Source organism: Lampetra fluviatilis, chromosome 53, assembly GCF_964198595.1.
Source record: "Lampetra fluviatilis chromosome 53, kcLamFluv1.1, whole genome shotgun sequence".
NCBI lineage: Eukaryota > Metazoa > Chordata > Hyperoartia > Petromyzontiformes > Petromyzontidae > Lampetra > Lampetra fluviatilis.
The window spans coordinates 5,272,443-5,511,737 of NC_136327.1; the positions used below are offsets into that span (position 1 = coordinate 5,272,443).

The following is a 239,295-nucleotide window of genomic DNA, read 5'->3' on the forward strand; positions in this document are numbered from 1 at the left end:
GTAATGCTCCATCACATGTTTTAAATCTATTACACAGTGAATATTGAACTGAAGCTTGATTTTTAAAAAATGTAATCGCAAATCAAATCGCAATATCTGTCAGAAAAATTGCGATTAGATATTTTCCCCAAATTGTTCAGCCCTTATTCGTACGCAGAGATGAATGTGATGAAGTGGAATAGGCTAGAGCTCATTTATTCCACCAATTACAATAAAAAAAAATTGGACAATCACAAAATACACAGGATGGGTAATTCGAAACATTTTTTATTCGCGTTATCACGCATGATTTTGCTTTTCTTTTCACATCGATGTCCGTTCAAACCATCCCCTGACCAATGATTGATCAGCAACATCTAATTCCGGAATAATTTTGCACAAGCGCTCGCAGTCAATCCGTCAATGCCGCAAAACACAGGAACGACAAATATTACAACACAGCAAGCCGCACGTCGACGGCAGGAACATCTCAATCGGTATCCGTCACGGCACGGCTCCGTGGTGGCCACACGTTGCGCAGGGAGACGATCAATTTGTCAAATTCGAGAGTCATTTGCAAGGAACCCTCGTCGCAGCCACGAGTGCCATCCACTCTTTTTTTGACCCATTAGGTTACCGCTTACACCCCCAAAAGTCCTCATTACAAGCACAATTACAGCCACCTCTCAAATTATCCGCGGTGATAGGTGTGTGTTGTTAACCTAAGTAGTAACAGAGGGTGTGGGTTGGGGGGGGACAAAACAACTGCCTAAGCTCTTTGTATTGCTTCTCAAAGTAAATCGGTTTCCCTGCCGACGCCTTTGCGGGTCACGTGGGTGGGGGGGGGTCACCAAAGTCGGTGAAGCCGCGACGAGCGGCCGAGCGATTTAAGGTGTGCGCGTAAACATATTTCGACTGTTGGTAAAAAAAGAAATTCTCCCCATAACAGTCATGAAATCCGCGATTTCGCCCACGGACACAAGCGGAGAGCAAAGAGGGGGTTTGGGGGGCTGCACCACCAGCCCGAGAACCTGAGAAAGTTGACGACGGGGTCCATGACGTGAACACTAATCATTTGACGACGTAACATAAAAAAAAATCTAGACATATATATATATAATCCAAGCCAATTTCATTGGAACACTTGACAAGAGACTTTTCAGTTTTTTTTTTATTGCAATATCCCCCGACGGCACGGAACAACGAATTCCAAAGTTCACTTTCTTCCCCCCCCCCCATCCAATTAATCTGCCTGCTCTCAACCAAAGCCAACTTTGCGGATAGAGTTGTCAAGGTTTTTTATTTTTACGTGCCATAAGCACGCCGCTCAATTTGTGCCGTTTCAAAAACGAGCGCGTGCCCCACTTTTGCTCGCGACGTTTCTTTAAACTGAAATTTCGCGGCGACGCTGTCGGCCGCCTACGCGCGCACACGAGGGTCGGCCAACGCGCCACGGATTTTGAATCGTTTTTTTTAAGGACGGGCTAACCCCCCCCCCACCACCAACCCCCCCCCCCCACCGAGGGTGCACCTCGCGGGGAACGCAAAACCACTTTGGAGCGGTCGCCAAATAATTAACCTCTCCCACCGGTCTTCGATTTGAAGAAGCCCACGCCGCTAGACAAGAACAACCCCGCGAAGTTGAAGAGCCCAAGATCATCGAGTCCCAGTGCATCCGACACAACGGGTGGGGGGGGTGGGGGTCAGGAGTCGCTGACCCGCGCAGTGCCGCGGGGTAACACGGCCGTCAGGAACACCCACGGCCGTTTGAAGAAATGTGGCTCATGCTTTTCGGTAACAATCACGGTATTGTTCATTGTCATTTTTTTTTTATATTCCACCTCCAACAAGGCGACATAAAACGACGGTCATGGTGATGAGCACGATCGGCGTTTGTCGTCCGGCGTTTGTCGTCCGATCGAGGGGAAAAAGGGCCCCTTAAAACTGCACAGTCGCGCACAAACGGTTGGCTGCGCACCGGGTCTGTGGCAAGCAGCGACGTGTGGACTCAATATGATTACAGCGCAGGAAAACCTTGAACCGTGACGAAGTGGGGGGGGAAGGTGGGGGATGCGATCTGTGATCTAACCAAGAACCAGCGGGAAGACTTTCCTCGTATGCCCCCCCCGCCCCTCCCCCCCCAGATTCCAAAGTGTGCCAGCTCCCTTGGTGCACGCTCCAGAATCATAAACGTCAACGTAAGAATATCATCGATATATCCGAACAAGCTCAAGCCTCCAGTAGAATCACATGAATTATGCGTGGCTACCCCACCACCCACTCCAAATCCCTTCAACACGCCGGTAAAAGTGCGTGTTGGTGAAAGCCGGGCAGCATACGAGGCGTGAAAACGTAGAGGTGCAGTTAAACAGTGAATTGTAACTGCACTGCCCCCCCCCCCCCCCGCTTCTGCATCAGACAACATAGGCTACCCCCGCCACAGATGACAACAACCGGTTCAACATGCGTTGGTGGTAATCGCCCATTCACGGAGCTATCCAGAGCTCAAGCAACCACTCAGGATGCCGAGATCTGACAAGATCGGGCGTTATCTCGGGAGTGAGAATTGGCCATTGGATCCGTCTGCCAACACGAAGACCGACGACTCCGCCTTCGCGACGAGCGCCGCCCCGCGGGTCGCTGCCCAGCGACCCGCGAAGCCGTCGATGGGGAAGCAGTGGCGGCCTCCAATTCAGGGGGCGACAAAGCGTCGAGATGGATGGCCGACGCTTGCAAAGGAGGGGAGCGCGCTCGATCTTTGTCTCGGTTTTGGCATTCGCATTCGACACTCAGCGGGCGGTATTGTGCGGCAGCGGCGTCTCTTTCGTTTGCTCGATATTTTTTTATTCCGCAGAAGTGAGAAAGGTTCGACACAAAGAGCCCACGTGAACACAGGTCGTGCTATTTTCGTGCCGTTCAAAAAGTTCCTCTTGAGCGAGACAGAAATGTACAAAGCCACAAACAACCCACCCAATGTAAAGCACACGAACTTTCCTTCCCCCAGTGCTGGTAGAATAGTTCACCAAAAACACAAGTCCCCCGTGACACGTGGCGGGCAAGCCCCGATAAAATCTGGGCAACTCCACCAAAAAGCTCCTCTTCAATTCATAGAATGAAGAAGGAAAAAACACAAACCCTCCAAAGTAAACCGCACAAAGTCGCTATAAAAAAATCTCTTTGACGCAATAAAATAAACAATTAAATTAAAATGCAAAAAAACGAGCAGGCGGCGCAAGAGGATGCTGCCCCGCAGAACTCACTTGCGCAAGAACAGCATAGAGAGGGTCTTGAGGAGGCTTCTGAGGCCTAGTACCCGCTTGCCCGTCGGCGGCCGGCAGGCCTTGGGGCCGCCCCCCCGTCGCTTGCCGGACACGGCGCCCAGCAGGGCCTGGAACACCGTCTCCGCGTCCTCGCACGATTCCGCAGCCGACGTTTCAAAAAACCCGCAGCCCAGCGCCGCCGTCAGGGCCCGGGCCTCTTGCGTGCCGACCGCCCGGGCGTGCTGGAGGTCCCGCTTGTTCCCCACCACCACCACGACGGCGGGAGCTCGCGCCGCACGCCCCGCCGGCCGCCTGGTGTCCCGCAGCGCCTGGGCCATCTGCAGCGCGGCGTTGAAGCTGTCACGGTCGCAGACGCTGTACACGAGGAGGAAGGCGTCGGCCCAGGTGATGCGCGACTCGTGCCCGCTTGCCCACGGCCGGCGTTCGTCCTGCGGGCATCGCGAAGCAACCGGGATGTGGAGGAGCGTCGGGGTTAAGGGGGTCGTGGAGGCAGTGTACGATATTTCACTGCGCGCCGTCACGGGAGGTTTCATTGCCGCTTGCCGTCGATGATGGACAGCAAATCAGGGCTTCAAAACCGTGTGGTGGGATTGTTGCAAGAGCCCATCATGATTATTGACGGTCACTTTGTCGATTCACTACGATGGGGGTTGCGTGACCATACTTCATCACCCTGGTCAATGCGAGTTGATAATGAGGGGGGGAGGGGCTGTTTATTCTAGAAAAAAGCCGCAACATTTACCGATGCGCCAACGTAGTAACTAATTAGCGCGTTTTGATCACGTGACAAACCTTACTTGATTGGCTGTGTCCAGTGAAGGTCGGTTTACGACGCATTTACATTGACGCATCCAGCCCAAAAAACCGTTACTGTGAATTATACCGACGCAATGATCGAGCCCTAAAGAAACTTAATTATCAATCCTAGCATTGGTTGTGAAAGCCTACATATAAAACTATAACCCTCCTGTGCTGGGTTTCGCAGTTCACTCCATGAGCTCACAGCTTCTTCACAAACTTAATTGCTGCTTTTCAGTTCTTTGAAGAAGTTGCCGGCACGGGTTACAACCCGACTAAACATCGCAGCATGCAAGCCAAACCTTTCCGAAATTATACACCGATTCAATTAATTTTACCTGCAAAGTAATCAAAAATCATATCGGTACAACACCTCTAACATTGGGACACTTGTGGATGATTCTTCTATTTTACAACAAAAATTTTTGTATGTCTGTGTATATATATTCAATCCCATCAGATGATTGTTGGATGCCAACATCAAGCCCAGCCTTGCAATCTTTCTCTCACGAGCTTAACAAGGCCTCCCCCCCCACATCCCACACACCGCCCCCCACCGCACACATCACAGCGCTCCGCTCGGGACGTCAAACCTGGAGCCACTCGCTCCAGCCGCATGGGTTTTGAGCGACGCTGGGCCCGTGTCATGCCATAAATTGTCGGGTTTAGGCTATAATCAAGGTGAACTCTGCTTTCATTTCTGAGTAATACGACCGTGTCACTACAATTTGGAGGTAATGGAAAATAAACCACAGCACTGGAGGGACAGACAGAAGAGAGTCACGACCAACCCCTCAAGATGTTGCACATCAAAGAGACGACGGCATCAGTCAGCCGTGGTCGTGGGCCACTCGATGCAGGCAATGAGGGCGAGGGGCAAGGGCTATAATTCTACCGCGCAGCTTTTCGCGGTTGTGCTGCCGTACAGCTTTCTGACTTTTCTTCGGGTTGTTTGGAACGATGTCCGGCGGTTACGGGGTCAGAGCTGGATCAGCGGCAGCCCGGTGCCTTGGACTTATAAGGGACGCCCCCCCCCCCCCACAAGCACATATAGTCTGCTTTATAATGGTTCAAATGCAACACTGTAGCACTATGGTAAAACCGACCGTGCAATTTGGTACTTAAGGCCATAAGCACCATTGTGGGTGTTACAACCAGTTATGTGCAAACATTGAAGAGTTTAAATTTAGATTTAAAGCTTTCGTGACTGCAGGGATTCATATTCTTGGTTCTTTCGGTAAAGTCACGTAGAAGGGAAATAATGAAAATATAAAATAATAAATATATAAAACAATACAAATTCTCACGATGTTTCGACTGACGATTGCTTGTGTTGCAGTCGAAACATCGTGATAATTTTTATTGTTATATATATTTATTATTTTATTATTTCCCTTCTACGTGACTTTACCGAATGAACCAAGAATATTAAAGAGTTTGTTCATTTCAACTTCTAAATACTACAAGCGAAATAACGCAAGGTAATTATAACGGTGAAATTTTCGGCATCGGGGCATGGATGGTGGTAAAATGGCACAGGGAAGGAGGTGAACACACGAAGAGCCCCCCCCCGCCCCCCCAAAAAACGAAACGAGTACCTGGGCCCCCATGAAACTTAATACGGCACTCTATGCGGCTCAACCCGTGGACACATTTGGGAGCGAAACAACAACAAAAAGCAGATCAACACTGCCATTATAAGGTCCTCGGAGACAATGTTAAGCGGTTCAAATTAATTTAGAATTTACATTTAAGCCCGGTAAAAAACTATTTTTTGTGTCCAAACTTATTTTATTGGCAGCTCATTTTTGATCCTGTGCTTCATAAAAAAAAAGTTATTTTGTTCATTTTCAGTTGCAGGACTTGGGCTATGACTCAGAGCACGATGACCCACTTCATCCTGTCCTTCATAATAATTTGACAGGAGTTACGGGAGAAGAATTATACACTTCACCGAAATTGGTTTTAGTAAAAATTTAGATTTTTATTAGTACTGCCAACTTTCATGAACCTTGTGCTGAATTCATAACGCCGCGGCCTGCAAGTCATTTCATTTGAATAAAAAAATAATTGAGTGCGATGGATAATGAAGAGGTTCATTCTAATCGTTACTTTAAAGCATGTAATGTGTGCAAGTACAGGTTTGCTGTAGGAACTGAACCTAGGACTGTGTAATCATTGACTAATACTAATACAATAACCAAATATATATTGTGCTAACTTGTGATAACACCTCTGAACGCTATTTGCTAGGTCGAAGGAGCCAAAGGGCAGGATTAAGTGGCAAGTGGGGTCAATAGGTCGAGGGCTTAGGTAATGTTACGCGGAAGAAAAACATTCGTCCGTGAGGAGGCACTGTCTATAGTCCATATAAACTATTCTCGTTAAATTCCTCTACGGCCAACATTATCCGCCAAGAGAATGTTCGACTACGTCCAGCCGAGACTGTTTTTAGCGCAATTCATCAACAGTACGCATGTACGTACGTTGAACTTCTTTCGCACCGTACGTAGCCAACCGTGCTAATCGAAAGGTGTGGAGGCTGGGGGGAGGACAACAAACTAAACACAAAAAATCAGAGCAGTACGAATGTGGAGTTTTTTTCTTTCTCAGTCGTGCTGCAAAGCCCCTTTGGGGTTTGTCCCGCGCGTTGCTCTGCACGTCCAATATTTCCCGCTCCGCGCCCCCGGCGTCGTTACACTCAAAAGGTAAGAAACCAGGGCACGACGGGGCCCAGCCAGCCTCACTCACCTCTCTGCAGGGGCAGTCCCATATGTTGAGCAGCACAGCGTCGCCCTGCGTCGCTGCTACGCAGTGTGTGTAGACCGCCTCTGCGACCAACAAAAACGAGGCAAGCATTCCCGTGAGCAGTCCAGCACAGGACGCTTTGTTGATCCATTGGGTGGCCACACCGATTTGTCTTGTTTTTTATCAGTATTTGGGCAAAGCCCTCTCTCTAATCCACACAGGAAGTACCCACGTCAGGTTCTGTTGACCAGCTATCGCTATCGCAACCGCCCCCTCTACATCGAGACGCTGAAGACTTTTCCAACTGCAAGGTGCAGAAATTCCAGTATCCCGTTTCGCCGCACTCATTGCTTCTAATGCTCCCAAGTGCATTTATGGGGTGGAGCGGTGGCACACATGGCCGCGTTAAGATTATTGTAGGCCCTAGGCACTTCTGTTTCATAGAGTGATAACTTTAGACAGTTGGAACTGCTGCACCATGTGACTACAGCCACTGTCATTCGTGAAAGCTGATAACAAAAAACTGTCTCCGATCAAGCACAGGACAACTTCCCCTTCCACTTCTCTATTGAGAATGAGATTTTGAGAAACACACTATTTGAAGATGTTATTGATCATTTTGCAATGACAAAAATCTTGAAAAGTTAATCTCCGGTGTTAATTTCTCTCACCTTGTGAAAAAAAACCCGACTGACATTGACATGACTCTACCTCTTGGTATATACACTGTGCCTATCCTTGCGTTATAAATATATTTATTCAAGAAGATATCTTGGTGACATTTGTCATCATACAAACAAAAAAACACATGGTCACATTTTTTTTCCATAGGCCCGAGGCAGAGTACCTACTGCAACCTATTGGAAAATACTGATTAGCGCACTGCGCTATGAACCGGGGCCCACCCGAGTTTTATGTTTCAGCCCACGGTTAACATTAGTGGCGAGTGAGATGAAAACTTTTGAGCCGTTAACCTTGATGTAATACGCAATGACAACCACGAAGCATTTAGTCTGATAAACTTGTTACCAATAACGTACTTTTTTCTGCGACTAAAACAGCAATCACAAAAGTTAATTGGAAAGCAGATGATGAGAGTCGTTTAACAGAGTTAATATTATTGTCTGTGTAAAGAGCATGCGTGTCTTGCAATTAAACTTTTTTTTAAACGTAGAATCTGCACGAACGTCGCACTTAATCTAGGTTTCACGACAACAGGCACCGACATCTTACAAATGTGGCTGTCCGCCTGATGAAGCTAGTTGTAATTACTTGCGAAACGTCGTACTCAGATTCTAAATGTTGTGGCTTGGCTCTCCAACACACCGGTGTGCTGTACTAGTGACGAATTGGCACGTTCTGTTAATGTGACAACCCTTACTAGTTGGCTGTGTCGGGTGGTGGTGGGTTTAACGACACATTTATAGATGTACGTGATCTAACCCAACAAAAAAAACCTCTATTGTATTATGGATCTTACCGACGTTGCAATATTCGCCGATGAATCTCCTCGTCAGGAAGCGAACGGTGAGCGCTGAAAACAAGAAACACGCACAACGACCGGATTACAAGACGCACCAAAGACAAAGATGCCCCCAGTATAGCCTGTAACAGACTGTTGGGGCAAGTGCTGTTAGCGAGAACCTATGAAGGTGGCCACGGCACACGAGGGAGTGGGTGGCCAACACCACGCCCGGCCGCCTTTTCCACCCTCGTGGCGATGTTTACACATCGCACCAGGTACTCATTTTCTGCCGAGTCGACCTAGGCTGGGGCCTAGGACCGCTTCAGATAATCGTCACTGGCTGTTGGCCGTGAGTGGGAATCGAACTCGGGTCGCCAGGTTCGTAGCGCAGCGCGCTAACCGCTACACCAACAACAACAAGAACCGCCATTCGGCACTAAGTGGCGGTGACCGTCACCACGGCGCCTGTGCCAGGCTACGTGCACGTCGAGGCCACGTGAAGTGTTGAACGCCCGCTGGCAGGAGGTCGCAGGTGAGACCCAGGTGCCCACTACACCACCGTACCCCCCCCCCCCCCCACTGTGCAGCCTTCAACACTGCTGGGGGCAAGGTGCTCTTAGCGGGCACCTATTAAGGCCGTCACGGCACACGATGTTGTTGTTGGTGGTGGTGTGGGCCAAACACCACGACCGTCCACCTTTGTCTCCCCACGACTGATGTTTACACACCAACATCGATTTACCGAAGGGGGACTAACCAGGTGCGTCTTATAATCCGAGTTAGGGCATCACTTTAACCGCATTACACTAAGCCGCAATGCATCACACAATTAACGTTGTCCAAGCAGGCCGCTTGGCCAACGTCCAAGCCCCCATTATTAGCACGGATCCCACTTGGCTAATTGACTCTTAATAGCCAATAAACTTGATTGCAACTGAAGTTTTGTTCATGAAAACCTGCCCGATACAATTATACTGGAATGCGACGCATTACTTCAGCGATAGAGGATATTTAGTCCAGACCAATTTTTTTAAGCAACAACAGCCAGATACTTGGGATTGTTTGTCAATTCCCTAGCAGATTATTCATTTTTGGCATTCCAAATGGGCACAGATTCAGTCGGTCCTACTTGCTGTACCTCCCCCCCTGCCTCCAGGGGCCAGCTCTTTGTCCGACAACAAAAGTTGTGATGATCTCTGTATGATCCACCTCCGCAGAGCTCATTGCGGGTGCCAAATATTAAACAACAGGTTAGAGAGCGACGGCGCAAAGAAGCCGAGCAATGCAAGAGAGTCAATTAAGTTGCAAAGGCAAGCTGAACAACTTGATGCAACCGGGAGTTTGTCTCGCGCAAAGCCCTGGAGTAGACATCACGGGGACACGATCTGAATGACGTCTTTGAGAAAGAAGAATCTTCACTCGTGGATCGACAATGGGTTGCAATTCTATGCCTGCAGCACTCAATGGATTATTCATTCCCTTGCCGACGATCACATTCGCCCGGATTGCGACCGACGTCTCGCTCTCTCGAGACCACGGTAGCGAAGCCAGAGACTTTTGACTTTTAAACAACTTTCATTGCTGCCAGCAGCAACAGCACTGGAGGCGATTCCGATATGAAATACACAAAGTCACCAGCAACACAAACGAATAAACGCTACAAATCCACGCGCTGCGGCGCTAAATGCAGCGCGCACAACACGAAAGAAAAGTCACAAAGGTACGGGGGCTTTGCGAGACGATGCGATGTGGACCTCAGTGCATACACACAGGTGTTATAGGCTGCTGCGGGGCTACAGTGTTGTTGTTGAAGTAGGGCGCTATCTAAATCTGTGCAGGATTATAACTGCTGCGCCGTACGAAAATCCTGAGCTAAATTTCGATTTAAAGCTTTCGTGACTGCAGAGATTCATCTTCTTGGTTCTTTCGGTAAAGTCACGTAGAAGGGAAATAATAAAATAATAAAAATAAAACATTTTTATGTTTCGATTTAAAGCTTTCGTGACTGCAGGGATTCATCTTCTTGGTTCTTTCGGTAAAGTCACGTAGAAGGGAAATAATAAAATAAAACATAATAAAATACAGAATTGTATTTTATTGTGTTTTATTTTTAAAGTCACGTAGAAGGGAAATAATAAAATAATAAAAATAAAACATAATAAAATACATCTTCTTGGTTCTTTCGGTAAAGTCACGTAGAAGGGAAGTAATACAATAATAAAAATAAAACATAATACAAAAATATGTATACTTCCCTTCTACGTGAACCAAGAAGATGAATCCCTGCAGTCACGAAAGCTTTAAATCGAAATATAATAAAATACAATTTTGTACTTTTTAATGTTTCTATTTTTTACCGAAAGAACCAAGAAGATGAATCCTGAGCTACTTAACCGCGTCCGCCCGTATTACAACACCCCAGCCTTCACCGAAGCAAGCCGCATTGACTGGCGTGGCGAGGTATGGCCCACGCAACCCACGCGAACGGGCGCGCGGGGAGGCGCTCATCCAGCAGTGGATTGACGCAAATGGTGCAGCAGTGTCCGCGAAACGTCCGACAGCTCTTACCAGATTTGCCAACTTGACTTGTGCCCATCACTGCGATGTTGGCCACGGGTCGATTCTCCCCCGAACTCATTGTTGCTCAATTCAAACGGCGTGGTGGGGGTGTTGGGGAGAGATTAGGATGATTCCAACTCGTTTGCACGGGAACTTTTGAAGAGAGAGAAAGAGACAAATGTAGCTATTTGGGTCAGTCTTCTTGACCCAATCCTGGCAGCGAAATCTAACTTTGCGATTCTCTCAAACTTCTTCGACTCCTTCCTCTTGCTTGCACAATAAACGCTCTCACCAAGTCGGGCGAAGTTTTTAACCACTCCACACCGACTCCTCTTTCCAAACCAAACTCCCAACCAAACCTTGCCCCACGAGTTTTTTTTTAAACCACGTATGGAAGAGTCCATCTCTAACTTAGCGCTGTGGGGGTGGGTGGGGGGATGTGGGCGGTGCGTATTACTCGTACCCTGATGCATCGAGTCGTTGTCTGCATTCGTTCCCTGCCGATTGTTTAAGTTACATTAATTAAGGCACGTTCCAATTAATGACACTTAATAAAGCCATGGAAGTATTCGGCTAAGTTCTTAATTTCGTTCGCTTCGTTTTTTTTACTTCGTTTGTAATTAAGCATTAGACTAAATCCCCCCTTCTGCCAAAAGTGGTTCATTCCGAGACCTCCACTGATGATGAATGGGCATCAATTGCGCCCAGGCTGAACAGCCACAGCACATGACTAATGACACGTGAAGATAATTGTAATGTCACGTGTGCTAGGCACCGTAGAAGTTTGTCGCTGTGTCTGGCTAAACAATGAATGTCCTTGCACCCTCACCCCCTCCCCCCTTTGTAAATCCACTGCTAGATGAGGGTTTCCCACACGCTCGTGCGGGCCCTGGGGATGGGGGGTATTTCATATTTGGACATAATTCACCACATTAAACTATTTAAACCATTTTTATTTCACCATATAAGGCCCACTGATCTTTCTAGTTTTTTTTTTAAAAGCGACCTGGCCACAAATGATAGCTCAACGAAGTGGCTTATGTGGAAATGTATAGCAGTCAAATCCTCTAAACCAGAGTTCTTCATTGCAAGGCCCGCAGGCCATTTGGTTGTCCCAGGTGGCCTTTTAGTGCGGCCCCAGACAATAGGACCACGCGTTTAAGACGTGCACATTCCAGACATACAACGGACGTCAGGGTCGGGATCGAAGCAACGACCTCCTGTATACCAGGCGAGGTAGTTCACATCTCGGGTTGGTGAATTGAGGGGGTGGGGAGGAGGGTCAGGGGGGGGGGACAAGGCTCGTTCAGATGCCACTCGCCACTGATGGTAGCCGTGGCCCAGAATCGAACTCGGGATATCGGGCTCACATCTCCCCCGCCCCCCACATCTTCTCTGGAGTTCCACTCCCAGCGTGAGATCTGCGAGAGGAAGCGCAGTGGTTGTGTTTATGCTCACACCGGGGTGGCGGCTATCGGAGTGGAGGTCACAACGAGGACCACGCTGTATGGAGCGCGCCGCCGTTGTCCACGCAGCAGTGTAACCACAGTCCATCGCATGCGGTGGGGGGGGCGTCCATAAATGACGTCACGCGATTTTGGACGATTTTTAACCCCTCCCCCCCTTCGTCACACGGCGTCACAAAAGTCAGACCCCCCCCCACCAAAAATATGACGTCACAAAGCTCTGCCTCCCCCCCCAAAAAAATATAAAACATGCTTCAAATCGCTTTAAACTATTGTCATTGTAGTGCGTATTTAATGTGCCGCTACACTCTGTTGTAGGAGAGCACATTTATTATTTATTTAATGTTGCGCATTTTGGTGTGACGTCATATTTCTCAAACCCCCCCCCTCGTCACACATCGTCACAAAAGTCTGACCCCCCCCCCCCCAGGTGCGTAACGTCATTTATGGACGTCCCCTGGGGTAAAGTGTGGGTACTCCCACCTCTTCCAAGGCGTCTGATCGGCGTAGAAGAGTAGGCCAAATTCCACCTAGAGCTCCCTCTAGTGGAGCCCCTGCAGAGCCAGCAGTGCCGATAATCAGAATCAGAATATGTATTTATATCGAAGGAATCTGATGAGCTATCAGGCTCTTCTCCACAGGTGTCCAGTCGTATTTACAACATAACTGCAGAAGCTACACCTGTCAACCGTCTTATCCGATTGTGTTTTTTGTTAGTTGCATCCCAATTGTAACCAGCCTGGTGTGACTTTTCTCGGCTACGTTTTTGTGTGTAAGAGTGCGACGCTAACCTCATGAGAGGTTTGCTGGGCGGAGGCTACGCACGTGACCTGCGATCCAGCACTTTGGGAGGCAGCGAGCGGTCGGACAAACGTCGCCAAACTCCCGTGCACGTGGATGTCGAGATGTCATCGCCCATAACAGTGTTCTTCACTCATTTTCAGAGGTGCGGGGAGGGGGAGGCACTTTCGCCGATAAGACATCAATCAGTGTGAAGGCCGCCTCATAACTGATTGATGTTTGACAGCACGATGATGTGGGAAGGGGGGGGGGGTGTTTACATTTTAGATTTGAAGCTTTCGTGACTGCAAGGATTCATACTCTTAGTTTTTTCGGTAAAGTCACGTAGGTAAAAAATGAAATTAAAAGTAATATTATTTTATTATTTTATTTTTATTACTTTTAATTTCATTTTTTACCTACGTGACTTTACTGAAAAAACTAAGAGTATGTGTTTACATTTGTTTATTGTCAGGGGCCGCCAGTGGCCCACGGGCCTTGCAATGAAGAACGCTGCCCCCAAATACTTGCCAGAAGGTGGTACAGCAAAGTGCAGAATGGCATCTGTCGTATGTGTATGGGATAGAGCGTTGCCCCCTCGCACGCATAGGTGTTCTCACAGGAGCTCCGGTTTCCTCCCACGTGTATACACACTCAATAATTGGCTGCAAACATCTTACGATGTAGAGGACTGCTGAGCTTGGGAAACACAATGATTTTGTTTGGATTGTTTGTTGCGGTAACTTCCTGACCCGCCTCGACTGGACATCTGTGAAAACAGAGCTTCATAGCTCATCAGATTCCTCGAGGATAAATACATGATTCCGAATTATTGGTAGCACTGGCTCCTCACCGTTTGGCTGCTACCTTCCGGATCGTCTGCGGTTCCCGGAGCGATTCCACGAGATGCAATTTTGAATAAACGACGACGCTATACACATGAAACTAACCCCTTATTATTCTTGTTGTTCAAAGCTCACTACCCAATTACTAGAGTCGGTAAACACAAACATTTGAGGACACTCGATGACAGTTTGAGACGCACAAAGACTCGTGTCTTTAATATCATAAATCATGAACTACGCGTGCACACTCCCCCACCCCCCAAATCAAGCCTTATCCACACAGGCACTTGAACAGAATAAGCTTACAGTATTTACAATAAAAAAACACACAAACCACTGTACAAAAATTTAATGAACAAGGCACTTGAGCAAACTTCGATCAAAGCAGCCAGCTCCACCATCTCTTCACGACCCATGCGATTAGGTAACTATAGATGTGTTTGATTTAAAGCTTTCGTGACTGCAGGGATTAATATTCTTGGTTTTTTTCGGTAAAGTCACTTAGAAGGGAAACAATAAAATAATAAAAATAGAAAACAATAAAATTCTCACGACGTTTCGATTGCAACACAATCAATCATCATCCGGTGTGAAAACCACAGCAAGAAAATTTACTTGTTTTATTCATTTTTAACTATAGATGTATTTACAATTCTTTTATTTTAATCCCCTCTCTTTAGTCCTCTGCCCGATGGCAGAGCCTCGTCTCAAATTTCCTCAGAGCTGTCCGACCTTGAGCTTTCTCCCTCCTCAATTCACTGAACAGCCTCGCTGCCTTCAAGTTGGCAAAGCATCTTTCTGTTCCTGCCTCTTTGTGGTCTCTTTGCCGACATCCCACAGATCTTCCTTCACCAAGCTCCCACTTCTAAGCCTGTGCCCAATTTTCAGCCGTGGCTTTTTTCTGTATTGTTCTAAGGCGACTCATCTCCTCCTGAACCTGCTGGAGTACTTCCCTATTTCTCTTTTTCTCCGTCGAACTCATTATAAAAAAAAAATTCCCCATTTGACACCAAAACACACATCTCCAAACTTTCTAAACTTCTCACGTCTTCCTCTCTCACGACTCCCACGTTTCTGCCACACACGACACAACGCCGGTTCATCTACCAGATAACAAAGGCGCTTCTGAAGCACATCCCTTCCTTGAACATCCCAGACAATCAGTGCTTGCGTTAATATAGCAGCAGCAGCAGTTCTACTTCTAGATTTGAAGTTTTCGTGACTGCAAGGATTTATACTCTTTGTTTTTATCGGTAAAGTCACGTAGGTAAAAAATAAAATAAATGAAAAAACAACTAAATTAAATCACGACGTTTCGAGCGCAACACAAGCGTCCTTCTTCAGGTGGGGACAACGTAGCGAAAGCACAATCACTTAAGTGTGTCTCAGAGATGGCACGTGACTTTACCGAAAAAACCAAAGCAGTTCTACTCTAAAGTACGTCAGCAAATAAATAAACGAGCCAATCAATTTAATCCAACAGTTCCTTTCGAGAGTGATTATTTTTTTTACTTGATCCAGATTCAGTCGAGCGCGTCGCACTGGGTAGCCGTAGCCGCAGGAAATGTCTCCAGAAGGGATTTGTCCAAGGAAGGAGACTCCGTGTAACAGCTCTCACTAAGAGAAACGAATAAAAAAACATAAGAAAATCATACAAATGCATTGATTCTGTCATGCTTTCCGAACGGTGAGTTTGTCCTTGAAAGTAATTAATCAGCGATAACAACATTACGATTCGACGCATTGGTTAATATCTCAGACCCAGGTGCTGTTGCTTTGATACTTTTGCTTCTGTTCCGAAGAATTTTTGTTGAAAACGTTGCAATTTAACCTGATTGTGCATTGGCATCGCGTCAAAAGACAAAGTATCCGTTCGAATTTCTTTTCAGAGCGGAGAAACGTTTCATGTTAGACGTTGTTGTTGGCTCGCAGAAGCAGATGCATCGCAGATCAATTAAAGTTTGCCTCTCACAGTCGGGGACGACAACACTTCCCCACCCGCGCTGCCACATGAGAGCCACGTTCACCGCATGACGGCCAAACCGATATTTTTAAATCCTTTATATTAAGTTCACTTGCTTGCTTGCTTGCGCGCTTACGACCATGCAAATCTTTCGGTCGTCTTTTAACCCACTTCCCGTGATCCAATCGAGCTGACATTTTGCACACAGACTCGTTGTGCGTGACAATTTATTTTCGTGAAAAAATGTTTCCAAAATTTTCCACTTTTTAGGAAAAACATTTTTATATTTAATTTCAAATACCAATGTGATAAAAATGAAACTCTTACTCAAGAAAAACAGAAATGAATAATAAAATAAAACCGATGCCACGCATATAAAGGATTTATAGTGAAAAACTTTGTTTTTACGGGTTAATTTTTTGTTAATTCTCAGAACTGGAATTTTGCCAAATTGAGAGTGGAGACGCAAATTGAATGCGACGGGAGTTTTTGGCCCCATTTGGTGACCGGGCTGCAGAGGTCGCAAACGGGTTTTAATTCCTTACCCGTACCCGTACCCGACCGCACCAGGGTCGCAAACGGGTACCCGTACCCGTACCCGGCCGTACCCGTACCCTACCCGTACCCGGCCAGGTACGGTTAGGGTACGGGTATCGGGTACCTGATTGCGACCTCTGGGATGAAGCCATGTTGCAGGCGCGGGTGGGTTGATTCTAGGAACTTGAATTGTGAGAAGAGACAAGACGTTGAGGAATGAGTGACAAACAGTTACTCAGGAAAGCTGTCTCGGGTGTGGATCAATCAACTTTAAGGACAGTGCACATTATCAGAGTTATGTTCTTTTGTTTGTATTATGACTGCAGGTATTGCGGTCTATGCAAACATGACTCCTTGTAAAAAGGTGTCAGTTTTGTTGCCAGATAGAAGGGTAAAGAACCAATTATCATATTTTTACTGGCAAATGAGGTTCCCATAGAGTTACTCACCAGTGACTCACGGTCTACCCGTACCCGGCCGCACCAGGGTCGCAAACGGGTACCCGTACCCGGCCGGGTACAGGTAGCCGGGTATCGGGTAGGGTACGGGTATCGGGTACCCGGTTGCGACCTCTGCCGGACTGACACCATCAACGCATTGCGCTTGAGAACGCGATGTAATCACAGGCAGCGGCTGAAACCCGGATTCGAACCCAGGCTCTCAAGCGCTGCTCTGGCTTCCTAAAGAGATGCATTTCATCCCAAATGTCGATAGGTGTTTGGGTGTGTGTGACGAAACAACCCGCTTAAATCCAGGAGTGAATCCGCACAGCCAGAGTTCACTGCTTCTCCCATGTTGTTTTCCGATTTCCCCATTACCCCCCTCCCACCCGCTCCCCCGCCCCCCCCCACTGCCCTCACCCCCCTCACCAACCAATTAATATCAGACTGCTGCATAGTGACCCGTGCAACCACATCTGCGACCCCCACGGTGTGGAGCAGATCCTCCTCCGCAGAGGAAGCGATAAACATTTTTTTTTCGTGTGCCGAGTGCCGTCGTTTGAAAATGTTTTTTTTTTTCCCGGACGGAAAAATGAAGCGCGGCTGTAGAGATTGGTTTTATTTACTTTCCAAGCGGAGTCCCAACTTCTTAAAAAAAAAAGTGGTGGCATGCATACATGGGGCAGCAAAGACAAAGTCGCCCTCGGATAGCTTTTACCAAACTGTCGGGGCAAGTGCTGTTAGCAAGCACCTATGAAGGCCGGCACGGCACACGAGGGGTTGGGTGGCCAGCACCGTGCTCGGCCACCTTTGTCTCTCCAGTGGTGATGTTTGCACACCGCACCAGGTACTAATTTGAGGCTGAGTTGACCTAGGGGGGGCCCAGGAGCTGTTCAGATAATCGTCACCGGTGTTGGCCGTGAGCGAGAATCGAACTCGGGTCGCAGTGGTGCTAACCACTACACTGCCGCTCCCCCCATGCACGCGCACACACACACACACGCTGCCAGATTGCACGCGATTATCTCTTGAGCACAGAAATTCCCAACTCCTCAAGGTCAGATGTCTCATCTGTCGGTAAATAAGGCATCCTCTTCCTTCGCCCCCACCCCCAGTGGCAGCCACGACTAACTTCAGCGGTATACAAAGCGAGCGTTTTTTTTGTTTGCGATGTTGCTACATTTGTCATCCAAATTAAGTAATTTGCCGGTCATTTTTAAGCATTCCCAATACCAGTTAACACAAAATGCTTTATCTTGACATTATATTAGCTTACTCTTTGGTTCTTTCGGTAAAAGTCACGTAGGTATAAAATAAAATAAATAAAATCACGACATTTCGATTGCAACACAAGCAATCACCATCAGGTGGGAAAACCACAGCAACCCCACCCCCCCACCCCTCCCCTTACCCCTCCCCCCTCTCATACCTATATAATCTCTTACCACGACATCTCTCTCCCACTTCAGCAAAAAATGTTCTTGCTGTGGTTTTCCCACCTGATGATGATTGCTTGTGTTGCAATCGAAACCTCGTGATTGAATTTATTCTATTTTCTACCTACGTGACTTTACCGAAAGAACCAAGGAGTATGGATCCCTGCAGTCACGAAAACTTCAAATCTAGATTATATTAGCTTGTCATCCGTGTCATCCGATTAGTGGGGAAATGGAACCAATAATCAATAGAGCAATCGATTACGAAAGTAACCAGATAAACGAAACTATTTAAACTATAAACTATTTTTATATTTCACCACTGAGCTATTTATGAAGCTTTTTTCAGAAGCAACCTCGCCACAAATGATAGCTCAACAAAGTGACTTATGACGTGGAATTCTTATTAGCAGCCAGTTACTCTAAACGCATTTTTCTAAATGTAGAGGAATAATACTCTTAGGTTTTTTCGGTAAAGTCACGTAGGTGAAAAGTAAAATTAAAAGTTAATAAAATTAATAATGGAAATAAAATAATATATCACGACGTTTCGGAGGCAACACAAGTCTCCGTCATCAGGTGGGACCGTCACAGCTACTACTGATGCAGTAATTTTAGCTGTGACGGTCCCACCTGATGACGGAGACTTGTGTTGCCTCCGAAACGTCGTGATATATTATTTTATTATATTTCCATTATTAATTTTATTAACTTTTAATTTTATTTTTTATCTACGTGACTTTACCGAAAAAACCTAAGAGTATGAATCCTTGCAGTCACGAAAGCTTCAAATCTAGTAGAGGAATAACCCAGAGGACCCGGAGAAAAATCCACGCAACGGCGGGGAGAGAGACCATGCAAATTCTAAATGTACAGCAGGTGTCAGTGTTGGTATTAAACTCACGACCTCCTGTAGACCAGGCGAGCTGGTTAACATCTCTCCACCGTGGCGCCCGCGAACCCAGCTCCACATCTGCGACGTGTTTGACCGTTGGCTCCCATAATTTACGATGGAGCGTCGCTCCACGTTTTGCCAACTACGATCAGTCCCAAACAAAACCGTACCTTCGGTGGGCCGAAAAGTTGCTGACCGTGAGGCAAACCCACGGAGCGACTTGCGCACACTTTGAGAATTTCAATGCCTCGCGCTATTGTCAGTAGGCAGTGTGAGAACCAAGCTATATAAATTCCAATGGTCACCCAGGGTATGTGAGCCATAGGTGGTGCCACAGTGGGGTTGGGCGGGTGGCTAAAAGAGGAGGGGGGGGGGGTTGGGGGGGATCCGGTGGGGGTAAAGGGGAGGGGTGCAAACAAGACCCGCAACCATCCCTCCACAAAATAAATACACATCACACCAGCCACACGGCCTCCTAGGAGTGCATAATTTCAGCAAAATTGGTTCAATACAAGCAAACTCCGGACCGGTTTTGATTGTGTCAGGCTCGCTGGCGAACTGCCAGATGTTGAGCAAGGATGTTCTCCGTGAGAAACACGCGGTACAACCACCACCCCAGCCTGACCCCCGTCTCCCCACAGCTCGTATGCCACCCCAGCACCCATCCACCCCCAACTCCACAGTCGGTTAGCCACTGCCTCGTGGTGCACAACGACGACCCTTGCCCCCGGCGTGAAACGTGACACCTTCGGGGTCTTCGGACGACGGCCGCGGTCACTACTGCATCTCGATGGACTGCCTGGGCTGCCTCGCCCGCACGTCCCTCCCGCGGGTCGGACGGGAAACTCGCGAGGCTGCAAGGTCACAGAGACAACAAACGGCGTCCAATCACCATGTCCGTACGGCCAGACGTGACCGTGTCTGTCCGCATTGGCATCCGGTTGCCGAACGAAAACATTACACGGTCGCAATCGTTGCGAACAAAGTGTTTTCCACAAATGAACCACAGTGCCTCGCTGATCTCGTCAAGGGGCATGAACCATCATCACGCGACACTCCGGTCATCCTCGCAGCGGCGGCTTTTCGCTGACCATCGAACAAAGGCGGTCACCGCATCGCGCGCTTTCAGATGCGCTTCTGCTGCCGTCTGGAGCGCTCTTCCTCCCGATATTAGGAAGCCACTGGAGCTATGCACTTTTAAAACATCTAGATTGACAAACTAATTTTTTTAGAACTGCATTTTTGCGTTTAGTTTGTTGTCCTTCCCCCGCACCTTCGATTAGCACAGTTGACTACGTACAGTGTGAAAGAAGTTCAATATACATACGTACACGGCATAGGTCCACACCGACTGGTTTGGGTTTTTTTTTTAACACGGTGGTGGAGAACAGATATCAAAGAACCCAAAACGTTTACGTACGGCACGATCAAAATCGTGAAAGGTAATGGTTAAAACTTTTCTTCAATTGCACGAGGTTATTGTGAATGGTTTGTGGAATAAGAGACGATGGGAGGGAATTCCAAAGTTGAGCAGTGCGAGGGAAGAAGCAGAAAGAGAAGAGTTTGTGACCTGCAGTGTGGCGCATGAGTGAGTGAGTGAGGAGTGCGGTGGTGTAGTGGTTAGTGTGCTGCACCACAAAACCTCGCGACCCGAGTTCAATTCCCGCTCACGGCCAACACCGGTGACAATTATCTGAACCAGTCCTGGTCCTCCCCTAGGCCAACTCAACCTCAAATGAGTACCCGGTGAGGTGTGTAAACATCACGTGGTGTTGTCCACCCACCCGATCACGTGCCGTGCCGGCGTTCATTGGCGCTCGCTAACAGGACTTGCCCCAACAATCTGTTAAGGCTACACGGGGGAATCTTTGTGAGTGAGTGAACGAGTGAGTGGGTGAGCGTGTTGATGTGACCTGCAGTGTGGCAGTTGAACACGGTGTGGTGGATGAGACGAAACGGTCAGTGTCTGGTAGCACCGAGTCCTCGACATGGAGTGGAGGAATCTATGAGTGAAGTTTGTTGCGAGTGCTGTTAGCGAGCGCCTATTCGGGGTCGCTATGGCGACACGGTGGGAAGCGGTGTGGTTAGCGTGTTGTAGTAGCGGTGGCACAGCAGATAGCTGACTGCGCTACTAACCCCCTCAAAGCTCCCCCCACCCCCACTCAATATCCTAACAAGAGACATCTGATTTGTTTTGGCAGAACGTGGAATGGTTGCCATTGAATTATCACTGGTATTTTTGTTTGTTATTTACTGCAGCATGCCTCTCGATAAACTCCATCCCCCACTCTGTGCGAGCAATCACCCGCGGTGGCCTACATTCAACAACGAGCACCTATTGATGCGGAGCAGACTCAACGGGTGAACACTTGCTTGCAAACAAATCACTGCCTTCAAACACATCCTCCATCTCCCCCCCCCCCACCGACCCAATATAACAATGATGATAACAACAAAGCCGCTCCATAATTTAAATGGTTTAAAAATAATGAAAGGGCGCCCAAAAGAAAATAGATATTTTCAAGAGAGTACAAATTTGAAAAATTAAGTGGCTAGCGTCGGCAGAAATTGGCTTTTTTATGCCTCCCAGTGGTGCAAGGTCAGGAATGAATGATTCTCACACAACGGTGAACTTGGGTTCGTGTCAAGGTTGACATATTATTATGATTAGAGCCGCGCTTTGGATTATGGTGTTAGTGCTAAGGTCTGGTTCGTGCCTAGAGTCAGAGTAAGTGTCGTACACGCGTTAGGGTTACAGAGTTAGTTCACAGAGTGTTTACATGTCGTTTGCAACAAGAGTGTCCGCGTGCAATGTGTTGATAACGTGAGGTGGCGTTGGAATTCTTGGTTACAAATAAGATCGTACAAAAGGTTACGGTGAGAATCAGTATCAGGGCTTTGTTCGGAATCACGGTGTGTGATTGTCAGTGTTAGTACGGTGTTCTGCATTACCGCGTTTGTGTCAGTGTGAGTATTATACTTGGCATTATCGTGTTAGTGTCCAGTGTGAGGACAGTGTACGCAAGTATGTTGTTAATGCCAGTAGAGCCAGTAAACGTCCCGGTTTTGCCTGCGTCGCAGAAAATCAGGATTCATTTTCACGCTTTATTTTTATTTTCTGACCTCCCCTCGACCAGTGATGGAAGGGCGGGGCACATTGAGTAGTGGGCGTGGTTGACAGAGGCGTAGGCCAGAGGTCGCAAACGGGTTTTGATTCCTTACCCGTACCCGTACCCGGCCGCACCAGGGTCGCAAACGGGTACCCGTACCCGTACCCGGCCGGGTACGGGTAGCCGGGTATCGGGTAGGGTACGGGTATCGGGTACCCGGTTGCGACCTCTGGTGTAGGCGGGGCCTGTGTAGTGGTGGGGGGGGGGCTAGTGAGTGAGTGGTCGTGGCTATGTAAAAGTAGGTGGGGTCGAGGAGCCTAGCGACTGAGTGGGCGTGACTATGTAAAAGCAGGTGGAGCTCAGGGAGGGCAAAAGAGAGAGGAAGGTGCTACCAGCTCACCACGTTGAGCCTTTCGGAAATTTTTTTGTGGCATTGCGACACACATCGGTGACGAGGCCTAGGCGACCTTGCGTGAACGCAGCGTAGGGCCGCGAGTCGAGAGAAAGGGAGTGTTGTATATGTCGGATTATGAAATTTTGAAAAAAATAATAAAAATTTAAAATAATTAGAAAACTGCGTAAATCGCCCAACTTATGCTAATGTATGCAAAAATTATGCTAATCACGGACATACTCGTACTAATTTATGCGCATGCTTGCGATTATGTTAATGTGTGCAGTTATGACAATTAGGCTTAGCTTCGTCATCCAGAGTTGTAGCGGCGCTGGTGGGGGGCCTCGTGAGTGGCGTCACCTGAGAAGAAGCGCGGAGGGGTGAAGTTGGGGTTGCTGCTGGGCACGTGGGCGCTGCACACGACGATGAAGAGGATCATGGCGACGACGACGCCCACGCCGATGAGAGCCGCACCCCACCAGTACTTCTGCCGTGGCAAATGTACGCGTGCATATGCAAATAACTTTGACGCATATACAAGACAATGAGCCACCACATAGGCCTTACCGGACTCCTGAGTCAAGTGTTGTTAGCGAGTAGCACCCTATGAAGGCCGGCACGGCACAAGAGCGGGCGGGTGGTCAGCACCACGCCTGGCTGCTTTTGTCTCCCCAGTGGCGATGTTTACACACCACACCGGGGTACTAATTTGAGGCCGAGTCGACCTAGGGGAGGCGTAGGACCGACCCATTCAGATAATCGTCACTGGTGTTGGTGGCCGTGTGTGGGAATCAAACTCGGGTCGTTGGGTCCGTAATGCAGCGCTAGCAGTTGCGATACACACTTCACACCATCCCTTCGATTAACACGGTTGGCTATGTACGGTGCAAAAGAGGTTCAACATACATACACTCTCCCCACACATGCACGCACTCACATGAAGCACGTGCACACACGGACATACAAATAACGAAACACACACGTGCAGCAGTGGAGTGAGCAAGCAATTTGCAGGGCTGCGCATTTTCCTATTTACCACGCATTTGGATGAATCCCGATCAATAACCCTCGCTTTATGGGTCACACCGCCTGTTCATGTTGTACGCGGCATTCATACCGGCGAGGGTTGCCACCTGGGAATCAGCATCTGTGTTCGGATGGCAGGAATTGATTTGTACCGAGATTTGACACCGGTATTGCTGTGTTCGACTTTAAAAACAGAACACTGCACCGTTTTGATAACAGACCTCGGCTGACTGAGGAACGTGTCCGCGTTTGGTCCGCAGTGGGAAAGGTGGCAAGGCTGGGCACTCGGTGGCTGCGTGCGCCTCTAATCCAGCGCTGTGGAGGCAGCGAGGGTTGGCGGACCACGCAAATGTGTGAAACTCACAAGCCCTCTAAGCCAGTGGTTCTTTTCCGCTGCTGCAGCCTTGCACCCCTTTGGTTCGCAATCATTACAAAATGTACAATGTTAACAAACACATAGGTTTGATGAAACAAAGTTGTTCTAATTTGTGTTTCGATGATTTACCTTCGACAAAAATCTGGCCATGTTTCGCATCACCAGAAAGGACATCTCGCGCCCCCACAGCAGGTTGCGTGCACCCCAGGTTAAGAAGCACTGCTCTAAGCTGCCAGTGTCGCCATCTGCTGGCCTGCCCGGGTTACGGCAGTAGGGCAAGTGGATTCATTGCCCTCTGTATTCCATCTGTACAGGGATTGAGTATTAACATCCTCCTCGCACCCGTGGGATTTCTCAAGTTACTCCGGTATCCTGCCACGTGCATAAGCACTCATTAATAATAATGGGAACATTTATTTATACTGGAGGAATCCGATCAGCTACAAAGCTCTTTTTCGTAAGATGTCCAGCCGGGACGGGTCAGAAAGTTACAACAACAAACAATTTAAAAAAAAAAACACGATAGGAGTGCAAAGTATATGAAAGATAAACAAATCACGAATACATATTTTTCTTTAACGAGGTAAAGTCGACTGAGCTATTATCTTCCTTTTCAAAAGCGACCTGGCCACAAATGACAGCTCGGCGAAGCGGCTTGTCATTACGTGGAAATTTGTAGCGTTGACCTCTACGTGAGCCGCATTGATGGAGTCGGCCAAACATCTCAATATCGGGCCACAGAGCTTGGCCAACTGTTGGCATCGCCGGTTGTCGCTGTCCTTTCCGCTCCGAGCCGTCACCGAAACAGCACCACGGCACCGGCGCCGTGGAGCTGTAGAACAATAAGAACGGGACTGCGACGGAATCGCCGAACCATGCAGATATTAGTCAATCAAGAAAAGGGGGCGTGTGAAAAAAATATGAATAGGTCTTACCCTTTCTGGCAATAAAGCAGGTGCTAAGATGTTCAAACGCCAAGGCATCAATTCGGCATTAGCCACACGGCACTTGTGGCAAAACATGCAAAGAAACACGCTCTGACAATATACTTGCATTGTTTTTTTAAACTGATTGGCCTACACCAGAAACAGCCTTCTTTATGGCCTTGTCTCACCAGTGTCAGACCAGAGAACGTCAAAAGGCGAACGGTACAAAGACAATGCCACTATCAGAGCATTTATAGCTCGTGTTGAGCAGCTATATCATGGCAATTTTTTGTCAATATCAAAGTACGTTTTACCCTTTCTGGAAAAAAACAGGTGTCAAGATGTTCCAACACCAAAGAAATACTTTTTTGCAGGGAATCAAGTCTGCATTAACCACACGTACTTGTTGTGGTGAACATGCAAACAAACACGCTCTAAAGGGGGCATGTCACACGACGCTATACTAACCAATGGAATTACTCAATCGATTGGTTAATGGATCGACACAGCGAATAACCCGCAAATTACAATTAACCCGGTATTTTTTTTAATGTAATATTCTTGATTCCTTGCAAACGGTTTCTATTTGCTGTTTGAACATCTCAACACCTGTTTTATTGGCAGAAATGGCAAAACCAATTCTTATTTTAATTTTGCTTTCATTATGGCTTTATCTTATTATTTTAAATATACTTTAAATTTTATTTGACTATTTTTTATTTTATTGTGGGTTTTTTGCTTTTATTATTTTTTTTTTTATAATTCTTTTTTTTTAATATATAATATTTTTTTTTTATCTACATGACTTTACCGAAAGAACCAAGAATATCAATTCTTATTTCTTCATATTATATTCTCACACACCCCCCCCTCCCGCCACCTTCCGATGCGCGACCCGCTACTCGCCTGCACCCACTGCACCACGTTGAGGTAGATCTTGCCCTCGAAGAAGGCCTTCTTGAGCCGCACGAGCGGCCCCTCTGCGTCGACGCGTCGGCAGCGTCGCATGGCGTCGCAATAGCCGCGCAGGCCGTCGCACGGCGAGCCGGGCTGCAGCGCCACGCGCGACCCGTTGAAGTAGCGCCGCCAGCGCTCATCCGACGTGCCGGCACACGAGGAGGACTCGCCTGCACCACAAAGACAAAGATGCCCCCCCACCACGTATAGTCTGTAACAGACGGTTGGGGCAAGTGCTGCGAGCGAGCACCTGTGAAGGCGCGCACTGTGGCACGCGAGGGGGTGGGTGGCCAACGCCAACTTTGTGTCCCCAGTAGCGATGCTTACGCACCGCACCGCACCAGGTACTCATTTGAGGCTGAGTCGACCTAGGGGAGGCCCAGGGCCGGTTGAGATAAATGTCACCGGTGTTGGTGGCCGTGGGAGGGCATCGAACCCTGGGGAACACAGCGGGCTAACGGCTGCACTGCCGCTCGCAGCGCGACAGAGATGAACATCCCACCCCATATAGCACGAGTTACGCCACTGGGAGACAAGGGAGAGGATGCAAATCAGAGGCATCGCTTTGGCTCTTAAGAAACCTTTGGGTGGGTTTGGGCAGGGCACACGAATAGGACGGACGACGGCCGATGGGCAAGGCTGGCGACGGAACGACAGCCAAAGGAGGGAAACGCGCCTGCGGGGAGGGTGACCACTGCCTGCACGGAGCGAAGGGACCGTGCTTGCAGATGATGAGGCCTTCATCCAGCAGTGGATGATAGATCATGGCTGCTGTTGCTACTATTGCCGCTACTAATGATGATGCGGGGACGGTGCTCTTGTGCGGTGACGGAAGCTCATTTCATGCTAATCTCCCTCCCTAATCTCTCTCTCCCTAATCTCCCCCATTAACACAACTGACGTGCTTGCGTCCGGGGATGGAATTCCTTTCCAGCTCAGACCCCGCTTGCTTGCCCATCGCCACATAAATAACCTCTTGTTGTAACAGCTCTCTCGCTGGTTCAGCAGTTCCACTGCTGGATGATATTTTTCCGCCTGAGGACGACCGCTTGTGTTGCGATCGAAACGTCGTGATATATTATTTTTTGTTTTATTTTATTTTTCTACCTACGTGACTTTACCGAAAGAACCCAAGAGTATGATGAGGGTTGACTACGGCTTGGGGGAGGCCTTCAACCAGCAATGATGGATAGACCATGGCTGATGAACAGACTAGGGGTGACCAAGCACAGACCATGCTCCTCTTTAACAAATAACGGTAAGTGTGTAACAATACCAAATGCGGGTGCTTGGAAAGCGACGGTGAAACACAATACCAGCTGTAATCAGATAATTTAATAATTTCCCATACATTACCATTAATTTCAATCTTTCTCAATACGCAATTAACTCGGCCGTTCCTAGTTGGCATTAATTTTGATTTGCATGGAAATTATAATTATCCCCACCTCCGCCCCCACACATCGCTGGTCCTAATGCGGATTAACTTCTGCTTGATGTGCACAGCAGAGCAGAGCAGCAAGGAGAAGGCCTCAAGATTAACGGAGGCACGTGGTGGAAAGGTTGTCTATTGCGGCGCCTGGGAAGATAAGATACTACTGAACATTGTTTAAATTCTTAAAGGCTCTGGGATTAGAATTAAACAAAAAAAAGCGTAAAAGCAATGAGGCTCGGTAAGGCTTTCCCTGGGTATAAACAAGCATAATATCACAATAAACATGCAGACAAACGTATGTTATATCACTCACAACACAATAATAATCTGACATTTAGGTCTGGCGTTTTATATATAACTCCGTCATAATCGGCTATGATATATCCACTGCTGGGTGACTTCCAGTCGCATCTCACCTGGGTTGGAGCAGCAGATGTGGCACTGGACCTCAGGACTTTCGCCGGGGCAGAGGCACTCCTCCAGCCCGTACAGCTCGCAGATGGAGCCCGAGCACAGCTGGGATGAGACACACAGCGGTGGGATAGGAACAAAGGTATCTCTCCCGATGGGTCGCTGGCACGACATCTCAGTCGTGCTGCGATCAGAATTTTATCACAGCACCGAGGGAAACATCCTTCCTGGACTGCTCCAGTCACGGCAGAGAGTAACGCCATGTCAGAGAATGGCCCCTGGAAGATGATATATGAGCGGACCCTTTTCAACATGGTGGCATGATGTTAACTACCTCGCCTGGTATGCAGGAGGTGGTGGGTTCGATCCTTACCCTTAAGCCTGTATATTTAGAGTTTGCATGTCTCTCTCCCCGAAGTCACGTGGATTTTTCTCCGGGTCCTCCGGTTTTCTCCTCCACATTTAGAAACATGCGTTTAGAGTATTTGTCTGCTATAAATGTCCACGTGATGAGCCACTTCGTTGAGCTATGCTTTGTTTGCCAAGTAAAATAAAAAAATATGTATTAATTTTAACAGGTGCCACTCAGCGTCTTCATTGGTGACCCGTCTTCTCTCCAACGCCTCTGCCGAATGCTGCGTACATGTGCAAGGTTAAGCTGTACCCCTCTCCGGGATATTTCACTCCACGTACTGGCAGCGGAACGTCGGACATCGTGCCGGTCAGCACGCCACACGATCCGAAATCGCACCGCAGGGCTACGCAGCTACAACCGCGAGAAACCTCACGGGGTTTTATTTTTGCTTTAACTAAGATTTAAAGGAAGATCTTGACATTTCGGCTGACTGGCCCTCTGTCAATGACCCTCTCAACAAAGATGAAGGACCTGTTATTTTTAATGAACCTCTTACACCCTGCGTACGGTGCAAACCAGCAAAAATTCGGTAGTCAACGTTCATTTTCCGCTCAATGACCATTGAGGCGGAGGTCATCTCTCGTTTACAGCCCTGAGCCGGTGGTGGAAATTCCACAATGCTATGTCAGGGACGAGTCTTTCCATAGGACATCCCACTGCCGACTTCCCCATCAAGGTGTCCTAAATCTATCGACCACCCTCCGCCCTCCCCCGCAAAGATGATGGGGCCGACTCAACCCCAAACCATGATTTCAATTCGCAGCAATTCGGCTGCGAGCCACTCTACCGCTGAGCCACCCGGCTGGGTAGGAGCACATGGAGACACTTGACAGGCACACTTAAACACAGCACGACGTGGGTCAACAACCCATGGATTTACCCTGGCAAAGCCTTGAAACCCTCCGCGAGGTCAGGCTCACCGGTTGTCAGGACCGAGCCAATTTTAACTGCTCGCGATCACTAAACGAAAGTGATCATCATCGTTGCCTTCCTCAGCCCAGGGTCAATCCACTGCTGGATGAAGGCTTCCACAAGCCTCTACCGTCGCTCACGATCTTTGCGACGTAACAATTCTGGCCAGCTACTCCGATTAGCACGGTTGGCTACGTACGGTGAGAAAGAAGTTCAACGTGCACACGTACGTACATACACGCACGCACACGAGCCATTTTCCTCGCTCCGTCTGTCAAGGCAAGACGTGACCCCCGGCCGGCGACACGCTCCGAGAGGAGGTGCGCGAAGGCGCGGGCCGGCCGACCGCTCGCCGATGCGGCCGGTCGTCCCCTTCTCTTGCGTCGTGGGTGGGTTTTACGCGAGCACAGAGCTGGCCTGGGTTCACGGTACTCACCCCCTGCATGCAGATCTGCGACCCCCTGTTGCACACCGTGTGGTTGTCCTTGGGCTCCGACGCCAGGCAAATGACCTGCGTGCGTTCGTTCGTTCGTTGTTCGCGCGTACGGAAGGGGAGAAGCGAAGCACACGTGCACACAGAACGGTCCGCATCGTTTATCGTTTCATCGTGTACGTCACACGTTTCGTCGTCGTCACCATCATCATCATCCCTTTTAGCAACGCGTCCTGTCACAATCCACTTACTTTGCTGAGCGGTCGATGTGACGTCTCTCACCTGCCTATGTTCCCCGATACGTGTGCAACTTTCTAAGTCTCTCAGAATACACGTCATTCCAAGCGTGCACCTATCCAGTCAAAGACAAAGATGCCCGCGTGCAGCCTTAACAGACTGTAGGGGCAAGTGCTGTTAGCGAGCACCTATGAAGGCCGGCACGGCACACGAGGGGGTGGGTGGCCAGCACCACGGCCGACCGCCTTTGTCTCCCCAGTGGCAATGTTTGCTGCACACCGAGGCTGAGTCAACCTAGGGGAGCTCCAGGACACGATCAGATATATATGCACGTATGCTGGACTTCTTTCGTGCCGTACGTAGCCAACTTTGTAAATCGGTGGAGCGATTTTCACCGATGTTGACCGTGAGCGGGAAATCGAACTCGGGCCGCCGGGTTTAAAGCACAGCACGCTGACCGCTGCGCCGCCACTCCCAGCGAAGGCCGTTCCACCAGCAGTGGCGTGAGAAATCAACATTGCAGGGCTGCACCTCTACCCCAAAAGACAAAGATCCCCGTATAGCCCGAACAGACTGTTGGGGCAAGTGCTGCGAGTGAGCACCTATGAAAGCCGGCATAGGTACTCGTGGGGGTGGGAGGACAGCACCCACGTTTTTCCCGAGTGACGATGTTTACACACCACACCAGGTACTCGTTTTAGGCTGAGTCGACCTAGGAGAGTTCTAGATTTGAAGCTTTCGTGACTGCAAGGATTCATACTCTTAGTTCTTTCGGTAAAGTCACGTAGGTAAAAATTGAAATTAAAATTAATAAAAAATAAAAACAATAAAATCACGACGTTTCGGAGGCAACACAAGCTTCCGTCTTCAGGTGAAACTGTCACAGCCACGTGACTTTACCGAAAGAACTAAGAGTATGGACCTAGGGGAGGCCCATGACCGGTTGAGATAATCGTCACTGGTGGCGGCTGGCCATCAGCGGGAAATCGAACCCGGAGACGCTGGCTTCGTAGCGCTAACCGCGCGCGACATCACCACTCCACACCTCCACACCCCTCCCCCCCGTGTCACACACGTACCATGTCGCCGCTGCACACCCCGGCCTTCGAGCACTCGGCCTCGGGCCGGCACAGCTCCCCCGCTGCGTGTAACTTGCACTCGTGCGAGCAGCACGGGCCCTCGCTGGGGCTGTCACAGGAGGGGTGAGAGGGGGGCCCCGAAGGTCAAGAGGTCAAGAGTTAAAGGCAAATGCGGAGATGTCGATTTATTGTTTGATGTCCTTCATCTCGCACCTCCGAATCAGCACGGTTGACTACTTACGGCGAGAAAGAAGTTGAACATGCATACACACATACATGTATGTGCTAAGGAAGTTAGACATACATGGTAGGTACGGTGAACTTCCTTTGCACCGTACGTAGCCAAGCGTGCTGATCGGAGGTGCGGGAAGGATGGCAGGATCATAAATGGGCAACTTCTATTTGCACGTAATTTTTAGAACTTAAAAACCCCATGCCACTCCCCTCGATGGCTTTTCCAGCCCTTTTTTCCCACTCTACCAATCTCATTTCTTCGTCGCTCGCGTGCAAATTTCGCCCGTGTGTCCTACGCATGCTCATCTTGGCTGTTGTGTGAATAAGAGGGTGAAATGGGCTGTTGGAGAAGGATGCATGAAATTGTTTCTGCATCGTTAAATTCCCCCAAACAAGTCTGACCAGCTGCTCCACCTACCAAGGGCAATTATCTCGTCTCGTGAAACACACTTAGAAGAGGACACAACAACAACAACAATTGACAGCTGTTCGGTTGATGCATACCCAGGTCATGTGACCTGCAAGGGGGCATTATGATTCACCACCGCTGCTGATTTGATCAATTTTCGTCACATTGCATGGTCGCGATTCAACTTAAAATTCCGTCCTTTTATTTTCATTCAAAATGCGGTGATTGATGGCGCCTACAGTGCCCACATCTTGATGTTTCCATGCACGCCCCCCCCCCCCATGTCCCCATAACTCCATGCCCCCGGGAGGGGGGGGTCCCATATCCTCATGCGCATAGGGACAAGCGGTCTTGATTGCGGGGGGGGGGGAGGGGGGTGGTCGGGGGTTGGAGATGGGGGGGTTGCCCCCCCCCCCGCCCGCAGCCCCCCCCCCCCGCAGCCCCCTCCCCCCTGCAGCCCCCCCCCCCCCGCAGCTCCCCCCCCCCGCAGCACACCTGCACTCCACGTCGGGGCGCAGGCGGCAGCGTTGCCCGGCGGGGGCGCTGGCGGGGAAGCAGCACAAGTCCGCGCAATCCTCCCCAAAGCCGCAGTCGCACTCCTCGTCCTCCTCCACCAGCCCGTTCCCACACACCGGCGTGTCCGACTCTGTGGCGGTGGGGAGGGGGGGGGGCAGGGGGACGTGGGGCGGGGGGGTTGCGGGGGAGGGGGGCAGTGAGCTCGCAAAGTTGAATGTTTAGAAACGTCTGTTTAGAGCGGTGTTCGTCGCTAGCTTTCAAAGGGCGGGCCACTTTCACTGATAAGACATCGTCAATGTGAGGGCCCGCCTACACCGCCTGCAAGGGGCGTTTGTGGATTGTCTGGGGCCGCACTAAAGGCCACCAGGGGCCACCAGTGAAAACTGGATTCGAGTATTTGGCTGCTAGAAATTTTCAACGTGATAAGTGTCTTCCTTGAGCTGTACATTGTGGCCACCCCTGACTCACGTATATGTGTTGTTTGCATGTTCTCTCTCGCCGTGGTCGTGTGGATTTTTCTCTGGGTCCTCTGGGGTTTCCCTCCACATTTAGAAACGTGCGTTTAGAGTATTTGGCTGCGATAAATGTCCACATTATAAGCCACTTCGTTGAGCTATCATTTGTGGCCAGGTCGCTTCTGAAAAAAAAACCCAGTGGGCCTTACCTGGTAAAATATAAAATAGTTGAGTTTATAGTCTGTTAGTTTTTTTAGGTCCAGCTCCAAAATTGCTGGGAAGCACCTCTCATCCAGGGAGTTTTTCGGGGCTAAGGGTTTACGATTTTATGCAGCGGTTGGGACAACAAGGCAAACTTATACTGGTGTCGTCCTTATTCGGAATCACCAGGCCAACGCAGTCAATCAATACGTATAACCCGTAAAAACAAAGTTTTTCACTATAAATCCTTTATATGCGTGGCGGCTAGAGTCCTCTCGTCCTCTGGCTTGAGATGGCTGCCACCTATGGGTCAGATGATTGCATTGCACCATTAAGCAATTGGTAATTAAATATAATATTTTTGTCCTAAAAAGTGTAAAATTTAGGATTTTTTTTCACGAACATTAATTGTTACGCACGACGAGTCTGTGTGGAAAATGTCAGCTCGATTGGATCACGGGAAGTGGGTTAAAAAACGACCGAAAGATTTGCACGGTCCTAAGCAAGCAAGCGAACTTAATATAAAGGATTTAAAAAGGCCTACTTCCACTTTGTAGTGCACTGCTATGTTCGGTGACAACAACGAGTACGCGCTGCGTACCGATAAAGCACAAGTTGCGCTTGGCCTTGAGCACTTTGCTGATGCTGTCGATGCTGCACGGAGAGAACAGCATGTTGTTCGGCTTGTCGCCCGACTGGGCGTAGGGATACATCAAGTAGTTCCCGGCCGTCCTCTGCGCACGTTCCTGGGACTCGCCGGGCATGCAGCGAGCCTCCGAGTCGTGCTGCGGTCGGTGACGATACGCGATGTGGTGGTGGTGGGGGGGAAGGGGGGGGGAGACACGGGAGGACAAATTTCGACTGAGTTTGGAAGTTCCACAATCTGAATCTGATTCGAAAGTCACGTAGGTAAAAAATTAATAAAAGTAAAATAAAAATAAAATTCACGACGTTTCGGAGGCAACACAAGCTTCCGTCTTCAGGTGGAAGCTTGTGTTGCCTCCGAAACGTCGTGAATTTTATTTTTATTTTACTAATTTTAATTTTTTACCTACGTGACTTTACCGAAAAAACCTAAGAATATGAATCCTTGCAGTCACGAAAGCTTCAAATCTAGAATTGATTCGAAAGTGTTCAGTCTCTTTTGGGGGGAAAAAAGGCGGAATATCTGCTACGTTACATTTTTTAGAGATTGCTGTTAATTCAGCAGTGGCGCAGTGGTTAGACATCCTTCGCTACAAAACCCGAGTTCGATTCCCACCCAAGGCATTCATCAGCAGCGACTGACATCTGAACCATCGTCACGACCACCAGGTGGCTTTAGGTCTTCGCTTTGTTACGCAGCCATCGGCCTGGTCGCCAAAGTCTGGGTGGCACTCGAATGCCTGTCTGGATAACCTGCCATCCTCCATTCTACACATGCCCCCCCCCTCCCACCCTGCTCCATTACAGGAAATTGTAGCTTGGTGTGTCACACCGTGGAGTGGCTAGTTTTGGACATCCACTCTTTGTAACGAAGTGCAAAGAAAAAGGCCGCAGCTGAAATCGAGCTCCGTGGTTTCGCAGGGCAAGGGAGGGATTGATGCAGGAGCCAGCGGGATATAACATTTTCCGCACCCTTCGTGAAGGGTTTGCGGCAACAAAGGCAGGCGGTCGGTCGCGACAGCATCTGCCGCGACGCGATGGGAACGTATCGTACACGCTTGTTTATTTTGTCAAGTGGGTTATTTCGGGGGGTGGGGGGCGCGGTGGGAGGCAATGCATCAGAGGCAGCTGCTGCTCATCATCGGGGAGACGGAGAGGTGCGCGAGCGGCGATCGTACCGGCGAGCCGAAGTTGTGGCCGACCTCGTGGGTGATGGTGATGATGGACACTTTGAGGGGCACGTGGGACCCGTAGTTGTTCACCGTCACGATGCCCGTGTTGAGCGACTTGCGAGTCCGGTCCGAGAACAGCTTGTTCCTCTCGCAGATGCCGCCCGACGCCGCTGAGCCGGGAAGGAATAGGTTCGCGTAAGACTTCGAACAAGGACCAAGCAGGCAGGCGGCCGGCTGGCCGGCCATCCAGCCAGCTGGCCGGGTCGCTTGGAGGTCAGAGCTCTGAACCGCCACAGCAGAGATCGTGGGTTCGAATCCAGGTTTCAGCCCCTGCCTTTGATTAAACGGATTCCTCGATTGTGGCGAGGTCGTGGTCTCAACTCGCACCCCACTGACTCTCAAAGAGACCCACGGGCTCGCATAGTGACTCAAATAGACTCACAACAGAGAACCGTAGACTCACATAGACTGGGATATGATGAACCTTTGTTTTCAAGTGCATTCATAGTTTACGCCCAGTCACCAATTGTTACACAAAGTCATCAAGTCAACTTGTTTCTGCCCTTAATTTGTCGTGCGGGAAGCATTACTCTCATGCGGCGGGAAGGATGGGAAGGTGCCACCTCTCACCGGGTGGACCTGACGCCATGTGAAGGGGTTTCCCGGAAGTATTTCTGTGATATCGACAATTGCAAGCTGTGTGTACGCCAAAGGTAAAGAATGATCAATGTGTGCGGAGGAAATGTGGCTGTCTAGGCACTTTGCACACCAAAGCTTTGCACAGAATCTCGGATGATGCGCGCGCAAGCGAGGGTGCTCTGTGTCCCATCACGCAGTGTTGCCTGAGCGCCCTCTGCAGTCGAGATTTCTGTTCAACTAAACTATGTCGCTTATTTTTCAAAAGCGGCCTGGCTATCACAAGTGATAGCTCAACGAAGTGGCTTATCATCACGTGGAAGTTTATAGCAGCCAAATACTCTAAATGCATAGAAACGTACGGAGACACATAAATATACTTGGAGATACAGAGAGACCCATAAAGATACATAGAGACCCATATAGACACATAGAGACCCATAGAGATACATAGAAACCAATGGAGATACAGAGACCCACAGAAATGCATAGAGACTCATAGAGATGCATAAAAACCCATAGACTAAACTAAAACTAAACAACTTGTATATAAAATAAAATAAAATTCTAGATTTGAAATTTCCGTGACTGCAAGGATCCATACTCTGTAGTTTTTTTCGGTAAATTCACTTAGGTGAAAACAAAATAAAATAAAAATAAAACAACTAAATTAAATCACGACGTTTCGGAAGAAACACATGCATCCGTCATCAGGTGTGACTGCTCCAGCAAAATTACTGTAGCGTATGAAGAGAGCTATTTAGAGACACGTGTAATTTTTCTGGAGCAGTCACACCTGATGACGGATGCTTGTGTTGCTTCCGAAACGTCGTGATTTAATTTAGTTGTTTTATTTTTATTTTTAAAATAAAATAGTTTATGTGCCACCGTCCATACATTGGTGGGCGCAACGAGATCTGTGGATGAAGTGCGCCATTTGGCAAATATAAATTGTATTTATCATTCAAAACACAACTTTTGTCAATTAAACAATTTTGACTTTACCAGGTAAGGCCCCACTGTGCTATACAGCTCTTTTTCAGAAGGAACCTGGCCACAAATGATAGCTCAACGAAAATGGCTTATCATGTGGAAATTTATAGCAGCCAAATACTCTCAAAACATGTTTATAAATGAGGAGGGAAAACCCAGAAGACCCGGAGAAAAATCCACACGACTCCGCGGAGAGAGAATATGCAATACAACAAATATACATGAGTCAAGGGTGGGATCGAACCCACGACCTCTTCCATACCAGGCGAGGTAGTTAACATCTCGCCACCGTGTAAAGAGGAATCTGCCACCTGTGGGAGAGCCAACCCAGGCCAAGCCGAGCACTCCATCTCCGAAATTGCGGTCGGCCATGACGTAGGCCAGGCAGAAGTCGTTGTGGTTCTGCTCCGAGTTGAGATCCAAGAACTTCTCGACACCAAGGCGAGAGGAACGGAAAGGGTTGCTGGCATCGAGTGCGTCCTCCGTCGTATTGATCTGGCCACAACCACAACAACCATCACCACAACCGTCACCACCAAAAACAACCATATCTACCAGTTCCCACGAAGTGACAGAATGTATTCATGTTGGGCGCTAGAGGAATAACTTTACTGGAATTTACAGAGCAAGGTGCAGTTGGCTTTCCCACAATGCACTTACGAGCAATATCTGAACTGGTCCTGACTGGGCAACCACTGAAAAAAACCACTTCCGTAGCACAGAATCAGAATATTTATTTATACTGGAGGAGGAATCCGATGAGCTATGAAGCTCTTTTTCACAGAAGTCCAGTAGGGGCGGGTAAGAACGTTACAACAACAAACAGTACAAAGACACGGCAGTAGTGCAAAGTACGAGAAAGGTAAACAAATCACCCAAACACCTGAACACAAATCAAACTAAACCATCCCCATCCTACCAGGCAAAGCCCACCAAGGTATTTACTTATTTTTCAGAAGCGACCTGGCCACAAATTAAAGCTCAACTAAATGGCGTATCATGTTGAAATGTATAGCCGCCAAAATACCCTAAACGCATATTTCCAAATGTCGAGGGAAAATCGGGAGGACCCGGAGAAAAATTAACACGACCTGCATACCAGGCGGGGAAGATGACATTTCCTAGCCACCGTGGCACCCCTTTAATAAATAAATAAAGTATATAAGTTTAAATTGCATAATCAATTCTCAAGTTTTGGAAAGGCAGTAAAACAACAGCAAAAACAGTCCCAGACCACACCAAGACAACACTCAATGCCCGAAATATACTGGCTGGCTGAATTCACCAAGCCGATCTGGCCAGCGAGGTCATGTACGGTGAGAAAACCCCTGTAGTGTATGTGTGCATGCTGAACTTCTTTCGCACCGTACGTAGCAGCCAACTGTGCTCAGGGGAGGTGATTGTGCCTGCTTTGGTGCCCTCTGAGGCTTCGCTGGCAGGAGGTCACGGGACAGACCTCCCACGCACTGTGGAGTTGACTGAGTTGGGGATGACTGACAGATGGACCCGCCTGTTGCTGGTCAGTGCGTGTTGAAGGAGGGGAGTGAGGTACAGCAGAGAATCATTTCATGGATTTTGCTGCACCTGCCCTCGACTGCCCACAACCTCTAGCCCCCGCATGTAGCGCATCATATATCGTGCATAATATATGTTAAATGCACCAAACTTAATTACGTACAATAGTTCTAGATTTGAAGTTTTCGTGACTGCAATGATCCATACTCTTTGATTCTTTTGGCAAAGTCGCGTAGGTGGAAAATACATATATATATAAATAAATTGTTTAATTTATTTAATTTAGTAAAAATGAAAATAATAAAATTATTCTATTTTTTTTTTATTTTCACCTACGTGACTTTACCGAAAGAACCAAAGAGTACGTACAATAGTATATACTGTATAAGGTGCCATTGATGTGCATTAAATGCTTTAGAAATACATGACGTAGTCTATAATGTATATCAAAACCACTAACATACATTGCGTGGCAGAATCCCATTAAGCAGCACATTGCACACGTGAATACGGCGTTCCGGTTAGCGTGCAACGTTGAACCAACGTCGGCCCAACGTTGGTGACGTTAGCCCGGGGGGGGGTGGGGTCTGTCATCAAACCGCTGTTGTGAAGCCACGCGCCGCCCTCTCTCAACCCACCCGCACGCGCTTCACCACGAAGCTGATGTCCTTGATGCCGTTGAAGTTGGTCGACTGATAGACCCTCTCCATGCCAACCACATGCACGGAAATCTGCCTCGAGAAAAAACGAGACGGTGGGGTGGGGTTGTAGGGGGGGGTGAGACAAGACACAGACAAAGATCCCCCATACAGCCTTCAACAGACCGTTGGGGCAAGTGCTGTTAGCGAGCACCTATGAAGGCCGGCACGGCACACGAGGGGGTGGATGGCCAACACCACGCCCGGCCGCCTTTGTCTCCCTGGTGGCGATGTTTACACACCTCACCAGGTACTCATTTGAGGCTGAATCGACCTAGGGGATGCCCAGGACCAGTTCAGATAATCGTCACCGGTGTTGGCCGTGAACGGGAATCGAACTCGGGTCGCCAGGTTCATAGCGCAGCGTGCTAACCGCTGCACCACCGCTCCCCAACGGAAATCTGCCACACACACTCGGCAACGGCAGCGGGGGCTTTTGGCTGGCCATCGAAAAAAAGGCGGTCGCCGCGCTTTCAGATGTGCTTCTGCGGCCGTCTGGAACGCTCTTGCCTCCGATATGAGGAAGCCAGTGGGAGCCATACACTTTTAAATCACCAAGATTGAAAACCATTTTCTTTAGAACTGCTTTCTGTGTTTTATTTTGTTGTCCTTCCCCCCGCACCTCCAATTAGCACGCTTGGCAACGTACGGTGCGAAAGAAGTTCAACATACATACAGATCCGTTCATGGATACGGATTTTTGTTTGAATAAACTGGGGGAGGTTGCGCAAGGGATCAAGATATTCGTACAGAACGGCGCAGAAAACGCAAAGTTTAAACAAGTGCTGTGAATGCACAGAGAGGTAAATTAATGTTTGACGGAAGGACATTTAGCGATTTTAGTGGAAAGCTAAGGGCATTGGAGTCTTTAGCCTGTATATGCGCTGCTACACGGCTCGGCTAACATGCTGATAAAAAAAAAACACGCCAACAATCATTCAGCATTGGTCACGTCAACACAAAGGCTCGTCGGAGGTCATTCAGGCGGTAATTTGCATCTGAATTAAAATTTCTGCGAGCGACAAAGGGACATCGATTCGCAACCAGAGCATCAGCACCGCGCGCGCGCACGCACGCACGCAACCACGCATCGTAAATAGGCAGATGCATGAGATGGCCCGGTGGCTTGATCCCTGCGGTGTTGCTATGTCAGAGACCCTGAACCGGTACCCACGGAGATCCCGGGTTGTGAGCAGCCCCCCCCCCCCCCCCCCCCGTGAGATGTCGCAACCCAGGAACGAGAGAAGTGTTGTGACCTGCAGTGTTGCGGGCTGAATGGGGAGCGGTGGTGCAGCGGTTAGCACGCGCTGCGCTACAAACCTCAGCGTACCCGAGTTTCGATACCCTGCTCACGGCCAACACCAGTGACGATTATCTGAACAGGTCCTGAGCCTCCCGTAGGTCAACTCAGCCTCAAGTGAGTACCTGGTGCCACGTGGAGTAAACATTCGGCCTCAATGCAGGCAACCCACCCCCCTCGTGTGCCATTCTGGCCGTCATAGGTGCTTGCTCAACAACACTTGCCCCCAACAGTGTGTAAAGACTATACGGGGAGTCTTTGTCTTTTTTATGGTGGTTGAACACAGTGCGGATGAGACAAAACGGTCAGTTCGGTAGACTTAGTCAAGTAACAAAAACATTCTGGAACAAGCGGCGCATTTTGGCACAAGTCTGCCACTCAAAAAGCGCCGTCACCACGTCAACAAAACTAAATAAAAAAAACATCAATATAAAAGCCAGTTGTGGCTTCGAGTTTTCGTTGTTGTGTGCAAGAGTACAGAGACGCGTTTTGAATCATGACCGAGACCTCAATGCGTGCGGAGGAATCCATCGATGAGTGAAGTTCATGGCAACTGTAACCATGGCGCTAGCGATGGAATGAGACGAAGAACAACATCGGGGAAGATTTAACTGCGAATGGACAACTCATGAATTATAATCACTGAAGGAAAACACCGCATGACGTTGATTTATTTTGATGTAATTGAAGTTGAATTGTTTTTTTATTTTAATCTGCTTGAATTACTTTGATATATGATGTTTCAATGTTTGGTTGATTATTATTGTCATCTGATCATTTAACCCTGTGAATAAACAGCCCGTGTCTGTTTTTCCAAACGCAAGTCTTACTCAAAGTGTCCCTTCACAAACCATCCTACCGTCATCACAATCTTCTCCATTTCCAGAAGGAATTAAGTTGTTAATTTAACTGGGTTTTTTTTACTTTAATTTCTATTAACTTGTACCTCAAAACAGGAAGCATTTGGGTTCAATTCCCGACTCGGGTGCCTTTCTGCAAATTATATGCATGTGTTCTCCCCATTTCGATTTAAAGCTTTCGTGACTGCAGGGATTCATCTTCTTGGTTCTTTCGGTAAAGTCACGTAGAAGGGAAGTAATAAAATAATAAAAATAAAAATAAAAATATTATGTTTTATTTTTATTATTTTATTACTTCCCTTCTACGTGACTTTACCGAAAGAACCAAGAAGATTTTCTCCCCATGTCCTGCATAAGATTCCTACGGATTATTCTGTTTCTTTCCAAAGAAAAACAATCCGTACGATGTTACCGCCGTTGGCCCAAACATTCCAATGCTTAAAAATGACAGTGCAGTAATACCCCCCGGGGTTATATCGGGGATTCATTCCTGAAAGGTGCGACGACGAATACTGAAACGACGTAACATCAGAGGCGTAGCTGGGGGGGGGGGGGGGCAGGGGGGTACATATGTCCCCGGGCGCCAAGGTAAAGGGGCGCCAAAATGAGGCTTACAACGTCACATTATAACTTATTGCGGCGGGCGCGGCAGCCTGAAACTACTGCACAAATCTACACCTCAACCAAAAATTTATATATCCCGCCACACACAGCCTACATGTCATGTAATTACATTTTGGTTTGTGATTAAACGGGGGGGGGGGGCGCCAATTTTATAGTTCGTCCACGGGCGCAAAATATCCTAGCTACGCCACTGCGTAACATCGAAGCGATTTACAGCGGAGTCGGTGGTGGCGGAGGCTGAGAGGCGACGGATAACGAAAAAAGGACGGACGACGCTGTCAGCGACATAAGCGTGGAGTTTTGCCCGACGCAAATCGAGTCGCGGTGTTCACAAAGCGACGACGTATTTGCGAAACTACGAAAACGAGGGGGAGACGTAAATCGGGGTATTATTTGTACCCACAAATCACTCAGTTGGCATGACACACGGCAGCAGCAGCAGCAGCGACATCGCCCCCTGCTGCGAACACTTGGCAAGGGTCATCTTGAATCCTCAAATAAGAATCTTGAGACTCAAGTGTGAATAATTAAGCCTTCCAGGGTTAGAAATCGCTGAATCAAAAAGCAAATAACAACAACGGTGGGTTACCTGCAGAGGTCGCAACCGGGTACCCGATACCCGTACCCTACCCGATACCCGGCTACCCGTACCCGGCCGAGTATGGGTACCCGTTTGCGACCCTGGTGCGGCCGGGTACGGGTAGGCCGTGAGTCACTGGTGAGTCACCGTTTGTCACTCATTTCCCAACGTCTTGTCTCTTCTCACAATTCAAGTTCCTAGAATCAATCCACCCGCGCCTGCAACATGGCTTCATCCCAGAGGTCGCAATCAGGTACCCGATACCCGTACCCGTTTGCGACCCTGGTGCGGCCGGGTACGGGTAAGGAATCAAAACCCGTTTGCGACCTCTGGTTACCTGTGCGAGGACGGCCTCCTTGTTCTCGTACTTGGCGTAGTAGGTGTGGTCGGCCTGGATGTAGAGAGGACACGTGTTCCGGGGGGCGGTGGACGTCGCTGCCCGCTTGCCACGCTCCGCCGCCGGCCCGGCTCCTGCTCCGTCGCCCGGAGCCGAGTCGGCCAAGTCGGACTCCACGGCCGACTCCTGGAACCTCCGCATGCGCTCGAGCACGGCGTCGTGAGCGCAGCCCGCTCGCGGCCCGTACTTGTGCGGGAACTCTGCAGCAGCAGCGCCAGAGTTTTGGTGGGGGGGGGGGTGGGGGGAGAGAGACGGGGACGCGGCGGCAATGGGAACGCGGGCGACGTGGTCACACGGGAACACGAAGGCATTCATTGGGGGGGGGGGCATTAAAATATGGGGCATTGGGGCATGGTGATATGGGGAATGGGAACATGGGGGCATGGGGATATGGGACATAGGATAATGGGGGGGGGGCATAGGGATATGTACCCCCCCTTCCAGAGGCATGGAGTTACGGGGACACGGGGGGGGGGGGGGGGCATGGAGACATGAGGATGTGGAGACAAAGGAAAATAGAAATATGGGACGCGTGGAGACGCGGACACAAGCAATTGGTGTGAGTGTTCATGACTCGAGCAGGGACAGCCCAACATATTGACAAGAGAGACATTTCGACGACAGCAATGAGATTGTCGTCATCTTTGGTCTGAAACATCCCTTCGCTCACGGTAGGGGTAACTTGGCACAGGAGAGGGGAGGGATGGTTTCGCGTGAATAAACTCCATGTAGCATATACACACTGAAAAGAAGCCATTCCTACCGGCATTATTCTGCGCGTATATCACGAGCACGGGATTCTAGTAATCTAGTTTATCCCATTAATCAATTCGTCACTACATGTTTATCAAGCACCCAACACTGCAAAGACAAAGATGCCCCGTATACTGTTGGGGCAAGTGCTGTTTAGGAGTAGCACCTATGAAAGCCGGCACGGCACACAAGGGAGTGGGTGGCCAGCACCACGCCCTGCTGCCTACATCTCCCGAGTGGCGATGTTTTACACCCTGCACCAGGTACTCATTTGAGGCTGAGCCCGACCTAGGGTAAGCCCAGGACTGCTTCAAATAATTGTCACTGGAGTTGGTGGCCGTGAACGGGAATCGAACTCGGGTCGCCTGGTTCATAGGGCAGCAAGCTAGCTGCTCCACCACCTACTCACCCACCTACATCATCCTCATGGTAAATGACGGAGTGGAAGGCTGGCAGTGGTGGCGGTGATAGCGGTGACTTCGATGACGACGACGTAGCCGGGAATGGCGATGACCCCGTCGGAGTTGACGGCGATGACGTCGTCCCCATGTCGAGAAGGTAGTGCTCCACTCGCTCCACGTAGAAGGTCCCCCTGCTCGTGCCGATAAAGCCCTCGAAGCGTCCGTCCATCACCGCTCCATGGCAGAGGCTGCCCTTCTCCCCTGCCCGACGCGCGCACAGAGAGAGATATCGCCGCATGTTGACAACGCAAAGCCCGAGAGGTCAAAGCGCCGAGCCGGCATCGCAGAGATCCTGGGATCAAACCTTAGACTCAGCCACTGGCGATTCAACCGGGTTCTCAAGTGCGGCGAGCTGATGGGCTCAGACTGGTCAACAATGACTGCACAATAACAACAAAAACCCCTGATCACAATTAATTTGGTTCTGTGCTTAATTTGGATAAATTCCACTTCTCAGAATTAAAATAATAAGTTGGCTATCATTCGACGACATTCCTGTCACATGCCGAGCAGCTGGGAAAGTGGTGCCCCTTTTCTTGAATAAGGACTGCCAGAGGTAGCTCTGTGACATCTACATCCACGGGGCGTTCTCTCGCACACAGGATTGGGGTCTGTTTTGTGAGATACTGCGTCTGGTGACTTTACATCGATGGCACAAACGGGACAGGTCATTCGGGAAAAATGAAAAGCAAAAACCCACGCCTGCCACACCGCCCCTTGGCTCCTCGTGCCCCACTTTGTGACGTCATTCCGCTGTACCCCCACCCCCCCCACGCACCCACCGCTCCCTCCCACGTGAAGAGGCAGTGCCTCCCACGCCTCACCGTGTAGGCTGCCCGTGTAGATGTGCGAGGTGTCGGCTTCCTCCAGACCCTGGGATGTCTGCACCTTGAAGTCATCGCTGAATACTCGGGTGTCCCTCCTCATGCGCAGATCAAAGTGCCTAAAAACACCAAAGACAAAGAGCCCCCAGGCAGGGCAAGGGCGGTGAGCGAGCACCCACGAAGGACGGAACGGCGCACAAAGGGGTGGGCAGCCTAACACCAAGCCCAGCCACCTTTGTCTCCCCAGTGCTGATGTTTATACACCGCACTGGGTTATCATTTAATGATGAGTCGACCTAGAGGAGGCCTAGCATCGGTTCAAATATTCGCCACTGGTATTGGTTGTGAGCGGGGATTGAACTCCCAGTCGCCGGGTTCGTAGTGCAGTGCGCTAGCCGCTACACTACCGCTCCCCTGAAGACACCGCACATGCTCCTCACTCGGCAGCAGTGTCGCCAAGATCGCCAATGCTTCCAAGTTTCTTCGATACATTATTATTGGGTTCCCCTAACGACAATATTTATCAAAATGACCCGCTACACATCGAGCGACTGTCTGGGATGAGAACACGACGCAGATTTAGGAGAGATTTCAGGCATAAAGGACCCATTCTTGTATCTGTTTATTCTGTAAAACAGGTGATAAATTTACATTTTGACAACATTAGAAGGTCACCTTAGTGACATGTAGTGACTTCAATTTCGTTAAGCAGCTGGCAAAACTGTGCTGCTTAATGAACCCGCCCGGTGGACCCCCACCCGCCCGTTGACCCCGCCCCGTAGACCCCCACCCGCCCCTAGACCCCCACCCGCCCCCTAGACCCCCACCCGCCCCCTAGACCCCCACCCGCCCCCTAGACCCCCACCCGCCCCCTAGACCCCCACCCGCCCCCTAGACCCCCACCCGCCTCGTAGACCCCCACCCGCCTCGTAGACCCCCACCCGCCCCCTAGCCCCCCACCCGCCCCCTAGACCCCCACCCGCCTCGTAGACCCCCACCCGCCCCATAGCCCCCACCCGCCCCCGTAGACCCCCACCCGCCCCCTAGCCCCCACCCGCCCCCTAGACCCCCACTCGCCAAGTACACCCCCACCCGCCCGTTGACCCCCACCGCCCCCGTAGACCCCCACCCGCCCCATAGACCCCCACCCGCCCCCTAGACCCCCACCCGCCCCCTAGACCCCCACCCGCCTCGTAGACCCCCACCCGCCCCCTAGCCCCCACCCGTCCCCGTAGACCCCACCCCGCCCCCTAGACCCCCACTCGCCAAGTACACCCCCACCCGCCCGTTGACCCCCACCGCCCCCGTAGACCCCCACCCGCCTAGTACACCCCCACCCGCCCGTTGACCCCCACCCCCCCCCGTAGACCCCCACCCGCCTAGTACACCCCCACCCGCCGACCCTCACCTGCCCCACCGACCCTCACCTGCCGTGCGCCTGAAAGGTGAGTGCCAGCTCCTGCTGGAGAGGGGAGATAGCGCGACGGGCACGCGTGTGCTTGGCGTGTAGCTCCTCCGTGCTGTAGCTGAGTCCCTCGTAGTGTCGGATAAAGCGATTCAGGCGGTTTCCATAGGAGGCTAGGAGCGGGGATGGGATGGGTCGGGAAGCAAGATAATAACTTCAGGTTGTGTTTGTTTTTAAACGCATTTTATTTTTGCCCCCTATGTAGGAATCAGCTGAGAGGCTACACGCCAAAGAGTAGTAGTTGTAGTAATATCATATTCGTGTTATCTGGTTTACAAGACGTGCTGGAAAGTAAAACGCTCTCCAAACGTAGTCAATATAGTTATACAGATCGAGTCACACACACACCTACCAGATTATACAAATCTAGTCACACACACCTACCAGATTATACAAATCGAGTCACATACATCTACCAGATTATAGGATGCACCCTGAACCAGAATATGAATCCCTGCAGTCACGAACGCTTTAAATCAAAAACATTTGCTGGACAAGACAAAAGTCTGCCTTAATCCGAATAAGATGGTCGTAAAGGGTGAACAGTAAAGGTGCAGCCCTGCAATTTCCTGTTCATGCCACTGCTGGCGGAAGGCCCTCAGTAGAGGGTTAGCTCCGGAGAGCCCTTCTAGTTTGTATTTGGCCTACTCTTCCACGTGGGCCATGTCAGAGTACTCACATTTTACCCCACCATAAGCTGCCTGTGTTATTGATGGACTGCGGTGTGACTATTTCTACTTCTCGGCGGATAGGAGGCGTGGGTGTGTGGGGGGGTGTCAGCTCCCAGGACGTGAAACGAGACGTGGGACCTCGTGCCGAACAACACGTGAGACACGACCCCAGCGCACACCACAGGGCCATACAGCACACGACCGTGACAACCGACACGCAGTGGAAAACATTTTCCCGTGCCAGAAGATCGAACCGTGCTCCTCTTCTCTCAATGTCACTCCATGGAAGCCTTCATCTCTCCGTGGTTGTTTCAATTTTTGCGCGCGCAAACTTTTTCAGTTTTAACACAATCGGGGTGAAGTTGGGGAAATTTTACAACAACAAAACATTTTATAAAAGGCCTTGCATTAATATTAGGATGCCACTGGAGCCATGCACTTTTAAATCTAGATGTGAAAACTCATTTCTTTAAAACAGCTTTTTTGTGTTTAGTTTGTTGTCCTTCCCCCGCACCTCCGATTTGCACGGTCGACTAAGTAGGGTGCGAAAGAAGTTCAACATACACACGTGCGCAGCTCATATTTTGAAATGCGTAAAACTCCACCAAACAACGCAGCTTATGTGGACCGCTGACCAGCACCCCGCTCTTACTGCCGACAAAGCTCGTGGCTTGAGGGACAGCAGATGTCAGCTGCGTTGCCCATTGTGCACCAACGCGATCACTAACCGTCGTGTCAGCATTCGCTAAGCCTCCCACAAACCACACCCCATGCCCGCTCGTCCCCCGCATCCCAACCCACGATGCTCGATCAATTTGGCACGCTCTGCCCTTGCAGCAGCAGCAGCAACAACAACCCTACCAATCACTCACCACGCGGGCATCCAAAGTCAAGCTCATTGTCACGCCCATAGGTGGCGTCCACTGAGATTTAAAAATGATGATTACAGACCTCGATTGCTGTGCGAATTAAATTCAAATCCGAAGCACTTGGTGGCAATATCTTAGTATTAGTATCAGAAAGGCAGGCAAAGATGAGTGCTGCTGTTGCTGCTTCTGCTGCTGCTATCCACCCTCCCTTGTCCTGATGAGAGAGTTGTGGGAATCCCTCCAAACTCAGTGGAGAACATTACCCCGTGACGTTGCCTATGGAACAAGAGTCAGGGCAAAGCCACAGGCGCTGCGTGCACCAAATTCCAGCTGTTGGGTTGAGTCTCAGCCTCGTGGAGGGAAGTGGCACAGTGATTAGTGCAGTGCGCTATGTATCTGACGACCAGAGTTTGATTGTACCTGCCACGGCTACCATACGTGGTGGCGAGCGATACCCTAACTACCGTGTGACCGGCACTGATCCAGCGTGAAGTATGGTCGAATAACCCCCCGATGAACGACTGGCGTGGCAAGAGCTTAACCCAGCAGTGGATTGGCAAAAGGGGCCTTGAATCATTACTGTTTCGCTATTGATCCTGCAAACCACGGACTTTCTGTGCTGGGGCTGCACCTGCCTTTCGTGTGCCAGGTAGGTGTTTGCCAATGGTCTACACCAACGTTGTCTTAACTGGAGGCCCGTGGTCCAAATTGTGACCCGCAAAGACGTGTTTTGGCCAAACTCTGGCCTAAAAGCAGACGTTACATTTTTTACGATGTTGGACCATCAGAACAAAACAGAAGATTAGAGGAGCTCTGGTTTTATCAGTGCATATCAGCAAGCAAAGTCATCTCCCCTGTAAAAGATATGCCTGTGACTTTGGGAGTGGGTGGGGGGAGTGATCGAGCGAGCGACCACGCCTGTTGCAGCAGTGCAGTTGTCCCCTGAATGTCAACCTGCCACATCCATCCCCTAAATATAGGAGGGACCAACAACCGACCATCGCACATCACCCATTGCTCCCTCCCGCCTCCTATATATAGCCATGTTGGCGGCCCAGATTGACTGTCCCACTTTAAAAATATCCCACGTCGCTGGCGCACAGGCGACGTTGCAAGGAGACCGACAGAATTCCCTAAGCGCTCGGAACGATGTTTCCCCCCCGGCCTCCTCCCGTTGTAAGAGGCAACGTGAATTGTAATCACGTTTTAGATGCACGCTGGCAAGACAAGTGAATTGGCTTGGGCGGTCAGACGTCCATAATCGGGGGTGGGGTTGCGAGGCCCGGGGCAAAAGCAAACCCGTGTATTTCATCTTACACCGTGACGTTTAAGCGCTCCCCTCCCCCCCCCAAGTGCGGGGCCCGGGGCAGTCGCCCCGATTCGCTGTGTACCCTTGGCATGGCTCTGTGGGCAAGACCGCATGGTTGGACGGCATTATGGGTGATGGACGAGACCAGCGATGGAAATGGAAACCAAAGGAGATAGCGTGGCCATCGTGGAGATGGAGCGATGAGATCAGTCGATGTGCACGAGTGATATGGATGGTAGCAGCGATGGATCATGAGGGATGGAGGAGGTGCGGTGACGCCTTTATCGAGCACTACATAGGCAGTGTTCTTTCCTGATTTTCAGGGGGGGGGGCACCATCGCCGATAAGACATCATCAGTGTGAGGAGGGCCGCCACATTTTAAACCATTGGGGCTTGACAGCACGGGGGCCGCACGTCAGGGGCCACACTAAAGGCCACCAGGTGCCTTGCAATGAAGAACATTGGCATAGAGGCAATGGCTGATGATGATACACGCATATCTGTCAACCCATACAGTTTACCCCGTATTCTTGTACAGGGTAATTGAGTTTTCAGGTCCATACGGCGTACAGCCGTTTCAATACGGGCAACAAAACCCGTAATTTGTGTCTGTCTGTGTTTCTCCCTTGTGATGGCACTTTGTAGGATGAACGTTGAGATTTATAGGGGCAGGGGGTGACCAATAAGGTCTGAATTGGTCCGTAATAAAGTAGGCACTGATAAAGGGTTGGCAGCTATGTACACTTTCGTGACTGCAGGAATTCATATTCCTTGGTTCTTTGGGTAAAATCACGTGGATAGAAAATGTAAATACAATTTAATAAAAAAAATATAAGCAAAAAAAACCACGGTGTTTCGGTCGCAACACAAGTGGTATTTTTTCTTTCTCTCTGCCTGATGAAGACCGCTTGTGTCGCGATCGAAACGTCGTGAGTTTTTGCTTTTATTTTTTTTCATAAGAATTTTCTATCTACGTGACCGAAAGAATAGGTATGTACACGTATTGTGTAAACCGTGGCCGAGTGAATAATGTAAACTATAACGATGTTCTGGAAAGGTGAAATTTAACACACCCTTATATCTATACAACTATATATATACATACATAGAAGCACGATATAAATCAACGAGTGTATTTATACTTTTTGGTTCTTTCGGTAAAGTCACGAAATTTTCAAATCAAGATTGAGTGTATTTATATTTCCCACAACGAATAAGCAGGAGGCAGGTCGACTTTACATTTCGCATTACACATTAGAAGCTGAACCCATGAACTCAACAATATGCCCAACCCCGGCCGATGTGAGCGTGTTGATTGGTCCAGCGCTTGGCGGGAAATTCGAATACAGCCAATCGGGAGCAAGTGTGAGTTTGTCTGTGACTGTGTGAGGATTTTTTTAAAACCAAAAAATTAAAAGCGCATAACATTTGTGAGACGTTCGTATTCAACTAAGTATTGATTTTAACGTATTTTTAAATGCGAGCGAAATTGATTATTGAAAGTTTGGGGAATCGTTACATCCGGTTTACGACAGGACGATTTGCGACGCACGTTTACGACGTCTATATATAAGGCCAACCAGCTATCGATTTACGGCACAAAATCTTCACCTTCACGAACCATCATCTACCAACGCGACTCTGGACAAAACCCATTCCTGCTGCGGAGGGAGCTGGTAGGAACGTTGGGTTGCTCGGTCAATGGCCTGCAGGGTCAACGGCGGCGTGGTGTATTCCGCAAATATGCCCGACTGTGAGAGCGGGCACAAGCCGGCGTGAGTAGGTTAAACGTTGAGTTTTATAAGGGCACCACGGGGTGACCAGCCCCTCCCCACCCAGCCCCTCCCCACCCTCCCCAAACTCCCCACCCAGCCACTCCCCACCCTCCCCACCGCTCCCACCCCTCACCCAGCCCCACCCTCCGCACCCAGCCCCTCCCCACCCAGCCCCACCCTCCCCACCCAGCCCCTCCCCACCCTCCCCTCCCCACCCAGCCCCACCCTCCCCACCCAGCCCCTCCCTGCACGACGGACACAATAATCCCCTGTAGGCTGGTGTATCCAGGAGGTTCCTACCAGTATAATGTTTTTAAAACTACATTTTAAAAAATAACTAATTTAAACAGCGATGTCTCCGCTGTGAAACGGAGTGGAAATAATTCGATGAGAGTTTGTTGTGAGCAGAAGAAGAACGAAGACAAGGTAAGAAACAATTATGTTAAGGATTTATTTCAAAAAGTGCCTCGTGTAAATGTTGGTGAATATGTACACTTGACTTTTCTAACATAGCATTAGGAATGGTCAACACGTGTTTGAAAGAAAATCATTTTCCTCAATGTTAGTGTCTGTTAATTTCTTACTCGTAGGAGTTAAAATTTCATGAATTCTAAGCCTTCTACGTGACTTTACCGAAAGAATCATATGGCATGAGTTTAACACGTAGGCTTTCGCGACCAATATCCATAATATAAGAATGGGTTTTGGGGGTTATATTGCGTGAATATAAATTAAAAACCCAAGTGTTAGTTTCAGCTTTATTGGTGAGAATTGAAGCCCAAAGGCCCCCAAAGCCCTCCGCAGGACCTAGGAAATGCGGTCCTGAAAATATTCGGTTTTTATAAAAAAAAAACGCCTCATTGTCCTCTTATCTCATTGCGGCATTAATATGCACATTCTGTTATATCAGATTCAAATTGCAGTTTCATAATCAGGCATGATCTATCCACTGCTGGATAAAGGACTCCCCAAGCCGTCGTCATCATCAGCATCTCTTGGTTACCGCAATGCAAGAATCTTATCTAAATACATTTAAACGTGAATTAAAAAAAAAAGTTTTGGGTCAGATCGCGTAAATATAAATGTGTCATATTCTTGGTTCTTTCGGTAAAGTCACGTAGAAGGGAAATAATAAAATAATAAAAATATAAAACAATACAATTATCACGACTGCAACACAAGCAATCATCATCAGGTGTGAAATCCACAGCAAGAAAAACAACTTTTTTTTCTTTTTCTAATTTTCTTGCTGTGGATTTCACACCTGATGATGATGATTACTTTGTGTTGCAGTCGAAACGTCGTAAGAATTTTTATTGTTTTATATTTATTTTATTATTTCCCTTCTACGTGCAGTCACGAAAGCTTTAAATTAAAATTATAAATGTGTCGTTAAACCCGCCACCACTCGACATTTAGTTAATTCTTTACGAGTACAGCACACTGGTGTGTTGTAGAGTAAACTCGCAACATTTACAATTGTTGTGGGTTGTGTGTTTTTACATTTAAACGATTGGATTTAAAATTAATTCCACAGTTATACTGTATGTATAAACACAAGACAAAGATCATCCGTATCGCCTTAACAGACTGTCGGGGCAAGTGATGTTAGCGAGCACGGCACACGAGGGGGGTGGGTGGTCAGCACCACGCCCGGCCGCCTTTGTCTCCCCAGTGGCAATGTTTACACATCTCACCAGGTACTCATTTGAGGCTGAGTCGACCACACACACACAAATACGCTCCACAGTTTTCCACCATTTATTTTTGTTCAACATTTCACATTTGATTCCCCCACAACTGCACTTGTGTCCTGTGCTCACCACTCACTCGCAAACACTACGCACTTGCAAAACTCACTTTAAAGAAGGGGGGGGGGGCAGTTTAAAAACGCAGAGTGTGAGGTGTAGGGGGGTGACAAGCGGCAGTGTTAATGTTTAAGCAAACTTTAAACAAACATTAAACGCTCAAAGAGTGAGTAACGGACCGACACACGCAATGCTTCTGCGTATCGTGCATTTCTGCTCTCGCTCTCAACTCCGCGTGTATTGGGGAGGGCTCAGATGCTTCCAACAGAATTGGTCGATTTCTTTTGTATCAACATTGTGCGACTTGACGATTTCATTTCAAGAATTCAACAGTCGAGTGGGATTGTCTGCGAGGTGGTAGGGGGGGGCGCCCCTGCCAATGGGGGGCTTGACTCCACAAATGCATTCCATCTCACCACTCTAAACCACTGCATCGATAAGTGCTTTACAGGTACAGCCAATCAGGCCTTGCGCAACTCCCGATAGGAAACCCATTTGTTTATTAGTTCAGGGCCATTACATTAATAACACGAGCCGATTGCGTGCGTGCACGTGTGTTATTTCACAAGCCCGAGTTCCCATCGGCATTCTCAACATCAGCAGGCAGCAAAGCAGCAGCAGCATCATTGCCATCAAGATCCCTTGCACTCGCAAGTGAATTTTATGCATTCTGGGAACAGGGAATTGAGTGCGTGTGTAGAGTGGACTGGACTATTATGTAAATAATTCATAATCCGCAATGAGCCACCTCCTAAAGTGATGTATGTGAAGGATGCGTATGGTATGCTTTATTTCTTATCTTTCTCCACAATTATAAGCCGATTATGTCTTCTGTATTATACAGTTTTGCCTCGAACTGGATGGAGCCATATCTATCAGAGGGTCGTTGCCTATACAGGCTCTTTGGCCATGGGAGTACAGTTTAGCATGGAAGTCCAGTTTACCACAGACATGCGGCCCTTTAAGCACCGTTTCGTGACATTATTTATAAAGGACCATCTCGTATTCACATGCATTGCGGATCTTGAAATAGAGGGGGTGGGGGGTGTACCGAATTCGAATATATGGTTCTTGTTATTTTGGTTACCGACCCCTGGACCTAAGCCCAACCCACAATCGTGTACTCTTGAGTACATAGTGCTATCTTTTTTATTTAGTGTGTAATGTATACGCATGCGAATATCTTGACGATTCACACGGTTATATTGTATTATCATTCACTTATCACGTTTTATTTAATGAAAAATATGAATTATAAATCAAATATACTACACAATTCTACCCCGAAGCAGAAAAGTTAAATTATTGCGAATATAAGCATCCCATTTGTGGGTCTATGCACAAGTAAAATACATGTTTAGTCCATTGGCCTATTGGCTTTTCAGATCAATATTATTTAGCGGTATCGGTTTCAGCAAGCATCGGGTCGGCTGTCAATCTATTACATGTCTATCAAACACTGAACAATACAGTTTAAACCTACTGCAATGCACTATTACGAAAGGGTACTATCACAATAAGCACACGCACACAGGGTTTAACAGACAGCTGTGCTGCCTGAAAAGCAATGCACTTGCAAAACCGTGTCCGTCTTTACAGCGCGACAGCAAAAGCGGCTATGCTGCCGCACAAGCAAAGCAATACAGCACAGGAATTACAATGATGTGGGCTTCCACGCCGCCACTACCTTCAGTCTTCAGGACGCAGGGCAGAAGCAAAAGCAAGCTCCATGGCATCAGCATCATCATCGGCAGCAGCAGCAGCATCATCAGCAGCAAGCGGCCCGGGTTCGTACGGGATAACACAGTCCACACGGCTCCTACCACCGCCACTCCCTCCAGCGGAAAAAAAAGCCCTGGGCAATTCACTCACTCGGGCGTGGACGGTCGGGGGTTGTGGGTTTCGGAGAGTGGGGTTGGGGTTGTTGGGAGGGAGGGAGGGAGGCGTGGGAGGGCGATGGGATGCAGTGCTGGGCTCGGCTGGGCTGGAAACGCTTTGGTGTGCGGCGTAGCTCTTGTTGTTGTTGTTGTCGTCGGCCTATAACTTCTCATTGCTGGGAAAATGCTACGCCTAATTTTCTCCCATTCATCCCTTCGTTGCTCATTCCCAGTAGGTGCCCCAAGAGTTATTTCATTTTGTCTTCCACCTTCTCTTCTGCTCTCGTGATGCGTCCTGCCCATTTCCACTTTTTTAATTTTGGTTTAACATCAGCATTGTTTCCTGTTAGTCTCCTTATATACTGTATATTCACTCATATCGCTTTAACCCACTCCACACTTTTATAGAGAGGTTTTCCCCTTTTTTCTGGCAAAACTGAAACCTTTTACAAGGAATCATATCTGCATTGACCACAATACTTGTGGTTAGAATGCAAAAAAACCCATAATCTGATCATATATGCATTGTCTTTGAAACTGATTAGTCCACACCAGAGACAGCTTTCTTTTGAGCCTAGTCTCAAACCGTGTTAGACCAGAGGACGCCAACAGCTTGAGTAAATGTGTAGCGTTTTTTAAACTTATTAGTTAACCACCATATCTGCAATCTATAAACCAAAACTCGTTAAATGTACTATGGGAACCTCATTTGCCAGTAAAAATATGATAATTGATTCTTTACCCTTCTATCTGGCAACAAAACTGACACCTTTTTACAAGGAGTCATGTTTGAATAGACCGCAATACCTGCAGTCATAATACAAACAAAAGAACATAACTCTGATAATGTGCACGCCTTTTGGCGTCATCTGGTCCAACCCATGTGAGACTAGGCTCTAAGGAAAGCTGTCTCGGGTGTGGACCAATCAACTTCAAGGACAGTGCACATTATCAGAGTTATGTTCTTTTGTTTGTATTATGACTGCAGGTATTGCGGTCTATTCAAACATGACTCCTTGTAAAAAGGTGTCAGTTTTGTTGCCAGATAGAAGGGTAAAGAATCAATTATCATATTTTTACTGGCAAATGAGGTTCCCATAGTGTAGATGCTTGCCCCGAGCTCTCATACTCTGATGGTGCATTGTCGTTGAGTTGTGCGCCTTTTGGCGTCATCTGGTCCAACCCATGTGAGACTAGGCTCTAAGGAAAGCTGTCTCGGGTGTGGACCAATCAACTTCAAGGACAGTGCACATTATCAGAGTTATGTTCTTTTGTTTGTATTATGACTGCAGGTATTGCGGTCTATTCAAACATGACTCCTTGTAAAAAGGTGTCAGTTTTGTTGCCAGATAGAAGGGTAAAGAATCAATTATCATATTTTTACTGGCAAATGAGGTTCCCATAGTGTAGATGCTTGCCCCGAGCTCTCATACTCTGATGGTGCATTGTCGTTGAGTTGTGCGCCTTTTGGCGTCATCTGGTCCAACCCATGTGAGACTAGGCTCTAAGGAAAGCTGTCTCGGGTGTGGACCAATCAACTTCAAGGACAGTGCACATTATCAGAGTTATGTTCTTTTGTTTGTATTATGACTGCAGGTATTGCGGTCTATTCAAACATGACTCCTTGTAAAAAGGTGTCAGTTTTGTTGCCAGATAGAAGGGTAAAGAATCAATTATCGTTAAATGTAGTTTGGCCGCTAAATGTAGCTCACAGGGCGACGGTAGCAACCCCATGGTGGCACGTGGTTGTGGCAAGCTGGCATGAGAGGCCGGGTGGAAATATGCCAGGGAAAGGCTATTTGTAGATGAAGGCAGTTGCCTCAGCAGCGATGAAGTGCGTCAGGGTGAACGTTGTAGCATGCAGGGAAACAAGGTCCCGTACTGCCAAGCTCACAAACCCCGACTGCTAAGCTCACACACACTGTGCATGGTGGAAGACCATCTGTTCAGTGTAACTATCGAGTGTGCGCGCCGTGCGATTGCACCAGGGCCCACAGGCCAGATGGACCCACGCTACAGAGACAGGTGGAGAAATTGGACAGCGTGGAGGGGGACTCCCATTTCATTTCTTGCTCCAGGGCTGATGCCAACCCTGCTGTGCCACTCCACCTGTTAAAATAGAACAACTCGTTCCTTTGTGTGCGTAAACATTTTGCGGTTGGAGATCGGACAGCGATCGTGTGCCAAATCGTGAATGTCTGATCTTGAATTGCCACGCATACATCTCCACAAAATGTTGCCTTCACTTACACAATTCTGGGCATTTGAGCAGAAATTAACCGGAAGCAAACGTGTCGCATTCAATCATCGGGAATTCCCGAGTGCAATTCAATTAATGACCACTGGTTGGTCTGGACCTTAATTTTACCTGGTGCTGTCCATGTGGGCGACGCACAAAATATTTTTGCACCCGTTAAACCACATCCAGTATACTTCTTGCTATGATTGTGGCTACTCGTCACGTGCCGCCCACCGCAGCCGCAGTTCACCGGCAACGCAGAACATAATCGGTGAGAAATGAAACCCTGGGTTGGACGCATCGCTCGCCCACGTCACTCGGAGCCAATGACACTGCAACATTTGCAATAAAAGTTGTTTATTTCCAAAAGATGCTTGGCCTTCAACTTCCCGTACAAGCAGCACAATATTAAGTTGCACCCTATTTGCCAAAAATATCATTTAAGCTCTTTTAAAAAAAAACAGCCCTTTAAATGTACTTCAGATTTCTTGGCATAGTTGGAGTATATGGTGAATGGAGTACATTACATGTTACGTATATATGTACATACGAATATCAAGCTATGTATGAGTGAAGACATGTGAAAACATGTACAAAGCAGTTTTTGGATAACTTGTTTCACAGTTGCAGCTATACAGTTTAACCCAATGAAGGCACATTATTTCCCACGTGAACAGATAACCCCATTTACTACTCAGGTGGGCCAAATTTATATTGTTTTATGGTTTTCACTTTTCTTTTAATCTCCATTTCTTGGAGAGGCCCACTTAATAGACTGGCTTAGCCCAGCTTGTCGCAACACCTGTTGATCCAGGCTCGCTTCAGCTGGCATTCTGCAGCACAATCGCGATGCCCTGGCCACCTCCGATGCACGCAGACCCGACAGCATACTTGCCACCGCGTCGCCTTGGGATGGGGGGGGGGCAGAGGAGGGGGTACAGTGAAAATAAAAATCACTCCCATTTTATACCAATTGTATTATCGGTGTCATATCCTGCGACGAGATCGCCCAGAAAATCCCGCAAATACCAACGGCACAAACTGTAATATATGCAGAAGTAAGCAACCAACTTGATGTACTGCCTCCTACATGGGGGGCGAGGGGGTGCAAGAGAGCTGTACCTGAGCTCGTGCACCAGGTTGGCCGTGATGCGTGTGCCCGACGCCCCCAGCGGGTGACCCAGTGCGATGGCACCGCCATTGACGTTGCTCTTCGCAGGGTCCAGCCCAAGCTCCTTGGCACAGGACAGGTACTGCGGCGCAAACGCCTCGTTGATCTGCTCACCAGCACGCAAGCAAGCACACAAGTCATTCCTGGGTTTAACGCGGGAGACGTGTTGCTTGAAAAGTGGCGCGTTTAGAAAAATCTGTTTCCCCATAAATATTGTAACGATAAAGTTTGGCAAGATTCAGTGTACGCACACACAGTGAGATGCCGGGACAATTAACTTGAGGTTACACCCCCATGTTGCTGTATCATTCCGGATCGCAACGCTCAGCCACGCAGCTCAAAAAAGTGGTTTGTCGTTGACCACTCAGAAACGTTATAACGAGCGTGTTCCACGTGCGAAAAGTGTTCTGTCACGGAAGAATGGCGTTATCGCGAAAGCACGTGTGAACACTGTTAAGCGAGGGCTTGCCGTACAACGCCAAGATCGCCCAGTTGGCCTTACAATACTGCTTTGACGCAAGTGCTGTTATCGAGAACCAATTGTGGTCGACACAGTGCACGAGTACGATGATGTGGCCACCATCATGCCTAGCCCTCTTTCAGTGCCGACGTTTACAAACAGCTCCACGTAACTGTATAAGGCCGAGTCGACCTAGGAGAGGCCCAGGACGATATCACTCGCAACTAATATCATCCATGGCCAGGAATCAAACCAAGGTGACTAATGACGGAGTGGCAGCCAAAGTAGGGAATGCCTGAGAATGTGTCCACCACGGAGATGAACTAGATGGGTTGTTGCATCACGATCCCACAAGGCGATGGGGAAGACTTCATCCAGCAGTGGATAGATCACGGCTATTGATGATAACAATGAGGGTGGTAGAGTCAAAAGTGCGAGGTTCAGCTGTGTGTGCATCCTCACATCCACCAGGTCCATGTCCTTGATGCTCAATCCAGCCTTCTTCAGAGCTCCCTGGATGGCCGAGACTGGGCCTAAGAAACAAAAGTTATGGATAACATTGGTCGCGAAACCCCATGTGTTAAACTGAAGAGTTAACGATGTAAAAGCCAATCCATGAAGCGAGCCTCTTTTTTAATGTAACTCTGGCCACACGTGTAAGTCAATAACCAAGTTGTGTGTACCGCTTGATCGTGTATTTAAATACAGGCAGGTGAACAGCCTAGCAATGAACTTGCTAATGCTACTGAACAAGTTCCAATTATGAAAAATAGGCACTTACTTATTAACCCCTAACATGATTCAAGGGACTGTTATGCTTCAGCTGAAAATGTTATACATTTTGCAATATTGTCCTTCATTTTACAATGGCCGTTACTTTACCCAGTCAAGCCTGAGTACCAAGACTTGACAAACCAATTCTAACACATTCCTGCAGAGGGAGCTGGTAGGAACGTTGGGTTGCTCGGTCAATGGCCAGGGTCAACGGCGGCGTGGTGTATTCCGCAAATATGGCCGACTGTGAGGGCGGGCACAAGCCGACATGAGTAGGTTAAACGTTTTATAAGGGCACCACGGGGTGACCTGCCCCTCCTCACCCAGCCCCATCCCTCCCACCCTCCCCTCCCCACCCTCCCCACCCAGTCCCTCCCCACCCTCCCCTCTCCACCCAGCCCGACCCCTCCCATTTTTGGATGCACGACGGACGGACACAATAATCCCCTGTGGGCTGGTGGAACCAGGTGGTTCCTACCAGTATATACACCACCAGAAAAGAGGATATAACACTCCAAGCTCCACACAGATGGATTCAAGATTCAATTCACCCTGTAGCCTTAGCTATGAGACAGTCTTATCCAAATAGTCATCAGGCTCAACCCTGGTTATTTGAAATCCAACATTGGATTGACCAAGGCTATAAATTACCATTATTTTGGTTCACTTTAATAACTGGATGATACACATACTGGCATAATACACACACACACGACAGATATGTTCTCAATTTTAGAATTAATCTGAGAATGGGGCCGAGATAGAACATTTTGATTGATCCGAAAAATAAATGTGATTTTGAATTGATCGAAGTGCGAGACCACAGGAAATTGTCACATGAGGTCTATTCCTAGCTTTTCCTGACAAAGCAGCACAGCGTGGCATCAGGTGAGGTCACTTTTTTTAGCGTGAAGACATGTCAAACCATCAGCTAATGTAAATCATCTGAAAATATCTGAAATCTTCCTGGAAAATCTGAAATTAAAAACATTGTTGACCTCAAATGTGAATCCCTAATATACACAGACCCCTCCCCCACCCCCGTATAGTCTTAACAGACTGTTGGAGCAAGTGCCGTTAGCGAGTAACACTTGAAGGCCGGTACACCAGGGGGTGGGTGGCCAGCACCACACCAGATCGCCTTTGTCTCTCCAGTAGCGATGTTTACACATCCCTCCAGGTACTCATTTGAGACCGAGTCGACCTAGAGGAGACCCAGGACCGGTTCAGACAATCGTCACTGTTGTTGGATGTGATTTGGAATCGATCCCAAGTCGCCAGATTCGAAGCGCAGCTCGCTAACCGCTACACGCCACCACTCCCCACATATACACACAAACATTCAATTCACAACGGAGCACTTACCTATGCCCATGATGTTGGGGTCACAGCCAGACACGTGATAGGCCACGATTCTGGCCAGTGGGGTGAGTTTGAACTTCTTAACGGCTTCCTCGCTCGCAATCAGCACAGTCGCAGCTCCGTCCGACACGCCCTGAGCACGCGCAACAACAACGACACCCAACAACACCCAAGATAATAATTTGGTGCTTGTTTAAGGCCGAGTCCACCTAAGGGGGAGGCCCAAGATCGGAACTGATATCATTCAACACCAATGTTAGCTAGCTGCGACCAGGAATTTAACCCAGGTCGCACTCGCACGTGCATTTAAAAAACTGGAGGTATGTGACCGAAACCAAAATTCCATTTCGGGATCTCGGCAGTGCTGGCTCAGTGCTCTCTGAGCCCATTCGGCCACCTCCATCAAGACATTTTCAAAAGACCAGACAAGTTGGCGAACGAATGACGATGCTTCCCGTACGGAGGCGTTGCCAGCGGTGACGACGCCGCCCTTCTTGAAGACGTTCGGGAGCTTGCCGAGTTGCTCCAGGGTGACAGTGGGCCGCGCGTGCTCGTCCTTGTCCATCATCTGCTTGCCTTTCTTCACCTTGATCTCGATGGGTGCCATCTCCTCCTTGAAGTTACCGCCCTCGTGCGCTGCAGTGGGCAGCAAACAAAATCGTTTAATATTTTATTTTATGTTAACTACATTCATCATTGGCATCATCGTCAGCCACTGCTGGATGAATGCCTCCCCTAAGCCGTGGCCATCCCTCACAGTCCTGCGATGTAACAATCCACTTAACACCTGCACACGGACAGCGTGGTGGTGGTGGCGGTAACTTGCAGTGGTGGCACTAATTGTGGGGGGGGACGGGTGGTGATAATGTAATTGTGAGCAGTGTTGTGGTGCGGTGGTTGCACTGTGAACAAAGAGGGGTAGGGGGCAGCATGGTGGTAATGTTGAGTGCAGTGCGCAGGTGCCAACAACGGCGTGAGTACGGCAAGATGACGGGAGAGGGGGGGGCAGCGAGCGAGTGTGTACCAGCGAGCCAGCGCTGCTGCGACTGCAGCGCGTGGCGGTCGCAGTCCTCCCTCGAGAGCTTGTACTTCTCCGCCAGGTTCTCGGCCGTGATGCCCATCGGCATCTTGATGTGCTGGTCCGTCAGCCCGTTCCACAGAGTGTCCTCCATCTGGCCGCGTGCGCACGCAATATATGTTTGAGACGATTTATATGATACGGACAAGCACGTATAGGCTTGCTTACTGCTGTCGTATAATGGACATCAAGAGGATGATAAGCCTACTCTTCCGCGCTCGTCATTGACACACCACATGACCTGCCGATCAACTGTACCTGCCATTAATACTGCCTGGTGGACAGATGTATATTTGTTTGTGTGGATATTTCTTCAGGTCCTCCAGTTTTTCCCTCCACTTTTAGAAACATGCGTTTAGAGTATTTGGCTGCTATAAATGTCTACATGATAAGACACTTCACTGGGCTATGATTTGTGGCCAGGTTGCTTCTGAAGAAGAGCTATACAGCTCGGGACCTTACCTGGTCAAAAAAAGAATATAAAAAAAAAAACTTTAAAAAAACACGCTTTAATGAAATGTACCGTACTTGTAATGGAAGAACTCCACGACTCCAGGAAGTGGCCCCGAAGCTTGCCATAACGTAAGGGACCGTGGTAATTTACAGCCAACGTCAGTTTACCATGGACAATTAGAGCCAAGCCGAAACATAAAATATAAAAAATAATGTTTTAAAATATATATATTTTTTATGATAGAATATAGTATTGTGATCAGTATGACATAAGTATACCAAGTTTGCAGTCGATACCACATTGGGAAGTGGGTAAAAATTTGGTTACAAGATTTGAGGATACGACGACGACAACAAGAACAACAACAACAGACAGAGTGAGTTAAATAAAAGCGTGTAAAAAATAGTTTGGTTTGTGGTTTGACTAAGTACAGACACGCACGCGTACACGCACGAGAGGGATGGTGGTATGAGTGGAAAGGAAGTGGGAGCGGGGGGTGCAGAAGGAAAAGTATGGAGAAAATGGGGGGAGGGATTGGGGGGGGGCCTGCCTTGAGGTCCATCCCAAGCCGGGTGCCGAAGCGGATGTCTCGCACGGCGTAAGGGGACTGGCTCATGTTCTCCGCGCCGCTGCACAGCACCACCTCCGCGTCGCGCACGCAGATCTCCTGCAAAAACGCGCACGGCACAAGTGTGGTCACGGGGAAGGGTTTAGGGTGCAGTAAAGGAAAGGGAGAGAGGGTCGTTCAAGTTGGCATTGCCACGGCACTTGGAACGGGATTGGCTGTAAACATTTTTTTAAAAGAAAACTACTGCATCTCTCGAAAAACAAACTTGCATACTGAAAATTTGATTTTTTTTGTTGCATCCAAATGTTTCGTGTAAAGTAATGCTCATCCTTGTTCGAGTTAGAAATTTGAAATCACCGTTTGGCACTCCGTCATAGCCATTCGGCACTCCCATAATAGCATTGATGCAATATTCAAAATGTATGCGAGTGGCATTGATGTGGCATCACCGCAACACAGAATCTAACAGCCTCGAAGTATTTTTTTTTCCCTTCTCATTAACTTTAACTTCAAGCTCATTCAAAACACGCATTATTTTTATTGTGCCATCCTTTTTAAATCTATCGATCTATACTCTTATTCGCTTTTAACAGAGCTCTATTAAATAAAGCAAACTGACAATCACGGGCTCATCGCCCACAAAAGGCAGCGAGACAAAGCTAACATTGCTACTCAACTGGTGGCGGCAATCATCACCCTTGCCACGGACCAATCGTAACAGCCCAGGGTCACGCTCTCTCAAATGCAGGTGCTTTGCAAAGCATAGGAAAAAACGAAAGCTGCTGCTGGTTGTGGGGGAGGGGGGTTTGCCTGTCTCTGAGAATCCGGATCAGCTGTTGAAACGAGTTCGGGCATTATCCTGCCACAACCAAAGGTTGTACCGGTGTGGTGTGGCTGATGTGGGGTGGACAGGTTACTCGAGAGAGGAGTACGTTTGTCGGGTCACAAGAGGCCACCAGCTCTTGCCACAGATGGGCACGTGCACTCAAAGTCACGGGCTCACTGTTCTCTCTTTTATTAACCGTGCCCAAGAAACAAACTGTTAGGACAGAACTGCCACTCTCCTACATTCATTAAATATATTAAAACAAGAAAAAAAATATCAAACCCCATCAATAGATTTGTCACCGCAAAGTACGTGATTGTTGAGAAGTCTAAAAAAAATCACGTGTACTTGTAAACTTAACGGTGGCAGTAAAGATGTTTTGAAAGTGGCATGTAAAAGTTTCAGATTTAGTTTAAAATTTTATTTTTAAGATTTATCTCCATATGCTAATCATATATAAATACTGCTTTGTCGCATCTAAGGACGAAATCTAATCTTAAAGGACTGTTTATTGCTCATTTGTAGTGTTGCGCCATTTTAATTTTAATAACCCTTAATAATGTCTCAGACATTGTGGTATCCCACTTGAGCTTTAAACACCAATAAATGGTCTGCTTTTCACTGCCAACAGCTTCAAGGGCAGAATAAAAATCTCATCTCACTGTAGATGTTTTAGATGCATGCAGATTTTACTTGCTTCACCTGCTCTCACTACCGCTTGTACTTGCAAGCACCATGACGATCATGTGAACCCATGATCGCACGGTCACAAAACAGGTCAAGCCTGGTTTTCTCGTGCGTAGATATCACAGAAGAATCTGAAAATCGTTGCGCGTTGGCTGCAAGGTGCGTCGATCACTTAGATAAAGAAACAAAAATATCCACGAGCTGTACCTGCGTGCCGGAAATGACAGCCTGGAAGCCGGAGCCGCACAGACGATTCAGGGTCAGTGCCGGAGCCGGGATGGGCACGCCGATGCGCAGGCCCACGTGCCGAGCCATGTACGCGGCATCCGACGAGCTCTGCGCGCACACGTGGCCATTGCCGCAGGGTCACGCGTTACTGCATGTACACTCAGACCACCACGTTTTCCTTATCAGCTGCCCCGCTTGCGTGCGAGGTACGGCACGTGCATAACCTCGTCCACGCACACCCCCACACCCCGCTGTGCTCTTGCTCTCACAGTTTGATCCCAACCACACTTCACACACTCGACCGCCGTTCGCTAGATGGCGAGCGAGCGAACGAGCCATCAAAAATTCGGGGGTGGCAATTCGATTAGCAAAATCGACGCGCAAACCTCGCTCGCAAACGCTCGCTCACGTACTGGACTCGCACGCGCTCACCCACCTGCTATGCACTCAACCCGCGCACCTACTAGGCACGCAAAGGTTTAAATTCTCCAATGAACTCGGTCCAGCAATTTTTGTCTCGTTTTTTCCAAACTCGTTTGAGCATACCTCACGACGCTGATCAGTGAAGGAGGAGAGCTTCAACATGAGAGCACAGAAGTACAATACAACAATGGCTTTTGCTGCACTCCCCTCTTCTGTCCACCACGTATCTCCGCAAGCCAGAAAGCTACCCATTTGCGCGTGGGTGTCACTCAACCAAGCACCATCCAGGCTCAATCATGCTTAACTTCCCAAATTGGGCACATTACAGATTATTTAGTCATAAGCAACAGCATGCGCTTTGCACTTGCCCATTGAGTGCTCCAGATCTCCACTGCCCTAATTTGTGACCTAGTATGACCTTGCCCCTGAGAACAGACTCAGGCCTCCACTAATCCAATATAAGCAGGTATGCCCTTACCCCCTTAGGACACATACTGGGCCTCCACCTCCCCTACCAGTATACCCAGGTATATCATTGCCCCCCTTATGACAGAGACCCATGTCTGCTGGCCCAGCTGTGCAACCAGGTATGTCCTCGGCCCATGTTACGACACACAGTCCCAGGTCTCCACCGTTCCAACCACCGTCCCCACCTGAATGACGTTCCCGACGATGACACTGTCGATGTTCTCGGGCGAGAGTTTGGCGGCAGCAAGAGCGGCGCGCGACGCGTGCTCGGCAAGGTCGGTGGCCGTCAGGTCCTTGAGGGAACCGCCGTACGCGCCGAACGGCGTCCGCTTGGCCGCCACCACAAACACACCTGCTCCACGCGCGGGCACACAAGTACGGGTTCGGTACACGTCTGCGTTGTAAGAGACATCGTCCGTCCGCGTTGTCGGCATTTCTGTGCGGTCGCCGAGCTAGGGCTCATTCTGACCGGATGGAACCAAGGGGCCTACGGTATGAACGTTATGCCCTATGACCATTGGCCTCATGGTAAGTAAAAAAAAAATTAACAAATCACCATTCTAAGCTCGTGGGGGCACGGTGATTTGTGAAGGCTATTTGATCGTATTTCACTTTTACAGGTTGGTGAAGGTAAAGACGTGAGAGAATGCTTCGTACGGTACAATAATGGAAAAGAAGAAGAGGGCCCAGTGGGATAATGAATTTTTTATGGAATACCTGTCTGCCCCACAATACCACAAACGTATGTGGGATAGGAGAGCAATACCATATTGAGATGGATAAAATGTTTGTAGGTACAATATAAACAGGAATTTGTACTTATAAGCAGACATTTGCACACATACACGACTGCAAATGTATGCAGTTGTGCCCAATTAAATTTGCCATTCGTATTTTCCCCACGCGTTACGAGCCCAATGTATCGCTCACGAGAGAGCGATGTGTGTGCTCCCAGGGTCTACCCAGCGGGATCCTTAATCGCAATTGTGCAGTGTAAATTGAAGCAGACACAATATTACGTTATGTTTATGCGTATTTAAGACCCTTCAACTTGGAAGAAATGGCTCATTTGAATCACTTTATTTTTCTAACCGCCTATATCATAAGGCAGCCGAACGAAGCATGTGGCAAAGCAGCAGACGCGACAGCCGACATCTGCTACTTGTTTAAAAAAAAAGCAGGGCTGCATTTAAAATAAAACAGACAACAAACCACAGCATCTGTGCACAACACATTCTCAAACGAAAATATAATTGGCTGTAATTGCACTAAGCACCCGCCCGATTATACACATTCCCGAGCAAACAATTTTTAAGTGAGCAGATTATATTGTCACCTGGGGCTGCGTGTTAACTTGGATAATAACTGCTGGATAAAGGACTCCCATGGCATCGGGGTTATTAGACCAGGTTGGTGAAGGGGCTGCCCCAGAACCAGTTCAGATCTCGTGCCAATGATGTTAGCCATGGCTGGGAATTAAACTCGAGTAAGCTGGGTTCAGAGCAAAGTGATCTCAACACTGCTCCCTTGCACCACCAATACTGTGGGGGGTAAGCAGTAATAAAAGCCTGGTTATTATGTGTTTGTTAGAGTGAAACATTTTGCTGCTATAGGAAATTATCATTTGTTGAGGAAAGTGGCCATCAGTCAGTTGTGTAAAAATATAAAAATTGAATAACCTTTGAAATGTTTAATTACAACAAAGCAACTTATGTTCTTTTGTGTCGCAATTCAAAGAAATGTCTTACTAGTTAAATGCTTGCTTGATTGATTACTTTTCCAGTACTCCCTTCTTGCTGCTACAATTATACATGAATTTTATTGCGATTGTGCTGTCGGTGTCATCTCAGGAGACGAGGTGTGTAATTGGAACTCTCAGAGCAAGGCATTGCCATGTACATTCCAAGAATGCCCTACTAAAGGTTATTTTATAGACCTTCTGATCCCTTCAAGTGACCTTATGCACAACATTTGGGTGCCATTTTCCATGCAATGAAAAAGTTGTTTTTGTCACATGGAAGTCAGATATGATTTTAATTCAAAGCTGGATTTTTTTTGCCAATTGAAGTGAAAACCAACTTCAATCTGATGGGTTTTTTTGTGTGCGGGGCAGTTAATGGTGATGGGGCTGAACCTATGAATTCGCTCGATTAGAGAATCTGGTTTATGACAGGTGGCCTAAACCAGGATAACAAACCCAGGATCTCGGCAGTGCTAAACCAGTGCTCTGCCACCGCTGAACTAGCCAGTAACCTCTTATGAATACAAATTATTACTACTTCAAGTCACGGACATAGGAACAAAGGATTCAGATGAGGTGTCGCCTGGCCAGCAGGTTACCACAAGACTCAACTTGGTGCCTGGCCAACGAAAACCAGATTACGGCAAGCACTCTGTTCGAGAACAAACAGGTGGCGTCAACCAAGAGGTTCTGGCACGGTGAGTGCTGACCGGATCTCAAGACACGGGGATCAAACTGGGTGATGAGACCCCCAACCAAGGACAAACGTCTTAAAGACACCGACCAACAATGGGAGCCCAAATATCATCCGGACAATTGCGGATGTCGAAATTTTGAAAGCCATGGGACTCCGTGTGCAGTTGCTGGTGCACGGGTCACCCGCATAACGGACGGTGTATGGGGGGGGGGGATTGCGCAATGAGTTCACTCTCGGTAGGTATGAGAATAAGGAAAGGATGCTGCTCACCAGCTCGTGAGGGAGAACGCATTTGTGTGAATGCAGGTTTGCGTGAATGGGGGGTCATGCATGGCACTGAAGGTCAACTGTGTTCCTGCATTCAATTGAAATCAAATAATGAATCCGTAACAGCCCAGTATAAAAGCAATAGGTTTTACTCTTTCTGGCAATAAAACAGGTGTTAATGAATCAAGTCTACATTAACCACACGTACTTGTGCAGTCTTCGAAACAGATTGGCCTACACCAGAGACGGCCTTCTTTATGGCCTAGTCTCGCCAGTGTTAAACCAGAGAACGCCAAAAGGCGAACAGTAAAAGACAACTCACTGCCAAATGAAAACCTCCCCACATACCATGTCGGGTAACTGCCCGCTCTTAGCTAGTCACGTGGCTTGGAAGTTGTACGAACAAAATCCATCTCTCCACGATCCATAAACCTCCTTGTTAAAGCTCTGTTACACGGGAGTGGCACGGCCGCATTTGATCACGCGAAGGAAGGCGGTGCAGAAAGTTATTCTTTAAACGTTGCATCGCGGGACCGTGATAGATGGCGACGGTTTGGGGAGGCCTTCATCCAGCAGTGGATTGATTATGGCTGACGATGATGATGAACACCAAGCTACCGTGCTGCAGGGGGGGGGGATGGGATACGGTGAGCGGTGTTCTTGTTGCCGGCGAGTACGAATGCCCTGGCGAGAGTTGCACAACTGACGTCTGAACACATTGCACTGGGCTACAGTGCCGACACCAATGACCTTGAAAGCACCCCCGTAGTCCTCAGCCAGGGGAGTTCAACTGTCCCTTGCCCTGGTCGAGTGTCTATAGCAGAGGATTGGCAAACCGCAACGGCTCTGGAGCTGCATGCAAGTCTTTAAGTATTGCTTAGTGGTGTTACTCACATTGCATTGCGGCTCTTTAAATATTGCAGGTTTTTTTTACCGAATTAGAAAAATAATTATCTTGTTATTTTGGTTGCCCACCCCCCCCCCCCCCGGTCTATACCCAAAAACGCGTACAAGCAATGGGACTGCAAAGCTTTGTAGATGGAGCAGTTTTAGTGTGTTACTCTTGGCAAGCAATACGCCTATTTTTTTCTGGTCTGGTGCCAGTTAAGAGGGATACATCGGAATAAGAACATTAAGGACAAGGCACCACATTGTGTAATCTTGCCTAACGCTGGTATTCAAACAAGCCAAGCATTTTATGTCATCCAATGTTCAAGGCAGCACGTTGGCAGATATGTTTGTAGTATTATATTCAGTTATAAGGCGAGGTTTTCTATTTGCATTTATATTCGGCCCCTGCTTCTGCACAAGTGTCAATACCAGTCAAAAAAAATGTAATTTTAGGCTCTACACCATCTCTTTACATAAATTTTTGTAAATGTATTGCCACACTCTCCGATGTGTTTTTCATGTTGTACCATGATGCTGTTCGGCATGACGTCCGACGTTTCACACCATATGCTGGGGGTCGGGGGAGGGCTTCTTCTGGAATTGAACTCGAGAAGCTACCATCATCGCACGGAGCGAAACGGTCAGACGTGATGCAGAAACGCCGCACGGTACAACTCAAGAGACACATCAGAGCTAAACAGCACAATCACGAAAAACGCTGCAGTAAGTTATTGGCGTACTGTTTTTGGGAGATGTGAAACTTTCTGGCAAAAACAGCTGGAAAATAAAGTATATACGGATGGGCGATTGAAGCATTTGGCTGGCACACTGCACAATGAACCCTGTGACCCGAATTGATTCCTGCAACTCTGCGAACATCCTTGGCGAGTGATATCCGAACAGTTTCTGAGCAAATATTGCTTCACCAACCTCCACTGACCAGCGTGAAGTATGGTTGAACGTTCACCATGACCTACAACAGCGCAGGGAGGCCTTAATCCAGCAGTGGAATGACCAATGTACCATTTATAATTAACCATGTACGGATGGGTTTCGTAAACATTCCAGTTTCTTTCCACATGACGAATTACTTAAAAAGGAATTTGGCAAACGTCCAACACAGTGCCATCTTAGGCCCTAAGATGTAGCTTTTTTTGCATAAAGAACCATTGTTACGGTACTCTTAACTTAAAACTGCCCTCCTTACAGTGAAATTAAGGACATGTCTAGTTTTATAGATTGGTTAAAGATTTGGCTTAGGCCTTTGTTTATGGAATAGGTGGGGTTCAGGTTAGGGTTTGGCCTAACTCCATAGTTACGGTTTGGTTAAAGATTGGTGTTTCGTTAACCCTTGAGTTAGGGTTTGGCTTAGCTATAGAGTTAAGGCTTGTTTAATTATTGGTGTTAGGGGTTAACACTTTTTGAGTTGGTCGTTTGGATAAAGAGCTTCATATACAGTCGTGTTGTTATAATACATTAGGGGTTGGAGTTTTAAACAGCTACGCGAGTTGACTTTAACCTCTATATATGACAGTGTAGTTGTATGCAAATGGAAACAAGACTTGAGCAAATGTTGGCCTTCGAATTGGCGCAGTTAAGTTTGTACGTTCACGTTTTTCACCGGTGCCATATAGTTTGACCCACGTCTGCTCATGAAAGGGAGACTCGATCTCAGCGGGCCTCGTAATCTGGTTACAAAAGGTGATGTATAAACGACTGGTTTGACACTTACGTTAGGAGTGCTACGCTCATTGTCTCACGCGTTTAGGTCTCTCTACGTCTGACCGTCTCAAGTTTCGCGTGTTGTCCATAACAACGTTCCTAAATCTGGCAACACACTTTCTCCCACGTGTTTACGTTGCAAGTTCAGCGAGTGGACACAATCCTTCCACAATAGTTTTTTTTGGGTTAGATCGCGTAACTATAAATGTGTCGTTAAACCCGCCACCACCCGACAGCCCAATCAGTAAGGCTTGTCACGTCAGAAGAACATGCCAATTCGTTAAGAGTACAGCACACCGGAGTGTTAACGAGTAAATCCACATTTACAATCCGAGTACATTTCGCCAGTAATTACAACTAGCATCATAGACATCCAGATATAACCCCAAAAAACATGTGGATATTGGTCACGAAAGCCTGCTACGCGTGTTAAACTGACCATCTTCCTTTCCTTGACCCTCGACAAAACGGACCGTACGTTTTGCTACAATACCTTCCAACCCCCATACACAAAACTCGTCTGAAAACCACTACTCATCCACAAAGAGGGTTTCCTTGATACAGTATATCAAACATCGTCGTCGTTCGCAGACGTTTCACACGATCTGTGGCTAAGTACTCGAGCACACGGAGGGGTGGTACAGAAAACAACGCAATCTTGCAAACGGAAACCATGCAAACACCACCCGACGCATTTGTACTGTACTCACCACGAAGAAGGGCCATTGCGAAGTGGATTGGGCGCAGAGGCGGTGAGATGACAATTGAGAGATGGGGTGGGTTAACGAGGATTCAAATCGATTTAAAAGCAAAGAAATTTACACTTGGGGGGGGTTGTTGGGATGTGAGTTTTGTGCGGGAAGCGAATGCGACGTCGGCTGGGCGTCTCTCTTTATAGAGGTGTAGGGGGGGCAGGAAGCAGCGAGGCAGCTATGGCCAGAGAGAGCGAGTGGAGAGACGCCCACCGCTCACACAACGCAGTGCTGCCCGCCTGCTGGCAGGAGTCGTGCAACTGCAACGAGCAAATGTGCTTTGTGCTAGAACATAAACTTTCAATTTACCATTCGTCATTAACGCCCGTGGGGTGTTGGGGGAGTGTGCATTGACGAGTAAAACGATGGGTTTTTTTACCCGTTAGAAAAAAATTGGCAAACGTTTCGGGCAAATGACCCCTTAAAATCAGTGAGTCGTTTTGGTGAACTGTGGTTTTTTTAGGGTCCTTGTGATGACTGTGTTGCGAGCTCGTTTGACCTCCCACGTCTCTAGTGAAGCTACGGCATCGCTGTTTGACGGTCACCCTCAACAGGCCTAACGCCGGGGAGTTCTTACTGAAAGACAAATCTCGTGTGAAACTTAACAGTGGGGGGGGGGGGCCCGGGCTCTTGTGAAAGAGACACGCACATGTGTGAGATTGGACGCATCCAAAACGTAGTTGTTTCGCTCACTATTCTATGTGCTGTGGTTTAAAAAAAATGCCGTTACTGATTCCATGTCCCCCACCCTCCACCACCCATGAGAGACGGGAGGTATGCGTGTGTGTAAAGTGAACGACCTTTGCTCCATTTCCAATTGCCATTCCTAGTTGCACGAGGATAAGTGCCTGTCCTTGCACTGTGCAAAGTAATAAAGGGGTAACCTGTTGATCCCGAACTTTTTTTGGATTTAAAATATCTTTTTACCCGGATAATCCCTTGAGATGGAAATACGCGGGTTGCACAAAGTATCAAGGGTAATACACACAAGCTAACAACACGTGCAACAATTTAATCTACAACTTATCGAATGTATACATATACAAAGTTAAATGGATTTTTACAGGCAAAGCATGAACATCAACATCGCAATCACTTCAATGTGCACACCAACGGAGAGCAATGCTTGGTCTCTTGTCATGTTGTGATTGTGGCACTACTCATTTAGTCTTGTTCCTGTTGTCGTTGTCGTGTATGTACATTTAACTTCTTTCGCACCGTACGTAGCCAACCGTGCTAATCAGAGGGTGTCCCCTTTTATTTCACCAGGAGATGGAAATAAACCACACTCCATACCTGTACTGTAGTGTGCACGATACAGACAGACCAATGCCAATCCACAGTCGTCGCCACCACCACCGCCAAAAAATCCTTGTCCCAAAACAGCACCGATGTTATTTTCCACATGTCGTGAGTGCCACCAACTCGTTACTAGTTCTCAGAGGGTGAGGGGGGGAATACAACTTTTGCCGATAAGACATCATCAGTGTGAGGGCCGCCACACATTTCAAACTTGTGGTTTGACAGCAGCACAATCATGGGGGGGGGTGTTTTCACGTTAGGGGGGCACCCAGTGGCCCGCGGGCCTTGCAATGAAGAACACTGGTTTATGGTTTATCAAAAGCATCGGCAATTATTTGGCCCTTCACGAATGAAGAAACGTTTCACCAAATGTATAGAAGAACCCCCCCCCCCCCACAAGGCGAGCCTGCCAAGACGGCTCACGATGGTGACCTTGGCCCAGTTGGCCGCTTTGCAGCTGATGACGCATTTGTGTGAAATGTGCAAAATAAATGTTGGGCGCTAGAGGGAACGTCTGCACTGGCGTTTTGTTTGTTAGAGCAAGACGCAGTCGGGTTTTTCCACGTTGCACTTAGGGATCCAGCTACATCGTTTGGGCGACCAATATCTGAACTGGCCCTGACTGGGCAGCCACTGAAAAAACAACACCTACATTGTGCAACTGGGGGGGGGGGGGGGGCTCACCTGAAATATACTGGCTGACTCACTTCACCAACCTGCAGTAGACAGCGTGGTCAAGTATGGTTAGAACACCACCCCCCACGTAGTACTATGTTGAACTTCTTTCGCACCGTACTTTGCCAACCGTGTTCATCGTTGCGTGGGGTGGCGTTCATACAGCCGGCAGTGGATTTACAAGTGTTTTACAGTAAAATATCACAAGAGGACACGGTCACCATTGTTCACAATGACATAACGTCAACAGAAAATGACTTTTACCCACATGGGGATGCATAACATCCTATTAGCACGGTTGGCTTACGTACGGTGCGAAAGACGTTCAACGGGGATAGAAGATCTCTTTGCAATCAAATACACACACGTATGTACATTTCCTCAAACGCTGATTACCTATATAAGTTAACATAATTGTAATGTTGAAGAAAATGTTCAAACGCTGCGGCCGCTCGCTCCTTGTTTACAAAAGCATCTCGGCACAGTCTTCACCCACTCCCAACCAGATGTATGTGGGTCAGAGTTGAAGTTAATCTCACAGGCATCTCCAGCACTTCCCACGTTTACTGGGCAAACAACGCAACCCAGCCCCGTTTATGAATGATCCAGCACTCACAGATCCACTGCAATCAATATCTCACCGGCGTCCAATCGCCTCCTTGTCACTATTATATCGCTGCTACAGAGGTTTACTGTTCCCATGAACTTCACTCACTGATTCGTCCGACCATGTCGAGGTCTTTGTTGTTGTAACGTTCTGACCCGCCCCTACTGGACATCGGTGAAAAGGAGCTTTATAGCTCATCGGATTCATCTCCATATATATAAAAGGCAAAGTTGTGAATGTGTGTCTGTTCAAAATGTTTAGCGTACTTCCCGACATGCAACAAACTTGAAATTTGCCATGTGGGTACTTTCCAGACTGTACACCATGCAAACATAAAAATACACTTTTGTATATTTTTTGGGGGGGGGGGGCTCAATAATGCATTTAATTTTTTGCACAGCAAGTGAGCTGTGACGTCAAATCTGTCACGTGACCCGCGCACGTGGAAGCGTAACGCATTGTAGTGTAGTGGTCAGCGCGCTGCGCTACGAACCCGGCGACCTGAGTTCGATTCCCGCTCACGGCCAACACCGGTGACGATTATTTTTGCCGGTCCTGGGCCTCCTCTAGGTTGACTCGGCATCAAACGAGTCACCGCTGTGGTGTGTGAACATCGCCACTGGGGAGACAAATGCGGCGGGCGTGGTGAATCCAAGTCCCGGGCGAAGCCGGGGAGTACAGCTAGTCCAGTATAAATATTCTGATTCTCACTTGGTCTATCATTAGTTCAACCACCACACTGCAGGTCACCACACTTCTCGTTTTCCTTCTTCGCTCGCACTGCTCGTCTTTGGAATCCCTCCACCCATCCATCGTCTGATCTATTCTACCTTGGTGCCATTTGTTACTGACGTGTTTGACCTTTGGGCATGTGCTCAGTCAGCAACCGTATACAAACCAAACAAATCAAGAAGTCAGTTTAGCGGCCACGCTTTTGTGTAACCATAACACACACTAATAATTAGCGTCTTTGTGTAGAATATAGCAAAATAAATAAGCGGACGGCATAGACCTTCCCATTTCACTCTCCACATAAAAACATTGAATTCTGGGATTTTATTCAGCAGCATTAGCTGTGTGGGTTGTGTAAAACAATGCAGTACTGTCTTTATGTCCTATATGTAGACATATGGAAAGGCGCATTGTCCCATTGTTTTTTCTGAGTGATAACCAAAGCCGTAGTTTCACTTCTATATTTGGGGGGGGGAGGGGGGCAGAGGTTCGCTTTGTCGCTCACATTACGAATAGCGGGTGCATATAATTAATTAATGTATTTATTCTTGATTTTAGATTGTTCAAAATAAATTCATAAAGGTCTCCAGTTAGGGGGCATTGCCCCCCGCCCACACCAATATCCGCCCACGGCGATAACTCGCAAGTCCGCACGTTCTTTTGGACGTGATCCTCCGTCTAGGCAGGTAGGCAGGCGGATGGATGGCCCGCCAGCCAGCCAAACTTTTTTAAATATAGCAATACTGCACCTCCGATTAACACGGTTGTCTATGTACGGTGCGAAAATAAGTTCAACATACCATGGGTGAAAAAACCCCGATTTTTCCAGCGGCAGGCATCGGGTTTTTTCTTTAATACAATTAAACCCGATTTCGGGGAATTAAAACCTGGTTTAATGAATACGAAGCTCTGATCCAAGGCTTAGGCTGCTTCCTCGTCGGTGCTGCTATCGTACTCGGTGCCGTCGGGCACGGGGTAGTCGTAGAATGCGGCGGGCAGGTTGGTCGTGATGAACACGAGGAGCTTCTCCTCCACAATCGTGGGCACTGCCAGTGGGTTCCTTAGCTTGGAATGGACGAAGCCCATCGTTGAGAAGTTGGCGAAGTGCGGTTCTGCAATTAGAACCAATTAAACCGGATTTCTCCCAATCTCAGATGATCGGGTGTAATAAAAAAAGACAATTAAACCCGATTGTAAAAAACCCGACTGTGCCACCCTTGCAACATACTGCCCATAGAATGCTGTCAAGTGTGCCGGTTACAAAATAAGCCATCTAGTGTTGAAAATTGGAAACACATTCAGTTGCTAATCACATCTATCCCTCTATTTCTATTTAAGGGACAAAACGGGAGGATTGCCCCACGAATCTGGCTGTCGCCTAATGCTAGTTGTAATTACTGACGAAACGTCGTACTAAGATTGTAAATGTTGTTGCTTGGCTCTCCAATACACCGATGTGCTGTACTCGTAACGAATTGGCATGTTCTGTTTACGTGACAAACCTTACTAATTGTCTGTGTCGGGTGGTGGCGGGTATAATGGCACATTTACGCGATCTAACCCAAAAAAAAACTGTATTATGGATGACATTGATCGCGAAAGCCGACTTTGTGTTAAACTGACATCCAGTTAATTATAGATGTGAAGCTTTCGTGACTGCAAGGATTTTTTCGGTAAAGTCACGTAGGTAAAAAATAAATAAGTCATAAAAAAAATCATGATTAAAATTATAGAAATAAAATAATAAATCACGACGTTTCGGAGGCAACACATGCTTCCTTCATCAGGTGTAAAAAGGCACAACAAAATAACTAGTCACAGCAAAATAACTGTAGTCACTACAGTTATTTTGCTGTGCCTTTTTACACCTGATGAAGGAAGCTTGTGTTGCCTCCGAAACGTCGTGATTTATTATTTTATTTCTATTATTATTTCTATTATTGTTACTATTTATTTTTACTGACGTGACTTTACGGAAAAAACCTAAGAGTATGACATCCAGTTACTGTCCACTGCCAGATGGTGGCGGCATAGGATAGGACCTTTTGTCGTCATTCGTATGGCTCGGTGGACTGTTGACTTTTCCCATGAAGGGCACACGGGAGTGTTAAAGTCACACCTCTGGGAGAGTCACGTGTGGCGTTCCATCTGCCTTTCGACGTGTTATTATAAACGGACGCATTTAGTTTTTTTAAATTGCTTCCAAGATGAAAAACAGTTGGTCAGCACTATCCAGAAGTATATGGTTGCATGTATTGTGGAATGTCTCAAAACGATCGTGTGGGATAAGATGAAATATATATCGCTTTCTGATTTTGAAAGTGATTTTTAAATATCCGTTTCCAAATGCATGAGAGCTTATTGCTGCGATAGGATCGTCACGTTTGCTTTTGCAGCGCGTGTTTAATCGCTATGACCTCAGCCATTACTAGCAGATAACCTTTGCAGGAAACATGACCCCACTTTCTCACATTCTGTAATTACTAAATTTTAACGGCTTTTTTAAATGATTGTTAAGGGGAGTTTCATTGCAAGAATTTTTCGGCGAATAAGTGAATATTTGCCGAAAATATATCTCAAAATGAAACCAGCAATCCCAATACAAAAGCCACAAACAAATGGTTGGACGTGTAATGGAATTTCCATGGCACTATTTCATTTTTTAATTATAAATCACGCTTTTTTTTACATGCTACACCAATTTCAATGAAGAACAGTGTTTCCGAATAGCTTGGTCAACCAAGGAAAATAGATTTTTATGTCTCCAAGTCTTGACGCTGCAGCTTTCCTGGGAAAATCAAGAATTATTATTCATCTGCCATTTGGCTGCCGAGAGACATCGTTAACACGGGATATATGCACGAGGGACATTTTTTTCAAACTGTTAGGCAATATTTATAATTTCATGGCATTGCAATTATATTCCAGTTTTTTGCCCCCTGCACGTTAGCAACAAATCACGTGATATATTTCTTTCAAGCTTAATGATTCATGGTTGCACAATGTTCTTTATAATGTACTGTACATAATTGCATTTCCCATGATCGAATACCAACCCCCCCTCACAGCCAAGTGCGAGTGGGTGTTGCAGCAGTAGAGAGTATTGCCCTCTACGCGAGTGGGTGTTGCAGCATCGCGAGATATTCACGCACGAGAATGCTGTTATTACATAAAAAATCTAATCGCATTGTAAAAGCTTGCGTACACGTGTTTGCACACAGCTACCCACTAATGCAGTTTAGTGTCGCGTGAGATTGAATTTCACCATAATTACTGTCGATGTACCCACACTTTACCCCACCGCACGTGACCAACTGATGGGCAAACTGCGACATACCCATTTATTATACTACTTGGTCGACAAAGATGTGGAGGGAGGGGGGGTGGTGGATTTGAGAAACTTAACCCAGTTTCATTTGCCGCGCCGGGATATGGAGTGGAAGTGGTAACCTCTGGATTGAAAGTCAAGTGTGCGCTGCTATTACACCACGGCTACTCATCATTTTCAGTCTTCGGTACTGTACCACGTTATTAAAACGTGTAAAAGATTTGCTCCCCTCGCGATTTGATGGATTGGCACGAATTGGGGTCACAATTCAAAAATAGATTTTTTTTTTTAAACCAGCATTTCTGGTGGCTGTAGGGGCCACAAACTGATGAGAGTAGAGTATAGCACACGCTGTAGTATCACCAGCCATGCTCAATTCACTGCTGGTTGAGAAGCTCCCCCAGGCAGGCGTCATTGCTCAGGGTACCCACGATGTTAACAATCTATCGAGCATCTGCGCTCGAACCGATGTCAACGCAATCATCTCTGCAGTCGACTACTGCCACTTTGGCGAGTTCTTGTCTCTGAAAGGTGATCCTCAACCACTGTCCATCAACGGAAGTTCAAGACGTCGTGTTGACTGTTAAGAAAAGTGGGCTTGGAGGGAACACATCGCTGGGATACAACAAATATGAATTGAAAAGAAGTTTCACACGCATGAGTCGATGTTACTCATCGATGAATCATAATCATGGCCATGTTGTTGTAATCATGATTGCGCTGATAGTCCACGCGTAAATGAGTACGCGAGTGCGAAAGTCAAAGAGAACATGATTTTATTTCACTTTAACCCGTGCCCCCCCCCCCTTCCCCACACACTGCACTTTTACCCCACGGCATGGTAGACAAAGCTTATTGTTGAACAGTTACCAGACATCTAACGGACAGAGGCCTTTTTGACCATAAATAAATAACGTATGTACAGATATGGCTAGGCTTTCAACAACACAACACCTCTGTAGTCTTTTTCAAAAGTCCAAATCTTTTTAATATCCTTTTGTAGTCGATAGCTTCACACAGCAATTTTTTTAAACGTTCAGAATAAATGGTGATGCTTCACCCATTAATAATACCACAAGTTCAATATTAACATCAACACATCAGAAAGAACATCAGATCACTACTTGTTCACAACAAAACACCCACAATATAATCTTATGTACAAGGTCGCGTGAAAAAAAACACCCATCAAACATTGCCATCATTTTTGTCAATATATTACACGTTTTTTTGAACGCACGATATAAATAAATCAAATAAACAAAAAAACTACAATTTTGTAAATCGTATTATTTTTCTTCCTAAACATGTTCACGCCAAAAAACAACATTCACAAGAGAGACGCACGGACGCTGCAGTAAATCGCGAGAATTGCCAAGGTGAGTGGTACGGGGCCCGTGACGGCGCGGGGCCTTCCCGGAGCGGCGTTCCCCAGCGTGGGATCGCTCGTGCCTCGGTAAATATGGATGCGGTCCTTGTCGGGCGAGAGAGTCTTGACATCTTCGAAGGCGCTGTACGCCGCCTGCGTGAAGTTCAAATCGCCCGTCGTCAGCAGGTCGAAGACGCACGAGTGGAAGTACAGGTCTTCCACGTGCAGCCGCTCCTTGCATTTCGCGCGCGCAAAGTCTGCCGTGAAGCCCGCCGGTTCGAAACTTCCTCCTCCGCCGCCGCCAGCCCGCGACCTTTGCGCGCGTTGCTCGGCTCGCGAGAGCAGCTCGCGGTAGTCGTTCTCGCGAATCCGCTCCGACGTGGGGCAGCCGTTGAGGCACAGCTGCAGGCCGCCGCCGTTCGCGTCGCCGATACCAGACGCCGTCACGGCCGCTGGGGCGCGCACGGCGAAGGTGAGGTAGCGGCCGATCTGCCGCACGACGAGCGTGGTGGCGATGAAGCGAGCCTGGATCTCCACGTGGCGGCCGGGCACCAGCTCGGAGATGCGCAGGCTGCCCGTGGTGTCACGCGGCCCGCCGTTCTTGGAGCCGTCGACGAACGCCGGCGGCAGACTGTCAGTCTCAGCCTGGTACATCTTGACGTCCGTGCACTCCGCGTACTCCTTGAAGATGATGGTCAGCTGCGAGCGCGACGGGGGGGATATGTTGGCAGGGAGAAAGAATTAAACTAAATTATGCTTTCCATAGCAATGGCCGTTGATGTGAAAAAGTCAAGTAACAATAATTTGCAGTCCTTTGTCATCTGCTGATAGATGCAGGCCTCCCCACGCCATGTGAAATACTCAGAAAACCCAACGAATAAGGTTACAATGCTCATTAGGTACGCACAGACAGGGACATGAACCCCACTTGCTGTACTGCCACTTTACAGCTAGGGAGTTTAGAAAGTCTCATGAATTACAAGGTGGCGTATCAAACAGTGCCCCCAGAGAACTTGTCCGCAGCTGCGCACTACGGACAATTAGCGACGACGTGACAACCAACAAACCATCCCCACCACCGCTGCCCACCTCCCCCACTCAACCGCACGCACCTTGTTGGTGGCGGTGGCACTGGAGCCTGGCACCACGGGGATGTTGGTGACCTGCACGGACAGGTAAGGGTTGTCGACGAGGGGCCAAGCGCCCTCCACTTTGCACGTCTGGAAGTCGTCCATGAAGGTGCGGAGGTGTGGGTCCCCGAAGAGGCCGCAGTGGCGGTACACGATGTCGCGCTCGCCCTCCGGCGGCGAGTAGCTGCACACGCCTGGATCGGCGCGGCCCCAGTCGGCCGCCACGCGATTACTACGCATGGTGGCAGGAGCGGGGGAAGAGAAACCATCATCAGCACCGGCGTGGGCGCAGTCGCTACCGACGCAACTGTTGGTGCCAACATTGCCCCGATCGTTACCGCTACAATTAGTAAAGCCAACGTGAGCTCGATCGCTAGCACCACCACAACCACAGTGGTCAGCGCGAAGGCGTTATCATTACGGCCACAACCTGTCGGCACCAGAGAAGGCCGGAAATACTGCTGACGCAATTTGTGGGCATCATCATTACCACAGCCAGCATCGGCACTCAGAATGGGCGTACTCACAAGTTACACTGTCGTCGTCACCACCACGCACCGTCCATGTGATCATAGCGACTCGAAAATCTCTTAGGATACGAACATTACTAGCAGAGCTGTCGCCACTTTGCCTAGGCATCATTTCATTGTACAGTCGTCATTGACTGGTACTGATGATGAGCTATGTATGACCTAATACCTTTTCAACTACCTGAGAAATAACTAGCTAAAAATGGCACTGTAATAATCTAATGGTGCTTTAGAAATTTCGAATTTCTCTTCCCTTTCCTCTAATTTTGTTGAGACGAGAGTTGTGAAAAGTTGAGCAAAAATGAAGAAAAAAATCCAGTATCATGATCCGCACTTCTATCCGAATGGTCACACACATGCACCTACATTGGCTGACGAGGCCAAAAGTGACCAGGCGGTCAGCGGTGGAGAAGGGTGGGGGGGTCGGGAGTGGTGGGGTTTGGGGGGTATGGGGGGGTTGGAGGGGGGTGAGTTGGGGTTGAGCAAGGCCACTCACCGGCCGTGCGGCGGCGTGGGTGCCGTGGGGCCGTCGCGCGAGCAATTGTGCTGCGCCATGAGGTCGTCGATGCCGTGCCGGGCTGAGTGGTAGGCCAGGTCGCCGCGGCAGGCACGCGCCGTGGCGTGTGTGCAGTGGGCGTACGCGCGCAGCGCCGCGCACTGCTCCCATGCCGTGTGGGCGGCCGTCGAAGATGCCACGAAGTCGGAGTTGCAGCGCAGGATGCGGCACTCGGCCGGCCCGGACGCCACTGCGGGAGAAAGAAAGAAAACAGACCCCGGGGGGGAAGGCAGCAACGCGTTTGCGTTTAGTTGGTTTACCATTGTGCATGCATGCGCTCCCTTTATTCTGACCGTTCCTATTGGTGACCCTGTTCTGACGAGACACTGTCAGCAGACTGGTATGTCGGGCACATTAGATGGATTTATGTCTTTCATTGGGGTAGGCCATCGTACATTAAACACCGCGCTAAAAACCCAGCCACGGCCAATATCACTGGCAAATATCGGAACAAATCCTGACCCTCCCGGAGGTCAACTCAACATGGTGTGCTGTGTAAGCATCAGCACTGGGGAGTTCAAAGTCAGCCGGGTTGTGGTGCTGGCCACACCACCCTCTCATGAGCTGTGCTGGCCCTTATTATTATTATGTACTCACAGCCTGTTCAAGGCTGCAATGAGGGGGGGGATCTTTGTCATTGTTGGTGGTTAGGCTCACCGGTGGCAAGCGGCGATGTCACGGCGAGCAGGCAGGCAAGCAGCAGGCCACGGCGCGTCGCCATCCCGCCAGACACTCCCGGAGTTGTCGGTTGTAGCCCCTTCCGTCCGAGCCGCTTCTCCCCCCCTCTATGACCGTGCTTTGGTCCCGGCCTCCCCCTGTGAACACAGCACGCGCAAAGAGAGTCTGGCGTTAACTCAAACGCATGAACATGCGACGAATAAATAAAATCACACGAGCACCTATTGTCGGTAATTCGATTTAAGATATTGCACTGCTGCAATGCGTTTGTCATTTGACTACTATGATGATCAGTACAGGTTGGCGGTCGTTCAGGATATCGCTCGCCGCTGATTTCAGCCGTGGCCATGAACCGTACTCGCGCCACCTCACCCAGCTTGCGCGGGAGATCTCCAAAATAAATAATCAAGCTTACAAACCCACGAGCTAAACTGGAGTTAATAAAATAATAATATTTAAAAATACGTTTTTAAAAACACGCTTTAATGAAATGTACCGTACGAGTAATGGCAGAACTCCAGGAAGTGGCCCCGAGGCTTGCCATAATATAAGGGGCCGTGGTGATTTACAGCCAACGTCAGTTGAGCGTGGACAATTAGACCCAAGGCAAAACATAACATATAAAAAATATGGTTAAAATGTTTATTTTTAATGATAGAATATAGTATTGTCATCAGTATGACATAAGTATACCAAGTTTGCAGTCGATATCATATTGGGAAGTGGGTTAAAATTGAGTTACAAGATTTGAGGATACGACAACAACGACAACAACAGACAGAGTGAGTTAAATAAAAGCATGTAAAAACACTGATCCTGGGCTCTGGTAAGCAGGCAGGAAAACCACAAGCCGAGTGGCGAAAGGGTTAATTGCCACCTTTAAATAGTGCCAGCGAGCCTGTAAACAGGCCGTCGATGCGTAAATAGGGAGAATTTTAGCAGAAGGTGGGCACTGGGAGGAGGCCAATTATTGGATATGTGCAGTTATGGATTTAACTTGACTCGCACACTTCCATCAAGGTAGCCAAAAAAGTCAGCAGTCCCCGCAGCTGTGTGCCCACAGTTATAATTTACGGCCATTATGCACGCTCGGATGGAATTTCATTCCAATTAATTGTATCATCTAATAATTAATATTTTCAATGGCTGTGCATAAATTAACATTTCATTATTTTAACCTTTCCGCGGCATAAATAGACAATCTCTGCGAGACGTAATTATTTTTTGAGATTAAAGCTTCTTCACGCTCTGCAGCTTCAATTCGGACACGCCACTCCCACGTCCGACTCGTACTATAACCCCACGCGTGCGATCCTGCGTCACACTTTAAAGTACGTGGAGGAGGCATGAGCTGTGTTTATGTATGTACAACTTCTTCCGCACCGTACGTTGGCCAACCGTGTTAGTTCAGAGGAGCTGATTTTACCCCCGGCTAATAACGTCTCTTTTTATATTTTACCTTTTCAACAATCTGCATGTAAAAAAGGCAAATATTTGTAAAACAAAAATAAAGATGAGCTGGATTGCATTCATCTAGTTATTCCTAAATACAGTTACTGATGAAAGTGCTTCATTTTTGTTATACGATGGGTGCATTAAGATAAAAGTCAGTGGTTTCCTGCTCAATTGAACATGGGGAATCACTCATCTCCCGTTTACAGCCCTGAGCAAGTGCTGAAAATTCCATCGGACAATCACGACCGACTTCGTTTAAAAAAACCCGCTGCAGTTGCACAGCCGTACACTCAACTACCACAAAGGCGGATCGGGTGGGGGGGGGGGCGCGGGGACAAGGAGGGCACAATGAAAATCTGGATAAGGCCGTGGACACGGTGCCCCCTGCAGAGAGAAAATTGGGGTTAGGAGAGATATCCTGGCGTGCGCGCCATGCGCTTAATCACTGCCGGCCTGTCCCTCGCACCTGTACACTGGGATTAGGGCCCCTGCAAGTGCCCCTCTCTGGTGTCTTCCCCCCCCCCCCCCCCCAAGTTGAATTCATCAGACTTAATTAGTACCCAAATCCATTTCCATCCCATCAAAAGAGACCCCCGGGGGAATAGAGGAGCCACCCCTGTTAAGTCCTCTGCTAAATGCTACACTTTGCCCATGCGGGTTTCTTGATATTCTCTTTCCGCTCAGGTTCCATGTGGAAAAAGAAGAAAAATTACTGCGGTTAATCACCTATATGTACAAATTAGGCGTGTAGTTATGCCACCACCTCAGCCCCTCCGCCCCCCAGCCAAATTGCCCAAAGGTTATTTGATGAATTTTCACGATTGACAACCGCGTTCGACTCAAGAATCTGTTCTTTTCATCTAGATTTTCCAGTCTCATCCATATTATCTCTTGATTTAAAAACTGAGCCTTTCTGTTCTAATACAAATGATGCTGCCGAAGAGGTTGGAGGTCACAAGAATGATAGAGGTCGGTTTAATCCTGGAAAATAGGCACGACGCACTCATCGATGTCGCTTGACATGAACATGTAAAATGATACAAAATCCTGCGTGTTAAACATACAAATCAACTGTCCTTGTGTACAGTCAATTGTTCAATGAGGAGAATAACTCCATGCAATGATATTTCACATTATGGATTTAAACTGCCGATGCTGCGGATTTATTTGTATTATGATTATTGTTTTGGACAAAGGTGGTCAGTTTTAAGCTGCTTCTACACAACCAGCCTCCTCTTGGCCGGCCAAGGATAATTGCTCCAGGGCGCACCATTCATGACAAAATTAATGGAGCACGTTTTGTTATTCCCCCCCTCCCCCCTTTTATACCATGGCTATGACCTACGGCAAAGAAATTATTCAGCGCATTAAGAGCGTTAAAATTACTATTCAGGTCAAAATTGGTCATTTTGACAAAGGTGGTTGCGGGATGGGACAAAGGGGATTTCATGCTTAGAATTACATTGAGAGACAGAAAGAGGACCGGGTGTATGTATTATTTGAGAACCGGTTAAGTACTTGAGTACTGAACGCTGGCTGTGAAGGAAAGTTAAGCGGGGCTTGGGACAGGACGCGCCGCCAGAAGGCTTGGACAGGACGTGTGGCGAAGAAGGCGACGATGGCCGGTGGTCGAGACTCAGGACTGAGTGGCAGCCCAAGGAGAGGAAGGCACCCGAGAGGACGCTGACCGTGGGGTGTTACGGTGGCGAGATAACTACCTCGCCTGGTATAGAGGAGATCGTGGGTTTGATCCTGACCCTGACGCCCGTTGTATATTTGGTGACGTAGATTTTTTTTCCGGGTCCTCCCTCTACATTTAGAATGAACATGCGTTTAGATTATTTAGCTTTTTAATGAATTTCCAGATAAGCCACTTCATTGAGCTATCGTTTGTAGCCAAGTCACTTCTGAAAAGGAGATTTCGAGCTCAGTGGACTGATTAAAACAAATTTTCATAGTTTGGTTAAGATGGAGGTGATGGAGACTGGCTCGTGTGAAGCTGTTCAGTGGATTATTAAATAGTTGGGCCGTGAGAGATGGCAGGCAGCTTGGGGAGACCCTCGGCAGCGGATTGATCGTGGCTGACGACGATCATGCCGACGGTGAGGCGGAGGGCCAGTGTGTCTCTTTTGGGGTGCGTGTCAGAAACGTTAACACCCTCTCCACACACGCCAGTTTCACGTCCAATCTGCGTGCGGCTCACGCCCTTCCTAGCGCCACACTCGCTCAACATCGTCAAGGGCAGGGCGAGGTCACAGATTTGGGGTTCGAACTCACGCTGCTCGGGCCTGGAGGCGACGGACATTTTGGAACCCAGGCAGTCACAGCCGCCACTGCCACACACACACCACTCTCGCCGTCCCCAACCCTGCCACGGATAATTCATCATTTCAATGAATTTTTGTAAAAGCGTTCAGACGCCTTGCCAACTATCCTATTAGATGATGGTAATCAGCTGAAAGCAAAACAGATTATTATTCCAAATGCGCACCGTAATGCCATTAATTACGCCATCGCTTTTCACCATCCCCGGCCGCAAAGCCCTTGCAGATTAATTCGGCTAACGAATGCAAATGAGGCGAGGGTCTGCAAAAAAACGAAAACAAATAATAAACTTGCGTGCCCGCCGCGAGTCTCCGCTGAGCTTTAGCCCAAGCCCGAGGATGAGACACTCATCCCGCATGCGCGCATCTCACGCATCGCCGGTGCCGATCGCCCAGGTCCATTAACCCACCCTATTTTGGCTGCCGTCCCCACTAAAAGAAGGGAAGATATCACAATCCCTAAGTGGGCTAAACTTTGTTTTCTGCAGCAGAATCTCAATACAAGCAACACACCCCTCCCCCCCCCCCCCCTTTGGGAGCAGGTGCAAGTGTGGTTATAATCAGAAGTTACCCTTTGCTCTGAACCCACCAGTGTACCGTTAGCTTATGTTGCTTACCAAGTGTGTTTATGTAAGGTGTGCTTATATCCAGCGTCCACTGTATTCGGCGAGGATGTGATATTGGCAAAGCAGAATGGGCGACAGTGGAAGGGTTGAAGCATGAGGTGAGAGCACAGAAGCATGCGCTAAGAAGATGTGGGGGGGGGGGGCGGGTAAAGTACAACAATTCCCACAACACAAACAGCCTACAGAACCTGTGATTTGCAAGGCTGGGGGGGGGGGGGGTCACCCACCACCGAAACGCAAATCCAGGCAAGGCCCTGCTTGGATTGGGAGATCCGGATGAGAGCGGGCGCACTCCCAGGGTGGGTTGGTCATCGGCTCGCGGAACATAAAATAAAAATCTGGGCAACGTTTTCAAGGATCGGAGTACTTTGGGGAAGGGCACTGAACTCACGCAGGATAGCAAAATAAAACGTGAAAAAGACGACAGAGAACGATGTGCGAGTAACCGCGCACAAATTCGATGGCCGAGATCTGCTGAGAAAATCATGGCGGCCGATTGGCAAGCGAAGGACGGCCGACTCGGTTGGCCAACATCGAGTGGTATCTTCCAGTGATAAATGACGATGACAACGACGGTGGTGAGGATGATGATGATGGCGATGTTGACGATGATGACGATATATGCACTTATTTGTTTCCGCGGCAGATCGGTTAACGTGCGCAGCTGCATTGCCGGTGATCCCCGGGGGAGAGTGATCAATTAGGCAGCGTCTCCAGATTAATTTACTAAAGCTGTCAAACGCCATCGCAAACCAGCTAGCGTGTGCAGGGAGGGAGGGGAGGGGGAGGCTGGAGGGGGAGGCTGGGCGGGGGTGGAGGAGAGTGGAGGAGGGAGGTGTCGTTGGCGTGGCGGTTAAGTCTTCAGGTGCCGAGGATGAGAGTGGAGAAGCAGCGCTGCTAAATACCACCGCATGAATTATTCAGGCTGCCCTTTCCTTTAACGGTGACAAAGCGCTGATGAATTTAACCCATGCCAGTGTATCACGCCTGATCCCCCATGACCTCTCATCCACCCCTTTGTGCCGACCTCCGCTCCCTTTCCTGCCCCACCACTCAACCCACCCTTTCTTCCCCAGAGGAACGATGAACGGTCAGTGACACATGCAAAAGACAAGATCCGCCGTATAGACTGTTGGGACAAGTGCTGTTAACGAGCACCTAATGAAGGACGGCACAGCACCCGAGGTGGTGGAGTGGCCAGCACCATGCCCGACCACGTCTGTCTCCCTGTTGGCGATGTTACACACTGCACCAGGTACTCATTTTAGGACGAGTCGACCTAGGGGAGGCCCAGAACCAGTTGAGATAATCTCCACTGGTATTGGCCGTGAGCAGGAATCCAACTCGAGTAACCGGGTTCGTAGTGCAGCGCACAAACTGTTGCACTACCGCTCCCCGCAAACACAATCCTGCTGCTTTAGCACCGAGTTACAAAGCGCAGTGTATGCACTCAAACGTGCCAATCTCATTTACGAATCTCAAGAGCCGGACGGTTGCACTCCGATGTAAGCTGAACAGGCATGGGGACTCGGACACCGCGGGGAAATTGCACACGGACAGAAACAAAGCAGCAGCACCCGTGGACAAAAGCAGTCGACAAGACTGCGGGAACGAAGAATGTAGCAGTCGACAAGACTGCGGGAACGAAGAATACAAAGATGAAGAGGCCTTCTCTGGCCACCCTTCTCTGTTTACTAAAGCACAAGTGGGTCGTCTTTGTTAAACAATTACCCAGGTGAAGGACACGGGGATGGGTCAGGCTAAATTTGAGCTCAAGTGGATCTTTGCGCGGGACACCGATGCCGCGTTGCTGCTGTTTAAACAAAAAGGAGAAGCCACTTAAAATGCCACGCAAAAGAAAGCCAGCACCTGAGTTTAATTATATCGTTTTCATCATCATCACAGTTGCCATAGACAGCCATGATCAATCAACTATTGGATGAAAGCCTACCCCGCGCGATGTCAGCAATGGGGGTTATTTTGATCGCATTTCGCAATGCTGATCAACGCAGACTGGCCTGGCCCGGAGCTGGTTCAGATAACACTCGCCACCGACGCTAGCCATGCGCCTGGCAATCAAACCGCACGTCGCCAAGTCCACAGTGGACGAAAACCTCTACGCCACCACTAAAACGGTACGGTGCGCCGGCAATTATTTTTTGCCGAGATGCTTACTATTGCATGCACGGCCACGCACGCTCGGTAAATTGTATTTGGTGCTGCCTGAATGGGAACAAAATCAAATACGACCTCGCGAGGTCACCATGTGGATGCAAAGACACAGCAGATTTAGACATGCAATCTCTGTAGGAGTGAAATGTTTGTAGTCTGCCACTGCCAGCCCTGTCCGTGAAATGAATGCAGGATTGAACACAGCAATTAACCTCGTAGTTAAGTGACTCATTGGCTAACGAATGCGTTCATGAAACGGGAGAAAAACACGTCAACAAGGTTACCGTTCGACAGCAGTAGGGCAAGTAGGTTGCTGGCCTATCTGTACTAATGTTTAACACCATTAGTCCTGAGTATACATTTGTTTCGTCCGATTACAGACAATAATAAAAATGCCTTTTATTTATCCAAAAAAACCTAAATAATAAATTTGAGGCAGGTCCTGCATTGCGATGTTTGGCCAATTCCATTTTGAAGGAGTTTTTTTCACACGAGAGTGAACTGGAGTACTAGGAGAAATCCAATGTCCACTTACACAGATGGGTTGACAAAGCCACTTCATATACTGCCACCTCATGGCCACTTTGTAAACTGGCAGGTTTGGGAGTTTCATAATGTATAGTCGCAAGTGTTGGCCAAAACACCGTCTAGGAGGCGCTCACGAGAACTCTGTAACTCCCTCGAGTGAAGGCTCTTCTGCCAACACTGCCGTGAGTGGGCAATTGCAGGGTTGCACCTTTACCTTTCTACACCCGAGCAACCATCCAACCGGTGCGCGTCGAGAGCACTTCAATCAGAGTTAAACGAAGCCGCCGGCGCCAAAAATTTCTCGGCAAGATTAAAACGCCATCACGGCGATCGGCGATTCCGCGCACGTGCGTGGTTTCTCGTTCAATTCCGCAGCGGGAAGAGGGGGTTAAAGGCGGCAGCGCTGGGCCGGCTGGCCCTCCTCATCACTCTCGCCGTCGCCGGGACAGAAAAGGTCCACCCATTTACCAGGGCGACGGGCGAGCGAGCAGCCTAACCGCTCTGCATGCGCGCTCAATTTCCACCGAAAGCAGCCTCCGTCCGCTCGCCGAGCCACGCGGGCCGTTACTCACCATCACCGTCCCCCACCCCCCCCCCCCCCACAGGAGCCGTCACACGCCACGCAGCTCGCGCCCGCGGCCAAGGCCGCCTCGCTAAAGAGCGCCGCTATTGATGACCATCCGGTGTAACTTCTCCCCCTGCCGCCACCACCGAACAGCCCGCTTGAGTGAAGGGGTCTCCTCGTGGCAAATGAGCTCTGCGCGGCTCAAAGGGGCCCACCCGGTGTGGAAAGCAGGAAGTGGGAAATCTACGGCTTCCCCTGACTTCATTTCACACCGTCCGTGGTCACACGAGGCCGCCCCGTTTGAAATAGCCCACAAAGAATATGTATCCATCAATGCGCGGATCTTAGCCGTTTGTCTACTCCCTAACCGTGAGTCACCATGGACGTGTTGGTGAGAAGGGGGGGGGGACTGGGTTAGGCCAGGGGGCACGGAACCTTCAGCCGTGTGCTAGATACGACCCGGAGATTTCATTGCAAATGGTCTGCGGCTACACGAGGCCTACCAATTCTAACGGCTGGCGAACAATATTTTGTCACTGCAAGCCAAGCATCTAAAAGCTGCAATTTTTTAATATTGGATCAGGTTCATGAGAATTATCGTGGGCCCCACCGCTACACAGAGTCGTATGGACAGACGAGACAGAGGAAATGCATGACCACTTTCAAGGGCGCATTGAAAAAGGTAGAAAAAGTCACCTTCAAGCATTAGTGTGCAAGGTTAGGAAACGCTTATGGAATACGCATTCCACGTGCGTTCGCCCGTAGGTGTACCATGATGGGGTGCAGGGAACTAGCAGCCCCTTTGCATTATTCACTGGCAGGGAATGACCCAAGACCATTTATGTCACCCTGCCCAGTGACACCAAACTCACACGAAGGCCTGGAGCGCTGATCTTCACAGGCCCAGCGAGCCAATCACAGGCCCAACAAGCAGCAGGGGTGACCGGAGGGTCGACAGCCATTGGTTGATTTGATTCTCAAGGGGAAGAAGTTTATCGATTGAGTTATGATGGGGGTCAGAGCACAGGACTTACCCATGGGGTGAGGTGTTGCATGAAGGAGACCCTCAGACTTGGGTTTGCATTAAGTAGGAGAAATAATTAAGCTTATAAAAATCTAAAAGTGTTCATAAGTTGAGAACAGATTTCCCTCCTGTTTTCAGGTTCAGTTTGTGTGATTTCACGATATATATACGGATAACCAAATTCTACAAAAAATCTGTAAGATACGGTTTGAATTCACTATGTATGTCACTATGTGGTCGGACATGGGACAAAACAGTGTATGCTATTCCTTGTGCGGTTTCGCTTTGTGCGCCCTGTGTTTGGAACGTAACATTTTAACAGCATATCCCTGCGCTTAACGGTCCAGTGTTTATCTTGACTATCTAAATAGCTGCTTCACAAATGCATTTGTTGGACAAGAAGTAAAGGGCGTACTCGTTTTTGTTCTGTTCATGAGTAAAGAGGCCCTATAGATATTACAAATGGCATTCAACTGCATCAAGGGTCACTTTACGTGTTCCAAAAAGAAAAAATGTATTGAAAACTGAGTAACGGTGGCTGCTGCTGAGAGAACTTCGCCAAATTTGAACTCGGTACATCGACATCTGGCGCAGCTTTTTCGCTGGACCTGGGGAATGAGTGGGACTTCAAAACTCATCAGTGGTGAAATTTGCTTCGGTGGGGGATTGGTTGGTGGGGCGGGGGGGTTCAGAGAGGGTGATGTTCATTTTAGGCCACTCAGCCGGCACCTCTCAAATCCTGGGTTCAAGTCCCATGGGGCGGGAGGGGAGGGGGGAGGAGAGTGAAAAATGGAAGCTGTCTCCTCCTTAGCCTTGCAGGGGGGGGGGGACAAAGAAAGGAGAATTCTCAAGGCCTTCTTGGCCCAGTCACCGATGGCCACACGAGCAAAACACTTCTGAAAATAGCAACGTACATTTGGCGGGGGGCGAGTCATGGGCGAGAGAGGTCAAGCCATCGGAATCTGCAAATCCGTTTCATCGCTGGCCCCGGAGAGAGAGGCTTAGGAGGAGTTAGGGAGGTCTCGGAGCAGGGAGACACACGGCCTGTTCCGATCTAAAAACAGGAAATGAGTCGCGTAGCGTAAGCGTAATGTCAGAAATGTGACAACACCTCAAATATATTTGGGTGAACTGAAAAAAAATCACAAAAAGATGAAATGAAGATGGGTAGGACTCAGATGTCAAGAGCGCTGCACAGGCACCGCTGAGATCCTGGGTTTGATTCTGCGTTTCGGCCACTGCCTGTGATTGAACCCGCAAGTTGGTCATCATTTTACTACACCAGAATACACCGTATAAAAATGCATCCTTCACTTTATTTGGTTATATTTCTGTTCTAAGAATTAAAATAAATTCCCATAGCAGAACATGTGGGTGAGTGCACCCCCTAGTATGTGGATTCAAAGGCTTGAAGTTCCTCAGGTAGTTCGGTAATAGTCACTTCCGTGGGCCGTTTTGTAACTCAGTCTCTGCGAGAATTTCAAATGGCTTCTCCATATCGCGTCACGACACCGACAGCACGATTTTGAAACAAACTTGGGAGAGAAAAAAACCCCCCACTAAATTATTTAAAACCAAAAGTGAAATAACACGGATATCAATCGCACTTCGCTCAAGCTCCTCATGTGACCACTTGTTGCCACCACCGCTGAGAAGCCGAACAACCATTTCACGTTGCAAGGCTGGTTTCGGGTTGGGGGGGGGGGGTGGCCGACACTTGGCAGCGCTGTGCCAGAGAAACACTGGAAGCGAATGCTACGGGATCAATACGCGATTTACAGTCGTGATCGACCCGGTCCCGCCGTCGATAGGGAGGGGGAGGGGAAAGGAAAAATAAATAAATCGCTCCTCGCAAGCGCGGCCTTAATTACGGAACCGTTTAACTCCGAATCGTACGGGTGCCACGTCACGCCGGTAAGTAAAAAAAAAGGGGGGGGGCAGCAAAGTTAACACATCCAGCACTTTACGCTATCTTCCGCTAGGCCTGCTATCGTTTTAGCAAAACAGGTTAGTGTTTATTTTTTTTTTTAACGGGCGCGTCCGATCGCCTGAAGCAATTGCGTAAAAAACGGGTAGAGGAGCGGCCCTGAAACCGCTCGCTCACGCCACTGCTGGCGGACGGGGACCTCCAATCGGCGGAGCTCTCCAGTGCATCTCTAGAAGATAATGAAGCTACCCCCTCCACGCTGGCCAGACATTTTGGAAGAGGTGGGAGTACCCACACTTTACCCCACCACACGCGAACAACAACCTGATAAGACTAGCCGCAGTAGTGGTGAACTTAATTATACTGCTGATGGACAGTGTGGAGGGGGGGGTATGAAACCTGCCCATTTACTTTAAACAACGTGCTGCGCCAGGGGGTCAAGTCGAACCGGAGACCTCGCGATGTCGGGGTCCAGGGGCGCTATCTGTTCCACCGGGGTGAAAGTCCCCCCGGCTGCTTGCGTGCATTATCTCTTGGACGTACAATTAGGCGATACTTTTTATATAGTTTGTTTTATGAGCCAATCAGTTTCTTTAAAAACCCAAATATGAAAACCTGCATTACGAACATTTTTATACACTCCCCCTCCCTCCCCCCCCAGACACTTTAATGGGCCTATTAAACAGATGATTCATGTGTATTTCGGCACCCGGCTGGGATTTTGCATACCTTTCTTGATTTCCACGAAATGTGTGACTGGCGGTACCTTTTTTTCTCTCTCTCTCTCTCTCCAGATTAGCTCTAAAAAAAAAAAATTTGGGCCGGAGCGGAGAGCAGAATAATTGATTCAACACGCATTCTTCAGCGCTGGCGTGGGATGCCACTTGTCACGACGAGATTTATGAGCGCTCGAGTAAACACAGGGAGGGGGGGGGGAAGCATTAATATAGAAGGTGAACTAAAAGGGAGCGGTCACATATGCGAAGGCGCATTCGCATTCTGCGTGCATGACAGCATGGGAGAGAGATAGACACTCTTGGGCGGCGCAGGGCATGCAAGAGACAGACGAGGGCAGGCAGCATGGGAGGGGACAGAAACACGAGCAGAGAGCATGGGGGAATAGCGAGAGAGACATGAGCAGAGAGCATGAAAGAGATATAAAGATACGTGCAGAGCACGGGAGAGACAGACATGAGCAGACAGCGTGGGGAGACAGAATATGGGAGAGACGAGGGCAGAGAGCATGGGAGAAAGAGAGCTTTGGAGAGACAAAGACAAGGGCAGACTATGACTGAGAGGAGGGGCCTTGATAAGACACTAGCGGCGGGGATTGGAGGTACGTTGAAGAGATGTTTCGTACACGTACAGCCATTTTTGTCAATCCCTTGCTGCATGAAAGCCTCCAGATGTCTTGCGCTCTGTGGGAGTCGTTTGACGCTACTTCTCAATGCTAATCAGTGTGGGTTGGCAGCAGAGGTGAGGAGCACAATACAGTGCAACAATGTTCTTTTTCTGTACTGCCCTCTGCTGCCAAGGCAGCTTCACCATACCCGTTTTATGCACCCAAGTCATCCAAACACCACCCTGGCTCGGACCTGCTTAGCTTGCGAGATCTGATCAGATAAGGTGAATTTCGATTGATCTAGTCCACAGCGGAAGGGTTTTACAATATAATACAATTTGGACTTGACTACAGCATCTGACCGTGACCACATCTCAACATGCAGCACATGTGACCACAGTGGGGGGGGAGAGGTTCATGCCCATATAGAAATTGATTTTCTTATTTTTATACAATTGTTTGCAAAAAAGAGATGGGATTGTAACGACATTAGGGTAGAGAAGGGACTATGCAGACCTTTCGTAGCCACTGTCGGGACATGCAGAAGAGATGGTGCAATTCTCGAACCTGGACTGGTGGCAGGGGGACTGAAGTAAACAACGTTTTCAAACAACAACAGCAGCAGCAGCAGACCATCTGTCAATCGAGGTGGTGGACAGCAAGTTAACTCCACGCCTGCTCGAGCGGAGATGACGAAAAGGGGCATAGAACGCGCGACCGGCGAGACGGAAAGTAAGAAGGATAAAACGGGGAGAAGGTACTAGGGGAAAGAAGGGGAGATAAGTAGAGAGATCGGGCTGCAGAGCGATCGACAGAGGGATAAGGAGGGGAAAATGAGAAATGTAAGAGGTTGTGTGGGGTCCTCCACTGGGGATGGGCGTCCGGGACAGCGACAGCAAACAGCCACCGGTCCTCACTGTTTGGTCATGAAATTGCGGCGGGCTGCAGCGAGTCGATAAACAGGTGAGAGGGGGCAGCCGAAGGGAGCGCGCGGGCTGAATTCGGAATGCGGCAGCTCGCTGGTGTGTGTGTGTGTGCGCGCATCCGAGTTCGTGAGCAAGCGCGTCTCTGGGCGTGCGTGCGCACACCGTGCAAAAAGGGCTGGGTAAGCTGGATCGAGGATGAGTGCAGGGGTGGTAGAAATCGCCCGCATACCACAGCAGCGGCCTTATCATAATGATTCACCATCAGCCATGATCTATCCACCGCTTGATGAAGGCCTCCCCCCCCCCCCCCCAAAGCCGTCGCCATCTCTCGCAGTCTTGCCACGCAACAATCCGGTCTTGCTCCAGCACGTGAGCTCATTTCACCGCTCCATCCCCTAGCGCGGCGGGCACCCGCACTCGGCTGCCACACCTTTCTTCATCTCGATCACCGGCATCGCGAGAACACGAGAGGGTGGGCAACGGCCTTATCCAGCATTGGACAGATCATTGCTGATAATGGTGAAGACTATGATCTCAGGGTCCGTTGCCTTCGAGCAAGTGAAAATTGTGCGCGTGACAAATTAGCACATACTCTTTTTTTTTTCGGTAAAGTCACGTAGGTAAAAAAGAAAAGAAAAATAAATTAAATCACGACGTTTCGGAGGCAACACAAGCTTCCGTCTTCAGGTGGAACCGTCACAGCAAAATTACTCACTTGATACAGTAACCTGAAGACGGAAGCTTGTGTTGCCTCCGAAACGTCGTGATTTTATTTATTTCTATTTTACTTTTTACCTACGTGACTTTACAGAAAAAAAGAGTATGGACCCTTGCAGTCACGAAAATCAAAAATTAGCACTTATTATCTACATGACATGTTATTTACTGGACATCTGTGAAAAAGAGCTTCATACCTCATTGGATTCCTCCAGTATAAATATTCTGATGTCACTCATCAAGTGAAATGCCAGTGTCCCTAATTTGTTGTCAGGAGAGCTCATATTCCCAAATGCCACACGCGCCATTCAAGAAGAAAACTGCGATGGCGGCAATGGTTAAAGTTCGACGGAGCAATCTAGTTAGCTTTTTTTTTACGACCGTAATTTATTCATCACCTCGTCGGCTTGACGAACATTCCGAACGGGGGTGGGGGGGGGCGCTTTTCGAAAGCAATAAATCAAATCAGGCGAAGAGCAAATGACATGGGGCGGAGGTGTGGCGCATCAAGACGCAAGTCCATCACAGCAACGCCGCTCCGCGCGAGTCCGCTTGTGAATTAAACAGCCCCCACCCCCTGCTCGCGCTCGCTCGCTCGTACAAATCAGGGCCCTTTTGTAAGCGGAGTCTCTCGCTTTCGACGAACGCTAACGAGTCGCGCTGACCTTATTTATCCCTTTTAGATTTCCGACCGGGCATTAAAGAGCCGTGCGCTTTTCATCGCCCCCCCCCCCACCCCGCCGTGCCCACGCAGATCGATTCTCGCTCGGAATTTACAGAGTCTCTTATTGCTCGGAGGCTCCGAGGCAACAGGTCAAGAGGCAATATCCACTGGAGAAGTAATAAAGGAATAGTAAAGGCTGCTGTTAACATTAACGATGTTTTGAACGATATACAATACTGGATAATAATACTTCGCATGTACAGCCCTTTTTGTTCAATATTCTGCGGGACAACGAGAGCCTCTCCACGTTGCGTAAATTGTGGGGACTTTCGACCGTACTTCAGTGCTGCTTGAAGGTGGGCAGCGTAGATGTGGCAGCACAGTACAGTACAACAACGGAGCTTGCCCCGCTGTCCTGTGCCGCCCTGCGACCGCCTAAGACAATCGTGTGCGGTGGTCACCCATCCAAGAGCTATCCAGGCCCAAATTCTGCTTAGCTTCAGGAGGACAGCGGGAGCATTCCGGGTTGGGTTTGGTCATTGGCGACAATAATAGAAATGACATTTATTTTTTCGGACAGTTTTTCTGGCAGATCCCGCATTGTGATGTTCGACCAAATTGGTTTCGAATAATCACTTTGTGGGAGGAATCCGGAGTACGCCGAGAAAACCCTACGAGCAGACTGCACGCAAAACATCCCGTTGGATGGGTTTGCAACCCCGCTTGCTCCGCTGCCATCTTCTGGCCACCTTGCAGATTTATTAGTGGGTTTGGGATTTCACAAATCTACGCAATGCATCAACCCTCACCCTCAAAGCCCCGGATTAGTCATACATCACCGAAGCAGTGGCTATGAAGTCAAGGAAGGGATTTTGAAACTATGCAGCCTCAGACTCGTGGAATTATATCTCAACGTAGCAATGTTCAACATCAAAGCGGGTATGAAGGTTGAGCCCCATAAAAATAAAGCCTAAAGTTTTGGCCGATGGGATGACCTTCACTGATGTTCCACTGCCAAACCTTCTTAGCCGCCCACAGCGCGAAAACGGTGATTGCAACAATTATATTTACACAATTCTGTTGCTATTCACAGACTAATCAGAGCCATTGGGAGAAATTGAATGACTTTGAATATTAGACGCCAGCGTGAAGCGGAGAACGGGGGGGGGGGGGGGTGTTATCGGCACAACCCTAAGGGGGCAAGGCGCGGGAATAAGAAAACAGGTACGCCCGCTGACAAACGCACCTCGCGCAGCTATGGTTCGCAATCAGGGGACACTTGAGCTCACAGACTGACCCTTGCGTTTAGAGCACAATTCACAAAACTCACGTTCGTCAACCACGCGTGTTCGTGCGCCGGTCTTCCGCAAAGACGTCGACCGAACAAGCCAAGTCAACGGACGCACAAGAGGAGGGGGAGGGCGTGTTTTGTTTTCTTACCGTGCCTGATGACAACGAGAGCTTGAGAGAAGAATCACGACCGACCTCCTGCAAAAACACACACAAGGGACCACAGAATGCATGGCATTAAGAAACACAAAAGGGATTGCAGAAGAAGAGAGTCGATATTATAAAGCAGCCTCGGTGCCAGACGCCGATGGTGCTGAGAAAAAAGGCGATCGAGAAAGGGACCAGGGCGGCCATCGACACAAAAGCAGAGACCGAGCACGAGATTGTAAGCGAGATGACGTTGTCCCGACGACGACACACACACAAAAAGAAAGTCATCATGTTAAGTAAGATATTTCAATTAATTTTCCCGCATAATCCAGTACTATTTCAACTGTTGCTTTGTATTGGAATGCAAGCGCTGCAATCTGCAGGGCGTGTAACAGATGCCATAGATCGAGGCCCGCTGAAGGGAATTAAGAGAGGTTATTTTAATGGAGCTATCTTCTGATAGCCTGTTTGCCGGGCACAGGGTAATGCACTGCTAGCTGCAAGAATTTTCACACCTAATTTGTTTTCGTCTCATCAGATGCCCGGCGGGCACAAGTGCAGTATAGCTGGGAGGTGGAGGATGGGAAGCAATGCGGTTTTTTTTTCCTTCTTCTTAAAAGCAGCAAATTAAGTAACTTTTTGTACTTATTTATTTATTAAGCCTCACAAAAGGAGGGCGTACACTCTACTGTTCAAACTAATGGCGAGACGTCTTGCCAACAAAAACGCAAACGCTCATTTATTTATGATTTACTATGCGAGCGTGGGCAGCGTTCCAACACAAGCAGCTTAGCCGTATAAAGCCGCTTCGACCGGCGTTTGATTTCTTGGCCGGTCGAAAAATTATGGACGTGCCGCGCAACGATAAAACAATAATAACAGTACAGTAGGTCATTTACAAAACGGGGTTAACGGCCGATTAGTGTGACTGGAAATGAAATGCATGGGAAAATAAAGCCCACACCAACTTATACGGCAAAGTAGAAAAAATGTTGCCACTCGGCGTTGACATTGGCTGGGAGATTCGATGCAGTGAATCTAACAGTCTCAATCCCAGCATGGAAGGTGGCAGGGGCAGAAACTCAAAAAAAAAACTAGATTCCGTGACCTGAAAGGGAAGTGATAATTGTTCAGATTAACCGAGTGACCAGTGGACTGCAGCATGGACACCAAGGAAGAACACTTTTTTTGGGGTCGACTGTACAGCTTCAGAAATGGTACACATCACAAGTGGATCGATTCATTCCACTTATAATAAATAATAATGCCTTTTATGTTTTACCCAGCAATGCCGTTTTTCTTTTATATTTCAGGAAGGTGCTCCTGGCATCAGGACGTTTTTGACCAACTGCATCTAATGAGTGTTTGGGGCTTGAGAGAGGATATCGGAGAACTCGGAGATGAGGGGGTGACACGCGCAAAGCTCCGCTCGGGTAGATTCAACATTCCAGTACTGTATTCCCACATCTCCTGGGGCTCAATCCTATAAAAAAAACTGATATTCCCAGACAGTCGCCCGTCCAATTGCTCACCAGGCTCAACCCCACTTAGCTTCGGAGATGTGATGGAGCTTGGACGCATTCAGGGCGGTTTGATCGTATGCAAAAGAATATGTCACGGGGGTATTTCATATGCACTCTGCAGAAGATGGTATGCGTTTGCCAACTCCCTGGAGAAATTTAAACGGGTGCCTGCGAAAATCGAACAAATCGACTCTGTGCAAAACCGGCTTAGCGCAAAAGGAGTGCCGTGTGTTTAGTTACCCAGATGGGGGGGGGGGGACTGTGCACGTACCAGCTCGAGAAATCCTTAAAATATTAAGAGAGGAGGGGGGGGGAACTTCCTTTGCTTTCCAATCGTTTGGTTTTTTGCGTCGTCTCGGAAGAACTGCGCGGGGGGACTCCGGTAGTTTTTTTTTTGGTGACCGATGGCAAAAAAAAAAACTTTTTCGGAGCTTCAACTTTGCCTGGAAATGTTTACATACTTGGCGAGAATATTTGACAAACTCAATCCCTGCTGCCACAAGAACCCTCCCCAACCCTTTTCATTGTTGCAATTGACACATTTTAGGAACACCTTTTTTTTCCCTCCCCCTCTCTTTCTTTCTCTCTCTGTCCACCAACTCCCTCCCTCCCCCAACCAATTTTTTTTCACAAATTCCAGACCCGTATGACCATCACAAGCAGTTTTTGTTTGTTTTGACTTACAGCTCCACGGTAAAGAAATGGGGAGGGGAAAAATAATAATATAACAAAAAACTCAAAGCCCGCGTCGCATCCCTAGAAATCCAAAATGCAAGGGGCCTTTGTGAGCACCTCGCAAACACGTTGAAAGCCTCGGCATCTACAACGCCGCCGCCGTTGAAATAGTAGATGTTTCACAAGGTTTTTTTTTGCGTGTGCAAACGCTCTCCTCCACCACCCCTCCCCCCTCCTCATTCCCTCACTCCTAGGTGGGGGGGGGTTCAAGCTCTCTAGAGTTCATCAAATTACTTCCTACCCAAGAGGAGGAGATATGGATTCAGATTTGAGTCCGTGTGTAATTCCACCGCAGCCCCCCGCTGTGTTACGAAGCCAGGTTTTACCCTCCGTCTGCGATGACTTACTTCTGGACGGATTTCCTAAGTTCGCAACCAAGTTTCTTCCGCAGGGCACACGTGACATAAAATTCCAGCAGTCAAAACGTACAAATACGGTTATTCTGTGTGGAGTTATACAATTTCATTATCATAATTCACAACCCCTTTGGTTAACCAACTGCGGAGAACGAAGGCCTCACCGCTCCCGTGTCGGCCATTAGCGTTGCGTGACCATACTTCACCGTGCCGATAAGTGCCGGTTGGTGAAGGAGGCAGCAACCAGGACTGGTTCCACTTGCGACTGAAGTTTGCCGTAGCTCAGTCAATCTCGGTGTTCATAGCGCGGCGCGCTAACCACTGCACCACCGCTCCACCGCAGTGATAAATTGCACAACAAATGGACGCGTACGTTCTAGTCATGCGTACACATGCGCGCGCAGTCTATAATCCAAGGGCTCAATGCAGAAACTACGAACATGCCACGGGCGCCTTCACACCGAAACGTGCAGCGTGTCGCCGTTTACCTTTGGTGAACTCGGCAGAACCAAAACAACAAAAAAACCTTCCGTACGAATACTATAGCTGGGAGGGCAGTCATGGGCCTGGTCGTTAGCACACGCCGTGCTTGTCAGCGCCTAGCCTCAGCCAGAAAGCTCTCTGGGGTAAAGCCCGCTCCCCCCATTCCTCTGCGAATCACCGCTCACGCTCCCCGCATTAGCCCCTGCTCTCATCTCGCCCCACTCCCCTGTGCACTCTCCCACCTCGCTCCACTCCCCTGCACACATTCTCCCACCTCTGCCCTCTCATCTCACTTCACTCCCCTGCACACACTCCCACCTCTACCCTCTCTCATCTCACTCCACTCCCATGCATGCATTCTCCCACCTCTACCCTCTCATCTCACTACTCCCCTGCACGCATTATACCACCTATACCCTCTCATCTCACTCTACTCCCCTCCACTCTCCTTCGTCTCCCCCCCCTCATCCCACTACAACCCTCTACGCTCCGCTGGCTCCAGCCACCAAATCTTTCTGTCGAAGCCCCCATTCAACCTTCGCTCAGCGGGATGTTGCTCATTTACCTCTGTTGCCTCCAGTCTGAAACTCCCTTCCACACAGCCGCCCGTGCTGTCGATTCCCTGCCTCCTCTTCTGGTCCAGGCTCAAGACTTTCCTCTTCCCCACAGCCGACGACGACCGTAACTGCATATTTAGACGCAGGTACATTAAGACTCTACATAAATACAAGTAGCACGGTAAATTGTGCCGTATATATTTGCTCTGTCCTGCTCTCACCTCGATGCCCACGGTCACCGACGGCAATCGCTCTCCGGTAACATCTTAAGGAAAAAAAATCGCACACCAATCGCTCCGTCTCCATTCAGCGCCTCCACTCCACGCGCATCGTGCGTGTCTCCTTTTAGGGGTTAATGTTTTAGCGCGATGAGTCGGCGTTCTCGGACGCCGTCGCAATGACATTTCGCAGCAGAGCTTGTGAAATGAAAACGTTTAAAATAAAAAAACGCGGCTGGTGCTGGTCAAACTCTCGCTCGCTCCCAAACGCCCGTTAGAACGAATCGACAAAGCGAGAGCCGCGACGTGCCGTCAACATAATCTCCCCCGGCACGATCGCGCATCGGATATCTCTTGGGTTCTGCTTCAGTCAGCCCGAGCCTTAGACGCACAACTGGTCATCGGCAGCAGACAAAGCATTTTGATCATTATCACCATCACAATCAGCCATGAGCGGGGTCCCACTGCCGAACGAAGGTGTCCCACTGCCGAACGAAGGTGTCCCCAAGCCATCGGCATCATCGTCATCACTCACGCAATCCTGAGGATGCAACAATTTATCTGATAACCTGCTCACGAGTTTATTTTACTCCTATACTGAGCAGCACGGTGAAGTATGGCTTAAATAACCCTCCTGACGAACACGGCATGGGGAGGCCTTCAAATCCAGCAGTGGATTAACAAAGGATTGTACATTATGATTCTTTTTAACACCATTATATATTATTAAACAGCACCTTACGTTTGTGACAACAACAAAAAACTGCGAGAACGAATTCCCTCGTTGCCTTTGCGGCTTGCAAACTCGGCGATCCGGCAACAGCGAGTTAGCGAGACTACGCGCCGCGATTATTCCACCGGGTGCCTCCCTCTTACACCCCCCCCCCCCTCCACGATTTACGCTACCCGTCCGTGCGCAAAAAAAGCCGACAAAACCGCAAATGCGCATTTCATACCTCCGGGCCTTTTGACTCTCTCTCTCCGCTTTTATGGACGGACGCGGACGCGCGCGCGTGGGCGGTCAATAGTCGCTATTACCGTTCCTTTTAAAAAGGGGGAGCGCGAAAGGCGATCTCTCTCATCAGTTTCATTTTGTCAAACGCGCACTAAACGGCAGTCAGTGCGCCGGCCGGTCGATGCCGGTGTTTTTATTCGACGTGACGATTCGCCACCTGCTCGCCCCAGCCGGGCAATGCCTGTGGCTGGGCTAGGGCTGCGCTAGGGCTGGGCTAGGGCTGGGCTAGGGCTGGGCTAGGGCTGGGCTGTGACTGGCCTGGGGCTGTGGCAGCAGAGTTGGGCTAGGGGTGGATGAAGGCTGGGCTAGAGATGGGCCGTGGCTAGGCGAGGGCTGGGCTAGAGATGGGCTGTGGCAGAGCTGGGTGAGGTCTGGGCGAGGGCAAGGCTAGAGATGGGCTGGGCTAGGACTGGGCTGTGACAGCAGAGCTGGGCTAGGGCTGGGCTAGGGCTGGGCTAGGGCTGGGCTAGGGCTGGGCTAGGGCTGCGGCTGGGCGGCCCATGGGATTACGAGGCGTCCCCAACGGCGAATTATCAAATCCAGTTGTGGCGTGAGAAACGTCACCCTGGCAGCTTAACACTGCTAAAGCTCGCTCCCAATTATGTCCCATCACTTAATTTTTACACTTCCTCCAATATTACACACTTCACTTCTTCCCCCCCCACCCCCCCCCCCCCGTTTAAAAAGCGAAAAATAAATAAGTCACGCCCGCTGCAGGGTTGGTTTATGCGAGCGGATGAACGGTTCCACCAGTGGCGCAGTGTAGCGTGGTTGATTTGGGCTCTGGTGCAAGGAATGAAATTATTAAATGGGGCAATCCCCGATCCACCTTATCTCCCCACGTCCCACCACTCCCCCTCTTTATAGCCCAGCACCTGCGCCCCCCCCCCCCCCCGGCCGGTGAGCCCCTGGTGCAATTGCACCACCTGCACACTCGCCAGCTGCTACACCACCACGCTCAAGCAGGCAGGGAAGTTGTGTTGGGATATGAGGACGGACGGGGCATACAGGAAGATGGCGCTCTCAGCCACACGGCTTCGACGACGACAGACACGACCCCAAAAAAAATCCATAAAACCCTCGTGGCGAGAGGCACGCCGGCCTTGGCAAATACACCGAGGGAGGTAATGGGCCCGTTGGAGGCATTGTGCGTCCGACGACGCTGAGCGTCCCCCAACAAGTGGGCCTGTATAAAGCAAGCCTGCAGGGGACAAGCAGCAAATGCCAAAGAAGAAGATGTGCACACAAAGAAAAAAAAAACTCCCAAAAGCATGCACAAGATAAAGTTTCAGTCGGGATGTAGGGGTTTTGTCAGTTGCTGGATTATTTTCGCCAACGATAAATGCATCCCATTACGTGCGTAAGATTAGATTATTTGCAATCTACGCAAATAACCGATTCAATTTACGCTAATGAAATAACAAATAGGCATAAAGGTAGAAAAAGACAAAATTCAATCAATTAAACCGTGACTGGATCATAATAATTCACCAAGTTGCCCACGGTAAGCAAGTCGCTACATGCCTAATCTTAGAGAAATTACAAAAGCATTAACATTTTTTTACCCAATAAACTGTTCTTCAACAAATGTACTTTCCCTTCTTTCTAAACATGTTAAACTGCTCACCGTCCCAGATCGCCGGATTGCTTGGTTTGAGCGGAGGCTGCCAGAATTCCTCCTTTGCGCCGGGGGCTTTTAGGCTGGAATAACGGGGACTACACCGCTGTGTGTCTGGTCGCGCTGTCCTCAGAACGCTGACAAATTCCACGGTGCCACGCGCTGGCACAACTGAGGATGGGACGGAGATCAACCGTCTGTACCGCGGTGGGGGGGCAAGCCACGGGACAGTCTGACACGGGCGCGCGCAGACACCACAAACAGCCAGGGGCTCCTATAACACCCCTCTCCATCATCAATCTGATGCAGGATGTCGACATCTCTCCAGCCACGACTCAGTCTATCAGACTTTTCGGTCCCATCCGTGCCGTCCGTGATCAACCACCAAAACACCGCAGATCAAAAATACTCTTCCCTTTCTAATGTATTCCCTGGTGCTGCCCCACTTTGGCATTCTCTCCCATCCATTGCCCTTCCCACTTGTATTATCACCTTGCGCAATTCAAGACATTTATTAGCTCATCTATTATACCTTCAACAGCGCCGTTAGTCGCTGGCCACTTTCATTTGGGCTCTAGGACCTGTGCTCAGTGAATGCGAATTTAAAATTAAGTTCATACACAGCCCTCTTTAATTCCACAGCTTGATGCAGGCCTCCCACCCACACCATGCTATATTGGTCATGATGCTTGTTTAACTATACTTCACCACACTGGCCATTGTGGGTTGGTACTAGGCAGAGGAAGGGGGGGGGGGGCGCAGGATGAGGACTGGTTTTGTTTTCCTTTTTCCAGTTTTTTTAGGTTAGATCGCGTAAATATATTTGTCATTAAACCCACCACCACCCGACAACCAACTAGTAAGGTTTGCATGGAAACAGAACATGCCAATTCGTTACTAGTACAGCACACCGGTGTGTTGGAGAGCCAAGCCACGTAACAAACCTACTAAATGGCTGTGTCGGGTGGTGGCGGTTTTAACGACACATTGATATATTTACACAATCTAACCTCAAAAAAACTCTTATGGATGATATTGGTCGCGAAAGCCTACGTGTTAAACTGCTTTTGTTTTGACTCGCCAGTGATGTTCGCAGTGGCTGGGATTTGAACTCGTGCAACTGGATTCATAGCACCGGCACGCTCAGAACACACGTGTCCACGTAGCTGTGCACCCAGTTACCAGGACACCGACTACAACTCAAGGTGGCCCATTAACACTGCTCCCTAAAAAGGAAGGAATATTCATTAAAACACTCTTTTCAAAGAAAACCACTACAATGAGAGGTACATTAGCACCTCTGTAAATGCACACGGCTAGCCAAGACCACTACAAAATGCACAGATGCATGAATAGAGATAAGTTAATGAAACACTCATCTGCATAAGAACACAGACTCGTACAAAAGATGTGTTTTTTTTCTCCCCTACCCTGGCTCGAAACGCAAAATCACGCGGCGCTTTAGACTACAATCACTAGGGGCAACCTGCGTGCCGTCCAAGTCTCCCGGCGCGCGCCCTTGCTCACGTCCGACTCTCCGGCTCCTTGGCCGTGGTTTTCACAACGCAGAGCACCGGCCCGAGCATCTCCCCACAGCACGGCACGAGCGCGGCCGCGCATCAGGCGGCTGTGCGGCGGAGAGGGCTGGCAGATCCCGCGGAGGTCCGCCAAACTCCCAAATGTCGCCGGGCTGCAAGGTGGCCGGGAGGTGTAAGCGGTGTAAATGGATTACTGAACTACCCTGTTCTGAATGTTACCCCCCCCCCCCCTCGTACGTGCAGGCTTATTCTGGGAGTGCCACTTGTATGTATCTATTCATAATAAAGGTTTTTGGGTTATCTATGTTGAACTTCTTAAGCATCGTACGTAGCCCAACCGTGCTTTCCTCCCACACGAAGCCAAAGCCGTATTCGTCAAACTGGCCCAACGTTGAAAAGCAGCACCCTCCTGAAAATGAGCCTTGAGACGACTTTCATGGATAAATGACATTCAAATAATGAGTAGTTAATTACATGACAGTGACACGTGTGTGTGTGTGTGTCAGAAAATATCAATTTATTTTTGGTTACGTGCTCTTTTTAAAATGAATTTAACACTTCAATTACTTTTGACTTTAATCTACCAGCCCCGGGTTTAATTACAGCTACCGAATCACCGTGCAAAATTGCCTGCCTCTGCTTAGCGTTAATGGCCTTTTTTTTTAGACGATTAATTTTCGGGCTTTAACGGCGCGACAGCGATATCATCCTGGGAATGCGGCACGATCTGATTAGCCCCGTGACGCGGTCACAACCACCGCGTTTGGACAATGACATGCGCGCCGAAGATCGTCGTCTATTAAGAAAAACTAAAATTCCGCTCCCGTTTCTCCTCGAGCAAGTCGCGGCACGTGCATTAATCAGTGTGCCGATTCACAAATCACCGGGATGAAATATGGACGGGTGGGGCCAGGAGCGTGAAGCGTCGTTCCCAATTTCCGCCGTTACCGTGAGACATTTACTATTTTGACAACTTTGATTTGACCAGGTAAAGCCCACTGAGCTATATAGCTCTTTTTCACAAGCGATCTGGTGACAAATGATAGCTTAACGAAGTGGACTATCATCGCGTGGAAAATTATAGCAGCCAAATACTCTAAAAACGCATGTCGATTCTAAATGCGGAGGGGAAAAACCGGAGGACCCGGAGAAAATTCGATGTAACCACAGGGAGGACATGCAAACTCCAAATATGAAGGCGTCAGGATTGTGATCGAACCCACAAACTCCTGTATACCAGGTGAGGTAGTTAACATTCCGCCACAGCTGCCACATCTAGAATTGTATTAGCATATCAGTTGTAATTCATTTGAATGTTGAGAATCGATAAAAAAAAATCGATCATGATGCACATCATTATACCCAATGTTGTGTAATTTCAGAATGTAATGCAGCAATATTACAAGTACTCATTTTGATTCCCAGAATTAAATTTCATCCTTTAGATTATGTTCGGCTCTCAATCTGTATGATTAATTTTTTCCCCAGGTCTCCCTTACAACAGGGTCAAGCTGCCACCTACTGTATCCTTACACGGCTATCGATCACAATTTAAATCAATTAATTCACCTAAATGTACAGCGATAAACAAGACAACGGGAACACATCAAACCGTAGAGAATCACAATTTGTATTTATACTGGAGGAATCTGATGAGCTATGAAACTATTTTTCACAGATGTCCAATAGGGGCGGGTAAGAACGTTACAACAGCAAACAGTGCAAAAACATGATAGTGCAAAATACATGAAAGGTAAACAAATCACCGAAACACATACAAATAAAACTAAACCATCCCCATTCTAAAAGGCAAAGCCCACCGAGGTATTCACTTATTTTCAGAAGCAACCAGGCCACAAACAATATCTCAATAAAGTGGCCCATCATTTGGACATTTATAGCACCAAACTAATCGAAATAATCTCAACGCATGTTTATAAATGTTTAGAAATCGCACACGACTACAGCTGGCATTTAGAGAGATCCCCAATCTTGCTTGGCTTCCAGCACCCATAAATAAAATGCAACCTGGCAAAAAAAAACATACCTCGTGGGGGTCCATTCCGAGTCAGATATGTCCTCTGTGTGTAAGTTGGCTGATCTATAAGCACGTGTGTGTGTGAGACCACTAAAATAAGCACTTAGCTAGCACACCGCAATCCACGGGGAGAGATACCCCCTCCGTCTACTATCACAGTCCCCGCAAGTGGCTTCTTCTCGCCGTGTGTGCCCGACATCTCAAAAAACGGGAATATCTTACGCTAAAACACAATTTAACACGTAGGATTTCGCGACAATACCATACATGAGGGTTTTTTTGGGGTTAGATCTCGTTGATATAAATGTGTCATTAAACCCGCCACCACCCGACACAGCCAACAAGCCACATAAACAGAATATGCCAATTCGTTATTAGTACAGCACACCAGTGTGTTGGGAGAGCCAAGCCACGTGACAAACTTTACTAATTGGCTGTGTCGGGTGGTGGCGTGTTTAACGACACATTTATATATTTACGCGATCTAACCTAAAAAAACTCTGTCATGGATGATATTGGTCGCGAAAGCCTACGTGTTAAACTGCTTTTCTTTTGACTCGCCAGTGATGTTCGCAGTGGCTGGGATTCGAACTCGTGCAACTGGATTCATAGCACCGGCACGCTCAGAACACACGTGTCCACGTAGCTGTGCACCCAGTTACCAGGACACCGACTACAACTCAAGGTGGCCCATTAACACTGCTCCCTAAAAAGCAAGGAATAATCATTAAAACACTCTTTTCAAAGAAAACCACTACAATCAGAGGTACATTAGCACCTCTGTAAATGCACACGGCTAGCCAAGACCGCCACAAAATGCACAGATGCATGAATAGAGAGTACAGCACACCAGTGTGTTGGAGAGTAAACCCAAATCATTTACAATTCGAGTATGACATTTTGCCAGTAATTACAACTAGCGTCATTAGGCGACACAATACGGCATAGCAATTGAATTTTATGTGCCAATAGGTCTACCCTTCACAACGTGATAGGACGTCCCCTTTTCAATGAACCCTCTTTCACAAGTTCGAGATAATCGTTGGAAGAATTTAACTGTGGTTTTTCCAACAAGATAAACTTACCCTTAATTCTAGATTTGAAGCTTTCGTGACTGCAAGGATTCATATTCTTAGGTTTTTTCGGTAAAGTCACATAGGTAAAAAAAAATTTTTATTAATAAAAGTAAAATAAATAAAAATCACGACGTTTTTTATTAATTTTAATTTTTTTTTACCTACGTGACTTTACCGAAAAAACCTAAGAGTATGAAACTTACTCTTGCAATGGAAATGTGGAATCTCCACCACTGGCCCAGATCCGCCATCAGAAATGAGCAATTGCACATTGTTCGTTTTATTCCTTGGCTTTCCTGTAGTTTGAATAGATTTTCACCTGTACCACGAGTAATTATGTTGGCATTCATCATAGCTTGTCTGCAATATATCTATTGTATCGAATGTAGTTGTCATTATTGCTATTATTGTTATTGACTTTTATTGTATTTGGGATTTTATTTGTATTTGTGAGTGTTAGTTTTATTTTGTGTACAGCGCTTTCAGATATTTCAATATGAAAGGCACTTGATGGATTAAAGATAATTATCATTATTGGTACCCCAATTGGCTATGTTAGTCTTTCAACTGTGAACAATATTAGCATGCAGACAGTCCCAGGTTTGAGCCTGGTTGCCACAGTATTTGAATGGGAAACCACCAGCAGGGCTTGCCAGGTGTTGTAGGGGTGGGGCTGTGTTATGCATTGAGAACTTCTTTTGCACCGTAAGTAGCCAACCGTGCTACAAATCGGAGGTGTGGTATTACTGTATATTTAAAAAAAAAGGTTTGACCAGCTGGCGGGCTATCCGCCTGTCTACCCCGCCTGGACGGACGATCACGGACTGTGAGTTATTACCATGGCCGGAGTTTGGGAGGGGGGGGGCAGAATGTGCGCTCGGTGAAGTGTTCATTCCTTCTGCATTGTAGACAGCAGCAGATTTTCCTCCCCCCCTCGTATGAGAGCAGCGGTGGTGCTGGATTTTCTCCGGATTTTCTCCGGTTTCCTCCTCCCACACGAAGTCCAAAACTCTCATGAAAAAAGGCATCACAGCCACCACATCCCGACGGAGCAGAAAACCCTCTTTGCATAAAGAGAGGCTCCCCCCCCCCCCCCACCTAGGGCATTCGGCGAGACTTTCCTCGGGATAAATAATTGGCATTATTACATTATGTCATTGTTATTTTAGTAAACTCACCCAGGCGCTGCGACTCCTTCCGACGGTTAATAACCATTTCACACTCGGCGGTTACTCGTGAAGGCAGTTTACACTGGCGGAGGAGGTCGAGGAGGAGGAGGAGGAAACGTTCCACTGGAATATTTCGCAAAATAATTTAACGGCTCAAGTCCCCGGAGAGCCCTGTGCTGCGGCGCAGCCGCGAGGAGCGAATATCTGCATAAGCGTGCCACACGCTGAGCCGTGACTTCGTAGGACGCAGCTTGCTCGCTCTAATGAAATTTCCTTGAAATAATGTTTCCCCAATTTGTGTACGGCTTAGCACTGTTTGTCATACATGTGTCCTTTCCCCCCCCCGCCGGCACCCCCTTTCTCCTCCTGGGGTGGGGGTTTGGGTTGACTTGTGCCGACTCAACCCCTTCCCAACCCGACAGGATGCGCCTTGGTAAAACAAATCAACAACGGTAAAATGTGCGTGAATTATTGCCGCGGGCCCGTGGTTGGCACTCAGATGTTTAACCCTGCTTACCAGGCAGGAAGGCGTAATTTTAAAACAAAATGTCTCAGAGGGCATTAGGGGGAGAGAGGGCAGTTTTTGGGTGACGTGGGGGAAGGTGGGGGAAATAATTAGGGTTTTCAGTTTTAACCAATTAAGCGCCGATATAAAATAACACTGCCGGAAGAAAAGTTTGCGGAGCAGGTCCAATAATGCCGGGTGGATATCCTATTTCCAGAGAGCCGAGAGCCGTATATTGTTCAGGTCACGGCCACAAAACAGCAACCCCACTTACTCATGTATACATGTTCTGCCCCAAGCCCTCTCTCTCTGTGCTGATGTGCTCAATATTTAGGAGACGTATTTTGTGGGAACTGGAGAAACCCTTTTGTAAGCAAAAAATACTGCTGACTGTAGCCCGGTCTATACGGAGCTTGAGGGTTAGGGGGGTGGCTACGGTGGGGTTAGGGTGGAGCGGTGGCACAGTGCTTAGCACACTACGCCATGCATGTAGAGAGACCCGAGTTCGATTCCCGGCCACGGCTAACATCGGTTGCGGGCGACATCTGAACCGGTCGCCACCTTCGCCGACCCACTGTGACCAGCGTGGCGTGACTCCGGTCAAAGAGTCGCGCTCGCCTGGGTTAGTTACCGACAGCTGACAAAAGCGTGGAGAGGTCTTCATCCGGCAGTAGACCGACAAAGAGGTTGCCAATGAGTACAGCAATGCCCCGGTTTTACGTCGGGGACACGTTTTCTGAAAAGGTGCGAAGACGAACAATCGAAACGACGTAAATCGAAGCGATTTGCAGGGTCGGTCGGTTGCAGGCGAAGGCTGAGAGGCGACGGATAACGAGAGGGCGGATGATGACGTCAGCGACGTAACTGCGGGTCGAGGCAACGCAAAATCGGGCAGCGGTGTCAATAAAGCGACGACGTATTTGCAAAAAGACGTAAAAGGTGGAGACGTAAAATCTGCGTGTTATTAATATTAAAGTGGGGTTGGCCCACGTCCACGTCTGCCCATCGATGAAGACATTCGATCGTGTGGCGTAAAGGGAACAAAATGAGCTTGAGGAGGCTGCCCTGACCCCCCCCCCCCCCCCGCGTGCTTGTGTCGTCGCTACCACAGCGCCGCGCGCGAGCCCCTGGGTGAAACTCCCCATTTCCAGAAAATGCCAGAGTCAATAGAAATTGGCAGTAAATATTCCACAGTGGCATTTGGACGCTATATAAATCCACACGCTATTGTATTATATCCACCCTCTGGCGCCAATGCCTGGAGTCCCCCTCCTGGCAAACCCCCAAGTGACCCCCCCCCATCATCGGGGTCCCTCCTGGTAAAGACCCCCACAAAAGCAGGCCCCCCTTTCCTATCCCCAAGTCTCGACAGCAACTGTCGGACCCTATGCAGCGACGAGACCCCGAGACCCCCCGTCCCCCGCCGCCTTGGCAGCCTCCCTCCACCCACGAGGTTCTCTCGTACAGAGAACCATCCAGGCAGGGTCAATTAGCCGAGTCCACTCTGCACCAGGCTCGAGGCTAATTACCCCCCTTCGACAACCACAGGCAGGCGTACGGGGGGGAAGGACAACGGCGGAGGCAAGCGGCGGCCGCCACAGCAAAAATTGTGCAGCGTCATCGATTTAAAAAGAAGAGAAACAACAGAGTTAGCGCTCCAGCTGACTGGTGTGAGCTTTCCTAATCGGCTTTACCTAGTGGGGGGGAGGGGGGGGGGTAAAGCAAAGATGAAAAAACGTTGTCGTTTGTAGGGTCGCGTTCAACCGACCGAGACAATGCCTTTGCCGGGGCAGGCGAGCACGACTTGTTAGGACCCCCGCTGAAGCCTCCTCCCGGTTGTAGCCAACGGCACGTCTCCCGACCTTCTCCTCCCGCAGCCGCCCAGTGGCCACCGCCCGCCCGCCGCCCACTAATCCCTCGCAGGCCGCCGCCAACCCCCACCTGCGTGACTCGCCGCACCACTGCCCAGCAACCTCCTTCCCCGCCTTGGCACAGCAACGCCAACCCTGTCCCCCCCCCCCTGCGATGGATCCCCATGTTCTTTTTCCCCCCTCTGCCGACAACCGACTGCCTATTTCTCTCCATAAAATAAATATGAATGCCTGCCGTTTCGGAACAGGGTCCCAAGATGTGAATTGTATTTATACGCAATACAAAGATCCCCCTTCCCCCTGTTAGTCCAGGCTCAAGACTACTTTTCTTCCCGCTCTTCCCATAAACTATTTTTATTTTACCAGGTAAGGCCCACCGAGAGCTCTTTTTCAGAAGCGACCTGGCCACAAATGATAGCTCAACGAAGCGAATTATCACGTGGACATTTCGATCAGCCAAATACTCTAAATACACGTCGATTCTAAATGTGGAGGGAGAAACCGGAGGACCCAAATAAAAATCCACGCAAACTCCAAATATACAGCAGGCATCAGGGTTGGGATTGAACCAATGACCTGTATACCAGGCCAAGGAGTTAACATCTCACAACCACCGTGGTGTCTCTATATAAACGAAACACAGTATATCTTCGAGGAAACGTGGTCGCATTTGGATTCCACGTACGCTCGCTTGACTCAGCCAAGACCTTGGTCCATCGCCGACGTCCGCAGGGAGAGAGACAAAGGCAGCTCTCGCTCGAACCTCATGGGGACCGAATGCTGTCACCGTGAAGGGTGGGCAGAGCGAGCGGGCAGACGAGCGAGAGGGCGGTTAAAGCAGAGAGGTAGGATTGTGCTTGGGGAGCGTGGTTAGGAGGGGGGGCTTTGGGTTGGTTGGTTGGGAGGTGGGAGTAAAAGCGCAAAAACAATGACAGCGGCTCCTCGCAGTCAGGATGAACCACCTCTTCTCGCTCGCCGGGGGAAGCTTTTCACTTCACCGGCTGACAAAGGCACGCTCCCCCCCCCCGCGTCCAGCGCGTGTGCAGAATTAATTTCCATTTGTCACTCGAGGGCGTTAGGTTCATTCGGTCGAACGGTGCGCGGGCGGGGGGGGAGGAAGAAAAAGGCGCTCGCTTAATTTGTCGTTAAGACCTTTCAGCCCGTTAGCGCTCGCAAGCGCGCTTGCGCTTCGTTCATTTACTAAGAGCTTGGCCATTTCTGACGGCGCTTAATTCGATTACGGGCTGCTGTAATTAATGGCTTCGTAAAAACTAGAGCCCCCTCCCCCCCTCTCCCTCACGGGGCTGTATAGATTTACCTTTATTTGCATCGGTGACCAAGGCTATTACGTTTCCTTGCCAAAACCCAAAAAAAAGAACACGCAAGCAAATTAAAGACGAGAATTGCTCTTACAGGTTAAGGTGGCCTCGTCCGAATTGCCAATTACTCACCCGGGCAATCCTCGCTTTAGTCTAAAAAAAGACACTCGTACAGGCCGCTAGACCTCCATTGGGACGTTCCGCCAAAATTAATCCGCGAGAATTTGGGCTTTGGTTTACTTGGCATAGTTTACGCGCCAATTTCCACCGCTTTATATACGCAATAGCCGATGACGAGATTACTTCGCTGCTTAATAGAGGATTATTCACAAAGACCGCACTGCTGTACAGAATCCGCCGTGGCAAGATAATGAGACATCGATTCTCCGGGAGAAAGCTAAAAAAAAAAGGTGTACTAATCAGCTGAATGATTTATTCCCAGCGGCCATAGATGTATTTAACTCGTACTTTTGGCGAACATGAATAATTAAGAATCCTGAATAAAGGGGTCACACGTGGGACTGTGCTACAATGTCGGAACAATTACCGCTATCAGCAGAATGCGTTGGCATTCATGAGTTATCTGAACGTGCCCTCGGAAAGCCCAGGTAACAAGACATGCAATTCAATGCAATTAATATCGCCACAATTGCAAAATGAAACTGGCTACCCGAGTTAGATTCCTGACCACGGCTGACCAGTGACGAGTGATGTTTTGTACCAGTCCTGGGGGTCCCCTCTTAATCAACTTGCACTGGTCGGCGTGGTGAAGTATGGTCAAAATAACCCCGACGACCCACCCGGTGTGGGAAGGCGTTCATTCAGTACTGGATTGACCAAGGGGCTGCATTTTTTTTCACTCGACACATGAAACATTAATAATGTGCTATGAAGTAGGATCACTGCCCAAAACATTAACGAATGTGAGTGGGTTTTTTTTTTGGTTAATTGTGCACCACTGTCAACGCAGCAGCAGCGCCACCAAATAATTTGTGTAAATGATAATTAATCAAACGAAGAATTCATGACACACACACAAAGTAAACCGTCACGTGTTTAAAAACACAGCACACAGACGGAATAGCCGCGTAGGCATCGTCAAATATCAAACGTACTGGTACTTTACAACATGCAATTCCAATTAATAAAAAAAACAAGCAAGCACTAACCTCACCGAGACCTAAACCATTCCGGCTTGCGGCGTCTCCGACCCAGCGTTTGAAGACCCGAGGAGCTAAAAATCACGTTCTCCTCTCGACAGAGAGAGCTGCGGCCGACGCCGCAATGTGGTTCTCAGTGCACAGGCACTGCAAGCGTGGCGCCGTGGTCAGCCCGAACCACAAATAAAGACGGAGGAGAGGCGCCGTCAAGGCGCTGCACACCCCTCCGACTCCCTACTCCTAGACACACATTGGCTCAACCATCTCAATGTAAAATGAGAGTTGTTGCTCGACATCAACGTCAACTATACGTTGCGTTTCTCTTTCTTGCAGAGGCATAATGCAGCCACCACCTGTGGGCACAGCAGACCATGACCTGATTCATAGCGCAGTGCCGCCACCTGAAGACGGCTGCTTGCGTTGTCGCCGAAACGTCGTGAGAATTATTTTATTATGTTTTATTTTTATTATTTTATTACTTCCCTTCTACGTGACTTTACCGAAAAAACCAAGAACATGACCTTCGTCGTTTAATCAACGAGTGGAGGCGGCGGCACTGCGCTATGAATCTGGCAAACAGGTATTGATGCAATGGCCAGAGCTGCCTTCAGTGGCGAATGACATCTGAACGGGTCCTGGGCACCCCCTCCACCAACCTTCTGCTCAAGCAGGTGCAGTGGGAAAGAAAAAAAAACTGAAACGGACTTGTACCGAGTACAACTCCCGAACGGTATAGAATGGAAAAGCCAGAGAAACAGCAGCGCTTGGGCGTCAGGAGCCCAGAGGTCACCAATGCCCCCGCCACTGCGCCAGTTTGCACCGAGTGTGTGGCGTGATATTTGGCAAGTGTCTGGTAAATTCTGTGGCCAATTGCCAAAGCGCGCGTCCGTCTTCCAAGAAATTAACGGCTCTGATCCTGTGACGCCACTGGCAAGAGGAGGAAAATTGTTCGGCGTTTGACGCAGTTCAAATACCAGACGGTGAAAAACTCATCACTATGTAGCATACAAAATAACAATAATCATAACTTTAAACTTAACCACATTTTCCATTACAAGAGCTTATAAGCTCATTACGTTAGCACCGGTTTAAAGAACTGTGATGATTATATGACATTAAAAGTTAAATACATATTTAAAAGTGGTATTCCTTTCCAAATTTTGTAACTGTTCTTCAACCATATGTACGAAATTAACATAAAAACCTACAGACAGCAGTGCATCACCCTGTGTCAGAGAACAACCCCAGCAGAAAACATCGTACTCCTGGTGAAGCCACTTCAATAGGAATATGTATCCACACCAGGGCTGCACCGCGCATATAACCTGCAAAGAGTGTTTCATTACATGTTAAACAAAACCTTTTAAATTCTCCGGAGTGGGAATGAGCCAAATCGAATTTTAATAAAACCTGAACATTTTATTTATTTCTTCTTTATATATATGGTCACTGGTGACTGGGCCATTAAAAAAAAAAACACGTAAAAAAGTATAATCTGCTAGCCCGCTGTGATTCAGGACGATGGCTCTTTTTATCCATAAGAAGTTGTTTTTTGGGTTAGATCGCGTAATTATATAAATGCATCGTTAAATCCGCCACCCCCCCCCCCCCGACACAGCCAACTAGCAAGGTTTGTCACGTAAACAGAACGTGCCAATTCGTTACGAGTACAGCACACCGGTGTGTTGGAGAGCAGAGCCACAACAAATTACAATCTGACTACGACGCTCTTTTTAGTTTTTCCCCAGCACATGTAACCAATTGGAGGTGGTTAATTGGGCTAGAACCCCAGTGCGTTAGAGAAGTAGCAGTCCTAATAGCTCCAACGCAAGGCAAAGCACGCTCCAACGCACCACCATCACCACAGATGCGAGCGCCTCGCACAGCAACGGCGAGGAGTGGCCGTAGCTCGGCAGCCGCGGACAAATGTCCCGATGAGCGCGCTCATCATTGTTTATTAACGTTGGTGGAGGGGTGGGGGGGGCAACATTCCCTTCCTAATGACGCTCATTACCACGACGTTGCGGGAACGCTCGGGTAACGAACGCGCTCGCCCGTGGCTTTTCGTAGACGGCTCTCGGGCCAGGACGTCGCCCGTGCGACAGGAAACGTCGTCTCGACGGCGCGGTTTTTGCCGCGCGCGCGTGCGTGTGGCGATGACAGGGTGGGAACGCCTTGTACGAAAGAAAACGAATTGGCCGTGTTCGGCCGCGGGGATTGCATACGCGGGACCGCGCGGACGCGCGGCAGGAATCCGAGCGCCGGCGGGTCGTCCGAATCGGTCGGCGGGCAGCAGCGAGAAGCGGCGGCGGCGGTGGTTTTACAAGCCAAGTTGCGTTATTTCGGGCGAAAGTCTTGTACAGCAAGCACAGAAACGTGGTAGGCGAGTTGGGTTTCGTGAAGCGTGTTTTAAATAACGACGGCGTCGAGCCGGCACTTGGTTCGCACAAGGAGCTGTGTGTGTGTGCGGACGCGCAATTCAAATATGCCGATGACACACTCGCGAAAAGAAAGGAGGGTCAAACGGTGTGCGCGCAATCAGACTTAAAAGTAAACCTGTTTTAAAAAAAAAATAACCCTGTAAAAATAAACTTCACAAGAAGGAGCGAGAGAGCCGTGGCAGAGACGTATTTACATTACGCGTATGCAAGTCCACGGTCGTGCAGAAAATCATCGACCCGGTGAAACATAAATCTGTTTTGGGATTTGACGCGAGCACATAAGGTGCTGAAGACACAAAGGGAGAACGTAGCACCTAGTTCGACTCCTGCTCCAGGTTTTCTGTTGCGATGGCTTTCCTCGTCATTTTACAGATTTGAACACTCCGAACTGCATTAGGTGGGCAACGCATTAGGTGGGCAACGCAGTGCGCGTGCGCCTGCAACTGTTAACTCGTGCTAACGACGTTATCAAGTGTGAGATTGAAGCCACGGCAAAACGGCTGGAAATGCATCGCCCTTGCCGGATTTTGCCGGACTGTCGGTGACGGGGAGGCATCGGCGGCGCCTTCGCCAAACGTCGGGCGAAAACAGAAACATTCGGTCAAGAAGCGCGCGCATCGAGGCCCGGCGGCATCTCTCAAAAGTGGACAAACACGCCAGAGCGTCGAGCAAACGGGGCGGCTAGCATCCCAGCGACGACACAAACACATGGGGGGAAGCGGTGGAGGGTTGGAGATCAAATTTCCGCACACACGCCACAAATACGGAATACAGCACCGCCAAGAGCACAGCGCGACGGGACGGTCGCCACTCTTCCATTTGGCGACGACGCCGTAAAGCGTAGGAGACAAACTGTTCGCGTGTATTCCCGCTTGTCTATATACGCACGCACACAGACAGAGATCCCCCATATAGCGCACACAGGCTGTTGGGGAAAGTGCTGTTAGTGAGCGCCTACGAAGGCCGGCATGGCACACGAGGCGACGGTGTGGACAGCCCAGCATGAAACCCGGCCACCTTTGTCTCCCCAGTGTTGATATTTTACAAGCTGCACTAAGTACTCATTTTAGGCAGTCAACTTAGCGGGAGGTCCAGGATCGGTACCGTTGTTGGCCACGGGTCGGGCATCGAACTCAGGTTTGCCGGGTTCATAGCAGAGTGCGCTAACCATCACTCTACCGCTCAACGCAAATACAATAGATTCCCCACACAGCCTACAATTGCTGTTGGTGAGCACCTATTAAGGCCGGCACGGCGCATGAGGTGGTCCGCGGCCGGCACCACTCCACACAAAAACAAACAGACGTACAAGCCGACGGACCAGCAACAACCGAGTAAACCTCAGCAGCTAAATCACTCACCGGGACACAGCGGCGGCGGCGGCGGCGGCTCCGAGAGCGGTTTCTCTGGGGGGTGCCGTCGGTTTGAGCGGAACGAAGCGGTGCGCGGGATCGGCGCTGCGTGGAGGCGTTTTAAGTCCGAGCGAGCGCCGCACACGGGAGCCGTGCGCACGACCGCTCGCGCTGCCGTTTCTTGGAGCGAGCCAGCAGCGTGTGAACAGCGTGAAGCCAGCCTATCCCCTTTCCCCCCCACCACCACAACCCACCCCCCACCAACCAATTCCACACCCATTGCCTGCCCCGCCAACCCCCCCTCCCCCTGCTATCCCATCCATCCAGTCCACCCATCCATCCGACCCACCCCCCCCTCCATCGCTCAGCATCGCCACCACCACCACCACCCATCCCCCCTCCCCTCCACCCACCACCTCTTCCCAACCACAGATCGCTAGACCCACCCACCCTCCTACTATTGCCGCCACCACCTCCAGTAGCCCAAGCCCTCCCAGCAGTGCACTCCCCCTGGTGTGTGTGTGTGTGCATGCGCATTTGTGATGTATATGTGTGTGTGTGTGCATGCGCATTCGTGATGTGTGTGTGCGCACCACCCATGCGTGTGGGGCTGATCACAGTTAATGCGTTGCATTGTGCGCGTGCGCACGTGTGTGTGTGTGTGCGATGTTTGTTCTTTTTTTGTGTGCGTGTCGTGTGTCTGTTGGTGACTGGTACCAGCGGTGTCAAGATCGGCCTCTGTGGAGGAGGCTCGTGAAGGACGCTACTGGGCAGTTGGAGGCAGTATCCCTCCAACAAAAATATGGAGGGCAGAGGATCGACGCTCAACAATGAGCGGAGCGCCGGGCGGATAGAACGCGGCAAAGTTGGCACGGTAGGGGGCACAGCTGGTACATCTGCGAGTCATCTCGGTCAGTCAACCCATGGCTCCTGGGTCTGTCGCGCGACCTGTTAGCGAGCCAACTCTTCACTTGGCCTCAAAGTGCACCTAGCCTGGCACAAGTGCTGTGGTCATGTCACTGGTACTTAGTGGCGAATGGTGGCTGTTGTCCGTTTTTTGCACGTGTTGTATTTCTGCACGTCTGGTGCGAGTTTATAAAAAGTTTTTAAAGCCAATATTACGATTCGTAATCGTGTTTGTGTTGTGCCTCATTACGTAGCCGAAACACAAAATCTATAACGAAATCATATTCGTGCCTTTGTGTTGTATACTTGCGCGAGTCTTGGCATGGGTCTTTGTGTGCGTGTTTTGTCATGTGCGAGTTGTTTCTGTGTGTCTTTATGTAGGCCTGAGTGGTTTTTGTCCTAGTTTCTGTGTGTGCAACTGTGTGTTGTGTTTTCGTGCGAGTCATTGTATCTGCATGCGTGTGTGTGTGTCTTTGTCTGTGGTGTGCAGTGTGTGTGTCCAGCAGTCTACATGGCTATAAGGAGGATCTTTGTTTTCTATGTGTGTGCGCCTGTGTGTGTGTGCGCGAGCGAGCGGGAGCGCATGCGGGGCGTTCACGCGTGCTTGACACACGGCAGGATTGATTGGCGTTAATCTTTTCACACCCGCGCTTTCTCCTGGCACAAGACAGCTCCAGTAGGGGGTGTGGGAGGGTGGGTGCGAGTCCACGCAAAAAATATCTCTGCTCTCAAAAGTACACCTAGCCTGGCACAAAGCGCTGTGGTTACGTCACCTTCGCTTAGCGGCACACGGAGGCTTTTGTGTGTGGCATTCTAGAGCGGTGGGCACACAGTGGTTAGCGTGCTGCAAAACTAAACTGGCAAATTCCGTTCCCCGGCCTAAGCCAGCATTCTAGATTTGAAGCTTTCGTGACTGCAAGGATTCATATTCTTAGGTTTTTTCGGTAAAGTCACGTAGGTAAAAAATTAAAATTAATAAAAGTAAAATAAAAATCAAATAAAAATCACGATGTTTCGGAGGCAACACAAGCTTCCGTCTTCAGGTGGAACCGTCACAGCACGATAGCTGTATCAAGTGAGTTTTTAAAATTTATTTTACTTTATTCATTTTAATTTTTTACGTAAGCCAGCATCACTGGCGATATCTCAGCTCATCCTGGACCTACCCCTATGTGACCCGAGTGTGGCCCTGCCCCCGCCACCCATTGCGCAATGCCCGGCCCTAAACAAGTACTGGCTAACTGCTCCAGCAGTCTACGCGTTGGGCTATGGTTCTCAGATGCGTCAGTTTCCGGGGCACCGAAGCCGTGAAAGCCCCCAGCAATCGTGGAGCGAAACGTCGGACATCGTGCGGAAACGACAACAGCACGCGGTACGACACGGCTATACAGCGCAACCACGGGGGGGGGGGGGGGTCAGGGGGGGGCATCTTTCTTTGTCTCGTTCGAGTGAAACAGCTTTAAGGGGTGGCGAGGCAGGCGGGGACCAGGAGATTGGGATGAGAGATGAGGGTGGTGGCAAGGGGATAGGAGGACGTGGGAGGAGGGAGGGGGGAGCAGAGGGGGGAGAGAGAGAGGGCAGTGAGGGCAGCCCAGGGGGGGGAGGGGGGGTCACAGCTGCATCGTTTAAAAGAGAGACACTGGGAAACCAGGAGGCACTTGTGTTTGCTCAGCGGCCTCCTCGGACCCAACAGCTATAATGTTACGGGGCCCTCCTTTGTCGGCACACAAACGTTTAGCTATTCTTTTCAGCTCTCTTCAAAGGATACAGTAATCGCAAACAAACTCCAGTGTCAACACCATCGGGTTCTTTTTTGGTTAACACGTCGGGTTGCGTTGCCCCAACGATTGTATTTCAAGGCACCTCGGCGGCCGTACCTTTTTTATTGGAAAAAAAATCATTATTTCAAAACAAGATTCGCGGTTCGTTTTTAAGTTTTACAACGGAAAAATACTCGGTCACGATGATTTTTTTTTCACCCCCACAAACTGACGATCCTGGGAGATGAATATGGGAGGTTAAAGTTGAATGAACATTAGGTTATTGTTGTTTACAGATTTGTGTTAATCCACCGCTGGATGAAGGTCCCTTTCCACGCCGTACCAGTCATGGGAGCTAGTTTGACTATACTTCACCACGCTGGTCAGTGCTGGTTGGTAAAGAACGGGGTGGAGACGACCTCAAGACCGGTTCCGATATCACTCACCACTCATGTTAGCCGAACTCATGTTTCCGAATTCACGGCGCAGTGTGCTCACCGCTGCGCCACCACTCCTCTATTTTAAATTAACAACGCGCACACTCACCGCCTTGTTCATCGTGCGATTGTCATTCGCACGAATGCCAAACGGCCCTTGCTGGATGCATATTTCGGGCCGAGCCAACCTAGGGGTGGAGGATCAGCCTTCCCCGGGTGTGTTAGAGGCTACAAAGGAATGTGGGTCAATAGGTCACGAGTGCAGTTGTGCCAGGCCACACAACAAAAACAGCTTCACTCTTGGCTTTTTCAACCGATGACCCACTAAGCTGGGCTTTATAGGAAAATTAGTCACCCACTCATTGACATCTGGTTCCTGAGTAAAAATGGCCCAATCCGTCAAATGCCAATGCTTTATTATTCTGGTTGAACACAGCAGGAGTGAGAAGAACCCCCCCCCCTTTTCAAGGATGGCCCTGGGCTTCACGGTCGGAGTCTTTCTTTCCCCAACCATCATAGGCGATGATTAAAAGAAAAATGAGAACTTGGGGGATCAATGACGAAATGTACAATGGCTTATACCCTAACGAATGACAGTCAAAAAAAAGGTATTCAATGAAGAGGAAAGCCAGCTGATGGCGTTCGTAAACACTTCTCAGGGGGGTTCGGATACACTCAGCTCTGGCCACTGAGATCCTGGGTTTAAATCCAGATTTCAGCAGCCGTGTAATTCAACTGGATAGGGGCAAGTGCAGCGGAGTTAGCAAGAGTCTCTTGGCCTGACCACCAACAACGAAAACCCATCGTGCAACGTTTGGTTTTCACTCTTTAAATGTGGCTACATTCCAGCTCCGGGGAATGAGACAAGGTCAGTGTTGACTGCCATATCATGAAAATGTCTTGGTACAACAAAGACACGTGGGATGTCAATGTGCCCCTGAGTATTTGGGGAAGAAAGATTTATTGAAAGGATCTCAGGCGTAGTTCTGTGACATGTGCTTCTGCAGGACATTCTTTTAACACACGAAGGTTAGCGCTGCTCTCTTAAAGAGTTCCAAACAAGTATAACCCGTAAAAACAAAGTTTTTCACTATAAATTCTCTATATGCGTGGCGGCTAGAGTCCTCTCGTCCTCTGGCTTGAGATGGCTGCCACCTATGGGTCAGATGATTGCATTGCACCATTAAGCAATTGGTAATTAAATATAATATTTTTGTCCTAAAAAGTGAAATATTTTGGAAAAAAAATTTCACGAACATTAATTGTCACGCACAACGAGTCTGTGTGGAAAATGTCAGCTCGATTGGATCACGGGAAGTGGGTTAAAAAACGACCGAATGATTTGCACGGTCGTAATCAAGCAAGCGAACTTAATATAAAGGATTAAAAAATGAAATACAGCGCAATTGCAATAAACTTTGGAACTAAATAACGATTATTAAAATAGAAAAAACCCAAACGGGGTGGGGGGCTGCAGCGGGAATTGAACCATCACTTTTGGCACAACCTGGCTCTGGTGGACACGCCGATGACCACCGCTAGGCTATTGATGAGACGCGTGAATAACACCCTACACAAAGGCCATCAAGGTGAACAATCGCACACGCAACACATTCATCCAATCTAACATCTACCCTCTTTTGCTTAAAAAATGTCCTTTAATGATTTATCTCTCTCTCTCTCTTGGCAAGCGATGCGCTACGAGGCGCTGCTTGCTTTTGCTGTGGTGGGGTGGGGGTGTGACCTCATATCAATCTCTCCCCCCCACAACCCCAGCTTTCACTCCACCCCAACGCAGACCTCCCTCCACACCCCCCCCCACCCATCTCCTCCCCCTCACCTCCGAGCCGTTCTCTCTCCCCGACCGCCCCAGCATGGATCAGCACGTGTCCTGAGGCGCAGCAGAGAAATGAAATCGATTTTTTTTTTCGCCAGTGCAGCGATCGGTAGCGCGCTGTCGATCTGCTGTCCCCTCGCAGCACTGGCCCAGAGACGTTTGAGCCGGTCTCTAGCCCGCCCGCCCGCCTGCCCCCACAACCACCCACCTGGGCTGCGAATGGAAATTTAACTAAAGTAGCCGGTTTCGCTCCCCAAAACCTCAAGCCAGACGCAAGCCACTGAAGCGAAATCTTATGATCTGCATCCAGTTGCTTTTATCCACTGCGCCACCAGCCCACTTTTGCGCGCGCGCACGCACATGAACACACATGCGCCCGGACCACCGGTGCCACCATGCAGTGCGCAATGCAAGCAGGCAAATGACAGGTTTCGCATCTCCCGCTGCCTTTGTCGGGATGACGATGAAAGGCGTTTGGATGAAGGGATGGTTTTTTTCCTTCCCCGCAGCCCCTTGGCAAATTAAGCTCGTGACTGTTTTGCTTTCAATCGTACAGAATTGTCATTAGTACTTTCTTAACACCAGTGTTGATTATTCGATATTGTACACGCCGCAATTATTACTGTGCTTATGTGCACAGGAAAATTTTACGGAGTCTCAATCCTCTTTTTCTGGAGGGTCCTGTCAAGTTATTTGCAGGAGGGGGGGGGGGGGTCAATGTTGCTACATGCATAATCCTAATTGCAAAATTTAGCAACCAAGTTTGTGCTGCTGGACGACAAAGGCCTCTCCGAGCCGTTGCCATCACTCACGATCCCGCGATGCAATCATCTATTCCAGCACCGGCACATTAGCCGATTAAAAAAAATATAAAAAGTCGCTCCATCTTTGCACAAAAAGCAACATCATGGTGGAACGAGCAACTAAAACAAAAGGGACACGTACTTTTATGGCGTTCAACCAGTGTTTTCTTGGGATTTGTACGGTTATTAAAATCTATTATTCCAGTCAAATCAGCCAACGCGGAGCTGAAGGGATGCCAGCAGAAGAACAGCTTCTGTGTTGGATCGGCCATCCCCCGCAGAATTCATTTATTAGGCTCTCGTTGGATCGGAAATAAAAACGCATTTTTTTTTGGTTCAGACTTAATGACACAGCTCCAAAGTGTTATTAATTACTGGACAAAAGTCTCCCCAACTCCCCCAAGCCCTATCGGCCAATGGGGAACGTTTGACCACGCTTCCTGATGCTGATCAGAGCCGCTGGTTGGTGAACGGGGCAGACCACGAAGACCAGTTTGGGTATCGCTCGCCACTGAGGTCAGCTGCAGCCAGCGGTCACACCTCACGGTCACCGGGTCCACTACACTGCACGCGCGCTAATAACTTCTGCGGCCACTGCTACGTATTATGTAGAACTTCTTTCGCACTGGATGTAGCCAACTGTGCTCATCGGAGGTGCGGGGGAAGGACAACAAACTAAATACAAAAATCACTTCTAAACTGGTCCACCATAGATAACTGTGGTCGACCGGTATTTGTCCTTACTAGGACTCATCAGCACAGTATAGTCACCAATGCTCACCAATGCTCACTGGTGACTTTACCCCCACTTTCCAAAACGGTTAGTCGTGCAGCAGCAGCAGCATTACAACAAAGATCACACGAGCAAGCAGGACGACCGCCACTCGCCGAAAAGCACGGTCCAAAGCTCGCCGCCGTATTTTTGGCGGAACCCGTCGGATTTTTCACGGTCGACCGCCCAGCAGATGAACGCAACCTTGTACACACACACATATATATAAACCGTCACGGAACTTTTCTCCTGGCCAGCGCGCGCAGCTGGCTGCCCGGTACCGAAAGCAAAAAAAGAAAAATGGTAAAACGACGGCCCAGAAGTAACTTTCTCGCAGCCAATGGCATGTTTCAAAAGGGGATGTCAGTGTGTGTGCGATCGTCCGCTGTTGTTTGCACGAGAGGCGAGCGAGGCAGATGGACAGAGAGAGACAGAAAATCTATTCCCCCCAACTTTACAATGGAGAGCAAAGAACAGAAATCTTTCTCACGGTCCGTAGAAAACCCAAACTTCTATGGCGGGTTGGAAAAAAAATGCACATTGACACTAAACCACAGAGAAGGCTTAAAGCTTAATACCTTCCCACAGCACAGGGGTGGGAACCTATGGCCCGGGACTTCATTTCACACATCCCGCGGACACACGGAGGGCCTACCACCACCTCGAGACAGCCTGCAAACAACGATATGTATACACCACTTCAAGCATCTTAGCCGCACTAATCAGCTATTAGAGGGGAGGTTAATTACCACAACGGACAGCAAAGCTGTAGTTCACATTTTAGCTCGCTCGGTCACTTTTGGTCACTGGCAATACGGGGAGCGGCAGTGCAGCGATTAGCGCACTGCGCTAACGAACCCGACCATCTGAGTTCGATTCCCACCCAGGGTCACACAAGTGACGATTATCTGAACCGGTCCTGGGCCTCCCCTAGGTCGACTCGGCCTCAAATGAGTACCCGGTGCTCTGTGCAAACATCACCACCAGGGAGACAAATGTGGTCAGGAGTGGTGCTGTTCACCCACCCCCTGGTGTACTGCGCCGGCCTTCATTAGGTGCTCTCGAACAAAAGTTGCCACAGAAGTGTGTTAAGGCTAAACGGGGGATCTTTGTCTATTGTGTGGCCCCCTGACAAAAAAGGTATTGAAAGTTCTACTTGGCCCTCGGTAATGCTTGAACCTGGCTGTTAACAATAATAATACTTCTGACTGCGTTGGTCAAACTGGTTGGTGACAGCTAATAAATTATACGATTTTGTGTGTTTTGCTATTGAGTAGTATGTTATTTTTCCACAGTATTTGGACTTCTGTGAAAAAAGAGCTTCATCGGCTCATCAGATTCTTCCAGGCTAAATAAAGATTACGATTCTGATTTGATCCACAGTCATTATATAGCAGAAATGCAATATCACTATAAATGTAGTGTTCAAGTCAACAAAAATAGGCCTTATTTCTCAATACCAGGCCTGTTTATGTATTTTTTTTACCTGCACCAATACATTTTAAGACGCAAACACACAGGCACATATAACGACGGCAAAGATTTCCGCGGTCGCGCCACACGGTTTCTTCGGTGCGATTTAGGCGTCATAGCACGCATCGTTCGGCACGAGGTCCGACGTTTTGCTGCACGTGCCGCCGGGAGGATCAACTCCCCTCCCCCCCCCCCCATGGAAGTGCCGACACTTGTCGGAGCAAACACTCCACAGCCAGCAAAAGACGCCCCCCCCCCCCCTTAGCTTCACGGCAACAAACATGCTCTACGGTATCATAGCTTTAAAATAACTCTGCGACGGAGTCACCCGTCAAGCAATTAGAGGGCAAACAGCGAGGGCAGGCACATCAAACAGGACGTATAAAAATACACAACCATCCATCGCTGCAACAAGGGCACGTGGAGGATACGGCTCCGAGTTGCCTATGAAAGAGGGGCCCGAAAAAAAAACAATTCGCGCTCGCAGAGTAAAATCTCTAGAGGGACGGTGGCGGCGGGCGGCTTCGACTTTCATGCTCGCGGAACAGATGTGAGCGAGCGAGCGAGCGATCGGCCGGGCGGGCGGGGAGTCGGAGAGGAAAGACATCGTCGCAGAGATCCACAGCTGTCATCTATTGCGCAGTCAAAGAATGAGATGCGGAGCGAGGGGGAGGCTAAGGGGGTTGGAAGGGGGGGTGGTGGGTGAACCGAGACGCACGCACGCGCACACACACACGCCCAACAGACCTTCTATTGTCTATCACAGCCTTCGCAGGGTCCCCAAGAGGCCACAAGCACACACAGTGTGCCACGTTTCTGTGGAGTGAACGGCGGGTGGTGGGGGGGGAATGAGAAAATAAAAAAAACTGACAACTGCAAAGAAAGAAGATGAAGAATTTTTTAAGAATGCGCGCAAAATACCCGGCACCTGGGAGCTGATGAACTTTGGGGGGTGGGGGCTGGGTGATAACGATCTGGAGATTATTTTAAACGCTTATCGGGTTTTTTCTCTGGCAAGCAAGTGGATTGGAGATTTTAAAAAAATTCACGTGTATCCCTCTTGACGTTTTAAGGAAATAAACAAAAACTAAATTAACTTGTGAAAACGTACAGGGCGCGAAGATGAGCGGTTAGAGCAGCGAGTTATGAAATTGGATGGAAATCCACGTTGCGAGGTCTAGGATCAATTCAAGTATCAAAAGCCTTGAAAGTCACACATCCCGCGGCCCTGCGGGAACATAGGCTAAATGTCCTGGGAGGAATCAGATGAGCTATGAGGCTCTGATTCACAGATGTCCCGATCGGGGCGAGTCAGCAAGGTACAAATATACCAGATAAAAAAAGACCCCTACAGATGGCGGCAACGACGCAGAATAAATCAGGCATCGCTCGCCACTGATGTTCGCCACAGCGGGGGGAATCGCACTCAGGTCGGTCGGGTTTATCGTGCAGCGCGCTTAACCACGACATTGCACCTCGCTCACTCTCGTACAGACCCTGCCGACTTCACACGTCCTTGCCCCAACGTTCTCGAACGTCGTTGCAACATGTTACTGCGGGCTGCCCGGCTGCGTCGACGCAAACAATTCCTTCGCGGTTCAATCCAGGTGGCGGCACAGCTTCTCCGGGTGACATCGCGGGCAGCAAGAGAGGCGAGACAAAAACACGGCGGTCGAGGGTTGAGCGGCGATTTAACGGCGCGCAACTCCCCGTGCCGAACGCCACGTGGCCCGCACGCGGAGGAGCTCACTTTAAAAGCAAGCGAGGTCGTCACCACAAAGGAAGAGCGCACGTACACGCAGGCGCGCGTTCGTTATAAAAATGTCATAAAAAAACGCGACTTCACGCCACTCGAATGAAGGTCCGAGCGGTTACCCTAGGCACATCTTTTAAAAAACGAATATGAAAAACCGCAGCGTGAAACTTTGTGGTTTGTTATTTTTTTTACCAAATATTTTTTAGGCCATCGTGCTGTCAGTGTCACTTTTATTTAAACTGATTTTTATTTTATTTAACCAGGTGAAGTCCACATAGCGAAATAGCTCTTCTTCAAAGGTTACCTGGCCACAAATGATAGCTCATCACGGTGACTTATTATAATCAAACGAGGGAATTTATAATAAATTATCAGTCAAATCATCTGAAAGAATGTTGTTTCTTAACGTGGAGGGGGGGAAAAACCACAGGAACCCAGGAGAAAAATATTGTGCACACGACCACCACGGGGAAATCGTGAACTCCAATTATACAAGCATCGTCAAGGTCAGGATCAAACCCACGACCTCCTACATACTTGGCAAGGGAGATATCTCGCCACCGTAGCACCCAGCCGCCTTTGTCTCCCAAGAAGCGATGTTTTCGTACCGCACCAAGTACCTGATTTGAAGCCAAGTCGACCTAGGGGAGGCCCAGGACCAGTTCAGATAATCGTCGCACATCTGTCTGCCCAATACAGGACATGCTCAACACAGAAGGGCAAGTGAACAATGACTGTGAACAAAAGAGGGCCATGCATGTCTGGCAAGTTGTAAGATGCCTATCTACTAGTGAGCGTCCCAATGTGAATTTAATTAATTGAATCAATCGCCACTGCTTAAACGGGTTGCGATGCTGGATTTTGACCTCGGGCTAAACCACCTTTGGCTAATCTGTCTTGTCAACTCCATTCATGGTGAGCGGAGTTGATGGTGAGCGGATTTGATGGTGAGCTGAGTTGATGCCTCGGCCCAGAAATCAATGAGGACACACAAAACACGGCACACCAAATTAGTTTTTCAAACTGAATTTTCGCTACATTCCAGCTTTCCCGAGTTCATAATATTCGTTTGCCCGCCACATTAACGACGTTGTTCTCTGCGACAGAGCTCATGGCAAAAGTAATAATGATTACAATTTATAAAGCAGCGTAGACAAACAAGGCCACTCGAAAGGAATCTCAGAAGCAGCCTTAAAACCGACGGATCCATCTTATTCTCATCGTGTGTGTGTGTGTGCGAATATCGATAAAACGCAAGAAATTTTTGTTAAACAACCCCGCATCGTCGGACGCCTCTCCCGAAAGCCAAACACGAGGCTCCACGCAAGGACACGGGGGCCGCACGTGCAACGCGGGAGAGGTCACACGAGCCCAGCGGAGGCATCTCTCACACAGGCGGCCCCCTCTACGTGGTGCCGCACATGGCGAGATCGCGTCATGCCCCCTTTAAAAAAAAAATTTGCTTCCACACTCGACGCCCCCCACGACAATTCTGCGAGTAGACCGATGAGTGCTGGTGGGGTGTGGTGAGTGGGGGGGGACATTTTCCGACAGATTGGCTGGCTGCTCACGGAGGCAAGAGGGGGGTGGGATGACAAAATCGCTGCCATGCCAAATAAGGTGGGGCCCTGTCCTCCCTCCGCCACAGACTCAAAGCAGCCAGCCACCACCTCCACAACCTTCACACACACACACTCAGCCAGAAACCATGCCACAACCTAAACCCTCCATACCATCCACCAATAGACCCACAGTGCCTACTCACGCACCCAATCCACCTACATACCCCCAATTACCTACCTACTCACCCGCCCACTTCAACACGAACCCACCTACCCAAACCACCCACACAACCTACACCCACCCTCTCTCTCACCCACTAATAACACCCACCTACTGAAACCACCCACTAATAAACCCACCTACCTACTCACCTATCTACTCACCTACCGATAACCTCAGCCATAACCTCACCCACAACCTCCAAATGCAATGTCCACCCATTCATGCCAAACCGTCACCCTCACAGCACTCTGGACTTAGAGCATTACACGACCCGTTCCCCACCCATCCACACAAATTCATCCAGCCACAGCCTCCACCCACACGCAACCCACCCACCAGCCCGCCCGCACACCAAACCCATCGCCCTCACAGCACCCCGACTACAGCAGCCCGTGACCCGCTCCCCACGCACCCGTCACTCGCATACGAAAGCTGTTCCACATGTCAGAGAGCCCACATGGAGTTCTTTTTTTTTCACAGACACGGCAGTCGGTTTTGTGTTAAACAATCCGTCTGTCCGTGCGTGCGCATTATTATGTACGAGCACAGGCAGGCGTGTGTGTTTTCTTTTTAATACAAATAGTTTATAAATAACTTATCCAAATTCGCTGTTTTGCTTTGATAGTTGTAAGGCAGCCTACCTCCCCAATGTAATTTGGATGAGCAACTTGCTTCGCAATGTGAGGTTAAAGCGAGAACAGAAAATACTTGCGAAATTTCATGGTTGAGGTCCCGGCCTAAACACCCCATTTGTCCCACACATGTTAGCCGGATTTTTTCCTTGTTTTACAAAACTATGCCTAACTCTTCAACTAATGCTATTTTTTTTTTAGACGAACAAAAAGAGAGTTTAGAAATTCCTAACACAGCATACGATAAAAAAAGGTTAAACATTCTCGGTGTCACAATCTTTTTAACCCGAGTCAAAGTTCAAAAGTCATACGTAGCTCATCATCAATACGACAGATGCCATAGGTCCCAATGGTGCCGTCCAGTCAGAATGAGCCGTAAATAAGTGATACAATGGAAATGACTGCTATGTATGTTCGCACCGTACGTAGGCAACCGTGCTAATCGGAGGTGCTCGGTAAGGACAACAAACTAAACACGAAAAGCAGTTCTAAAAAAATTAGTTTTCAATCTTGATTTTAAAAGTGCATAGCTCCGGTGGCTTCCTAATATCGGAAGGAAGAGCGTTCCAGACGGCCGCAGAAGCGCATTTAAAAGCGCACGATGGCCAGCCAAAAGCCGCTGCGAGGATGACCGGACTTTGCGTGACGGTTTATTCTCCTTGACTCAAGTAAGAGTAACGAATGACACAATGACTTGCACGCGGACAAATTGGATTGCTTATGCTGCACCATGCTGTTCCGCAAGGGCAGAGTGGTGCAAGACAGCTGAGGGAGGCACAAAAGGCCAAGCACACATGGACTGTGAGGTTATGTATTTTACGCAGCAGGAGCTATAGGCGACTGCATGGAGATCCGTCTCGTTCAAGGGGCTGGGGCAACCTGCGGCTCTTCAAGGACTGCCTTGTGACGTTATTTATTAAGGACCACCATCTTTGAATTGTGGTTATTGAGGTTTTTTTTTCTTACGAATTTTAGTTTCTGACCCCTGTTCCAGACGAACCCGGCATCCTGCGACTGCCGCACAACGCCCTCGCTTTGTCTCATTTCATAAACCCACCAACGGTGCGCGCGCGGCAAGGCAGTGTTGACCCGCACGATAACTACGAATTCGAAAAAAAAGGGCTCCTCTCCTGTAATTTTGGTTGCAGACCCCTGGGTGTAGTCGTATCTCCGAACACAGCGGGTCCCGGAAGGCATCAGTTCACTACCGCCTCCCCTCCACCGCCTCCCCCCAAAGCGATTCCATGAATTCCATTGTTGTTCCGGGTCACGATTTCATTAAACAGAGTTATTATCACTCTTCTTACTGCTATTATATTATTATTATGATGCTCGTGTAAACCAGGAAAACCTGCCCTCAGTGAGTCTCATGAAGACTCTTGCTCAGGAGGTTTCCTGCGAGAACATGTGCAATCGTGAGGTGACGATTGCGTTGCGGTTTCCCCAAAATTTTCAGTGAAAAGAGGTGCCATTTTATATTCTTTGGTTCTTTCGGTAAAGTCACGTACGTAGGTGAAAAAATAAAATATATTTTCTCAGCTACGTGACTTTAAAATATTTTATTTTTTCACCTACGTACGTGACTTTACCAAAAGAACCAAAGAGTAGAAAATCACGTAGGTGAAAAAATTAAATATTTGTATTAAAAAATATATATATATTTTCACCTACGTATATATTTTTATTTAAAAAAAATATATTTTATTTTTTCACCTATTTGCCAAATTTTGACCACGACGCCGATCCTTTAACCCAGACGGCGTGCGGTAGGTTACGGCAAATACACCAACACTACAACACTTTTTGATGGTGATCGATTCTTGCTAAATCATCTGTATTACATATATAGTTTACTTTGTTTCATTGAGAAGAACTCCATCGTGCAGTGGCAAGATTGTGGCTAATGAGTATTATATTATAGCAAACAACAAAAATTATACGTTGCCAATCTTGATTTGAAGCTTTCGTGACTGCGGGAATCCATATTCTTTGGTTCTTTCGGTGAGACAATCACAGCAGGGAAACTGCTGTGATTGTCTCACCTGATGACGGCCGCTTGTGTTGCGATCGAAACGTCGTGATCTATTATTTTCTACCTACGTGACTTCTACATTGTCACGTGCCGACCAGAGAAATAAGCAAGCACTTTAAACACGAAACACAACTACACAGCGATGAATCGTCGTGTAAACATGACGAGGAGGTTTCGATTTAAAGCTTTCGTAACTGCAGGGATTCATCTTCTTGGTTTTTAACCGAAAGAACCAAGAAGATGACGAGGAGGGTTTTGGGAGAACATTTTTTCTTCAACGACAGCGCGAAAGAATGCGAGCTTCTGTCACGGATGGGAGGGGGGGGACGAGCCGATTAAAAAAAAATCGCTCACAATCCAGCAAGACAGGGAGCGCGTAACCGCGCGTTAAATCAGAATTAGAACATTTATTGATACTGGAGGAATCCGATGAGCTATAACGCTCTCTTTCACAGATGTCCAATAGGAGTGAGTAAAAACGTTACAACAACAAACAACACAAAAAACACGATAGTCGTGCAAAGTACAAGAAAGGTAAACAAATCACCCAAAAGCATACAAATACAACTAAACCATCCCCATCCTACCTGGAAAACCTCACTGAAGTGTTAACTTACTTTTCAGAAGCGACCTGGCTACCCACAAATGACAGCTCAACAAAGTGGACCCATCATTTGGACACTGATAGCACCAAAATAATCTCAAGGCATGCTTCCAAATGTAGAGGGGGAAAAACCGGAGGAGCCTCCACCGCCCGCTGTGCCTTCCTCGCTAAAGCGCACACACCGGTCTCCGACGATGCACACACACACGCGGCGCCCTTCTCAAAGCAAAGACGGCACACACGTTGCACCATGCAGAAGGAGCGCTACACACAACAAAATCGTTAAAATGACAGCCCTTCACCTTTAAAAGCTGGTATTTTTTTTTACGCCTGCACTAATCATCTCGTAATACCACCGCCCCCTGCAAATAATGTTTCAGTTTTCGTTTAAAAAAAAACAGGGCAGAACAGTTTGACTGCGGTTTGCAATTTACCACACTTTAGCCAAACATATGGATTACAGGCCGACGGACTATACAAAATATGTACTTTGTGCTTTATTAAAGCAATAACCTGTCAATCAGCTGACATACACCGCTGCTCTGCTTTGCCTTGGGCAAACAGCTTATGGAGTACAAGCATCTGTCTGCACTGATAAATCCATATCTATTTTTTTTCATAGCAGTGGCCAGGAAACCGGAGCTAAAACATAGATCAACGGTGGCTCGGCAGTAAATTTAACCCCTTCCGTGCCCGGCTCTCCCTCCACTCCACAGCACCCCCCCCCCATCCCTGCCCGACTACCAAAGACAATTCTCCCACGGGAGACCCAGGGCCGGAGAACGGCATCAAATTTTCACACCACGAGGACGTCGTTTGGTGAGGAATGCGTGTCCTTCACGCTGCAGGTGCGAGACTGAAGCCGTCCCCCCCGTCATTGATCGTCGCTGAGTGAACGATGTTCCGAGCAAAGCGCTGGCTGGCTGGCGTCAAAAACTCTTATTTCGACTAAGGTGAAAGTCACACCTAATAAACTAATAGTTGTTTTTATCAATGGGACACCTTTTTGCCAATATAAAAAAATTATGGAAAAATAAGAATAGGTTTTACACTTTATGGCAATAAAACAGGTGTTAAGACGTTCAAACACCAAACAAACACCTTTTTTCCAATAGTTGTTTTGTTTCTTTTAAAAATGCAGATTTTACATGTCAGCGATTGGAAACATTGTTGGTGATCCTGACTGTTTAGAAAAGTAAAGTGGGCTTGGGGCTGGACACGTCGACGGAAAGAACGATGGCCAACAGCCAAATGGAGGGAATTCTACAACTGCAGAGTTGGAACGATGAAAATCGGCTCGTGTGCGGGAGCTAGATGGTTTGTGGCGTCTTTGTTGCGATAGTCAGAAATGGCAATGGCTTAAGAGGGAGACCTTCATCCAGCAGTGGAGGGATCATGGCTGATCTGGAAGGATTATTCGATTGCATTTAAATGTTTATCAGTGTTCGTGCTGGAGCGGACGTATCGCGGGAGGCTCGTTTTTGCGACGCCGGACAAAACGCAACCAAAATCGCATCTCATTTTCATTCATCGTAATAATGCATTAATCCTCACGTGCGATTTGGCGCAAGCATCACGAGCCTTGATAATCGCTCTTAAAATCGACGTCTCGGGACGCAGCGTTACCACGACCTTACTTCCGCACCGACAAATATTTTCATTTTTTATTAAGAAAAAAAAATAAGTGCAATCTGCTCTTCGGGGCAGGGCTATAGGTTGGGGGCAAAGCGTGAAAAGGGGGAAACTCCGGAGAGTCCAGGAAAATCTGGGAGCCCTCGGCCGTAGCTGGAAGGTGCTCGCAGGGCCAGCAGCCACGCGCACGAGGCACGGAACGAGCAAGCGTCCACAGGACGCCGTTAAAAAGGTGACTCCCCACCCCGCCCCCCCCCCGACTCGTTCGAGGTCGGGTCGGGAGGTGGAGGGGCTGGGAAGGTGGACGGGACGTGGTGCGGGAGAAAAAAAAAAGAGAGAAATATAAATCGGATGCGCCGCGGCGCGCGGTGTGTTTACCGCGCCGGGCGGCCATATCGATTTCTGGAGCTGGACCGGCGCTGGGCCACGCAATCGATAGCGCCAACACCGACGGAATCCTTCGTAAATAGAGCGGAGGAGGCAATCCGGTCCGGGTTCACAGCCCGGGGTTTAGCCATCGCGAGCACGCGCGTGCAACTGCCCTCTCGTCCCAAACGATGCATGTACGTTGAACTTCTGTATGCACCATTCGTAGCCAAACCGTGCAGTCGGAAGGTGCGGCTGCAAACGCGTGTGTCCCAGAAGGGACGATAGCGTTACTAACAATGACAAAACTAAAATTGCAAACGATAAATTGAAGAAAACGTGCGAACCACAACACATACAACAGCAAGGGAATTGTTGAAAATTCAACTGTGATCCACGAGATAAGCATCGTTCTCCAGAATTGTACACGGACAGCCGTTTTTTGTCTATCCACTGAAGGATGAGGGTCCCCCCCCCACCCTCATGCCATGTAGGTCATCAGGGTTATTCGACTATACTTCACCAATGCCGGTCGGTAGTACAGGTCGGCGAAGGTGGCATTGGTGTGGGGGCACAGAAGTAAGGAGCACAACAATAGATTTTTACAAGACGAGCAACAAAGAAACCGATTATTCTGGGGTTTAAAAAAAATAATGTGCGTGCGTGTGGCATGAGCAGGACAACGGGGCTAGGTTTTCATTTACTTTTAGCAAACCTACAGCATTTGCGAAATTCGGGTCAGGAAAACGTTTTTAAAGAATCCAGGAAGCATCAAAAGGCTGGGCCATCCAGGCGGCGCGAAGATCAGCCAGCCACAGGACAGGGCCACGGGGCAAGAAAGCTGATGAAATGTACCTTTGGAAAATGTATTATTTATGGCAGGGTCACCCACACCCCAACCCCCCCCCCCCGTTTTGGATCCAGTTAACAGCCGTTTCCGTGGATACCATTAATCCAATCTCGTACAAATCCAAAGCGGCAACTCTCTCTTTCGCAAACACAACCGGACGGCGACGGTCGCCAGGATTTACGCAAAATGGGGAGCACACTTTCATTCCGTTATAAAATTGTGAACGTGCACAGATGCGCGACGCGGGTGCGGCTATCATGTAAGGCGTATAAACCATGGCGAGCGTTTCTTGAGCTGTGTTTTGTCAAATTGCATTCGCGAAGATTCACGATGATGCTTTAACTCTGGTTGTCCCAACCACACCAAGGCTGTAAACCACCACTACACGTAAAAAAAAATAACAGAAAACGTATTTCATTCACTAGCTGACAACCATTGTTTAAATTTATATTCTGCTTCTGAGCCAAAAGTTCCATTATTGCACTGGGTCAGCTGCCCAGATTTTCTGGCTCCGTGCGCTATTATTCTGTGCATCTTTTCTTGTCACATCCACTATCCTTACAAACAGGATCCGTAGACATGCATTGGAGAACCATAGACTTGCAATAGAGTCTAATGCCGTTACATGGACTTGCATGAGAGAGACAGCCAGACTTGGAGATACCCAGAGACTTGTATCTTTTTATAAGTCCCCGTTTCTTCATGGGGTCACCTGCTTGGATAATCTTTCTCCACGAGCTGCTTCTTCATCTCTGCCCCTCGTCTCTCGTCACACATTCACCGTCCTCAAATCTTGTTCCACCACATCTCCTCCCGTCTCACCAATCGGTCCCCCTCTACTCCAAGTGCCCCCTGCACCGATGGCATCTTCATTATGAAATGTGCAAAACGTACGTCGACTCGAAAGTCAGACCCTTTTGCCGGATAAGCGGAGGTTTGGCATGCTTTTGGAAAACCCGAGAGAGGAAATCAACATACTGATGCAAACTAAACAAAATAATCTTCATCAGCGAATAATACCGCGATGGCATATTAAAATCCGAAACATGAACGCTGACAAAGAAAAATGGATTCAAAGTTTAAACGCGGGCACAGAAGCACAAGGGAGGTAAATGTACGGGATTACCCTCAGGCAGGAAGCGAAATTGCACGGGTTAGAGAATCGGCAGAGGATAGATCGTGATTGACACCTAATGGGTTCCTGCTGCTGCTGCTAGAATCCACTAAATCTACTACACAATGTTAAAAATAACCAATAAGTCTTCCCAAATAGCGACAACAACACATTTTAAACATTGCTCGGATGGGAAGGGACAGAACTTAATACAGCACACAATATAAAAAAACAAGAAGACGAAATCAACAGCATGGATGAAAGGTCTGTAGCATTCCCTTAAGTGTTTGCCCATATGGTTGAACACAACTTCCCAAGCAAAGCACTCATGATGATGATGGTGGGTGGCAGGGTAGGGGCGGCAGCGTTGAGAGAATCTCACCTCCAGCCAAGGCTGTGGCACTTCCTGGTGACAACGGCCACCCACTGCAGGCAGTAGCAGCAGCAGCAGCTGGAGCAGCAGGTTCTGGCTGAAGGCAGCAGCAGGAAGTGGAGGGGACAGGCAGGCGGTCGGGGAGAGACGCCCTGATCACCCGCCTCGCGCGCCAGCCGTCAGCGATGGCCTGCGCTGGACGCAGCCGCCGTAGAAAATGCTCCGGTGCCCGTCTCTGAAACCGTGGATTGAGGACGCTTCGGAAAATCCGCGGGGAATGCTGCGGTGGGGGGGGGGAGCGGGGGCGTGGGAGCAAACGATCGCGGTGCATTAGAAACCCGTTCGCGGGTGAATCGCGGTGTGGGCACAAAACGATGTCCGTGTGTCCAAAACGAAGGGAGAGTGTCGACGGTCGCCTCGTGAACAAAAATCAATCGCGGCAAAACGCAGCACCCGTGTTTAAGGCCGTGCCATGTCGTGGTGGAGGATCTCTGTGGGTGGCTGCAATCCACAAGGCATCCGTTGAGCCAACAGACATAATCGTGTGTATGTGTGTGTGTGAAAGACGCTACTGAGCAGCTGGAGGCAGCTGCCCTCCAGCAACAACGCAGAGCAGGGAGGGGAGGGGGTGACGCTCACAACGAGCAGAGTCAGGCGGCTAAAATGCAGCAAAAGCTGGCACAGTAGTGAGCACAGGTCGTGCACCTGCGAGTCATGTCAGTCGACAAACTTAGACACAACAGAGTCGTCCCCTGACCTACTGCCAACAGCGGAGCCTTCCACACTTCACGCGATGGCCTCAAATTCCACCTGGCCTGGCACAAGCGCCATGGGTGATGTCGCCATCACTTATTGGCGAATGGTTGTCGTCAATACTCCCAACCTGCAGAACCGAGGTGGTTGTTTGTAAGATTGCAGTGCAGTAAGGTGAGTTGCCAAATTTATACGGATTTTCTTTTTGAAAAAAAAAACAATTAAAAAGGGTAACAGAGCACATGTGGATCAAGTACCACACATCCATTTTGAGTTTTATCCGACTGCCAGGGGAAACTGGGGAAGCGGCAAGGGATTAGTTTGTGCCAACATGTGTTGGAGACTGCAGTGTTAGCGGTTAGCGCGCTGCGCTTCGAACACGGCGACCCGAGTTCGATTCCCACTCACGGCCACCAACACCAGTGACAATTATCTCGAACCGGTCCTGAACCTCCCCTAGGTTGACTCAGCCTCAAATGAGTACCTGCTGCAGTGTGTAAACATTTCTACCCAGGGAGACAAAAGCAGTCGGGCGTGGTTTTAGCCACCCACCCCCTCGTGTGCCGTGTCGGCCTTCATAGGTGCTACTTGCTCACAGCACTGGCCCCAACAGTCTGTTTAGGCTATACGGGGGGGTGGGCGGGGGGGAGGGGGAGATCTTTGTCTTTTGGGGACTGTGTGGACAAAATGAGAAGGCAGTGCGCTGGAGTGTGGTGTGCGACCAATGAGAGAGGCATGGGGGATGGGGGGGGGGTCAATCTGTGCGGATATTTGAGCCTCATCATCATCGCGCGCGACTTGTCTGCCCCCCCAACCGCTTTGGTTACAAACACAAAAAAACTCGTGAAGCTAGTGGCCAGACAGCTCACACGGGAGCCATCCTGAAATAAAACATTCAAGACTCAGTTGAGATTTTAAAATGAGTAAATAACAGATTTTTTTATTGACGTGAATGACACGTCCTTTTTCAGCCGTCTTCTATCGAGACCCGTCTTGCTTTTGGCAGGGTATCGATCACGCAGGGTTGGGGAGGGGGGGTTACGGTCGTGCAGTGGTTAGCGGATGCAGTGAGCTACGAACCCGACATCCAGAGTTCAATTCCTGGCTACAGCTGACATCAGTGGCAAGTGATATCTGAAACAGTCTTGGTCCCAGCCCTCCCACGCTTTTCACCCCCATCACCCACACTTTACAAACCCGAAGTGACCAGCGTGATGAAGTATTTTTTATTGGAGATTTAAATTAAGTGTTTCTTGAGAAATTAAGTGTTTTACCACTGGCACTATTTATGCCTAATCTTGCACTTTTTAATTCCTTCAATGGCTAAAACTTTTAAAAGATACATTTTACATTTGAAATAATATGATTTCTTACCTTTTTTTAATTCATTTGTAATATTCTTTTTTTTCTGATGCGTTTGTTATGTCTGTCACGGAAACAGTCTGTTGTTTTTAAATCCTTTATATTAAGTTCACTTGCTTGCTTGCTTGCGCGCTTACGACCGTGCAAATCTTTCGGTCGTTTTTTAACCCACTTCCCGTGATCCAATCGAGCTGACATTTTGCACACAGACTCGTTGTGCGTGACAATTTATTTTCGTGAAGATTTTTTTCAAAAATGTTACACTTTTTAGGAAAAAAAAAATTATATTTAATTACCAATTGCTTAATGGTGGCAGGCAATCATCTGACCCATAGGTGGCAGCCATCTCAAGCCAGAGGACGAGAGGACTCTAGCCGCCACGCATATAAAGGATTTATAGTGAAAAACTTTGTTTTTACGGGTTAATTTTTTATTGTTGAAACCTGAGGTAAGAGCAACTTAGCTCGCAGTGTACTTCAAAATAAACTGAACCGAAACTGAACTGGTCACACACGACCCGACATTCTGTGAAGAGAGCGTCATCCAGCAGTGGATTGACAAATAACTGCCTGGAGCACTTGTTTACCGCATGGAGTATTCTCGCTAACTTGGCAGTCACTTTGTTCGCGCACCCATTTTGGAGGGCGGTCAACTAAACACACGACAATCAAAACACAGGCCACATGCACAAACAAACTGCTCTACACCTGGTTCACACCGACGACGATGCTGAAAATCCATCGCCTTTGTCCGCCGAACATTTGTTTTATCGTTTGAGCTCAGCGAACGACCACTAACACACACAAGGGGAGGCCGTGGGAGCGGGCGGGCGGGGGGGGGGGTCAGGCAACAATCCAAAGAGTTATTGTATAACAAACAAATACATAAACGGTCGCGTTGTCCGGTAAAGTAATCAGACCCCCGCACCGAGCGACGCTGGCCTGCACGTCGAGCGATAGGGCATTTCACGGGGCGCACGACAAAGTCCCGTCCGGAATTCTGGGACAAGAGACTTGGCAAAACTGTGACGCGGACTCGGAATGCCCACTGGGGGGGGGGGGCGGAAGAGGCTGCACGGCACAAATCTGGCTGGCGCGCTTGGCCGTTCTGTCGGCGCTTGCCCACCTGCGTGCGGCAGATTGTTACGAGGGGCAGGGGGGGGGGGGAAACACATTCGCAGGTGCCAAGTGAGAGGATGCCAGGCCCGCTCCACCACCAACCGCGCGTTCAGACTCCGACCAACTCAACTATTCAACGTTGGGTAAATAAAAAATGAAAATTTAAAGGTTGCGTTGGCAGCGCTGCACAAAGGACAAATTGAAAAGGGAAAAAAATACGTTTCACTACATTTGTCATTTACAATGCCCCGCTGTAACAGGACAACTATACATCAGCCTGGTGTTTAAAGCGATAGAGGTTTGATTTGTGACTACAAATGATCCCGTTTAGCCAGTTTCCCGGCTATTTTTACAGGGGAGATCCCGTGGTGAGCAAGCGCAGCAGCAGCAACAACAACAACAGCAAAAGGAAAGACAGAAAAAACCGTGAATATTTGCAGAGAACGAGTACGGACCTCAAGGAACATTGCACAACTAACGAACGTCGTATTTGCTTCAGAGCAGAGGAAAGGCCACACTGCCTTTTGCTCCAAGCGTCAGCCGCGGATATATCCATCCATCATTCTCCCAAGACTGGGCTAGCAACGGCGAGGTCATTGGGAGCCCCGTGGTGGCAGCTCTGGCTGTCATCTCTCTCTAATATTGCCTCTGGGTCTTTCAACCTGGACGACCCGCTGGTTGTGGTTCAAGTCCGTCCCAGTCTGCGATGTTCCGAATCCAAAACGAGTCTTTTGTTCGGGTGCCCTGCTTTTCTGGTAAACAACATACTTCTGTATTCATATTCTTATGGTTTTTTTCGGTAAAGTCACGTAGGTAAAAAATTTAAATTAATAAAAGTAAAATAAAAATAACATACTTCTGGTTGTAATTCAGTTCCCAAGTTCGTTTTGTTGCAACCAGCTGAGAACTCAAGAAGCCAGCATAGTGTCATTTGCCTGATTGACCTGGGTCACCAAAACACACCAAACCTAAACAAAGATTTATAAAGTACAGCGACGAAGCAAATAGAAACCAACATAAAAACAACTGTCACTTAGTTGCTGCGTCAGTGATACAAACGAATGTGGTGATTATTTTTTTTATATATGTCATTGGTACAGAATTACCTAATTGCATAGGTCACCTTCAATAGAGTAAGAGTCCTGCCCAGAATCAAGATCAACATTTGAATCCTTTCATGGCCAAAACCGTTGATGCCACCACGCTTCTGCAACGCTTTCTCCCCCTCTGGTAGATCCCACGGCCGTCACATAGCGGACACGCGACCTCCAATCATTTCCCTCAAAGTAAGTACTCTCCTACCCTCTGGTCTCAGATCTCCCCCTTGGTTCGCCAGAACAACTTGCGCGACACTAAAATATATCTTCTTGGTTCTTTCGGTAAAGTCACGTAGAAGGGAAGTAATAAAATAATAAAAATAAAACATAATAAAATAATTCTCACGACGTTTCGGCCACAACGCAAGCAGCCGTCCTCAGGTGAAGACCAGGTCTGTCGGGGAGACAGCGTCTGAATGAACCGAAAGAACCAAGAAGATGAATCCCTGCAGTCATGAAAGCTTTAAATCGAAACTAAAAGATATATCGACGAGTCAAAGATCCCAGGGAAGTTTTGAACTCCACGGGAATGACTGCAGGACTGCCGCCACAAACAAGACCACAGATGGACGGGCCTTCAACTGCTGACGCTGGGTAACTTGAGTTTCAAATGCTCCCCGAAAGAATAACACAACTTGCGCTGCGTGGTTATCCCAAGACAAACGATGCGCAAAAATACGATCCGCTTTCCTTCCCCACTCGTCGCCCCCCCCCACCCTCCAACATTTCCTTTAAATGGGAAAATTGTGCTCATGATGTAATGCGACACATACGCAATTAGCTAGAACGCACACATTTTTAAACAACACAACTTCTATCCGAGGGACGTTCTCAGCTGCGAAAACATGACCGTGCGCGCGTGTGCGGCAGGCAGATGTCAGGCCTGAAGACGGGAAGGAAAAAAAAAGGCGAGAGGCAGATTAAATTTTCCCCGACACTCGACGGGGAGAGAGTAAAGCTGCCACCACAGCGGCCCACTCCCCCCCCCCCCATTTAAAAAAGGCCCATCTTGACTTTTCTCTCCAATTACCAAGCTAGGTGGGTAGTGCACACACAATCAGCACGCTCCACAATTTTCATTACTGCAGGGAGAAGGCGTGCAAGATCGCAGCAAATGGAAAAATCTGAGCATTTAATAACCAATCGCCTTTTTTTCCCAAACCCCCCCCCCCCCCTTCCCCCCCCCCCCCTCCTCCTGCTTCGACATCCTCTCCGGGCCATTATTGAGATTAGCGGGAGGCAAATGCGATGCGAGCGGTAATTATTCAGGAGACGCGGGACGCGTGGCTTGCGCCGATCGTTTGGGGACAGATCCCGCTCGCCGGGGACGCTGCCGGTTAACCCAAACGCGCCTCATCATTTTGGCGGATCCCGGAAGCCAAGCAGAGCCGAGCCTGGTCAGCGCACACACACACACGCGCACACACGCGCGCACACACACGTATCGTTGTCCCGTGCAGCTTCCCAGGGCGCATCGAGTCTTCGTAGCAGTAAAACTAAAAACTAAACTTTTTTTTTTTTTACCAGGTAAGGCCCACTGAGCTGTATAGCTATTTTTCAGAAGCCAACTGGCCACAAATGAGACTTCAACTTCGTGGCTGATGACGTGGAAATTTATAGCAGCCAAACACTCTAAACGCGTGATGTTGATTCTAAATGCGATGGGAAAAACCGGAGGACCCGGAGACAAAATCAATGCTACCACAGGGAGGACATGCAAAACTCCAAATATACAGGCGTCAGAGTCAAAATCAAACCCACGACCTCCTGTATACCAGGTGAGGTAATTAACATCTCGCCACCGTGGAACCACCGTGCCATGAAATGCCGTATCGTTAGATATGCACGGCGCCATTGCGCCGTGTGGAATTTGACTATTAAACATACAACTTGGAAATACAGCATGAATCTACGCCGTGTAGGATGTGGTAATATCCAGGTTTGAAAGCACACGCACACCACACGTGGGTACGACGGTGGTGGAAACTCGTAATCCTAACGGGCAAGATATAAATCGCGCACGAAGAGCATCAGAGTTAAAGCTAGCTCCATTACGGTCTGGGCGATGTAAAAAACATAATTTGACGAGCAGAGCACCGCTAATCCACCGTTAATTTGATGCAAAGCAGCAACCGAGGAGACACGGATTTACACGCCAGGACCATAACACAACCACATCACCCTAAATGCACCCGATCTCATCAAATCTCAGAAGCTAAGCTGGCTTGACCCCGATTCGTACACGCATGGGAGACCGCCCTGGCAGTACCAGGTGCTATAGGTGTAGGCCTGCGAGCTGGCCAGAATGTTGTGGTACAACAATGGGTTCGCTCCACCATACAAATGCAAAGAGCTGCGTCTGTCTGTGGCCTCTGCAGAGCTTTGAGTGCCATCTCCCTCCGATGCGTGGGTTTTCGCCGCATACCCCAGTTTCCTCCCGCACGCTAAAACCACGTGAAATGGGACTGGTCAAACAACCCAATGAAGGCAACCCCCCCCCCTCCAGAAAATGAGTTGAGACTCAGTGCGGCTCTCCTGAGTAAAGGGCATTCCAGTGCATCCTCATAATAATACGGTGGTTCTGCATACAACCACAGGGAGGTTTTGGGAAGCCCTGAAAACTAAAAGGGGGGAGGGGGGAAATCGCACTCCCGAAGCTCAGAAAAGGAAAAGCGTGCAGTCCAGTTTAGTCCTGAACTGTGCAATAACCAACTACTCTCGCGTGCGATTGTGCGTTCCGGTGTTGGCTTGGGATTTTTGGCGGGGTGTTTTTGTTTAATATTATATACACACACACACACACACGTTCTTTTATAAATCAACATTACAATATGTAAATGACCTAAATCTCGGACGATCAAGAAAATACGGTGGCTTTGTTCTGGAGGAATTAATCTACCCGGGGGGAGGGGACGCCATTAGCTTGCGCGGCGCATCTCAACCCTCGGTGACGCTGCGCCTGCCCTGGCGCCCAGATTCACCCGACAAGCGAAAGCGTCGCTTGGCCTGCGTGCTCCGACCCATCCGCCGAGCATCATCCGCAAACCTCGGGGTCACAGGCGCTCTTGGCTCGGGCAACACGAAAGCGCTTCGCCTCACTCTCTCTCTCTCTCTCATCGCGGCTTTGATTACGGATTTGGGTGAAGATAAAGAAGAGTTAATCACTGCTTAACGAGAGCCATCCGCTAGCGGTGCGCGGAGGCGGCGTGCGCGTTTTTGACGACGCGGCCAACTTGGAAGTGCCCTTCCCCGCGGTTCCACGTCGCGTCCAATTTCGTGGCAGCGGCGCGGGGAGCCAGCCGGCCGGCCCGGTCTCAGCGGTGTCAGTCAACTGGGTTCGACTGCACCGGCAAAAATTATTTTGCAGAGGGCTCCCTCCCCCCCCCCCCCCCCCCCCCCTCTTCGTTTCGCTGTTAATTTGACGGCAGCGGAAGGCTCGGGAGAAGAAGCGATGCGGTCACCTCCAAATTACGCACCGGTTTTTGACGAGCGACCGGGCATGGCAGCTGCGTTCACACGGCGCGCGTTACGATCGCGGCGCCGGGGAGGGTCCGTGCGCGCGTACGTACGTTTGTCTGTGTGCGTGTCACCGTCCTTCAGGAGGAGAAGGAGCATGTCGACGGCAGCCCCTTTCCCCCCCCCCCCCCCCATCTGCTTTGCGAACGCGGCGGATCCCAGGGCGCAGTTCGCCAGAGCCGTCAACGCTCGCCGGTGCCGCGGCAAAAATTAAGCACCATCTGCTGTTTAACAGTCCCCGATAATGCGGTACAATTTGGTGTCAAAATACGAGGAGGAGGAGGCTGCGGCATCTCTATAGACACCATGGCTGTCACGACAAGGTTACACGCTTAAACAGGGCGAGCTGAGAGAGATGCTGATACCCACACACAAAAGACAAAGATCCCCCCGGGGAAAGTGCTGTTAGCGAGCGCATATTAAGGGTGGCATAGCGCATGAGGAAATGGTGTGGCCAGCGCCCTACCTTCATGTTTCCTATGTCTCCCAGTGCTGATGTTAATCCTTTCTCTCATTCCGATTATATACGCGTACCTTAGCAGTTTTTATTCCCATTCCGTTCCGATGACATAAGTGTACGTCATCGGAATACAACCAGAAGGAAAACTAAAATAAAATGACTTTAATGGCACCGAGGCTCCGACAAGGCCATGCGAAAGGGCGTGTAGCAGTTTTGGCCCAGCTACCATAGAGTGCGGTCGTGTCGCTACAGTTTTCTGCGGTGAGTACAATGTCTTTAAAAACAACGGCACTACGCCTCTTCCCAATAAAAATTACGCGAACTGCTTGCGCGTTCCGAGATTCAGCGGTGAACGGGACCCACCCTGCAACTGGGACGTCTCGCACCAGGTCCTCATTTGAATGGAGGAAATCTAAGGGAGGCCCGGGGAGCAATTCAGATATTCGTCACCGCTGGCTGCAATCAGGATTCAAACCCAGGCGCTCAAAGCTATGCCTGCTCAGCGCTCTGACCTCTGAGCCACACCTGTTAATCTGTCAGATTTATTTAGTGAGACTCCTAATTAGAAAATGTATCAATTGCTCTACCGGTTAATTCCCCCACCTTTTGTACTGCAGAGATTTGATGCAAATAACAAACCAGCCGCTGGTGTATCGACGTAAAAACAAGCCGATAAGCCAGTCCATTAATGGAGCCCTCCAACTCTGTTAGGCACTCGCTCCCGCCCATGCGTTCCATAATTGCCCACGAACTGCACCCGGTATGGAGCATTCTATCGATTTCAAAATAAATAAAACCCACGAACTTGCACGTGTTTTGTTGTAAATCCTTCCCAAACAAGTAAACGAACTGCTAAGTTTCGTAGAGACTGGCTTTTCTTTTTTTAACGCAGGCTTCTACAGTTTGCTTGGACAACGTAGAGATCGACACAGGAATACAAGATCCCGCAAGCATCGCAATAAGTATCAGCAGCCTATTGGGGGGGGCCCCCTTAAAAAAAAAGTCACACAAGAGAGAGAGAGAGAGAAGCTCTGCGTTAACAAGCCGAATGAATTCAGCTGGAATGAGCAGCCTTATGTAGCAGGGTTCAATAAACACGCAATAATGCACGTAGCATATTCCGCGTGTAGCTTGTGATGGAAAAAAAATTAAACCCACCGAAGCGAAAACCTCATCTATCAAAAAAATCCTGGCTTATTTCTCTGCGTATGAAAAGGGCCCTTTGGCAAAGCCTGCGCCGACGTAAACAGTAGCTTTTGTGGAGCCGGGTTTTTCTTGCACACGGCTCCGAAAAGAAAAAGAAAACATTTCGATGCACAACGTTGGAAGGAGGAAAAAAAAATGAGGCATATCGTTTGTTTATTTACTTTTTGGCGGGCGGCTCCAAAAAAAAACTTGCCATTTCAAGTCGAGGTCGCACAACACTGGCAAATATGAGCGGCCATGTCTACTCCACTGGTGAAGGGGGTCACCGACGTCAACGTTATTGTAATTTCAGAGCAGTCTCTCTGGCGGAAGGGGTCTTGCGGTCATTCACACGTGCGCACGCTTTCGCGATTATCATGCCGTCAAGCGCATTCGCACCTCACCGCAGCGACAGCCCTACCGCCTGCCTGCCACAGCCTCAACATTGGCTTCACGGTCTGCTCGCGGGTTCCAACGCGTTGTTAGCGAGCGTTCGATCGTGAGCGTGTTCACCGTCCATCGTCGTCGTCGCCGCTCTTCTCCCACTTAATTTCACAACGTTTGTGCTTCCCCGCCCCGCCTCTGCACCCGAAGTCGCAATCCCTACTCGCTCTGTTTACTCAAAGGAATACAGCAGGGGGTTGTGGAGGGAGGGCTTCTCATTAGGCTCTGTGCGCAGAGACCGGAGATTTTTCTTTTAATCCATTTTCCAAGTAGGACGCGACTGCCGTGGCTTAAAAATCAGAGACAACAATTCGCTTGGTCCTATGAAGAGACTGCCTCCTCCTGCCATGTGCATGTGGAATTTCCACCACTGGCTCGGCGCTGGTCCAATGCCATGACAATATAACGCTGCTCGCTGTGATGGGCTGCGCAGTGTTTAGACAGTGGCTCGCCTCCACAGCTGGACATGCTGGGGGCTGCCCCACCTACTGGAGGAAATCGAGACCAAAGCATCAATGTCCTGAATTCACTCTGGGAAAAGCCTCACGGAGTCTCAAGTCTCTTTCTTAAGGAGGGGTTCTTCTGCATTGAAGATGAATGACCAAACACTTTGAGAAAAACTGGCATATACGAGGAGGGAGGGGGGGGGAATTAAAACCTCCACGCAGATGGAAAAAAACCCCTTCGCTGTACCGCCACCGTCTCTTGGCCGCCCCGCAATGCAAACCTACAATGTCATATTCTCAGGAAATAACCCACCCAAGAACAAGCTCGGCTCGACTCCCACTTAGCTGCCTTTACAGAAGTGTCTCTTAACCTGGGGTGCACGCACACCCTGGGGGTGTGAGGTGCCCTTTCTGGAGGTGCGAGACAGATTTTTTTTAGAAGGCAAACAATCGAAACGCAAATTAAGCATGGGCACATAAATACAACTACTTTGTTTCATCAAACCCTATGTATTTATAACATGATAAAAAAAAAATTACGATTGAGAACCAAAGGGGTGCAAGGTTGCAGGAAAAGTGAAAAACCACTGGTTTACAGAAATACAGACACAGATAATGCACAAATACACTTTCAACACTAGTTTGAAAGCCTAATCAAAGATACGTCAGCGGCTTAAGGGAGGCCTTCAGCCCCAGTCTGGGACCCACTTCCCCCGAAGCGCCGAGCTGGATTGGCAGGAGACTGAGTTTCGCTCGAGGTCGATCTCCCCAAGCCTCGCGGTGAAGTGTTCCGCACACACCACCACCCTCTCTCTTCTTTGCAGCCGATCTCCTGCGACGGCAATCGAAACGTTTTCTTGGCGGCGTAACAAACGCGGCTGCACACACTGGTTGAGACAGCCGTCCGCACCTCCCCCCCCCCCCTCTTCACCCCCCCCCTTTTCTCTCCTTGTCCACACTCCAAAAGTTAAGGATTTACTCTTCGCGCCGGAAACACCTCCGTAAAAGAGTGTTTGTTTTGACAGCGAGGCAAACCGCCACGCGGGCGCTTGTGGGTATTTTGTTAGGACGAGCGCCGTTCGCACCGCGCCAGGTACTGCTCCAGTTCACCGGGTATTATTACCGTCTGGGTGCTGGAAGAAGAACAATGATAACATGGTTAACGTGCACCCTCCGCATTTGCATGCTCATTCCACTGCTGGCGGGGAAGATCACATCGAACCGGCCACCTCTAAATTACGAGTGCGGTGTACTGTTCATTACACCGCAGCCACTATCCCAAGATTTGACCTACCTCTTCCCACACTGGCTCGGCATTTTGAAAGGAGGTGGAAGTACACACACTTTTACCCCACCACACATACCCCATTTATACTGCTGGGTGGACAGACGCAAGGTGGTGGGGGGGGGGGATTTGGAGAAACTTTCCCCATCGTTTCGACTGCCACGGCAGGATATCAAATCAAACTGGCACCCTCTGGATTATGAGTGCAGTGTGCTATTCATTACACTGCAGCACTATCCCAATAATTTTATACAGACACACACTTTAGCCCTTTCTTTTTAGAAATGCCAAACGCCGTGACAAGTATGCGCTGAAAGGCAACCATTAAAAGCCATTTGGCGCCGTGACAGACCGCACTTTTTGCGAGATTTCAAACCGTGTCATCTTTGATTGCGCCAGTCGCGAACGACGGCGGTGCAGTCCCTCCTGAGGACCCGGCACAAAACGGGGCACAGCTGTGCCGCTGGGGGTGGACGCAAGCCCCCCCCCCCAACTCCCCCCCCACCTCCGACTGCCCATGTCCCCCACCAAAACCACCAATACCAAATGCCAGGAGCTCAATTAGGGCTCAATTACCAAGGGAGAGGCCCTCGCTGGGGTTACAGAAGGCAATTAGTAGCCAATGGAAAAACGTAAAAAATTTGGGTCGGACAGATGGGATTTGAACCCCAAGGCCTCTAAAGCACTGGAGACTTATCGGGAGGACATTTGCCACTGGCTGAACCAAACCATTCACAGATCACAAGGCACGGGCACGCGCGGATTCCAGCTTTGACAAAAACAGAAATTTGAAACATGCCCACCAGAAATTACTCCCCGTTACGCTTTCTAAACCATCTCGTTTGTGTACAGCTCACGTTCACGGTAAACAAAATAAATAGTTGCTACTCCCAATCTAAAAAAGTCGAGAGCATCGTTCAACGCATCAATTACCTTTGTTGGTCAGCCAAGCCCACGGCTGGAAGAAAAGTTCAAAACTGCACGTCTCAGTCTTGGGGAGGCAGCTAGACCTGAGCCGGAGAGGCTCAAAGGTTGCAACGTGGTCTCCTTCAGTTCAAAGTCCGCTCGCTTGAAACTGAAAAATCATTGAGTTTTTTTGTTTGTTTTGAAACTGCGGACCAAAGCGAGAACATTTTCTTTTTAACCAACCCTACGAACTTTGGCACGGCACCGCCAGATTAATGGGAAATACGGGGGCATTCGATAAGACAAAAGCAGTAGTGTTAAGAGAACCTCTTATTGACCAGCAGAGGACACGCGCCAATAACCAAAAGACGCCGTTGCCAAATGTTTAGTATGTACGTAAAAGTTCTTTCGCACCGTACGTAGCCAACCCTGCTAAAATCAGAGGTGCGGGGGTGGGGGGACAAACTAAAACACAAAAAGCGGTTCTACCGAAATTCGTTTTCAATCCCAATTGACGACAAACTTACTTTTAAAATGTATCGTCTGCAATGCAGCGTTAATCGTCACAACTTGCAGAGGCGAGATGTCTTGTTGTCGCTACTTTATAACGTAATATACAATGGATGTGACCGGGGAGGGGTCAGGGGTCAGAGGTCAGAACACTGAGCTGCCACCGCAGAGAAACCTGGGTTCAAACCCTGTGGACGGCCACCAATGGTTAAACTGTTCTATGTAAAATGTAGCGGAGTTGATGGTCTCAACCCAGACACCGATGACTGCTTTCAATTCTGGGTTGTATTAAATATCACTTGGCACTTTATTTGGCTCATTGCAGCTTTGATAGTTAAAAAGTTGCTTGGGATTGGCATGTGATAAACAATCTTTGCAGGGCATATTAACGGAGTGCTGCTCGTGTTGATAACAGAGAGGTTTATGGCAGTGACTTCGCAAGTAGTTCAGTAACATCTTCTGGGGTCACACAGGGTGATATACTGCTAGCGCTTTAGGGTTTCTAATATAAATGTTATCATCTCACGCCATGCAGTCCATAGCAGCACAAAGGCAATATAATTCAGGTGGGGGATATAAAAACGAGAGTTCTATGACATCATAGTTCATGGCAGTTCTCTGACACAAGGTGCTGCACTGCTCGCTGCAAGAGATCGGAACGGAAATTCAATCATCTCGTGAACATTAGTCCGATGGCAACACAATTTTACTGTATAATTGGGGACAAGAAAAGAAAATAAATTGGACAAGGCAGCAAGTTTAATGTGCCCTCCAGGAACCGTGAGCTTATTGATAATCTCTCTGCAGCAAATCATCCTGGGGCCAAGATGGGCCATCGATCTTGCAGACCCTTGTCCTCACCGAGCTACAGCACAGCCTAGGTCGGCTCCGGTAAATAAATGGTAAAGGCTGGAAGCTATTTACCCAGGTCATTAATCACCCGCCTCTCATCCTTTAAAGAAGAAGAAAAAAATCGGGGACAGCAACAACGGCGCGAGCTAGCATCACATTTCGGCCACAGTGGGGCCACACTTTTGCATTTCGCATTTTTCGGGGGAAACTGGAACAAATGTATCGCGAACCAGCGCGACAAGTTGTAGGGGGGGGGGGGGTTTGCTTAAAATTCATGTTCCAAATAAGCCCCTTCCTCCTCCCCCCCCTCCCAACTAATATTTTCTTCACACCCCCCACCACCACAGACTCGTTTGCTCAAATTTATTGGGAACAAAAACCGCCGACCTGGCAACCCGGCACGCACGTGGCCGCACATCTTGCGGAATTTGACCAGGGGCACATCTTAGTCGGATTAATATTTACACAGCAATGGGCTTTTTTTTTTCCTTCTTCTTTTGGGACGGGATAATTTAATGAAACGCACGGCGGCTGAGGTGAACTCTCCTCTCTCCCCCTGCTTTCTTCCTCCCGGCTCACAAAGCGCAAATCCCTTTCGGAGCAGGCAGAGTGCTTTTGTACATCAGCCAAGTAAATTCTTAACAGGCAGTAAAAATTTGAACGTAACCCTTCATCCCTCAAAAAAAAAACCTTGACATTCGTCACGCGATTTGACGATAAAATTGTCGTGAAACAACAATGGCAACACGATGAGGCGTGATACAAATTTATTAAAAATGATGCCGTTGCAAAATCGAATCTGTCAATGTTGAGAAAAACCCATCATCACAACAACAACAAATTGTGGAGGCTGGAAAACCACGAGTTTCAAATAAACAAGCCAAAAACGAGTAAAAAGCCACACAGCCATGGGGGGTCTGCAAAAAACCATAATTTCCTCAAGTGCATTGTGGTCCTTCATAATATTGTCACAAAGGCACAGCAGAATAGTGCAATGGACAATGCCTACCATAACAACTTTTATCACCTAATAAGCACAAGGCAAGGTGTGCGACACCAAGACGGTTTGTGTTGGTCGCACATGTGCACGACCAAAGGACCAATCTTGATTTGAAGCTTTCGTGACTGCAGGGATCCATACTCTTTGGTTATTTCGGTAAAGTCACATAGGTATAAAATAAAATTAATCACGACGTTTCGGGCGCAACGCAAGCGTCCGTCATCAGGTGATTTATTTTATTTTATACCTACGTCACTTTACCGAAAGAACCAAAGAGCAAAGGACCAATCATACAACAAGGCACCATCAATCCTGGCAGGGCCCTGAAACGATCCAAATTAAATGTAACCGACCGCCGCCGCTTGTTGATTGATTATCGCCGTCACAAGCAAGAACGGTGTCAGCTCACACAAAAGACAAATATCTCCCCCCCCCCATAGCCTTCACAGACTGTTGGGGCAAGTGCTGTTTGCTAGCACACACACACACCCACGTGTGTGTCTGGCCGCATGCCTCCCTCCTCCACTTCCTCCACCACGAGCCGGCTCTGCGTACATGGCCCATCGTCTGCTCCGCTCTCTCTCGCAGTCTGGAATGCTCTCGTCTTACACTCGAATGTGCGCGCGCGCTCTCCTGCGTCCCACCACGCGCAGTCAATTGCGGTGAGAGATTGATACAATGCAGACACAACATAACGTAATGTGTACACAAACAATCAAGCGGGTGGGCGGGCGGGCGGGCGAGCCTGCCCGCCTGCCTGCCATCCACCCAGCGTGGCAGTGTTGACGGATCTAGGGCACGGATGCGAAGCAATGCGTGCGTGCGTGGCGTTACGCAACCAGGGCGCTCACTCGGGTGGCATGGTGGTAAAAAGGTATGAAAAATAAAACTCAGGAGAGCTGACTGGTTGAATCTCCACGCACAGCAGTGTCGACGGAATGGGAAAAGTTTCTGAAGTCATCCCTCACCTGTCCACTCAGCAGATCAAATGCCAACGTATAAAAAATAATATGGGTACACCACAATTAAGCCAATAGGCAGGTTGAGTGTGTGCGGTGGGGGTAAAGTGTGGGTAACTCCTACCTCTTCCAAGAGGTCTGGCCAGTGAGGCAAAGTGGAAGAGAAACCTTCTCTAGTGGAGGAGGCACTCTAGAACTCCCAATAATGGTGACCTTTGTATGGATGTCGAGCGTCTTTCACACCATACGTAGCCAACCGTGCTAAAATCGGAGGTGCGGAGAACAGGGCTTGCCCATTCGAAAGAAATTACAGGACCGCATCTTTACCTTAAAGATGATAGCATTCCCCATCATCTTGTGGCCTGGCAATTGTACAACAACAACAAGAAACTTCCTGGAATTTTTCTCATTCATGTAGGGGGCTGCCTTCGTTGCTCCTCTTCCTCCACTCTCTCCTGCCCCGGGCCATTCTATCAAAGTCCACTCCAGTCCTTCACATCGCGGCTCACCACTCCAAACCACCTCTTTCTAGACCTGCCTCTCGGTCTCTCCGCCCTGGTGCTTCCACCTTCATGGGACTTTCCTCTTCCGATGTGGACTGCCCCTCTCTCTCTCTTCTCGCGACAAGTCCTAACCGAGCCATCGGGAGTCGAATTTCCTCTCGGCTCCCACGCTCATCACCTTCCTCCTCCCTCTTCACTAGGAGGAAACCAATGGGAAGAGCAAAAACTACCGCCCCAATGCCGGATGTGGCGGCACATGCCTGTAATCCGGTGCCTTCGAGGCAAGGTTGGTGGATCACAGGGGTGCGACGGTCAGCACACCTAGCAATGCAATGAATGGTCCAGATTCAGCTTGAGAATAAAATGAATTGATCATTGGTTTTTTTACCCTTCTATCTGGCAACAAAACTGACACCTTTTTTACAAGGAGTCATGTTTGCATAGACCACAATACCTGCAGTCATAATGCAAACAAAAAACATAACTCTGATAATGTATGCACTGTCCTTGAAGTTGATTGGTCCACACCCGAGACAGCTTTCCTTAGAGCCTAGTCTCACATGGGTTGGACCAGATGACGCCAAAAGGGCAAGCATTTACACCATTGGAACCTCATTTGCCAGTAAAAAATATTTTGTTGCCAGATAGAAGGGTAAAAAAAACAATTATCATATTTTTTACTGGCAAATGAGGTTCCAATGGAATACAATTATTTATTTTACCACTGTGCCCAATGTAGCAGTCTCTGATGGTTGAATAATTCCCCACAGCCTGCGACGGCGTGGGGAGGGGCCCTCATCCAACAGTGGAGTGATAGCACCGGGCTGTACATGTGCATGACTCGACGGAACTGCCCTGCACAACAATAATGATTGTGAAATAAACATCTAATCATTCCAGCATTAGCTTACAGCTTTGGTTGGTGAATAATGTCAGATTTGAGATGACCCCCCCCCATCCATCACCCCCCCCCACCCTAACCCCAGAGATCGGCAAAGAGTTTTTTTTTTCTATATATAATCTCCCTCCACCAATCTTTTGGTCGACAGAAGTGCAGTAAATTATGCATTCGCCACACCTGGCATGGGAAATTGCAATCCACCTCTCGTCACAGATCCGTGCGTGGGGTGTCCGCGTGAAGCAGGCTGCAGCGTGGCTCGAAAAACAAGAAAACGCTGGCAGGTCGAGAGGTTACGAATGGAAGCACACGGGCGTACACGGACACCTCCCCCCCCCCACCATCACGTATAGCGAGGCGTCAGTGCGTTGGAAATCGATGCTGGAACCGCTGAAGACCCAAATGGTACGCGTACAGTCCCCGCTTGTCAATCATGGATCAGGGGGGCTCCTCACATCGCGCGGTCCATGGAGGTTATTTCACCAAATTTCACCTCTCTGCTAGCAAGAAAGGCCATTCCCTGAAACGTTGACGACCATAATCGTTTCCTGTTGACGAATGTGTCGAGTTTCTGTTGTTAATACTTCACCGCGCTCATCAACGCAGCTTGGTGTAGGCGGGAGGCATAGACACAGGAAGACAGTACAGTACAACAATCAGTTTTGCTGCTCAAAACGTAGCCCCTGCAGTGACCTTGAAACAACGTGGCACGCGTGGTGGATCCACCATCCGGGCTAAACCCCGCTCAGCTTCTGAAGATATGACGAGAGAGAGTGCATTCCGGACAATTGGGTCGTTAGGCAAATTCAAAGCTAACAATCCTCATGCTCCAATGTACAAATACAGAGCTCCTATCTACACTGTGCAACACATGTCGGTACCCAGACTTCAAGGCACATGGGTATTAGAGGGTATGACAGCGATGGCAACCCATACCCTAATACGTAAGACAGAAATTGTGCATGAAGAGAGGCTTAACGCTTCATACATTACAATCCGCGTGATTTTTTTTTTCTAAATACCACCGAGCCAAATTAATTTCATGCAGGAGACACGGATTTGCACGTCTGGCTCATTCTACGACCAAGCCACCCAGAATTCACCCAATCTCATCCAGTCTCAGGGAGCCGTGCGGGCACGGGCTGCTTAAGTATTCGGATGGTGGTGGACCAGGGCTTACCAGGTGTTGTAGGCTTGGGCTATGGAGGGACTAGGGAGATGGCTGTACAGCAAATGGATTGCATAATCTGTCTGTTGTGGAATAACCGAGTGTTGCCCCTTTCCTTGTACGTGTCGTGGGTTCTCTCTGTGCGTACTTAGATCTCCTCTTTACAAGCCAAATGCTCAATTCGAGAACTTGCGAATCATCCCAACGCAGAAGCCTCCCAAAAAGGGGGGGCTCTCCTAGGTAAATGGAGCGGCATCGCCATTTGTTACGTCCGAGTGCCAATTGAAAAAAGTGCCCGCCCATATGGAACCGCGGAAGACCTGGCCAGACGGTGGACCACATGGAGTCGCTGCGAACCCTCGGTTAGACTCGGCGAAGACATCCATTCAACTTTCTCCGAGACCGTGCGCTGCCTACAGGCCCCTTGCACACGGGGACATACGAGACGCTGCACAAAGCCACGCGCAACAAGAATTATTCAGCGTCCTGCTACGCCTCGGACGAGCCAGCTGCAACGAGAAGCTACCGCAACCCCGAGGCAGAGATAACGTGGGGGAAGTCCCGTGTGCATTACAAGGGGGGAGGGGGATGGTGGGGGGGGGTGTGGAGAAGAGCATCCCCCAAAACTTACACACAATTAGGTAGCCGATGGAGCTTCAAATATAAAAAGGCTCTGGGCACTTTGAAAATGGCTGTTGGTGTGCCGTGCGGGAGAAAGGCAGATGGCCTCGCATTATTTCACGGAGCGGGCAATGAGCCAGCGGGGAGGTTGAAATACAAATCTTACGAGGACACGGCGTAAATACCGTGCCAAGAGAGCCAATCGCGAACGATTCACGGGTAAAGCTGTGTCGCTGCGTAGGCTCCTTTGCGGTTGCGCTGCTGTGTATCTCTGGAGATGCGCATCGAATCCAGTGATTCGGGTTCGACTCCCGGCCGCAAAAGATGTCGGAACTGGTCCTTGTGGAAAGTGAAAAATCTTTACGTTGACGACAGCCCCAATGCACGAAGTTCAAGTTTATATTGTTGAATCGGGTGTGAACACAAGAAACCTTCCCGAGCCACCGAAATCGCAAAAGCAAAAAAGAAATCAAATAAATGTTACAGCAATGAGGAAATCAGAATTAACACGAGAAATCGATCATATTGAACGCACTTAAACTGATGTTAAATCCTCCGAAACGAAAGTTGACCCGGGCAGATTATTATTTGGCCGAGCAAAGTTGACACAAGGACACAGCTCACGCTCTGTGGCTCTGTGGCCCGGCTTGCCCAGCTTGTTGTCCCTGCAAGGCGAAGGAGGGGGCTGGCTTTAAGGGGTTCCGAGGGGGTATGGAACGCGGGACACCGCGGCGGCGACGGCGGGCAGAATGGGGCCCGGGGCTGGTGAGCCATAATTAACCCTCGCATCACCCCAATTATCAGGCGAGCGCCGTTTGATTTGTTAGCGCTTGAGTGTGCACGGAGGGGGGGGGGGGGCTTCATCTGCCCCCCCCCCACCGCGCCCCCACTCCCGAATCCCATCCCATGTCACGATCGCACGTTGCTTGTGAAAGGAGGGGGGGGGGGCGGTGGTTTTGGGGGGGGGGGCACCCCAACTGCCACTTCCACTGAGCGTCACTTCGCAAGCCACCGCCTCTCGCCTTCCAAAAAGAAAAGAAAATCAAGGCAATTATCCTTGTCCCCTTGCATTTTTTGTTCTTACATTTCGCACAACAGGTTCCTACGCTTCTCGGAATTACTAAACCGTGTCGGCTTTGTGTGTAGAGCGGTAGAGCGGGCGGGCCCCCCACTACCGTCGGTCGTCTCTGTTGGAGCGTGACGGGGACAGTGCCGTGAATTTTCAGGGAGCTTTGCCTTTTTTTTGGGGGGGGGGTAGGGGTGGAGGGCAACTTACCACCAATTTGGCATTGACACTCGAGGGCTGTTAGACAGATGTTGAGTGCTAACTTTTCAGAACGTAATACTTTTTTTTTAACAGGCTGTCCTACCTTCTATAGTAGTGGTTCTTAACCTGGGTTGCACGCACCCCCTGCGTTTGCGAGATGCCCTTTCTGGAGGGTGCGAGACATGGCAAGATTTTTTTAGAAGGTAAATCATCAAAAACATTAATTAAGCACGGAAACGCAAGTACAACTGCTTTGTTTCATCAAACCCTATGTTGTTATTAACATTACACATTTTTTTTACGATTGAGAACAAAAGAGGTGCAGGTTTCAGTGAAGAACCGCTTGCTCTACAGTGACAATTCAGCCCATCGTACGAATTGCCACGAGTCAATGCAAGAATCGGTCACTAGTCTCGTTTATGGTTTTCGTTGCCTCGTTTGTCAAATGTTGGTCGCACCGTCACAGCCTGAACGTAACGTAAGCGTGTCACGTCAGCGCATCATTTTGCATGCGCCGCAAATAAATTTATTGCCACCGCCCGATTCGACGCTTGCATTGAGAGCGTACGGATCCACACCGCGCGAGTAGCCAACTTACCGTTACACCTTTTCAACTACCTCGATGGGTTCTCATTTGACGTTAGGCAACGGCGAACCCTGCCAATTGAGAGCGTTCGAGGCTCGCACGACCCAACGCTGAACTGCGACGTGAAATCTCCCCTTGCCCGTTTGCACCCTCACAAACCACCCCCCCCCCCCCCCCCGCGGGGTACGTTAGCCATGCGATGCCTTATTCCGGCTTCAGTTTGGGGTCACACCCACAACAGCTCCTCCCCCCACCACCCCACACCCCCATCCACCACGACAAAAAAAAACTACAAAAAGTAAAAAAAAAAGTAAAAAAAAAGTAAAGGTGGAGCACTGCAAATATTTGCTGCACGCCACTGCTGGGCAAATGATAAACAGGGTTTGTAGACACACGCATATTTCTCGAATCGGACACCACCCACGTTCGACTGACAACTCAGAAGGTGTAGGGCAAGAGCTCAAAGTCCCCTTGTACTTCGAGGGGAGCTCTTATAGGAGGGTGTACTGACCTCTTCTTCCACGCCGACCAGATATCTTGGAATGAGATGGGAGTACCCACACTTTCCTCCACCACAAGCAACCTGACAATCGATTAATTATGAGTGAATCCAATTATACTGCTGGGTGGACAGATAAAGGCGGGGTGGTGGGGGGGGAGGTTTAGATTTAAACTTGTCATTTCAACTGCCACTCCGGGAGATCAAATTGAACTTGCGACCTCTGGATCGCAGGTCCGGTACACTCACAGTCACAACCACGACAGCCTCCCGCAAAAAAAAACGTTACCCTGCCCCAATCGCTTCCCGTAAGAAACCGTCGCCAAAAAAGAAGAATTGTTTCGCTGTATAACGGACGGCATTCCACAGGGTGAACGGGTTAGAGCAGCAGGACTTGCAAGCCTTCAGACCTGATTTGGATTACAAAGTGGCTGCATTGAATTCTGACCCGCCGCAAGCAGAAAATATCACCCGGGGAGAGAGGAGCGTGAGTAACTCTGCGGTACATTCAGAAAGCACGGCCCCCTCTCTAATCTGCCACTCATGAGCCCCTCTATAATTAGGGGAGAGTAGTTAGAAAGGGTTATTATTTTAAGGGAAGGCGGTTTACGACCACGGCTTTGGCGGGGGAAGCTTTGTTAAGTAAGTGGTTTTAATATGATGGACAGGGACTTTGTTTTCCCGCAATTGAGGAAAACACATTCGCAGCTCCGACGGCTACACACTTAACGGGCTGCCCTCAGCAGATTTCCCGTATGACCGCAAATCACAAACACAACGAATCAAATCGATGAACAAACGAGACAGATTATAGAAATTAACCAATTTAGGAACGCACCGCTAAAAGCGTTTTTTTTTAGCAAAGTCAGCAGACGATGGACCTGTTTGTTTGTGGTGGCTTCCACAATTTCAAAAACAATCAATGGATTTGACCCATGGTCTCACCCACGTGGCTTTTTGTTAATTTTACAATTCAGAAGAAAATTGGAAATGGCAAAAAAAAAACAAGTAGAGGCAGTTGATTTTTTGCGTCCAATTTAGATGATTTTGCTGCTATAAGTGTCCAAATGATAAGACACTTTGTTGAGATATCATTTGTGGCCAGGTCGCTTTTGAACGATAAATTAATACCCGAGTGGGCTTTGTGTCTGGTAGGATGGGGATGGTTTAGTTGTATTTTTATGTGTTTGGGTGATTTTTAACCTTTCTTCTACTTTGCACTCCTATCTGTGTTTTGTACAGTTTGTTGTAACATGCTGACCCGCCCCGATTGGACATCTGTGAGAAAGAGCTTCATAGCTCATCGGATTCCTCCAGTATAAATAAACATTCTGATTCTTAACTGCGGTTCGTTATCAATTTGAGACGTAAAAATAACGTTCCAAGCGGCATTTTTTGTTGATTGCTTCATATACGTCCTAATGGGTTCAAGTGACAGCTGCAGCCACTAGTGGCCACTATTTATGCCGCAATATGTATTTTTAAGAATCGAAACTTGAATAGAGTTGAGATTATAAATCATGCAAATAGATCGAATCTCCGGAGGATGGATGGGTGACAGCTGTACTTTAAAAAAAAAAAATCTGCTAAATATTCCAGGCACCCACATTCCAATTAAAGTTCTACCTCAAATAAAAATAATCGTGGCAAGAGGCAGATAAAATCCACAGCACAGCACCATAATGCCAGGCATACGTTAGCAATGTCCTTGATCAGTAATTAAAAAGTAAAATTGCCCTCATTGCGCGTCGATTTTCCCCGCATGCGCGCATACGGGCGAACATACTTTAAACGCGTACACACTGCGCCATAACCACACGCCAGGGATGGCGTTAATCTTAATGGTCAATTCCCGCTGCCTTCCAATCGCCACTTGTAATTAAAGGGAGTAACACCTCCAGCAATATTAACCCGGGCATTTCTCGCCACCAGCAGAGGTTGCAAAACAGTTCAAAGCGACTGCAAGAAGCGACTCCAAGTTTTGACTAAGTTGAAACTACTCAAGGTAGTCGCTCGCTTTCAAAGATGCTGCCAGTGATGCAGAAGTCGGCGCAATCCAGAGGTCGCCGGTTCAAATTCCATCTTCCGGCAAAACAACCGAAACAATGAGGCCAATTTCTTACATCCCCACCCCGCTTCTGTTCAACCAGCAGTATAAAAAAAATAATCGGTTACACCAACGACAGTTAAGTCAATCGGTGCGTCGCATGTGGTGGGGTAAAGTGTGGGTGATCCCATCTCTTTCAAGACGTCCAGCCAGCGTGAACGAGTCGGACAAAAAACCCGACCGGGAGGGGGCTGTCTAGAGCTCTCTCTAGTGGAGGTGCCTTCTGCTACCAGTGGCACGAGAAAGGAATTGCAGGGCTGCTCCTTTACCAAGCCGTTCGCTCACGGCAGATGGCGTGCCACTACACCCTGCGAAAGCCACAAATGTTATGCATACAGGAGGTCATCTCAGGCCGGCTAAACCCCTATCAAAGAATAAACTAAAGGTTATCCCCTAGTGAAATCAAACAGGTTTTCACAGGGAATAATACATGTGAGAAAAGGAAGACCAAGATGAAATGGGACCTAAAATTGTCCAGGGTGGCACCAGTTACTGGATTTGTAATTCACATTTTTTTTATTTGAATAAGCTTCACTATTCATCCACCGTCCACACGGACGATGGGGCTAGCGAGCGAGGCGGATCATGGAGGTCTCGCAACGTTGGCCTACAACCGCGATGCCTCCAATCGCGATGCTCAAATGTGACCTCGGGATTGGTATCCTTCAACCAGAAAAGGGAGCGTTAACGGTGACAAAGATAAAGTAAGGGAATTGGTTTTAAACAACGCACGGGGACCGCACACGCGCCTCTTTAATATGCATGCCACGGACGTATGGCGGGAGAGGTTTCCACCCCCCACCTCCCCCCCCCCAGTCGGTCCAACAACCCCGAACGGTTCTGGGACGCTGTCAAAGCGATGGCGCATAAAATTAAAGGCGCGCTTAAAAATCTAAATCACCACGCACGCCGACCGTGCGTAGGCATGAACTTGAGCGTTGGCGACACATCCGTCAGCTATCCATCCAGAAAAGCCTCGACGCCGTTTTGTCACAAGGGTTTACAAAGCTTTCCAAAGGGTTTCGACTCTCTGTTTTTACATTAACAGGTTAAATGTCTTCACATTAACAGGTTAAATGTCTCACTAACACAGCCACCGGTGCTCGTTTTCCTCGATGTGGCGATCTTACATTGACATGCTAATTTCTCACTTTAACATCACTAGCCCTGCCCACTTCGCTTTTGACCCTTGGGCTACACCCATTTAAAAACCTTTAAAACATCCTGCCTCAGCAGCTTTCACGCAATTTTTTTCTCCTGATGACGATTGCTTTTGTTGCGATCGAAACGTCGTAGTTTTTTGTCATTTTTTGTTATTTTCTTTGAACCTATCTATGCGACTTTACCGAAAAACCCAAGAATATGAATTCCTGCAGTCACGAAAGCATTAAGTCAAGATTTAAGTCAAGGTTTATAAAGCTGTCCCTGGGATGTCTGACCGATTGGCTTTATGGGATACATTTAATGGGACGGCGGTTGGCGCGCGCCGGTAATCCGGCACCGTGGTGGCGAGGCTTTGGTGGATCACGCCGAGCGCCATGAAACGGCCCTTCTCGTGGGGCCTTCTGGGCAGAGGTCGCAACCGGGTACCCGATACCCGTACCCTACCCGATACCCGTGGGGCCTTCTGGGCAGAGGTCGCAACCGGGTACCCGATACCCGTACCCGGGTACGGGTAGGGTACGGGTACGGCCGGGTATGAGTACGGGTACCCGTTTGTGACCCTGGTGCGGCCGAGGACGGGTACGGGTAAGGAATCAAAACCCGTTTGCGACCTCTGCTTCTGGGTGCCATGTCATCTTCCAGGGGTCCATTCTCATAGGTAATGTGGGGGGGCGGGTGACGTTACACTGATTTCAGTAAAAGTTCCATCTTCATCGCTTGACATGACATCCGACAGCACAATTGGAATATGAAAGGGTGCGCGCGTGTGTGTGTGTACGCGCGTGCGTGGTTGGCAAAACAGCCCAATGTCACAATGCAGCCGTGACAAAGCAGCTTGCCCGCGTGATAGACCAATCGTCAGCACTGGCTTGGGGGGGTCACGGGTCAAGGAGCTGAGCCCCCCCCCCCCCCACAGTGACAGATGTCTCGCACGATTTACATTCTCAGCCCTTCACCTCCCCCCCCCCCCCCCCCCATGACTGCCCCCCACCTCTGAGCCATTTCTTTGCAATCTCTCCTCCCATCCGTGTCCTCCCCAGCTACGTGCCCCCTTCTGTCGCACACCGAAGAGTCTTATTTGCTGCGTCAGGCACTTTGGCCACAGTGTTAATCCGCCAGAATTTGCTTTGGATCTATCGACAAGTCGATCGTGTTAAGATTACATTTGCGATTCGTCCCATCTATTCGGCCGCCACTCCCATCATTAGTCTTGAGGACTAGCGATCATCCCAAAGTATCCCCCGCCGTAGCATACTTACTTTATCTCGACAAATGTGCTGCTCCGTCGGCAGTGGTGCACAAACATAACTAACAATAAACTCATCTTCTTGGTTCTTTTGGTAAAGTCACGTAGAAGGAAAATAATAAAATAATAAAAATAAAACATAATAAAATAATTATTATGTTATTTATTTATGTTATTTTATTATGTTTTATTATTTTATTATTTTCCTTCTACGTGACTTTACCGAAAGAAAGAACCAAGAAGATGAATCCCTGCAGTCACGAAAGCTTTAAATCGAAACAATAAACTCAGCACATTCGTCAACAATACTTTGGCGTCAAACGTAAAAAGGCAGGTGACGTTTGTGCCAATGGGCCTTCTTTACAGGACACGTATGAATTATAGATTTTTGTTACTTTCCCAAGCACCCAATATGATGCAACTCACTTGCATACACAATGTCCATTTTTCTGATGCCTATGCCATAACAAGTCATATTCCCTTGCTAAAAAAATACCCTTCTTTTCGGCACAATGACATGTATATTGCACCTCTATCAAATGTAAATTATATTTTCCTGTCCAAAGATCTTTCAGTGTTAATCTTAAATTCTTCGTCTAATACGAGGGTGAGTAATGCACATTCATAGGAGGCAAATGTACAACATTTAAACCAACTTGCAGGGTGTGGTGACGAAACATGCCTGTAATTCAGCACTTTGGAAGTGGGGTTGGCGGATCATGCCGAGATGGGAGTCATAAAGTGCATGAGTAGCTGCACAGCAAGTAGGATTCACTCACCTGTATCGGAGGGGTTTCGTTATCTATGAACGTGACGAAGCATCGATTCGGACTTCAAAATCAATTAATACGCTCACGGTACATGCACAGATTTATGCATGTCACAATTGCGTGTTTAGGTGGCATGCAAATGACATGTTGACAGTCTAGCCAATGGAGCAAACAATATTGAGGGAGACAAAAACTTACATTTTTTTATTGAGACTGCAAAAATAAAGACCCCCAAAAAAAACTATTCCAGAATCGAATCATGACAGTTGAAATCAAAGGGATGTTAATCATTACATACATAGTTTTCTCCCACTCCAGTTTCCTACCATGAACAAAAACCTCCGGATTCCAACCCATTTCCTACCGTACACAAAAAAATAATCGCCCCAAAATACCAACGTGGTAGAACCCTGACGGGCAGCAAGCAGAGTGAGACTCGGTGAGGCTTTGCGAGGTAAAAAGAAAATGTTATTACACGAGTGGCAGCACATGATGGGGGGGACAGAGTGTGCCATCGGGATGATCTAAAGAAGTGGGCTTCCAAGGCAGTCAAATCCGTCAATCTTCACAGCTGGGAAGCCACTAACGACGACAAAAAATAAAAACGCAAGAGCCCATCTCGCATCTCCGCACGGTCCCTGGAACCATCCGAGATCACCGGCACGTTCAGAAAAAAACAATCGACCGAGCAAAGGAGGCAAGGGGACGTCGTGGAAATCCGGGGGGTGGGGGGGGCCCATTCGGAAGAAGAATTCTGCAGCCCGAAAAAATAAAAAATATCTCTCCTGGCCGTGCAAATGTTTGCGCACCGCATACGCCGGCGCGCAATCTTTCACCAGGGTTGGCACCAAGGAGAGCTTGCGCTGAGAGTGCAGGTGCTTCCGTCGAATTCGAGGGCACGAGCACTCTCTCGTAGCCCGAGCACTCTCTCGTAGCCCGTCCTCCCTTGCAGAGTCTTCCGTTGTTAAGCCGTGTCGGCAACCGGCTCCCACCACAAAAAACTTACGCGGCCACCTCTTCCAGACGACGGCCGCGCACAAGACCCACAGCTGCAAGTCAAACGCTCGCTCTAACCAACAAAAATTAAACAACAACAAAACTTGGGATGGACCGTCCTCTGAAATAGAACGCGCGGCTGCCGCGGGACGGGTTACGTTACGGCAGCTCACAGAGAGGAGTTTGTGAAGCCCAATGGTGGGGGAGGCGGGGAGGGGGCAAGGGGGGGGGGGCTCACTCACTTAATCTCACGGCCGGCTCTATATATCTCGGGACTACACAGGGGTTAATGGCAGCGAGGCCAGTCGCCGAATGGAAGGAATTGAAATTCTGCGGCTGCGATCGCATTAATTTGCACAAAAAGCCATTTGTAACAAGCCACCATGGCCGGCCGCTATTTATCACGACGGCGAGGGGCAAGCCTTCCTCGCATACGGACCTGTCATTCATCCGAATTGCATCGTAAGTCATGGCAAATCGAGGCTTTTCCCCCCATTCACTTTTAACAACAATGATTAGGATTCCACAGATTCTCCGTTCACGAAAAAAAACACTCTGGAGAAAGTGCTCCGATCGCCTGGAGAGTCTACAAAGCCCCCCCCACCTAATAATGGGCACCGATGGCAAGGCTTTGTGGCAGCGAGCGAGAGACAGAACCGCGGATGTAAAACGCTTTACACAGAGGAATGAGCACCTGATACAATTTTCCATTCGTAAAGGTTTACGTGGATTTGTATGAAAAACACGAGCAAAGAGAAGGCAAGCACGCCTCAAACTATCTTGGAGATTGAAAACGTACACTTTTGTGAGGGGTGGTGGGGGAACTGACAGCCAGCAGCTTTGCACGTGGCCCGTGGCCACACAAGATCTCCAGAGTCAAAACAGTCCCAAGAACAACAATTTGTCACTGCAAGCATCTTAGCCACACACAAAATCGGGTACTCGAGCGAGGGAATATCTTTGTGACAACAGGCGACAATGCTGCCGTTTCTAATTTTAAAACACGCTGAATTACTTATGTCACTGCAAGAGGGCCCTTCTGACCGAGGTGTACGTGCCATTGTATGGCCCTACCATAGGTATTTTAAACACACAGGGAGCCATTCGGGCCCTCTGCAAGCAACCACAACAAAGAATTCCTCACCCCCCTGAATTCAAAAAGGACAGACGGAGCCACGAGTCTTAAGCGCCACGGACCTGCGGTGTCGACGCATTGTCCCCGAGTGACAATGCCCCTTACGGATGGGACCGGCCTTCGCGCGCCCGCAACAATCGCTGCACGTTTCGACTTGAGTGGCCACTTCCATGAGCCCCATTCAAGGGGGGCGGGGAGGGGCGGCACAAAAACTGGGGAAGGACAACGCAGCTGGACTGCCCGCGCACAATAACAACAGCTCGTGACAAAGACCGGCAGCCTCGCCGATTCATAGTGCCAAGCGAGCGAAAACTGCGCAGACCCGAGCCTCCATCCCTACCGCCGCGTTTAAAACCGGGTGCAATGAGGTTGCTTTTTGCTACCTTTTCCCCTCCACAATCCCCCGCACCTCCACCCCCTGCCGCCTGACCCAGTCATTGTTTGCCGGGTAATTGGCCAATGAAGCAGCTTGGCCAGCATGGGTGCCACACTCAATGGGGGGGGGGGGGTCTTTAATTAGACCTCCGCATTGAGTGTGGCAGTAGCGCCGCCAGGAATTGGCAGCAGCCACAGCCTTCTATTGTGCTTTTCTAACCCTTTTTTGTGTAACCCTCGAACTCACGGAAAAAAAGATATCAAAGACAAAGTATTTGCCAACAGCGGTCAAGCATGACCATAAAAGCGAGGTTTTGTAGCACTGGCAAGCAACAATGCATCCATCCGTCCATTAAAATCCATTCTTATGCTCAAGACAAATTCTTAGAAATGTGCAGCGGAGAACTGAATATATATCGATGCAAATCATCTGAATATGAGATGACAATGGCAAGTAAGAATCACCATCTCTCACGGTCACACGACGCAACAATCTGTCCAGTTCCCGCAAAAGAGTCAAATTTCATGGCTCCATCTCTGCGGCGTCTACTCCTGGGTACGATCCCAACCCTGACGCCAGCTGTATATTTGGAGTTTGCATATTCTCCCCGTGGTCACGTGGATTTTTTTTTTCTCCGGGTCCTCCGGTTTTTCCCCCTCCACATTTAGAAACATGCATGAAGATTATTCAGATTATTTTGGTGCTATAAATGTCCAAATGATTGGCAAGTTTGTTGAGCCATCGTTTGTGGCCAGGTTGCTTCTGAAAAACAAGTTAATACCTCAGTGGGCTTTGCCTGGTAGGATGGGGATGGTTTAGTTTTATTTGTGTGTGTTTTGGTGATTTGTTCCTTGTACTTTGCACTGCTATCGTGTTTTTGTCCTGTTTGTTGTTGTAATGTTCTTACCTGCTTCTACTGGGCATCTGTGAAAAAGACCTTTAAAGCTCATCGGATAGCGCCAGTGTAAATAAATATTATGATTCTGATTCTGACGTTCCCCACCTTTGGCTGCCACTCTATTCTTAGTCTCGACCGCCGGCCAAGGTGCCTTCTAGAGACACGTCCCTCGTCAAGCCCCCCAAACTTTTTATTTTTTGTATTTAACAAGAGCCCAGGACACAAAGAACAAACAGTCGCAATGGGAAAGGGGGAGGGGGCACAACATCCACGGACAAAAGCCACAACTCGGTGACTGCTGGGTTTAGGCGAAGGGAGAAAATTGGGCGCACTGCCCCATCCAGGTAGGGACTGCGAGCGACAGGGTAGGTATTATATGGGGGGGGGGAATAACCCACCAATCCACCAACCTTTCTGAGAAATCAATACCACGTCCCTAAACTTTGTGCGTTCTACAATCTACGCGTTCCTCCGTCTCTGCAATTCCTAGCATGCAACCTCTGCACGTCACTTTGCACACTTTTCGGCTTTTGTTCGATATTGTTAGTCAGCGTCCGTGTACACGCTTCCTCCGCCTCTCAACTGGTTATAATTAAAGGATTTTAATCCGTCGATTTGACGCCAAACATGATCGCAGGCGGGGCGCAGAATGAAAACAGCGGCACAACGCATGCAGGACCCCTCGTTGAAGGGGTGGCTGCGGGTGACCAGAGATCTGAGCGCAGTGCCCTTTTCAATAAAAACTTCCCCACGCCAACTCCATAAAGACTATAAACTATTTATTTTACCAGGTAAAGCCCACTCAACTATACAGCGCTTTTCAGAAGCGACCTAGCCACAAATGATAGCTCACCCAAGTGGCTTATCATGTGGAAATTGAAATCAGCTGTAAAATTCTCTAAACGCATATTGATTCTAAATGCGGAGGGAAAACCGGAGGACCCGGAGTAAAATACACGTGACCATTGAGAGAACATGCAAACTCCAAATGTACAGGCCTCAGGGTTGGTATTGAACCCACGAACTCCTGCATACCAGGCGAGGTACTTAACATCCCACCACCACAGCACCCCAACTCATTACGGGGACCAACTCGCAAATGCAGCAGGACAACACAGGCACCTACACCGCCACGAAAACAAAAACAGCACAACTTTACACGCGCGTTATCCGACAACTCGTCGGCACGCGTTCTTAGTCAGCCTTCACGCCCGTCAGGCCGGCCGCCCTCCCGCCCACGCTGGGCCACCATGTGTGTCCGGCCCCACCGCTAACGAACGAGCGTGACGAATCGGCACCCAGATGGCGCAGCGGGCGTGCAGACGCGCGCACGCGCGCGCACACCCCACCACCATCCTCATCCCAATCATCTCCCAAATGAAGCAATAAGCCGCTCGCACCTGGTACCGCTCGGGGATTAGCGCCCGCAGAGGCTTCCGCGTTGGCGGTGATCGCGGTATCAGTGCGGCGGTACGAGGGGGGTGGGGGGGAGGGGGGGCGGAGCGGGATTTCTCGCGAGCGGCACATCTGGGGTCTCCGCTCGGGGGCAAGGGAACGGCCCCCCCGGGAGAGAGAGCGGGAGGAGAGGCGTCGCGAACGCTCGAACATCGTCGAAAGGATAAGACGCAAACCGGGCAGAACAGACGGCCCCCTTGCACGTTGACAACGACACTGTCTTGTGGGAGCGGAGCCAGGGGAGAGGCACAACGCTTGAGACACAGGATGGAGGAGAGGGAGCACAACACAGAAAGATTTTTGGGGGTAAAAAAATTGACAAGGAGTTTTGAATTTGTGTTTGATAAACACGCAAATGTACATACCGACGTGCGTCAAGAAAAGTTCTCACCAGCGCCCATTACCGGCTATGACCGTAACTATTAGGAACAAACAACATGAGATAATGTAACAAACAACTGAAAAAAGCGCGCAAAGAAGCACGTGGAGGTGTGTGTGCAAGGTTTTGCATTCGGAGATGGGTGCAGGACGGCACGGATCGTAGACGAAGTCAAGACGTCGCACCGAAGGCGAGGGAGAGAAGATGGGCGGGGGGGCGGGACGTGCCGTTAGAAGAAGCGATGTTGGCCGGTTTGTCGGGAGTGGCGGCCGAAGAAAGAAATGTGCCTGGGAGGACGTTCACCATTGAGACGTGGGGGAGTGAAATTGGCCGAGCTGCATCGTGAGGCCATGAGTGATTGCAACAGATTTCGAGTGGCCTTCATCCAGCATGGCTGATGATCAAGTTATACCGATGTCACGTTTAGACAAAGGACGCCAATGAAACGTCACAAATGAGAAGCCCTAAAGAAACAATACACAAAGGGGACGGCAAAAACCGAGACAAATAGATTATTGGATCGCAGAATGCCTACTTTTACGCATCTACTGTTTTTTCCCATCAATTCCTGTCGAAGATCCCGAGACAGCGGAAAACAAGAGGCCGTTGTGGTTCACGCGCCGCACCTTTGTCGACGGGATTTTTTTTCTGTACCACTTCGCCAGCCCGCACGGCACAATCTTTTACACGCAAAGTGCTTAGTCAAGAGAGGGGGGGGAGGCGTTGTTAGCAATCGTTGTGATTTTACATTTAGCCCCCCATCAATTAAGATGCAAAGCGGTGCCCATCAATGTTTAAAATGGAGTGATAATTCTCTTTGCCAATAAGCTGGTACACCCGCGATGCCGACACCACTAAATATTGCATGTTCCGTAATGATCTGGCCCAAAGTACAAGAGCGCGCAGAGAATTGCCCAGCAGATACAATTAGCAAACAGTACTCATTACTAGAAACAAAACGTACAACCAGCGCAAACTATAAAGGATGTTGTATTATGATAAAAATAATAATTTATAATGTATGTTGAACTTCTTTTGCACCTGATGTAGCCAACCGTGATAAGTCAGTGGTGTGGGGGAAGGACAAACTAAAACACAACAATTACTTCTAAAGGAATTAGCTTTCAATCGAGATAATGTGAAAGTGAATAGCTGCAGAGCGCGTTCCAAACGGCAACAGAAAGCACGCGATGCAGTGACCATCTTAGTCAATTCACCGTTGACGGTAACATTTATTCCAAACTGGATAAAATTACCCGCAAATTACTCAGCGGCCATTGCTCTCTGCACTTCGAAAACTTGGCAGGGCCCTCCTGAAAAAAATAGGATTGTTGTTTGACCGTACTTCACCACGCTGGTCTGTGTCGGGTGGTGTTAGGTGGCGTGCCCGCGACCAGTTCCGATATCACTCACCAATGATGTCATCAGCTGTGGCTTGGAATGGTACTTAGGTCCCTGGGTTCATAGGGCAGTGCGCCAACCACTATGTGGCTGATGCACCCCCCTACAAACCTATACATTACATTTCAATTTAAAGCTTTCGTGACTGCAGGGATTCATATTCTTGGTTCTTTCAGTAAAGTCACGTAGAAGGGAAAAATAAAACAATAAAATTCTCACGACGTTTTTTTAAAATTTTCTTGCTGTGGTTTTCACACCTGATGTTGATTGCTTGTGTTGCAATCGAAACGTCGTGAGAATTGTATTGTTTTATTTTTTATTATTTCCCTTCTACGTGACTATACATTACAATTACCGTATGCAATCTTCACATTACAACTCTAAAATAAAATATAAAAATACCATTTATTTTACCCAGACAAATAAAAAAAACCTATTTAGAATTTTCGTGCTACATTGGGAAGTTTTGGCCAATGCCATTAATGAGAGTTTAGACTCTCGTGGGATGAAACCGGAGAACACTAACCACGCACGCTAAAACAATGCCAAAGAAAAAAACCGCTAAAACTACAACAACAACAAAAATACGCGAGTTTGGAGGAGTCTTTCGCGAAACGTGACGACCCACATGTGCTGGACCACACGCATTTAAGAAATAAAAAATAAAATATCGCGGAGGCAAAACAAGCACAGGCGGAGCGAGCCCACACACACACGCACGCACGGAGATGCAAGAGCTCGCGAAAAAGCTGCCTGGGTCAGAACTGATCCGGACCGTTGCGGCGTGGCAGCACAAGGTCAGCCCCTCATAGCGAATTGTGATCGGTGGGCTGACCCGAACACACTGCCGCCGCGACCCCTGCAGACACTAACATTCCTCCACGTTCCCCGCCGCCCCCCCCCAGGAAGGAACCGTGAAGGACCGCACGGCTTTATGAGCGTCAGTGACGTTAAACGCCCCCTGGAAAGAAAAAAAAACCGCTAACGGGCTTTGGCCTTTTGCGGAACGATCAGAGGGGGAAGGAATAAAAAAGACTTTGGACGCAAACGGACAAAAAGGGAGCCATTGTCTCGTTACACCAGGTGAGAGCCCTCTGGAGATTACGGCTATTTTGAAAAGGACAGTTGCGATAATAAAGATAGTGCCAAGTAAACGTGTGTATGTATATATACACACTGCAAGGGCCTGTAAACTATAAAAACGCTGTAGACCGCACCTCTCGGCAAGCTTGATTTGCTCGAAAAGCCGACACATTTTCAGTGAATACGGGGCAACATAACAAAGCTCCGATTCATTAACTATAATCTATTTTACACCATCGGATATATGCATCCAATTGCACGTGTGGGATCCAATTACTTACAATATATGCAATCATAATAAAATGTGTTAATATGTTCAATGTAGGTAGATGCGGTGCAAAGACTCGTGAAATTTTGACTTAAATTCTTACTTTACATTTCGTTGTTTTTAGTTACTCGCTTACCTATGTCTCTATGTCGCACTCATTCTCACCTTAACTTAAAAGTTTTCGTGACTGCCTGAATACATATTCTATGGGTCTTTCGGAAAATCCACGTAGATAGAAAAATAATAAAAATATCACGACGTTTCGATCGCAACACAAGCAATCGTCTTCAGGTGAGGACGATTGCTTGTGTTGCGATCGAAACGTCGTGATATTTTTATTATTTTGATATCTACGTGGCTTTACCGAAAGACCCATAGAATACTCATTCTAATGTTTTGTGTATTAGTTGTTGCTGGACATCTGTGAACAAGAGCTTCGCAGCTCATCAGATTCCCCCAGGATAAATTAAGATTCTGATTCTAAACAAATAAAATACCGTACAAACGATAGAAAAAAACAGAAATAATAAGAAACGATGATTGTGACAATAATCTATTCCTGAACTGAATCACTGCTGTCAATCATGCCTATCCAAAACTTAGGGAGGGAGGGAGGGAATGGAGTAAAATCGAAAGAGCAATTTTTTAAAAAACACGACCTTAAATTAACTTTTATCTCTTATTAATTATCTCTCTTATCAACGTTCGCGAAATTCCAAAAGGCAAGTAACGATGAAGGTTTGTATTCATCTTCAGCCGCGTCGAGGGCAGGGTGGCGCCGTGGTAACCGTCTTGTCTCTTAGGACCAAGGGCCCGAGGTTCGATTCCTGACCAGCGCGACTTTCTTGGTGGCGTTTGTATGTTGTTCCCCTGTTCTGCATGGGGTTTTGCTCCAGGTTCTCTGGTTTTCTTCCCATAGCTCAGGGGTCGGCAACCTGCGGCTCCGGAGCCGCATGCGGCTCTTTTGAACCTTGACCGCGGCTCCGGGGCGGATGCTAGCGACGGGAGGAGGCGCACTGTGACACCTGCTCTGGCGTTGCCGCTGCTGACAGGTCGCCGCTCCGCTCCACACTGCCCGCCCGGTGACAGGCAATAACGTTGCCGTTGCTTTGTCACATGTTTGGAAGAAGTAAAAACCTTCCTGGGCAGCAAAGAGCTCACCTTTGCTGAGCTGGAACAGCCAGAGTGGCTGGAAAAATTACATTTTATGGTAGACATGACAGCACATCTAAACACGCTAAATACAACCCTTCAGGGGAAAGGAGGCACAGCCCTGCACATGCTGGAGGAGGTTTTGGCATTCGAGCGCAAGTTGACAGTGTTTGTCAAAGATTTACAGAGAGGTACACTGTCTCACTTTCCCTCTTTGAGAGAGTTCAAACAAAGTCATGATACGATAAATTTGGAATATTTCAAGTCTGCAATCACCACAATGCAAAGTTCGTTTGGGAAACGATTCTGTGAGTTCAGAGAGGAAAAAACGACATTATCCTTCCCTGTCACTCCCCTGGCGATCGATCCATCCCTATTGAATATGACTGCATTTGCAGGTGTAAGTCAACCTGATCTTGAGATGGAACTGGCCGATATAGCCGACAAAGATATATGGGTGTCCAAGTTCAAATGCTTGACCGCTACTCTTGAGGATGTTGCCCGTCAGAAGGCCATTCTGGCTCAGAATCATAAATGGAGTGATATTGAAAACCTTCCCAAACAGGACAAACTTGTATTCGAAACATGGAATGCCATCCCCAACACTTATATAAACATGAAAAAGTATGCATTTGGAGTCCTGTCGATCTTCGGCTCCACATATGTATGTGAGCAGGTCTTCTCCAACATGAACTATATTAAAAACAAACATCGATCACGCCTCACAGATGACAGCTTGCAAGCCTGTGTGAAAATGAAGGTGACGTCTTACAGCCCTGATGTGCAGACACTGTGCACTGAGGTTCAGGAGCAAAAATCCCATTAACCAGGTAATTTAGCTATTAATTTGCAAAAATATATTTTACATTGTTAAGTGAAAAAGTCCTTTTTTTATTCAGATTGACAGCTGACTGCACGATCCTGTATATAGCAATAAGGTAAGAAACAATATATGCAGTGTTATATTTGTGTAGTACCGTCGAATACAGGTCGACACCCGGGGTTGAGGCACACTGAGGTTTATTACAACAACCGTCGTGACATACACACTTGAGGGGGTATCGGCCCCCTCACCCGTCTTTCTGAGGACACACCTCCTAGCTAACCCTAGCCTGCCTCAGAGTCCTCCTCTCGTGGACTAGGGGAGGCTATCTTGGCCCGACACTGGTCAGTCGGGCCCGGTACTCAGAGTCCAGACCAACACTGGCTCTGGCTCTGGCACCACACCACTGGCTCGAGCCTGCGCGGTCCTGACAAGGACGGCGTAGCAGGGGGAGACCAGGGCTCTATCTCGGACGTCTTCCGTCTTCTCTTCTTAGCTAACCCAACTCTCCCTAGCCCCCCGATACATTCCCCTTTTATACATCCCCCTCCCTGAGGGGTGGGGCCCCGGGGGATCGTAACGTCCGAAGCGCGGACGTCGTAGAGGGCACCTGCCCGTGCACTGACGTAGCCCCGCCCACTGTGCTAGTTTCCCGTTGGATCCCATACATATCAGCTCGACACATATTTCCTCCGTAAGACCCCTACATCTGTTTTAAATGTTGCAATGGTTTTGCGGCTCCCAGTTTATTTTTTCCTTCGGAAACGGGTCCAAGTGGCTCTTTATGTCTTAAAGGTTGCAGACCCCTGCCATAGCTCAAAGAAAACCAAGTTAACTGCTCCTGGGGGAAAACATCCCAATGCTGAAATATTACCTGGAAAATAATGAATTGCGATCTCACACACAGCAGCAGCTGCTGCGAAAACTTGGTAGGACCCTCCTGAAAAAAAAGTCATAAGACTCGGCAAGGCATTCCTGGATAAACAAGTGCAATGAATAAACAACGATGCTTCGGTCTGGTCACAGCGGACACAATCAGACAGCGTTCCATGCTGCATGGTAACTGCCAGGCGCACCATCCCTCACCAACGCACCGCTGCAGCCGCCGCCTTACCCTAGCTCGCGCGAAAGCTTCCCGCACGGAGCCTGACTGGCAGCAGCAGTCGTCTCAACTTCACCGCCGCCGCGCACGCTAGATGTCTCGCGGAGCTGACTTCGTCGAACAAAGTATCGAAACAGCGATTTAAGAACGGGAAAGAGTCTTGTGTTTTTTTTTTACACACACACTAAGGATCGGGAGAACAGACAGCGCTGTGGTATGGGCATGTAAAGAAGAAGAACGGCATTTAACAGACGTCTAGAAGAAAAGCAGCGACAACGATAATTGAAGATAACAGAGGCCGAAGACACCCGTGGTGAAACAGATGCAAGTGCTGTGCTGGAAGAATTGTAAAGGAGAGGAACGATGTGGACACGACACCAACGGAAATACACAAAAGACTCTACAGTTCGTGGATAAATACAGCCTCCATACAGAGGCTGGAAGAGAGAGTAGCAAAATAGCAAACAAAATAAAATCACGGCCCAAAAACACCCCCCCACCCCCCAATCCACCCACTGGCTCACGGTATTCCCAACCAACGGAGCAGAATGAGTGTCAATCGATCCGATCGCCTTTGGGGGGGGGCCCCTATGATCTGCTCCACTCCCTCCTCCCAGGAGGTGCCAAGCGCGGCGTTGAGATAATTACCTGAGGGGGGGGGGGGGCGCGGAGGGCTCAGCGAACCGAGAGGGCCCGGCAAACTTGCGCATCCCCAACTCCAACCTTGCGGCCAGAGCACGCACCACTTTGGTCACAGAGCACCCCCCCCCCCCTTGAAAACAGCTCTCCAGTTATTCCTGCCGCCCTTGTAAACACGCTGGCACAGTCGCACGCCGAGAGCGCCGACGGCCAAAATGAAACGCACGCTAAATTTATACCGAGCTTTATTCCGTGTGACTAATCTGGCTCGTGAGAGCAATCATTCAAAAACGGGGGTTTGTTTATTATTTTCCCTATTAATGCCCTCCGCAGTAAACGGAGCCGCCTGCACACGGTTCAACGTATACCCACGTAGCACATACTTCATGTAAAATAATAATAACATTGAACACAGCTAAATGCTTTGGGGGAAAAAAATACAGAGAATAGTGAGCAATTTAGTTAAAAATATGTTTTAAAGTCAATGACCAGCCAGAGAAACTGGTAGACCTGAAATCCGATGACACAATTTAAATTTACACTGGTGTGAGGATTCTGGGTGGCTCAGGGTGGCTAACACTGTCAGATACACTGAGCCGGCACACCACTGAGATCACCAGCAACCAGAGATTGAAAAATAATTGGGTTCTCAAGGTGAGATTTTGTCTCAGCCCTGGTCACCAATGCCTGGACACGAACGTTTAATTTGTTTGTGCATTTAAGCCCTCAACAAAAAAATCAGTTTGACTATAAATGTGACAATAATTACCCTCGGTGACAGGGCGGGTGGGAAATTGCTGCTCGGAAGCAATTCTGTGACATCCCCTCCGTGGGCCATGGTCTAAACATGAACGTTTGTGCGCACTGCTCTACGGAAAAAAACATGACCGGACGCGATGCCAATGGCACATTCTGGATAAAACTGAGAATATGTTTTTTTGTTCAATGCACAGGCAGCATCTTCTGACGTACACGTACATCATCAGAACAGAATCTGAAGAAAAACTAAAATAAAATAAAAGGCCATGCGGGAGGGCGTGTGGCATCGTTTGCCGCCATCTATCATTGTGTGTGGTGGTCGTGTCGCAACAGTTCTCTGCGGCGAGTACAACGTCTACTGCTACGACTCTCTAAATAAAATTTATGCCAAGCAGCTTGCGCGTTTCCAAGATTAAGCGGTGAACGGGGGGGGAGGGACCCACACACTGAACTTGCACACGTCTCTGAACGAGAACAAGGGGTTAAGGAAGTATACAAAGCCACGATAGGGCACCACTCCCGCCCCCCAATCCTACACAGGCAGCGCCTTGGACTGCTGCCAGTGGCACCGATGGTGCTTTTTCTTCGAGCTTCATTGAAATGCAAACAAATGTTTACAAAACACGACGAACAAAAACCCAGGCTCGAGCATCAGCTGCTCATCGCAAATAGCATGCTAATTTGTCCAAACAAAATGCTCTCCCGGCAAACATGGCAACACAAACAAACACACGTCTATTTGTTGCCTAAAACTGAAACAAGTAGAGTCGGTGCAACAGTTGTAGAATGGGAAAAAAAAGGAGGGGCAGTAGAAAGCTTTTGAAATGTCACTCATCATCATCATCACCACAGCCAAGGTCTATCCACTGCCTGCTAAAGACGACCCCCATCATCCCCAACGTCGTTGCAATCCCTCGATCGCACGTGGTCCTGCGATGTCAATAATGCATCTCTCGCTCCTGCTCATAAACCGACCTCATTGCCCCACCTCGGGCAGTGGCCACCCTCCCAGGTGCATTCTCTCCTTTGCTGCCAAACGGTCATTGGTTTAGTCCAGAGGCCATCGTACATTTCTTTCGACGTTACCGGCCAAACCCAATTACTTTCCTTGACAGTCATTGTGGTATCCTCACTCATGCACGCCTAGTTGTGTGTGCAGCAACTGGATAGTAGTCCATTAATTACGAATTGTAATTTTAAGTTGATTTTGTTGAACCAGGTGAGAAGTCAAGACACCAAGATGTACGTACGTATGATGAACTTATTTCGTACCATACGTAGCCAACCGTGCTAATCGGAGGTGTGGGGGAAAGACAACAAACTAAACACAAAAAGCAGCTCTCAAGAAATTAGTTTTCAATCTAGATGATTTCAAAGTGCATAGCTCCAGTGGCTTCCTAATATCAGAATGAAGAACGTTCCAGACGGCCGCAGAAGTGCATCTGAAAGTGTGCGATGACCAGCCAAAGGCCGCTGCGAGGATGACCGGAGTTTGCGTGATGGTTTATGCTCCTTGACGAAACCAGCAAGGTATTGTGGTTCATTTGTGGCAAGCACTTTGGGTGGTAATGAATGTGACCTGATAATGTAATCGTTCGGCAACTGGAAGCCAATGCAGCTCGGTGAGTACTGGACGGACATGGTTGGATCTTGCAGTACCCGTCGAGATGTATAATTTTCAAGAGTGACCTGGGGAATTCATCTGCCAGTAGGGAGCAACGATTGGCTATGCACGATTTTCCAAGGAATGATTTGCAGGTAATTTTTGGAAATGTATCATTTGGATCCTGATGTGCAACAATGCATCAATGAATGAATTCAAGTAGATCCTTCTGCTCCAGATGTGAGCATCAAATCACGTGTGTATTTAACAATTATTTATGGTTTACGTAAATCACATGAATATAATATTTTCGAATGTAACATTTAGGTTCAGAGAAAACAAAACTGCACAGTAGACTTAGAAAAACGTGGAACAATACAAAGGAGACCACAAAAAACTACAAAAATAACCGACTAGTGAAACAAATCACACAAACAAACAAATCATACAGTTCATATAATAGCTGGTACGAGCCAAGCCTGATCATTAGTAATCCTCAAAGTTATGAAATCGTGATTCACAGCTCGTTGTCAATTTTACTGCTGGATGACTCATCGCGCCGTGTCAATTACGAGGGTTGTTTGACGACTTCACCACGCTGGTTTCGTGCGATTTGCTAAAAGTTGGGGGGGGGGGCAGATTTCGCTCAGATATCATCTCACAAATATTGTTTGCCGTGCGGTCGGTAACAGAACTCTGGCAACCAAGTTCAGAGCTAAAAAAAAACGTACAAACCGTTCTGCGTGCCACCACTCCCCACCTCTGATCATTAACGCGCAGATAAATAAAATTAACATTGGCTCGCCAAAATCCGTTTTTATCGACTTTGTTTCTTAAAAGCTCAAATCCCAAGCAGGGAGATCCGCCACCGTGAACACAAACAGGCCGTGTGTTATTGAAGTTTTCCTCCTGCCACCAAACCACATTCCCCCCCCTCGCCCCGACCAATGCTCCCACAACTTTTTTCCGACCAACATTCGCAGCAAGCTCGCGCACAATGAACAAATGCGGCCATACACAGCCCTTCAAAAAATGTTACTTCACGCGGGCCGAGGGCACTTGCTGCGAGTCGGCGCAAGAAATAGAACGTTTAGCCTGGCACACTTTCTCTCATTTCGCGGGGAGACATTCCAGATTTTAAAAAAATAGCACCTCGCACCCGACTCGAATATTTTTTTTCTTAAATGTAAATACTGTGGCCCCTTTGTTGAAAACCTAGACACGCTACGAACGCTAGAGCAAAGGGGCTCCTTTTTCAGTTCAATCTCATGCAGCTTGGCTACCTGGGCCAGACAAATAAAAAAAATGTCAAGTGCCAGTGTCAACATGGCTGGAGCGGGCGGAGAGGGTCCAAGCAACTTACTTTTTAATGAGTTTCTTTTTTTTTACCTCTATTCGCAAGAGTAACATAACACAGTTGCAATTTGTAAACGGTGTTATTGCACGACAACGACACACGCGGATCGCATGGGAGCGCGGAGAATTGACAACGAAAACGTGCACAAAGTGGAAGCACAGAGAGGAGATGCGTACGTGGGAACTGAACGGAGAGACGGGAAGAGGAGTGGACCGACGTGGAGGGTTCGAGACCAAACACGAGTTGGTGCCATCCTATGGACTGCTGAGAATACAAGTTGATGGCCGGTGGGCAAGATCGAAAATGAATGTCAGCCAGAAAAGGGGGGGGCGGGGCGTGGGTGGGTGGAAGACAAACCGCAAAACGACGTCAACCAGAAGAGACGGAGCAACTTTTTTCACCGCAAGTCTGCGAAAGATGGCGATGCTTTGGGGAGCCCCCCCTTCATCTAGCAACGCCCTCACGCAGAGGCCAGGGCCGATGAAATATTTTTTGTCATTATAAATGCTTTACTGGCAGGTCGTCCTGGGTGCGACGTTGTTAAGACTGCAGCCGGGGATTGTGTCACACCTAAAAAAAAAACACGCAGTGGAGCGAGGGAGGGAGGGAACCCGAGCCGTGGACCTGCTCGTGCAATTCTGCAGATGCACTTTTCAGCTATGATCAATCTACCGCTCAGCGAAGGCCTCTCCCAAGTTGTCGCCAAGGGTTCGGCGATGCAAAGGTCCATCCAGAACCTACCCACACTCGCACGAGCCAACTTCGTCTCTGAGTCTCCGCGTTTGGGCGTACTCTCTCGGGTGCGTTCCCCTCCTTTGGCTAGCAATCCATCGCTGGTCTCGTCCATAGACCGTCATCCCTCCCTTCCAGCGCGGAGTCCTACCTGAGCCCAGACTTTTCTTAACTGTACATACGATCATCATCATCATGGGACCTCCTTTGCCAGTACCAAAATAAGAGAATAGGTTGTACATACGATGCTTGTACATACGATGTCTCTAAGTTGTGTATGCTCCCTTATCCACGTGTCTCCTCTTTCCATCAAGGTAAGAACACATCTATGTATGCTTCTTAGAGTACGCAACAAATAAATACAAAATATGTACAGTGTCGGATTTGCACATGCCATATTTTGCAAAATACAGTTAAGGTGCGGGTAATACCTAGAAAAAAAATTCTGATGCACCAGGCGGAAGGGCCGTTGCGCGAAACGTTGTCTCATATAATTTGTTTTACGGCGGCATTATTGACAAACGTGGTCGGGGTTTTCTTTGTTGCCCTTGTGCACTGCTGCCAACACAGTATCACCAGATAATTTGTCTAACACCGACTTAAGAAAAACTTACAACAGCAGCAGGGCACATAAACAACACCATTCTGCGGGATGTCTCAACAGAAACCACATGCCAATAAGTGGCACCGACATGAAAAAGTAGTTAAACCAACAGCGCTGCATGCTTAAATGTCATGTTTTTATAATTACACAATATAACCGGAGGGTGATCAAAACAGGAGGCTTATTACAAGGGAATTATTTAAAAAAATTAAAGTTTGCACATACATACGCTTGCATATGCATACACACACACGCAGGCAATTACATACCTCATTCAAATGTTTTCAGAGTCGCAGTCGAGCGGCAGCTCAAGCATACGCAGCCGCGGCTAAAGCATGGGGCCGGCGCACTGGTACCTGCTTCTGCTTCGGAGTCACCTGCGCGCGCAAGCGGCCTTCCTCCCAAACGCGGGAGCCGTCGCACAACCCGTGGCCGGCAGCGCTGCGTTAAGGCAGTCCCGACGGTTTTTACAGCTGCCCCCGATTTCTTAGATGTTTTTTTTCCCGCCCCCCCCCCCTCTCTCTCTCTTTTCTCGGGAGGCACCGACGACCGCTTACGCACTCTGGCCGACGCGAAACCGCGGCAAAAACAAACCACCGCCCCCCCGCGGCCCACACCCACAAAACCCCTAACCGCATGCCGCAGAAATGCATCGCGACGTGACGCAGCAGAGTAAGGCTCCGTTTGAGAAAGTGGGACGTGTGGGGGGTGTATTGAAAAAAATGGTTGCAGCGGTCAGCGTTTAAGTTTGTCGCGGTGTGACCCATTGCATGTGCAGATTGGCATTAAAAAAACAATGTACAGAACTTACTCTCCGTCTCCTCCATTTATAATGAACATTCTATATAATATAGATTCCCGCACCTCCGAATTAGCGCGGTTGGCTATGTACGGTGCGAAAGAAGTTCATACGTAATTAAGTGAAAAATGTACCTTTTACGCAAGCCTTATTCACATTGTACTTTTTTTACTGTATTGTTCAACTGTAGCCTACATTTGTTCAATTTGAATGCTTTTAAAATGTCTTTCGCTCTGGTCGTTTGAAATGTAACCCAGGTCGCCCTTGCAAAAGAGGCTTTGTTGAGGCATGTGTCACCTGGGCAAATAAAGGAAATAACAGAAGCAGCATAAACCATTGCTGGGACCCCAGGGAACACGAAGTTGTCCCACACTGATACGAGGACATTGTGACCACAGCAATACCAACAACACCTCCAAAAAATGTAATTATTCACTGTTTAACTTCATTTAAATCTAGATTTGAAGCTTTCGTGACTGCAAGGATTCATATTCTTAGGTTTTTTCGGTAAAGTCACGTAGGTAAAACATTTAAAATTAATAAAAGTAAAGACGGAAGCTTGTGTTGCCTCCGAAAAGTCGTGATTTTTATTTCATTTTTTTTACTTTTATTAATTTTAATTTTTTTACCTGCGTGACTTCACTTAAATCGTGCACACGTGAAAAATGTGCACGTCCCCAAAATTCAAATCACGTTGGATGTGCCCGACAGCTGTCAGATCGACAGCCAAGCAGGCTTTTAACCTGGTTAGCACTTGAATGTGGCGATTCTCGTGGCTTGCCAGGTGTTGTTAGGCGTGGTTGTAGGCGTGGGACTGGAATGGGTGGCCGGGAGATGACGGTGCCGAGAGTCACCCGTGTGTGCGAGGAGCTGGATTCTGTTTTCATCCCACAGCCAAACTCATTTATGGTATTGGCCAAACATCCACAGGTAAGCAGCACGCCCCTAAATAAAAGAATCTTGATACTCAATGAGCCTCTACTGGGTAAATAATTGAAATGTGATGATTATTATAATAAAGCTCACCGACACAGAGCATCGCTCTTTCAATGAAGACGACCTGTGGTCGAACAAAGCGATGGCAGTCAACGCGGCAAAACGAGATCGGGCACAACACCACAACGATGCTTCTGGGTTTGCGTCACGAGTGTCTGACCTCATGTGGGCCTCGCGTTTTCCTCGCGCACAGTCATCCAAACGCAAACAGATGGAGAGATTTGTTCGCAAGTATAAGTCGATTAAGAGAGTCTCCCAAAACATAATGGCACTTGCAGGACCACTGCGGCTTTTTTTTTAGTTCGAATTAAAATTTTTCTTACTTTTTCCTCGAAACCGAAGCCAATGAGCTTGGGCAACCGCAGGTTGAGTTAACAGCGCTTAAATCCGACCCTTGCACAGATGTCAAGGGATGAGCCGTGGCGTACTGATTTATCGCACAGCGCTACGAACCTGGTGACTCGAGGGTTTTTTTCCCGGCTACAACAAACGTCAGCGGACACCGACATCTGAACCGAACGCCAACACTCCATCACTTCATTAAGCCGCACTGACCAGCGTGGTGAAATATGGTCAAAACAAACCCCCTTAACCAACGCGTCTTTCTTGGGGAGGCCCTCATTACAAGTGGTTTGACGGTGCCATACGAAATACAAAGGTAAAAGTGAACCGTCTACTTTGGAGGCAAGCTGCATGTTCGCAAGCGCGGGTTAATTGCCGAATGATCGCAGACCCAACGTTGAATTGTCCAAAACACAGCAGCGTGCAATTTTTTTTCTACAAAAGAAAAAACACAGTTTCCTTGGCCTGTGTGTGTGTGCCGAGTGGCGCTCGCAAAAGGTGGTGGGGTGGGGGGAGGTTGGGGTTGGACGGCTGAACGAAAAAAAAACTTTTTTTAAAAACGCTCTTCTGCCACGCCACAAAGAAAGCCATTCAGAGGGTTCAGGCTGGCGTAATATCCCCCTCCCTTCTGCCCGCACTGCCCTAGTGCGCCAAACCCCTCCCCACACCCAGCACGCCACCCCCCGCCGCCCCTCCCATCTACACTCATTGAGCCCCAATTCCATTAAATTAGAATCTTAAATAATATCACTACGGGAGGCATCGGTGGAGTGTACTCATAACAAGATAAAGGTGCAGCCCTGTAATTCCTTGCTCGTGCCACTGCTGAGGCCTCCCTTGACTTAAGGGAGCTATAGAGAGCCTCGCCAGAAGGGGTTTTTGGCCTACTCGTCCACGCTGGCCACAGGTCGTGGAAAGAGATGGGAGGACCGACACTTTACCCCAATCATACGCGCCTCTGCCGATCGATCGGCTTGTGGTGCGCCCATTTAACAAAAACAACGAAGGGTGAACCGGAGCTACGTTTCCCCCATAAACAGCAAAGCGAAGAACTTGCAAGTGGAGCGAGATTTTTGTTACTTGACGATGTTTGTTTCTCAAAAAACAAAAAATAAAAGGGCCGACAGCGCTCGGTAACAGTTCACAACTTTCACAAACAAAACCGTGCCAAATCGTCTCGCTGCTGCCTCGGCGGCGGATAAGGAAAAATATAATGACCGGTCAAACGTCAGCACGGCACGCCGCACGTAAAGATACATTCCCGAGCGAGACTTTGCATTTCGCCGTTTCGTTCAATGTTTGCCATTATTTTATTTCGTTTCCATTTCTTTTTCCTCTGCCCCCCCCCTCCCACCCTTCTTGAATATGACCGTACGGAATATAATATTCCTTCTGGCTTTATACGCACCTACCACTTCAGCCAACCTGTTTACTTAAGAAATTGATATTAATAGGTTTTACGCCGCTTTTTTTCCATTCTTCTTCAGCATTTAAAAATATAAAAAAAATATCAGGAGAACCATCGTGGGTCCGAGCGTTCCGTCCGGAACGAAACACACGAGCACGCGAGGCCAGAGCACGACGAAGAAAAAGAGGGGAAGAACTATTGACACATATTCTTGGTTCTTTCGGTAAAGTCACGTAGAAGGGAAATATTACAATATTAATATTGTTTTATATTATATTGTTTTATATCAATATTATTTTATTATTTCCCTTCTACGTGACTTTACCGAAAGAACCAAGAATATGAATCCCTGCAGTCACGAAAGTTTTAAATCAACTATTAACACGTTGACAAATATCTTATTTTATAACTCACCAGAGATGCGTTAGCTGGATGAGATGGTGAAGAATAGTCGATCTTGGACCGAGACGCTGTGGTTTCAAACGGAGCAGAGTCCGCGCAAAGTTCGCTTCTGCAAATGAAGAAAGAAAGAAGTTGTTTTAATGTTGAACAAATTAAAACGTACCTCTCGGCACAAAGCCAAACGTACACACACACACACCTTCGCCGTGTTTTTGTACAATTTAAAGCCAACGTCAAGAGAGCTGCATTTTGGCACACATTTTACAGCTGTGATCGAGGAGAAGGATGATTCTATAATAATTAAAGAAACCTGCTGCTCTACACCAATATATATTGCCTGGCGCAATTCTCAAAACGTTATCTTGTCCTTGACCAGGTTAACTCGTGAAAAAAAAAAATGGGCGTTATACATTTCAGCAGTCAGGAGCGGCGGCACGCGCCTGTACAGCCCCAGTGCTTCCGAGGAAAGAGTCAGCGGTTCACGTAGAGATTTGTGAAACGCCTGCACGCGCACACACACCCGCGTTGCGATGTGCCCCAGATGCAGCGCGCGAGAAAATTCATTATTGAACCCATCTGTGCGGAGCTTTGAGTGTTGTCATTCTCTCTCATTTGCTTTGCTTTTTCTGCAGGTGCTCTCCGGTTTTGCTCTCGCATCCCAATGTAGCGGGACCCTCCTCTTAAAATATAAAAGCCTTGAGACCGAGGCTTTCCCGAGTAAGTCATCATCATGACCATCGTCAGCTATGGTAAATCCACTGCCGCATTTAAGGCTTCCCCCCACCACGCCCGCCATCTCCCCACCTCGGGCACAACTCAAATAATCCACCTTTTTGCCGAATAAATGGAGCAATATTATTATTATTAGCTACGAGGAGAGACCGTACACATTCGAAGTGGTTTAAAAAAAAACCGGGGGGGGGGGGGGTTGAATGCTTACATACTTACAAACCTCGTGCAGTTTATCTACACAATTAGAGCGAGAGACGCATTACGCACGCCGCCAGAAATCTCTCAAAAAAGCAAACGCCGGGACCAGCGCTCAAAACCACCCAACTGCAAGCAGCTGGCAGGCGCGTCAATAAAACATGACTCCGACTACAATCAGCCCAAAGCGGCACTGTACGGCGCACCACTAAGAAACACCAATCCCGCGCACACCGCAGTTATGACAGGGTGGTGCGTTACATAATTGCAGCCTAATAAGTGCTTTTTCATTGCCATGCTCTTTGAGTTAGCCGAGTGGGAGGCAAAGGAGGGGGGGCGGGTGATCGCCTGCATTTTTATTCTGACCGCCGCGGGCCACGACCGCCACCACGACCACGAAACAGCGTCCTCCCCACCACCCCATTCCTCCCCCTCCCTGTGCACCTACGGGCGCTGAACGCTCTCACTTTCCGCTAAATTCCTCGGGCGTCCCACGGAAAAATCTCGGTAGAGAGCGCCTCTGCGGGCACAGAAGTTATAAAAAATTAACCCATAAAAACAAAGTTTTTCACTATAAATCCTTTATATGCGTGGCGGCAAGAGTCCTCTCGTCCTCTGGCTTGAGATGGCTGCCACCTATGGGTCAGATGATTGTCTGCCACCATTAAGCAATTGGTAATTAAATATTTTTAAAAAATTCCCTAAACAGTGTAAAATTTTGGAACATTTTTTTCACGAAAATTAATTGTCACGCACAACGAGTCTGTGTACAAAATGTCAGCTCGATTGGATCACGGGAAGTGGGTTAAAAAACGACCGAAAGATTTGCACGGTCGTAAGCAAGCAAGCACGCAAGCAAGCGAACTTAATATAAAGGATTTAAAAAAAAAGAAACCGAGTTGCCCCCCCCCTCCTACCTACACCCCCCCTTTACTGCCTGCATACAACTCCTAGGGCATTGGCTACCACCCCCGGTTGCTGTGTATCAGCTTCATCATCAATTCATAATCGCATGGCTCATCGTCGTCGGCGGCGGCGTCGGCGGCAACGATCGATCCTCTGCTTCACGAAGGCAGGACCAGGCTGTCGGAATTGTCTAACAATCCCGCCACCTAGCAACCGCACAAGAGCCGATTCCATCCATCTCCGTGTTGGGTGTCCTCGCGGGCGAATTTCCTCCTTTTGGCCGCCACTCCGTCGTTCACTTTCTACCCCCCCCCCCCTCGGTCATTGTCCCCTTCTCGCCATGCCGTGTCTCACCCCAGCCCACTTTACTTTTCTTAACAATCGGTGTGTTGCCTCTCATCCATGCAATCCTCTCGCCGCCCCCCCCCCTTGAGTTTTATTCCCAGCCATGGCCTAACATCAGTGGCGAGTGATACCAGAATGGGTCCTGCACCACCCATCACCGACCCACACTAAGCAGCGGTGATGTATGGTCATACAACCCGCATGGACCGCCAACCATACATGGGGTGGGGTGGCGGGTTATTGGGAGGTCTTTATCCCAACCGTGGATTGACAAGAGGCCTGAAAACCAATCTACAATTATCTATCATTTTCTTAACATGTAAACAACCAACTCGTACACTCACCATTTCTGACGCATGCATCGCCAGCGAAGCAACGGATTTTAATCAACGATTCCATGCATCGTTGCCCGCCCGGTACACACCATGCAGTGAACAATCAATCACAGCAATCCCACAACGAATCACTGTGCCGAGATTTACAACATACGCCGGTTGGGTGCTTTTTCTTCTCTCTCTCGGTCTGTCTGTCCCACCACCACACTCTAATGCCATAACCGCCACTTACTGCCTTTGTAAAAAAAAAGGGGCCTGCGTGAATCCCGTGATTTATGAGGTGGGCTGCACGAATTCAATAACGCGACGATTGTACGAGGCAAGAGAGGTCAGGGAGGTCAGGGAGAGGGGCAGCCTCAGTCACCAACGTCCGTTGCCGTTTGACCTGCTGCTGCTACTGCTGCTACTGAATTTTACTGCTCCTGCTGTTGCCCATACTGCTGCTAGTGTTGCTGCTGCTGCTGCCTTTTTGTTCTTGTGCCTCGTCTGCACTACTCTTTTTTTCATGTTTTTTTTTTGGGTTAGATGGCATAAATATATAAATGTGTTGCTAAACCCGCAACCACCCGACACAGGCAATTTGTAAGGTTTGTCACGTAAACAGAACATGCCAATTATTTAGTATGTTCATAACACGTAAGCTTTTACAAAAGCGTATGTGTTATACTTTTTCTTTACGATGCTGCCTTTTTGCTCGGTGCAATGCCGTTGTTGGTGATGGTGCATTTATATTTTACAGATTTTTTTATTGGAGATTTTGATTTAGTGTTTCTTGGGAAACGGCGCGTTTTACCACTGGCCCTTTTATGCCTACTCTTCCACTTCTTTTGATTCCTAACTTAGCTCAAAACTCTTAAAAGATACATTTGAAATGATATGGCTTCTTACCTTTTTTTTTATTTGTATTAGTCGTTTCTTTTTCTCTGATGCGTGATGTCTGTCAGGGAAACAGTGCGTTGTTTTTATTGATGAAACCCGACTTAAAAGAGCTTCCTAGCACACAGGGTACTTCAAAATAAACTGAATTGAAACTGAAACTTCTACTATGTCGCCGATACTACTGCAGCGGTAGTATGCCGGTTACAAATGCACGCTCGTTTGACAGAGGTATGCGCTGCAGATATTTCCCCCCCCCCCCATCATGGTACACTCATAAAACTTGTTTTCAAAACCGCCAAACAATGTGCCGCATTTATTCTGCAACTCTTGTTCGGGATGCATACATTTACAGTGGACGTATTCACAGCAAAACTGAAAAAGTTGACCATCAAGATTTGCTGGCATCCCCGTCATTGTAATGTCCAATGGGAATGAACCGTAAGAAGTGAGAAGAATCACGAAAACAAAGGCAGTAAAAGTTGCCCTCGAGATAAATATGACCTAAACAAATATAACATATACAGCAGGTAAGCAAAACGATTAGCGGTGTCAGTCTGAAGGAACAAAACTGAAAAGCCGTAATGATAAAATATTCAAATGACATTAAGTTTAAGGGTGCCCGACACAGAGATGGAGTTTCAATAGTGCCTTGAGCAGAGCGTGTCGGTGACCACGCTTAGATTATTTGGTTGCGATAAATTTCCACGCGATGACAAGCCACTTCGTTGAGCTATCATTTGAGATAGCCAGGTCGCGTCTGAAAAATAACTCTATAGAGCTCTGTGAGCCTTACTTAGTAAATGAAAAAACACATTTGTTATGTATGTATGTATGTTGAACTTCTTTCGCACCGCACGTAGCCAACCATGCTAAAAGGAGGAGCTGGGGAAGGACAAGAAACCGAACACAAAAAGCGGTATATAAAATAGAAAACAGCAGAATGTGTACCTAGGTCAGTTATTTAAAGGTGTACCATGATCAAAATTATGCAGTATCTGTTTCCCGACTGACACGAACGCCAACGTATGATGACGATCTGCACCAACTGCTCCAGATTCTTCAGGTCGTGCACCCGTAAAAAAATCGAGTGGGCCGCATCCGCCGAAATCTTAAAACAAGACCTATTCTCAAATGGAATCTAGTCTCAGAATTGTGAGAATTCGTGCTTTACTGTTGAACAGAAAGACTACACACCACACACACGAGCAGGGAGTGGTGGTGCAGTGGTTATCACACTGTGCTGTTAACCACCCTCCCCGTCGTTCCAAGAGTTCAATTCCCGGTCACATGCAACCCTCAGTGGCGAGTGATATCCAAACCGGTCCTGGGCCTTGTCTTCACCCACCCGCACTGACCGGTACTGTACTCCGAATTAAGTTGAAACAACCTTCAAGACATTCACAACTTGGTAAACGCCGTCATCCAGCAGTACATTGACAAAGGGCTGAATATCGGTGTTATTATTATTGTGAAAATACCACACCGCGAGCAGAGTCATCGATTTACGGACGCCAGCTCAACACTTGCACAACAACTAAGTCAGGCAGATGTACAGCGCAACATTAAGATCTTAATTTACATCTCCACCGTCGCACTCGCTTGCCTAGAGGCCGCAGAACAGAAACGGTGTTGCATGAAACCGCGAGCTCCACATTTTTTTGTTGCGCGGCGGAAATCTCACGGGCAGATCTGCGCGGCGAGTGCCATTTGTGAGGGCCCACATGTCAACAGCGATGGGCTTTACTGGTCTCCCTCCACCCCCCTTCCACAGCACGACGTGCTAAGCACGCACTGCTGCAGGCCAAGATTAATCTTATCTTTATAACCCAATATAGCACCCTTCACTTGTTGACACGAGAAGTGAGATGATGCGGGAAGCAAGACGGGCACAGACACCAGTGCGGCACTTGGTTTTGTTTTCATTAGCTCTTTAACGCTTTCCAACCAGGGTTGAAAGCGTTTATGCATTTAGTTCTGCCGTCCATAACGAGATGTGGGGAGCACCGGCGCTCGTAAAGATTATTCGATATGAACAAAACTGTGGCACGGTAGGTAGCTTCGGAATGAGGGTGCACTCGTTTATTTGAAAAAGACATTTCCTTGTACGCATGGGCCAGCCATGGAACAAAGACGGTCTCCGCATCGCACGGCGCTTTCGGATGCGCTTCTGCGGCCGTCTGGAACGCCTCTTCCTTCCGATAATAGGAAGCCACTGGAGCTGTGCACTTTTCAATCATCTCGGTTGAAAATTCATTTATTTAAAACTGCTCTGTGTGTTTCGTTTGGTTGTCCTTCCCCCACACCCTCCGATGAGCACGGTTGACTGCGCACGGTGCGAAAGAGGTTCAGCGTACATACATTTAGATCCGTTTTAACGGGAAATAGTTTTCAACGCTTCCGTTGGAGGCATTGGCTCCGTCTGTCTTTCCGTAATGGAGGCGCAATAAATCTCGTAAAGATGATTCAATATTATTAAAACTGCAGGACAAAGTTGCATTGCTCTTAGAGACTTACCCGATAGATACATTTAAAAAAACTGGTGAAATTCATAGATTGCTTAAACCTGGAGACATGCCAGGGCAATGAGGAGACTATTCGCTAAACAGGCAAACGAGTTTTGCTCTTGCAACATCAATCGGCTTCTGTACCTGCTAATTAAAACAGAGTCCTGTACTTACAAAGACAATATGCACGTTAAAAAGCAGTTACACAAACCATGCACGAACATTCATTTCTGATGTTCCCCCAGCTTTGCAAAAATTCCCATCCCAACGCTAAAAGTTGCAGTCATTTCTCCACTTTACACGCCTTGCACGTCGTCAAAACACTGCGGCCGTTTAGAAATACGACTGCCGTGTGAACACACGAGCGACGTTATCCAGCGAAGCACCTTGGGACGCAGGAACACACACACACACACTCTCACTGTATCCAATACATAAGAGCGACCCCATTAATAAATGAAAATATAAACCATTCTGGAATGGCTTTCCAATGTTATTACTCCGGCATTAATATGCTGTCATCCACGGACTGGATTTACGAGCGGATCCTCCGGATTCGGAGCACGCGCGGGGCTCAATCTAGCGTCTAACGTCTATCCCCCTGCCCCCCCCTCATAGATTTTAAAGGAAAAGGTGGCTCCCATCGGACTCCGGCGCAATCTTTGCAAAGATCCTCACCCCCCAACGCCGTCGCGTGGAAGCGGGCGACAACGCAACAACAACGCGTGCCGTTAAAATCGGCGCGGCGAAATAGAAATCTCGCAAAGGCGCAACCGCGAAAACGTCTTGAGCCGCAGAGCCCCCCACCCACACCTAACCTCTTTAGGGATGGCACCAAAATCGAAGTCTCATCGCGAGCGGACACTTCATAACGAAAGCACTGCATTACGCCACACCCATTGCGGGGATTTAATTTAAGGTTATCGTCACAATGAATCTGACATGGGGGGGGGGGGAAGAGGAGAGAACCACCCGTCGGTGGCCGTCGGACTGCGAGAAGGGCTGCGTGCAGAACGAGAGAGAGCGAGAGAGAGCGAGAGAGTGAGCGAGAGAGTGAGCAAAAGAGCGAGCGAGAGAGTGAGCGAGAGGTGGGGGTTTACATAAATCAACGTTTAAAATTTTAAAAAATTACGAAATGATGAATGAAGCAAAGTGCCGAATACACCGAGCATCTTCTTGTTTCCACTGATCGTAAACAAAAAAAAAGGAGAGAACCACCGACCGATTCTATTGCAAGTGGGACTTCATCGGGAAGAGGATGAAAGCCAATAATGCGATCACTGGGATAAAAGAAGAAAGGCTAAATTTGAAAATGAGACATTCGAGAGAGGGGTTAATTCTCGAGAGAGTGATTCAAGTGGCAGAGTGGTGGTTAGCATGCTGCGCTGTGAACCCGTCAACCCGAGTTCAATTCAGAAACTATTTGAAAGAGTCCTTAGGCACACGCCCGCCCTCCCCCCCCATCAGCCCCTTCACTAACCGGCACTAACCAGCTTGGTGAAGTATGGTCAAACAACCCCCCCCCCCCCCCATGTCTAATGCCGAGACCTCGATGCCACAGTAGATTAGCTGTCAATTATTGCTGTTATCAGTGATCTACTCAAATCAAATACCGCTAACGGGATGAAATCACAAGTTCCAAATAAGTCCAAAAACTAACCACCTTAAATTTTAAAAAATGCATAGTCTCTTTCTTAATCGAAAGCACGGTTTGATTATTGTCAAAGGCCCAAGTATCAGTTTCAACAATCAGCTTTGACATGCATTGAAAACGATGCACATTTTAGTGTGGATGGTTAATTTTATTTTTAGTAAGCATCCGTCGTATAATTTGACACATTTTTCGTTGTAATTTCTCACCATCGCCCACGCCTCAATCTTTCACTCTCTATAGAAATGGTAACCAGTCATTTATAAAACAATCAAATGGTTGAGTACAATCTAAATATACTCAACTATGCATTAAATTGACACGTATCACCGAGCAAGTTTAAATATAAGTTAATTTTCTCTTAACCTTCTAATGCGCGGGCAGGGTTATTTAAAGGTCATTGAAACTAATCTTATTAGAGCGAGCCATCAATAAAGAATGAGCAGAAAATATTTTAATTAATGTCGGCGATGATATGCAGAGCGATGCTCTCGGTACATAACCCCCAAGTCCATGTAAAAATTAAATTTTAAATGATTGGCAAGAAACAGGAGCCAAGCCTCTGTTGTGCCATAACGTTAATCTACATTCAAGATGAACCTTTTACAAACGCATGATCAACAGTTTGCTGTACCGCGATTTTTAGCGTAGCAAAATTCATTGTGGATCTTGCCAGAAATGTCCCCCTTGTCCACTTAAAGTTGGCACGGCTGGGCCTTCCCAGCCGCTTTAAACTTGGCAGTTCACGCGGCCCCTTATGCGGTGTTAATCCTGCCCACTGCTAGAAGGTTAAACGCACCCGGCGAACCAGAAATTTATCGCAAATGTTCCCCCGCAAGAAAAAAAAGCCCACTGCGATTGGGTGTCAGAGGGCGCGCGAACGCCTCGGGTTGCAAGCGTACCCTGGCTTGCACAACGTTTCACGCATTTATTTTTCCAACAATGCACAGGGAACTGCGTGTAAACACTTTCCATCAATATCCGATGCGTTTCGGGCTCAAAATGATGTCCGACATTTACTCTCCCACATGCCTAAACGAAACATTGGACATCACGCCGCCCAACAACCCCAAAAACACATCGGGAGGGCCATATAGCATGACTGAAAACCTACGCAGTGGTAATTCTGTTGATGAAAAACTCTGCAACAAGCATGTAACGTCGGGGCCAACGGTTCCGACCACGTGCCAACGTTGTACGTTCACTGGGTCATTATACAGAGAAACCCTTTTGAGTTGGTGGTCTGAAACAGGGCTGTGTGCGTTACAAACAAAGTATGCCAATTTCACGTGCCATGCCAGGCATGACTGGAGGCTCAGAATCAAATGCTCACAATTGTACATTTTTCTTGATAGAAAAAACTGTTGTCGCATATTATTACTCTTAAAGTACAGGGAGATAAAATTTTAGATAAAGTACGGCTTTGCCAAAACCACGCAATAATGTCACCTAACAAAAACAAAAGACAAATCAAACTGCGTCACCCGCAGAGACTGTTTGCAAGTGCCGTTGGTGAACAACTATGAAGACCAGGCGAGCAGAGGTCGCAACCGGGTACCCGATACACGTACCCTACCCGATACCCGGCTACCCGTACCCGGCCGGGTACGGGTAGCCGTTTGCGACCCTGGTGCGGCCGGGTACGGGTACGGGTAGGCCGTGAGTCATTGGTGAGTAACCGTTTGTCACTCATTTCGGGTAGGGTACGGGTACGGGTAAGTAACGGGAACCCGTACCCGGCCAGGTACGGGTAGCCGTTTGCGACCCTGGTGCGGCCGCGTACGGGTACGGGTAGACCGTGAGTCACTGGTGAGTAACCGTTTGTCACTCATTTCGGGTAGGGTACGGGTACGGGTAGGGAACGGGAACCCGTACCCGCCCGGGTACGGGTACGGATACCCATTTGCGACCCTGGTGCGGCCGGGTACGGGTAAGGAATCAAAACCCGTTTGCGACCTCTGCCAGCGAGGCAAGAGAGCGGCCAGCACCAGCACCACGCCTGGCCACCCGTTTCGCCAATATTGCTGTTAATGCACCACCACACCAGGCATTCATTCAAGGGGCAGAGGATGGGCGTGCTGAACCCATTCAGGTATCGCTCGCCACCGATTTTACCCCTGGATGGAAAAAACTCAGGTACGCTGAGTTTGTAGCGCAGCAAAGACAAACACAAACCCACATGTGCAATGTGGACATAAAGTAAATTGCAGCAATAATCCTAAGGCATATAACAATTAATGTCCTCCCAGTTTGCCAATAAATTGTCCCAATTTGATTCAAGAACCAAATTATACTTTTGGTACGGGTTTTTACCGTCTTGTTTTTCTACAACTTGTTTATTCCTTCCATCTCATTTGCACTGTTTTGTTCCATCCATTAGCCTCAACGCAACATTAGCATGGCATTTGCACAAACTGCACAAACGACACAACAAAAGTCAATGCATAAAAATATGGACCGTAAGACATCTGGCCGAGCAGCTCGTGGTAGAGCGGGCCGCTCGCAATCGTAAGGCTGCGAGTCCAAATCCTGGTTGGGTCTTGGAATCGGCTCATCATCCCTCCGGGGGGGTGGGGGGTCGATAAAATCAATACCGTTTTGTGGGGAAGTCAACAGTGGTTGTCCTATGGAAACTCACCCGCAGTCAGAACACAGTGGAATTTACACTGCTGACTCAGGGCCGTAAGACACCACGACACCCTCAACGTTCATTTTGAGTAGGAAAATCACAGCGACTTTGAACTCACATTTTTTTCTTAAAATAAGACATTTCATCGATGCATCATCCTTCCACGCAAAATATTCGACAACAGGCACGAGAAACATCCCCATGAACTTGCCGCAGTTTACACCATTGGAACCTCATTTGCCAGTAGCAAAATATAATTGGTTTTTTACCCTTTTATCTGGCAACAAAACTGACACCTTTTTGTGCCTTTTGGCGTCATCTGGCGCAACACTATGTGAGACTAGGCTCTAAGGAAAGCTGTCTCGGGTGTGGACCAATCAACTTCAAGGACAGGGCATACATTATCAGAGTTCTGTTTTTTGTTTGCATTCCGACTGCAGGTATTGTGGTCAATGCAAACATGACTCCTTGTAAAAAAGGTGTCAGTTTTGTTGCCAGATAAAAGGGTAAAAAACCAATTATCATGCCGCAGTTTGCCAGCCTGGTTTAACGAGAAAGAAGAATCTTTCCGCCTTACACTGTACGTCGTCAGCCCCTCTGCAATAAAACGAACTTGCGAGCGCTTGCTTGTCCGCTTTAATAAACCATATCCCGGCGTTTGGCTGCAAGGGCGCGCTGGAAATTTCAACAAAAGCACGTGTTAAGGGACGTGCTCTCTGGGCCGGTAACACGGTGGAGTAACGAGCCGCAGAGTGGCCAATTATTTGCAAGCCAAAAAAATGTTCTCAAATTTACGGCACAAAACTAACTACCGCAAAACACTCCAAGAGCTGAGTTAAAGAAAAACATTCAAACATTCACATTTTCGCAGACTGTATTTTGTCACTCGGTGCAAGATTCAAAGTCTGCCCCCCTTAGGCACGAGCAGTCTGAATGGGGCAAGGCATCTGTAGGTACAAAGACAAGGACACGCACGTGTCAATCCACTGCTGGATGAGGGCCTCCCCCATGACGTGTACAACTTGTTTGTGCGTGGCGATTACCCATGCATGCGTTGCCCAGGCCCAACCCTGCTAAGCTTCCGAAGATCTGACGAAAGAGGGTGCATTCCGGGTGATTTGCCCCGAAGCAACATTTTTTTTTTACAACGCTATCCATTATTTAACCACCCAAAGCGATGTGCAATTTGTTACGAAGAACAGAGAGCTGTTAACGCTTGCGCACACGCACAGAAGCCATGCACACAGTGCGCACTTGTACAATCAATCCGCAACAGAGTTGACACACAAACTACTGTATTGAGAAGGAATCGCAAAGCATCTGGTGCTGGAATTCTGAACCAACAGAGCCTGCTGGCAAAAGCTGCTTCGGGAGTCGATGTTTGCGGGAGGCCGAGTGGGGGAAGAAGGGGGAGAGAGGGTGATGCTGTTTTGAGAACGTCCCCGCGGGGAATCTGAACAATCCCAAGAATTCTCAGCGAAATATATCATGTTCCTCCAACAGGGCCCGAGGCCACATTAAACGCTTTCTTGTCATCGTCCAATTGGTTTCGCCAATTTTTTCTACGAGCTTTTGATAAAATGTTTGAGAACCCACTTCTACCCCCTCGCTCACACCCCCAGCACTCTCGTTGCGAGACTCACAAATGCTGCGCAGGGAAAAGTAAAGATTGCTCAGCCCGAATGAACGTGTAAGATACTCTTAGGTTTTTTCGGTAAAGTCAAGTAGGTAAAAATAAATAATAAAAATAAAAATTATAGAATAGAAATAAAATAATAAATATTTAAAAACTAAACGTTATAAATACGATTATTTCTATTATTTTCATTATTTATTTCATTACTTATTTTTACCTACGTGACTTTACCGAAAAAACCTAAGAGTATGAATCCTTGCAGTCACAAAATCTTCAAATCTATAACGTGTAGAGATGCCTACCTCTAAAGCTGGGCGTCCCAACTGTCTAACGCATTTTAAGCTGCGAATAATAAACAAAACTAAATAATATTATTATTATCCATGATCAATCCATTGTTGTATAAAGGACTCCCAAAGCCGTGTACCATCTCTCTTCGTCCTGTGATGCAACAATCCATTTAGCTTCTGCACACCGGCTGATTTCACTGCCCACGATGTCCTTGGCAAAACCGTCCTCGGTCGTGTTCCTTCCTTTGGCTGGCACCCTGTCGTTAGTTCTTGATGATTAGCTAACATTCCTTCTAGCAACGTGTCCTGCCCAAGGTAACATATATTAATAAAAACTAAAAAAAAATTAATTGCCAAAAAATGCCCAAGCTTTGTTCCGTGAAAATCTGTGTGGAAATTGAGAAGATAGCTCACGCCGTTCCAAAACGCCCATGTTCAGGCACTTGGCCGATCGGTATTGGTATAATGTGCATGGCAAGGAAGGCAATTAATCATTCAATTAACTGCACAGGACAGGGCACGCCCAAACAAGGGCATTGCAGAGAAAAAAATACAACCTCGAAACATTCTTCTTCCCATTTTGGAGGCTTCTGTTAACCTAGTAACTTCTTAAAATATTTCCATTTCTGTTTTAAGTTTACAAGGAGCATCGATGACTCTTAAAAAACTCCAGGTCCTTGCAGGATCTGGATCCCATGTTTACCTACCAACATAACCGTGCGTCACTACTTGATTTACACCCGAATGAGAAGTAGTGGCTAATGTGGAAAGACTGGCCTATGTGTACAGGCATGAGCCACCACGGAATGTAAGAGAGAGATGGTCCCCTGGCACCGGGCGATTTTTTCCGTGCACTTGTCACTTCAGGAAATAGGCCTCACCCCTCCTCACTCAGGGTTTGCTGGGAGCTCTCGATGTGGTCGGAGTACTTTTTATGTACGTTTTATGTGCGGAAAACCACCAGTTATTCAATTAAGTCAACTCGTTTGCAAAGCAACGCCCAGCCATTGGCATGTTTGGAAAACATGGTTTCATCATCCCCTTGAACATGCACATGTACATCCACTGCTGGATGAGGGGTGTAGCACAGTATAACAATGGATTCTGTTGTGTTGCCCTCTGCATAACACATTCCTGCGGAGGGAGCTGGTAGGAACGTTGGGTTGCTCGGTCAATGGCCAAGGTCAACGGCGGCGTGGTGTATTCCGCAAATATGCCCGACTGTGAGGGCGGGCACAAGCCGGTGTGAGTAGGTTAAACGTTGAGTTGTATAAGGGCACCACGGGGTGACCAGCCCCTCCCCACCCAGCCCCACCCCTCCCACCCCCCACCCAGCCCCACCCTCCACCCAGCCCCACCCTACCCAACCCCTCCCCACTCTCCCCTCCTCACCCAGCCCCACCCTCCCCACCCAGCCCCACCCTACCCAGCCCCTCCCCACTCTCCCCTCCCCACCCAGCCCCACCCTCCCCACCCAGCCCCTCCCCACCCTCCCTTCCCTACCCAGCCCCTCCCTCCCCACCCAGCACCTCCCTGCACGACGGACGGACACAATAATCCCCTGTAGGCTGGTGTAACCAGGAGGTTCCTAACAGTATAAACAGATGTTATAGACCACTGTCGGGCCACCAGCGACGTGGCCACCCATTCTAGCACTATCCAGACTCGAACCTGCTTAGATTGCCAAATCTGGGTGACATCGTGGTTGCTTTGCTTGTTTGTTTTTCCCCCTGTGGTTTGGTCAAAGGGTACCTTTTCAACATGGCTATAAAATTATTGTACTCCTAAACAGAACCTGCATTAGGTTGCCTTTTTCATTACTGTAAATGAATTTGTACAGCAACCTTTGTAATCCTGAACAATCCCATCATGGTTTAAAATCAAATTAGTAAGCATAATGCATGAAAACTGAATTAAACTTTAATTACCAATTTTTATAAATTATAATAAAAGAGTCCCGCTTCAATATGCAACCCCCCATCTGCCATTCATTATAAACAAAATGCACAATACGTTTATCTAATTTGCAATTCACTTAAATTGAGTTTTACGAGCATTGGGTTTAATTGTGAAATATTATCGCTGTAATGCACAGCACTTAGCAATTCATTTTACAATTTCAATAAAACAAATCAGAGCCCAAGCGTTGATCTTTTAAATACTCAGATGCACCAACAGAGCCCGACCTGATTTAATGCAGAAGCCAATTTATATAATTAATAACTTATTCGTTTGACACAATTATTTCACTTGAAGATTATTAATCGTTCATTTGGAGTAATTTCCCTGGTTAGACCTGACATGTTATCCCACTGCTAGATGAGGGCTACTCAATGCCATGCGGATCGTGGGGTTGATTTCCCATACTTTACCACGTTGGTCAGTCTGGGTTTGCAAATGTGGGGGAGCATAGAAATACAGTACAACAATAAATTGTGCTGCACCATCTTCTGCTAATGGATGCTGAACCTCTTTCGCACTATATGTAGCCAAGCGTGCTAATCGGAGGTGTGGGAAGACAACTAAACACAAAAAGCAGTTGTAAAGAAATGAAATAATCACGTAACCCTACAGACTACAACTCGTCATTCCAAGCACTATCCAGGCACAATCCTGTATAGAGCTAAGATTGGATGAGATCAGACACATTCTGGGTTAATTGGTCATAGGTCACCTGACATAAGCACTACAGGAAGCTACGATTCAGCCCAGTGAACTTCAATACCAGAATCGGACGTTTAAAAAAATTCCCGAGTGTAATGTCAATACTACTCCAATACATTTGTTTGTGGAAATAATAATAATGATGACTCACTCTCTCAGGACAGTCCCAATGGAGATGTTTGGCCAATTCTACGTCGAGCATCCACAGAAACCACAGGCATGCAGAGGGGGTAACTGAAAGATTGGCACATACGGATTTAATAATCCATTGCTCTACTGCCATTTCCAGCCATGTGGAAGTACAAGCCCACAATACATGGTATTCCGTGGCAGTTTCATCATACAAATATTAAGCAGCCTCAATCCCTGGCTTGGAAATGTGTCGAGATCAGGCACATTCAGGAGGATTTAGTTATAGACAAATAAAAATACATAGATTGAATATATAATCATCCTTCACCCAGCATTGGATAATGGCACAACAAATAACCATGCTATTCCATTTGAAGTTAAGATATGTCTATGCCGTAAACGTTAGTTTCACAATACACCAAACGTGTGTCTGCGATACAATACTGTTAAGGGAAAATGTCAGGTTAAATATTTCCCACCCATCTACGGTAAACAAAACGAAAACTGACATCCATTTCAAATGATGAAACAAACATTTTAAACAAACAGCCACTTCAATAGGAAAATAGCACCGCACTAAAAATCACGTGCCATAAATTGAACAAAAACTGTTATTATTAAATAATCTGGGAAATGTTTTCCTCTCATAAGTTATAATAATTTGGACAGATGTGCTTACAGCCAGCCACCATTTACAATGAATGCACTGTTTGTAGTTTACACAACGGCACGTTATCATGTAAACAGTTCTAAACTTTCAAGAGCCGTCTGCTTAGTATATGACCTCATTGTATGCGTTAGCTCAAGCAAGAAATACTGTAAGTTTCTGTAAGTGTTGAAAACGTAATCCTTCCAAACATGCTGAAGGAAAGCAGGCAATGCGATCGTGTCATGAAATAAATACTATTTACAACATAACTGCGCCTTCACATCATGATAATCGGTCCTGATCGTATCCACTGCTGGATAAAGGTCTCGAAACGTCAGTACAAAGAACATGAATGCAATCTGAGAATAGGTGTACCCCTTTTTTCTGGCAACAAAACAGTTGTGTTAAGATGTTAAAACACCAAACTGCAACCTTTTACAAGGAATCATGTCTGCATTAACCACAATGCTTGTGGTCAGAATGCAAACAAAAAACATACTCTGATAATATAAATCTGTTCTGGAAACATAACCTGGGTTTTCAAGAGTTCCAACACAAAAAACGTAATATCAAAAACAGGTTCCAACTTCTGTACATTGTCTTTTTAAAACTATTATTCAAATTAAACTATCAGCAGGATGCCATGAGCTACTTAAAGACTTCCCGTTCAAAAACACTCATAAAAAGCAGCAAATCATTTTGAGGATGGCCTCTGAAAGAGACAGACATGACAGAACTAAATCGGAGGTCACTTCAAATTGTCTCATCCACAACAAAGCGTGCAACTTCTCATATGCCGTGTGATGAAGAAGTTTCGTCTCGTCTCAAAAGCAAATGTTGTCATTCTAGATTTGAAATGTTGTCAGTCTCCAGGGTTTGGAAAGGCCAAACTAAGCGAAAAATATCTTTAAAAACCCGGGGAATTTTCTCACTGTTGACCAGGCTGATGATACCTTCATGTAAGAACCCGGTCTAACCACCGGTGGTTGCCTGGATTTAAATCGAGGGTATCAGCTGCTCTGTATGAATGATCAGTGTCTGACATTGTAATAGCTTCAAATGCATTTTTACACCTCCATATCAGTGCTCGCCTCGTTATGTGTTGTCCGTCTGTCTGTGTGGCTGTCTGTCCTCATATCGTGTCCTTGTTTTGCTGATATCCGTCCGTCTTTATGTATCCGTCGTCTCTCCTTAACGCTTTCACGCAGTTTGTCTCCGTTTCTGTCCCAGTCTGTCCACACGTGTCTCTCTCTCTTTACATGCCTCGATATCCATCTGTCAATTCTGTGCATATCTATATCCGTGTCTCACTCTGCATCATTGTACGTCTCAGTGGACGTCTATTTATACGTATCTATCTCGATACCCATGTATTTCTGTGTAACTATTCACGGCACTGAGATGATGATGAGAGTGATGAGAGATGATAAACAACGACTTGTGACCATACGACTCCAACACACGCACGACACTCACACATTTACACAGCCCTTTGCATAGCAATACCACATGTAATCGCGACATTAATTAAGCAAAAAAACATTGCAAGTTCTTGTAAAAGTTACACTTTTGTGACCGAGGTGGGGGCTGGGGTACACGTGGAGACTTGGTAGGCCCCAGCGGTCTCGGCTAGTTTGTCATGCCGGAAAAATCGGCACCTGGGCGGCAGGGCAAGGACCCTCCGATACCCCCCTCCACCCACCAACACGTCCCTTCGCCGTCAAACCAATTAACAATTAAACTCACTGTCAGGCAACTTATCAACGTGGTCACGCATCACCTTTGATGGTATTTCATTTAAAGAAACACATTAAACAAATTCAACATTACGCGAAAGCACGTGTACAGTACAGTGTGTATATAGCAACGCTGCGCAGACCAGGCGAACACGTACAGTTTTGTTTGCTGAAGTCTTTAGTTTCCCACAACTTGCCTTTATTACATCTTAACAATTAGGAGCATAGCCGACTTTTAATCGCTATCGCTTAGCGTTACGTCTGTTTATAAACAACACGGCGAGCTGTGCACACACGTGCGTGCGATCGCTGCTACAGCGACGCACACAAAGCAATTCTGCGAAGCTTTAAACCACAACACAGCCTTCACCGCGCATTCAAAAAACTCACTTTTCATTTAAAAAATTACGTTTACACGTGAAATATTAAAATAAACAACTAGCAACGTTAATTAGCCACGTGCACAGCCGTTTAAAAAAAATAGTATTTAAATTAGCAGAGTCCCCGACACGAATTTAACTTCACTACTCACCCGGGAGTGTTTTGCCACAATTGCGCTCTCCCCTTACGCGTTCTAATTAATATTTACGCAACACTAGCGGGTGCAGGGCCCGCATTAATTATACGAATGATTGCTTGCCCAAGTCTTCTTGTTGTTGTTGGTGGTAGTGGTGAAACTTTCTAGTTTTTCCGAGCTAAATTGTGGGTTTTGATTAGTAAAGTTGACAGCTTTCAGAGGTCCGGCTACGAATGACGCCGCTGCTTCTGCTGCCTCTCTCCTCCTCTCTCTCTCTGCTCGTTACGTTTCAAGGTTTTTTTTTGGTCTCCCTCCCCTCTCTCAACAAAGCAAAACATGGCCTCGGCCGCGATTCTTGGGTTTACATTTAATTGTAACATATTTTTATAACATCTTTACCAAAAAAAATTTAATTGGGTAAAAAAAACCCCAACAACATCATAGCTAACAACCCACGCGGTTTTTTTTAATCTCCGTATTGTTGTACAGGGCAATTGAGTTTTCCATGCGGCGTAAAGCCGTTTCAATATATGGGCAACAACTTTTGTTTGTCTATTTGTTTGTGTTTATCCCTTGTGATGGGACGTTGTAGGATGAACGTTGATATGTATAAGCGCACGGGGTGACCAATAAGATCTGAATTGGTCTGTCATAAGATAGGCACTGATAAGGGGTTGACAGGTATTTAGTGGTGAGTGTACTAGTGGTGAGTGTACTACTGATAAGAGGTTGACAGGCATTTAGTGGTGAGTGTACTAGTGGTGAGTGTGCTACTGATAAGGGGTTGACAGGTATTTAGTGGTGAGTGTACTAGTGGTGAGTGTACTACTGATAAGAGGTTGACAGGTATTTAGTGGTGAGTGTACTACTGATAAGGGATTGACATGTATTTAGTGGTGAGTGTACTAGTGGTGAGTGTACTACTGATAAGAGGTTGGCAGGTATTTAGTAGTGAGTGTACTAGTGGTGAGTGTGCTACTGATAAGGGGTTGACAGGTATTTAGTGGTGAGTGTACTAGTGGTGAGTGTGCTACTGATAAGGGGTTGACAGGTATTTAGTGGTGAGTGTACTAGTGGTGAGTGTACTACTGATAAGGGGTTGACATGTATTTAGTGGTGAGTGTACTAGTGGTGAGTGTGCTACTGATAAGGGGTTGACAGGTTTGTAGTGGTGAGTGTACTAGTGGTGAGTGTACTACTGATAAGGGTTTGAAAGGTATTTAGTGGTGAGTGTACTAGTGGTGAGTGTGCTACTGATAAGGGTTTAACATGTATTTCGTGGTGAGTGTACTAGTGGTGAGTGTACTACTGATAAGGGGTTGACAGGTATTTGGTGGTGAGTGTACTCGTGGTGAGTGTACTACTGATAAGGGGTTGAAAGGTATGCTATACACTACACGATACAATACCAGTCAACCCATACGGTTTACCCCGTATTTTTGTACAGGGAAATTGAGTTTTCAGGTCCATACGGCGTACAGCCGTTTCAATACGGGAGACAAAACAATCTATTTGTTTGTTTGTCTCCCTTGTGGTGGAACTTTGTAGGATGAACGTTAAGATTTATAAGGGCACGGGGTGACCAATAAGGTCTGAATTGGTCTGCAATAAGGTAGGGCACTGATAAGGGGTTGACTGGTATAAAACAAACCCACAAGTGTTTCAATGCGCACACTTTTATTTGCACTCATAAAAGGTAGAAAATAAATTATCTAAATAAAAGTAGGTGGCTCGCGTAAATACATTTTAATATATCGAAAGGAAGCCACTCGCTTTTATTCAGCACGTCGAATTTGATTAATTCTGGGTTTGAAATAATTATTTTCTACTTTTGAGTGTGTGCGTTGACACAAATTAATTTCAATCTTGTAAAAATAATTTGTTTATGTACATATTCGTTCTAAGATCTCGATCTAGACAATAACAATAGTTCATTCTTGTCTGGATAATTCTAATATATTTTAAAAATTGTGCAATAAAAAGTAAAAAAAAACACGAAGAGGGCCAGGATCAGCGGGACATGGACCGGTTCTTTAAATGAAATCTTGAATTGGCACGTGACACAACGAGTCTGTGTACACAGTTTCAGCTCGTTGGGCTTCGTAGATCAGAAGATATTAAGCGTCAAATATTTGAAAGAATATAAACAGACAACAGGGTAAGATAAGGAAAAGTGTGTAAGAAGAAACAATCTGGTCACCTCACAAGCTCAAAATTGGTTATTGGCTGTGATTAAGAATCACGATATTCTGACTATTTTAGGTTAATCTATTACTAGGCCCATCCATGGGTGGAGGGAATTTCCTGTACACCAGTTTCATCCTTGTTAGGTATCAATCATGATGATTGTTATCAGCCACCACCAGTGAAATATCGTACTCGAATTTGTAAATGCTGTTGTTTGTTTACTCTCCAACACTCCGGTGCGCTTAAGTAGTAACTGGCACATTTTGTTTACGTGACAAACCTTCCTAATTGTCTGTGTTGGGTGGTGGCGGTTTTAACGACACACATTTATATTTACGCAATCTAACCCAAAAATCCTTTAATATTGTTATTCATCAATGCAATCTCGACAGAACTTAGATGGTAAAAGTGCAATGGTTTTTAGCGTTGTTATGAATCATTAGTATTACGGTTTTGACTTTGTTATGAATAATCAGTACACTGCCATTTGATCTAAACCCACTACATAAAATCTATGCATTGGTTTCGCCTTTATTTTGACTCCAAGGCAATGCCGTCCAGAAACCCTGCGCGAAAACTTTACTATGTATCGGTTTCATCTCTTTTGGGAATCAGTGCGGCTCATCCTTACGGTTTTGCTGCCAAGTAAAAACTAAAACATTCTGCTGCACAATCACAAACCCAATGTATTCATCGTCACTTATTTTATACAGAAGCAGAGCAACGATGCAAGTCTGTTATACTGGTGGGAACCTCCTGGTTACACCAGCCCACAGGGGATTATTGTGTCCGTCCGTCCGTCGTGCAGGGAGGGGCTGGGTGGGGAGGGTGGGGCTGGGTGGGGAGGGGAGGGTGGGGAGGGGCTGGGTGGGGAGGGTGGGGCTGGGTGGGGAGGGGCTGGGTGCGGAGGGTGGGGCTGGGTGGGGGGTGGGAGCGGTGGGGAGGGTGGGGAGGGGCTGGGTGGGGAGTTTGGGGAGGGTGGGGAGGGGCTGGGTGGGGAGAGTGGGGCTGGGTGGGGGGTGGGAGGGGCTGGTCACCCCGTGGTGCCCTTATAAAACTCAACGTTTAACCTACTCACGCCGGCTTGTGCCCGCCCTCACAGTCGGGCATATTTGCGGAATACACCACGCCGCCGTTGACCCTGGCCATTGACCGAGCAACCCAACGTTCCTACCAGCTCCCTCCGCAGGAATGTGTTCTAGGATTCATCGTTGTTAGAAATCGTCAGCACAGGATAGCCGTCATTGCGTAGATAAGCCATCTCTGATCACTGCAGGTACACTTTAGCACTGCCTAAGGGTGGTAATATAACAATTCATATTTTTTTTACTCATGAGGAAATCAGACAGAAGTGAAAATACAAGTACTGCAATAATACAGTACACAACATGCAATTTCTCGACAGAAAAAACATATATGGTTTCTGATGCCCTAATGATTCATAATAAAAGTGAACCCAATACATTATTTTAATATATTGCATTTTAGGCTAACACGTAATGCGTTCCCTCACGCAGGTGGAACGTGTACAATTTTATTGTCTATGATTGTAAATCTGTGCTGCACTTATGACCTCTAATAGAGTCAAAATCAATCGTGTTTTATGATCATAAATAAGGGTCATGTAGGGGTCACAGATCGATGGTGGCATTGCAAGACTTGAGAAAAAGGTGACGGCAAGGGGAGGCCTTCATCTGGCAGTGGAGAGATAGTGGCTTCCGATGGTGATGTTGATGATAGTGAAAGGCCAGCCAGCAGTAAACATGGCTTGGCGATATAACTAATCCTAAGACGCCCACTGCACCATAGCTACGACATTATGAGACGGATTGTATGTCCAAGTGTTGTAATGAATCTAAAATAGTGTAAGCTTTAAACGTTGCGAATCGGAGGTCAGCAATACACCAGAGTGGATTGTCCACTGCGAAGACGGAGTAATGAGATCCACTGATCGTGCCTCGGGGCTTAGCAGGGGCAGATCCAGGGAGGGAGGGAGGCAGAGTGAGGGGTAATCGCCCAGACCCACAGATTCAGATCTCAAAAATGATTGCTATTTTATTGATATTTACCATAGAAAACACCTTTTTTATTATGAACGTAGGGCCTTATTTAGTAAAAAAAAATTCAAAGTGGGACTTATGAAGGCTGAGGATGACGACGATGATTACATTAAACATTTTGCGCTGTCATTTTACTCTTAATTTAAAAATTTTTCTGAAAAACCAAGCTACTGTAAAAAGCGCGGTCTCATTCCAGTGAAAAAGCCTTTTTTTCTGAAAAACCTGCTATCAAAAATACAATTGGTCCTAAAGCCTTTTCGTGATCCTATTACAGCACATAGGATATCTTGGCACGAGGCGACCGCATATCAGGGCATCACCATTCCGTGTGGTGGTAAATCAAGCGCCGAGGGTAATAATATTAATAACTTTTCGATTTAAAGCTTTCGTGACTGCAGGGATTCATTAATCTTCTTGGTTCTTTCGGTAAAGTCACGTAGAAGGGAAATAATAAAATAAGAAAAATAAAACATATAAAATAATTCTCAATAAATTGTGAGAATTATTTTATTATTTTTATTTTTATTATTTCTCAATAAATTGTGAGAATTATTTGTATTTTATTAAGTTATATTTTTATTATTTTATTATTTCCCTTCTACGTGACTTTACGTAGAAGGGAAATAATAAAATAATACAAATAAAACATAATAAAATAAAATAATTCTCAATAAATTGTGAGAATCATTTTATTTTATAATGTTTTATTTTTATTATTTCCCTTCTACGTGACTTTACCGAAAGAACCAAGAAGAATATTAATAATATGAAAACCAATGGAATCTCCAACAATACACGGCCAGGGCAAGCCTCAGCCGGAGCTCGTCACCAGCACGAGAATGTGTAAATCTCAGCGATGGCTTATAGGCTGCGGGCGTCATTTCATTCTTATTCAGAAGGTCGAGGGTTCGATCCCGACCCTGACGCCGGCTGTATATTTGGAGTTTGCGTGTCTCTCTCCTCATGGTCGCGTGGATCTTTGTTTTCCTCGGGATCCTTCGGTTTTTTTCCCTACACTTTTAGAAACGTGCATTTAGATGTTTTTCAGTTGCTATAAATGTCCACACAAGCCACTTCGTTGAGTTATCGTTTGTGGCCAGGTTGTTTGTGAAAAAGAAGCGAATAGTTGTGCGCTTTACCTGACAAAATAACAAAAATATAGCTTAGTTTTATTTGGAAATATTTTAAGTGATTTGTTTACCTTTCCGATACTTTGCACTCCAATCGTGCTTTTTGTATTGTTTGTTGTTGCGTTTACCCGCCCCCACTCGACAGCTGTGATATTAAAACAAGAGCTTTATAGCTCATCGGATTCCTCCAGTATAAATCAATATTCCGATTCTGATTGCTGCCCTGCTTGGTAATGCCCAGCCTGGGCTCGACAGCCCAGAGAGAGAGCGAGCAGAGGTCGCAAACGGGTTTTGATTCCTTACCCGTACCCGGCCGCACCAGGGTCGCAAACGGGTACCCGTACCCGGCCGTACCAGTACCCTACCCGTACCCGGCCGGGTACGGGTAGGGTACAGGTACGGCCGGTACGGGTAGGGTACGGGTACGGCCGGGTATGGGTAGGGTACGGGTATCGGGTACCCGGTTGCGACCTCTGAGAGAGAGGCACCGTGGGCGAGGCCTTTTGAGTTTGCAGGCGGTGGAAAGACGCCAGGCTACAAAGAAAAATTGGACGGGGGGGGGGGCCTCGCAGTAAACAAGCAACGTTGGGACAACGTTGGCATGCGGTTGGAACCATTGGACCAACGTTGTCTCAACGTTCCATATTTACTGGTCCAACACGGCCGATGCCAACCACACTACGTCACCAAGAGCAATAGACATATCTGGTAACCCACAGACACGCAAATTCTATTCCTGCTAATGTCAATATGTTCTGGAGCTCAATGCATAGACCAACCTATAGAATAACAGAGATCGACTGCCATAGGACCCGTATACAACCTCTACGGTACACAGTTCTTTTAATATTTACGACGATATATTACAGCGCTCTGAGATATTTGCTTAAAGGTGATATATAAGCTCAAGTATTATTATACGAGCATAGGACCCATAGACAAACATGGCACCCCATGGTAATGACGCCGAATGTGCAGGCAGCACACCGCTCTACGAAGAGCGGGGGGAAGAAATCGGACAGAGTGAAGACTCTTTGAAGAGGGTTCGTGCCAGGTGTTCACAGTAGGGAGCGAGGATGCTGCCATGTGGAATGCAAAATGAGAAATGTGCAGATACATCTTAGTAGTTTGGCAATTACCAGTCTTGCTGCCACTGCACCGCCACCTTTAACCGCCCCTTAGATACCGGTCTGCTCGACATGGTACGTGGCACAGCATAAGATGCAGAGAGACACTATTTAGGTGGCGGTGGTGGTGGTGGTGGAAAAGAGAATACTAAAAAAAACCCATTGAGGCGGGCAGCCGGTCGGTCTGCTCTTCCGCCGTCCTCCCGCAAATGAATAATTGAGGGCCACGGATTCCCCCAGTGATCCACAAACCATTAGCTCGTTTGTGCAGAGATTAGATGCGGAGCTCAGAGCTCTCGCATCAAACTTTAAAGGGGTCACGCACGGCGAGGGCGCTGGGTCCTCGGAGAAGGGTGTGAAAGGATTTAAGGGAAATATAAAACTACAAAACATATATATATTATATGTGAATATTTAATCGGTTGCGTTCTACCTGCTACAATATTGCGGTGCGGGAGCGTGATCGCCAATAAAACATGCGTGTGTGTATATATCTGGAAGAAAAAAGTGAAAAGTGCGTAAAGAAAGATGAAGAGATGCATTCTTGGAATTACAGAATAGTAAATTGAGAGAGGCACTCGAGGTGTAGGGAAACGCACGCAGGTTAAAAGCCGTCAAGCTGTTTACGGAGAGAGTTAAGTATGCTTGGGCAGGGCCGCATCACGGCTTAGAGGGGGGTGACGGCCCACGTTTGAGAGTCACGACACATTGGAAGCCGAGGAATGGGAAAACACAAAAACAATCTGAGAGGACGGTAACCGTGGAGAAGGAGCGGTGAAATCGGCTCGCGGGCAGCCGATAGGTAAATTATTACATCGCAAGATCTGCGGTTACTCTATAGGTTCAGATTTCTTGTGACCCCCAATTAATTGACCCCTAACATTTTTTTCTAATTGCCATATTAATTTCTATTTTAAGTACATCTTACTTTCATAATATTACGTTTTGGAGAATTAAATGGGGGTTATAAGACAACTGACATACCCTGTACAGTACATGGGGAGGAGACCTTCATTCAATAATGAATTGATCTTGGCTTATGATGATGATCATTATACTTCGACAGCCCTGTTCTTCGCCTGAGGACGGCTGCTTGCATTGTGGCCGAAACGTCGTGAGAATTGTATTTTATTATGTTTTATTTTTATTATTTTATTATTTCCCTTCTACGTGACTTTACCGAAAGAACCAAGACGATGATGATTATGCGTAACAACCAGTGGCCCTCCTGAGGGCACTTGCCGAAGAATACGTCAGCCGGGGAGATGGAGCGACAAAATAAGCTCGTGTGCAGGCGTTCGGTGGATTGTTGCATTACACGCTGAGAAACGTCGACTGCCTGTGAAGGCCTTCATCCAGCAGTGGATTGACCAATGCCAGACGATGTAAAATAAAAAACTAATTGTCCTAGGCGGCCTCCTGCCTTCAAAGCCGCTTGCAGGCTATGGGGTAATCATAATGAATACATTGCATCGGTCCCACCAGGTGATGGGAGCGATGATTGCCTTTTCATCTCAGTCTTTTATGGCTGCCCCGGTGATTCAGGTTTCGAGGAACAATCTCGGGTAGGAGATGCGGGGCCCCCGTGTTTGTCTCGTGCGCCACGGAGCTGTGACGGTGCCGATTTTTGTGGAACTTGTTTTTTTGCACCGTCCGTAGCCAAATGTGCTGATGACGCAGGATTTAATTGTTCCCGTAAAGATTACTACGAGTGGAATAATTGGCTTCCCTTTCACCACCCGCAGGGATTCGATACATTATCTCGATTGCAGCAGGGTCACAAGCCGATTCAATTCAATATTATTTTTTAATTGTGAATGGTAGCGCCTTTAGTTAGCTAAATTTAGTAAGGGCCCCTGTACGCCCGTATGGGTTAGAGTTATGTTTAATCACACTTCCGCCCACGCTGGTCAGTATAGGTTGATGAAGGCGATTTAAAATAGAAGTATTGTAGAAGCATAGAGATACAGTACAAGCATGGATTTTGCTGCTCTGCCCTCTGCTGTACACAGCATGCATAGTGGTCAACCATCCAAAACATTAGCCAGGTTCAACATTGCTTAGCTTCCGATATCTGACGCGCTCAAGTGAGGTTAACACGTAGGTTTTCACGACCAATATTATCCACAAATCTGGCTGTCGCCTGATGATGCTAGTTGCAATTACTAGCGAAACGTCGTACTCGAATTGTAAATGTTGTGGGTTTACTCTCCAACAAACCGGTGTGCTGAACTAGTAACGAATTGGCATGTTTTGTTTACGTGACAAACCTTACTAATTGGCTGTGTCGGGTAGTGGCGGGTTTAACGGCACATTTATATTCATATTTTTAGGTTTTTTCGGTAAAGTCACACATTTATGTTTACGCAATCTAACCCCAAAAAGCACTCATGTGATTTGATCACAGGCTGAGTTCACAGGTTTCACGAGTACCCACCACATCACCAGGGATAAAGGCAGATTGGATTTATTCACTGCAATTGTTTACAGTAGTCTACAGCATTGGTCACATACATGGCGTTGTATCATGTTCTGTTTGAAGCTTGCCTGTTCTCATGAATTCCATATACCTCTCCGCACTCACTCGATGCCATTGGGGTGAACAGGGGACAGAGAATCGATGACAAAAAAATATGATGCTTTGATGTTGAAATGTTAAAATGACATCTGTATGGCAGAGAGGCACATTGAGAATAACCCGAATAGACAGGTGAAGAAACAGGAGATCAGGGAACAAACTGGGAGCTGAAATATCCCAGTCGCCGTCAAAGAAAAGTGGATTTTGGGCAGAAAAACGCCACGAGGAAGAGTGGGAGGGGGGAGAAACTGCCAGGGGCGATAATGCGTCGCTATCCAGGGGCACATATTTATACAATGTGCGTCTTACACGTAAATACAGGAAAACCCCCCTCATCCAAGGCCCTACGACACCTATTATCCACGGGAGCTGTCGGGTCCACACCAACTCCCATCTACCAATTACATCCTGTTGTCTACAAATTCATCCTGTTTTCTGCGGGGTTATCTGCGAATTTGGCTCCACCCAGATCACAATGGATTACAGGAGGAGTTCCGAATCCAATGCTGAATGAGGACCTTTTGCCCACACCACGTAGGTCTTGGGGGTTATGTGACCATAATTCACCACTCTGGTCAGTGTTGGTTGACGACGTTGGGGACATATCATTATTATACTTATTTACCCAAGTAAGCCTCACTGGGAGTCTTAGGGTCCTGACGATTGTCATGCATATTCCAACTGAGTCATTTTTTACAGGCATGTTTTCGAATTTGGACCGTAATGTCGGCACACAATGGCCTACTCTTGCGAATTAAGTCAGGTGATCTTTTTAATATCCACTAAGAGTGACGAAGACAGCACGTATCATACTGTGACAATCAGGGCGACCGCTGGATTTTTAATTAACCTCCACGACAAGTGGCAAAATTTAGCACCACTAGACCAAGTCACCATCCCAAATGCAATGCCTGCGCATTGACCGTACGCTCAGAACTACTTGAAAGTAGTGAACTCTAGCACCCGATTAGTGCAATTGCGATGTTGAAATTGACCGAAAATGACACTGCACAGGCTTTTCGCGATTGTGCCGTACGGTTTCTCTGGGTGCGTTTTCAGGCGTTGCACCGCGTGTTGTTTCGGCATAATGCCCCCGACGTTTTGTGCCACGCGGTGGGAACCTTCTTCAGGAACTGCACGTAGAGTGAAAGCATCAGAAATCAGGAAATTACGAAGCTGAATAATCTCCCCAGCAGGTGGAGCGAAACGTCGGACAATCCAAAACACTCTGTATAACCTGAAAAAACACCCATCGGAGATGGACGAATCTCATTTGAGGGACATTTTAAAGTGGTAGGCCTCAAGTGGCAGCAGGCTGTAGGTCCCCCGCCCGTGGCTTAAGGCCCCATCAACCATGACAACACTGCCAAGGACAGGACCTTGGTGGCCTAATGGCAGGGGTGAAATTAGAGGTAAGATTGGCAGCTGTGCCACAATCCTCTATAACCCCCCACCCACCAATGAAAGTAGTCCCTTATCGATCGCACTTGCCCCACTAGCGGAGATTGTCGGCGATGGTGATTGCCATCCTGTGATCAAGTCACCCGGAATGTGCCAAGATCGAGCCAGATGTCACGTATTAAGCAGGCTTGAGCCTTGGTAGTGTTTGGATGGGCAACCGCGACCACGTGTAACAGGTGTTATAGACTCCTGTGGGGCAACGTTGTCAGCAGACGGCCGTGGACAAAAATCCATTATTTAGACTCTTACGTATGCTCCCAAGTGTTCACATGCGTGGCCCATTTTTGATTGGGAAACGATCAATAGCGTATATCAAATAGAATAAGCACATTAAACTGCACGACTGAAACGTAACCAAATGTACTTCAAGCATCAGGCTTTGTAGACTCCACGGAGACACATAAATGTTCGTCTCCACCGTTAAAAAAAAAACCTACGAATATCAGGGGAGATGTGCGAGAACAAAAAGAATGTAAAATACATCAATCATACTGCCTATAAACTCCGGTTGCCACGATATCATTTTTCACAATTCCAACAGCATTCCATCTTGCACTCACTGTTCTCTGCATACCATTAGGATCCCAGTCCATCTTCAATAATGTCCTACATTTGCATGCTCCGTTGTATTTTTCCATTTGGGCTACTTCAGATGTGTCTTGTTTTTTTGTTCGCTATTGCGTGTGAATTTGATTGTGCTTACGTTTATCTTTAGCCCAATTTTTACAGCCTTCTTTTTTTTTTATAAATTCAATGGTCATTCCCATTGGCTGCAATAGGCTCCTTTGTCAGTGAATCAGAGGTGGCTAATACACCTCCGATTTCGCACGGTTGGCTACGTACGGTGCGAAAGAAGTTCAACGTCCATAGGTGCTCACCCATTCACTCACCCACTCACGGTTGGCTACGTACGGTGCGAAAGAAGATTAACGTACATACATGCAGAGTGGCATCCGTCTCACCGTTCACTCTGTGTCTGTTCCGTTTCTGCACCGTTAAACGCGTTTGCTCTTCATGCTGGAACTATTTTTGGTAGCAATTACAATGAGTGTTTGATAATTACACTCAACACGTAGATTTTCGCGAACAATGTTGTGGTTCGTAATTAATGGTTGGGTTAGACCACGTGCTTACATTTCCAATGCGTCGTTGTGCACAGTGCCATTTGATTGTAATCTTTACAAATACGAATGCATGCAGACCCCAGTTAAATCTGCCTTTATACTGGTAGGAACCTCTGGTTACACCAGCCCACAGGAGATTATTGTGTCCATCCGTCCATCGTGCAGGGTGGGGCTGGGTGGGGAGGGTGGGGAGGGGCTGGGTGGGGAGAGTAGGGCTGGGTGGGGGGTGGGAGGGGTGGGGCTGGGTGGGGAGGGGCTGGTCATCCCGTGGTGCCCTTATAAAACTCAACGTTTAACCTACTCACGCCGGCTTGTGCCCGCCCTCACAGTCGGGCATATTTGCGGAATACACCACGCCGCCGTTGACCCTGCAGGCCATTGACCGAGCAACCCAACGTTCCTACCAGCTCCCTCCGCAGGAATGTGTTATCTCGAATTCCTGTACAACAAATCTTAGGAGTCTCAATGTTAATAACCTAGCCCGACTCCACTTCTGATACATTCTGTTCTATTAATGAAAGTTCAGGACTCGCGATTTTTCAAAATAATTTTGATAACTTCCATTTTTTTAGACCTTTCTCTTTGCACCGAATTAAAATCCCTCGTTCATGGTTTACAAAAGCCCGGCGCAGTCCCCGGGTAAGCATGGAATGTTGGCCTGATGGTTTCCAACAGAAATACAACTTTCACATTTTTACAGGGATGGTATTTGAAATGTATAAGTACATTTCTAGAATTCGCAGACATGGGGGGAGGGGTGGGGGGTGACGAATGTGTGATAAGAGCCCCATGACTAAGGGGCTTGCATAGATGTGTTTTATAATCGGTCCATCCCCAAGATTAGATCTCCTAAAGTGGCTTCTGGAAGGGGAAAAAAAGTATTCGTAATCTTAAGGGGGACTGACAATGGAATGGTGTGGGGGAATTTTGTTGATGTTTATGTACATATCTAGCAGTCTCTCGCACACGAAAGAAATATTCCTCACGGAACAAAGTGCGATATTAACGGAGCAATTTAGCAGCTTTAAAAAAAACCGCACGCAGTGACTTTTAATGAATGGCTATTTACACAACGAGCCGGGCACACTTTCTAAATCATCGCCGCTGTTTCAATTTTTGATGTGTTATTGATTTCTAAGAATCTTTTTTTTCTCTGTCTCCCTCCTCCGAGGCGATATGGGTTCTTGCCTGCAAAGATCAGTAAAGGTCACCCTAATGTGCCACGGGATGGGGGTCGCCTTGGCAACGGACTCATCCATTAGCGACACCGTCGGTCAGGGGGGGGGGGATGACAAGCGATGGTCGGTGGGTTGTAGGAGTGATTGGACTATACCAACGAGAATTAATGTCCAGATAAATGTCGGGATTTTTACAACAAAAAATTTATAGAATGAAAAAAACTAACTAACCGAATTACTATGCGTCAAGAGATTCCTCGCGAAAGGCACATCCATTATTTTTCTGCGCTTTGCCACTTATGACTAAGAACATACATTTTGGTTTTAATTCTGCAAATTGGTGATACTGCTTTGGCAGTGTTGTGGCAACGTAGTCAACAGCTACGTAAACCGTTGCCGGGGTCACGATATCGTTTTTCTTAGCCAAGGGGTCAATAGCACTCGAATGGGTGGGATAAGGGGCCGTCCATAAATGACGTCACGCGATTTTGGACGATTTTTGACCCCCCTCCCTCATCGTCACACGGCGTCACAAAAGTCAGACCCTCCCTCAAATATGACGTCACAAAGCTCTGCCCCCCCCCCCCCAATATAAAACATGCTTCAAATCGCTTTAAACTATTGTCATTGTAGCGCGTATTTAATGTGCCGCTGCACTCTTATGTTGTAGGAGAAAACATTTATAAAAAAAGTTTATTTAATTAAGTAGAACGTGTTGTCTATATTTATTTAAAGTTGCGCATTTTAATGTTTTTGTCACATTTTAACCCCCCTCCCCTCGTCACACATCGTCACAAATGTCTGACTCGCCCCCCCCCCCCCAGGTGCGTGACGTCATTTATGGACGGCCCCTATCCGACGCAGTGTCGAGCGCAATGCCGCGATGTTTAACCGCGCTCTCCGCTCGTCTTTAGGTCTTTGGGTGTTGAGACCCCCCCCCCAAACCCAACCCCCCCAACCCCCCCCCAACCACCCCCATCCCCCCCCCAACCCACCCCCAACCCCCCCCCCAACCCCCCCCCAACCCCCCCCATCCCCCCCCCCTCAACCCCTCAACCCCCCCCCAACCCCCCCTCGGGGCAGGAGTCGGCAATGTGGGGCTCCGAAGCCACGTGCGGCTCTTTAAGGGCCCGGTTCGTGACGTTATTCATGAAGGGCCACCACCGTCTCGTATTCGCATGCATTGCGGCTCTTTAAATATTGAGTGTTTTTGTTGTTGTTACCGAATTCGGAAAAAAGGTTGTTGTTTTGGAAGCCCTAGGGTCTATGGCTTCCAACACTCCCTTTTAGCACAGTATTCCCATCGGGTGCTTCAGTGACCTTACTAGCCACCCCTGGCACTCTAGTAGATGGCACCCCCTCGCCATCACCAAACTCGATGTGGCCTCGCTACGGTATTTCAATGGAGCCATTCGCAGTACTGGTTGGAGAGGTGGCGCAATAATTAGCGCACTGCGCAGAGGTCGCAAACGGGTGTTGATTCCTTATCCGTACCCGGCCGCACCAGGGTCGCAAACGGGTACCCGTACCCAGTAGCCGGGTATCGGGTAGGGTACGGGTATCGGGTACCCGGTTGCGACCTCTGGCCCTGCGTCATGAACCCGATCACCTGGCTTCGATTTTCGGTCACGACTAACATCAGTGGCCAGTGAAATCTGAACCGGTGCTGAGTCCCATCCACCTTCACCCATCGATGCACACCAATGTGGTGACGTTTGGTGAAACGTTGCCATTGGCCGACATGGCAGGCCTTCATCCAACAGTGTATTGACACAGATCTGTTAAGGGGCCGTCCATAAATGACGTCACGCGATTTTGGACGATTTTTGACCCCCCCCGCCCCCACGTCACACGGCGTCACAAAAAGTCAGACCCCCCCTCAAATATGACGTCACAAAGCTCTGCCCCCCCCCCCCAAAAAATAAAACATGCTTCAAATCGCTTTAAACTATTGTCATTGTAGTGCGTATTTAATGTGGCGCTGCACTCTGATGTTGTAGGAGTGTTGTTATAACAATTCCATATTTGTTTAAAGTTGCGCATTTTGATGCGATGTCACATTTTTCAACCCCCCCCCCCCTCGTCACACATCGTCACAAATGTCTGACGCCCCCCCCCCCTAGGTGCGTGACGTCATTTATGGACGGCCCCCAAGGTAGGCAGCGTGAGGGGGTCGAGCCGACGGCGACGGACCTTGAGGACGTGCGAACGGCGATCTTGACGCGAATCTTGCCGCGTGCGAAGCGCCAATGTGGAAGGGGGCCTCGTTTGGACCAAATACAAAAGATGCCACCGCCACCACCAATTCGGGAGACGTCATCCATTCATCACCGGGTGGCAATCACCGCTGGGCCATTGAGTTGTGTCGACAGGAAAACAATCTTTTATAGGGCCCTTGTCACCAACGAAGACCCACACACACACACATCCCAGCACGGAGACGTCACGGCGCGCAAACTCTTTTTTTTTACTTTGCCAGCGGCGGACGCATCTGGTGACAAATGTGCCGTCAGGGTGAGTTACGGACGATGCAAAATTAACTGGCGCAACAGAGGGAGACAAAAAAAAATCAGTTTTCCATGCACCCAACCCCCCCTCCCTCTCTTTCTCGCTCTCTTCCTCACTGGCAATGCAAAGCGTGTGTGTAGCAGTGGGGGGGGGGGGGGGGGCTTCTGGAGGTTTTACTGGTAGGAACCTCCTGGTTACACCAGCCCACAGGGGATTATTTTGTCCGTCCGTCCGCCGTGCAGGGAGGGGCTGGGTGGGGGGGGGAGAGGGGTGGGGCTGGGTGGGGTGGGGCTTGGTGGGGAGGGTGGGGAGGGGCTGGGTGGGGAGGGTGAGGAGGGGCTGGGTGGGGAGGGTGGGGAAGGGCTGGGTGGGGAGGGTGGGGAGGGGCTGGGTGGGGAGGGTGGGGCTGGGTGGGGGGTGGGAGGAGTGGGGTTGGGTGGGGAGGGGAGGGGCTGGGTGGGGAGGGTGGGGCTGGGTGGGGGGTGGGATGGGTGGGGCTGGGTGGGGATGGGCTGGTCACCCCCGTGGTGCCCTTATAAAACTCAACGTTTATCCTACTCACGCCGGCTTGTGCCCGCCCTCACAATTGGGCATTTTTGCAGAATACACCACGCCGCCGTTGACCCTGCAGGCCATTGACCGAGCAACCCCAACGTTCCTACCAGCTCCCTCCGCAGGAATGTGTTTTTTTTGGAGGGGGGGGGGGTTTGCTGTGAGATTATTGCGCACCGAGAGTGTTTTAACACCGTTTTGCCTGTGCACTTGTTGTAGTGTAGCGGTCAGTGCGCTGCGCTACGAACCCGGCGGCCAGAGTTGTTGTTGTTTGACTTGCATCCCACGGGGATTTTTGCGCACAGCGTTGGTGCTTTTTCTGGAAGATTTTGCTGTTTTTTCCTGGATTTTTCTGTTTGCGCATAGCCACTTTAAGATGTTTTCTTGTTCATGTTTTTTGTTTGTTGCGGTTGCACCCGATTCAAGAGCCGAATGGCCACATACCAAATAAATGAAACTGAAAACTGAAACTGATTCCCGCTCACGGGACACCAACACCAGTGACGATTTATCCGAACGGGTCCTGGGCCTTCCCGCTAGGTCGACTCAGCCTCAAATGAGTGCCTGGTGCGGTGTGTACATTTAGCCACTAGGGAAACAAAGGCGGTCGGGCTTGGTGCTAGCCACCCACCTCCTCGTGTGCCATTCCTGCCTACATAGACGCTCGCTGACAGCACTTGCCCCAACAGTGTGTTAAGGCTACACGGGGGATGTTTGTCATTGTTGTGACCTGCAGTGCGGTGGTGAGTGGATGAGTGAGTAGGTGGGTGAGTGTGTTGCTATGATTGATCTGCATGGAGTGGTTGAGTGGGTGAGTGTGTTGTTATGACCTGCAGTCTGGATGAAAAAAGAGCATCGATGAGACGAAGCCGTCTGGTATCCCGAGTTCTCAACATGGGTGGAGGAATTGAACGCGTGAAGTTCGTCGGAATAGTAACCATGGTCAGAGCCGTCCCCAGGATACGGCGAATCGGGGGGACCGCCCTGGGCCCCGCGCTTTGGGGGAGGGGCGCGCTTAGACATTATTGTGAGATGTAATACGTCGGGAGGGGGTGGGCGGGGGGGGGCACACTGTGGGGTTTGCCCCGGGCCCCGCACCCCACCTTTGGACGGCCCTGACCATTGGACGGTACTGTAGCCGTGTTGTATCAGCTGTTCAGTGCCTCAGTACGGTACTCGTAATCCAACGTGGGATCACGTGTTGTGAAGAAATATGTGGTGGTGGTGGTGGTGGTGGGAGGGGTGTTGGAAAACGTGATTGTAATTGTCGAGTGAAGTCGTTGTGCTGGGAAAATTTGTCAGTCTTCCTGAACAACTAAAAATCCCAGTTTTTGTCAGTTTTGTAATTCTCAGAGCTCAAATTTAGGCAAATGTGATGCAAAACCACATTTAAGGATGTTTTTTTTGGTGCAGTCATTGGCGACTGGGCTGAGACGATTAACAATGTATTGAGAGTTCAATGTTAATGTACAATGTTTATCGAGGGACTGTATTTTGTCTCCGTGTGGTCCGGCACTGTTTTGCTGTTGTTTTACTGCCTTTCAATAAGCTTGGGAATTAATGATGCGATTTAAACTTATATACTTAATTTATTTATTTAATTGGGCGCCATGGTGGTGTAATGTCATCTTCCTCGCCTGGTATGCAGGAGCTCGGGGGTTCGATCCCAACCCTGACACCTTTATATTTGGAGTTTGCATATTCTCCCCGTGGTCGCGTGGATTTTTTTCTCCGAGTGCTCCAGTTTTTCCCACCACACTTATAAACACGTATTGAGATTATTTACAATATTTTGATGCTATAATGTCCAAATGATTGGCCAGTTTGTTGAGCTATCATTTGTGGCCAGGTCGCTTCTGAAAATAAGTTAATACCTCAGTGGGCTTTGCCTGGTAGTATGGGGATGGTTTAGTTTCATTGTATGTGTTATTTGGGTCTTTCGGTAAAGTCACGTAGATAGGTTCAAATTAATACAAATAAAATAAACAAAAAACTACAACGTTTCGATCGCAACACAAGCGGTCGTCATCATGCCTACGCGTTAAATTGAATAATAATTTCTGCAGTTATGAAAGCTTTAAGTCAATATTTTATTTGTATGTGTATGGGTGATTTGTTTATAGTACTTTGCACTACTATGTTGTTGTATTCGTTGTTGCGTAACGTTCTTACCCACTCCGACTGGACATCTGTGAAAAAGGGCTTTACATATTCTTAGGTTTTTTCGGGAGCTCATCAGAATGTGGTAGCCAATGATGAGCTCCCCCCCCCCTCTCCTCCCCCCTTCAACTTGCTTATAAGGGATTACATCTTGAATCATTGCCTCACTTGATGCAGCTAATTCGGCTGTGACGGTCCCACCTGATGACGGAGACTTGTGTTGCCTCCGAAACGTCGTGATTTTTGTTTTTATTTTATTTTCATTAATTTTGATGTTTTACCTACGTGACTTTACCGAAAAAAACCTAAGAATATGATTCCTTGCAGTCACGAAAGCTTCAAATCTAGAATTAAGGGCTTTACAGCTCATCGGATTCCTCCGGTATAAATATTCTATAATGTGGCTGAAACCCAAATACTAACACTGAATCTCGGTGGTACTGGCTCAGCATCTCTAACCCTTTGAACCACAAAAGTACCTCTTCAAGAACCCGGTATGAACACATTCCTGCGGAGGAAGCTGGTAGGAACGTTGGGTTGCTCAGTCAATGGCCAGGGTCAACGGCGGCGTGGTGTATTCCGCAAATATGGCCAACTGTGAGGGCGGGCACAAGCCGGCCTGAGCAGGTTAAACGTTGAGTTTTATAAGGGCACCACGGGGTGAGCAGCCCCACCCCTCCCACCCCCCACCCAGCCCCACCCTCCCCTCCCCACCCTCCCCTCCCCACCCTCCCCTCTCCACTCAGCCCCATCACTCCCATTTTTTGATGCACGACGGACGGAAGGACACAATAATCCCCTGTGGGCTGGTGTAACCAGGAGGTTCCTACCAGTATCACCGTTAGCTGTCCGAAACCCAAATACGAACCCAGAATTTGGGTGGCATTGGCTGAGCATCTTTGACCCTCTGAGAATCTCGACCACCTCCAGCCACTTGGGATGTTTTAAAAACTAAAAGTGAAAATCATCTTGGGATAGTTTTTTTTTTACAGGGACGCAGTGTGCTAATCACTTTCTCACCACTTCCCATGGCGTCAATTGGTCCTACAGCCATAATTGACTCCACGGTACATAATTGTCAACGGCATGGCCTGAAATTGCCACAGCTCCAGAGATGCATTATTTGTAACGAGCCGTCCTCCAGAATTAGCGGCTCGCAAATTAGGAGTTAAACAAATAACGCCAAATTGCAAAAAATTATGCAGTCAGTTTCGTGGCGTTAAATTAATATGTCAAGACTCATAACAAAACAAGGCTCGTAAAATTCTATTTATATGATAAGCAGATGGGAAGGCTGTCATCGTGGGAAGGCTGCCGTGTAGTTTGCGAGGATTAAACCTAAGGCGAAAAAGAAATTAATTACTTAGTAATAACCGCTGTCAGCATGGCCCGTTCAACGTGTAATTGTTATCGTGTGGGTCGACACTGCCTTGCCATGCGCACCGTCGCTGGGTTTATTCAATGAGACGAAGCGAGGGTGCAGGATACTGGGTTTCGCCTTGAACAGGGTTCCTCAGCAACCAAAATAACAAGAAATGGCAATTTTTTTCAAATTCGGTCCAAAAAAACCTAACCTCAATATTTCAAGAGCCGCAATGTACTGGTGGTCTCTTAATAAACAACGTCAGGAAGCAATCCTTAAAGATCCGCATGCAGCTCCACAAACGCAGGTGACCCACACCTGGTCTATAACGTACCCCGACGATTCCCATCCTTGGCCCGACAATGAAATTGTGGCAGCGTCAATAAATGAAAGCTTTTGCCCATTTCTTTCCCCCTCTTCGCTTAGAAAAGTTGGGCCTTAGCTGCGTCCGCTCTCCTGATGTGAATTGATCTGCTCGCTTTGCTCCCTCCATCATATCATCATCGGCATCGCCACCATATCATCATCATCATCGAGGGACACGTAATTGAGTTCCCGAAGAATTGGCCACTCATCTCAATATTCCGAGCCTACCAATTTTATCTGCGTTGTAATCATTTGCTCTATTGCTACTTCTGCCGCTCTTGTCAATGCCGTTAGGAAGACAATTGGTGACTGCGACTTGAGAATGTCATTTTTGGACGGACCGTGAATTCGACACAGGAAATTCAATTTTGATTTAAAGCTTTCGTGACTGCAGGGATTCATATTTTTGGTTCTTTCGGTAAAGTCACGTAGAAGGGAAATAAAATAATAATATAAATATAAAACAATAAAAATTCTTACGACGTTTCGACTGCAACACAAGCAATGATCATTGTTTTATATTTATATTATTTTATTATTTTCCTTCTACGTGACTTTACCGAAAGAACCAAGAATATAAAGAAAATTCAATTGTCATGCTTGCAGTTATAAATGCCATTTTAAGTGACATAGGTGAGTTCCTCTTAATACGATTTCATAACATGTAATTTCAGATCAGTCACTATTATTTCCATTGTAAATAGTTGTGGTTGTTTATTATTGTCATTTATTAGCCGTGTTTACGAGAGAAAAAAATATTGACTTTTGTTCAACGCAACTTCTGTAAACCCGCCCTTCCCATGAAACTTGCCGGTCATCTTTGACCGAGGTCGCCACAGGTAAAGAACGTCTCTCGCTCAATGGGCATCGCCCAAAATCAGCGGAGCGCATGATCGAACTCAACGGGATGCGGCACGAAGCGTCACGCGTCCTGTCCAACATGTTTTGACCCGAACACACGAATTGTCTTAAGCAATTGATTTACCTTTCCTGTACTTTTCACTCCTATCGCGTTTTTTTTTTTGCATCGTTTGTTGTTATAACGTTGTGACGCCGTGCCACTACTGGACATCTGTGGAAAAATTGCTTCATAGCTCATCGGATTCCTCCAGTATAAATAAATCACATGGGAGAGTTACACACAGCACAAGCAGTAGGAGTTGTGTCAAGTTAGTCGTGTCAAGTTAGTCGTGAACTACCGTGTCACGCAAGAAGGATGTTTACATTAACATGTAAGCTCTAAGTGCATGAGCATTGAACTGATGAACATTCGAGCGTGATAGCAATTTTGCTTTTATGTTTTTTTGTAAGTTAAAGTCGATGACATTACTTGAAAGTTCAATACAAATGTTATCCAAATTTTTATTTTTTTGGCTCGTCCCGAGTAGGAAGGCAGGCAGGCAGCGGAGCGATGCGCGTGCGGTTGCTAGGCAACGTCGGTCCCTGTGTGTCGTTGCCTGGCGACGGTCCCGTGTCATTTATCAGACGAGGAATTGAAAAGGGCCTCCTTGTTACCTCCCACTCCGCGTCTCCCAGTGAATACATTAAGATGCGGCGGCGGCGGCGGCGGCGGCGGTGGGCAGCTCTTATCAGCCAGAGGCAGGTGACTCGCGGCCAATATTCCATCTCTTTGGAGGTGTGGGAGCCGATGTTTAGATTGGCAGAGGCACCGCTGCGCCACGGCTTCACTCCCTGCCCCAGAAAATGGACGAATGTGGAAAATCATTTAAGACAAAGCAGGCGTCAAGATTAAAAAAAAAAAAAATCGAGAGAAAATTTAATTAGCAAAATATTCCGCTCAAACTTGTTGAAGCCCCACAGACGTTCGTGATTGAATTCTATTCAAAGCCATAGGTGGAGATTAAATTGATGTAACTTGACGTTTGGTGTTTTCTTCATATGGAGCTGTGCATTTGTACTATGTTGAACTTCTTTCGCACCGTATGCAGCCAACCGTGCTAATCGGAGGTGTGTGGGGGGGGGGGAAGGACAACAAACTAAACTTTTTTTTAATCATGGCTTGTGAAAATGTTCGTTGTGGCTATATGGCAACCAACATCGTTCACAATGATGTCCCCCCCACACTTGTATGTGTTATGTAGAGAGACGGATATATGAAGGAGACAATTTGTCTGCTTATTTATTTTGTTATGCATCTTCTCTACAACATCGCTAATTATGGTTTTCTGTAAATTATGATAATAAGTGGTTTACATCCCTTTGTAAACATTAACGTTCATTCAGCCGACTGGATAGAAAATATAACTGATGGGTTCCTATACAATCTTGATATCAACAGAAAAAAGTATCATTTGTTAAAAAAAACATGTTTTAAGCATAGCGGTGCAGTGATTAACACACTGGACTATGAAACCGTCGATCTGAGTTCGATTCCTGGCCATGGTTAACATCATTGGTAAGTAATACCGGAACCGGCTATGAGTCCCACCTTCATCAACCCACACTGACCGACATGGTGAAGTATGATCAAGCAATCCCCTATGACCAACATGGCATGGGAGCAACCTTCACCACCAGTGGGTGGACAAAGGCGAGTAAATTGTTTATTCAAATTGATACAAAATCTGAAAAGCACCATTGTTGCTTTTCATCACTACAATTACTGGCAACGCCTTGTAACGTATTATAAAAGATGAAAACGAAACACATTCATCAATAACGCTGCCTTAAAAGGACGACAGATGTAGGTGACACTTTTGGCCAATGTCTCTTCTTCATGGCAACAGAAAGGCAGCCGTATCATTTGGCCAAAACGGTCACCTTACCGCACGTAATTTTCCTTTTCCAGGGCTGGTGTTATTGATGAATGTGTGGACTGTGTTGCTTATCGTGTGAATCCAATTTCATATTTATTTGCACAAAAGACGATGATGCACTCTTCTTTTGATTACTGTTGCTGGAAACTACTGTATTGCTGCCGGCAATACCCCCTCCCCAAACCTCCCGTGTTGGGGCTCACGCGGCCAGATGCAAATAGAGCCCTCTCGATCAAAAGAAATAAAAATAAAATGTGTTGCGCTCAAACATGCCGTGACAAACAAAAGACTCTGCCACGTCTCCCGTATCGTAGCTTTACTCCCATTAATATCTTTGTTATATGCATGAGGTGGCTTATGAATGTTATAAATACATTAGCGCTCCCCATGAATATTCCATCGGGGGGCCTCAATTCACCGACGATTCGCGCCAGTCGCCGTTAACCTGTTGCCTGCCAGCTCCGCGTTGCTCAATATCACGTTGCTCTGCCGCACTTCTCAGCCAATTGAAGCACATTTCCCGCCGCGTAGATTTTTTTTTTGCGGTTGCTCCGTGCGTGTGTTGTTCGGCACGATGTCTGACGTTTTGCTCCGCGTGTCGGGAGCTTCTTTCAGGAAATAAAAAAAAAATTAAGAAACTTCTGGACACGTCGTGGCAGGGAAACGTCGTGAAGCGAGACATCGGCGGAGTGAGACGTGATGCCGAACGACACGCGCCACAACCAGAAAGCACGTCGGTAACATTTTATTTCGTTTATTCATCAAGGTAAGGGCTCGTTTAGAAACTTGCCGTCCGCACGACTTTGTCATGCAGCAGTCCAATTTAATAATAGTCCAAATTTTATGTGACGGTTTTTTTTTGTGCAGTCATTGGTGACCAGCTGAGGCGATCAAATCACCCCACTTGAGAATACGGTTTGATAAAACTAAACTTTTTTCTTTGCCAGGCAAGGCCACTGAGCTATTAGCTTCTTTTTCAAAAGCGACCTGGCCACAAATGATAGCTCGATGAAGTGGCTTGTTATCATGTGGAAATTCATAGCAGCCCAATACTCTAAACGCATGTTTCTAAATGTGGAGGGAAAACCCGGAGGACCAGGAGAAAACTCCACGTGACCACGGAGAGAGAGAGACACGTAAATTCCAAATATACAGGAGGCGTCAGAGTTAGGATCGAACCCACGAGCCTCCTGCATACCAAGCGTGGGAGATGCCATCTCGGCACCGTGGCGCCCACCAGCTCCTGAACCTGCTATAACAATCCAGGCCCTCAATAGTGCCAGATCATCTCTCTGACCTCTGGGCCACCTGACCGCCTCGCCTATCCCAGTATTATTATTTAATGCAGCATAAAACCACGATCATTATTTTTCATAACAGCCAACGAGACGGGCATAGTAAATTTCACCCGCCAGCCTAAATGTTTCGCTAAGACCGACACGCTCGCTCCTGGCACACTTCATTACCGGGGCGAGACAGCCAGAAATTACCGCACGGCTCGCCTCACCTGGGGGAGGAGGTCTCTGAAGCCAAGCAAAATAAATTTTGGTTTCCATCGCATTCATATTGCTGCGGCTCGGCTCACCTACATAACGATCAAAACTCGATTTGTGGGGCGTTGCGGCATCGTGCGATCGGCACACAGTTGCAGGATCGTTCATCCTTGGCTCGCGTTAAGGTCCTCCTAGGCTACGCGGTGACAGGGTGACTCAGAGGTCACAGAGCTGAGTTGCCACCACTGAGATTCTGGGTTCGAATCTAGGTTTAGGGCGCCACGTTGGCAAGATGTTAACTACCTCGCCAGGTATACAGGAGGCCGTGATCCCACAAGAGGTTTTTGGGTTAGATCGCGTAAATATATAAATGTGAGTTTGATCATGAGCGTGGCAGCGTCGTCTCGCGTGCCCGTTCAGGATGCGATTTGTTGTCGTGGCGTGTGGGTTACACGAAGCATTGACTTTACTTTGCCCTGTGGGTGAGTAAACTACTTAACATGTGAACTACACGCGTGCATGCCGGTAATACGTGTCTTGTAATTTTAAACAATTGCTGGGACGCACCGTCGCTCTACCCAGCCAGGCACTGTTGTGTCACGGAATTATTCATTTTGTTACTGATGTATGTACGTTTTGTTGCTGATGTATGCACCACACATAGCCAACCGTGTAAATCGGAGGTGCGGGAGGAAAACAAATTAAACGCAAAAAACAGTTCTTAATAAATACGTTTTCGATCTATATGATTTAAACGCGCAGAGCTCCAGTGGCTTCCTAATATCGGAAGGAATAGAGTTCCAGATGTCCGCAGAAGCTCATCTGAAAGCGTGTGATGCAGTCGCCGTCTTTGTTCAAAGGCCAGCCAAACGCCGCTGCGAGGACGACCGGAGTTCCCGTGATGGTTTATGCTTTTTGACGAGAGATCGGCAAGGTATGATGGTCAGTGTGCTGCACTTGCAATCCAGATGCCGCAGGCTCGATTCTCCCTTCCGGCGCGGCAGTTCCACAAAACAGGTGCACATTTCTTACATCCCACCCTCACCGGTCGCCATTTCGCGGCTTAAAGTGTGGGTACTCATGGCAAGACGGCTGGCCAGCGTGGAAGAGGTGGCCAAAATAGCCTCTCAAAGAGGCGTTCTCTACGAGAGATTCCTCTAACGGAGGCCCTTTATGCCAACAGCGGCGGCTGCTGCGTGCGAGCATTCTGCGAGGCAGCGCGTTTACCCCCTTGAAACGAGATCGCGCTGCGGGGATTGCGCTTCCGGAGTGTGTTACAGCCTCGCCGAGGGGATCTCTCTCCGACCCTGGGCGATTAAGAAAATTTTACGGCGCAAAATCCGGCGCTCGGCTTCCCGGTAAAGCCCGCCCAAACCCCCCGTGTGGACTCGGCACGAGCGATGGAGGGCACCGCGGTGAGCGGTAAATGTCATCAATTCTCACCGCGGCAAAGTGACGCTGCCGCCAACGCAAGGCTTCCTGCGCAACTTCTCCCCGTGTGGCCCGGGGTCGCGCCGTGCAACCGCGACACCCGCGAGCCTGAAAACTCCCCGCGCTCGTTATCCGCAGCTGATTAAAAAAAATTCTAAAAGGTCGATGGGTGGCCTCCAGTGTCAAGATAGCGCCAGGTGAAATTAGAAATAATAACAATAAAAAAAATCTCAACGCAAAGGATGTGTCACATCACGACTGCAATCTGCTGCTGCTTGCTGCTGCTACTACTAACCCATGAGCCAAGGGTTGTTCACCAGAACCACCTGTAATGAAAAATTAGCAAATGGGAAGTTGTCCACTGTGGTCACAACCCACCATGGGCACTGCCCACCGTGGACAGGTGATTTAGCATACAGACGGTCTGCTTTATAGGCACAATTAATAATTAGTTTCAAAAACTAAGTTCTCCATAAAACGTACTATGATACCCTTTAAATTGCATTATTCTCAGAGGGCTACCACGGAGACCTTGCTATCATACATAGTTGTAATAGGGAGAAAAAATCTTTTAAACTAATCATTGATAGCATTTGCCACCCCGGATGGTACCGATAAGCCATTTTCGGAGCAATGGCTTTCAAGGACCAATTCCCACCGCTACTGCTGCTCCGGCGCTTTCCTGCCCAAGGTGTTCCCAGATCTGGAGCGGATATTGACTGGGCAATGACGGGGAAAACGATGATGAAGCTGCAGCCAATACTATCGCAGCGAAGCCGTCAATACTCGCAGAAGCGCCGTGAGATCTGCCAGGGGAAATCGTTACGGAGAAAATTACCACTACCTGCACGCTACGGAATTGTTTAATATCTAAATTGGACACGTCTTGGGAATGATGTACTAGACATGCACGCACGAACGCATATTTAGATGAAGAAAAAACTCATAAATAACGTCAGCTCGTAACGCGGTGCACAGTATCCGCTCGCTTTCGGAGAGGGAGAACGATTCGATAGCATGGGTAGGAAGCACAGGCAAGCGGGAAGGTGGGCACGCAGTAAGCCGGTGCCAACAATTGCCACACTGCATGTCACAACAACACACTCACTCGCTCAACTGCCACACTGAAGGTCACAACAACACACTCACTCGCTCAACTGTCAGACTGCAGGTCACAACAACACACTCACTCGCTCAACTGTCAGACTGCAGGTCACAACAACACACTCACTCGCTCAACTGCCACACTGCAGGTCACAACAACACACTCACTCGCTCAACTGCCACACTGCAGGTCACAACAACACACTCACTCGCTCAACTGCCACACTGCAGGTCACAACAACACACTCACTCGCTCAACTGCCACACTGCAGGTCACAACAACACACTCACTCGCCCAACTGCTACACTGCAGGTCACAACACACTCACTCGCTCAACTGCCACACTGCAGGTCACAACTACACACTCACTCGCTCAACTGCCACACTGCAGGTCACAACAACACACTCGCTCAACTGCCACACTGCAGGTCACAACAACACACTCACTCAACTGCCACAAGTGCAGGTCACAACAAAATACTCACTCGCTCAACTGCCACACCGCAGGTCACAACAACACACTCACTCGCTCAACTGCCACACTGCAGTTCACAACAACACACTCACTCGCTCAACTGCCACACTGCAGTTCACAACAACACACTCACTCGCTCAACTGCCACACTGCAGGTCACAACAACACACTCACTCGCTCAACTGCCACACTGCAGGTCACAACAACACACTCACTCGCTCAACTGCCACACTGCAGGTCACAACAACACACTCACTCGCTCAACTGCCACACTGCAGGTCACAGCAACACACTCACTCGCTCAACTGCCACACTGCAGTTCACAACAACACACTCACTCGCTCAACTGCCACACTGCAGTTCACAACAACACACTCACTCGCTCAACTGCCACACTGCAGGTCACAACAACATACTCACTCGCTCAACTGCCACACTGCAGGTCACAACAACACACTCACTCGCTCAACTGCCACACTGCAGGTCACAGCAACACACTCACTCGCTCAACTGCCACACTGCAGGTCACAGCAACACACTCACTCGCTCAACTGCCACACCGCAGGTCACAACAACACACTCACTCGCTCAACTGCCACACTGCAGTTCACAACAACACACTCACTCGCTCAACTGCCACACTGCAGGTCACAACAACACACTCACTCGCTCAACTGCCACACTGCAGGTCACAACAACACACTCACTCGCTCAACTGCTACACTGCATGTCACAACGCTTCTCTTGTCTGCTTCTTCCCCTCTCACTGCTTCACCTTGGCAAATTCCCTCCCGTCATCTCTATTTCACAAGCTCTTATACAACGATAATCTTGCGCCAGTCCAAAAAAAAACCCGTGAATGACTTTTATCTATGACAAGTTTGGCGATGCTGCGTGTCGCTTGACATTTTGGGCCTTTGGGCCTGTGCTCGACAAACTAGATGTTAAAAAAGCGCAATTATATAAATAAGAGACACACCTCGCGGTTCGTCTCTCCGTGTTTTGTTACGGAAATATACGAAAATCATTATTTGCAAATGCTGGCACGGCGTGGCTGTGCGCACCACTGGGCACAGCGGTGGATTGGACGTGGCACGAAGATAATCCTTGCTTGCGCGGCGAGATTGAAAAATGCAGACAATTATCGCCACGCCAGCCTTCATTTGTGTCAACTTGCGGAGAGCTGTAGCAAAAATAAAGATTAATATGATACTATTCTGGATGGCAGTATCCTTATTACAAAACCGCCCGCCTCCGGATCTGGGATATCAATCACGGTGCACGGCGATACGATGCCCGGCACGTATCTTTTTCAACCGCACATTTTTGTATTTATCTATCATTTTCCATCATCGTCAGTCACTTTTCGATTGATGAACACTTCAGGCCACTTGCCAGACGTTTGTGTCAAGGGGGTCAAGTGGCAGCCACCACTGCAGACGACGAACCCCCCCCCCCTCACCCCCACCCGCAAGTTTCGTAATTGAATAAAGTTTATAATTTGCTTGTGGCTAATTCACAGTGTAGGCTGTGTGGCCTGCAAGGAAAAGGCTTTGCGCTTCTTGAACCAAAGATGCCACGTCCTTTGCAGTATGAGCGTCACATCCTTTTACAACCGTTTTGCATGAATTATCACGTGGCGAGATTCGTATTGTCGCGAAGAAAATTTAAGCGGGCTTGGGTAAGGCAAGTGGCGACAACGCGAGAAGGGACGATGTGTCGGTGGTCAAAACTAACGACAGAGCGGCACAGCTTACGGAGGCTCCGACGGTCTCATCACCACCACTTGATGACAGTGGCGATGGGATTCATGACGACGGGCCTCGAAGGATGTTCCGTGCAATAACGATAAGAGTTACGTGGTGGTGGTGATTATCGGGCGAGTTAAAATCTTGCATGTTGGGTGCTGAAGACTTTGCGGCACCTCCTGGATCGAGTGGATGGAGCATCACTATTATTATTATTTATACTTGGTGTAAATTGACCGGCGGGCGAGAATGGAACTAGGGTCAACGCGTCCGTAGTGCAGTGCCCCAAACCATTGCGTTACCGCACCCGTGAAAAAAAAAACACACAAAACTGTAGAGAACACTGGCAACATTTCCCCACCACCACCACCACCACCCGTTCGCCCCCCTCCCAATGTTTTTCCTGCGCGTAATCGCAAGTTGGTGCCAATGCACGGCGAGCCAGCAGGGGTCAAACCCAGACCACGCTTTGTTGCCTCCAACAAAAGCGTTAACGAACCTTTGGGTGCCATGCCCCCGTGATTAGCGCCGAAAGCGTGGCAACTGAAGTTCATTATTTTCTCGCGGTAACAAAAAAAACCCTTCACTGTCCCCATAGCACACCCCCATCGACCGCCTCGCCCCCCCCACCCACCCGCTTGCCCGGCTACCGGCACTGGCGGCGCCAAACGGGGCCCCAAGAACCCGACCTTCGACCCCAACCTTTCAGGAGGTGAAATAGGGGCCACGTTTTGGGAATGAAATCAAGCATTCATTAATGCTGCTATTTTTTTTTGCACACGCACAGACAGACAGACTGACACACACGCCAACGCTCGCTACAACTCTGCCTGGTACTGATGTTGGTGGCGGTGTGTGTGAGTCGGTGTGTATTCGGTGGGGAAGGTGTGTTTTAAAATGTGTATGATTCCTTTGTTGAAAGGGGAACTGTTACACTATTGTTGAATGCTATGTTTGGGGGTTCTTTGTTGTTGTTGCGGCTGCCATCCGACTTCAGTGCAAGGGATGGAGAGGAGAGAGAAAGAGAGGCTGCCGTGAGGTTTGCCTTGAGAGAGCAAAACAACAACGTAACGCAGTTTAACACGTAGGCTTTCGCGACCAATATTCATGACAAAAGTTTTGTTGGGCTAGATTAGACCCGACACAATTTGAGTACGACGTTTTGCTGGTGATTACAACCAGCTTCATCAGGCGATTTGCCAGAATTGAGAAGTCTTCCGGTTTCCAGTCGCAAAAGTTCCTGCTTCGGTGAACGTATACATCGGCGGCTCTCAACGCCACCGCGGGTCGCTTTTAACAGGCTGCGGCATGGTTACCGTGCAGGAGAACAGCACCACGCTGTGACCGCAGGACTTGGGGATGGGAACTCGAGCAGAATTCGCGCTGGATTAATTATTACTTAGAATTTTCTCCGGATCCTCTGTGTTTTTCCTCCGTATTTAGAATCGACGTGCGTTTAGACTTTAGAGTATTCGGCTGCTCTAAATTTCCACATCATAAGCCACTTCGTCGGGCTATCATTTGTAGCCAGGTCGCTTCTGAAAAACAAACCAATAGCTCCGTGGGCTTTACCTGGAAAAATTAAAATAGTTTAGTTTTACTTGTATATTTTTCTAGGAATTTTCTTACCTTTCCTATACTTTGCACTTAAATCGTGTTTTTGTAATGTTTATTGTTGTAACGTTCTTACCAGCCCCTCCTGGACATCGGTGAAATAGAGCTTCATAGCCTCATCGGATTCCTCCAGTATCTATAAATATTCTGATTCTGAGGAAAGCAGATCAAGCGGCACACGATGTGTATAGCGCTTAACATTTGTTTCGACTTTGTTTCACATTGTGTCGTGCCCTCGCCTGAGTTTTCGTATCACCTCCCTTTTAAACAAGGTCAGGCTACAGGATTTCATAAAGCACAAATAATAATACAAAACTACAGCCCTGAATTATCAATACACTATTGGATGAAGGCCTCTCCATGCCATATTGGCTATCGGGGGGTTTGTTTGACCATACTTACCCACGCTGGTCAATGTGGGTTGGTGAAGTGCGGTGACCGGTTCAAAACATCACTGACGTTCGCCAAGGGTGGGGCAATAAAAATACCACCCAGGTCACCGGATTCGTAGCACGGTGCGGTAACCGCTGCCACCAGTGCAGACCTCGGGATTTGCCCACCACGCAGCAGAGGTCGCAATCGGGTACCCGATACCCGTACCCTACCCGATACCTGGCTACCCGTACCCAGCCTGGTACGGGTACCCGTTTGCGACCTTGGTGCGGCCGGGTACGAGTACGGGTAGGCCGTGAGTCACTGGTGAGTCACCGTTTGTCACTAATTTCCCAACGTCTTGTCTTTTCTCACAATTCAAGTTCCTTGAATCAACCCACCCGCGCCTGCAACATGGCTTCATCCCAGAGGTCGCAATCGGGTACCCATACCCGTACCCTACCCGATACCCGGCCGGGTACAGGTAGCCGGGTATCGGGTAGGGTACGGGTACCCGTTTGCGACCCTGGTGCGGCCGGTTACGGGTAAGGGTAAGGAATCAAAACCCGTTTGCGACCTCTGCCACGCAGTCGCAGAGTTCACGGTGGAAGATTGCCTGCTACTTCCGTTTGTCGATCGGGCAGAGGACCCATAAATATTGGCGTAACTTAAGAGGCCGGTTTTGCCCCACACACGCACACAACACTGAGATACAGAGATAGAGAGACACAAGGGGGGTTGTGGAATAATTTCCGCTGCGGGAGAGAGGCTCTCAAGTTGGTGTTGAGGAACACTTTGGTGGCGTTTGTTAACGTCTCTGGTGAGAATCGTCGGGCGCCAATGCAGTCGATATTGTGACGTGGCTTTTGGATGATGAATAAACTCCTTTAAAAAAGAAGAGCAGGCTTTACCCTTATTGGCAATAAAACAGGCTGTGTTAAGATGTTCAAACACCAAATAGATACCTCTATTTCAAGACATCAAGTCTGCATTGGCCACACACACGTGTGGCAAAACATGCAAACAAAACATGCTAAGGTAATGTGCATAATCTTTGAAACTGATTGGCCTACACTCACCACAAGTGTTTGAAAATTCCGACAAAAAAGCCGGAGACGCGAATTCCCATACAAGCATTGCAAAAGAACCGTCTGTGCGCGGGCGTGCCTGCGTGTGTGTGTTTAAACTACATGGGGAGCGGTGGTGTAGTGGTTAGCGCGCTGCACTACGAACCCAGCGACCCCGGTGCGATTCCCGCTCACGGCCAACACCAGTGACGATTATCTGAAGCGGTCATGGGCCTCTCCTAGGTCGACTCAGCCTCAAATGAGTACCTGGTGCGAAGTGTGAACATCGCCACTGGGGAGACAAAGGCGGCCGGGCGTTGTGCTGCCACCCACCCCCTCGTGCGCCGTGCCGACCTTCATAGGTGCTCGCTAACAGCACTTGCCCCTACAGTCTGTTAATGCGATACAGAGGATCTTTGTCCGTGTTGTGACCTGCAGTGTGGTGAGTGGGTGAGCGAGTAGGTGGGTAGGTGAGTGTGATATAAAGAAAACACCCCCTTGCGTTGTATCATCTCTTCTTCTACAACAACAAAAAACGTCCCATATCTAGCATCACCATCCCAGAATAGAGCAAGGAAGAAGAATCACGCGCATGCATGGATCCTGTACACAAAGCTTCAGTCATCTGAAGGCGTTTTAATTCGCGATTGTACCGTGACGTTGAGGGGATGCCACGTGCAATCACGCTGTCGCCTTGGTCGGAAAAAGAGAAATCCTTTTTTGGCGCTGGTTTATTTTGATCTATTTGTCATCACTAAAGTATTGGGGCGATCCTTTTCACGAATTTTCCCGGATTTTGTCTTCTTCTTCTCTTAGGGCAAAAAAACAAATCGATGATAGGGGATCGCAACTTTAAACTAAAGTTTAATTCATCTTGCATCATTATCATGACCCCCGCCCCCTCCATTGCGACCCGCCCGCTGTTACAGGTCGAACGCACAGAACTAACGCATTAATACAAGCCGTCAACCTTTTAGTTGGGTGGCGTTAACGACAAACAAACAACCTCAAGAAATCGCTAAATTTCAAGGTTCAGAGGAGCCTCTTGTGTGCCCCATTGTGGCACGGCGCTTTGCCCACTTGAGGCTCGCAGCTTTTGTGTGTTGCCCTGTCGTGCCCAATCGGCCCTCGCATCGTCGACCGCTTTATTTTCTGCCTCGCTTAATGGCTCAACCACCCACTTCCACCCCCACCCACCCACCCACCACCCACCCCGATGTTAACCCAAACTTCAACTTTGGCTGAACTTTTCCGGTTGCTGGTTTTGGGGGATTATTGCTCCAGCCCCGATGTGTTTTAAAAGCCACGAGCTTTGGCGCTTGCCATGTTCACGGGGGAGGTGGATGGGGGTGGTGGTGAAACAAAGAAAAAAAAAGACCGAGAGAATGAGAAAGGGTCGCGTACGCTTGCTGCCTTTGAGTGGCGAGATGTTAACTACCTCGCCTGGTATACAGGAGGTCGTCAGCTCAATCCCAACACCTACACCTGTTGTATATTTGAAGTTTGCGTGTTCTCCCCCGTGGTTTGGGTGGATTTTTCTCCGGGTCCTTCGGGGTTTTCCCTCCACATTTATAAAACACGCGTTTAGAGAAAGTTGGCCGCTACAAATCGCCACGCGATGATAAGCCACTTCGTTGAGCCAGGTCGCTTCTGTAAAAGAGCTATATAGCTCAGTGGGCCTTAGCTGGTAAGAAAAAGAGAGTTGTTACGTACATACGTTGAACTTCTTTCGCTCCATACATAGCCAAACGTGCTAATCCGAGGTGCTGGGGTGGGGGAGGACAGCAAACTAACACACAAAAAGCAGTTCTAAAGAAATTCGTTTTCAATTTAGTATAGTAGTGGTGTGTATAGTAGCATATAGTGTATCGTCGTGTATAGTTTAGTGTATAGCGTAGTAGATATGTTTTTAAGAAATTCGCACCGTACATAGCCAATTGTGCTAACGAGCGGTGCAGGATGGGAGTGGGAACAGCAAACTACAAAACACAAAAAGCAGTTCTAAAGAAATGAATTGTTAGGCAGAGACAAACAAAAACAACAAAACCCTCCACTTGAAATGCTCTCGAATTGTAAAAAAAAAATAACATTCGCAAATGCCGAGAGCGAAAGCGTAGGGCGGAACATCGGGATACCAAACCGTCGGGGTATAGGCGCCACGTCAGAGCATTTCCATTCAGGAAGAAAACTAATTGCAAGGGAATGTTGCAAAGTTCGAGCAATGTCTCGTCTAGCATCCCATAAACATTCCTGCGGAGGGACGTTGGGTTGCTCGGTCAATGGCCTGCAGGGTCAACGGCGGCGTGGTGTATTCCGCAAATATGCCCGACTGTGAGGGCGGGCACAAGCCGGCGTGAGTAGGTTAAACGTTGAGTTTTATAAGGGCACCACGGGGTGACCAGCCCCTCCCTACCCAGCCCCACCTAGCCCCACCCTCCCCACCCAGCCCCTCCTCACCCTCCCCACCCAGCCTCTCCCCACCCTCCCCTCCCCACCCAGACCCACCCTCCCCTTCCCATCCAGCCCCTCCCTCCCCACCCAGCCCCTACCTGCACGACGGACGGACACAATAATCCCCTGTGGGCTGGTGTAACCAGGAGGTTCCTACCAGTATGCGCATGCACTCCAGTTTTGGAAGCAATGTGTGTATGTATGTTGAGCTTCTTTCGCACCATCCGTAGCCAACCGTGGTAATCGGAGGTGCGATTAATCGGAGGCGCATACGCCGATGTTCTAAAACATCTGACTTAAGCACACACAAACACACAGCTGAGATGACTGTAGTAGAACTGACAACAAAACCGCTGTTCACTTTCAACGATGCCAGTGGTGGCACGCGCGCAAAGAATTTGTCTGAACACAGACTGACAGGGCCACGGCTGTAATTGGCTTTGATGGGCTTACAACCCTCGCACTGATCAAATCTGTAAATGATGAGAAAACCCCGTCGTAACGGGAGAATGGTGCAGGCCGGAAAACCCCGTAGGGTTCAAACAAACACACAAAAACGTGTAAAATATCAGATGGTCACATTTTCTCAAATTTCAATGAACAAATATTCCACTTCAAGTTGAAGCCCGCGTGTAATTTCTCGTAACCGCTCCAGAGTTTTGCTTGTACTGAATCAATGCTGCTGAAATTATTTACCCCCGCAAGGCCGCGAGACAGATGGGTTTTGTAAAGAATACTTTTATTGTTTACGTGGAAAAACGGATATATATTCTCCGTTCACCGATGTTGGTTATTAATATTCTCCACAATGACGCGAATGATACTTATATTGAGTTATACACCCACGGTTCAGTTTAATTTAATCCATACGGGGATAATGAAAGTAAACTTGATCCTTACTAGCACCTGTGCATGCGTTGTTTTGTTGTGGCCTATTAACAACGTTGCAAGTATTTTAAGCATATCCCAGCCATCCTTACTACTACTATTAATAATACTGTAAATCACGAGCCTTTCTCATTCCACTGCTGGATGAAGGCCTCCGCACGCCGTGCGGCTTGATTGCAATGGCTCCTCATTCGCGACCTGGGCGAGTTCTCGTTCCATCTCTGGAATAGAGGTCGCAAACGGGGTTTGATTCCTTACCCGTACCCGTACCCGGCCGCACCAGGGTCGGGTACGGGTACCCGTTCCCTACCCGTACCCGTACCCTAACCGAAATGAGTGACAAACAGTTACTCACCAGTGACTCACGGCCTACCCGTACCCGGCCGCACCAGGGTCGCAAACGGGTACCCGTACCCGTACCTGGCCGGGTACGGGTAGCCGGGTATCGGGTAGGGTACGGGTATCGGGTACCCGGTTGCGACCTCTGCTCTGGACACATCTTCTGACGCCGTCCAATATCGCGAGTGTCAAAATTTCTCCCACGTCCGCTGCCGCGCGCACACACATCCCAAAGTTAATAAACACATCGGCGGAGAGGCTTCGGGCGGCGGAGAGCAACACCGCGTCGTCAGGTGACATTTCCCAACTCACGCTTGGGGAAATGTTGCGTGACACTCGCTTCGCGTGGGTTCATTGTCGTCCGTGTCGTTGTTTTAAAGCCGCCGCAAAAGAGATTTCAGGTGTGTGTGTGTGTGGCCGACGTGTGGAAGCGAACGTCGCCTTGACCTTGAACTTCAATGAAAACAATTCAACGCATCCTTCAATAACACTGTGGCTTTAAAATAAAAAAATAAATATTAACGGTGACGTTTCCGAGCAACGGCCCTTCTTCATAACGCACGTTGAATTTTAGTATTATTTGTTGCGCTTGTGCACCACTGTCAACGCAGCATCACGAAAGGCATTCTTAAACCTCAATGACACCGTTCTGATGCATCTAAAAGACATTATGGGGACCCCCCTTTCGATTGGAACCGACGCAGTCATGATGTAACCGATTAGCTCGCCGAACTTTTAACCCGGTGCTCGCCGATTCCAATGGATTTCTCGACGCAGCAGTTGAAACGATTACGCGAGTCTCTTAAAATTCTCCGCACCGCCTCCGTCCACCCCGCCGGTGCGAACTGTTACGCCTCAAGCCACCGTCAGGTCGTGTGTGATGGAGTAAAGTGTGAGCACTCCCAACTCGTCCGTGAAGTGTGGCCAGAGTGGAAGAGTAGGCCAAATACCCCATAGATGGGGGATCTAGAGCTCCCTCCCTCTCGTAGAAATCCGGCTGCCAGCAGTGGCATGAGCAATCAGCTACA

The 239,295-nt window shown here is 48.3% G+C and overlaps 4 protein-coding genes across 7 annotated transcripts; all 4 read right to left on the reverse strand.

Moving 5' to 3' along the window:
* Nucleotides 1–3,217: 3,217 nt before the first annotated feature.
* Nucleotides 3,218–11,157, reverse strand: LOC144949182 (ras-related and estrogen-regulated growth inhibitor-like). The gene is made up of 4 exons (XM_078879072.1): nucleotides 10,840–11,157; nucleotides 8,287–8,340; nucleotides 6,810–6,889; nucleotides 3,218–3,688 (listed from the first exon to the last, which is right to left on the reverse strand). The coding sequence occupies exons 1-4, from the start codon at nucleotides 10,907–10,909 to the stop codon at nucleotides 3,236–3,238; spliced, it is 657 nt and encodes a 218-aa protein (XP_078735198.1). The 5' UTR covers nucleotides 10,910–11,157; the 3' UTR covers nucleotides 3,218–3,235.
* Nucleotides 11,158–19,444: 8,287 nt separating this feature from the next.
* LOC144949183 (disintegrin and metalloproteinase domain-containing protein 10-like) lies at nucleotides 19,445–53,898 on the reverse strand. Its single transcript, XM_078879073.1, has 16 exons — nucleotides 53,762–53,898; nucleotides 45,604–45,754; nucleotides 44,177–44,295; nucleotides 43,305–43,553; nucleotides 42,079–42,338; nucleotides 38,318–38,410; nucleotides 36,476–36,659; nucleotides 34,542–34,705; nucleotides 33,320–33,503; nucleotides 32,042–32,192; nucleotides 30,904–31,012; nucleotides 29,591–29,665; nucleotides 27,833–27,932; nucleotides 25,931–26,151; nucleotides 23,057–23,183; nucleotides 19,445–20,046 (listed from the first exon to the last, which is right to left on the reverse strand). The coding sequence occupies exons 1-16, from the start codon at nucleotides 53,841–53,843 to the stop codon at nucleotides 19,970–19,972; spliced, it is 2,346 nt and encodes a 781-aa protein (XP_078735199.1). The 5' UTR covers nucleotides 53,844–53,898; the 3' UTR covers nucleotides 19,445–19,969.
* Nucleotides 53,899–56,530: 2,632 nt separating this feature from the next.
* ACAA2 (acetyl-CoA acyltransferase 2) lies at nucleotides 56,531–70,910 on the reverse strand. Its single transcript, XM_078879272.1, has 10 exons — nucleotides 70,718–70,910; nucleotides 64,875–65,041; nucleotides 63,778–63,906; nucleotides 62,040–62,156; nucleotides 60,982–61,129; nucleotides 60,418–60,593; nucleotides 59,961–60,090; nucleotides 58,284–58,354; nucleotides 57,313–57,467; nucleotides 56,531–57,096 (listed from the first exon to the last, which is right to left on the reverse strand). Exons 1-10 carry the CDS (start codon nucleotides 70,731–70,733, stop codon nucleotides 57,012–57,014), a joined length of 1,194 nt encoding a protein of 397 aa, XP_078735398.1. The 5' UTR covers nucleotides 70,734–70,910; the 3' UTR covers nucleotides 56,531–57,011.
* A 7,287-nt stretch (nucleotides 70,911–78,197) lies between these two features.
* RGMA (repulsive guidance molecule BMP co-receptor a) lies at nucleotides 78,198–181,437 on the reverse strand. Of its 4 annotated transcripts, XM_078879281.1 has the most exons (7): nucleotides 181,236–181,437; nucleotides 137,492–137,762; nucleotides 97,377–97,424; nucleotides 81,646–81,803; nucleotides 80,929–81,178; nucleotides 79,885–80,134; nucleotides 78,198–79,471 (listed from the first exon to the last, which is right to left on the reverse strand). In XM_078879281.1, exons 4-7 carry the CDS (start codon nucleotides 81,707–81,709, stop codon nucleotides 78,734–78,736), a joined length of 1,302 nt encoding a protein of 433 aa, XP_078735407.1. In that variant the 5' UTR covers nucleotides 81,710–81,803; nucleotides 97,377–97,424; nucleotides 137,492–137,762; nucleotides 181,236–181,437; the 3' UTR covers nucleotides 78,198–78,733. The 4 variants fall into 4 exon arrangements, with proteins under 4 accessions (XP_078735407.1, XP_078735406.1, XP_078735405.1 ...); XM_078879280.1 differs by lacking the exons at nucleotides 137,492–137,762; nucleotides 181,236–181,437 and adding an exon at nucleotides 118,360–118,571; XM_078879279.1 differs by lacking the exons at nucleotides 137,492–137,762; nucleotides 181,236–181,437 and adding an exon at nucleotides 105,409–105,433.
* Nucleotides 181,438–239,295: the final 57,858 nt, after the last annotated feature.

Excerpts from the sequence above, each read along its gene's own strand:
- ACAA2 (XM_078879272.1), bottom strand. Across the intron at positions 63,907-64,874 it reads TCGTCGGGAACGTCATTCAG|AGCTCGTCGGATGCCGCGTA; the intron begins GTGGGGACGGTG and ends GTGTGCGCGCAG. Across the intron at positions 60,091-60,417 it reads TCACCGCTGGCAACGCCTCC|GGCGTGTCGGACGGAGCTGC; the intron begins GTACGGGAAGCA and ends GCGCGTGCTCAG.
- RGMA (XM_078879281.1), bottom strand. The coding sequence starts at position 81,709 with ATGGCGACGCGCCGTGGCCTGCTGCTTGCCTGCCTGCTCGCCGTGACA. Across the intron at positions 81,179-81,645 it reads GACATCGCCGCTTGCCACCG|TGGCGTCCGGGCCGGCCGAG; the intron begins GTGAGCCTAACC and ends TTTCTCCCGCAG. Across the intron at positions 80,135-80,928 it reads CCCACGCCGCCGCACGGCCG|TAATCGCGTGGCGGCCGACT; the intron begins GTGAGTGGCCTT and ends CACCATGCGTAG.
- LOC144949183 (XM_078879073.1), bottom strand. The coding sequence starts at position 53,843 with ATGATGCTGCTGCTGCTGCCGATGATGATGCTGATGCCATGGAGCTTG. Across the intron at positions 29,666-30,903 it reads GGGTGTGCAGCGGCGACATG|GTCATTTGCCTGGCGTCGGA; the intron begins GTACGTGTGTGA and ends GAACGCACGCAG. Across the intron at positions 26,152-27,832 it reads CATCTGCTGCTCCAACCCAG|GCGAGTCCTCCTCGTGTGCC; the intron begins GTGAGATGCGAC and ends TTTGTGGTGCAG.
- LOC144949182 (XM_078879072.1), bottom strand. The coding sequence starts at position 10,909 with ATGAGTTCGGGGGAGAATCGACCCGTGGCCAACATCGCAGTGATGGGC. Across the intron at positions 6,890-8,286 it reads CGGCGAATATTGCAACGTCG|AGGCGGTCTACACACACTGC; the intron begins GTAAGATCCATA and ends TGTTGGTCGCAG. Across the intron at positions 3,689-6,809 it reads GGGACTGCCCCTGCAGAGAG|GACGAACGCCGGCCGTGGGC; the intron begins GTGAGTGAGGCT and ends CGATGCCCGCAG.